Source organism: Cryptomeria japonica, chromosome 3 (assembly GCF_030272615.1).
Source record: "Cryptomeria japonica chromosome 3, Sugi_1.0, whole genome shotgun sequence".
Lineage (NCBI taxonomy): Eukaryota > Viridiplantae > Streptophyta > Pinopsida > Cupressales > Cupressaceae > Cryptomeria > Cryptomeria japonica.
This window is the reverse complement of record NC_081407.1, coordinates 96,937,738-97,226,095: the sequence shown is the minus strand read 5'-3', so window position 1 is coordinate 97,226,095 and position 288,358 is coordinate 96,937,738. Positions and strand designations below refer to the sequence as shown.

Here is a 288,358-nt window from a genome sequence, read left to right as displayed (position 1 = left end):
TACTAGCTCCTTTTGAGCACCAAACTAGAAACAACAATTGGAAGACCAAGGGTCACAACTTAGAAATCCACTTTAAACAACAATGGAAGACCAAGAGTCACAACTTATAATTCTACACAAAGGTGTCCCTCATGGGAGCTGAACATGGGTTTCCACATTGAGAACTCAATGCTTTAACCAACTAAACTCAACCCTTTGGACTAAATATTTTTATTTAATTAATTTATTTATTTGTTAAAACCACACAATCTATGATAAGTTTTTCAAGGCCTAACACTTCAAACAACCAAGTCAATACCCAAAGGACAACATCAAAACCTACTAATCATTCACAAATAAAATATACACCTTTGAGGTAGCCTCTGTGCAAAAACTTATTGCCAACACACTTATCACACTTCTTAAGGCTAGAACATTCAAACCAAAAATGAAACCCACATGGTGGAACAATTCAGAATTTTGTGAGTATCATCAAAACAAGGGACCCAAGACTAGTAATTGTCATAGACTCAAAAATAGTATCCAAGATCTCATAGACAATGGTGAAATCACAGCTGAAAGACACTCATCCAATGATGAACATGTGGTGTTTAAGGATCCTTTGTCTGATCGTGATAAAATAAAAGCCTCTAAGAAAACCAATGATAACAGTTCCAATTATGCTAATGTCGCTTATGAGTACACCATCAATCACATTATTGAAGTGGAAAATCACGTCTCCACCATAATAGTCAAAAACAAAACCCATGAGTGCAACATAACAAACCATCAGGGTAAAGTGACCCTCTAAGGTACCACATCTAAGACTACTTCCTTATCCAACTAGCATGATCTCGTCGACTAGCTTGGGAAGACACCTACACACATATCCATCATTGATCTCCTACGCATATCTCCTTCACACAAAACTATTCTCAACAAAGCTTTACAAGGGTCCTTCATTCGTACTAACCTACATGTAGAATAATTTCAAGCCATGGTGGGAAACCTTTTTTCACTTCACTATCTTATGTTTACCAAACATGACAACACATATCCTCGCCAACCTCATATTGCACCCTTACATTATTACATATCGAAGTCTTTACCCATAAATATCACGTAAAATGAATCTTGATAGATGGAGGAGCGAGTCTAAACATTTACACTTTAAAATTCATCATGACATTAAGTTTTTGTAAAGGAGTTGTCGATGCAAAGAAAAGGATAGCAATCAAAGCATAAGATGATGAGGAGAATTCTTCTAAAGGATCTATTACATTGCCAATTAGATTGGGGCTAGTATTGAAAGATGTGTTTTTGCCAAGTCTTATACCCTCACCTACAATCTTATCCTAAGTTGACCATGGAACCATTTCATGCAAGTTGTACCCTCCACTTATCATCAATGCATAAATTTCTTGCACAATGGAGTGTAGATCACTATACCTAGTGATCTAAATCGCTATTTCTATTGCAACAACATCCAACCGAAACCTAAGTCCACCACAACCATTAATCACGAAGGTACTCCTTCCACATCCTACATTGATGCCAATTCACTTTCAAAACCTTTCACTTCTAAATCCAGTCAATCTAATATCAAGGCTAAGGTTAGGTAATCATTTTTAAATATATGATTACTTTCCATGTAACTATATTTTTGTTGGCATATGTGAAGAGTATGATGACATGATGATATTGTATGTTGTCATTGATGTCAATATGCTGAAGAGTGAACCGGTATATTGAAGCTAAGCAACTGGCAAAGTGAACCGGTATGATGTTGTGAACTGGTATATGTGAAAAAGTGAAGTAGTATGTTTGTCCAAGTGAACCGGTATGTTGAAATGTGAACCGGTATATGGAACGTCTTGTATCAATGTTTCATATGATATGACTACTGGTTGGTAGTCTCAGCTTCAGGGTTTCCGATTGAAGTGTTTCAAGCCTATGTGATTCAACCGATGACATCGTATGATGAGTTAGCATTGTAATGGAGATCAGATCGTGTTGCCATGTCAACCTTATGTGCATGAAGGAGATTGATCCTATCTACCTCAAGAATGTGCGAAGTCTTTGCAAACGGTGGAGAACACGTGATGGGTTATCGCCTCCAAGAAGCGGTGAAGAATGAACGATGGAGAACGTCTTGAGATCTGTTCAAGACCGTTGTATTCAAAGCAAAGTATTCAATGGTCAAGATTGAACCGACTGAATTGCTCAACCTAAATGTTTAGGGTTTAGGCTTTATGCTACCAACCTATCTATTTCCTATAAGGTCGATGTTGTGTTTCATGTTGAGGTTGTTGGCAAATGTTGTGTGTGTATCTAAATGCAGAGATACGTGATTCTTGCCAGACCAGATAAGAGAATTGATACCTACATAGTGTGTGTGCAGAAGGAAGGAACTAAAGCATATTTGCATTGGCATTGACTGTTATTACCAAATCATTGTAATACCTGTTGATCTCTAACCACTTCAACAATTGGAAAATCCCTTAACAGGGTAGCTTTAACTAGCTTGTTGTAAATCGTTTAACAGGGTGACTCAAAACCATTAAGTTCATAAAATCCTCTAACAAGGTAACCTTTAACAGGGTTTAACCCTTAACCGGGTATTCTAGCCATCCCTTAACCGAGTGATCCCTAGCAGGATTGGTTCCTAACAGAACCTGTTGTAATAGTCTTTAACTGGACTAGGCTCCTAACAGAGCGGACTTCTAAAGAGTTCAAGAACAGCTTGTGGGTATTCATCCCCACTGTGGTTTTTCCCAGTTGGGTGTCCATGTGAAAAATATGTGTGTCATGTGTGATGCCTTTTTCATGTGATGGTTTGTTATTTTATGTTAAGTGGTGAATCATGTTGAACTAGTAAGTTATTATATTTCTGATGGTAAATTACTTGTTTATGCATAAGGGTAAAGTGGAAATGAGGTATTAGGTTGTGTGGAAAGCTAAGTGTTACCGGTTTATGTCTTTCACAATCTCATTGTGTTTAACCGGTAGTAATCTGGTTTAGACCAGTGCTAGTGTTTGCCAGTCAAGTGCATTGTTTGCAGTCAAACCAGTTCAGGAGAAGATATTGTGTTTGTACGGATTCACCTCCCCCCCTCTCAGTACTGGTTTGGTACTCGTTGTTCATCATTGAGTTATCAATTGGTATCAGAGCATCCTCCAGGTCCTTTATGTTGTAAGCTTAACCGCTTGAGGTAAAGATCCTACTCTAATGATGAAGAGGGAAGGTCCAAAGTTCAATAGAGACAACTTTAAAATATGGAAGGACATAATGAAGATATACATCAGAAGCATGGGTGCTCAACATTGGAGCTATGTTGAGAATGCTTATATTATCCCTACCGGTACTCTCACCGATGATCAAAAGAGAGATTCAGGAGAATGGGCAAGTCACGGAAGCCCTAATTAGCAATTTATCTGACATTGAGTTTATTGATGTTCAGGACAAAGAGAATCCCAAAGAAGTATGGGATGCCCTTGAGAATATCTATGGTGGTGATGAGCATGTGAAACAAGCTAAGGAAGAAAGCCTTAGGGGAATGTTCAAAGATATGTGGATGGTTGAAGGAGAGACCATTCAACAATATGGAATAAGAATCAAAACTGTTGTTGGAGATATCAAGAGCGCGGGTGGTAAAATGGAAGATTCCACTATTGTTAGCAAAGTTTTGAGATCTTTATTACCGGTCTATGCAATAAGGGTTGCTGCTATTCAGGAGTTGAGGTTTGTAGACAAGACAAAGGTATCCCTGGACTCCATCATTGCAAAGTTAACAGCTTATGAGCTAAATAATTATGATGGTAGTATTCAGAAGACTGAATCAACCTTCAAAGCATCTGTTGCACCATCTAGAAAAGGAAAAGAAGCAAGCACGAGTGGTGAACCAAGACAGAGCAGAGAAATGGATGATGAGGAGATCCTGATGGAATTTGAAGCTCTTCTTGCCGAGAGACTTCCTAAGGGAACCAGTAAATACAAAGGTAAGCTCCCTTTGAAATGCTTTTCTTGTAACCGAATAGAACACATTGATGTAAACTGTCCTAATGGTGATAACAAGGACAAACTGGAAAGGTTCAAGAAGTTCAAAGGAGGAAACCAACGAAACTATTTTGTAGTAGTTGATGAAGGTGTCACTGATGAGGAATTAGAAGATGAAGAAAATGAAGATATTGTGTTTGTAGCGGTCAAGGAAGATGTGTCAGACAAGAAGGCTCTTGTCTCCTGCTTTAATAATTCCAATGAGTGGATTATTGATAGTGGTTGTTCTCATCATATGACTAGTGACCAGAGTAAGTTTCTATCTCTGGAAGAGTATGATGGTGGTGTGGTTCGTTTTGGTAATGATGCACCATGTATGGTAAAAGGCAGAGGGTCCATCTCTCTGAATGGAAGAAGCAGTGTTGAAAATGTGTATTGGGTAGAAGGTCTCAGGCACAACCTTCTGAGTGTTGCTCAGCTAAATGATAGTAGACTCACTTTGGAATTCAAAAATGGAGTGTGCAAAATCAAAGGAAAGAATGGTGAATTGATGGCCACCGGTATGCAGACCAAAGGCAACCTATTTTAGCTGAATGCAAATGTCAATACATGTCTTATGGCTAAGTTTGATGATTGTTGGATATGGCATAGGAGACTCTGTCATGTTAACTTTGATAACATTGTGAAGGCCAGTAAGATCAAGGCAGTTAGATGATTGCTGGTGCTAAGCAAATCGAAAAATCCTTTGTGCAGAGAGTGTCGACTGGGGAAAATGTCTTCCTCAACCTTCAAAGGTAAATCTTTCACTGCAGACAAACCTACTTGATTTTGTGCATACTGATTTGTGTGGTCCTATGAAAACTAGGAGTGTACAGGGAGATAGGTATTTTATGATTCTTACAGATAATTGCTCAAGAATGATGTGGGTCACACTCTTGAAGGACAAGTCTGAAGCCTTTGGAAAGTTCAAAGCTTTTAGAGCACTGGTAGAAAAGGAAAGCGGTAAAAGAATCAAATGCCTTAGAACTGATCAAGGAGGGGAATTCACTTCCGGTGAATTCAACAAATATTGTGAAGAGAATGGCATCAAGAGGCAACTGTCTACCCCCCGGACTCCACAACAGAATGGCTTAGCAGAGAGGAACAACCGGTCTGTGGTTGATGCGGCTAGAATTGTGTTGATCCAAGGAAAGGTTGCTCACACCTTTTGGAGAGAAGCGGTGAGCACTGCAGTCTACACAATGAACCGGGTACTCATAAAGAAAGGTAAGGATAAGACTCCTTATGAGTACTGGACCGGTAAGACACCAGTGGTAAGCTACTTTAGAGTGTTTGGTAGCAAATGTTATATCAAGAGGAGTGAACATTAGAGAAAGTTTGATGCAAAATGTGATGAGGGAATATTCCTAAGATATTCCACCAAGAGTAAAGCTCTCAAATGTTTCAACAATAGGACTCAGAGAATTGTTGAAAGCATCAATGTTAGAGTTGATGAAAACTGTGAGAAACCTGAGGAAACCGGCAGTGAGCAAGTAGGAGATGAACCGATAGTAACCTTCTGGGAACTAGTTGCAAATCAGCCCAGTACCAGTAATTGTGCTCCTACACCGGTAGATGTTGAGGCTGATGAAGATGAGGATGATGAAGAAAAACAAGAGGAATCTGTTAAGAACATACCTAGGTATGTCAAACTCAATCATGATCCAAAGCAGATCATAGGAGACAAGGATGCAGGAATTCTTACAAGAAGAAATGTCAGAGAAAACTCTTGTGTGATCTTTGAATTTGAGCCTAAATCATTTAAAGAGGCACATAAAGATAAAGACTGGATCAAGGCAATGGAAGAGGAACTTGAGCAGATAGAAAAGAATGGTACATAGTCTTTGGTACCTAGACCGGAGTATAAAAATGTCATTGGCACCAAATGGGTTTTCAGAAATAAGCTGAATGAAGATGACTCAGTGGTTAGAAACAAAGCCAGATTGGTATGTAAAGGATATGCCCAATAAGAAGGAGAAGACTATGGATAAACCTTTGCTTCAGTAGCCAGATTGGAAAGAGTTTGTATGCTTCTTGCATATGTAGCATTCAAGGGATTCAAAGTATATCAAATGGATGTAAAGTCTGCATTCCTGAATGGAATACTAGAAGAGGAGGTGTATATAGAGCAACCAGATGGGTTTGCCCTATCAGAAGACAGTGACATGGTGTGTAGGCTACATAAGGCCTCGTATGGACTAAAGCAGGCACCTAGAGCATAGTATGAACGCTTGCACTCCCATCTTGTGAAGATTGGATTTGAGAGAACAAGTGAGGATAGTAATATCTACCTGAAGTCAGAAGGAGATCAGATTCTGATCTGTGAGGTATTTGTTGATGACATAATCTTTGGAGGAGATGACAAGACGAGTCATGATTTTGCAAGTGAGATGAAAAAGGAGTTTGAGATGTCACTTATAAGGGAGATTAAGTTCTTCATTGGACTACAAATTCAACAAATGAAAGATGGAATCTTTATCACTCAGTCCAAATATGTCAAAGAGGTGTTGAAGACCTTTGGCATGGAAGACAGCAAACCGGTTGGTACACCGATGATGACCGGTTGTAAATTATCAAGAGAGGATGACTCAGAGTTGGTTAATGAGAAGGAATACCGATCAATGATTGATAAGTTGCACTATGTAGTGCATAGCAGATCAAACATTACACATGCAGTGGACATTACTGCAAGGTTCCAGAAAAGCCTAAGAGAATCCCACTTGGTAGCAGTCAAGCGAATACTCAAATATCTAAAGGGAACTATTGACTATGGATTATGGTATCCATACAATAATTATTTCAACCTGAGAGTGTTCACAGATGCTAACAACAGTGGAATTTTAGCCAAGAGAGTTGCAAAAGATTATTGTGAGAGCTTGAGAGTGTTGTAGCAAACTAGAGACTGTTGTAGCAAGCAAGAGAGAAAGAGAAAGTTGTGAAATCCCAGAGAACAAGAGAGATATTTTTTGAGAGAACCAAGAGAGAGAGAGAGAGAGCTTGTATGAAGGAACTAGAGAGATTGAATGGAGAGAAAAGGTAGATTTAAAAAGATAGAAGAGGAGGGAAAAGAGGTTCGGTGAGTCGTTTAGAATATTTTGAGCCATTTCCACTAACCAAGATAGGTGAGAAGTGTCAAAATGTGCAAAAATGACATTTGAACGTTAAGAGGTCATAGGATGAATGTGTAGCGCATGGACATCTGTGTGGCACGCTAGTGTCTGTTGAAATGTGGTGACTGATCAGCAAAGTACTATACACTCAACACATATCCTTGTCGAGGTCAGGGGGTGGCAGCCCCCAAGAAAAGTGGGGGTTCGGGGGCGGGAGCCCCTGAGAAAAAAAAATTGGGTATTTTTTTTATGAAAATCGACATTGTAATAAAACCCTAAAAAGGCCGACTTTGTTTTTGCCCTAAAAATGCATGTTATAAGTGGTTGGGATGCTTAAGGCATTGTAAGGTTGATGTAGTGTTTTTGCTGGATAATAAGAAAGATTGGACGGCTGTGTATGGTGGACGTAACCCATTCTGGGTGAACCACGTTAAATCTCTGTGTTATCTGTGTCTTGTTTCATTTCTTTATCTTTTGTATTTAAATTTGCATATAATTGTTAGTTCATATTTGCTTCGGATCTGCTTGAAACCCTAACAGTGTCTAGACAAATCACGCTAAAAAATGGCAAGTGGCAAGATAAACACCCGGCTAACATGAAATAGAAGTTGAAGGATAGTTGTTGGAAAAGTGTCTTGAGCATGTTGAGAGGGAAAAGGCTGATGCAAGGGCTGAAATGAGCCTACTCAAATGCCAAGGAAATAGACACTAAAGTGGCTACAAAAGTATAGGTGAAATTGCAAAGGGGTATCCAATTTTTTACTCTACACCACTATCAGAAGATCGAGCAAAATTCTCAAGACTAGGGCGATGGGGGCTATGTTAGCAGCAACCAAGAAGGAAAACTAAGAGGGGGAGGTGAATCCGTTTTCACCGAATAATCAAATTAAGCACATTCTCAAATCTAAACAACAGCAGCAAGATTAAAGATAAACACAATATCACCAACACGCATAACACCAAGATTTTGACGTGGAAAACCCGGTTAAAGGAAAAACCACGGTGGGAACCTACCCACAATAAGATGATAATTTGCAGTGGAATGTGTAAGTATTACAATGGGGAATGCACATGTGCATTCAGGCACACTGCCTAGATCTCACTGCTCAAAATAAGATGATCCAGAAGAATACAAACCTCGGGGAAGGTTCACTACCTTACAATAATATTTGGACTACAATATGGATTGCATGAACTGCAAATATAACATCTTCTTATGCTTGATGACAGTTCCGATTAAGCACATTTTTCTGCCCTACAACAATCTCTTCTCAATACACCACACTGAAGGATAAATTCACTTATGCACACATACACCACTCTCTGATAAGGAAGACACAACATCAACACCTAAATTACATGACTATACCACCTATATATACAATTCATCAACCTTGACTACAAGGTCGGCCAAACCCTCAAACCTCAATTACAAAATTACATCACACGATACATATGAGAACCACCAGACCAATATAATGATATACATGACATAGAATGGACCTAAATCAAATCTCCAAACACTCATCACCACCAAAAATCTCTCCAAGATCAACCTCAACACTCTACACCACCAAGAATACGACATAACATGAAGAATATCACCGGATTAGCAAAATCACCAAGAATGCGCACAAGAATCAATGCAGACCACCAAGAAAAATAGGACATGATCAGGAAACACCAACAAGCACATTAGGACCATCCACAATAGCTGCACCAACATCACTTATGCAAATCTTCATCGATCAACACGCTAACTCACATGAACACTCAACAGCAACGATTCAGACTAGAAAGATAACTTGCAGAGCACCAAATCATGAACCATCTGAACTGAGGATAGACATGAATATCAAAAATATTTTCCCAAATCCACAACCAAAGATATGATCAAACCAGAGCTCATCGGATCAAACACCAAACTCTACCAACCACTGCACAGAAAGACTGAACTATAAACCGGATCAAATAATATGAGGCAATCTTTTGAAACACTTAAATCAATAAGGAAGGAAGTATTCCAGCATCCCAAATAGATAAATCATCCATATCAACTCAATGCAATCATCAGAACACCAAATAGCTCTCAGCAACATAGAAATATGTTGACATCAATGACAACAACATATCCTAGCAGCAACAATATCCAACAGGCTACCTAGTCCTCCAGTTTTTGCGCCTATAAAAGTTGAACTTATTTGTCATCATCAATTTTGTCTAAATCTTTGATCGTAACACCTGAATTAATTTTCTATACACACAGATAAACACACACACACACACACACACACACACACACACACACACAAGGGTTGTGGATAGGGGTTTACCTTGGGTCAAACCCCAGTTTAGGAATTAACCTTGAACTGAATTGAAGTAGGAAATGTAAATACTAAAGTAAATGTTGGAAGATATACTTCAAATCGGCAATGGTTGATTGAAGATTGATGATGCAGTTCTTTTTAGATGTGATCACAAATATTGAATGCAATAACATGACAAACATGTTGGCAACAATGCAGCAAACTGAGAGGGGGGAGGAATCAGTTTTCTCAAAAACTTACTGCAACTTAAAACACAAATCAGATCTGATAATTAACAATTAAAGCATGAAACAAAACCACATCAATAACACACATAACACGAAGATTTTTGACATGGAAAACCCGATTAAGGGAAAAACCATGGTGGGTGTATATGGTGAAAATGGATAACAATAATAACAATATTGAAAGGCTAAATGAATTCAACCACCAAACCCCAGCCTAACAACAACAAAGATCCACCATAACATATGAAGATTACCTAAGACAATGCAAATCACATGAAATCACAAAGATTATACCATCACATGTCCAATAGGGTTTTGATCTCCATTCTTCCTATCTCCATTGATCTTGCTTGATATATTTGCTCTCAGATTTTATATGCACAAGAGCTCAACAAAGAACGGAATGTGGTTGCAAGTAGGATCGTAGTGTAGTCAAGTCCTCCAAATTGTCGATTAGGGTTTGATAATGAAGAAGGCATCTCCTTAAATAGAAGACACAATATGAAATGGAGGGATAAGATTGAGAGGTGTAAAAGGAGGTCGGCTAAGATTAGAGGGTAGGTAAAAGAAATAATAAAATAATGAGAGGGGTAGGTAGTGTATGAATTAAGAGATGAATGACATGTGTCATAGATAGAAAAGGCTAATGAATTAATTAAATAAATAAAGATTTATTTAATTAATAGAAGAAGTAGGATAATTAAATAAATAAGTATTTATTTAATTTAGGAAAATGATAATTTAAATAAATAAATGTATTTATTTAAATGAGAAATAAGGCTAGAAGAGGATAAATGAATTAATTAAATAAATAAAGATTTATTTAATTAATAGAAGAATTAGGCTTAAATAATTAAATAAATAAAATATTTATTTAATTAGAGTGGACAATTTTGAGTGTCTACATTTTGCCCCTCTTTGAGACAATGCAGCTTGTCGCGTTGTTTCAAAGAAGATAAGATGAACTGATACAGAGTTGCCCCAGTATGGGAATGATATGCCCCCTCGAGAGATTGGATGAAAATGTCTGAAAAGATTGCAGACAATCTCTCGATAAGAAAGAAAGGCTAGAATGGACTGACCGAATAAAGTGACAAAGTCACGGGATGAGGAAGACTGACTCGGGAAATGAAGGCGAAGGCTAGGGTAGGCTATAAGATAGACCACGGGCAAAAGACATCCTCATTGTCATCTACACCTTCACGAGATCAAAGTGCAGAGCAAGAAAAGAGTAGCAGCAGTCAGCAGCGATGACTTTCGTGCACATATTCGACCGCGTTCGACGATTTCAGAGGCCAACAGAGGCAGGAGAGCCGGTAAGTACCACCAAACCTCCTCGTACTTTGACGTATTGATTTTTGTCATTAATGCATGCTAGTTAGAGCAATAAATGCGCTTAGGAATAGGGTATAAAAAAGTCTAAAATCGTGTAACCGCGTCTGTGTCGGTGTCAGGCACGTCTGTGTCCGACAGGCGCGTCTGTGTCGATGCCAGGCACGTCTGTGTCTGGAACCGCGTCTATGTCAAATGCGGGCGCGTTTATGCCATGCAGAGGCGTTTGTGTTTCAAAGTCGCGTTTATGAAAAATATAGGCACGTTTATGTCATACAGGCGCGTCTGTGTTGTTTAGGCGCGCTTGTGAAGTCTATAGGCGCGTTTGTGAGTTAAAAGCACGTTTATGTCCGAAAATGCAAGGTTGTGTCTTCTAGGTCAAATCGGCAGTTCTGTGATGAACATACGCTGTCGATTGGATAAGCTGCTGAGAGGATACACTCAAGCAGGTCCTCTAGGAAGACTAGGATAGATCAAGGCACTTTGTGATGAACAGTGAGCACCAAGATAGAGTACTTTGTGATGAACAGGGAGTACCCAAAGTATGAGCAGCACTTTGTGATGAACAGGGAGTGCAAATGTGAGTAACACTTTGTGATGAACAGTGAGTGTCACACACGTAGTACTTTGTGATGAACAGGGAGTACTACTAGGATAGAAGCAACACTTTGTGATGAACAGTGAGTGTCACTAGGATAGATAACCATATGCATTTAGATAAAAAGTAGAATTTTGTGATGAACAGTGAATGCCACCATGACTAACATGATTGATTTGTTTGACTGCAGGAGTACTTGCCTATGTTGGAGTCACGGGAGAGATTCCCGTCGACTCAGAGATTGCGACCTGAGCTGACAGCTGAGGAGCGAGCTGCCATCGAGGAGATGGGCTTGAGACATGTGCTATATGTGCCTAAGTTTCGGGCAAACATGGGACTGTTGACTGCACTTGCCGAGAGATGGCATTCTGAGACATGCACTTTCCATTTGTCGATGGGTGAGATGACAGTCACCCTTGAGGATGTCTACAGGATTCTGCATATACCGATTGATGGAGATTTGATTCCATATGATCGTGATAGAGACAGAGAGGCATTGAGACGGGTGTTTCAGGATCCCGGCCTAGAGATGAGGGTAGGACATGTGGCATGGGACACCATGACAGCCATAGGGTTAGCATTGCTAGCTGTGATCGGAGGAGCTATCAGTGGGTTCTTGTGTCCGGATAGGGCGACACGGGGATTGGCAGTGGGCTGGGGTGGAGCACTGGAGACACTGGTGACACAGCACACCAGATATGCTTGGGGACCATGTGTGTTGGCCCACTTATATTATGAGCTTCACCAGTTTGTATACCATGGGTCAGTGGGATTGGGCTGCGGGGTGACACTACTGCAGGTTTGGGCCTATGAGCATATACCGATTACCCGACCGATACACTTTAGGGGTAGAGGTCATGGACGCAGCTTTGTTCATTTATATGACATGATCACCTCGCAGCCGCAGATTGGCAGGTTAGAGCATTGGCGGCGAGTGATAGATGACATTGATGTAGTCATCTGGAGACCGTATCTAGGATGTGAGGAGTGGGAGGATGACGCAGTGGAGCTGCCCTACACCTTCCGGAGCAAGTACCTGATTGGGCGGATGCCCTATATATTAGAGAGACAGCTGGTGGACAGGGTATGCAGGCAGTATGGCAGGATCCAGAGGATGCCACGAGGCTCGGGTATGTATGCCCGTACAGTTAGGGATCAGGCGCAGTTTGGGCCTTTATTGTCATATGATCAGGCGCTGACACAGCTGGCAGAGATGGTGCCCGTACCCTGGGATATGTGGTCAGAGATCGAGGACGCCGGGATGGATGCAGAGTATGCAGCATATTGGGCAGCGCATCCATTCCCCCGATTGACAGATCCAGGAGAGCTACTGGAGGGAGATGGAGGAGGAGATGATGATGATGATGGTGGGGGTGATGGGGGTAGAGGCCGACGGAGGCGGAGGGGGGTATTTGGGGAGAGGAGAGTTGCACCTCGGAGAGAGGGTGGACAGGAGGGACAGGCTCAGGTGGTGAGGGGTCGCGGTGGATTGCCCCTACAGGTATCGGCAGCACAGGGTCCCAGAGTACAGGGACAGGTACAGGGATAGGTGCCAGCAGCACAGGAGCAGGGACGGAGACAGGTACCCGCTGAGGGAGAGCCACAGGCAGAGGCAGAGGGTGGGGATCCAGAGGAGGATGAGCTGATTGAGCTCAGGGAGATCTGCCAGAGCCAGGCAGATGAGATACAGGATCTGGAGAGGGAGAGAGACCGACTCAGGACGAGGCTCAGGGATACTGAGCGAGAGAGAGATCAGGCGATTCAGCTCTACACAGAGGCTGAGACAGCGCTGAGGGCAGGGAGGCAGGCGGCGGAGGACACAGGGGCAGGCTATGCATATGTCCTGCGGGCAGGAGAGGAGATTGCCTACTGGAGGGACCTTTATTATGGTGCAGTGTTAGCAGATCAGCGGACGAGGAGCTTCCATAGACCATCGCGTACAGCGACAGCTATGGGAAGGAGCCAAAGGAGATAGGCATCGAGTGGTGGGGTTATGGGTCCTCCACCACCACCAAATAGAGGGGATAGGAGGGATGATCCTGGGGCGGGTCCTTCGAGGGCTCAGATTCCGTCGAGGCCAGGCGGCTCTGAGGGAGGGAGTTCATCATAGCCTTAGAGGACTCCCTATATATCAGTATTGTACCATTTTTGTATTGTAGACACCTGCAGGTGATTTTGTAGCCATATGATTTTTTGACATCATTGTATCATGACACTTTTGATTATATATATGAGATGATTCATTTTTGCGGCAGCTATATGCATGTGTACCTATGTGATGAGATGTTTCATGATGTATGTTTATGAAATGGATGCAAATATGTACATGGTGTAATGCAATATATTTTTGTTCTTTTATGTTTTATATGTGTATGCATGATGCAAATGTGAATGTAAGTGATGTAGATGAATATGATAATGCAAATGTAAATTGTGCTAACAGGTGTTGTGTGCAGGATGTGATGCAGTTGTGATATCTATATGTATGTATGAAATGTTTATATGTGGTAATGTAGGTGCAGCTACATGAAATGCAAATGTTTTTGGTGTGTCATTATACTTAGTCATGTGATAGCAGGCTACGCAAACTCGAGAAGGATGATGGAAGTCAATCAAGAAAGGGGGATGGAAGACAGAAGATATGAAAGTGAAAGAGCTTCTTGTGCGTTATCATCATTGAGCTTTATTATGGCAAGTAGGTTATGACAATCGAGGCATATGTTCGACCCAGAAAGTCATTGTACCTGTTTGCATGGAGATAAGACAGTCACAAACAAGGAATGCCCCAGTTCATACTAGACTCACAGTGTCCTCATATCCTTGGACAAGTCATAGCATTACTAAGAGACAATCCACAGACAGCAAATGCAAATAGGTGACGATACCCCATCCTCGCCTTTCTAGTCAAAGACATCTTGGAGATAGAATCTCTAGTCAGAGACATCCTGGAAAAGCTAAAAGACATGTCACCAAAAGATAAAATCAAAAGAAAACCAAGACTCGACACCAACATCCACTGTAGTCCTCAAGTTTAGTGTCTCTTGTCACTTGTATAAGTCTTATTTGATTGTGGTCACAATGTTTACTTTCACATAAAGGATAGATAGCACTGAACCATATGTTGTCTGAGTCTGTTGAAAGATTTGATTTGTTGAAGCCCATTGTTGCTGTTGTGTCTCATCTGAAACTGACTAAATCCATGAAACTGATACTTTATTGTGGAGAAGATGAAACTTTATTGCGGATCTGTGATGCAGATGTTGCTTTATTGCGGATTGTGCGCGAATAGACTGAAGGAAGCTGGAAGAAACTGTACTCCTTGAAACATGTGATGTTCTCAGTTCCACACCCATCACTAGACGTAGGATTTGCCTTAGCCACAGATAGGGTCTGATTTGTTATGGATGGAAAGGGATGTGAAAAGGGAGGTTTATTATGAATGGCTAACCAATCTTAGGTAGATCAATAACAAGCCATGATGGGACTGGGTAAGTTTATTATGAACGAATAGGTTGTGAGTGTGTGCAAAGTGAAAGGATGAAAGTGAATCCTGAAGGAGGGAGGAGCAATGTCTCTACGCATGGCACTGGTGACCCAGTTTTCACCATGGTACTTGCCCAGGGCGCCACCGAAGTGGTTTTCACCGTTGGATGAAATTATTTCTCTTTACTTTTTTTGATTTTTTCAATGTTTTTTTGTGTCACAAGGCACCTGTTTGCCAGGTTTTCACCAAGTAACGATTTTTTTGTTTTATAATTTTTTTTGTATTTTTGAATTTTTTGATTTTTTTGTATTTTTAAATTAGGATATTCTGAAGAGCTATGTGTGGAACTTGCGAAGGTGCATGTTGTTGATAGGATCCTCCAAAGGTTCACCTTCTGTAGTTGAGAGCTGATATGCCCCAGATCCATAGGCTGTTGTAACGAAGTAAGGACCAAGCCAGTTTGGTTCAAACTTGCCCTTCTTCTCTCTGTCTTGTTGATTTTGGGGGTTTTCTCTGAGAACCAAGTCACCTACCTCAAATGTGCGAGGCTTGACCTTGTGATTGTAGCTGCGACTCATTCGTTGTTGGTAAGCCTTGAGATGATTAAAAGCAGTTTGTCTCCGTTCATCCAGCAGTTCTAGTTCTTGTAAGTGAGAGACCCTATAGTCTTCATCAGTGATGATGTTTTGCAAAGAGACCCGTAAAGAAGGTAACTCGACCTCAATAGGCAAGATGGCTTCAGAACCATAGACTAGTGAATAGGGTGTAGCTCCTGTAGGTGTGCAGACACTTGTGCGGTAGGCCCAAAGTGCAGGATTGAGTTGGATATGCCAATTACGGCTAGCGTCGTCGACTGTCTTCTTAAGGATTTTAAGGATTGTTTTATTAGATGCCTCAGCTTGGCCATTACCTTGGGGGTAATATGGTGTGGAGAAATGATGGGAAATATGGAAGCAGTCACAGAGTTCACGAACATCCTGATTTTTGAAGGGACGCCCGTTATCAGTAATAATGGAAACAGGAATACTATATCGGCATATGATATAGTTAAGGATGAAGGTAGCAATTTGTTTTCCAGTGACTTGTGTGAGAGGCACGGCTTCAATCCATTTTGTGAAATACTCTATGGCAGTGATAATGAATTTATGACCATTGGAAGAAGGAGGGTGAATCTTGCCAATGAGATCGAGTCCCCACTGACAAAAGGGCCAAGGAGACGCAAGTGGTTGAAGTTCTTGTGCTGGCGCATGTATGAGGCCTCCATGAATTTGACATTGCTTACATTTCTTGACAAACTGATATGAGTCTTTTTCCATATTGGGCTAGTAATATCCAGTCCTAATGAGTTTCTTGGCTAAGGTAGGACCACTAGCATGTGGACCACATATCCCTTCATGCACTTCACGTAACGCAATCTGAGCTTCGTCGCTCTCTAGACATCTAAGAAGAGTGCCATCTAGACCTCGTCGGTATAAGATATCAGCTAAAATGACATATCGAGAGGATTGGCGAATGAAGGTGCGGCGTTGGTTATTTGATAGATCAGGAGGTAAAGTATTGTCGCAGAGGTATGTGAAGATGGAACCATATAACTGGGATTCAGGACCAACAACACATATCATTTCAGTAGGAGTGATCTCATATGAAGGAACCAACAGGTTATCCACCAAGAACTCATAGCAGGTCTCATTTTGAGGTAGATCAATCAATGAAGCGATTGTAGCCATGGCATCTGCGGCGCGATTCTGCTCTCTTGGTATCTGCTCAAAATCTATTCTTGTGAAGTATTGTTTCAGATCATCCACCATTTGTTTTTAAGGCATTAATTTTTCATCTTTTGTTTGGTAATCATCAGTTGCTTGATGGATGACAAGTTGAGAATCCCCAAAAACACGAAGTTCCTGGATCTTCCACTGAACTGCAATCCGTAATCCAGTTGTTAATGCCTCATATTCTGCTATATTGTTAGTGCAAGGAAATGATAAATGGTATGATTTTGGTATAGAATCTCCTTGAGGAGTTATAAAGAGCATACCAGCTCCTGCCCCATGCTGTGTATATGAGCCGTCAAAGTATAGTTGCCATGGCTTTGCATGTGACATTGTCAAAATGGATTCATCTGGAAATTCTGAACTTAGAGGGACATCATCTATCATGGGAGCATCTGCTAATTGATCTGCGATGGCTTGTCCTTTTATTGCTTTTCTGTCCACATACTCGATGTCAAATTCACTCAATATCATTACCCATTTGGCCAGTCACCCAGTAAGTGTTGCCTTATTGAGAAGGTATTTCAACGGATCTATCCTTGCAACTAACTTTGTCTTATGAGTAAGCATGTAATGTCGTAATTTCTGTGAAGCAAAGACCATGGCGAGACATGCGCGCTCAATTGGTGTGTAGTTTAGCTCATATCCCACCAATGTGCGACTGATATAGTATACTGCTTTTTCCTTGCCGTCAGCAATTTGTTGTGCTAGGAGTGCCCCCAGTGCTGTTGGAGTAGCTGATATGTATAGTAGCAAAGGCTGATCTGGAACTGGTGGCATCAAAATTGGCGGATTCAAGAGATAATCTTTAAGCGTCTGAAAAGCTTGTTGACAGTTATCATCCCATTTGAACTTGACATTTTTATGTAGCAGGTATTGAAAAGGATTGCACTTATCTACAAGTTGGGCTATGAATCTTCGTATAGACTGGAGTCTCCCTTGTAAGGATCGAAGTTGACTGATATTTCTGGGTGGCGGCATGTCCAAGATAGCCTTGACTTTTGTTGGATCGACTTCGATTCCTCTTTTGGACACAATGAATCCTAGGAGCTTCCCTGAGGTTACTCCAAAGACACATTTCTTGGGGTTTAATCTTACTTTGTATTTTTCCAACCGATCAAAGGCAACTGAAAGTATGTCCAAATGTGTATTTCTATCTATTGATTTGACCAAGAGATCGTCAACATAATCTTCCACAGTTACATGCATGAGATCATGGAAGATAGTGGTCATTGCTCTTTGATATGTAGCACCTGCATTCTTTAACCCGAAAGGCATGACATTCCAGCAGAAAGTTCCCCACGGACAAGTAAATGTTGTTTTATGTTGATCCTCGGGTGCAATTCTTATCTGATTATAGCCAGAGAATCCATCCATTAATGATAGCATTTCATGACCTGCTGTGAGATCAACAATCAAGTCAATGTTTGGTAATGGGAAGTCATCCTTTGGACAAGCTTTATTGATGTCTCTGAAATCTGTGCAAATTCTGATGCTGCGATCTGGTTTACTGACAGGTACCAAGTTAGAGATCCATTCAGGATAATCAATTGGACGTATGAATCCGACATCGAGTAATTTCTCAAGCTCTGCTTTGACTAGTAATGCCACTTGTGGATGCATTTTTCTCAATTTCTGTTTTACTGGTTTTGCCCCCGGTTTGACTGTCAGATGATGCATTACCAAATCTGGATCCAATCCAGGCATATCAGCGTATGACCAGGCGAAGTTGATTTGTCGCTCTTTGAAGAAACTTATGAACTGTGACCTTTCGGACTCTGTCAATGATTGAGTCAGGAATATATTGTGTGGAACCTCTTCTATACCGATGTTTGTTTTGATAGTCTCCTCTACCAACATGGATGATTTTTCCTCATATGATGCTGGGAGAATGTCGAGCCTTCCATCTTCGGGTGCCTCAGAGAGGTTTTCACCCTTAGATATGTCCTTTCTTTTTAATTTTTTGGGGTCAGATAGCGCCACAGTGTGGTTTTCACCATAAGACCCTTGATTTGTTCTTATTTTCACATTTTTGCGACTGGAAGGTCCGACACCCTCACCAAAATATGCCATGTTGTTGAGTTCTATAGTGTATCCTGCTTTGTGGTCCCCAGGGGGAAGATCATCTCGTAGGCCAAGATAGTCAAAAATAGCTTCATCATTTTGAAATGTGTCAAATTGTGTTGGTCCTTCATAATCCTAGTCAATGAGTTGGTGGTGAACAAGGGGAAGGCCTTTAATGTTTTCGGAGTTTGCGGGACTAAGAGTGAAGATGTGATTATATTCGGGTATATCAAGGCAATCGTCGAGATCATCGATGGCACTCTCCTCATCAGTTTCGATCATGAGCGAATCCAAATTGTCGTCACTAGTAGTGCATTCTGGGATAGGTGTTCTCATCCTACGTGATTTCGACCTAGAACCTTGAGACGAAGACTGTGCGGAATCCTCATGGGTTGTTTCTTGACCAACTCTGAACTTTTTATAAAATTCTTCTTCTTCTGTAGGTTCATCTGGCTCTCTGAATGTCTCAGTGAGCTCATAGTCACTAGAGGATTTGTCTGAACCCCATTCCCATTCGTTGGAATCTGTGGAATAGCACTCCTCTTGTTGAACTTTGGCAACTTTGATTTGTGATGCCTTTTCTGTTCTTTTAGTATGGATCTTGGAAGTTAGAAAACCAAGTCCCTTCGAGAGTTCCCTTTTTACAGTCAATTCAGGTTGTAAGGGCTCCATAACGCCTTCTTTGCGTAACCCAAGAGGGCTTTTTCCATCATACCCGAATTTTTGTAGAATCTTGAAGCCTTTGCCATATTTCTCATAGGGTATATTGATCTGATCTTGTGTGTCATCTTCAATGTCTTTGTAGAGCATTTTGTATAAACCTTCCTCTTCCAGTTCGCCCCATCTTTGAAAGGTAGTAGGATCCCATTTGAATACCATGATGGATATTTGCTTGTTAGGATGTGGCCTTCCATATTCTTTTGGAGAGCTCATGACTTGTCGTAAATACATGGTTTGATTTAAAGTGTATTCTCCCATGCCTTTATCCTGAAATTTGCCTTTAAGTTCACCTTGTTTTGATGTCGAAGGTTTCAATGACTCAGGATCAATGTATGCCGAAGAAGGAACAACTTCACGATTACTGGGAATGATGGTCTCAGTATGTGATCTCAAGTTATTGCAATATATGAACGGATTAGGATCGCCGTTAACTGTTACTTCGACTCCATTGTGAGGAAACTTAATGCATTGGTGATATGTCGATGGGACTGCTCTCATTTCATGAATCCAAGGACGTCCTAGCAATATATTATAAGTGAGGTCTAGATCTAGGACTTGACAAACCACATCCTTTGTAACTGGCCCAATTCTTAAAGGTAAGGTGAATGTGCCCTTGGATGAGCGCTCTTCATCATCATATGCCTTGATGGTGATTTGATTTTTTGAATACACAGCTTTATCGGAATATCCCAATTGTTTAATGGTGCTCAATGTACAAATGTTTAGACCAGCTCCTCCATCTATCAGGACTCGCTTTATTCGATGTTTGTGTATGAAGGCTTCAATATGTAATGGTGCATTATGTGGCTGACTTACGGAGGCGTCATCGGCTTCTATGAAAGTAAGGGAGTGTGGAATGGAAAGGTATCCCACCATGGCTTGAAACTGGTCCACGTTCAGATCAGTAGGAACGGCAGTGTCTCTGAAGATTTTGTCAAGAATAGCTTTATGAGTGGGGGATATGCGTAAAAGCTCAAGGATGGAGATGAGCGTGGGTGTCTTCCCTAACTGTTCTACAAGGTCGTACTCAAGCTTAGTTGATGAAGAAGCGGTGTTTTTGGCTAGAGCACCTTGCAAAGTGATTTTACCTCGACGGGTTGTAACATGACATTCATAGGTAGGTCCGGAAGAAGATCCAACACCTCTTAGGACAATCTTGGGTCTCTGAGGAGGATTCTCAGGGTTTTTGTTCTTGATGGTAATAGTAGAGATATGATTGATAGTTGAATCATAGTTGTAAGGTGCTCTAGTATAGTTGGCCTGATCATCTGTGACTTTGGCTTTTCCCTTGTCATGCTTTGGGAATGGTTCCTTAAACATCTCATGTTCTTGATTGGATGAGTGTCCCTCAATCTCAATATCACCTTTATCAATGAGATCTTGCACAATGTTCTTCAGTCGATGACAATTTCCCGTCTTATGACCCTTGCTCTTATGAAATTCACAATACTCATCATCATTCCACCAATTTGGTTTGACCTTTGGTTCATATGGAGGAAAATCTGGAACTGTGATCACTTTGTTTGCCACAAGCTTCTTGAAGACTGACTCAAGTGGTTCTCCCAAAGGAGTGTACTTCCTTCGTGATCTAGAAGTTATTTGAGTATTCACTTGATTGTTTGTAGAACTTGATCCTGAAAAGATGAATTTGGGTCACACTGTGTTGGCATCAACAACACCATCATTGACTATGTTCTTGTTTTTATTCCAAAATCTTGGCTTGTCTTTTCCTTTAAAGTCATCTTTGTTTTCCTTGAATATTTTAATGACTCCTTGTTCAATTAGGACCTTTTCTGTCGCTAAGCCTTTTTCAATGACGTCCTTGAAGGTAGGCAAACAAGCTTTCCTTAAGTCATAACCAATCTCTTTGTTAACATTTTGGGTGAACATTTCTACCATTTGTTTTTGTGGAATTTCACAAGAGCATCTGCTGGCTAGATTTCTCCATCTTTGTAAAAATGATGCAAAAGATTCTCCCTCTTTTTGCTTGGTGTTGCACAAAGTAGTGACTGATATGTCTGTCTCTATGTTGTAGGAGAAATGTTGAATAAATGCTTATGCTAGGTCACCCCATGACTTAATACCAGGTGGAAGTTGGGAGAACCATTCCATAGCTTGATCACCTAAGCTTTGTGGGAATAATCTCATCAAATATGTCTCTTCTGCTGCTACCTCAATGCAAGCTGTGAAAAATTGTCTTATGTGTGCCTTAGGATCCCCTTTTCCTCTATACTTATCAAATTTAGGCGTCACAAAGTGTGTAGGAAAAGGAGGCATTGGAATGCTCTTGTCAAATGGATAAGGACATATGTCTCTCATTGTGTATGTTGGCTTCGGTGTATTTATGTCCTCCATTTTCTTTTGTAAGTCCCTGATTTGTTGCTCCAAATTGCTCTTAGGTGGAGATCGACTTCTTGGACCATACCCCATGTTTGAGACACCAATTTGAGGAGGAGCTTGTTGCATATATGGATGATATTGATCATACACATGTTCATATGGAGGAGGTCTATAATGATGCTGCATATATGGAACACTTGGTATAGATTCATGTTGAGGAACACCATATCTATTTTGCGCATGTATACCATATTCTACAGGCATGTCTTGTTCTATTGTATTGCCCCCAAATTTGACATGAGGTTTCCTTGTGTCCAAATTTTGAGCATGCCTTGGAATATCCCATTGCTTTGGTGGTTGATCCTTAGCTTGAGTATGTGATTGAGCATATCTGTCTGCGTAAGAACTCCATAATGGTCTGCGAAGGTAAGTATCATATGCTTGACCATGTGTATGTGGGACCTCTGGTTTTTGAAGCAAAGCTGATGGTGATTCAGGTACCATATGTGGTCCTCTATTTCCTCCACTATTAGGTCTCTTTTGATCCATGTTGGAGTAAGGTTGTTGCAAAGGTTGATTTTCTATTAGTTGAGACATGTCAAAATCATGAGGTATCTTGGCTCCACTTTGTGCCATCATTTGTAAGAAGTATTGTCTATCCCTCCTCATTATTTCCTCAACCAATCGATTGAAATGGGGATTCATAATGGATTCTTCCACATCTGCTGAATGTATTGATAAGTTGTCCAAATTGTCATTGTATGTAGCATTGTTGTTTGTAGTGCCTGTGTTTTCAACATTTGGAACGTTTCTATAGACATCCATGTCCGGCAATGTAGTGTGATCAGTATTGAAAAATAAATCATTGTCATACTCATAAGAACTCATGTTTGCGGACTCTTGAGCCTCTTTAGTTTCTCTCCTAGATTTTTGAAGACGGGTTTCAACCATGAACTAGGTATTGACCAAGATGTGTGAGACTAGATGAAAATGGAAAAAGTATGGAAGACCAAGAGTTGAATGGAATGTAAATGAGTCTGAAGTGTAATTACAATGTCCAAAGTGTAAGAGCAAGTATGTATGTAGTAGAGTAGGTGTGACTTCCAAAGAGAGGATAGTTTCTCTTGATGAGGTAAGTTGACCTTGACCCTAAGTAAGACCAAATGAGACCCAAAGGTAAGAAACCTTGATGAGGGACCACCTAGCAAAGTGTTGTTGTATGTAGTGTGTGACAAAGTATGATGAGGACAAGCAAGTGACCTTTTGACTCAAGTTTAGACAAGTATGAATGTAAAATGAGATGTGAAGCAATGATGGACTATGTGAGACCCAGAGACAGGTTGAATGCTAGATGAAACCTGAAGAAACAACCTAGGAAGCTCAAGATTTCCGAAACTGACTGTATTTGCTTGCTGGACTGTAACATTTTTTCAATTCTGGACACAGACGCTACTGTATACTTCACAGACGCGGTTTCCTGACACAGACGTTACTCTGTTTAACACAAATGCGCTTCTGATATTTTCTTGTTTATGTTTGCTGGACTGTAAAGATTTTTGCAATTCTGGACACAAACGCGACTGTATACTGCACAGACGCTGTTATAAACACAGACGCTATTCTGCCCTTCACAGATGCGTTTATATGACCCAGACGCGGTTAAAACAGACACAGACGCGTTTCTGTAAAATTTGTGCAATTTTTTCCAATCTGTGAAGTTGTTTTGTTGTGACCAAATCTGATTGTTTGACTGTTTTTCGTGACAAGAGGACACAATGCTGATGAGGACTCAATGTTTGCAAGTGTTTAGACTCCAAAATGACTCCAAGAAAAGTGTGTTGTTTGATGTAAAATTGTTTTGCATACACTTGAAGACACAAAAGACACAATGTTTTGTTGTTTGGTCTTGATTGTTTGAATGTTTAACATAAGTCAAGCACAATTCTTATGGCTGGCCAAGACAATAGTTGTTGATCCCACATAGGGTTTTACCCCCGAGGCTACGCTATTCAGAGCGGATACTTAGATGCTTGACCTCACTGGCTCCACCCTCGGCACTCACTTCTCGGGTCAGCCAAGCATCAGTCCCCATGAAAACTCCCCATGGCGAACTTTGTATCTCTACTAAGAACCGTATGTGTGTGGGCCACTACCAGAGGTCCGACCTCCTGCCCCAACAACTAGAAGGATTTGGGCTTCTAAAACAAAAAGGTGCTAGTAAGGGCATCCACTCGTGTGGCCATACATGCGGCACTTTCAGCTCTGTAAATACAGAAGGCTCCCAACCGGTAGGGGTTACGCCCTACAACTGATCAAATAAGTTTGATCAAACGGGTTTATAGGGAGACATAGTGTCGGTATGAACTAATCAGCACACGTTATTCATAGTTTTCACCATGAATACATTTATTTATAATGGTTCGGATGAGGTGGGTTTTCCTCGCTACCACTTGGGTCGTCCTCTTCTCACTAGTAGTCCTAATGACCACACGGGAAGACAGGCCCTCTAAAGATTAAACAAAAAGAGCCTATTGCTCAAGACACAAAAGACAATGATTCAATTTTAGTGCACCAATGGAAGTGTTTGCTAGTCTATGAAAACAAAGCACACAACAAAAATTCAAAACCCTAGCCAAGGACCTGCAACAAAAGTTGTTAGTAGTTTGGGTTGTTTGACATAATCACCCCTTCCTGCAAACACACAAGTTAGGTACATTTTAAAAACCCAAAAGACTTTGTGACATGGGGGCCTTCAACAAAACATTTTGCGTCCAAGACAAGCTGCACCAATTTAGTTAGCTAGATCTGAAAGTGTTAGTCCAAAAATAAACCAGATCTGAAACCCTAAGTACAAAATCCGAAAATTGAATCAATGAAAACTTCAAAATTTCAAAACAGTAAATACACAGACGCTGTTACCCTCAACACAGACGCATCTGGATAACACAGACGCGGTTCTGCGATGCACAGACGCGTCTAAAAATCACAGACACTCCTTTCTGACACAGACGCGGGTAGAAATAACACAGGCGTTTCTGAAACACAGACGCTCCTTTTTGAAACCTGCAAAATAAAATTTGTCGAAAACATAGACGCGATTCCAGATCCCGCAAACGCGCTAGAAAATCAAAGACGTGATCCGAAAGTTCACAGACGCGGAAAAAAAACTAAAATGCTGTCGAAAAATGTCCGATTTGCAACTTCAAAAATGCAAAATCTGCAACAAGGAGGTTAGATGCAAAGGGACAAGAGTCCCACCGAGCGTGCCAAAATGTGTATGGTGAAAATGGATAACAATAATAACAATATTGAAAGGCTAAATGAATTCAACCACCAAACCCTAGCCTAACAACAACAAAGATCCACCATAACATATGAAGATTACCTAAGACAATGCAAATCACATGAAATCACAAAGATTATACCATCACATGTCCAATAGGGTTTTGATCTCCATTCTTCCTATCTCCATTGATCTTGCTTGATATATTTGCTCTCAGATTTTATATGCACAAGAGCTCAACAAAGAACGGAATGTGGTTGCAAGTAGGATCGTAGTGTAGTCAAGTCCTCCAAATTGTCGATTAGGGTTTGATAATGAAGAAGGCATCTCCTTAAATAGAAGACACAATATGAAATGGAGGGATAAGATTGAGAGGTGTAAAAGGAGGTCGGCTAAGATTAGAGGGTAGGTAAAAGAAATAATAAAATAATGAGAGGGGTAGGTAGTGTATGAATTAAGAGATGAATGACATGTGTCATAGGTAGAAAAGGCTAATGAATTAATTAAATAAATAAAGATTTATTTAATTAATAGAAGAAGTAGGATAATTAAATAAATAAGTATTTATTTAATTTAGGAAAATGATAATTTAAATAAATAAATGTATTTATTTAAATGAGAAATAAGGCTAGAAGAGGATAAATGAATGAATTAAATAAATAAAGATTTATTTAATTAATAGAAGAATTAGGCTTAAATAATTAAATAAATAAAATATTTATTTAATTAGAGTGGACAATTTTGAGTGTCTACAGTGGGAACCTGTTGTCAATAATGCAACAAATAAGAGGCGGGTGAATCAGTTTGCTCAAAAACTTACTCCAACTTAAACCACAAATAAAATCTGATAATTAATTGTTAAAGCATGAAACAACACCACATCAATAACACACATAACACCAAGATTTTTGAAGTGGAAAACCCGGTTAAGGGAAAAACCACGGTGGAAACCTACCCACAATGCGATAATACCCTATTAGGAGTAAGTGAAATATTACAATGGGGAATGCGCATGCATTCAGGCACACTACCTAGAGCTCACTACTCAAAACAAGAAGGGCTACAACCCTGAGGAAGGTTCATTGCCTTACGGGAAGACTCATTATCTTACAAAAATATTCAGATTACATCTGGAGAAACATGAGTTGATAAAATAACATCTTCACATGTCTGTGTACAGTTCCGGTTAAGCACACAATCACATGCTCTGCTCTTCCACACTTCTTCTCTACTACTGAATGATTATTACATTATTCGCTCATAGCATACTTCACACAATGATTACAATGCTTATTTATACATATCATCAACTTATCTTTCAAAGTCGGCTCACACATATCACAAATTATAAAGATACAATCACACACACCACAATAATGCATGTAGACCAAAATGAATGTATTGGTTAAGACATAGTTTGGACCTAAACAACCACCACAAATATGAAACACCTCCAAGAACTATGCCTCTATCATCCGCAACATGCTACCACGTCATGAATGTCGCATAACACGAAGAACATCACTGGATTAAAAAAATCTTCAATAACACGCACAATAATCAATGCGGACCACCAATACGCATAGCACATGATCTAGAAAAAAAAAATTGGGTATTTTTTTTATGAAAACCGACATTGTAATAAAACCCTAAAAAGGTCGACTTTGTTTTTGCCCTAAAAATGCATGTTATAAGCGGCTGGGATGCTTAAGGCATTGTAAGGTTGATGTACTATTTTTGCTGGATAATAAGAAAGATTGGACGGCTGTGTATGGTGGACGTAACCCATTCTGGGTGAACCACGTTAAATCTTTGTGTTATCTGTGTCTTGTTTCATTTATTTATCTTTTGTATTTAAATCTGCATATAATTATTAGTTCATATTTGCTTCGGATCTGCTTGAAACCCTAACAGTGTCTAGACAAATCACACTAAAAAATGGCAGGTGGCAAGATAAACACCCGGCTAACATGAAATAGAAGTTGAAGGATAGTTGTTGGAAAAGTGTCTTGAGCATGTTGAGAGGGAAAAGGCTGATGCAAGGGCTGAAATGAGCCTACTCAAATGCTAGGGAAATGGACACTAAAGTGGCTACAAAAGTATAGGTGAAATTGCAAAGGGGTATCCAATTTTTTACTCTACACCACTATCAAAAGATCGAGCAAAATTCTCAAGACTAGGGCGATGGGGGCTATGTTAGCAGCAACCAAGAAGGAAAACTAAGAGGAGGAGGTGAATCCGTTTTCACCGAATAATCAAATTAAGCACATTCTCAAATCTAAACAACTGCAGCAAGAATAAAGATAAACACAATATCACCAACACGCATAACACCAAGATTTTGACGTGGAAAACCCGGTTAAAAGAAAAACCACGGTGGGAACTATATATGGTGAAAATGGATAACAATAATAACAATATTGAAAGGCTAAATGAATTCAACCACAAAACCCTAGCCTAACAACAACAAAGATCCACCATAACATATGAAGATTACCTAAGACAATGCAAATCAAATGAAATCACAAAGATTATACCATCACATGTCCAATAGGGTTTGGATCTCCATTCTTCCTATCTCCATTGATCTTGTTTGATATATTTGCTCTCAGATTTTATGTGTGCACAAGAGATAAACAAAGAACGGAAATGTGGTTGCAAGTAGGATCACAAATGCCAAGTAGTCAATTGATCAAGTAGTTAGGGTTTAATAATGAAGGAAGCATCTCCTTATATAGAAGACACAATATGAAATGGAGGGATAAGATTGAGAGGTGTAAAAGGAGGTCGGCTATGATTAGAGGGTAGGTAAAAGAAATAATAAAATAATGAAAGGGGTAGGTAGTGTAGGAATTAAGAGATGAATGACATGTGTCATGGGTAGAAAAGGTTAATGACTTAATTAAATAAATAAAGATTTATTTAATTAATAGAAGAAGTGGGATTTAATTTAAGAAAAGGATAATTTAAATAAATAAATGTATTTATTTAAATGAGAAATAAGGCTAGAAGAGGATAAATGAATTAATTAAATAAATAAATATTTATTTAATTAATAGAATAATTAAGCTTAGATAATTAAATAAATAAAATATTTATTTAATTAGACATGACAATTTTAGGTGTCTACATTTTGCCCCTCTTTGAGACAATGCGGCTTGTCGCGTTGTTTCAAAGAAGATAAGATGAACTGATACAGAGTTGCCCCAAGATGGGAATGATATTCCCCCTCGAAAGATTGGATGAAAATGTGTGAAAAGACCACAGACAATCTCTCGATAAGAAAGAAAGGTTAGAATGGACTGACCAGATAAAGTGACAAAGTCACAGGATAAAGAAGACTGACTCAGGAAACGAGGGCCAGGGCTAGGGTGGTCTATAAGATAGACCACGGGGGAAAAGACATCCTCATTGTCATCCATACATCCACGAGAGAAGAGTGCAAAGCAAAAATAGAGCAGCAGTCAGCAACAATGGCCTTTATTCACAGATTCGACCGCGTTCGCCGATTCCAGAGGCCAGCCGACGCAGGAGAGCTGGTAAGTACCACCAAAACTTCCTCGTACTTTGTTGCATTTATTGTTGTCATTAATGCATGCTAGATAGGGTAATAAATGTGCTTAGAATAGGGTCCAAAAAATGTCAAAAATGCCCAGGCGCATCTGTATTGGTGTCAGGCGCGTCTGTGTTTGTGCCAGGCGCGTCTGTGATAGAAAACGCGTCTATGCCGAATGCGGCCGCGTCTGTGATCTGTGGGCGCGTCTATGCCAATAAGGCACATCTGTGTCACCCAGGCGCGTTTGTCCAGATCATAGGCACGTCTGTGTCGCCCAGGCGCGTCTGTGCAAAACAGGCATGTTTATGCAATCTTCAAGCACGTTTGTGTCAAAAAAATGTGAATTTGTGTCTTCTAGGTCAAATCGGCAGTTCTGTGATGAACATACGTTGTCGATTGGATAAGCTGCTGAGAAGATACACTCAAACAGGTCCTCTAGGGAAGACTAGAATAGATCAAGGCACTTTGTGATGAACAGTGAGTACCGAGATAGAGTACTTTGTGATGAACAGGGAGTACTAAAATATGAGCAGCACTTTGTGATAAACAGTGAGTGCAAATGTGAGGAGCACTTTGTGATGAACAGGGAGTGCAAAACATGTAGTACTTTGTGATGAACAGGGAGTACCACTAGGATAAATAGCAACACTTTGTGATGAACAGTGAGTGTCACTAGGATAGAATACCTTATGCACTTAGATAAAAAGTAACATTTTGTGATGAACATTGAATGCCACTATGACTGACATGATTGATTTGCATGACTGCAGGAGTATTTGCCTATGTTGGAATCACGGGAGAGGTTCTCGTCGACGCAGAGATTGCAACCTGAGTTGACAGTCGAGGACCGAGCGACGATTGAGGCTATGGGTCTAAGACATATTCTATATGTGCCTGAGTTTCGGGCAAACATGGGACTGCTGACTGCACTGGCGGAGAGATGGCACTCTGAGACTTGTACATTCCATTTGTCGATGGGTGAGATGACAGTCACCCTGGAGGATGTATACAGGATTCTGCGGATACCGATCGATGGGGAGTTGATTCCATACGATCGAGATGGAGACAGGGAGGCCCTGAGACGAGTGTTCCGGGACCCAGGACTAGAGATGAGGGTAGGACATGTGGCTTGGGATACCATGACTGCTATAGGATTAGCGCTGCCAACAGTGATAGGAGGAGCGATCAGTGGGTTCTTGTGTCCTGATAGAGCGACACGAGGGTTGGCTGTGGGCTGGGGAGGTGCATTGGAGACACTGGTGACACAGCACACCAGATATGTCTGGGGACCGTGTGTGCTAGCACACCTGTATTACGAGCTGCATCAGTTTGTGTACCACGGGTCAGTGGGATTGGGCTACAGGGTCACATTGTTACAGGTGTGGGCCTATGAGCATATGCCAGTGACGAGACCGATACATTTCAGGGGCAGAGGTCACGGACGCAGTTTCGTACACTTGTACGACATGATCACTTCGCAGCCACGGATTGGCAGGTTAGAGCACTGGCGGCGGGTGATTGATGACATTGATATGGTCATATGGAGGCCATACCTGGGATGCGAGCAATGGGAGGATGATGCGGTAGAGCTTCCCTACACCTTCCGAAGTAGGTATCTAATTGGGCGGACACCCTATGTACTGGAGAGGCAGCTAGTGGATAGGGTGGGCAGGCAGTTCAGCAGGATCCAGCGGATGCCACGGGGTTCAGGCATATATGCACGTACTGTCAGGGATCAGGCGCAATTTTGGCCCTTATTATCCTATGATCAGGCTGTTACACAGCTAGTAGAGATGATGCCCCTACCCTGGGACATGTGGCCAGAGATTGAGGATGTCGGCATGGATGCCGAGTACATAGCATACTGGGTCGAGTATCCATTCCCACGCCTGACAGATCCAGGAGAGCTACTAGATGGGGATGGTGGTGGGGATGGTGATGATGATGGAGATGATGGGGGTAGAGGCCGATGGAGGAGGGGGGAAATTGGAGAGAGGAGGGTGGCACCACAGAGGGAGGGTGGAGAGGACAAGCAGGCTCGGGTGGTGAGGGGTTGCGGTGGATTACCGCTACAGGTGCCAGCAGCACAGGGTCCCAGACATGTGCAGGTACAGGGACAGGTACAAGGACAGATACAGGGACATGCACTAGTATAGGCACAGGCACAGGGGCAGGAACCCATACAGGGGGAGCCACAGGCAGAGCCATAGGGGGCTGAGCCAGAGGAGGATGAGCTGACGGAGCTGAGGGAGATCTGCCGAGGACAGGCAGATGAGATCCAAGACCTGGAGAGGGAGAGGGATAGGCTCAGGAGGCGGCTCAGAGATACTGAGCGGGAGCAGGATTAGGCCATTCAGCGCTACACAGAGGCTGAGACAGCACTGAGGGCTGGGAGGCAGGCGGCAGAGGACACAGGGGCTGGATATGCCTATGTTTTGCGGGTAGGGGAGGATATTGCCTACTGGCGGGATCTTTATTATGGTGCGGTGCCAGCTGATCAGCGGGTGAGGAGCTTCCATAGACCATCGCAGACAGCGACAGCTACGAAAGGGAGTCGAAAGAGATAGGCGTCTAGTGGTGGGGTTATGGGTAAGTTTATTGTGGATGAATAGGTCGTGAGTGTGTGCAAAGTGAAGTGATGAAAGTGAATCCTGAAGGAGGGAGGAGCAATGTCTCTACGCATGGCGCTGGTGACCCATTTTTCACCATGGTACTTGCCTAGGGTGCCACCGAAGTGGTTTTCACCATTGGACGAAAATATTTCTCTTTACTTTTTTTGATTTTTTCAAATTTTTTTGTGTCACAAGGCGCCTGTTTGCCAGGTTTTCACCAAGTAACGATTTTTTTGTTTTATAATTTTATTTTTTTGTATTTTTTTATTTTTTTTTATTTTTTGAATTAGGATATTCCAAAGAGCTATGTGTAGAACCTACGAAGGTGCATGCTGTTGATAGGATCCTCCAAAGGTTCACCTTCTATAGTTGAGAGCTGATATGCCCCAGATCCATATGTTGTTGTAATGATGTAAGGACTAAGCCAATTTGGTTCGAACTTGCCCTTCTTCTCTCCGTCTTGCTGGTTTTTGGGGTTTTCTCTGAGAACCAAGTCACCTACCTCAAATGTGCGAGGCTTGACCTTGTGATTGTAGTTGCGACTCATTCGTTGTTGGTAAGCCTTGAGATGATTAAAAGCAGTTTGTCTTCATCCATCCAGTAGTTCAAGCTCTTGTAAGTGAGAGACCCTATAGTCTTCATCACTGATGATGTTTTGCAAAGAGACCCGTAAAGAGGGCAGCTCGACCTCAATAGGCAAGATGGCTTCAGCGCCAAAGACAAGTGAATAGGGTGTAGCTCCTGTAGGCGTGCGGACACTTGTGTTGTAGGCCCAAAGTGTAAGATTAAGTTGGATATGCCAATTACGGCCAGCGTCGACGACTATCTTTTTGAGGATTTTAAGGATTGTCTTATTAGACGCCTCAACTTGACCATTACCTTGGGGGTAATATGGCATGGAGAAACAATGGGAAATATGGAAGCGATCACAGAGTTCGTGAACATCCTGATTTTTGAAGGGACGTCTGTTATTAGTGATAATGGAAACAAGAATACCGTATCGACAAATGATATAGTTGAGGATGAACATAGCAATCTGTTTTCCAGTGACTTGTGTGAGAGGTACAGCTTCAATCCATTTTGTGAAATACTCTGTAGCAGTGATAATGAATTTATGACCATTGGAAGAAGGAGGAGGGTGAATCTTGCCTATGAGATCGAGTCCCCACTAACAAAAGGGCCAAGGAGACGCAATTGGTTGAAGTTCTTGTGCTGGCGCATGTATGAGGTCTCCATGAATTTGACATTGCTTACACTTCTTGACAAACTGATATGAGTCCTTTTCCATATTGGGCCAGTAATATCCAGTCCTGATGAGTTTCTTGGCCAAGGTAGGACCACTAGCATGTGGACCACATATCCTTTCATGTACTTCCCGTAACGCAATCTGAGCTTCGTCACTTTCTAAACATCTAAGGAGAGTGCCATCTAGATCTCGCCGGTATAGGATATCAGCTAAAATGACATATCGAGAGGATTGGCGAATGAAAGTGCGACGTTGGTTATTTGATAGATCAGGAGGTAGGGTATTGTCACGAAGGTATGTGAAAATGGAACCATATAACTGGGACTCAAGACCGACAACACATATCGTCTTAGTAGGAATGATCTCATATGAATTAACCAAAAGGTTATCCACCAAGAACTCATAGCGGGTCTCATTTGGAGGTAGATCGATCAGTGAAGCAATTGTAGCCATGGCATCTGCAGCGCAATTCTGCTCTCTTGGTATCTGCTCAAAATCTATCTTTGTGAAGTGTTGTTTTAGGTCATCCACCATTTGTTTGTAAGGCATTAATTTTTCATCTTTTGTTTGGTAATCATCAGTTGCTTGATGGATTACAAGTTGAGAGTCCCCAAAAACACGAAGTTGCTGGATCTTCCACTGAACTGCTATCCGTAATCCAGTTGTTAATGTCTCATATTTCGCTATATTGTTAGTGCAAGGAAATGATAAGCGGTATGATTTTTGTATAGAATCCCCTTGAGGAGTTATAAAGAGGATGTCAGCTCTCGCCCCATGCTGTGTGTATGAGCCGTCGAAGTACAGTTGTCATGGCTTCGTATGTGACATTGTTAAAATGGATTCATTTGGAAATTCCGAACTTAGAGGAACATCATCTATCATGGGAGCATCTGCTAATTGATCTGCAATGGCTTGTCCTTTTATTGTTTTTCTGTCCACATACTCGATGTCGAATTCACTCAGGATCATTACCCATTTGGCCAGTCACCCAGTAAGTGTTGCTTTATTGAGAAGGTATTTCAATGGATCTATCCTTGTGTAAAGCGAAAAATCGCGATCGAACCCTAGTTGCTCTCCCCTCTTCCAACTCCAAGGAGAGAGAAGGGAGATTCACTAGGGTTGATGGTTTTCACTTAGGGGAGAGACTTTACATTCAAAAGAGGGGTTGAAACCCACAAGATCCAATCCCACACAATGCAAGATTGGATGCTAAATGTGTTTCAAGGGTTAAGGAAGCAAGGCTACCCTCTTTTGTAAAGAATGTGCATAGAAGAATTAAGCTAGGAATGCATAGAAAGTGAGAAAGATTCGCTTATAAACTAAGTTAGGGATATAGGATGAAGCTGCGGACCTGGAATTAGCAGTAAAATGTCGATACGGCGCTGTCCTGCAAATTTGAGCGAAAGTTATCGGGACGATGGCGCCGAGCGCCGCGGTCCTCCAAAAAATCCGTGAAACGAAGGGGGATCTGTTCGTCTCTGCACAAGGATTCCAAATCTTCAATTTCAGTCGCGTACCTGCAACCTACACATAGAAAAGCGAAGACAATTGGGGGGTTAGGGATTAGGGGTTTGCCTTTAGGTCAAACCACGGTTTTGGAATTAACCAAGAAATGAGCAATGCTGTAAATGTAAATGTCTGTAATGTAAAACAAGTACTAATACCTTGTTGTAAGGATGTTTGTATCCTTATGTGGGAAGGTATAGATGTTGTATGTTGTATGTTGTAGTAGTATGTTGTAAGTGATCTCCTCTTCAATGGTTGAATCCTTGTCTTGAATGCAACACTTAGCCTTGAATGGAGACTTGAAATGATCAATTGCTTGAAGGAATGCTTGAATGCTTGAATGCTTGAGTATAATTTCCACGCTTTTTCCCATCATCATATCGAATGAAAGAGGAAAATGTAGTTTATATACTTGTCAATTAGGGCTGATAGACTGATTTTCCCGACCTTAGGCCGACCAGGAAAGATAATTTTCCAATTTGCAAACATAAAGACCCGAAGTCCAAAAGAGACCGGGCCCAAAATAGGACCCAGGGACCAGGGCGCTGGGCGCTCTGGTCCCACCTCCCGGGACAGCAAGGTGCAAAGGAGGTTCAGGCCAGGGTGCAAGAAAATGCAGTTTTTGGTGTCATAATCAGGTTTCGGGGTCTCCATTCAGGTTGCGTGTTGCGTCGCCATCGTGAAGACCGAAATGCAGTCGAAATTGCAAGTGTCACAATTTTAGGACACTACATTTAGCCCCCACTTTAGCGGGAGTATGTATGCTCATACTTCCGGTAAAGTACAAGGAAACAATATTGAAAGACTTTCACCACGTCAAGGAGGCAAGACACACCAAGCCCCCAGTGGACTAAGGATCTTACGACTTCGATTGACAAAGTAAAAGGGAAGATCACGAGGGAGAACCATGACTGTCAGCAGTAAGGTTCCCTCACTATGAGTCATGCAAGAGAAATACCAAAAATTTTCAAGGCAAAGCTGAGTTCTCCAAGAAATTTTCATGTATCCTGAAGGGATAGACAGGATGTATGCCCCCCTACATTAAAGCGATCGCACACGCCTCAACGGGGGTGATTGTTTTAACGTAGTGATACACATAAGAAATGAGAAAGGAAAGGAGCACGTTATTGCAAGGATTTAGCCCCCAAGTGTGAGATAAGCCCAAGGATAATAGACACAAAACACAAAGCACGAGGTGACTTCGCTTTCCTCGGGGTCAGTATGTTGTATGATAATTCATGTATATCATATGTATGTATGCATAATTGTTCTTCATTCCCCAATCAAGGAAGGTCACCTAGAAGAAGGGAACACATGTGTCTTTTGAGTCAACATGAGAGAGACCAAAAGAGATCTCAATGTTTTGCATCGTCCTCAAGTAGACAACACTAAGGACAACAAATAGAAGAATGAGAATAACATATAGAAGAAGTAACACAAGAGAGGAGGAGAGAATCTGCTATGCTAATGTAACTAGTCTAGCACGTCATCTACCCCCCGATCTTGCTGATCAATGTTTCGGGAAGGCAGGGAACATGCTACAGGAGGAACATTCAACACAGCAGATGGAGCTATCACAAGATCCAAACAAGGGCTATGTTCATGTTCCAAGCCACGTTGTTCTTGTCTAGGAGCTAGGATAAGTGCTTTAGAAAATTCATTAGATAAATGGTTATCAATATCAACAAGTTCATATTCACTATCAGAAGCAAGAGGAGTAACATTTTCATCATGAATAACATTTTCATCTATATCATCATCAAGATTTATAAAAATAGGATCTTTGACTCACACAAGATCAAGACCATCATGCATCTTATGTTTTGGAGATTTTGGAGAAAATGGAATAATGCTTGTTGAAGGTGTTTTTGGAGATTGCAAAGTTTGAGAAGCAGCTGCTTGAGCTCTAAGACGACGCTTTCGTCGGCGTTCACGTGCCGAACGATTTCGTCTAGTCTTAGTAGGAAGTGGAGAAGATTGAGGAGGAGGAATGTTCTCATCCTTATCACTTGGGTGTTTAGGTTGTGGTCTCTTAGGCTGGATAATAGGAGAAGAAGAAGGTCTCTTCTCTCTATAAAAAGAAGGAGGAGGGACTGCTCCATATAAAGGAGGAATATTTGGTTTAGGAAGGAGACCAAGTCCATCATGACGAGGAGGGATAGGTCTACTTTTAGGAAATTTATTAGGCATAGACATAGTTACATCCATAGGAATGGGTTGGGAATCTTCTTGAGGAAAGATATTGGTTTTATCTTTCAAAGGGAGAACTTCCTTCTCAAGAATGATAGGAATATCAAGTTTAGGTGTTCTAGGTTCACTTAGAGATAGGATCATATCTGTTTTCCACTTTTGATAAGATTTGAAAAGATGATCACTTCGCGGAGGAAGAGATTGGAATTGTTTAGGCCAAAAGTAATCAATAGGAATGCTAGAAGTTCTTTCAGCTGGTTTAAAAAGACTATGATTGACAGTAACAACTTCACCATTATGGGAAAATTTCAAACACTTATGTATAGGAGAAGAAATAGCTTTCATGGAAGATAGCCAAGGATAGCCAAGCTTCACACGAAATTGTTCGGATGAAGGAATAATAGCAAAGTTCACATCAAGGGATTTGTTATGGACCTCAATAGGCAATGTAATAGAACCAATTGCAGGAGAAGAAAATGCATCAAATAGTTTCACAATCACATCTGTTTTGTCATAAATCACTTGATTCAATTGCAAAGTAAAAAGAAATTCTTCAGTAATAACATTAATCATGCACGAAGGATCAATAAGCACTCCACGGCAAGGTGTATTCTTGACTTTTGCAACTATGTATAAAGGACCATCAGGTGCCCTAATGGTTTCACTGGAATCAAATGTGATGGAAGGTTCTTTAGGGTTTTCTTGCTGCTCTACAAAGTTAATCACATTCAGAGTCATAGACACAAGACCATCAGATGAGAGAGAGGAATCATTAGCCTCAATTGCATTAGAGGTATGAGAAGGTAATGGATCAGTGAAAATCTGAAGATTTTGATTAGGAGGAGCTACAGATGTATTGCCTTTATCATTCACTCCAGAAACAGAAATAGTATTATTATCAATCAAATCTTGAATTTTACCCTTTAAAGAAAAACATTTTTCAGTATCATGCCCAGGCTGACGATGAAATTGACAAAAAGCTTTGTTATCAAAATAAGGTGAAGTAATCTTAGCAGGATCAATTTGCCTTATAGGAGGAAGAGTAAGCACATTTTGTTCCAATAACTTATTCATAATACTATGCAATGATTCATTCAAAGGAGTATACTTTCTTTCTTTCTTGAAAAATTTAGAAATAGGAGGCACACCTGATGCTGCATTCACATTGTTGTTGATGATGTTTTCATTGAATTTGATGGAATCTCTGTTCGGTTTAAACTTCCCAAATGGTTGTTGACTGCTATCACCCTTATCACTCGGAGCCATAGGATGTGATTGTTCCATTTGACTCACAGTCAGTTGATAATTGTGAAGAGTTGCACACAATTGTTGGAAAGAAGTAAACTCAGAAAACAGAAGTTTGTCTCGAATATCTTTTTGTAAATTAGAAATAAAGATTCTTTGAATATCATTGTCAGGCACTGGAAAGGAAATTTGAGCATACAAATGCTTATATCTACCAATGAAATCAGTCACTTTTTCTTTAACACCTTGTTTACAATGCATTAAATCAATCAAAGTAACTTTAGGACTTATATTGTTTTGAAATTGTTGAATGAAAGCATTTGCAAGTTGTTCGAAAGAAGTAATAGAATAAGAAGGCAACGAGCAATACCATTGTAGGGCTTTGTCTCTTAATGTTCTAGTGAATAGTTTTGCAAGCAACCTTTGGTCATAAGCAAAATCAGTACATATTGTTTGAAAAGTCGTAACATGTGTTAGAGGATCACCCTTACCATTATAAAGCTCCAAATGTGGAATTTTAACATGTTTAGGGGGGATAGCTCGAACAATGTCAAGAGAAAGTGGGCTCGCAACGTCAAATGTGGGCACACTAAACTTAGATTGATTCATAGAGGCAATTTGTTGCTGTAAAGAAGAGACAGTTTGTGCAAGATTGTTAATGGTCGCTTCAGTCGAAGAGTTCATATTAGACGTTTTAGATTGTGATGGAGGTGTTATGTTATTGAAAGAAGGTAAAGAGTAAGGTGGTGGGACTCTATGATAATTATTCATAGGAGATGATTGGACAGGAGGAACACTACAAGGAGGAATGGAATGGTTAAACGAATTGCCCCCTTGCATCATGTTCATTTGTGGAGATGTAATAGGGACACTCATTGAAGGAATGAATGAAGAAGTTGGATTGAATGAAGGAAGAGGGTTGATTGAAGAAGAAGGATTGCCCCCATGACTGGTGATCACAGGAGGAATGTCTTGTGTAGAAGTAGCCATTATGTTTGATGTAAAGGTAGGTACGCTAGCAATAGAAGTCATCAAAGGAATAGAATGATTGACTTGAGTAGGAGGTTGTGTATAACCCAAATTTTCAGCACAACTCTTCATAGGCATCACATTCGAATCCACAATGTGTGCAATACCATGCAAAATATCAATTCCATTCTTATCACTTTGAAGCATACGTTTTAGACCCTCAATTAAAGGAAGAGCTTGACTATCAGGGTATTCTTGAGACATCCATTGTCGAAAATCGTCAAATTGGTTATCCAATTTCGAAAGTTGTTCTTCAGAAACCTCATGGAGAGCTTCTTCATCATTAGGAGGATTAGAGGAATTACCCATGTCCTCGTTAAAAAGGCTATTCAAATTAGGTTCCATCTCCTCAGTAGTTAAACCTCGGAAAGACTTAATTCTACGGCTTCGTCTAACGGGAATAGTGTAAGTAGGGCTTATTGTTGTAAAACTCATGCACTAGAGAGAGAGAGAAAGTTTTGAATTTAGAGGTAGCAATTTTCAGTAAAATCAGCCAATCTTCTGGATTTAAGCTGTTAAATACAATCAGAACAATCTCCCGAAATTTCAGAAAAAATGTCAGGGACCGTGGCGCTTCGGAGTGCACACGGTCCCAGCAACTTTTTTCGAAATTCGCAGGGATGAAAGTTATGATGATTTTAGAGCTAATCTAAAAAAATTGAGTGATTTTACGATCTGTAGATAGGCCAAATTAAAGTTGCAATCTCGAAATTGAACCCTACCAAGATTGTCGAAAAATGCAAAATTTGAATTTTGAAAAAGAGAGGGAAACTGAAATTTTGAATTTTATGATTTTAGAGGGAATGTCAAGAGCAATGCAAATTTTGAAATTTGAAAATTGACTCAATTTCACGCAAAATTCAATTTTGAAAGCGGAAATTAAAGTTGTTGTAATTAAGCACTTAATTTCAAAAGTCACAAATTGCAAGAATTTGAATAAAGCACTAAAATTTTGAATGAATGCAAACACACTTTTCAGATTTAGGACAGTAAGAACACAATTTTGACACAAAATTTCAATTTCAATGATTTTTGAATGATTAGAAGCGTTAATCCAAGCAATCCCTAGACCAACTTTGACTGTAATTTTGAAAGTGTTAGATTTGATAAAATCAGCCAAAATTCTGGATTTTAGCAGGAAAATACAGTAAGATCTAGCTCCCGAAATTTCGAAGAAAATGTCAGGGACGATGGCGCTCGGAGTGCACACGGTCCTCGCAACTTTTTTCCAAATTTTCAGGGATGAAAGATATTGTGATTTTATTGTGGAATCCAAAGTTACAGCTGATTTGGAGATGTTTTGATCAGTGAAATTGTCGGACAAAGGTTGAATCAAGAGGGTTTCAAAAATTAGGGTTTTGACACTTAACCACTTAATTTTCAGAATTAAAGCACAAATATGAATTGATAATTTGTAATAGAAGGGAAGATCTAAAACAAGCATCAACATTTAGACATTTCACGAGCTTAATTACTAAAAAGAAAATTTAGGGTTTTTATGCAATTAACCTCTAAAATTTTGCAAAAGATCAAACATGGAAATGTAATCAAGGAATCCAATTTTCAAATCTAACTATGAATAATCAGAAAGGATGTTCACGTCGGGTTCACCAAAATGTAAAGCGAAAAATCGCGATCGAACCCTAGTTGCTCTCCCCTCTTCCAACTCCAAGGAGAGAGAAGGGAGATTCACTAGGGTTGATGGTTTTCACTTAGGGGAGAGACTTTACATTCAAAAGAGGGGTTGAAACCCACAAGATCCAATCCCACACAATGCAAGATTGGATGCTAAATGTGTTTCAAGGGTTAAGGAAGCAAGGCTACCCTCTTTTGTAAAGAATGTGCATAGAAGAATTAAGCTAGGAATGCATAGAAAGTGAGAAAGATTCGCTTATAAACTGAGTTAGGGATATAGGATGAAGCTGCGGACCTGGAATTAGTAGTAAAATGTCGATACGGCGCTGTCCTGCAAATTTGAGCGAAAGTTATCAGGACGATGGCGCCCGAGCGCCACGGTCCTTCGAAAAATCCGCGAAACGAAGGGGGATCTGTTCGTCTCTGCACAAGGATTCCAGATCTTCAATTTCAGCCGCGTACCTGCAACCTACACACAGAAAAGCGAAGACGATTGGGGGATTAGGAATTAGGGGTTTGCCTTTAGGTCAAACCCCGGTTTTGGAATTAACCAAGAAATGAGCAATGCTGTAAATGTAAATGTCTGTAATGTAAAACAAGTACTAATACCTTGTTGTAAGGATGTTTGTATCCTTATGTGCGAAGGTATAGATGTTGTATGTTGTATATTGTAGTAGTATGTTGTAAGTGATCTCCTCTTCAATGGTTGAATCCTTGTCTTGAATGCAACACTTAGCCTTGAATGGAGACTTGAAATGATCAATTGCTTGAAGGAATGCTTGAATGCTTGAGTATAATTTCCACGCTTTTTCCCATCATCATATCAAATGAAAGAGGAAAATGTAGTTTATATACTTGTCAATTAGGGCTGATAGACTGATTTTCCCGACCTTAGGCCGACCAGGAAAGATAATTTTCCAATTTGCAAACATAAAGACCCGAAGTCCAAAAGAGACCGGGCCCAAAATAGGACCCAGGGACCAGGGCGCTGGGCGCCATGGTCCCACCTCCCGGGACAGCAGGGTGCAAAGGAGGTTCAGGCCAGGGTGCAAGAAAATGCAGTTTTTGGTGTCATAATCAGGTTTCGGGGTCTCCATTCAGGTTGCGTGTTGCGTCGCCATCATGAAGACCGAAATGCAGTCGAAATTGCAAGTGTCGCAATTTTAGGACGCTACACCTTGCAACCAACTTAGTCTTATGAGTGAGCATGTAATGTCGTAATTTCTGTGAAGCAAAGACCACAGCGAGACATGCACGCTCAATTGGTGTGTAGTTTAGCTCATATCCCACCAATGTGCGACTGATATAGTATACTGCTTTTTCCTTGCCCTCAGCAATTTGTTGTGTTAAGAGTGCCCCCAATGTTGTTGGAGTAGCTGATATGTATAATAACAGAGGCTGATCTGGAACTAGTGGCATCAGAACTGGCGGATTCAGAAGATAATCTTTGAGTGTCTGGAAAGTCTGTTGACAATTATCATCCCATTTGAATTTGATGTTTTTATGTAACAAGTGCTGAAAAGGATTACACTTATCTGCAAGTTGCACTATGAATCTTCGTATGGACTCGAGTCTACCTTGTAAAGACCGAAGTTGACTGATATTTCTTGGTGGTTGCATCTCCAAGATAGCTTTGACTTTTGCTGGATCAGCTTCGATTCCTCTTTTGGATACAATGAATCCTAGGAGCTTACCGGAGGTTACTCCAAAAACACATTTCTTGGGGTTTAATCTTACTTTGTATTTTTCCAACTGATCAAAGACGATTGAAAGTATGTCCAAATGTGTATTTTTGTCTATTGATTTACCCAAGAGGTCGTCGACATAATCTTCCATAGTTACGTGCATGAGATCATGAAAGATAGTAGTCATGGCTCTTTGATATGTAGCACCTGCATTTTTTAGCCCGAAGGGCATGACATTTCAGCAGAAAGTTCCCCAAGGACAAGTGAATGATGTTTTGTGTTGATCCTCGAGAGCGATCTTTATTTGATTATAACCAAAGAATCCATCCATCAACGATAACATTTCATGACCTGCTGTGAGATCAACAATCAAGTCAATATTTGGTAATGGGAAGTCATCCTTTGGACAAGCTTTGTTGATGTCTCTGAAATCTGTACATATTCTGATGTTGTGATCTGGTTTACTGACAGGCACTAAGTTGGAGATCCATTCAGGATAATCAATTGGGCATATGAATCCGACATCCCATAATTTCTCAAGTTCTGCTTTGACTAGTAATGCCACTTGTGGATGCATCTTTCTTAATTTCTGTTTCACTGGTTTTGCCCCCGGTTTAACTATCAAATGATGCATTACCAAATCCGGATCTAATCCAGGCATATCAGCGTATGACCATGCAAAGTTGATTTGTCTATCTTTGAAGAAACTTATGAATTTTGACCTTCCTGACTTCGTCAATGATTGAGCCAGGAATATGTTGTGTGGAACCTCTTCTGTACCAATGTTTGTTTTGATAGTCTCTTCTACCAACATGGATGACTTTTCCTCGTATGATGCTTGGAGAATGTCGAGCCTTCCATCTTCGGGTGCCTCAGAGAGGTTTTCACCCTCAGATACGTCCTTTCTTTTTACTTTTTTGGGGTCAGACAACGTCACAGTGTGGTTTTTGCCATAAGACCCTTGGTTTGTTCTTATTTTCACATTTTTGCGACTGGAAGGTCCGACACCCTCACCAAAATATGCCACGCTATTGAGTTCTATAGTGTATCCCACTTTATGGTCCCCAGGGGGAAGATCATCTGGTATGCCAAGATAGTCAATAAAAGCTTCATCATTTTGGAATGTGTCAAATTGTGCAGGTCCTTCATGATCCTAGTCAATGAGTTGGTGGTGAACAAGGGGAAGGCCTTTAATGTCTTCGAAGTTAGCGGGGCTAAGAGTGAAGATTCAGTTATATTCGGGTATGTCCAGGTAATTATCGAGGTCACCGATGGCACTCTCCTCATCAGCCTCGATCGCAAATGAATCCAAATTATCGTCACTAGTAGCGCATTCTGGGACAGGTGTTCTCATCCTATGTGATTTCAACCTAGAACCTTGAGACAAGGACTGTGTGGAATCCTCATGGGTTGTTTCTTGACCAACTTTGAATCTTTTATAAAATTCCTCCTCTTCTGTGGGTTCATCTGGCTCTCTGAATGTTTCGGTGAGCTCGTAGTCACTGGAGGATTTATCTGAACCCCATTCCCATTCGTTGGAGTCTATGGAATAGCGATCCTCCTGTTGAATTTTGGCAGCTTTGATTTGTAAGGCTTCTTCTGTCCTTTGAGTGTGGACCTTGGAAGTCAAGAAACCAAGTCCTTTCGAGCGTTCCTTTTTGAAAGTCAATTCAGGTTGTAAAGGTTCAATGATGCTTTCCTTTCGTAACCCAAGAGAGCTTTTTCCATCATACCCGAATTTTTGTAGAATCTTGAAGCCTTTGCCATATTTCTCACATGGTAGACTGATGTGATCTTGTGTATCATCTTCAATGTCTTTGTAGATCATTTTGTATAAATTTTCCTCTTCCAGTTCGCCCCATCTTTGAAAGGTAGTAGGGTCCCGTTTGAGTACCATGATGGATACTTGCTTGTTAGGATGTGGTCTTCCGTATTCTTTTGATGAACTCATGACTTGTCGTAAGTACATGGTCTTATTTAAAGTGTATTCCCCCATGCCCTTGTCCTCGAATTTTCCTTTAAGCTCACCTTGTTTTGATGTCGAAGGTTTTAATGACTCAGGATCAATGTATGTCGAAGAAGGAACAGCTTCACGATTACTGGGAATGATGGTCTCAATTTTTGATCTCAAGTTATTGCAGTATATGAACGGATTAGGATCACCGTTAACTGTTACCTCCACTCCATTATGAGGAAATTTAATGCATTGGTGATATGTAGATGGGACTGCCCTCATTTCATGAATCCAAGGACGTCCTAGCAATATATTATAAGTGAGATCTAGATCTAGGACTTGACAAACCACATCCTTCGTAACTAGCCCAACTCTGAGAGGTAAGGTGATCATGCCCTTGGATGAACGCTCTTCATCATCATATGCCTTGATGGTGATTTGATTTGTAGAATTCATAGCTTTATCAGAATATCCCAATTGTTTAATTGTGCTCAATGTACAAATGTTTAGACCAGCTCCTCCATCTATCAGGACTCGTTTTATTCGATGTTTGTGTATGAAGGCTTCAATGTGTAGTGGTGCATTATGTGGCTGACTTACGGAGGCGTCGTCGGCTTCTATGAATGTAAGGGAGTGTGGAATGGAAAGGTATCCCACCATGGCTTGAAATTGGTCCACGTTCAGATCAGTAGGAATGGCGATGTCTCTCAAGATTTTGTCAAGAATGGCTTTATGTGCGGGGGATATGCGTAAGAGCTCAAGGATGGAGATGAGCGTGGGTGTCTTCCCTAACTGTTCTACAAGGTCGTACTCAGGCTTAGTTGATGAAGAAGCGGTGTTTTTGGCTAGAGCACCTTGCAAAGTGATTTTACCTCGATGGGTTGTAACATGACATTCAGAGGTAGGTTCGGAAGAAGATCCAACACCTTTTAGGACAATCTTGGGTCTCCGGGTAGAATGCTCAGGATTTTTGTCCTTGATGATAATGGTAGAGACGTAATTGTCCATCGAGATGTGATTGATGGTTGAATCATAGTTATAAGAGCTCTAGTATAGCTGCTTTGGTCATCTGTGGCTTTAGCTTTTCCCTTGTCATGCTTTGGGAATGGTTCCTTAAACATCTCATGTTCTTGATTGGATGAGTGTCCCTCGATCTCAATGTCACCTCTATCAATGAGATCTTGTATGATGTTCTTCAGTCGATGGCAATTTCCTATCTTATGACTCTTGCTCTTATGAAATTCACAATACTCGTCATCATTCCACCAATTTGGTTTAACCTTTGGTTCATATGGAGGAAAATCTGGAACTGTGATTACCTTGTTTGCCACTAGATTTTTGAAAACTGACTCAAGTGGTTCTCCCAATGGGGTATACTTCCTTCGTGATCTAGAAGTTGTTTGAGTATTCACTTGATTGTTTGTGGAACTTGATCCCGAAAAGATGAATTTGAGTCGCACTGTGTTGGCATCAACAACACCATCATTGACTGTGTTCTTGTTTTTATTCCAAAATCTTGGCTTGTCTTTTCCTTTAAAGTCATCTTTGCTTTCCTTGAATATCTTAATGACTCCTTGTTCAATTAGGACCTTTTTTGTTGCTAAGCCTTTTTCAATGACGTCCTTGAAGGTAGACAAACAAGCTTTTCTTAGATCATAGCCAATGTCTTTGTTAACATTCTGGGTGAACATTTCTACCATTTGTTTTGTGGAATTTCACAAGAGCATTTGCTGGCTAGATTCCTCCATCTTTGTAAAAATGATGCAAAAGACTTTCCCTCTTTTTTCTTGGTGTTGCACAAAATAGTGACTGATATGTCTGTCTCTATGTTATAGGAGAAATGTTGAATAAATGCCTCTGCTAAGTCACCCCATGACTTAATACCAGGTGGAAGTTGGGAGAACCATTCCATAGCTTGATCACCTAGGCTTTGTGGGAATAATCTAATCAAATATGTCTCTTCTGCTGCTACCTCAATGCAAGCTGTGAAAAACTATCTTATGTGTGCCTTAGGATCCCCTTTTCCTCTATACTTATCAAACTTAGGCGTCACAAAGTGTGTAGGAAAAGGAGGCATTGGAATGCTTTTGTCAAATGGATAGGGACATATGTCTCTCATTGTGTAAGTTGGCTTCGGTGTATTTATGTCCTTCATTTTCTTTTGTAAGTCCCTGATTTGTTGCTCCAAATTGTACGTAGGTGGAGATCGACTTCTTGGACCATACCCTATGCTTGAGGCACCAAATGGAGGAGGAGCATGTTGCATACATGGATGATATTGATCATACACATGTTCATATGGAGGAGGTCTATAGTGATGTTGCGTATATGGACCACTTGGTATAGATTCATGTTGAGGAACACCATATTTGTTTTGTGCATGTATACCATACTCTACAGGCATGTCATGTTCTAACGTGTTGCCCCCAAATTTGACACGGGGTTTCCTTGTGTCCAAATTTTGAGCATGCCTTTGAATATCCAATTGCTTTGGTGGTTGATCCTTAGCATTGATATGTGATTGAGCATATCTTTCTGCGTAAGACTTCCATAATGGTCTGCGAAGGTGAGTATCATATGCTTGACCATGTGTATGTGGGACCTCTGGTTTTTGAAACAAAGATGATGGTGATTCAGGCACAAGATGTGGTCTTCTATTGCCTCCACTATTAGGCCTCCTTTGATCCATGTTGGAGTGAGTTTGTTGCAAAGGTCGATTTTCCATTATTTGAGACATGTCAAAATCATGAGGTATCTTGGCTCCACTTTGTGCCATCATTTGTAGGAAGTATTGTCTATCCCTCCTCATTATTTCCTCAATCAGTCTATTGAAACGGGGATCCATAATGGATTCTTCCACATCTGTTGAATGTACTGAAAAGTTGTCCATATCATCATTGTGTGTATCATTGTTGTTTGTAGTGTCCATGTTCTCAACATTTGGAATGTTTCTATAGGAATCCATGTCAGGTAATGTGTTATGATCAGTATTGAAAAAGACATCATTGTCATACTCATAGACACTCATGTTTGCGGACTCTTGAGCCTCTTTAGTTTCTCTCCTAGATTTTTGAAGACAGGTTTCAACCATGAACTAGGTATTGATCAAGATGTGTGAGACTAGATGAAAATGGAAAAAGTATGGAAGACCAAGACTTGGATGGGATGTAAATGAATCTAAAGTGTACTTGCAATGTCCAAAGTGTAAGACCAAGTATGTATGTAGTAGAGTAGGTGTGACTTCCAAAGAGAGGATAGTTTCTCTTGATGAGGTAAGTTGACCTTGACTCTAAGTAAGACCAAGTGAAACCCAAAGGTGATAGACCTTGATGAGGGACCACTTAGCAAAATGTTGTTGTATGTAGTGTGTTGACAAAGTATGATGAGGACAAGCAAGTGACCTTTTGACTCAAGTTTAGACAAAGGTGAATGTAATGTGAGATGTGAAGCAGTGATGGACTGTGTGAGACCCAAAGATAGGTTGAATGCTAAATGAAACCTGGAGAAATGACCTAGGAAGCTCAAGAATTCCGAAACTGACTGTGTTTGTTTGCTGGACTGTAAAAAAAAAAAAAATTCAATTCTGATCACAGACGCGCCTGTATACTTCACAGACGTGATTTCCTGATGCGGACGTGGTTCTGTTTAACACAGACGCGCTTCTGAGATTTTTGTAAAGTGCACTATTGATTCTGGGAACACAGACGCGTTTCTGCCCTTCACAGACGCGATTATACAACACAGACACTATTATGTCAGACACAAACGCATTTATGCAAAATTTGTGCAATTTTTTTCCAATCTGTGAAGTCATTTTGTTGTGACCAAATCTGACTGTTTGACTGTTTTTCGTGACAAGAGGACACAGTGTTGATGAAGACCCAATGTTTGCAAGTGTTTAGACTGACAATGACTCCAAGAAAAGTGTGTTGTTTGATGTAAAATTGTTTTGCATACACTTGAAGACACAAAAGACACAATGTTTTGTTGTTTGGTCTTGAATGTTCTGAATGTTTAAAATAAGTCAAGCACAATTCTTATGGCTGGCCAAGACAATAGTTGTTGATCCCACATGGGGTTTTACCCCCGAGGCTACGCTATTCAGAGCGGATACTTAGATGCTTGACCTCACTGGCTCCACCCTCGGCAATCACTTCTCGGGTCAGCCAAGCATCACTCCCCATGAAAACTCCCCGTGGCGAACTTTGTATCTCTACTAAGAACCGTATGTGTGTGGGCCGCTACCAGAGGTCCGACCTCTTGCCTCAACAACTAGAAGGATTTGGGCTTCTAAAACAAAAAGGTGCTAGTAAGGGCATCCGCTCGTGTGGCCATACATGCAGCACTTTCAGCTCTGTAAATACAAAAGGCTCCCAGCCGGTAGGGGTTACGCCCTACAACTGATCAAATAAATTTGATCAAACAGGTTTATGGGGAGACATAGTGTCGGTATGAACTAATCAGCACACGTTATCCATAGTTTTCACCATGAATACAGTTGTTTATAGTGGTTTGGAAGAGGTGGGTTTTCTGCGCTACCACTTGGGTCATTCTCTTCTCACTAGTAGTCCTAATGACCACATGGGAAGACAGGCCCTCTAAAGATTAAACAAAAAGAGCCTATTGCTCAAGACACAAAAGACAATGATTCAATTTTAGTGCACCAATTGAAGTGTTTGCTAGTCTATGAAAACAAGGCACAAAATAAAAATCCAAAAACCCTTGCCAAGGACCTGCAACAAAGCTTTGTTAGTAGTTTGGATTGTTTGAAATAATCACCCCTTCCTGCAAGCACACAAGTTAGGTAATTTTTAGATCCAAAAGACTTTGTGAAAATAGGGCCTTCAACCAAACGATTTTGCTTTCAAGACAAGCTGCACCAATTTCGTTAGCTAGATCTGAAGATGTTAGCTCAAAATAAATCAGATCTGAAACATTAAATGCAAGACCAAATGATAAAAAATGAAAACCTAAAAAAAAAAAAAATTTAAAACCAATGCACACAGACGCGGTTACCTTCGACATAGATGCGACTTCGTGACGCAGACGTGGCTATGTGAGACACAGACGCGGCTTCATAACCCAGATGCGACTTCTGGACACAGACGCGTCTAAAAACACCGCAGACGCAACTGAGGAACACAAACGCGGTTTCTAGAATCTGCAAAATAAAATACTGTCGATAACACAGACGCGGTTCCAGATGTCGCAGACGCGTCAAAAAATAAAAAACGTGATCCGAAAGTACGCAGATGCGAAAATATCAAAATGTTATTGAAAATGTTAGATCTGCAACTTAAAAACACAAAATCTACAACAAGGATGTTAAATGCAAAAAGGGACAAGAGTCCCACTGGGCGTGCCAAAATGTATATGGTGAAAATGGATAACAATAATAACAATATTGAAAGGCTAAATGAATTCAACCACAAAACCCTAGCCTAACAACAACAAAGATCCACCATAACATATGAAGATTACCTAAGACAATGCAAATCAAATGAAATCACAAAGATTATACCATCACATGTCCAATAGGGTTTGGATCTCCATTCTTCCTATCTCCATTGATCTTGTTTGATATATTTGCTCTCAGATTTTATGTGTGCACAAGAGCTAAACAAAGAATGGAAATGTGGTTGCAAGTAGGATCGCATATGCCAAGTAGTCAATTGATCAAGTAGTTGGGGTTTAATAATGAAGGAAGCATCTCCTTATATAGAAGACACAATATGAAATGGAGGGATAAGATTGAGAGGTGTAAAAGGAGGTTGGCTATGATTAGAGGGTAGGTAAAAGAAATAATAAAATAATGAAAGGGGTAGCTAGTGTAGGAATTAAGAGATGAATGACATGTGTCATGGGTAGAAAAGGTTAACGACTTAATTAAATAAATAAAGATTTATTTAATTAATAGAAGAAGTGGGATCAATTAAATAAATAAAATATTTATTTAATTTAAGAAAAGGATAATTTAAATAAATAAATGTATTTATTTAAATGAGAAATAAGGCTAGAAGAGGATAAATGAATTAATTAAATAAATAAATATTTATTTAATTAGACATGACAATTTTAGGTGTCTACAGGAACCTACCCACAATAAGATGATAATTTGCAGTGGAATGTGTAAGTATTACAATGGGGAATGCACATGTGCATTCAGGCACACTGCCTAGATCTCACTGCTCAAAATAAGATGATCCAGATGAATACAACCCTCAGGGAAGGTTCACTACCTTACAATAATATTTGGACTACAATATGGATTGCATGAACTGCAAATATAGCATCTTCTTATGCTTGATGACAGTTCCGATTAAGCACATTTTTCTGCCCTACAACAATCTCTTCTCAATACACCACACTGAAGGATAAATTCGCTTATGCACACATACACCACTCTCTGATAAGGAAGACACAACATCAACACCTAAATTACATGACTATACCACCTATATATAAAATTCATCAACCTTGACTACAAGGTCGGCCAAACCCTCAAACCTCAATTACAAAATTACATCACATGATACATATGAGAACCACCAGACCAATATAATTATATACATGACATAGAATGGACCTAAATCAAATCTCCAAACACTCATCACCACCAAAAATCTCTCCAAGATCAACCTCAACAGGCTACACCACCAAGAATACGACATAACATGAAGAATATCACCAGATTAGCAAAATCACCAAGAATGCGCACAAGAATCAATGCAGACCACCAAGAAAAATAGGACATGATCAGGAAACACCAACAAGCACATTAGAACCATCCACAATAGTTGCACCAACATCACTTATGCAAATCTTCATCAATCAACACGCTAACTCACAGGAACACTCAACAGCAACGATTCAGACTAGAAAGATAACTTGCAGAGCACCAAATCATGAACCATCTGAACTGAGGATAGACATGAATATCAAAAATATTTTCCCAAATCCACAACCAAAGATATGATCAAACCAAAGCTCACCGGATCAAACACCAAACTCTACCAACCACTGCACAGAAAGACTGAACTATAAACCGGATCAAATAATATGAGGCAATCTTTTGAAACACTTAAATCAATAAGGAAGGAAGTATTCCAGCATCCCAAATAGATAAATCATCCATATCAACTCAATGCAATCATCGAAACACCAAATAGCTCTCAGCAACATACAAATATGTTGACATCAATGACAACAACATATCCTAGCAGCAACAATATCCAACAGGCTACCTAGTCCTCCAGTTTTTGCGCCTATAAAAGTTGAACTTATTTGTCATCATCAATTTTGTCTAAATCTTTGATCGTAACACCTGAATTAATTTTCTATACACACACACACACACACACACACACACACAGAAGGGTTGTGGATAGGGGTTTGCCTTGGGTCAAACCCCAGTTTAGGAATTAACCTTGAACTGAATTGAAGTAGGAAATGTAAATACTAAAGTAAATGTTGGAAGATATACCTCAAATCGGCAATAGTTGATTGAAGATTGATGGTGCAATTCTTTTTAGATGTGATCACAAATATTGAATGCAATAACATGACAAACATGTTGGCAACAATGCAGCAAACTAAGAGGGGGGAGGAATCAATTTTCTCAAAAACTTACTGCAACTTAAAACACAAATCAGATCTGATAATTAACAATTAAAGCATGAAACAAAACCACATCAATAACACACATAACACCAAGATTTTTGACGTGGAAAACCAGGTTAAGGGAAAGACCATGGTGAGAACCTGTTGTCAATAATGCAACAAATAAGAGGGGGGTGAATCAGTTTGCTCAAAAACTTACTCCAACTTAAACTACAAATCAAATCTGATAATTAACTGTTAAAGCATGAAACAACACCAAATCAATAACACACATAACACCGAGATTTTTGAAGTGAAAAACCTGGTTAAGGGAAAAACCATGGTGGAAACCTACCCACAATGCGATAATACCCTATTAGGAGTAAGTGAAATATTACAATGGGGAATGCGCATGCATTCAGGCACACTACCTAGAGCTCACTGCTCAAAACAAGAAGGGCTACAACCCTGAGGAAGTTTCATTGCCTTACGGGAAGACTCGTTATCTTACAAAAATATTCAGATTACATCTGGAGAAACATGAGCTGATAAAATCACATCTTCACATGTCTGTGTACAGTTTCGGTTAAGCACACAATCACATGCACTGCTCTTCCACACTTCTTCTCTACTACTAAATGATTATTACATTATTCGCTCATAGCATACTTCACACAATGATTACAATGCTTATTTATACATATCATCAACCTATCTTTCAAAGTCGACTCACACATATCACAAATTATAAAGATACAATCACACACACCACAATAATGCATGTAGACCAAAATGAATGTGTTGGTTAAGACATAGTTTGGACCTAAACAACCACCACAAATATGAAACACCTCCAAGAACTATGCCTCTATCATCCGCAACATGCTACCACGTCATGAATGTCGCATAACACGAAGAACATCACTAGATTAAAAAAATCTTCAATAACACGCACAACAATCAATGCGGACCACCAATACGCATAGCACATGATCTAGAAACATTCACAAGCAACGTGAATTGCACCACAACTACCACAACATCTCAAATTACTAGAATCATCATCATCTCTCTACCGGATCTCAAGAACACTCAAAAAACTGACTGACAACTTGAAATATTTGCTCATGGACATCCAAATCATGAACCAATAGAACTAAGGACACACATCAACATCCCAAACCCTTCCCACACATCCACAACTAGAGATATTACAATTCCAAAGCATTACACATGGATTTACTAAAACTTGTCAATACTAAATAACTAAAATATCGACCACAATACTGGATCTCATAACTCAATCAATTCTTCATGTGGACCTCTAAAACTTTTGCTGAATCGACTAGAGATAAGTATCTCAAAACCCATTAAACCTTATCCACTCATCTGCAATACATAGGCTAAACCAACTTACTCAATCTAACTGCAACACTGAAACATAGAGAACGTATTCAACAAATTCCTCTATCCAATCACTATCCAACAATTTCCTCATAATCTCCCCATATGTATTTCATCATATGTATTTCCTCATAAGTATTTCCTTATATGTTGACATTAATGAAAACATATCAACCAATATTCTAATAGGAACCTACCACAATGAGATAATACCCTGTTAGGAGCAAGTGAAATATTACAATGGGGAATGCACATGCATTCAGGCACACTACCTAGAGCTTACTACTCAATTAAGAAACCTAGAAGGGCTACAATCCTTAGGGAAGGCTCACTGCCTTATGGGAAGTCTCGCTGACTTACAAAAGCATTCAGATTACATCCAGATAATCATGAACTAATGAAATAGCATCTCAACATGCCTGAGTACAGTTCTGGCTAAGCACACTGTCAAATTTGCTCTGCCACACTTCTTCGCACAAATTCGCATTTCACTTCTATTGGATGATTAATATATTATTCTCACATAGCATACCTCATACACTGATTATCACATGCATTTATACAAGTAATCAACCTATGAAAGATAGGTTGGCTCAACACACGTTACATATTACAAAAATATAATCACTCATGCTACAGCGTTACATGCGGACCAAAACAATGTTGGCAAAGAAATAGTATAGACCTAAACAACCACCACAAAAATGAAACACCTCCAAGAATTATGCCTCGATCACCTGCAACACGCTACAACATCATGAATGTCACATAACACGAAGAACATCACCAGACACAGAAAAGATTCAATAATGTGTACAACAATCAATGCGAAGCACCAATATGCATAGCACATGATCTAGAAACATTCACAAGCAACATGAGTTACACCATAACAACTCACATTACTAGAATCATCATCATCTCTCTACCAGACCTCAAGAACACCAACACAATTGACTATCAACCTGAAAGATTCACTTGTGCATTTCTAAATCATGAACCACTTTAACTGAGGACACACATAAACATTCAGAATACATCCCACACATTTGCAACTAAAGATATTACAATTTTGGAGCATTACACGTGGATTTACCAAATACTGTCGACACTAAACAACTGAAAAACCAACCGCAATACTGGATCTCATAACTCGATCAATTCTTCATGCAGACCTCTAAAACTTCTGTCGAATCAACTAGAGATAAGTATCTCAAAACCCATTAATCCACATCATCTTATCTGCAACATACAGACTAAACTAACTTACTCAATCTAATTGCAATATTGAAACACACAGAGGAATATGTTGACATCAATGACAACACGTCACTCTATCCAACAATCTTCAACATTCCCCCCCTTTGGCATTGATGACAACATATGAATGTGAAAAATAATCAATGCAAAGAAAGGAATCAACTCTCAACAATCAATTACAATTACAAGAACATTGGTACCACAACGTTGAACACCAATACTAACTACTCCCCCTGAGTAGCAGCCTCACTCATCAATTTGGATCACAAGATATCTCTGTAAAGTTCACTGGATTAATGAAAATTAATTCATCTTAGTTCTCATCAGGAGGGGCAACCACCCCTCACTTCTCTCTGAGATACTCAAAAGTATCTTTAGGCAAAGGCTTCGTAAAGATATCTGCAATTTGTTCCTTTGTAAATACATACTCCAATCTGACTTCTTTCTCATTCACCTTCTCTCTCAAGAAATTAAACTTTATTGATATATGTTTTGTCTTAGAATGCAATACCGGATTCTTTGAAATATTGATAGCACTTGAACTATCACGATATATAGAAATAGGCTCATCTTAAATAACTCCTATATCCTTCAACATCTGCTTTATCCAAATTAATTGAGTACAATTGCTAGCAGCAACAATGTATTCAGCTTTTGCAGTAGATAAAGAGATAGCATTTTGCTTCTTACTTTCCCAAGAGACCAACTTCTTACCCAAAAATAATGCACCACTAGTAGTACTCTTTCGATCATCAATATCACCTACACAATCACCATCTATAAAAGCACTCAAAGTAAAGTCATCATTCTTAAGATACCACAAACCAAAATCAACTGTCCCTTTCAAATATCTGAATATTTTTTTCACAATAGTAACATGAGATTCCTTAGGACCAGCTTGAAATATAGCAAGACATACAACATTCATAATATCAAGTGTATTCTTAGTAAAATACAACAATCCACCAATCATAGATCTATATCTGGTCTAATTAGCTTTCAAAGAGTCATCTTCTTTTGTCAATTTACATCCAGTCACCATAGGTGTACCAACTGACTTTGAGTCATCCAAACCAAATTTCTTCAACAATTCCTTTACATACTTGGACTGAGATATGAAAATTCCTTTATCCAACTGAGTAATTTGCAATCCCAAAAAGAATTTCATTTCGCCAATCATAGACATCTCAAATTCATTCTGCATCTCTTCAGCAAATATCAACAAAAACTTCAACAATAAAAATGTTATTCTGATCAATCTTGAAATACAAATTATTGTTAGCGATACCTTTATTAAGTCCAAGATTCATCAAATACTTATCCAATCTGGCATACTAGGCTCTAGGGGCTTTCTTCAATCCATACAATTCTTTCTTCAACCGGCAAACCATGTCCTTTTCATCTATCAACTGAAATCCATTTGGTTGCTCCATGTAGACTTCTTCTTCCAACTCACCATTAAGAAAGGTTGATTTGGCATCCATCTGATAAGCCTTAAAATCTTTGTGAGCAACATAAGCAATAAATAATCTAACATCTTCTATTCTAGCTACAGGAGCAAAAGTCTCCTCATAATCAGTTCCTTCCATCTGTGAATAACCCTTACAAACAAGTCTTGATTTGTTTATAACAACTTCACCCTATTCATTCAACTTATTCTGGAATACCCAATTAGCTCCAATTACATTTTTATCCTTAGGTCTAGGAACAAGTTTCCATGTATTGTTCTTTTCAATCTGATTAAGTTCTTCTTCCATCACTTTAACCCAATTCTGATCTTTACATGCTTCATCAACATCTTTAGGTTCAATCTTAGAAATCAAGAAAATTTCTTCAGCAAGTCTTCTCCTAGTCATCACACCTTTATTCTTATCACCTATGATCTAATTCTCTGAATGATTCAACCTCACATACTTGGGAATTTTAGGATTTTCTTGAATTTCCAGCTCTTGAACTCTTTCTTTTGCATAAGCATTTGCACCTTCCCCTTCATTCTCTAACTTTTTCGGATTAATCTGAACTTGATTTTGGATTTGCACTTGCTTTCCTTTATCTAAATTGACATCCTGATCATTAGAATCATATCCACAAGATCTGATCTATCTTACATTACCTTCATCAACCTTCACAATAGTAATTTCAACTATCTTTCTCAATATTTTATTATAGCACCGGTAGGCCTTACTTCTAGCAAAATAACCAAGAAAAATTCCTTCATCACATCTAGCATCAAACTTTCCAAGATCTTCATCTCTTTTGATATAGTATTTACTTCCAAAAATTCTAAAATATCTAATAGTAGGAGCATGTCCAAACCATAACTCATAAGGAGTCTTACCAGTATCACCTCTGATATTTACATGGTTAAGAGTGTATACTGCAATACTCACAACTTCTCTCCAATACACATGCAGAATGTTTCCTTCAATCATCATGGTTCTAGCAGCTTCTTGAATTGTTCTATTCTTCCTCTCTACAACACCATTATGTTGTGGTGTCCTAGGTGTAGATAACCATCTCTTAACTCCATGCTCTCCACAATATGTATTAAACTCACCAGAAGTGAATTCTCCACCTCTATCAGATATCAGACACTTAATCTTAAATCTAGTCTCAGTCTCTACCATAGCTTTTAAAATCTTGAACTTCTCCAATGCTTCAGACTTCTCCCTTAAGAAAGTAACCCATGGCATCCTTGAATAGTCATCAATCAGCAGCATAAAATACATGTCACCCTGCAAGCTTCTCACTCTAGAAGGACCACAAAATCAACTTATGCACAAGATCCAATAATCCATTAGAATTATACTATTTTCTCTTATAAGTAACTCTTGTTTGCTTCCCTAATTGGCATTCCTTACATATTGGATTAGAAGGCTTTATTAACTTCGGTAGATCTCTCACTGCTCGAGTAGATCTTATCTTAACCATGCGATCAAAATTTACGTTGCACATTCTTCTATGCCATAACCAACTTTCATCAATTTGAGCAATCAAACAACTTTTACCACCAGCATTTAGGTGAAATATATTATCTTTAGTCTTAGTGCTTGATGCAATCTCAGTTCCGGAGCTACTCAAGATCTTACATTTGTCATTCTTGAATTGAAAGTTGTATCCCTTATCAATCATCTGACCAACACTCAAAATATTATGCTTTAAACCTTCAACATAGAACACATCATCAGTATTATGTTTACCGTCAAGAGAAATAGAACCTGTACCACAGATTACACAAGCTTTGTTATCACCAAATATTACTATACCACCATCATACTTTTCCAAATTTATAAATTTACTCTTATCACCTGTCATATGTGATGAATATGATGACCAGTTAGTACCAAACCGGTACTGGGGGGGGGGTGAATCAGTACAGACAAAACAAACTTTCCCTGAACTGGTTTGACTGCAAAGACTGCACTCAACAAGTAAACAGTAACACCGGTAAAAAACAGAGCACCACCAGTAAAACACAATGAGAATGTGAAAGACATAAACTGGTAACTCTTAGCTCTCTATACAGTCTAATATCTCATTTCCACTTCACCCTTAAGCTCAGGCAAGCAATACATAATAAATACTTAAAATCATCAAATCAACTTGCATTACCACTTTGACATAAAACACTAAACCATCACATGAAAGGCATCACACATGACACACTGATTTTTCACGTGGAAGCCCAACTGGGAAAAACCACGGTGGGGATGAATACCCACAAGCTGTTCTTTGAACACTTTTGAAGTCCGCTTTATTAGGAGCCTAGTCTGGTTAAAGACTTTTACAATAGGTTCTTCTAGGAACTGATCCTACTAGGGATCACCCGGTTAGGGGATGGATAAATACCCGGTTAAAGGTAAAAACCCTGTTAGAGGTTACCTCGCAAGAGGATTTTAAGAATTCGTTGAATTGAGTCACCCTGTTAAAGGATTTACACAAAAGCCTGTTAAAGCTACCCGGTTAAGGGATTTTCCAACTGTTGAAATGGTTAGAAGTCAATAGGTAATGCACTGATCTGATAACAACACTCAATGCCAAGGTAGATCCACTTCTCCAGGTATCACCACACTCTGCAGGTATCACCACACTTCTCCAGTCTAGCAAGAATCAAGTATCACTCACTTGGATACACACATAACATTTGCCAACAACTTCAAAATGAAAAACATCATCAACCTTATAGGAAAGAGATAGTTCGGTAGCATAAACCCTAAACCCTAAACATTTAGGTTTTACAATTCAATCAGTTCAATCCTGACCGTTAATCATACTGCATTGAATACAACAGTCTTGAATAGATCTCAAGACATTTTCAAACGTTCTTTCTTTGCCGCTTCAGGAAGCTGATAACCCATCACACGCTCTCCACCATTTACAGAGACTTCGCACATTCCCGAGGTAGATAGGATCGATCTTCTTCATACAAGATCCTCAAAGAAATCCTTCACATGCACAAGGCTAACGTGGCAACACGATCTGATATTTATTGCAATGCTAACTCATCACATGGTGTCATCGGTTGAATCACAAAGGCTTGGAATGCATCAACCGGAAACCCTGAAGTTGAGGCTACCAACCGGTAGTCATGCCAAGTGAAACCCTGATACAAAACTTCCCATATACCGTTCTCATTTCAACATACCACTTCACTTTTTCACATATACCGGTTCATAATATCATACCGGTTCTCACATATACCGGTTTACATTTTTCAATATATTGACATCAATGACAACATACAATATCATCATGTCATCAAGTTCTACACACATGCCAACAATCTCCCCCTTTGGCATTGATGGAAATATACAAAGATATCTCTATTCTTCACATCTTCTCCCCAATACTACAGATATCTTCTCCACTTCACATCTTCTCCCCCTTTGACAATAATGCCAAAGTGAAGGCACAGACAACTATGTTCCACTATGTTGCCCCCCTAAGGAGTAGCATCCTTCTACACACCAATCATGAAAAAGATTTATTAATGCAATACCTAACTAATGTGGAGCACACACTTTTAGTTCACCTCTTGAAGGGGCAGCACCCCTAATTCACCTCTTAAATAGGTAAATGTAGCCTTTGGTAGGGGCTTGGTGAATATGTCTACTAACTGCTCCTTACTGGAAACATGTTCCAATACAACCTCTTTGTTCTGAACCTGCTCCCTCAAGAAATGATACTTGAGCTCGAAGTGCTTGGCTCTAGCATGTAAAACCGGATTCTTGGAAATATTAATTGCACTTATGTTGTCACAAAATATACTTACCGGTTCAGATATAGGAACTTTGAAGCCACTTAATACATGCTTCATCCAAATTGTCTAGGAGCAGTTCATAAATGCTGCCACATATTCTGCTTATGATGTAGACTGGGAGATACAACTCTGCTTCTTACTCATTCATGAGACCAGTCTACCACCAAGAAATAATGCACCACCAGTTGTGCTCTTTCGGTCTTCCATATTACCAGCCCAATCAGCATCTGTAAACACTCTGAGGTTGAAATCATTACTGTATGCATACCACAATCCATAGTCAATAGTTCCCTTCAGATATCTAAGAATCCGCTTGACTGCTACCAAGTGGGATTCTCTTGGACTTTTCTGGAACCGTGCAGTAATGCCCACTGCATGTGCAATGTCTAGTTTGCTATGTACTTCATAGTGCAACTTACCAGTCATTGATCGGTATTCCTTCTCATTCACTAGCGTTGAGTCATCCTCTTTTGATAATTTGCAACCGGTCACAAACCCTTATCCTTCAAAAATGGGACAAACCGACCAACAAATGAGGCATAGCCCTGGGATGATGTCCACTCAGTTGTGTAGTCAAGTAACATCAAATTTGGAATAAAAAGGGGCTAAAACAGGCCTAGGGGGATAAGGATGAGACACCCTAAACTAGGAGCAAAAATATGAGGTGTGAATTGTATAAGGTTACAATTTACAATGCTATGGATATTAACATAAATTAAATAGTAGAGATGGAGATACATGAATAATAATTAATGAAATTAAATTGAAATCTAAGATCTGATGTCGCCTCTACAAAATTCTTCTGCAGTTAGGGCTTCTTCCAATGATGCCCCTAATCCGCCCACCATCGCTCTTGCCATGATTTTGTTTCCTACTTCAAACTTGGGATGTTCCAATGCAGCCACCACATGAATCGATATTGTTGATCGAGGGAGTTTTGATGTAGTCTATCATTGTCTCTCTGGACCTTCAATTGGGGCATCAACATAGAAGGATTGGTCTACTTCAAGGCCGATAGGGTCTAGCTTGTTCTCTGATGGGATTAATATTGGTTTTTCATCTACTCCATTAAATATTCTCCTAGCACCTCAATCCAGGGCTTCCAAGGTTGTCATGGAGCAATGACTCCCCTTCATGGTTGTTCGGCCTCTTTCAAATGTTGATAGGGGTAGTGTTGGATCTCAAAACTGCAAGTTTTGTTAAATTCTAAGAATAGGCCAAGTTCTTTGGTTGAGTTCAACAATCAGTATTGACCAACTAATGCATTGAACCAAGTATGGTTACTAACCCCTAGACTTTAGGCTCTGCTAATACCTAGACAGGTTTATCTCAAATGAATTATAGCATATTTATCAAGTTAAACTATGTATAACTTTGGCCTCTAAAGTAAACTAAATAACATATACAAAATGAAAATAATGAAAGAGATTTGTGCCTTATTACTATTGGGTGTATAGTCAAGTTGGTTCCTTATGATATTCCTTATGTTTTCCTATTAGACAATTTTTACCCTCGCACCTAATATGAGTGAAGCAAGGGAAAAATCTAAGGAATACGTAATGGTTAGAGATATCAAAAACACAAAGAATAAATACTAAAAAGAATGAATAACCATTATACATTCCCCAAATTTCACCTACTTCCTTGGATTGAGCTTTTGGTGAGGTTGAAGTAGCACCCCTTCTCCAACCTGATTTGATTAGCTCAATGGATTTATGTGGATGGCTCTCCAATGTGCACAACAAATGGATCAATGATTGGATTGATATGTGTATGATTGATGCTCAAGTGGGATGAAAGTGGCTAAGTATGGATATGTAGGAAATTTGACTATAGTGTAAGCTCTTGAATGGATTTTTGGACTCAAGATGGCAGCATAAATTTATTAAGATTGGAGATGTCAAATGAGGGGATGGAGACCCCAATTTATATAGTTGGATGGAGAAAAATGGATGGTCAATATTGAAAGGCAACGGAGGGCTAGGATTGAGAGGAAGAGATCACATGGATCAAGGGAGAATGACATGACAAGAGGAGTGGAGATCAAGAGATCTGTCATAAAGGAATTTCTTGTCTCCACCCTCCTCAAGGTACATGGGGAAGAGTTCCCAATGCACCTAGGAAGGATAAAAGGGATTAAAATTCCTTGGGGATGCACATGGAATTAAAAAATCCCAAGATATTGTGTGCATGGAGATTGGAAAAGGGAAAAGGAATTTTAAAATTCCTTGGGAAGATGAGAAACATGGGAGAATGTGAGATTTTGAAAATATCACATTCATCCAAAAATGGAGCATTTAAGATGGAAGGTGAGGAGGGGGACAAGAGGATTTAGACATAAATGGCTATAGTTGACTTTTGTGTCTAATCATAGAGATTAGCCTTTAACAAGGGATTAAGGTGACTATTTAGAAGAGAGGTGAGGATTAGGAGCAAGTGGGATTTCTAGGAGGATTTGACTAGGAGAGAGAATGAATGGTGGTAATTAAAAATTGAAGAATAATGTTAAGTAGGTTTATGAGGGTTTCTAGAAAAATTAATTATACTAATGATAGATTAGAAAAAGGTGATTTGTAGGAAAATCACACAGATTAATTAATTAATTGAAATTAATTAATTAAAGGAGGGATTAAGAAGAATTAATTTTTTAGTGCTTTAGAAGAAAAAGGGAAAATTGACTTATTAAATAAATCAATTATATGGACTATAGTGACATTATTAAATTAATTTAATTTAATTAATATTAAGAAGAATAAAGGCTAACCCAATTAAATTAATTAATTATGTAAGAGGGTTAAATTAATTTAACTGTCTACAATGAGTTCGTCAACTGTTTCATTTCTTATACTCAATGATTTGTATTTATTACGATGACCATTCTGCATGTATTTAATCTTTCCTTGAAAGAACCAAACACAACAATCATCCAAAGATAAAGAATTATTTTATCAATCTAAAATATCTTTGATATAATAGACTAAAATAATAAGATAATCACAATGTATAGAAAATATCCAAGTCTTTGATTACTGTAACCAAGATTAAAAAGTAAAACTAAATATTAAAGGAACTCAATTACATTTCTTACACAATATAAAGAAAAGATAAGTTTTTTTTATAGATTGTTGGTATTCAGAAGATTTTTTTCATGATGATCTAAAAAACAAACATACTTCCTTTTATAAGGAATAACCACTTAGTTTGAAACAACATGTCATAAGATGAAAAAGCATATCTTAATTACAAAGTTGTTAAGAAATAACATTGTCTTTATCCCTCTAATAAGAAAAGATTTGCAACTCCCAAATGCTCCATATAATCTTGCTCCTTGTAGGTATCAATATTGGTGATGAAGTTCCTCATGACATATTCCTTCATATACCACCCATCCATGATGATCTTCGTGTTGTCCAGTATATGCACTTCATCATTGATTTTCTCCAAGGCTCAAGGTAACTCTTTCACCAACATATCCCTCCACCTGTCCAATGGAATTAATGAACCATCATCTCCATGCAAAATGATCAGGAGGCTCTCTTTATCTTCTTTGTCTAGGCGTTCCATATCTTCCACAAGCTCTTCCTGAAATTCTTGGTGTTTAGCGAGTAGATTTTTTTATCTTTTTACAATTATCTGAAGATTCTTGATCTTTTAATTCCTTCATTTTTTCTTTCATCTTGTCACTAAGCCTTCTATCTTCCTTAAGAGCTTTAAAGGTGCCTGCATATGTATTCCAATCATTTTTAGAATAGAGAATCATTGAATTGAATTGATGCATAACAAGCTCATACATCATATCATAAACAACTTTATTTGCTTGTTTCCCTTTTTCTTTTAGCATCTTCTTAAACTCGTGTACTCCTATCATCCAATAGATTGTATCATGTAACACCAAAACAACTCATTGATCACTATCAAATGAGGACTCTCCTTCCTCAGTGATTGATTTTAACCTATCCTCCAGTTGCAACCTTTCATCTTTTGATTTTTCATACTTAGCTTTATAATCATCTCTTTCATTGATTAGCTGTTGTATTTGTGCTTTATTGAACTTTGCAACATTGTTGTTCAGGTCTGCAGTGATAATGGGATCAGTTTCTCCATCTCTTTGCATCATAATATGACTGAAGACCTTATTTTTGTCTATAAGAGTAGGCATTTTATTTTTTTGGGTACAGTGCCCATTGTAATAAGTTCTTCTTGTCTGAATCAAAACCAGAGCTAGAGTATATTTTGTCTACATCTTCAGGTAGCATTTTCCTTTTTATGTCTAGATCCCTTACAAAGCTATTGAATACAATGGCAGAACTCATGTCCCATCCAGGTACAACAATAACATCAAATTATTGTAGGAGTTGTCTTCCTTTAGTAGGGTTCATGGTATTCATCTCTATATCTACATCCTCCTAGAGCTTCTCTAATAGGTCATCTTCTTTCTCAAAAGTAATTTCATTAACCTCTTGTCTCAGTAACTTTCCTCTATATTTGTATAAAAATGACTTGAATTATGGAGTACGAATAAACTCATCATCTAAAATTAATTTTTTGCAAGCCAGTTGCCTAATATCATGTCTTTCATCAATTGAGGGAGGCTCTACCACAATCATTCTATCTTGTTCAGAATTGGCTTCTGGAATGTGGCCTTTATTTTGTTCAGATGTTTCTTTAGTATCACTCTGTATTATAGAGCTAAGTTGTGGGGATAGATGCATGAGAGGAGTTAAAACCTAAATGGTTCTCCCCATTGGCCTGTAAGAATCTCTTTTGAAAATATATGATGGTACTCCCTCAATTGTCTCATCTATATGAGAAATTTTCTCATTCATTATGGTAATAGGATCCTCAATATTTGAGAAAGCATCAAAACCTGCTAGGTTATGGTTTTTCTTCCTTTCTTCGGCCTTGGTGACTTTATCACATGCTTCTAATTTCTTCATGGCCTGAAGAATTACAGTATGAAAGAGACGTGAATAAAGTAACAAAATTTCAACAGTCTTGGCCCCCGTAACAAAGAAAAAAGGATTTCACTTTACCTAACTTCCAACTGAAAATTAGAAATTTGCAAAAAATGACAATGACCCTTCCATTTTAGCGGACATTTTTGGAGGCAGAAAATATCGCTTGAAACTTTGAAACATTGCTTCTGACTTGTCATGAGATTTAAGAAAACAGAATCCAAATTTTGATCAATGTCATCATGTTCAAATGGCACATGCTTGTATGAGCATAATCTTTGGGATCTCTTTGCTTGACTAATAAATCCTTTTGGATCAAAATTCTTTCAACTTCTTTCTAGGTTCACCATGTGACAGGCTATAATATGTTAACTTAGACTCAATAATGTCATATCCCTTAGTGGTAACTGATGCTCTGCAAAAAGGATTAGAAAATCTGTTTGATGGCAACACACACACAAGAGCACAAGAAACAAACGTTAGTGTTAGCAACAAAAGATTATCCTAAACAAGCATATCAAGAGAGATATTAAGCATGAAATAGAAAGCATATAAACATAGAATGAAATAGCTAATCAAGATGCTCATAGTTGCTCCTCCCTTGTTCCTCTCCTCTCCAAGTCCCAAATGAGTGTAGCTCTCAGTAGCTTTTTGCACTATGGATGCCTATGGAGGATTGAGATTTAATATTAAGCTTCAAATATGAAATGAAAAGCTAAATACTATTCTATTGATGCTAAAATGATTGATTTTACCAAAAAGACAAGATTTTAGTTATGCTATGCTAAATGCTCTCTAAAAATGTCTATAGCCTAAATGCATACAAGTTTTCAGGATCTGGATTATGAAGGAATGGGCTCTATTTATAGGAAAAATGGAGCAATGGATGGCCAGGATTGAAAAGTTTAATCAAGGGTCAAGCTTGAAAGTTGGGGATCCATGTGCACAATTTGCACCAATGAAATGGTGACAAGTGTCAACATAAGATTGGGTTGAGAGAAGAGGTTGGAGGCATTAAATGCTTGAGGAGACCTCATGGTTATCTAGAAAGTAAGGGTCAAGCCTAAATTAGGATTACCCACTGGATTAGGAGTTAATGCAAGGATAAACCTTTGTGCAAATGATTAAGAGATAATCATGGTCAAAGCATTAAAGGCTTGATGAGACCCTTGGGTTGGGTAGAGGTTGAGTCAAAACAAATGTTTTAACCATGTGGGAGGGTTTGAGGTAACCATTAATGGTTATTGGAGACTTTGGGGATTAAGTGGTTGAAGGTTGAAAGCCTTCAATGGTTATCAAAGACTTTGAGCCATTTAGTGGTTGAAGGTTGGAAGCTTTCAAAGGTTATCCAAGACTTTGAGACATTTAGTGGTTGAAGGTTGAAAGCCTTTAATGGTTATCAAAGACTTTTAGGCTTTGAGAAGTGACTCCATTTTGCTTAGGAATGTGACAATAATTAGGGGATGGATTAAGTTAATTAAGAAGGGGTTAGAAGAATCTAGAAGGGGATTAGATTTTGCAAGTGGATTTGGTGGGTGAGGGAAAATAAGATTTTATTAAAATAAAAATTCATTTATTTCAATAAATGTGTGCAAGTTGTATTTGGATAAATATTCAAATAAATATTAATTTATTTAAATGAGAAAAAGGAAGATAAAGCATTAAAATGCTTGAAGACTTTGAGGGGAACCATTAAAGGCTTGAAGACTTTAAGGAAAACCATTAAAGTCTTAAGAAGACTATAGAAGGAAGCCATCAAGTTTGAAGACTTTAAAGCCATCAAGTTTGAATACTTTAAGGGAAACCATTAAAGGTTTCAAGTGGGTGAGGATAAATAGGATTTTAAATAAATAATTTATTTAAAATAGTTGTGCAACTTACTTTTGTAGGAAAATACAAGTGGGTGGAGGATAAAGGTGATTTAAATAAATTATTTATTTAAAATAATTGTGCAACTTGCTTTTGTAGGAAAATACAAGTGGGTGGAGGATAAAGGTGATTTAAATAAATGTTAATTTATTTAAATGTGAGAGGTGGGATTTTGGGGGATTTAAATAAATATTAATTTATTTAAATGTGAGAGGTGGGATTTTGGGGGATTTAAATAAATATTAATTTATTTAAATGTGAGAGAAGATTTAATTAAACAAATATGATTTATTTATTTAATTAATGGTATGAATTTGGTTAAGTGAATTAAATCAAATAAATTGAATAATTTATTTAATTAATAGGAGAAGAGGGTTAAGATGAATTAATTAATTATTAATTTAATTAATTATTAATTGATGGTTAAATAATCAAATAAATACTAAGTATTCATTTAATTAAGTGGACAGATTTATGTGACTACATTTGCCCCTCTTTGAGACGGTGCGGTTTATCGCGTCGTTTCAAAGAAAGAAAAATAGGTGTGAAGAAATGCCCCATAAAATGTAAATTTAATGGGTGGTATGCCCCCTCGAGGGATGGGCCGAATTTTTTTGAAAAATCGGGCGATCTCTCGAAAAAGAATGAAAAACGGAGGGGAGGTAGAATAGAAGAAATTAGAACTAATGATGAAAGAATGGGATAAAATGGAGTGAATATGAAGAAACAACAAGCCAACGAGTACCCTGAGGTCATGCAAGAGATACATAGCAGATGTAGTGTGGGGTTTGGATTGATGCTATACAATTGATCAAAATTGTTTGGACAATCTGGTGCAATCGGTTTAATTGCCCCGGTCAAGTCAAAGCGTGACAGTTGATGTCAGTTGGTCGCTTGGACATGATAAAGTCTGAGTAAGTGAATCAAAGTGACCTGATGTGACTTAGACAATTGATGTAATTGCCCGATGAAGTCAAGGTATATGAAGCAAAATACTCGTTGAGACGTAGACAATTGATGTAATTGTCCGTTGGATTGTGTTTGATTGGTTGATCAATTGATAGTATGTGCGTGTGATGGATGGTTGTGGGGAATCATGGCAGCCCCGTTGAGACTAGGTCATTATGATAAATGCCTGATGTAGTCTAGGATTACCATGATCGATTACCTAGTGAGACCTGAAGATACTTGATCAGAGTATCTGTTGATAGTCTAGGTGTGTGGGAGTCGATGTATCTGTGTAGACAGAGTAACTGGCTTAATTTTTTTGGATGAGTGAGGATGGGAAGTGATGAAGGGATTAGGATGATGTTGATGATCAAGATAGGGAGGGTGTGGGGGGATTCGATGTTAGATAGAAGATATGGAGGACTAGAACCGAGTCCTATGGAAGAAGATGAGTAAAATAGAGTATGCATTATTATGACTATGTATGCATGATATGCAACTATTATGAATGTATGGATGGGTGGAATGCAATGAAATGCAATATATACAGATGAGATGGAATGACGATCCATGGTGCTTTATTTTTCATCATTGAGCTTTAAAATGTTGTAAGAAAATACAAGCAACTTGACACAAAGATTCAAGATGACCAGAGTATTTCTTACATGGATTTTGATATAGCAAGTTAATACAAGCAACTTGATATAATGGATCAAGTTGACCTGAGTATTGCTTGCGGAACAGACAAGGATTATCTCTATTCATGCATGACTTGGATCGTCCTCCTTGATCTTAGGCTGATCATATCCTGAGACAAGTTCATACCGTACTAAGAGATAAAAAACCTTTATCCAGTTTGGATGAGGTAGGAGGAACCAAAGGAAGAGCATTGCACCTGCAAACAAACAATATATACATAAAGAATAAAGAATAAGGATCCTTGGTAATGGTTCATGCTCATATGGTCGAGGTATACGCTGTAGTCAGCAAGCCGTAGTGATCTATGATTGCATTTGGCATAAGATCACGTAGCCTAGTGAACTTCCCACGTAGACACCATTAGTACATGCCCCAGAACTTCATCGGAATAATGTGTCGAAGATACACAAACAATGCCGTAGGAACCTGATATAGATAAACAAATGAATTACTCACGAATCAACCAAGCATTTGATAGCTTAACATAATTTTCTTGTCAAAGAAAACGTCACTTTTGTCTTTGTTTTGGTAAGGAAGGATGCATCCTTGTTTTAAAGACAGTTTTGGATTGTTGATGTCGATTGTTTTGGTTGATTGATAAGTGGTCATTTGTGTGAGTGTTTGTGTCAATGCTTGTTTGGTATCTGCTCGAATGAATATGTACAAGGTGTTGCCATTTTTTTGTGTGATTTTTGATGGTTTTTCCGATGTTTTTGGATTTTGTGAAACATTTTTGAATGTTTTTGGATTTTATGAGTCATTTTGAATGTTTTTGTATTTTGCGAGACATTTTTGAATGTTTTTGTATTTTACGAGACATTTTTGAATGTTTTTGTATTTTGCGAGACATTTTTGAATGTTTTTGCCAGTGAATCACCAGTAATGTAGAATCCACTTCCATCATCTAGATTGTAAGGGCATTGCCCCCAAGTTGGACATGATTTATGAAAAAGCGGGATGCCAGACGCATGAAGTACTTTCTTGGATTACAGATCAAATAACAAGCCATGGTTAGATGGATGGATGTGTGTATGTATGGATGTGATCGCAACGAGCCTGAAAGATACTGGAGCCATTGCCTTTACGAGTGGCGCCTGTTTGCCAGGTTTTCGCCATCGTACTTACCCAAGGTGCCACTGGAGTGGTTGTTCACCGTTTGGATGCATGATTTTTCTTTACTTTTTTTAATGTTTTTGGTATTTTCTAGTATGCAGGGGAGCCTGATGCTCTGTACAGCTTAGGTATAAAACCGTTTGAGGTGCATGCTGTTAATTGGATCTGCAAGCGGTTCTCCTTCTGATGTAGCCAACTGATATGCCCCGGACCCAAATACAGCAGTGACAACATATGGGCCCAGCCAGTTTGATTCAAACTTGCCTTGATGTTCTCTGTTTGGTTGGTTGCGAGGATTCTCTCGAAGAATAAGATCACCTACCTCAAATGTACGAGATCTAACTCGGTGATTGTAGCTTCTACTCATGCGCTGCTGATAGGCTTTGAGGTGATTGTATGCAGCTTGTCGCTTCTCATCAAGTAAATCTAAGTCCTGAAGACGTGAGACTCTGTATGCTTCATCATCGATGAGATTATGCAAGGAAAATCATAATGATGGTATCTCAACCTCAATAGGTAAGATAGCTTCTGCACCATAGACCAATGAATAAGGAGTTGCACCTGTAGGGGTTCGAATACTAGTTCGATATGCCCATAATGCTGGATTCAATTGAACATGCCAATCACGATCGGCATCATTGACTGTCTTCTTTAGGATTCTCAATATGTTTTTATTGGATGCTTCGGCCTGACCATTGCCTTGTGGGTAATAGGGAGTGGAAAAGCGGTGTTGGATATGAAATTTCTCACAAAGCTCACAGACATCCTGATTTTTGAAAGGAAGACCATTATCTGTGATGATGGACATGGGCACACCATACCGACAGATGATGTAGTTGAGGATGAATGAGGCGATCTGCTTGCCGGTGACTTGGGTAAGTGGAACAGCTTCGATCCACTTTGTGAAATATTCCGTAGCGGTAATAATGAATTTATGGCCATTGGATGAAGATGGATGAATCTTACCCACAAGGTCAAGGCCCCATTGACAAAAAGGCCATGGTGTTGTGATTGGTTGCAGTTCCTATGCTGGTGCATGTATCAGGTCACCGTGAACTTGACATTTCTTGCATTTCCTGACAAAGTAGTAGGAATCCTTTTCCATAGATGGCCAATAGTATCCAACTCGCATGATCTTCTTGGCTAGTGATGGACCACTTGAGTGAGTCCCGCAAATTCCTTCATGTACCTCTTCCAAAACCTTTGTTATCTCATCCTGTTCCAGACATCGAAGGAGAGTACCATCAAGACTACGTCGGTATAGGGTTTCGGCAATAATGGTATATCGAGCAGTTTGGCGAATGAAAGTTTTTCGTTGGTTATTTGATTGGTTGGGAGGAAGGGTATGATCGCGGAGATAGGTGTAGAACTCACCGTACCATGGGGATTCGGAACCAACAAGGCGACATATCATTTCAGATTCGGGGATATCATAAGCGGGGATCCAAAGCTGTTCTACCAAGAACTCGTAGCGTGTTGAATTATGTGGAAGATCTAGTAGAGATGCGATGGTAGCCATGGCGTCAGCAGCTCGATTCTGATCTCTTGGTATCTGCTCAAAAGTGATATTAGTAAATGATGTCTTTAGAGTGTCCACCATTTGCTTATATGGCATGAGTTTATCATCTTTGGTCTAATATTCATCTGTTGCTTGTCGAATGACTAGTTGGGAATCGCCATATACTTGTAGTTCTTGTAATTTCCATTGTACGGCTAACCTGAGTCCTGTGATCAAGGCCTCATACTCTGCTATGTTGTTTGTGCATGGAAATGTGAGCCTGTAAGACTTCGGGATGCTATCACCTTGAGGTGTGATAAACAGAATGCCTGCCCCCGAGCCGTGCCTAGTGTATGACCCATCAAAATATAGTTTCCATGGTTGTGCTGTTGTGATCATGAATATCTCTTCATCTGGAAAATTGGAAATAAGAGGATGATCACCTGTGAGTGGCGCATCGGCCAACTGATCTGCAATAACTTGACCTTTGATAGCTTTACGGTCCACGTACTCAATGTCAAATTCACTTAGAATCATCACCCATTCGGCCAAGCGGCCTGTCAATGCTGCTTTGTTAAGTAAATACTTGAGTGGATCAATCTTTGCAATGAGTTGTACCTTGTGTGTTAACAGATAGTGCCTCAGTTTAGTGGCTGCTAAGATTACTGCTAGGCAAGCTCGCTCAATAGGTGTGTAATTGAGTTCATAGCCAACCAATGTGTGAGAGATGTAGTATATAGCACATTCTTTGCCTTCTGCATTATGTTGTGCTAGTAGTACACCCAATGCTGTACTTGTCGCCGAGATATAGAGTAACAATGGTCTACTTGGATCTGGTGGCATCAGCAATGGTGGATTCATGAGATAGTCTTTAAGTGTCTGAAATGCTTGCTGGCATCGAGCATCCCACTGAAAGCAGATGTTCTTGTGTAGCAAGTGTGTGAATGGGTGACACTTATCAGCCAATTGTGCAATGAATCTTCGGATGGATTGAAGCCGCCCTTGTAATGTCCTTAGCTGACTGATATTCTTTGGAGGTGGCATGTCCATTATTGCCTTAACCTTTGCTGGATCGACCTCAATGCCTTTACTTGAGACAATGTATCCTAGAAGCTTCCCGGAGGTCACTCCAAAGACACATTTCTTTGGGTTGAGTCGAACATGATATTGTTCCAGTCTATCAAAGATTTGATCTAAGATGTGGAGATGTCCTTCTCTAGTAAGTGATTTTGCTAGTAAGTCATCCACATAATCTTCCATCATAGTATGCATCATGTCATGGAAGATGGTGGTCATTGCTCTTTGATAGGTCGCTCCTGCATTCTTTAGACCAAAAGGCATTACATTCCAGCAGTATGTGCCCCATGGACATGTGAAGGTTGTCTTATGTTGATCTTCCGGTGCGATCTTTATCTGATTGTAGCCGGAAAAGCCATCCATGAGTGAAAGCATCGCATGTCCTGCTGTTAGATCCACTATGATGTCGATATTTGGTAGGGGAAAGTCATCCTTAGGACATGCCTTATTCAGATCTCTGAAGTCAGTACAAATGCGGATGCCCCCTTTTGGTTTGCCGACAGGCACAATGTTGGAGATCCATTTTGCATAATCAATTGGCCTAATGAAACCAACATCTAGGAGTTTCTTGAGTTCTGTTTTGACTAGCACTGCAATTTGGGGATGCATCTTACGAAGCTTCTGCTTGACAGGTTTGGCTCCTTCTGCTACGGTGAGGTGATGCATGACTAAATCCGGATCAAGCCCAGGCATGTCTGCATATGACCATGCAAAGTTGATCTGACGCTGCTGGAAGAACTCTATGAATTGAGGATGTTCCTCTGGAGTGAGAAGAGATGCCAAATGTATGATATGAGGGTTTTCAGGAGTCCCCACATTGTATTCTTTGGTTTCCTCGATGAGAATCATTGATCGTTCCTGTTGTGTACTAGCAGGGAGAATGTCAAACCCTTCATCCTCAGGCACCTCAGAGAGGTTTTCACCGTTGGATACGCTCTTTCTTTTTACTATTGTCGGATCAAACAGTGCCACAGTGTGGTTTTCACTGGAAGATCCATGTTTTAATGTTATGTTTTTGCAGCTGAAGGGTTTGGCATCCGCCCCAAAGTATGCTGCGCTATTAAGTGCAATGGCGAATCCAGCTTTGTGATCCCCACTTGGTAGATTATCTCGTAATTCCAAAAAGTCAATGATAGCCTCATCGTTCTGGAAGAAGTCAAGACATGGGGGATTTGGGTGGTTCCATTCGATGAGTTCAGGGTGGATAATGGGCATTACTTCATCGATTAGGTTAAGTTCGTTGGAGGTATCAGTGAGGGTTAAGACAGTGTGGTGAAGGTCGTTGATGGTACTCTCCCTGTCAGAATCAGGCGTAGGATGAGACGTAGGGTCTATGGAAGATGTTTCCAGCTCAGGTACCCAAGTGGTCTTTATCTGTGCTTCTCCGTAAACAGGAATGTCTTTGCGTGGCGGGGGTGGTGATGTGTCTTCCTCATCTGAAGTGTTAAGTTGTACAGAATCAAATTCCCACTCATGTGAGTCAGTCTCTGAATCACTCTCCAGTATCCGATTGCTATACCATACTGGGATGTCTTTGGAGTTAAACACGGCAGGTGTGATTGGTTTATGTATCTTTGTAGTAATTGGTGCTGCAGGAACTGTGATGGGGATTAAAGGATTTGTCATTGGAAGTATCGGTAATGGTGACTCAGTGGTTTCTACAGGAACTGCTGGTGCCATAGATGTTGCTGCGGGTTCCAATATAGTTGCTGCTATGAATGGTTTTATTGATGTGATGACTGCTGTGGATGGGATTACTAGTTCGATTGGTGGTATGTTTGGCACTGGTGATGGTTGCGGTGGGGTTGTGAGCCTCGATGGGGCAGTGGCAATATTGCTTGATGGTTCTTTGATTATGAAAGGTGTCCTCTTTGCAGTAGGTGGGCAAAATGGTTTGCTAGGTTTTCCTTTGAATCTGAGTTTAGGAAGGATCCCTTTTTCAAAGCCTAGGCCAGTATTACCTTTGGGCTTGAACTCTGGCAGCAGCGGTTCATGTCGTCCTTGTTTGCAGGATCCCAAAGCACTCTGACCATCATACCCCATTCTTTGCATAATGAGGAGGCCTTTACCATACTGTTCCGTAGGAAGTGTAACTTGCGGTTTGTCAGTGGTGATGGGATCTTTATAGATCCATTCCGCTAGGTCCTCATCTTGTGTCTCTTCCTCTTGACTCTTTCCAAGAATGAAAGGCGTTAAGGCACATGCAGGCATGATTAGTGGTTGCTGGAGTAACTGCTGTGGTTTACCATGTGTTCTAGGAGAAGTGGGCATTTGTCCCACACAAAAGAGCTGACTCAAGTTGTATTCTCCAGGACCTTCCTCTGCTACTTTCATCTTAAGCTTTTCTTGCTTGGGTATAGGGGTGTTCGAACTGGCAAGAGAGGCGGGACTTACATATGATGTGGAGGAAATGGCTTCCCTATTATTAGGAACAGTAATTTCTGGTTGATGGCTGATATTATGGCAAAAAGCAAAAGGATTTGCATCACCCCGGATTGTGATCTCTGTACCGTTATGTGGGAACTTGATACATTGATGGTAGGTAGATGGAACAGCTTGCATGGCATGTATCCAAGGTCTCCCTAATAATAGATTATATGGCAGAGGAAGGTCCAAAACCCGACAAATGATGTGCTTTACCACAGGGCCCACTCGGATTGGTAGTACCACAGCTCCTTTGGATGAACGCTCTGCATCATCATAGGCCTTGATGGTGATCTTCTTGCGAGGATCCACTGATTCTATTGCATATCCCAATGCTGTGACCAACTGTAGTGTACAAATGTTTAGGCCTGCTCCATTATCTATCAAGACTCGCTTGATCCTGTGTTGGTTGATAAAGCCTTCAATGTGTAGCGAAGCATTATGAGGTTGTTGGAAAGAAGAGTTGTCACTTTCGGAAAAAGTGAGACAAGGTGATGACTTTAGATTTCCAACCATGGCTTGAAACTGGTCTGTATTAAGGTTTGCAGGGACTGACGCCTCTTGGAGTGCTTGATCCAAGATTGTTTTATGAGATGGTGATAGGCGTAATAGCTCTAAAATGGATATGAGCGCAGGCGTTTTATCTAATTGTTCCACAAGATTGTACTGCTTTGGGATGGAGGTGGTGCCTTGTGGAGCTGCCTTGATGGTGACCTTGCCACGACGTGTAACAACATTGTAATTTGAGGTGGGATTTTTGAAGGTGATAGTTGCAATTTGTTCACTAGCATCATACAGGTGATTTACAGTGTAGTTATACGCAGCCTGCGTATAATCAGTGGTATCAGTGCCTCGCCGGGAAGTGGAAGGACCCCTTTGATCTTGTGATGGAAGTGGATTTTTGAACATCAAATGATCATTATTTGTTGTTTTTGGGTCATGTCCTTCAATTTCAATTTCTCCTCGATCAATAAGATCCTGAATGAGATCTTTCAATCGGTGACAATTACTTGTCTTGTGTCCTCTTCCTTGATGGAACTCACAGTGTTCAGTATCTCTCCACCATGCTGGTTTGACCTGAGGCTCATAGTTTGATAGCTTAGGTAGAGTGATCAAATTTTGAGAAATGAGTTGTCGCAACACTATTTCAATGGGTTCCCCTAAGGGAGTGTATGTGCGTTTTTGTTTTTGCTGACGAGGTCTAGGTTCATCATGAGACGTGATGCGACCTTGATTGGAAGGAACATTTGTGTTATTCTGAGGTGGAGGATTTTGTCCTGCAAACCGAACCACAGGTTGTGCATTTTGGATAGTCCGAGCATCCACAACTCCATCGTTGACGATATTTTTATTCTTGTTCCAGAAGTTTGGTTTATCACTATTGAAGCGCGGGCGAGGACCATCTTTTGGTTCATTAAAGATTTTGATGAGTCCTTTCTTGATGAGTGCCCTTTCACATTTTAAACCCTTGGTGATCATATCGTTAAAAGAGTCTGTGTCTTTGACATCCAAGTGAAATTCCATTTCTTCGTTTAAGTTGGAAATGAAAATTTCCACTAGTTCTCATTCAGGTAACTGAAGAGAACGTCTGCTAGACATTTGGCGCCATTGTTGCAGAAATACTGAGAATAGTTCACCTGGTTTTTGTTTGGTATTGCATAGATCAGCCATGGTGATGTCGCGTTCAATGTTATAAGAGTAATGAGATAGGAACTTCTGGATGAGTTCCTCAAATGTTCTAATGCCACCTGGTAGTCGGGAAAACCATGATGTGGTTGTTCCTCCCAAGCTTTGGGGAAAAAGGCGCATTAGGTAGGTGTCTTCATATGCCACTTCAAGACAAGCGGAATGAAATTCTCGGACATGATCACGGGGATCCCCCTTTCCTCTATATTTTTCAAATTTGGGTGTTTTGAATCCGCGTGGAAAGGGTGGCATATAAAGATTCCTATCAAAAGGATAGGGATAGATGTCATTGAGTGAGAATTGGTTAATCTTGACACCACTATGAAGTTGTTGGGCGAGATTCTCGACTTGTTGCCGCAACATCTCCATTTCATTTGGAGGAGGAGGTGGTGGGTTACCTTGAGGGATGTTATATCTGATGGGATCTCTACGCCCTTCCTCCTCATGGCAACTTTGTCTTTCTGATGCTTGTCTTAATTGGGCAAGATCAAAGTCTGAGGGGAGTTTGGCTCCTTCTTGAGCAAGTCTTAAGAAGTGAGCATCCGCATTGCTCCTGAGTATTTCGTCAAAAAGTCTGTTAAAGAGAGGGTTATGCTGAGCCCTTTCTATTGTTGCAGGAGTGGGAGTACTTGGGTTTTCGTCATCTTCATTTCCTCCAAGTGCTTCTTGAAATTCATTGAGATTTTCCTCTTCTTCTTCTTCTCTTTCTATTTCTCGTTGTCTCGACTGTGATCGGGTTTGAGCCATTTTGTTTGCAAGTTTGTGTTTGAAGTTGATTGAAGATGATGATGAGTTGGTGATGAAATGAAAGATTGATGGTTGGTGATTTGTGTTGTATGGGGATCTCTAGCACTTTAAGGTAGATGTAACCGAAATTCCTTCTTTGAATTGCTTGTTTGTTTGATAAGTTTGGATGTGATAAGGTGTAGAGAAATCTGAGATGTGTTACAGATTTTGACTACCTAGCAATGAGAAGATTCACTCATGAACTAGTTTTAACCTGCGTAGATGTGTCTCTTAGGATGAGCTTATCCTAGATGTAGAAACAATCTAAAAAGTGATGTGATGTGTTTGATTTCAAGCAATATCTAAAAGAGAACTTGGGACAAGAACCTCTTAATGTTTTGAGAGTTGGGATGGATTGATGATGAAGTGATGATGTATGAGTGAGACGATGGATGTTTTTGTTTTTCAACTTCAATAAAAACTTTGGGTTATAAATGGGACAAACTCTACCTCTTCCCTTTCAGGTGTTGTAGGTATTTCTCGAGCTGTGTTGTAGGTGATACAGATGTTTGGGAAGAAGTTGGGATTAATCTTTCCTCCTTGATTTTTGTGATAACTCAGAGCTCTATATTGCATAAAAGCTCTGCGGTTCAATGATTTTGAATCAAACTCGTTTGTTTTACTTTGAAGGTATAGACGCATGCGATGTAAAAAGACTCTATGGGAGACAAAGACTTGTCGATTGATATAGAAGAATTTCCTCCTTTTGATCAAAGCCTTTGAGCTTAATGGTCTCCTTTTCAAGTTGATATTCTGATGACACTTCTTCTTTCGCAAGATGTGAAGAATGGTCATAAAATTTGTCTCTTTGTTGTTTGCACTTTGTTTTTGGTATTTTTGTTTGTTTTTGAGAAATGTTGGATGAATACTATGTTTTTGGGATTGATTTTCTGATTTTTCTTTGACAAGAAAACAAAGCAAGCACACAAACACAAGAATGTTGCCTCAAAGGCACAAATGAGTATGGGTCTAGATCAACCCAATCCTTGGACTTGTTTTTGACCCTTCCTTTAGATGTATTTTAAGGTGTATTTCCAAAGCCTGAAGTCGGCTCAATTTGCACTTGGTCTTTAAAACGAACACACTTCAAACACTTTTTATCCCTAAGGTCAAATGGCCAGTTGTGATAAATTTAGCCAACATCTTGATATTTCTTCGACTTTGGTACTACATACCTTATGAATCCCGTCGTGGCAGGTAAGGATGTGATATACTAAGTCTTGCACGAGCATAACAAATAGATGATCCCTATGATGGGGGAGTCACCACTTTCATCAAGCCACAAGTGACTTTTCAAAAAGCTATGTTTTTACGCAAGGAAATATGTATGGTGAGTATCTTGGGAGCAAAACCATCTATGCTCTTGCACTAAATTATATCGCAAATATCCTCAATCAATAGAACGAGTGGGCTACTACTTAAAGGTGTTTAGTCATGTTCGATGTTTTTGGACATAAGTTCATTCTGCAGTGACTCACTTAAGAGCCTTGTAACTGGTGGTGGGGCCCATTTGTCCTTTCGGCCAGTTACACTGTAGGAACAGCTATACCCAAGGCTATAGCTTTCGCTCTCACCTGATTTCTATAGCGGCTCGAAGGATTTACCGCTCAAGGTCGTTCCCAAGAGTGATGTGTCTCTTGGCAGGCCTCTCTTAAAAAGATAAAATTTTGAGTGTTACTAACACTTTTCTCTTGCACCTAGAACCACGAAAGCCAAGGGAGAGGATAGTGTGTGTTAGAAGTAGGACCACTCGACCAACTCTTTGCACAAGTGTGCCAAGCACGAAAAACACTTGTTCTTTTTAATCTATCATTGCAATGTGATCTAACTATTTGGAGATGTTGCTCTAACAATCATAGTGTTCTTTTTAATTTTCAAAGGCAATTGTTTGAGTAAACTAGAATTTGAAAATCCTGGTCAACTTAATGAAAAATACGTTTGCATGAAGTAAAATTGCTTTAAAAATGAGACAAGTTGATTGTGAATTTTATTTGCACCAAAAATGGAAGTGTGGATTGTGAGTTTTTATCTTGATGCAAGAAATAAATTTTGCCTTGTTTATTTTAAGCACCAAAACGAAGTTTGTTTCCTAACTTGCAAAAAAAAATAAAGTTGTTTTTGTATAAGTTTGTGGTTCTTTTTACCTTGGAACAATGAAATTCTTTTTAAGAGCCCCAAACAAACATGTGATTCTTTTTTTAAAAGCCCAAAGTTGAAATGTGAAGTTAATTTTAAACCAAAATAAAAAGTGAATTCATTTTTAAAACCAACTTCAAAAAACAAGTTAGTAAAAAAATATAAATCTACTTTTTAATCTAATTTAAATCTGCACAAAAGAGAAAAATAGTTAGTAAAATCCACCTATTTGGTGGGCTTCTACAAGCCTAATTTTTTTTTTTTTTTTTTGGTTACAAGGTGATTTGTACAACGTTTTGTTACAATAGCGCTAGTCTGCGTTTGAACAGAGGCACTATTTAACACAAACGCACTAAAAGAAAGGGAAAGACAGAGAAGGAAAAAGCACTGAAACAGGGTGAATAGCGCCAAAATAATGTCAAATGCACCAAAACAATGTCAAAAGCGCAACCTATGTGACATTTTCAACATTCAAACATGTTATTGGTTTAAAAAATTTTTTAAAAAAAGTTGATCTTTTTGGTGTTTGGATTCACGTCGGGTTCACCAAATGATGCTCTGCAAAAAAAGGATTAGAAAATCTGTTTGATGGCAACACACACACAAGAGCACAAGAAACAAACGTTAGTGTTAGCAACAAAAGATTATCCTAAACAGGCATATCAAGAGAGATATTAAGCATGAAATAGAAAGCATATAAACATAGAATGAAATAGCTAATCAAGATGCTCATAGTTGCTCCTCCCTTGTTCCTCTCCTCTCCAAGTCCCAAATGAGTGTAGCTCTCAGTAGCTTTTTGCACTATGGATGCCTATGGAGGATTGAGATTTAATATTAAGCTTCAAATATGAAATGAAAAGCTAAATACTATTCTATTGATGCTAAAATGATTGATTTTACCAAAAAGACAAGATTTTAGTTATGCTATGCTAAATGCTCTCTAAAAATGTCTATAGCCTAAATGCATACAAGTTTTCAGGATCTAGATTATGAAGGAATGGGCTCTATTTATAGGAAAAATGGAGCAATGGATGGCCAGGATTGAAAAGTTTAATCAAGGGTCAAGCTTGAAAGTTGGGGATCCATGTGCACAATTTGCACCAATGAAATGGTGACAAGTGTCAACATAAGATTGGGTTGAGAGAAGAGGTTGGAGGCATTAAATGCTTGAGGAGACCTCATGGTTATCTAGAAAGTAAGGGTCAAGCCTAAATTAGGATTACCCACTGGATTAGGAGTTAATGCAAGGATAAACCTTTGTGCAAATGATTAAGAGATAATCATGGTCAAAGCATTAAAGGCTTGATGAGACCCTTGGGTTGGGTAGAGGTTGAGTCAAAACAAATATTTTAACCATGTGGGAGGGTTTGAGGTAACCATTAATGGTTATTGGAGACTTTGGGGATTAAGTGGTTGAAGGTTGAAAGCCTTCAATGGTTATCAAAGACTTTGAGCCATTTAGTGGTTGAAGGTTGGAAGCTTTCAAAGGTTATCCAAGACTTTGAGACATTTAGTGGTTGAAGGTTGAAAGCCTTTAATGGTTATCAAAGACTTTTAGGCTTTGAGAAGTGACTCCATTTTGCTTAGGAATGTGACAATAATTAGGGGATGGATTAAGTTAATTAAGAAGGGGTTAGAAGAATCTAGAAGGGGATTAGATTTTGCAAGTGGATTTGGTGGGTGAGGGAAAATAGGATTTTATTAAAATAAAAATTCATTTATTTCAATAAATGTGTGCAAGTTGTATTTGGATAAATATTCAAATAAATATTAATTTATTTAAATGAGAAAAAGGAAGATAAAGCATTAAAATGCTTGAAGACTTTGAGGGGAACCATTAAAGGCTTGAAGACTTTAAGGAAAACCATTAAAGTCTTAAGAAGACTATAGAAGGAAGCCATCAAGTTTGAAGACTTTAAAGCCATCAAGTTTGAATACTTTAAGGGAAACCATTAAAGGTTTCAAGTGGGCGAGGATAAATAGGATTTTAAATAAATAATTTATTTAAAATAGTTGTGCAACTTACTTTTGTAGGAAAATACAAGTGGGTGGAGGATAAAGATGATTTAAATAAATTATTTATTTAAAATAATTGTGCAACTTGCTTTTGTAGGAAAATACAAGTGGGTGGAGGATAAAGGTGATTTAAATAAATGTTAATTTATTTAAATGTGAGAGGTGGGATTTTGGGGGATTTAAATAAATATTAATTTATTTAAATGTGAGAGGTGGGATTTTGGGGGATTTAAATAAATATTAATTTATTTAAATGTGAGAGAAGATTTAATTAAACAAATATGATTTATTTATTTAATTAATGGTATGAATTTGGTTAAGTGAATTAAATCAAATAAATTGAATAATTTATTTAATTAATAGGAGAAGAGGGTTAAGATGAATTAATTAAATATTAATTTAATTAATTATTAATTGATGGTTAAATAATCAAATAAATACTAAGTATTCATTTAATTAAGTGGACAGATTTATGTGACTACAGTAACTACTGAAAATTATACAAAACACAATGCCCCTAGCATAAGAGTTTGTTTTCCATGTGAACAGAGGTGCATAGAACTAGAAACAACCAATTACCTCATAATTTCTAAGTAAAAAAGTCTACTGGGAACTGTTCTTGGTAGTAGGAAAGGGGCACCTTCAAATCCATAGACCCTTATTTTTGTGTAATCCTTAAAGGCATACTAGTCCCCCAAATTGTGATTCACTATTGGCCTCTCATTATAATCTTTTAGCATGAGGAACTTTTGAATTCTTGTAGTAAGTATGTAGTGACATGGGTGGTCTAAGAGTTGATACAATGGTTTGACAAAGTGATCTTCAAAGTACAAATATTAAGACCTCAAATATTTGCTATCCCATATAGGAGTCCACATTTGTACGGGTTTTCTCAAACCCTGTTTGTCATATTCCATGACCTTGAGATCATATGTCTGCAAATTCATCACTTGTCCAACATACAAGAGCATATGTATAAGTACAAAATAATATTTGAAATGAATTTCATTTGGATTATCCTTTATCATCTCCAAATGATGGTTTATCTAGTCCACTATTTGTGAAACATAATCAAATGGGTGAGCATCATGTGTTTGGATGTCTGCAGTGAGTACCATAGGTGCAATGCTCATAAGAAGATTGGCTTCCACACCTAAGACCTAACAAATTGAATAATAAGCATATTTAGAGTACTCTTCAAAAAATTTCACATCGAATGGTGGTTTCTCATATGTATCAAATATCCTAAGTTTTTCACCGTCCTTGGGTCTATGAGCTGGTAGCCTCCACCTCTTATACACTTCTTCTAGTCTACTATATTCATTGGCTAGAATTCTCCTATGATCGGAAAGATCCAGGTCAAACACCATATAAATGTAATCTCTAGTTATAGGTAGTAATGGTTCCTTGGCAGCATCATAGATTGTTCTTGTCTGCAGTTTATAATTCTTGACTATCATTAATATCGGATCCACATTCATAAAAATAGTAGGGACTACCAGTTTTCCCACATTATAGATGAAGGGGTTACATATTGGCTCTGCTCTATTTATTCTCCTATAATGATACAGGAACATTTCATACCCTCTCTGAGGAGCCAATACATCCCCTAGGTTCTTAAATTTATCTCCTGATCTCTCCATGTCGGGTTTCAACTGGATTGCTCTTTTGGATTTAGGACCAAATTCTAAGAATTGATCTATCAAATCCTAGTTTAGATGCCTTCCTTCTCTCTTATGTCTTTTGGTTTTTATTTCTTCTTGGGTCTCTTTCTGTGTTACTTTTTCCTTTTTCTTTCTAGCCTTAGGTTTCTTCGATGACCCCTCCATTGTTTTCAAAAGAAGGAAAACAGTCAAGTATGCACAATGCTTCACCAAATTAGATACTTACTTGGACTTCTATGAGCAGTTCTAAATTATTTGATAGTGTCTGACCCTCAATTATCCTTGCCTTTGCCTTGGTAGCCTTTTAATTCACTTACAACAATCAATTATACACAGAGTTAACCTTTAAATCCATATTGGGAAGTTGTGTTCATTTTGTTTTAAAACCATATCAGAATGGTCATTATAATTGCTCTGGTTTGAAAACTCGTGTGGACATGATATCTACTTGGTGCGACATTAGTTGTTCTATGTCGGAGAGACTCGGTATCCTTTCTTATCAATATTTAGAATCCACCGTATTTTCAATGAGAGATATTATTTTGATGGGACCCATTTCTCTTTTGTTCGGTATTCACTATCACATCGAATTCTAATATTTCGGTGAGACCTCAACATGTCTCCTCGATACTGCTTCTTTCGGTATGACTTTTCTCTTCGGTAAGACTCCTCTCGGTCTTAATAGATCCTGAGTGTCACACTGACATTCATATTTTTGGTGAGACATAGGAGGTGTCTCTTTGATAAATTTATTTTTCAATGTTACTTTTTCTTTAAATGAGATCTCTTTTGGCCTTAGTAGACCTTCGGTGTCACACCGATATTCATATTTCGATGAGACATAAGATGTGTCTCTTCAATAAGTTGGTTTTTGGTGTGACATTGTTTTTTGGCAAAGCATAATTCAAGCCTTGTCATTCTTTGGTGCTATATTGATATGATTTCTTTTTGGTTATAACATGCTAGGAGTCTTAGTGAAATACCGCTAGTATCCTTAATAACATAGGAATTTTATTTTGTCCTTTATGAAAGCATAATGACACAAATAATTCAAACATGATTTGAATAATATTTTTTCCTTCCATATCGTATTTTCTGATAAGGGTTTTTTCATGGCTTTCACCTGTTTGACTCTTAGGATGAGGATTGGACAGTAGTGGGAAAATAATTTACATATAGACAATAGTGGGAAAACAATAGGAAGGATAAAAGGAATTAAAAATTGCTTGGGGGATTCACATGGAATTAAAAAATCCCAAGATATTGTGTGCATGGGGATTGGAAAAGGGAAAAGGAATTTTAAAATTCCTTGGGAAGATGAGAAACATGGAAGAATGTGAGATTTTGAAAATCTCACATTCACCCAAAAATGGAGCATTTAAGGTGGAAGGTGAGGAGGGGGACAATAGGATTTAGCCATAAATGGATATGGTTGACTTTTGTGTCTAATCATAGAGATTAGCCACTAACAAGGGATTAAGGGGACTATTTAGAAGAATTAGGTGAGGATTAGGAGCAAGTGGGATTTGTAGGAGGATTTGACTAGGAGAGAGAATGAGTGGGCGTAATTAAAAATTGAAGAATAATTCTAAGTAGGATTATGAGGTTTTCTACAAGAATTAATTAGACTAGTAATAGATTAGAAAAAGGTGATTTATAGGAATCACACAGATTAATTAATTAAAGGAGGGATTAAGAAGAATTAATTTTTGAGTGCTTTAGAAGAAAAAAGGGAAAATTGATTATGGACTATAGTGACAATATTAATTCAATTCAATTCAATTAATATTGAGAAGAATAAAGGCTAACACAATTAAATAAATTAATTGTGTAGGTGGGTTAAATTAATTAAAAATAATTAATTTAAGCGTCTACATTTTGCCCCTCTTTATGTAGCGGAAAAAATTGGCGATGGATAAAAGACAGAAGAAAGAGAATGCCCCAACGTAAAATGCGGGTGGTATATGCCCCCTTGAGAATTTTTCAAAAAAAAATTGAAAAAAAAAAAATCGGAAAATTCTCGAAAAGAAAAAAAAAAGATGGAGAATGATAAACAGACGAGAAAGAAAAGAAGAAATAGTTGAGGAAATGCGAGAAAAGATAGAGGAAGGGGAGAGGTGAAGGAGGTGGCCCGCGAGGGGGCCCATATAAGCCACAGGGCCCAATGAAGGGTCATTGTCACACATAGCTATTGGAGAAAAATAGAACCTAGAGAGCAGAAGGAATGATGGATCGCATTCCCACACACAAGCATCATGTAGAGAGGGTCTGACGGCATGAGAGACCAGCCCACTACACTCCACCAGTATGTACCCCGGGCCCACTTTGTGATTTGGTAGTTTTGGGTAAAATTTTAGGGCTAAAATTAGGCTAGAAGTTTAGCGAGGCTGATGCACTGATCGTCGTTTTAGGGCACATGCCCCTAGATTAGCGCGAGCATTGGCGAATAACATCAGCGCCCGCAAGGTTTGGGGGATTCTAGGTCAATTTGGGGCGGGCATACGCGCATAGCGCGAGTGCCCGTGCTAGTCAAGGGTAGGGTCTAGGTCTGGGGTAGAGGAGTGGGGTTTTCACGCGTCCGACTATGGTGTAGCGTGAGCACCAAGGTTTTAGCGCATGCGCTAAGTAAATCGGTGCGAGCATCAGAAAGGCTAGAAAAGGAAGAAATAGAGAGATAGAAGGGGAGAACGTGGATTAGAGGGTAATATGGATGCCCCAGACATAGGATAGGGTAGACATAGAGTAGAATAGGGTGGAAATGACAAGAGTTAATGGAGTGGTTTGCCTAAATGCAGGTGGACCTAGGACCACAAGCATCGAGGGAGCACTGGTCAGTGACGATGAGCCTATATAGGCGATTGGCGAAAGATGAGCTAGAGATACTCAGTGCAGTGGGATTGGACTTCGTCGATCGATGGCCGAGGATTAGGGCAAACACAACCATGATGATTGCCCTAGTAGAGAGGTGGGACAGTAGGATTTGTACGTTCCATCTGCCCACAGGAGAGGCCACTATCACATTGTTGGACATGTGGAGGATCTTGAAGATCTCCATTCGCAGCGTGGTTCTTGAATACAGGCTGGACACAACAGATTTTTATCTACGAGAGGTTTGAGAGTGGGATGCGCTATCGATGGAGGACAAGACACAGATGCACTTAGGGAGGGTGATGGAAATTCATCACATTCCATGATTGGTGCTCGTGATCTGTGGATTCCTCAGTGGATGAGTGATGCCTAAATTGGGAGGACATAGGTTTCCGATTGGATGGAGTTGGTGTGTGTACTATATGGTACACGATTGTGCAGAGTATGCATGGGGAGTAGCGATGCTCACGTAGTTGTATCATGATATTAATCTCGTTGTATATTGAGAGTATGTGAGTCTGTCGATGGGGTGACCTTGCTTCATATATGGGCATGGGAGCACATTGTAGTGACTTGATCAATTGGGGTACAGGACAAACAATAACGATTCCCTTATATAGACCGATACAGGGGGATGTTGCATTATACCAGGATGGGAGCTATATGATTTTGGAGATGCATTTTTTATGAGCTCATGGTGTTTACATGGAGACCATTTTTGGATAGCGAGCGGTGGAGAGGGGACTGGAAGCTTCATTGGGTAGGGGTTGACATTTGGATTTTTGGGAGGTCTGTATATGTCATGGAGTATTATGCACCATACAGGGTGGATCGACAGCTTGGACAGGTCCAAGACATAGTAGGCGATCTTCCATTGTACCCAAGGCTGACACAAGAGGCAGGGATATGGGGACAGACTGTGAGCCCTTTGGAGGCCAGGACCAGCTTTTAGACAGCATCTTACATGGTTTGGGATGAGCGGAGGGGTGTGAGGGAGGATCCTTGTATGACAAGAGCCTACAGGTGCTGGTGGGAGGCCCACCAGCTAGTGTGATTGACCATTCCAGGGGTATTGGAGGATGATGAGCTTTAGCCATCAGTGGATGAGATAGTTGGAGGAGAGGAGGATGATCCTATGGACAAAGTTGTGGTTGGAGGAGGTAAGGGTGCCCAAAGGTAGAAGAGAGGAGTGGCAAGGAGGAGAGGAGAACGAGGGAGGGGACGAAAATAGGTACCACAGGTGGCCATACCAGTACAGGTATAGGTACTACTTACAGACATAGTTTAGGTGGCAGGATAGGGAGAGGGGAGAGGTGATGAGGAAGTGCCCATGGACATCCCTGATGTACAGGTATAGGATGTCGGGATGCAGATTGATGATAGGGTATCTCGAGGGGAGCATGACAGGATCATACAGGAGAGAGATGCATCTAGGGCGATGGTGCAGACCCTTGAGGAGGAGATGCAGGTGGAGAGAGAGAGGGTGGATAACCTACAAGTTGAGGTGGGGAGATTGCAAAGGGAGGTGGAGAATTTGACAAAGAGACTTCAGATGGCTCGGACAGAGGTGGAGGATTTGCGGAGGGAGGGGGGATGCAGAGAGGATGTTAGAGGAGGCCAGGATGGGGATAGCGATTGGAGAGATACATAGTACACTTTAGTAGAAGGACGAGGAGCTAAAGAGTATCTGGGCCAAAGTCCAGAGGGCAGAGGAAGATGTGACTCGCCTGCGGGGAGAGAGGGATACAACACGACAGATGCTAGTCCTCGCAGGGCTAAGTCAGATGTACGTTGATATGATGCAACAATGGGATAAGGCAGAGAGAGCAGGGCAAGAGGTTGCCCACTATAGGTGATTATACCATGGATTCATCCCAGCTAAGCAGAGGCAACATCATACATAGAGAGTGTGCGATCGTATAGGATATATAGTTAGCACCCGAGCCAGATTCAGCAGACAGGGGGGTCAGTGGGTATGAGGCCACCGAGGATACATGTGTAGGACCATCTAGAGGAGGAGGAGGGGATGAGGATGGGGTTGGAGAGATAGGGGGAGAGAGTTAGCTCCATTTGACATTGCATATTATTTTGACCCTTCGAGGAAGCCATTGTACCATATTGTCATATTCATTTCTGAGATATATATGATATGTGATTTTTGGCGGCATATATGCATGTATGTACTTTACTATGGACATTATTTATTTTTTTATGATGTGATGTATTATTGATGATGATTATGCATATGTTGTGTTGACCTATTTATGATGCAAGATGGATCCTTATATATGCATGTGCTTATGATATTTTACTGACACCTTGATGGATGCAGGATGATTATCTAAGCTTATATGAGCTATATGGATATATATTTTGGATTTTATGATGTATGTGATAAAATGTTTAATGCATAATGTATTATTTTTGGATTTTGTGATGATTTTGAAGAAAACAAGGATTTATATCATATGATGCATAGTTGCACTTTGCTTGTAATCGACCAAAATTTAAAAATGCATAATTTGATTAAATGGATTAATCTATAATGAATATGTACACTATGATGGATAATGCACCTTAAGTGAATAATGCAATGAAATTTGTAATGCAAAGTAAATGATGGACACAACATACAAAATAAAAATGAATAATGCAACAAAATTTGTAATGCAAACTAAATGATGGACACAACGTACAAAATAAAAATGAATAATGCATCGGACAAAATAAAAATGGATAATGCACAAGATAAAATTAAAATGAATAATGCACCTATATGGGCAATGCACAATTTTTGAGAATATACCAATCATAATACAATGACCTGAGGTGGGATAGAAGAAACTTGGGGGAAAAAATTGAGGTCTCTAAAATGCGAAAGGGAGAAATGATCGTAGGAATGTAATGATGGGAAATGGATGGGGAGATTTGTTGTGCACAAAATGTGGAGAGCCAACCTAGTTTGATATTGCCAAGGGTAGTCTACACCATTGACTATAGGAACCAGGATGTCATGAAAAACCCAAGGTGTGGACTGAATCTCAGACAAACAGGTATGCCTTGCATACAACCATGCAAGTGTTGATAAACACTAATGCAGGGTTGTTGGTTCATACAAGGAAAACCTTAAAACACGTCATATCACAAAAAACATGCCCCAGTATACATCAACCCATGACATATCAGGATATAGAAGATCGTGACAGCCGTAAGTAGGAGTAATCCTGGGATAGGCAAATGCAAGTCTAAATAAAAGGATCAAACCATGCAAACAAAATGCACATGGCCAACTGACATCTCTTGCCAAGAGTAGGATTTAGTATTGTGGATAAATTGTTGGACCAGGGAAGGATGCATCTCGATGGGCAAGAGTGACTAATGGATCTAAATAGGCAATAGAGTAGATGACATGGACACCCGAGTACAATTATGACACTTGACTGCTAGGGCTTGATGGAGTACATAAGGATGAGTGTTTGGATAATGCGCAAGTCAAGAAGAAGCTTAAGCTCAGGACTGGGAATTAAGCTCAGTTAACTAGGATGGAAGCTCAGTTGGATGGGATGAAAGATCAATTTAATGGGATGAAAGCTCAGTTTGATGGGATGATCCTTATTCATGATTTAGGCAAAGACTCATCATCATATGGATAACTAGTCTGTTGAGGATAGTTGAGTGGGAGAAATGGGTAGGGTTGTTGCAGAGGATACTAAAATGAATCGCGATATCTATGGAGGCGGTCAGGAGCACCTTGTTCCTTTTCCTTCTATGAGGGGAGGGGAGCATGGTCATCGGATCTATTTTCTTGTAAGAATGGAGGAGACAACTGACAACAAACATGGTGATGGATGTTGTGGGAGAAGGTTTATGCAGTGGCGTGGATTAAAGAATATGGATATCGGGTGGGTGGGTGTTGAAAGTAGAGTCTAACCTGATAGATGATGTATCCAGATTACTTACCTTGATGTCTGTAAATAGGTTTTCACCAAGCTACTCTCCCATAGCACCACAAAGTGGTTTTCACTGATGGACAAATTGATTTTTATTTTCTTTTTCTTTTTTAATTTTTTCATTTTTTTGTATTTTTCTTGTTTTTTAATTTTTTTGGGTATTTTTTGATCAATTGGCGACCTTTTGAGGACTAGGCATAAAATATCTTAAGGTGCATGATGTTTATAGGCTCATCCAAGGGATCTCCTTTGGGAGTAGCCAATTGATATGCCCCTGATCCATATTTTGTTGTGATCACATAAGGTCCAAGACAATTAGGCTCGAAATTGCCCTTCTTTTCTCTTTCTTGAAGATTTTTTTAATTTTCCATAAGGACAAAATCACCAACTTCAAATTCTTGGGTTCTAACCTTATTGTTGTAGCTCAAGCGTAGACAATTTTAATATACCCGAAGATTATTTAAGGCCTTGAGGTGCCTTTCATCCAACAATTCTAGCTCTTGTAGCCTAGCAACTCTATATTCCTCATCAGGGAGAATATTCTATAGGGATACCCTCAGAGAGGGGATCTCGATCTCAAGAGGGAGGACAACTTTGGAGCCAAAGATAAGGGAATATGGAGTGGCGCCTGTGGACGTGCGGATGGAGGTGCAGTAAGCCCACAGAGTAGGATGGAGTTGGAGGTGCCAATCATGGCTAGCTTCATTGACTATCTTTTAAGGATTTTGATTAAGGTCTTATTAGAAGCCTCAACTTGATCATTGCCTTGCAGGTAATAGGGGGTGGAGAAGCGGTGTTGGATACCAAACTTTTGACAAAGCTCTTTAACATCCTAATTCTTGAAAGGTCTGCCATTATCTGTGATAATAACTTTGGGGATTCCATATTGGCAGATTAAATGATTCAAAATGAATTTAGAGATCTATTTCCCAGTGGTGAAGGTAAGAGGGATGGCCTCCACCCACTTGGTGAAGTATTAAGTGGCGGTGATGATGAATTTGTGACTATTGGAAGATGCAGGGTGGATTTTCCCAATGAGATCAAGCCCCCACTGTGAGAAGGGCCAGGGTGTGATAAAAGGTTGCAGATATTGTGATGGAGTGTGAATCTTGTCGCCATGTGTCTAACAAGGGATATATTTCTTCACATAATTATATGCATCTTCTTCCATTGTAGGCCAGTAGTATCCCATTCGCAAGAGCTTTTTAGCCAAAGTGAGACCACTTTTGTGTGCCCCATAGATACCTTCGTGCACTTTGCGTAGTGCCCATTCATCCTATTGTTTGTCTAGACACCTTAGGAGGGAACCATTGAAATGCCTTCTAAATAGGGTGTCTCCAAGGATGGTGTAATGGGCGCAGCAGTAGGTAAAGGTTTAGGGTTAGGTTTTGGTGAGATGGGGAGGGATGGTGTTATCCCTTAGGTAGGTGAAGGTCTCTTCATACCAAGGGGATTCAGGACAAATGAGTACACACACCATTTCGGACTCAAGTAGATCGTATGTCATTATAAAGAGTTTCTCAACCAAAAACTCACATTTATGACTGTGTGTTGGCATTTGAAGAAGGGAACCAATAGTGGCCATTGTATCTGTAGCTCTATTATTTGTGCACGGAATCTGATCAAACTTAATTAATGTAAAATGTTGCTTGAGGTCCTCAACCATAGTACAATAAGGAAGAAGTTTGTCATCTTTTGTTTGACACTCATCATTGACTTGTTTAATGAGAAGTTGGGAATCACCATAGACGTGTAATTCCAATATCTTCCATTGGATATCCAAACGGATTCCAGTGATTAGTGCTTCATATTCTACAATATTGTTGGTGCATGCAAAGGCTATCTTGTATGATCTAGTAATATAATGTCCTTGAGGTGTGACCAACAATATGCCTACCCCCAATCCATTTTGCGTGCAAGAACTATCAAAATACAACTGCCATGTGGAAGACATAGTGACAGTCATTATGGATTCAACGGGGAATTCTGTGAGGATAGGGTGATCACCTTGAAGCGGAGCATCTTTCAGTTGATTTGTTATCACTTGTCCTCTGATTACTTTTCTATCTACATATTCAATGTCAAACTCACTTAGTAACATGACCCATTTAGTAGTTCTCCTCGTGAGAGCAACCTTTGATAAGAGGTACTTGAGAGGGTCAGTCTTAGCAATCAATTTTGTTTTGTTGTTAAGAATGTAGTGTTAGAGTTTCTATGTGTTGAAAACAAGTGCTAAGCATGTTCTTTCAATAAGGGCATAATTGAGCTCATACCCTACTAATGTGCGACTGATATAGTATATAGAATGCTCTTTTCCTTGATCATTTGTCCATGCCAATAGTGCCCCCAGTGCCACTGCGGTTGCCGATATGCACAAAAGTAGCAGTTGTCCTGGAATAGGAGGCATAAGAATCGAAGGTGATGCGAGGTATTCTTTGAGTTTCTCGAAAGCCTTCTAACACAGGCAGTCCCATTTGAATTTGGTATCCTTGCGTAGTAAGTGCACAAATGGGTGACATTTATCTACGAGCTGTGAAATGAAGCATCTGATGGATTGGAGCTTTCCTTGGAGGCTGCACAGTTGTTTGAGAGTCTTCGGGGGAGGCATTTCCATGATAGATTTCACCTTTGTAGGATCAACCTCTATGCCTCTGCGGGAAACAATAAAACCTAACCGTTTCCTAGATGTAACAACAAAGACACATTTCTTGGGATTTAGGCACAACTTATACTTTTCTAATCTCTCAAAGATCTGCCTTAGGATAGGGATGTGTTCATGTCTTGTATTGGACTTTCCTAGAAGATCATCCATGTAATCCTCCATGATTTTATGCAAAAGGTCATGGAAGGTTGTTGTCATTGCTCGTTGATATGTTGCTCCAGCTTTTTTGAGACCAAAAGGCATGACTTGATAACAAAAGGTGCCCCATGGTGTTGTGAAAGTTGTTTTGTGTTGGTCCTCTTATGTGATCCTGGTCTGATTGTACCCAAAAAATCCATATATAAGTGATAACATTTCATGTCCCACTATGAGATCTACAACTATGTCTATGTTGGGGAGCAGGAAGTCATCCTTAGGGCACACTTTATTCAAATCTCAAAAATTTGTGCAAATGCGGATACCCCCAGTAGCTTTACCGATAGGGACAATGTTGGACACCCACTTAGGATAATCTATTGGTTATATGAACCCAACATCCAACATCTTTTGAAGTTCTTATTTGGAGAGGAGCACAATATGTGGATGCATCTTGCATAATTTTTGCTTTACAGGTTTAGCATCTGGACGGATAGCAAGATTGTGGACTACTAAGTTGGGATCAAGGCCTGGCATGTTAGCATATGACTAGGCGAAGTTGATTTTGTTTCATACAGAAAATTGATGAAGTTTTATTTCCCTTGATCCGACAAGGACTTAGAAATGAGCACATTCTTTGGGGTGTCTTCAATGCCCACATTTATAGTTATGTTTCTTCTATTAGTAAATTTGACCTGTCTTGTTGTGGAAGAACAATGGTAGGGAGGTCAATTCTGATGGGGTTCACCTAGCTTTCTCACACTTCACCTAGTTGGTGTTGCTCAACTCCACCAACTCTCCAGGTATAGCTATGCTCTAAGACCTCCAAGTCCTTCTCAATATCTTCTAGGGCTTTCTCTTGTCACTCTCAAGGTGTTTTCTTCAAGTGTTTAACTAGGAACCCTACCATTTCAAGGTGTTTCCCACTTGCTCATCATTGTTGTCTTGACCTCAACTTGTCAATTTTACCTCCTACTATTGTGAGTTGTTGCAGAGGTGTGGAGGTGGCTTCTAACATGATTTGAATACCATTTGGGTCCATTTGAGGTTTGCAACCATTAGATTTCTTACCAATTTCACCATTTTTCCTAGAAAAGGGCTACAAGGAATGAGCCCCTATTAGGCCTCCAAAATCCGGTTTTCTAGGGCTTAGAGGAAAACGGTCCAAAAGATCCTGCAACAAGATTGGTTTTTCTTCAAATACTCACCTATCCCCAAGTTATTTCAATGGTTTTGGTTTCTCAACCCAGTGTACAATGCCCTAACCCAAAAATGAGGGTTTTGAAGGGTTTCTAGGCCTTCTAATCGGTAGTGACTTGTCAAGTTTGTGTATGGGAATCAAATGGTCTTTTCAAGGATTCTCCTTGCATTGGAAACTCTGTATGAACTTCATGGACCCCTCCAAAAGTTTTGGTTGTGGTTTTATGCTCACCCCTGTACTTTACACTCCAATCTCACCCTATCTTCTCTAGCCAGGTTGCTCCTTGACTCGCCTAGAACAAGGTGACAATCGTATCAATATTCATCTCCTAGAACTTGTACCTACATATGTACACTATACAAGTGGTTTCCTTCCATGTCCCAATAGGTCGTGATGGTAGCATGGAGGGATTTCATGGGGCAACCATTTTACACAAAATTGCTATGTACAAGCCAAAACTGGTTGTTTGAAAACAAAACTTGGAAAACACAAACACACACTAACTAAAAAGCTTAAAATGAATTAAATGAATCTAAAACACACCAAGGAAACTCAATCCATTACTAGATCAATGGATTCAATCCATTTGTATTCACATTGCAAGCAAAATAAGCTAAAATAGTGAAAAACTATCTGAAAATGAGTAGTTTCAAAATGTTGATCATACAAAAATAAAACTCTAACCTTGGTAACCATGCAAGAGGAGGTTCTTATAGTCTTACCCATGTGTGGAGGAATTCTATGGAATTATGTCATCCGTAACTCCATCGCTAAGCATTTTAGGACAAAACTTGTCATGACAACTTTTGCAACTTTGTACTTTTTGCTTTTCTAACCTATGAAACCCATTCTAAGTCATTACTCATAAATTTTAAAGCATTCCTAAGACTATCCTAAACCTCACTCATGCTCATACTAAGTTTTACCACTTTTGACCATCAAGAAGGTCAATTTCCTACTCAAACCACTACTTATGCACAAAATGCAAACCTAGGAAGAACTAACTCAATCTAGGCCTACATTTTACTCATCACACTCGCTCTTTGGACCCTCCTAGAGTCCTTATTGAGTACCTAACTTGGCTAAGGTCAGTATAAGAAAAAATTGAGAAAAGACTATAAGCCTAAGTCCTAGGTGCTCCTGCACCATTCTCCCAAACAAAAGAAAACTAAGTCACCTCCTTGGGGATCATATTTTGAGAAATGCCTAACTTCTTAAACTCTGTCTCAAGCACCCATGTAGCTTCAAAATCAACCATACCCTTCCATTTAATTAGGTGCTCCCAATAGATTTGATGCCTTGTCTTCTTGGCGATCCTTGAACTCAACACCTTCTCAGCCTTTGGATTTGGTTTTGCTAGTAATTGAAGGTTATTTGCATCATTTGATACCTCTGAGTGACTATAATCTGAACCTTGAATTGGTCCTTTGTAGGCAACTAAGTCTTCTATGTTGAAAACCAGTGACAATCCTATGTCTCTAGGTAGGTCCACCTTGTATGCATTTTCTCCATACTTAGCCAAAATGGCACATGGACCCAACCTTCTCATTTGCAACTTGTTAGGCACTCCTTGTTGTAGCCTTGCTTTTTTTAGGTGCGCCATGACAAGATCTCGTACTTGGAATTGTAGGTTCTTCATTCTTTCATCAACTTTTTGCTTGATTTTGCTTGTGTTCTCCATCAATGCTTTCTTGACGGATTCATGTACTTCCTTCATTGACTGAGCAAAGTCTTCTGCATATCCACTTCTTGCTGTTGCACTACCTAAGTCTCTCAACTCCAAAATACCCCTTGGGTGAACACCATAGACCACTTCAAAAGGTCTCTTGCCGGTGGTCCTATTTATTGTGTCATTATAAGCATATTCAGCTTGTGAAAGCACTTGATCCCAAGTCTGACCATACTCTTTGGTAAGTTACCTCAATAAGTTCCCTAAGCTCCTATTCACCACTTTGGTCTGCCCATCTATTTGAAGATGGTAGGTTGATCCAAAAGATAGGTTGGTGCCAAGCTTTTGCCAAAGTGTCTTCCAAAAATGACTCATGAACTTTGAGTCCCTATCTGAAATAATGCTCATGGGTAAACCATGTATCCTTATTGCTTCTTTGAAGAACAAATGAGCTATTTGGCATGCATCATGAGTAGTCTTGCAAGGCACAAAGTGGGCCATCTTACTAAATCTATCCACAATGACATAAATGTTGTCAAATCCCTACTTTGTCCTTGGTAAACCTACTACAAAGTCCATACTAATGCACTCCCAAGGTCTATTTTGTATGGGAAGAGGTTGGTATAAATCGGCATTTGAAGTACCCTTGGCCTTTTGGTAAACTATACAAGTCTCCACATACCTTTTCACATCTTGATTAATCCTTGGCCAATAATAATACCTCTGAACCAACTCTTGAGTCTTATTGACTCCAAAATGACCACTAAGGCTGCCATTATGCTTCTCTTGTATGAGATTTTCTCTTATTGAGCCTCTAGGCACACAAAGTTGTCCATCTCTAAACAATAGTCCATCTTGCAAAGTAAAATTAGAATACTCACTATGGAAATGATTTTGGTATTCCCTGCACACCTTGTAGGCATTTGAGAAGTCTTCATCCTCTGGGTATAGGTCTCTAAAACTGTCAACACCTATGCTCCTCAATTGGATTTCTTGGACTGTCAAGAGTCTTCTACTCAATGCATCAGCAACCTTGTTCAACTGTCCTTTTTTGTGCTTTTTTGTGAATGTGTAGGCTTGCATGTACACCACCCATTTCAAGTGTTTATGATTGAGTTTGTCTTGTGAGTTTAGAAAGCTCAATGCTTGGTTGTCCGTATAGACTACAAATTCCTTAGGAAGGAGATAGTGTCTCCACTTCCTCAAAGCCTGCACTAAAGCATATAATTCCAAGTCATAAGAGGAGTACTTCCTCTTTGCATCACTTATCTTCTCACCATGGAAAGCTACTGGTCTTCCTTCTTATCTTAGGACAACAGCTACTGCAACATTGCTTGCATCACATTCCACTGTGAAGAGTTTCTCAAAACTAGGCAACACTAGCACCGGTTGAGTGGCTATCTTCTCCTTCAAGGTTTCAAATCCTTTATTTGCTTGTTCATTCCACTGAAAATTTGCCTTCATTCCACCTCTAATGGTGTCTAACATTGGTGCACATATAGCATTGAATTGCCTAATGAACTTCCTGTAGTACTGAGCTAGTCCATGGAAGCTTCTCACCTTTGTTGCTGACTTAGGAGTAGGCCAATTTACTATGGCTTCAACCTTGTTGGGATCCATCTTGAGGTTTCCTTGAGACAACATAAACCCAAGGTAAACCAAATCCTTCTTAACAAATTCACACTTATCCAAGTTCATGGTTAGCTTTTCATCATACAATCTTTGTAGCACATCTTGCAAATGATTAATATGATTTGCCCTATCCTTACTAAAAACGAGAATATCATCTAGATATACCACCACAAATTTACCTATGAAGTCCTTCATCACCTCATTCATGAGTCTCATGAAGGTTCTTGGAGAATTGGATAAGCCAAATGGCATTACAAGCCATTCATAAAGGCCCTTTGTAGTCTTAAATGCAGTTTTCCACTCATCACCCTCCTTAATCCTAATTTGGTGGTATCCACTTTTAAGGTCAATCTTGTTAAAGTACTTGGCTTCCCCTAAACAATCCATTAGGTATTCTATTCTAGGAATTGGAAACCTATATCTGATGGTGATCTTATTTATATCTCTAGAATCAGTACACAATCTCCAAGTACCACCTTTCTTTGGGGCTAACATGGTAGGGACAACACAAGGGCTAATGCTTTTCCTAATTAGGCCTTGGTCTAAAAGCTCTTGGATTTGCTTGACAATCTCAACATTTTCTTTGGGAGTCATTTTGTAAGATGCCTTGTTAGGTAAGGATGCTCCGGGAATAAATTCTATTTGATGGCTTATGGTTCTTTTAGGAGGTAAGGTGGCTGGTTGTTCGTCATTCACTATGCCTTTAAACTTCTTCAATAGGTCTTGAACCTCTATTGGCAAATCTGGCTACTCTTTATTGTCTTCCTCTTTAGGCTTCATTACTAATGCAAATCCTATACCTCCACCTTCCTCACGTATCTTCAAGAACTATTTTTCACTCACCAAAAGAACATTAGGAACTGCTGCCCTCTTTTCACCTTCTTCAAGGATAGATTGGATCTTGAATGTGACTCCATCTTTCTTGAATGAGTATGCATTCTTGGCTCCGTCATGAATAGCTTGTCTATCAAATTGTCATGGTCTTCCTAATAGAATATGGCATGCATCCATGGGTAGGACATCACATAACACCGAGGACAGAGTTCATCGGGGGCATAGGCATAAGCAAAGCCATAAGTATAGGTACCTAGTAGAGCAGTTTACCCAGCATCCCCCACCGGTGGGTTATTCCGTATATGAAGCGGTTGAAGCACCAGTATAAGCACTAGCACCACTATCTGTTGATCCAGTCGATGACCGATACCTAGCTACGTATGATCCAGTTACAGATCCACCAGTAGTAGCTTATCTAGTTCCATATGCTCTAGCAGCGTCAGTAGCGGAGATAACAGCAACGGATTAAGTAGCAGATCCGACCATTGATCCAGCAGTCGATCTAGCTTTTGATATTGGCAATGCTATTGACGATGTTATTTAAGCACCACTACCACCACCAATAGTAGTTGTTGAACCAGTAGCTCTAAATCGAGAGCCGGATGCACCAGTAGTCAAGGCATAGCCAGTTGGTTTACCATCACCACCCTTCCTCCAATTAATAAGCTTGCTAGAGTAACCGCCATAGAATAGTAGGGGGCCCACCCCAGTCAAGCTAATCTGTGAATTAATGCGTGCCCCCCCCACCCCCCATTATAGTTATTCTATGGTTCTATAGATGCGGAATTAAGAAACCTGCTATACTAAGGGCACTCGATAGTTGCTAGAATCGCTCGTCTCCTCCCACCCACCCACCCCAACCTCCGTAGGGGGAGTAAGCCTATGAATGCACACTGCCATTAATCAGTCCCATAGCCTCCTCCCACCCACCCTGGGGCTTTAAACTCCCCTACTATAGTTCTATGCGCTTGAAACTCTTTATCAACCTATAGTTCCCCCCCCCCCACCCATGTGACGTATAGAATCAAGAACTCTAGCCCCCGGGGGGCATTAGTTCATTAATGACGCCATAGAGTAGGGGGCGGGCAGCTTGCTAGAGTAACTCAAATAGTTCTAGAATCGAGCGCCCCCCCCCCCCCCCCCCCCCCCCCCCCCCTATATTAATTCAGGGTTCCGTTTCTTTGGCGTGAAATGGAGGTTGTGTGTAAGAGTCTTATAGCTATCGAGTTACATCCAGATCTGTGGTTATTGATACTCTTGTGTGAAGATTGATCTACAAGTATATTGTATTCTGTTGTTGATTTCTTAATAATATATTAGGCGGTTTTTGGAGTGTGGGGTTTTCCTTTTGAAAGGTGTTTTTCAACAATATATCTTGTTTTTATTGTTAATCTATTTTCATGTTGTATATCTCCTTCAATATGTGTTTCTTATTTAGTAATAGTTTAATATTTATAATAAAAAATTGCATTACTTCCCCCACTAGATTAGTGTTGGGAAGCCTTTTTTGCACCTTAGCTTTCTTCCAAGGACAAAGTGACATATAGGTAGAGAGATGGAGAAGGTGGGAGGCATGTAGGGATATAGCTTGAGGGAGTGAGATATGTATTTAGGTAGGGTGGGGGATAGGGGGAGGGGTAGAGAGAGAGAATGAGAGAGGAGCAATAGACTCTATTGTCACGTGCTTCTGAAAGGAGAAATAACGTGTAGGGTGCTTGGATGAATTTCCCACAACAAAATTCACTTTATTGTTTGTCCTAATTTAACTCTAGACCTCCCACTCCTCTCCACTTTTTCCTTGCAACACCATATGATCATATTTCTCATTTATGGACCATGAAAAATTATGTTGGAGGTTGACTAGGAGAAGATGACTAAGAAATAAGAATCAAGGCAAACTAGAAAGGGTGGCTGAGACCTAAGAGAGAGAAGTAGAGAGGGAGGGGTGGAGAGAGAGACACAGGTAAGGTGGGAGGGATAAAGTGAGATATAGGTAGAGAGAGAAGGTGGGAGGTATAGAGAGAGAGAGCTTGAGGGAGTGAGAGATATATCTAGGTAGGGTGGGAGGGATAGAGGGATAGAGAGAGATAAATAGAGAAGAGTAGTATACTTTATTGTCATGTGCTTATGGGAGGAGAAAAAATGCGTATGGTTCTTAGATGAATTGCCTGCAACAAAATTCACTTTATTGTTTGTCATAATTTAACTCTGGACCTCCCACTCTTGTTCACTTGGGCCTTGCAACACCATATGATCATATTCATCATTTATGAACTACGAAATAAATGTTGGAGGTCAAGATTGGGAGAAGGTGAGAAAGAAGTAAGAATTGAGGCAAATTAGAAAGGGTGACCAAACCCAAGAGAGAGAGAAGTAGAGAGGGAAGGAGAGAGAGAGGGAGACAGAGATGTATACAAGGTGGGAGGGATAAAGTGAGATATAGGTCTAGAGAGAAAGAGAGAAGGTCAGAGGCATAGAGGGATAAAGTTTAAGGGAGTGAGAAATATATCTAGGTAGGGTGGGAGGGATAGGAGGCATAAATAGAGAGAGAAAGTGAGAGGAGTTGTAGACTTTATTGTCATGTCCTTTTGATAGGAGAAAACATGTGTAGGGTTCTTAGATAAATTGCCTATAACAAATTTCACTTTATAGTTTGTACTAATTTAACTTTGGAACTCCCAGTCTTGCTCGCTTGGGACTTGCAACACTATATGATTCTTTCTCATTTATGAACTATGAAATAAGTGTTGGAGGTCAAGACTAGGGGAAGGTGAGAAAGAAATAAGAATCAAGTCAAACGAGAGAGAGAGAGAGAGAGAGAGAGAGAGAGAGAGAGAGAGAGAGAGAGAGAGAGAGAGAGAGAGAGAGAGAGAGAGAGAGAGAGAGAGAGAGAGAGAGAGAGAGAGAGAGAGAGAGAGAGAGATGTGTAGGGTTCTTGGACATCTATCAATCCACTTTTTCTAGATTTCTTCCTAGGTAAATTTTATTCAAATTTATGCGTTTTCACATTCTTTTGAGTAGTCGAATATTTTGGCACTTGAAATACTTTTATTTGCATGGGATGACATATTTTAAGGCATTCTATATGAATTTCCAGCACTTTGTCCTTTTTGAAAATTGCAGACATCTTTAGAATGTAGTATCCATTGAGATAAAGTGTCACTTTATGCATATCTTTATGTATGCATGTCTTTGTTTACATAACCTTTTTTAGTTGTAGGTACTTTCTTCTGCACTTTTAGATGTTATTTATAACTTCTCCTCTATACACTTAATGGTGACATAATTTCAGTGGACTTGTCATGCCTCTCCATTGTTAGCATTATAGGGGATTTCCTATTATTGGTGCTTAGAATACTTCCTTGGTTTCGCTTTAGAGTGAGTTATGTATCTAGTATTTGTTCTTATGTAATAGGTAGATGCAACGACTAGTTACCCATGTATTTCAATGAGATACAACACCTACCATGTTGACACTCTTGCATTTCTATTTTGTGGAGACAACCTTTTATCCTCGACCAATTTGCTTCTTTGCTTGGCTAAGTAGTGTCATGGGGTCACTACTATAACTTCATGTGCCATCTCAATCCTTGATTGTTGGATGTTTTGCTTTATTTTCCATCTGATCATTGTTTGAGTAGTATCGTTGGAGGCACTCATGTAGATTATTATCTTCTTAATCCTTATCATCATCCTAATTTTATAGGAGGTTCTTCATTTACAATACTAAAAAGTCATCTTACAATAATTGTTTGCAACTTCTTCATTATTTAGTGGTGTTCTTTATGTTCCCACTATTTTTGGGACACTCCTTGGAGTCTTCTTAGTCCTTCAGTTGACTTTCTCTCTTTTTGAGAGGATTTTTTTCATTAGGATTTATCCTTTTCTTTGGTTACAAGATATTCTTTTTATTTGTACATGGATACCTCATAGGCCCAAGTTGTTGGGACCCATTTTTTTTTCATCTTATGAATCCATATTTAAAAGTTTTAGCTACTCCCTAAGTTGCACTTAAGGGGGATGTGGGGGGGAAGGAAGGTGGGTGGGGGGTGTAAGAGTAAAAAAGTATTTTACCTTAGGTCTGTTGCACTTAAGGAGGGGTGTTAGAGTAAAATAGTGTTTCACCTTAGGCTCCTTTTCCTCTAATGCTCAATCTAATTTACGTCATGCTCTTTTTTGTGTTTCAAGTCATAGGATGATGGCTTGTGTTTTGATCTCTTTTTATTCTCATCTAAGGTTTCTCTAAGGTTGCTTTTTGTTTTTTAAATAATTCTCCACTACAATTTTATTCATTCAAGATGCACAATATGATTCCTATTTTTGAAACAATAAAACCTCGACCTTCATAACATTGCCTTTCTCTCTTTCTATAACATATGTTTGATTGTAGGCGATCCTTGGGAGTTGTAGGATTGAAAAATCAACTTCAACATGGTTGAAATCCACAATTATAAAAATGACCCAAGTCAATTCCATACTTGCAATTTAATCCAAGGTAGCAAACAATAACTTTAAGGATCAATATCAATTTTAATAAAAGAGTAATGATAAGATTAAGATAAACTAACCTTATTTGCTAATTTTCACATACAATCCAATCTCTTACGTACTAGTTATGATATGAAAACAAACTAATCACCATAAACCCAAAATATAAACACAACAATGATAACATATCAGATTTTCACCATTACAAACATTTTAATCAAACTGAATCAAAATAAACATTAGGGATCAAAAGTTTTCATAATAAGAACTTTTTAAAAAAAAAAGACCACCAATGTACACTTAACACAAAACTATCAGTATTATCCGTACGTAGGAGACTGGAGTGGCTGCAAATATAAATATCTAGGTGATCCTTCCCTCCATTTTTTTTGTTGAAAAAAAATTGTTGGATGGTTATGCAAATGTTGGCAGTGGCCTCTGCTACCATTCCAACCACCTTGCTACTCAAAAAGGTTTCTTCTCTGCAGCTGCGCAGGTACATCTGAATTTTCTCTTCTATTATGATTTATAAGGTTTATTCGCTCGCAATTTATTTTTCTTTCCTTCTGGCATGCTTTCAGTACTGTGTGAGATAGTCTTTGATTAAGACTTGTATATATGAGAAATTGTAGGAATGTACCTAATGGTAGCTACACAACGTTTCTTTCCTTCTCATCCCTTATACATTGGCAAACTGTGTTACCTTCTTAAGACTGGTAAATACAGGTAATTGTTGGAGTGGACACCATTATAGTTTTGCTGCACAATTTCATTTTGGCCTCATCTTTTAGATTTTGGTAAATAGAATCTTTGGTAGGCTTTTTGTGAGTCAGTATTCTCAACCAGCGGACTTCGCTTTCTTCTGTTAAACCATTGTTTTATATGTCTTGTGGAAGTATGGGCTGAAATATCAAAGAGATTTTAAACCTGGGTCATGGGCTTATGAGTCGCGACTACTCTTCATTATCTTTATATCATATCCCCTTCTGGTAATTTGTTCTCTCTTCTAAATAAGCGTTTTATGTGATTAGTTAGAGTTGGGCTACTAGTTTTCAGGGAGAAAAAGGTTATTCAGAGAAAAAAATCAGGATAACAGTTCAGCCCTGTGGAGTGTTCCATTTAAGTAAATCGTATGTTTGGGTTTGTGGAATACTATAAACTTATGGAATTCCACAAGAGAAGATGATCGGGCAGATGGGGAAATTATTGAATTGAAGCAGAGGAAAAGATCTTGTTTGCTTCATTATGATCTCCAGTATGAACTATGCAAACTTATTAAATAGGGCTATATTTTTACTTAATTATTTATATTTTTTTAAATTAATTTTATTACAAGTAGGTTGTTTTGGCTGCCAAGAGTCAAAACCAAAATAAATTATGTGTTCCTAACTTCCTGGCATACAAATATGGAAAAGCGTGACTTATTATAAAATGTAGATTGATTTTTTATAATTAATGCTATTATCAACTTTGTTCGGTGAATTCTGGTGTGAACTTTCTGGCTTTAAACGTGGTTCATGCTTGAAAGCACCTCAAAATCATTACACCTCAACCTATCCACATTTCGGGTAGCCTTATAGTTATGGTTCACCTTATTGCAATCAGAGATATTTGAACCTGGGTTGCACACTTCTGAGTGCCCCTGTAACCATTACATCCCAACCCCTTGAACATAACAAATGCAATTTTTCAAATTATTAGTATATGCATGAGTTTTCAATGCGGTAAATAGTAAAGTTCACCTGTGGCAGGGACTATGCCTTCAGGCCTAGATCCTCGTCAGGCACAATAATAGAGAAGCTCCATGCCCTATGATGAAGTGTAATTAATGCTCAGAAAGCTGCCATGGAAGATTTAGGCTCAGAAGCTAGGTCTAAATGGTTTCTATCCAGCAGAGGATGCCTCAGTGTACACCATTATACATTTAACTAATATGGCCCATTGTTAGTCCCTTACTCTTCTTTCAGATTTGTGTTTGTGAATTGGGTATTTCTACTTAAAAAAATAAAATTATTTATCTTATATTACTTCAGCAGAAACAGAAAAGTCCATTGAGATGACGAGAGCCATCATAATTCGCAATAGACACCAAATGATAATAACTGAGTAGTTTTAATTCAGGCTTTAAATGCACCACTCCAGAAAAGTATGGAGTTGCTGTTGGGAGCATGCCTACTTAGCTGCATGTTCTGAATATTTTAAATTAAAAAAATTCCTGTATGGCTAAACAGGACAGATTTTTAAAATGACTTCATCATCCCCAAAGTAGAGAATATTGAGTTGATTTTGATGTCTTATCTGAACCAGCACTTTGTTGATCTCGTTTTTTTCTCTCATCTTCAAGATCCCAGAAAAAGCTGTATTCTGTTTGTAACTCGTGGCTTTCGGGTTATGAAATGCACAAGTTAGAGTTGTCGCTAATGCGAGTAGCATGAAGTTAATATGAAAATTACACAGGATAACATATCTTTGCTGTTTGCTTAGTGATCTTTGTATGGTACCTCAAAAGTATTAATACTTTTTCTTTCTTCCTACTATGTGCAGCATACTTTTTATCTCTAAGTTCTCTGTAAGTTTTTTGTAGGTACTTGATAATATTCTTTGTTGTTAAATGACAAATATCGTATGCTCTTACCCTTGCTCTTACAGGCAAACTTGTCAAACAAACCTCATCCTTTAGGCAACAATGAACCACAAGGACATCATTCTCATCATTTATCTTGGTCAAGAACTTGCTTATTTTGTACAACAAAATTACAAAAACTTGCAAGCTTGTAAGAAACACCAGTACATAAATGCAAAAAGAGTGGAATATTATGCAAGAAAACCCTTTCAAAATTGTTCCTGGGCATGCTTCCATTGAGATTCACCTATATTGCTATCTTACAAGTGTATGGAAAGCCAAATCCATGTTTAATGCTTTGACTTTGCTGACAATGGGAAATTCCATGCTCATTCATATCATGACTGCTATCAAATGTTCTGTACCATTCCTCAACATATTGATAAGGGGATCTGTGAGTCACTGTTCAAATATCATTCGTTGATCATATTGTATCTTAAATTTAAATGGCATAATGCACATAATGCATAAATAACACAGTGCATTTAGAGTAATAATTCTGTACTAAAATGATAATTGCAACAGCTTTGAAGACAATCTGTACAGAAAAATATTAACTGCTTTTACATGATTTTATGTTGTGATGAATCCATAAGGCTAATCTATAATCATGACTGGATTTTGACTAACAAATAGAAGATTTGTATTCTTTCCCTCATTTTTATGATATGTGATTATTTGTTTTCAGGATTTTTATTCACTTTGTTGAGTTTACAGGGTATCCCCAAGGTTTCTTTTGATTTCAAGTTCATTCAGAGCCATTGGCATGTCAACTGAAGCACCAAATTCTTCATTGAATAGCAATGCAAAATTTTGCAGTGAAGTGAGTGAACAATCTACACATGTTAGTATTGATATGGATGGGAACCGTGGTTTCAAAGAAGAGACATCTGTGATTCAAAGTATTGCTGAATGCCAAGTTAGAACCTACTGAAATCATTCCTTTCCTTCTTATTTTTAAGATTCACTGCGGCATATTTGTCTTTGTGATACTAGAGACTGTTTTGTATGTTCCTGAAATATGCATAAATGCATGTGTAGGACTTGAAGAAATCATCTCAAGAAGGTCAAGTGGCAGCAGATGAAGTTGACTTTGAGAAGGATTTAGATTGCTCAAAGGATGATGATAGACTGACGAAATTGACTGTGGCAGAGCTTCGAGGTTTAATGAGGTAAAATACCAGGTCCAATACCTGTGATTCTTTTCAGGGTTGTCCCTTGGAATGCTCTGTTTTAGCATCATGCATTAAATTAATAATGATCTTGAGCATCAGATTGAATTGGTTTTAATGTCTATGACTAATTACTTTGCAGCCAGTATGCCATTTGTAAACTTCTAATGATTTTGAATATTTTCATATATCAAAGCATGTAACCATCTCTGCTTTGATCTTCAGGAAACTGGGAATGTCACCAACTGGCCGTAAGCAGGATCTCATACTGGCATTGAAAAGTTTTTCACAAAATAAGAGTGCAGGTAGCTTTTGATTATATTTGGAAGGAGAATATTTTTTACTTTTTTATTTCTTATGCTGTAGTAGAATTACTTCGCAAAACACCGAATAATTGTGAACCAGTGATTTTCCTGTGATATACAATATGGTGGTCAAACCTGTGTTTTTTCAAGAAATGTTCAGTGCAATTAAACAACAGTGTTTTAATTACATGAAAAAATAAAACATTGTAATTTATTGATAAAAATGGGGTGATTTTTTCAGTTAAAAATATTGCTAAACATTTTTTTGGATTGGTGTTAGAAACTTTGATGGTGAAGTGTGTAGATTTCTGGATTTGATTGTGTGCAACTTGCACACAATCAAATCAAATCCAGAAATCTACATACTTCATTATTATGGATTGTGGAAATCTAACAGAACTGAACTTTGATGGTATCATGTTTTTAAGTCTTTTGACATGCTTAACACCATCTTAACCATGGTTGTTATAATTTTGATATTAAAATTAAATGAATGTTATTTTGATGGTTGCATGCTATATTAGACATGAATAACAAAATAAAAGGTTTTCTGCCATTTTTATGAATCTTATATTGTTTTTTGATTTGTTATGCTTTTCCTGTTTTTAAATCCATGTAATTGAAAAACACTTACACTTTTACCACATTGTGAAAATGGAATGCTAGTGTGACTTTCAGTGACATTCGTTGCACTAACTGACTGTGTTTATTTATATTCTGCGGAACTTGCATACAATACGAGGTTATTTTTGCATGTTCTGAAGATTTTATCTGAGGTCTTATCATAAACTTTTGTCACTTTTTGAACCATTTCAGATCAAAATTCCGAGACTAGCATTTCAAAGGATGCAGAAAATGGCTTATCAGAAATTATAGCAGATCAACCAAGAAATCAAGGAAAGAAAGGTCAGGTTAAAAGTCTGCCCATTTCTTCATTAAAGGATTCCCAGGTTTTAGCTCCATGTGTGGAAGGAAATGATGACAAACTAAATGTTACTGGTAATAATTCAAGAAACTGTAAGAAGAAATTCAGTGATAGCAAGAAATCTGTTGATATAATTGCTCAACCAAGTATTCCTAAGAAGAAAATGACTATTAAAAGACCTTTGATAAAAAGTGCAAGACAGGATTGTGAAGGACACACAATTGAGTCAATTGAGGGTTGCAATGAAGAAGTTAACATGCACTTGCAATCAGAAACTGACAAGGGATCAGCTCAGAAAAAAAGGAAAATTAAGAAGAGTGTAAGCAATTCAGAGAACAAAGATAGTGTTGCTCCTGCAGAAGGTAAGTTAGAGTTCAATTTTGAAGAACCATGGACAAATCTTGTTCACAAGAAGGTGCAGATTGGATGGATTCCTTATAACCCAAGTAGCATGCGGCCCAGATCTCCAGCGGAGAATAACATGGTACGGTTAATTTCTTGGAATGTGAATGGTTTGAGGGCCTTACTGAAACGGGAGGAAAATAAATTTTTGCAGCTTGCAGAGAGAGAGAATTTTGATATCTTGTGTTTACAAGAGACCAAATTGCAGGTTAGTAACTCCTATTGACAGTAGTTAAAATTGACTACTTTTATTGTGAAGTAATTATTTATTTCTTATTCATCAATACTTATAGAATTCTCGACTCTTTGCTTCTACTTTAAGAGTTGATTGGATTTCTGTTTATTTCATATTTGGGATGTGTGCAGTAGCATCGGGTGAACCGGTACCCTAACTTTTCATCTTGCATACTGATGGCAATGTTGAATTTTATCTAATGTCCAGGAAAAAGATGTACAGCAGATTAAGCAAGGTCTTCTTGATGGATATGAAACTAGTTTCTGGACTTGCAGCGTATCCAAGCTTGGCTATTCAGGCACTGCTGTGATTTCTAGAGTAAGAATTTTTGAGTTGCACTAAGGGGACTGTATGGCTTTCTTTGGTAATAATAATAGCCTAATGAATACTATAATTCTAAGGTGGCTTTTTAAATTGCAAGCTTACTCCTTAAGACTGCTTCCATCTTGTTTCTGGAAATGTAATCAGGGTCCTGTAGGCAACTATTATTAGCCTCAAAAGCTATTTTTTATCAGTACCGAACTGTGGTTACAAATTGTTTACCATCTGTCCTTTGAGTGGAAATAGGTCTTACATTTTCCTCTTTAGGGATCCTTGTCTGAAATGCAGAAGTAATGTTCTGTTTCACCTGTGTTTGTTCAGGTTGCGTGATTCCCCAAATGGTGGCACACAGCCTTGCATATGAACAAATCATCTATGTTTGCAGTTGCACAGACTGTTTATATGCAAGGCTGTGTGCGCAGACACCCAAACTATTACAAATAGAACTCTCTCTCTATATAAAGAGATTTATAAAAGCTATCATTTAAAATTTTAAATGATTTATGAGCATATACAAATATATAATTCTTGCCCATTCTTTCATGTGAAAAATTCTCCTTTCTTTCTTCCTTGCTTTTGCCTTTTTGCAGGAATATTTCTTCCCATTTCAGCCATCTTTTGCAGTTTTAATTGTAGCCATCACTGAATTTGTAAGGATATAATTGGAGGTTCCAATACGAAATATCTTAAGGATGCAATTGGAGAAAATAAGAATTAATTGAAAGAAATAAAAGAAGGATTACAGTAATGCTTGCAAATGACCAAATTTGGTCAATGGAATTGCAAATGCTATATCTTTAAATGAAATCAGAAACATAATATCTCAGGATGGCTTGAAATCAGAAGACTGATTTATTTTCTCCTCCTGTAATTACTCTCTTGCTATTATAATTTGTATGGTTTCACTATGTTACATAGCAAGGAGTCAATACATTGATGTTACCTGGACTGTACACAAAGAGGACCCAGTTGATTGAGTCCTTTCTCATTCAGTTCATCCTTGCAGAAGTTCATCCCTAGTTAAAAATGCTCTTCTTAGTTTGCTCAAAGAGACATTGTGATGTAGGAGCATCTTGGGTGTAGTTCAATTTTGTGTCAACCAAAATGTAAATGTAAATGTGAATCTTTGTTGTTCTTGAAGATCCTTTGCAATTTCGTCTTTGATACTTGTGTGGACTACATCTCGCACTTCTACCATTTGAACTTGCTTGAATTGACTTGAGAGATAGTTTGAAGAATCTTGTGGTTTGATGTTAAGCTTTAGATATTCTAATCTCATTTGGTATACCATGCAAGATGTATTGTTTTGGTATCAATGATCTAGATCCTAGGAGGTTTGGGGGACAATGCCCTAAACAAGGATATAAATGTATTGTTTGATTGCAAAAGCAAATTGGAGACAAGGGTTTAGATAGAGAAGAATACTAGAATTGGACCATAAAGTTTTTTAAATCTGTGCAATATGTACAAGGCATACTCTTGAGGGAGACTATGGCTGTGTATTTTATCCTATCTATCTTATATTTGCCTATATTAGACATATGCATTTATAGATTACATGTTAATGAAGACAACAGGGTTGTTATGGAAGTTGATACAATTAAGCTTCCATGTTTGACTCTTCATCTCCTGATGGTTTGTTATGTTCATGGGTGGCATGTTGTGAAATGGCTTCAAAAGTTTCACTCATTTAGTGCTTGTGTGGACTGAAATTTTGTGCGGCGTTCTGAGATGTGCAGAATTTTGTGTTGAGCCTTAGAGTGTGTGCCTCATGTGCACTAATGTATGTAGGTGTAGATGTGGAGTGATGCACCAGAGAACACAGCTGTGAATAAAACACATTGTAGACAAACTCTACATTTTGCAAAGCAAGGCAAATGATTACAAAATATGATCCAATCCCCCCAAAGGGAAAATCTTTATCAATAAACCATTCTAGAATGTCCTCTTTAGCGTACAAAAGGTCTCTTTATATAGCTATAGGTGACCATACTCATAGTGAATAATTCATAATCAGATATTAGTTCCAATCATTTCCTCAAACATCTTCCTAACTATCTCCTATGATCTCTCCACAATATCTCCATGATTCTCTCAACAATCTTCATCCCTACTTTCTCTCATTTCTCTCCATTTCCCATCCCATGTAGACTTTCTAGAATTGGTCTGCATTATAACATTTTCCATCATATTATTCATTAAGCATTATTCCTTCATGGGAAATATTCATCAAATTGGTCCCTTCTCTCTTCTATGCCTCTTTTGTCCTTTAATCTTTAACTTCGTTTTCCACAATCTTTGGTCTTCTCATTCTTTTGTTATCGATCTTCCTTCATCTCATACCTGCAACAGAAACATTGTTGAAGTCCATATGAGAGAGTGGCCATCCATCGGAATACATGGGTCACCAGCCGTTATATTTGCCAATTCTCTAGGAAACCCTTTCTCGTACATGGTTTCATCATGATTTTGCATGGTTGTATCTGTTATTTCCTTCTACAACATCATCATCATCCTCATTCTCTTGGGTTTTCGGCTTACTTGTAACCCTATTGTCGATGCTCCTGCATCATGGAGCAAAATATTGAGTTATGTGGCATGATCCTTGGCATTGCGTGAATGGTGTATTATGCAAGGGGTTGTGCAAGAGCTTAGAAGTGCTCTTTTAGTCACCTAGCATGATTCTTGTCACTGCGTAGGTGGTGCATGAAGCAAGGAGCTGCTTGTAGAGTTGAGCACTTCTGTGCAAGTGACTGAGGCTGTTGTATGTGCTTGCACAGTAGTGTGCAAATCACCTCTGTCTTGATTGTAATCACTTGTATTTTTTTGTCAACAATCTCACACCATTCGAATAACATGCTGTCACAATTAAATATGCACGTATTAAATGCGAAATACATGGATTAGTAAATTTTGTTGCTTACTTTTCACCATGCAGCGAAGGATCAAAAATAATAATCATAAGTAAACGATCATTAAAGAACTAACTAAACATAAACAATCACACTGATGCTTATATCACATGGATCTATTCAGGAAATAAGAGAAAATATTTATTAGCTGGATGAACATTCAAGAATGATATGAATATGTAATTGTAAGACCAGAAATCTAAACTAGCATAAATCATCAAAAGGCAACCACAAAATCCTCCAATTCATGCAAGAAATTTAATCTACCAATGAAGAATGTAAAACGGATGCAAGAAATAAGAAAACACAAAACAAATGTATAACTTAGTCACAACGTTCGTCGAATTTTTGGCTTCAGGTTTGAAATTCGGCAAATTTATAAAAACTGTATGAAATTCGTTGAAATTCACCTTAAATTCGCAAAGGTTTTTTCTGTTGATAGTTGACTAGTCGATAATTGCCATTGGGAGGTATGAGGATAGTCATTGAAGTCTTTTCCGGGTTTGTAGGTAGACGCAATGCTGCTGGGAGGGTTTGTGATGGCCACATCAGGAAAGGCTGATGCCACTATGTTTTAATTTTTAATTGCTTTTCCAAAGATACATTGTCCTATTAATTTTTATGTAGCTTTTATAAAAATATATGAACATTAATTATATTAATTTTCCGCAGCTTTCCCAAAAATACATTGTCCTTAATACCTTATATTAATTGTTTAATATATTATATTAACAAATATTTTGTTCTAGTTTTTTAATATTAATATATAATATATTAAAAATTTAATTTTTTAAATATTGAATTTAGATTTTTATTATTGATATATAAAATTTAACAAATTTAAATTAAATTAAACAAATTTAATATTATTTATTTTAATAATTTTGTAGATATATGATTTATATTTTTGTAAAAAATCAAATTTATATAAAGCGAATTTAATAATGATTTTTTTTTTCGAATTGTTTTCTTGTTAGAAACACGGTTGTCGTTGCACCAAAAGATCGACTTGTTAATGCTCGATACAATCACTGTTGTCGGGTAATTATGTCATATTGTAATTAGAATGTTACGTGTGTTAAGGGTCGGTGGTTACGTGACGGTTGTTGGTAGTTGGCACCGGACAACATGTACAAACACCTATATATATGTACTTGGTTTCTTATTTGGCATTAATGAATACATACATATGAGTTCTTTTGTTTACTTGCATTGCTGTATACTGTCGCATTTCCTACGTTTCTGTACTGTTATGCACTGTTGAACACACACACCCCTTGAGGGAAAACATCTGGCGCTGCTGCCAAATTAAACCTGGAATGACGAGAACATACTACATGGCACAATGATAATGGGGCAACCAGTGAGCGAGGGGACCAGTAGCAATCCGGAGGAAGAGCCGACGGAGTTGTTCGAAGGAGAGGGAGCATTGACAAGGGATTTCACCTGCATCCTACAGGTATCCATCGAAACTTACGTACGGAGGGAGGCCACGATCGAGGACGTCCTTGAGAGCGCATTGTGGAGTGCCCTTGGCGTAAGTCCGACTGTAAATTGGTTGATGAACAACTTGCCTAGCTTGTTGGCATAGGCGTTCCTTGCTCTCCAAACTCGTCGAGAAGAAACCTATCACGAAACCCGTCGACAACAAATTTTGCAGCAATTTGAAGAAAGGAGTCGACGAGAGGAGGAACGTGACAAAAGCCGTTGACGAACCTTCAACCCCACGGAAAGAGGGAATTGATGCTCGTGATGCTAAATAAGGATAGAAACCGTGTGCCAAAGGGACAAGAAGAAGATGCGCATGAGGCAGCCGCGAGGACGCTAAGGTTAGAACAACAAGCAGAATATTGGCAACGACTGAAGAAACTTGCTGAAGAAAGCACAACTAGTAATGATGGCTCGGGTGCTGAGGGCCAAGTTTCCGTACTAATAGAAACCACCATAAAGCGGTTGGGGGACCTTTCCTTGACATTGGAAGAGATTGGTGACGGGAGTACGGTAGAGCTGTACACGCCATACAAAGGTACCAAGACTAGGAGGGAAGAGGAGACAGAGATCGAGAATAGAGAGGCGGAGGATACCAGTGCGATCGAAGGTGTCAGGAGGACACAAGGTCACGATAGTAGAAGCAATCTGTTTGGTTTAGGCTCATCACACCCTGGTAGTCAGAGCAACTTGGTGGGACCTGTTGGTGTCTGTTTTATCATCTACCAAACATTAGGATAGGATACCCGAAGGCATTCTATCCTCTCCTGAAAAATCACTACTGATTCCAAGGTCTATATGTGCGAACAAGCAACTTTTGTGGAATAGCTTCTTGGGTAGTGTATGCTGAAATTTCAAGGGGGACTTACGTTGACAAGTATCTTGAACTATTGGACTTAGATGGATCTGGCAATTTTAGGCTCTTCTCTTTTTTGGATTTTCGGGGATTTAGACGTTCAAAAGAAAGGAGAAAAGGATAGGGTTTAGGAAGGCTAATCTAATCCTACGAACTCTGGAGATGGTATCAACTGGGTGCTCTCGAGAAACCAAACTCTGCTTCACCACACCAGGGACAACTACACAAAGCCAGTGCAATCTTCAGTGGGTTGTGCTTATGATCGGGATATCGGGATGCACATGGGATAAGCTCAGACTAACTTTGCACGGTAGAATGGAAATCATCCATTTACCAAAAGTATGAGCGGAGATACACAATCAATTGATACTTATCAAATCCTTCACTCAAATTAACAACAATGAAAGTAAATCTATATTAACTTTAACTAGATGTTGAGGAGATTGAAACCATGCAAATCATTCAAATAATAGTGATTACAAAGCAGCGCACATGCAATATATTATCTGGAAATGACCTTAAGCAACAATATATCAAAAACCTCACACTCTCCAAATGAGAGGAGGCAACCTTATATAGTTTTCGAAAATCAATGAATGGCCGAGATCAAACAGTGATCAAGGGCCAAGATTGATAGCTACAAACCCTAATTAGGGTTTCCCCAAACACTATTAGTTCAAATGAATAAGAGGGTGACACGTGGCGCAACTGCTAATTTGACTGAGGTGAGTGTCCACTTTCCTCTTTTAGAGATTCGACGTATCTGGACACAATGAGCTTGATCTCCTCCATGGCGACACTTGGCGAACTGCCAATCTGGAAGTCGATAATGTCCACATCATCGGTACAGGTGGCGAGGATGCTCTCCCACTCAACGGCTTGGGCAAGGAAAATTTCATCGATGAAGAGAAAATTTGCAATTTTCGAGAAATCGCCTTTGTCAATCATCCTTGAATCCTTGAAGAAGCTAGACTGGATTTTGGCTCTTAGGTTTTCTGCCTGCAGATGCTTCTCCCTTATGCTTTCCTTCTTCCAGATCTCTGACACCACATGGAATACCTTGCCCAGGATCTCTCTAACACTTTCCTTTGTCTCTGAGCACTTGGTCTTGGATTTCTTTAGAACTTCAATCCGAGTGACCAAGGCATAGTACCATGTGCTGAAGTCGTACCTGTCTCCGGTTTGTATGATACCCGCATCCACTAGGCTTCTCTTCGACAAGCCTCGGATAACCTTCAGATGTGGAAGTATTTCATTCTGAATTTCATTCATATCCTCCCAATTGATGGCCAGATCCTGGATACGATTGATCAGGGAAAAGGCCGAGTCATGTGTTGATACTAAATTCTCTACCAGTGTGTCAGCACGTGCCGAAGCGTCTGAAATCCACTCCTTTGCTTGAGTGTATGAGCCCTTCATATCATCATAATCTTTCATCGATCCTTACTGAAGAGGTTGTGGTGGAGTAACCGAGATCTCATGGTCAAGTGGTTTGGTAAGATGGAGAACGTACCTTCTCCACTGCTGGTTCTCCTCTTCGATCTTCTTCCTCTTTTCCTTTTCATGGGCTAGACTTGCCTTCAGAACACTGCAAGAGTCGTCAAAATACTGGACCTCTTGGTCCTGGGTGGGCTTACCCAACTCTATGGTAGTGATCTTGTAATCATTTGCGGCGACATTGTCCCTAGTCTTTCCTTCTTTGGGCACCGCTATTTGGACTGTCCTGAACCCTGCACTGTCTCTCTGAATTAAGGAAAACTTCCTAGCCGGCTTGGTGTTGGATTTTAGGTCTCAGATTAACAGTAAGAACAAAAATCAGAATTGTATCTTTGACAACTTATATTAACATGAAGGTTAGCTGAACAATTAAACAAACATAGTCTAAATGAAATGCATAAACAATATAACACAAAACACGAGTTACCCTGGGAAACCTCCCTCTTGGAGGAAAACCCAGCAAGGAATGATCCTCAGATCTGATTGTTACCAATTGGATAGATTACAGTACTTATCGCTTTAATGCTAATGATGATGAACAAACAGCAATTTGTTTGTTCTAATCTGATAACTAGGTCAGCACACAAGCTTGACCAAGACTGCACCAAATCAGATATAAACAGCTTTCTTCTTTAGATCTGCTCCAGGTCTGATATGATGTCTCAGAGCTTTGATAACCTGTCTTCAATATCAATATGAAGTACACAGGTCTGCACCTTTTGATGATGAAGTCTGCACTCTTTAATGGAGGTATTTGCATCTAGAATTATGCCCATGAATGGGATTCGCCTTTAGTCTATATAGCATCAGTTCTTCACATACAATGGATCAGATTCTTCAGGCACGGATTGCTCCTAACAGCAGAGATAGTTCACATCAAGTTGGCTCAGATTCTTCATATACTGATTGCACATAATAGTTGAGAAGGTTTGTACTGTACGACTGGAGAATTTCGCACCATAGGGCAAAGGTAGAGTTCGCATCAATCTTTTGGAGCAGAATTATTTGCTTGAAAAACTTATTTATGCACTCCAAATGACACCATATACATATGGTGCTTGCAGACTTATTGGGTCGGCCCAATAAGTAATTGGCGCCAACTTCAAATTTGATTTCCCACGCTAATATATATATATTTGAATGCTTCCACCTTATATCATATAGGGTCGGCCCTATATTGAATTTGGCGCCAGTGTTAGTTTGAATGCCCACGCTACCTTTGGGTGTGGATACAAGTAAGGGCGGGCCCAACCCTATTTAGCAAACAATCAAATGTTGCCTTGGGCAATTTGATTTTTGCTTTATAATTAATTTTCGAACTAGTTACAAACAACACTTGGGTGGTATGATCATGACTGGCTCATTCACTCTCTCCAAAAATGCTGCAGTGACCTCTTTGGAACAGGCCTCCTTGGTGACCTTTGTCTTTATTCTTTCCCTTAGCCAATCCGGGACAGTTGATTGCTCGACAGTATTATGGTCAAATTCATCATCTGCCTCTCCTGGGTTTGTTGGTATGCCATCCAAGAAGATTGTAGGTGTTTCAACTTGCTCTCTGTCTGGACTTTGGACAACTTCCTTCATTACTTCTTCAATTGAAGGAGAAGGCATTCTCTCTTCATCATCAACCATGCAGATGTTCATCTCCCGTTCTTTAACTGCATTCTGATCAGGTATGATAGAGGCGGCACTTAGAATGGATTGGCCTTCGCTGGACTCCCTTCTTTCTCCTATGATCTTCTTCCCTGTGATTTTCACAGAGCTCCCCACTAACTCCTTCCTCTTTCGAGACCTAACACTTTCTGGATTTCGGGCATCACCTGCAGAGGTACAAGGATCGATGGACAACGTATCATCTACTCCCATCGATTCGTAGGTCAGGGTCACACCTTTGGCTTTTAACTGCCTTGTCTTTTCAGACGTCCACCACCTTGCATACTCAACCACCGACCTCATGAGGTCTACTAGATCTGATTTCTCCCCCTCTATCCAATCTATCAAAACTAGGGGTTCGTTTTTCATCTTTTCGAAGCCCGGTTGACGAAGCTCTAAGCTTTCTTCCACTTGATCGGCAACTTTGAATACCTCCGTTGCTCTCACCATGCTCAAAGGAATTCTTGACCAGAATCTCTTCCTGATCTTGAAGCTATCGGCTGCATTAGCCTAGTAATCTTCTAAGTCCAATCTGTGCTCAAACGCCGCTCCGTCGATCTTCTTTATCTTGTGGAATGGATCGAAATTCCTTCTTGCCTTGTATTGATAGAGGGGATACCAGGCTAGCTCCTTCTCAGTGGTCACAGAAGCTTGGGATGACGAACATGTTTCCAGCCCATTGCCTATTGTAAGTGAGGACGTCCTTGCCTTCTTTTGCTTATCCCTTTGAATCACTATATACTCCTCCAATTGTCTCAAAACCTCGAGCAACACCACTCGGTTGGTAGGGTAAGTTGGAAGCTTGTATGGAGGTCCGGAGAATCCCTGGATTCGGAGGTAAGTGAACTTTGGATATTGGATGTACCAACATCCAAACCGACTGATGAAGTCCATAGACTCTTTAGAGAGTCTCTGGTGCAGCCTGCTTTGCAATGTCCGAGTGATGTGCATAAGGAAAGTATCATTCACTCTTTTGTAATGGAATTTCTCTTCCATGTGGAGCTGAGGATAGCAATCATATACTGGAAACTGGTTCTCCTTGCTCCCTACTTCTCCTCTACAAGTGAGACCTCTGTATCTGTAGGTCCTGGCCAAGGAATAGAACAAGTAAGAACTCATGAAGAAATTCATATTCGTCTCTAGGTTCCTCAGTTGGCTGTCTAGGTTCTCGCTAATCATCCTGGCCCAGTCTATCATCTTTACTCCATTGATTATTTCATTAATGAAATAATACATCCAGGGTTCGAATGGAGCTCCATGAGGGCTTCCCATTATTCTGTTGAGCAAGACGATCATGTCTCTGATGTCTTCCTTGAAGTATGCTCGCACTAGGCTCTTCCTCTGAAGTTTGGAGGCGCCTTTCCTTGTCTTGTCTAGCCAGGAATGGTTAACTATGGCGTCATATTCTTTCAGGTGGTCCTGATATAGACTGTCTGCTTCGTCCTTTGCCATATACACTGTGTTGTGATACTCTGGGATCCTGAAGGCCTCTCTGATGGCCTCATCATTGATGTTTGCCAGTATCCTTCCATCAGGTGCAACAATGTCCTTGCTGATGGGGTTGTAATGTTCGGCACACTCGACTACTACTTCATTGAATTGCATGGTGGGGAGGAAGCCAACATCATGAACAATACCGCTCTTCATCATCTTTCGCGCAATGGTGGTAGGCACGAGGTTGTCCAGACCGAACATTTGCTTCTTGAATTCCCTCAGATTAATGTGTTTGAGGTTGGTGTCGCTAACGTTCTTCCATTTTGAAGCCATCCTCGACTCTGGAGGAGCATCTTTATCCACCTGGAACTTCATAGTGTCTAGGACCTGCAAACGAACAATGAAATTTTAAGTTAGAAAATATTTCGCAAAATTTTCGAAAAAAATAATGGGGCTGCGAAATGGCTAAGTGTTGGAAAATTTTCATTTTTATTCTCATACTTAGCCATAAAAATCGAATTTTCACCTCAAAAACCCTTCATTTTCTGGCTGGTTGTGGTCACCACCAAGTGTTAAAACTTAAAATTTTTTTCATACTTAACCAAAAAAAGATTTTCTTTCCAAAAATTTTGAAAAAATATTTCTCAAGTTCTGGAAAATATTCAGAAAAAATCCATAAATCTGCATCATGAATTTGGTTTCACCTTCGAATGGGCAGAAGCAGGGCTAGGAATTCTCTCAAGAACACTCAGAAAATTCAGTAAAGGTTAAATAATCTTTTCTTGTATTGGTTGCCTTCCAAAAATCTGCGAAACTTTGGTCAAAAGCTTATCCAACTTCCAGAAATGTCAAAAACTTTCTCCAGATGATCTTCGAACTGAAATAATTTACTAAGCTTTCCTTGGTAACTTCGAACTTGTTGGTGTAGAAATGAAGTCTGAGGTGAAGTATTTGTAAATAAAATTAACTCCTCAAGTAGAAACCCTCGAACTGAAATAATTTACTAAGCTTTCCTTGGTAACTTCGAACTTGTTGGTGTAGAAATGAAGTCTGAGGTGAAGTATTTGTAAATAAAATTAACTCCTCAAGTAGAAACCCTTAAAATCTTCCAACTCATACTTCTAATTCCATCTTCACTCCTTTTGGAAAGTGTTGTCATGTTTCCAAGTTTGAAGAAAATATCTTCCAAAAGTTTCCAATTTGGTTTATAAGTTCAAAATATCTATTAATCTTCCAATATTCTTCTTTCGAAAACTTTCTATTTTGGATTCAGGTTCGAAAATATCTACTAATCCTCAAATATTCCATTTAAAAACTTTCCATTTTGGTTTTAGGCTTGAAATCCCTACCAATCTTCCAATATTCTTCCTTCAAAAACTTTCTATTTTGACCTTCAAGTTTGAAATCTCTGTGGATTTTTGTGACATCATGTTGATTTTGTTTGACTTTTCATGTGTAGGTGGACTTTTGAAGACTTACCTTCATCTTTTCAAGTTTTGGCGGACTTTGCTTTCCTCTCCAAGGTATGGCAGAGTTCAGAGGGTCTTCCCATGTGGTATGGCGGACTTTGGAGGCTCTCCCTATCTTGGGCGGACTTTGGAAGCCTCTCCTCACAGCCTTCCCAACCTATGGCGGACTTTGGAGGTTGCTCCTTACATCCTTCCTAACCTATGGCGGACTTTGGAGACCTCCCCTCATGGCCTTCCCAACCTATGGCGAACTTTGGAGGTTGCTCCCACCACTTGAAGACCTTGGGCGGACTTTGGAGGTTGCTCCCACCACTTGAAGACCTTGGGCGGACTTTGGACAAGGCTCCCACATGGCTATGGCGGGCTTTGGAGACCATTCCCAAGGCTTCTCCAAGACAATGGCGGGCTTTAGACTGTTGGCCTTCATGACCTCCCACACACATGGCATCATTTATATAAGGCTCAAGGCAGACTTTGGTGGGTCCTCAACACATGGTGGACTTTGGAGGGTCTTCTCTTCATGGCCTCCCGCATCGTGGTGGAGTCTGAACCTGCAACGATACTTCAAAACCCTTGTTAGCCAGACTTAGAAGGATTTTCAGAGAAATTTCAAAATTTCATAGTTTAATCAAATTTAACCGGATCAACTTGAAATTTGAAATCCATGCCTAGGTGGATCATCTGAGGCATCATGTCCCCTAAAATGTAGGGATTTGGCTTTTTAGGTCGGAACTTGGAAATTTTGGATCCCGGTCGAGGCAGGTCAATGGCAGTAGTGCAAACCCTAAGTACCCATTCTGAAAAAGCCAAAAAGCAGACTTTCTAAAAATAGAAAGAAAAATTTCTAAAAATAGCCATACTGGGGATTGGGCTAGAAATGCCAAAAACAAAACTTCCTAAAAAATAGGAAAAAGCAAAAAAGCAAACTTTCTAAAAATAGAAAGTTGTTCAAATTCGTCCAATTCGATTGCGATCTTCGTCCTTTGGCGTCCCTAAGCACTTTGAAGGTGTTTGTACTCAGGAATCACTTGGCTTGCAAAAACTAGCTTTCAATCTTAGGGCTTGAACTGTTCAAAACTGAGCAAGGCTTGGCAAAACTGAAGTGATAGGTCATGAGCGCTAACAAAAACCCTAGAAAGCATGAAAAAGAGAGGGTCCCCATTTGCAATGGGGCGATGTGTGAAAAAGGTCACAACAGGACCCAACGTACCAAATCTCGGTGGAGTACCTTCTGGAGGACTAGTGTCTGGAGGAGGAGTTCCTGGAGGGTCAAGTTCGAGTTCCGGAGGGCAGACTGGGCCGCCGCCAAGGAACGTGATGGGGAATTGACGAAAATTGCCTAAGTTCAATGGAGACTGGAAAGAAGACCTGGTACGGCATTGCCTTACATGTGAAACAATCTGGTCGACCAATGGCGTGACCGACAGGGCGGAATGGGTGGTGTAATTCCCCGCCACCCTACGCGGGGTAGCCATCGATTGGTACTCAAATGTTGATAAAACGAAGCTAACAACTTGGGATGAATTACACAAAGCCTTAGAGACGACAATGAAATCGTGGCAGAAATCCTGAGTACCAAGCAAGGGAAAAGTGAGACCATCCGAGCATATAGTTGACGCTTGAAGGAATTGTTGGGAAAAATGGACAACCAACCCGGTGATGGATTAAAGAAAAGGTGGTTTGTGGAGGGTTTGAAATTGTCCCTCAGGAGGAAAATGAAAATTGTACCGCCCACCTCCTACGAAGATGCCTATAACCGGGCAATGGACTTGGAAAGTGAAGGTAAGACATCCAGGAAGAAGAAAGACAAATCCTCTGGAGAGGAGGACTCCTTCGAGGGAAGTAGCAGCGACGAGGGGTTGAGCAAGAAGGTGCAAGCCCTCTAGAAGGACATGCATCGCATTATGAAGGAATTCAAAAGTATGAAGGGAAGCACCAACAAAAACGAGGAAGTGTGGTGCGCAGAGTGTAAGGAGGAAGGTCATAGAAAAGGCTCCTGTCCTAAAATGGCCTTCTGCGACATTTGCCAAGTGTTGGGACACTCCACCAAAGAATGTCCCTACAACATGAAGACACGGGGAAATCAGGTGCTCTTCACCCAGGAGTAGCCGTCACCCTCCGCTATAGCAAGCACATCCCAGCCTCAAGCCAACACCACGACATCATCCGAGGGTTACAGAGGTAACCGAAGGGGAGGAAGAGGCAACAATAATAATAATAATAATCGGAGTCGAATGCAATATGATGCAAAAGGACGGTCGATGATTCAATGTCGGGCCTGCAACCAGTGGGGACACTTTGTGCGGGATTGCCAGAAAGAGGAAAATGTTGTCATTTTATGACACCCTTGGTCCATCAGTGAGAACCGATCAAAGATATGTTCCATGGACCAGCGCTGCCCCAGTTGATCAAGGAGAAAATCAATCATGGTTTGAAGTGTTGCCTTGTCGGAAGTTCCTAGGCCCCCTTTTTCTTCCCCAGAACTCCAGAACCCCGAGGTTCCGAAGTTCTTTGCCTTAGCCGCTTTCTTTCCTTCTCTGGAACTTTGAAACCCCGAGGTTCCAAAGTTCCCTTCCTTCCCTTAGCTTTTCTCAAGTTTCTTTGGAACTCTGGAACTTCGAGGTTTTGAAGTTCTTTCCCTAGCTTAGCCCCTCCTCTCCTTAGCCTTTCTCTCTTTTCCCCCAGAACTCCGGAACCCCGAGTTCCGAAGTTACTTATCCCTTTTCTCCTTCCCTCTTCGGAACTCCGGAACCCCGAGGTTTCGAAGTTCCTAGCCTTCTCTCCTTCGCCTCTTCTCTTAAGCTTCTCCTTTGCCTAGAACTTCGAAACCTTGAGGTTCCAAAGTTCCCTTCCTCTCCATAGCCTTTCTTCTATCTTTGCCCGGAACTCCGGAACCCCGAGGTTCCGAAGTTCCCTTCCTCTCCATGGCCTTTCTTCTATCTTTGCTTGGAGCTCTGGAACCCCGAGGTTCCGAAGTTCCTTTACGCAGTTCCCTAGAACTTCGGAACCCCGAAGTTCCCTCCCCTCCTTCTCTCTGGAACCCTAAGGTTCTGAAGTTCCTTTTCTTCTCTCTATCTTGGAACACTGGAACCCTGAGGTTCCGAAGTTCTTTCCTTAGCCTTTTGAAATTCTTCGAAACTCTGGAACCCCGAGGTTCCGAAGTTCCTTACTCCTTCCCTTGTCTTCCTCACTTCGGGAGTCCGAGCTTCCGAAGTCTTCGGGCTTCCTTCTGACTGGCAACACTTCCGGATGGCGTGATCAACACTCAAGGCTTTAAATGCTTCGACAACTTTGGTGACTTGTGCACTTTCTTTTGTGGAGCCACAAGGGTGCATTAAATGTTTTTGGCAAGATTTCCATCAAGGGAGGTATGGGGCCATGCTTGGTGACTTTTGTCATGACTGACTTTGGAAGCTTAGTCAATCCACCTTCCTCAGAATTGCCTTTTGAGGTATGGCTAGGTTGCTTGCATGTGCAAGCCAAGTGCATGCACTTCCAGATTGACATGCAGGGGTCATGATCACCATTGTAACCCATTTTTCTATATAAAGGTTGTTAAGCCTCATTGTAAAGGGTTCTCTCCCTGCTGGCTTGAGCTATTCTATGCTCTCCCACTTCTCTTGTATTTATCTTGCATTTATGCAACTGTAAGATTGGCTTTTGGCCTTATGATTAATTGAAAATCACCATTCTTGCCTTCTTCTAACCTATGTATGCTGTGTATGCTTTCTTACCTTCATTATAGGTGTATGTCTTGTGGCTTTTCTCTCCATATATGCTTGTTAACTTGTTTTCTGAGTGTGACTTGTGGGAATCCTTCTCCCCTCTTGATACTTAGCAAATTCTAACCTCCATACATGCGTTTGGGTCACTTATGCAATTGAAGTTGTGCATCTCTTGGGTTTTTTAGTTGGTTCCTTGTGCCATTTCGGTAGGGAGAGAAACAATCTCTTCTTGGTGCATCACCTCCTTTTATTTCAAGCAATTCTCTCTTCCTTTTACCTCTGCAAGTTGTTAAGGTAGGCTTAGGAATTAGTTTTGAAGTGTTGAGTTGGTTCAACACTTGCACCTGGAGTGAGAAGGAAGCCGGCTTTCTTCGGAGATTCAACCCCTTTGCGCAAGGTCCCACACTTTGGGGTTGTTTCCATGTTTCACAAGGTTGCTGAGTTGATAGCTTAGCAAGGGTGCAAGCTTTTGTGATAATAGAAACACCGCAGAACTTGTGCAGATGTGTGGTCCTAGAGACCACGACAACACAAATTGCCCCAAGCCAGGGGTTAATCTTCTCAATATTGAGAAAAATGGTGATAAAGAAGTACTGGCAATCACCTGTGTTCAGACCAAGAAGGCCACTTATCCCGACCCCCATACGGAGAAGGAGAGATTACGGGAGGCAAAGGCCGACATTGAGCGGGAGATGACGACATAATGACGAAAGAATGCAGAGGTGGTGAGTACCTCATCCCGTACTGAAGCAAAAAAGAACATTATTGGGCAAGTCTTGCAGATGGAGGTGCCGATAAGGGTGAAGGACCTTCTGGACACAATGCCGCAGTTGAGGACCGCTATTCTCAGTACCGTCCAAAGCACCGCACACACACCTTCAGGTGTGACCCAGACGGAAGTCTCGGTCAGCCCCTCGGTTGATCCAATGTTGTTGACCTTAAATAGTGGTCGGCATCCTGCGGTAGTGGAAATGGGAATCCTCGGGGCTATCCTCAAGGACACCATTGTGGACGGAGGTTCGGGGGTGAATGTGCTGCTGGAGGATACATGGAAGAAGCTCGGGAAGCCAACACTATGGCCACCCACATTCAATTTGGTGGGAGCAGACCAACACAGTATCAAGCCACCCGACACCCTGATGGCCCAGCCCGTGAGCATTGGCACACAACCCTTCCTACTAGATTTTGTGGTAATCCAACTTAAGAAGGGCTATGACGCCATCTTAGGGAGAGGGTGGCTGGTCACAACAAAAGTGAACCACAATCGGAAGAACACCCTTTCCATGGAGAAAGGGGTGCGGAAGTACATTATTGATTTGCGGACCTAGGTCGTCGGCGAGGAGCTTGCATCATCCAACCTTTGATTCAGAGGACTCAAATAGATGGGATTGGGATTCCTACGAAGGCAAAGACGAGATGAAACCAAATAATGGAGTGCTTGAACTCGATGGCTGCTCGGAAGATGACATCTGCTCATTGAATGGCCTCTTTCATTGGCAAATGGAAGATTATGAAGTATTCCACCCTGCGTGTCACATGCTACAAATTGAAGAAGAGCCAAGCGAGAAAGGTGAGTTCCCACCAGAATACAGGGAGTATAAGGAGGGAGACGCCAAAATGAATGATGTTCTGGTGTACGAGTTTTCAAAGGATAGACCAATGTGGTACGAATACCCCACCGTGAAGGAGACGAACTTAGGAGACACTGCTACTCCTCAAAATATCCGGGTAGGAGATGATTGGAGCCCGGTGCTGAAGGCCGCAACATTCAAAATTTTCATGGAATACAACGACGTGTTCGCTTGGTCCTACAAGGATCTGAAAGGGGTCTTGCCTGAATTATGCGTCCATCGGGGACCATTGGTCCTGGGAGCCCAACCGGTACGGAAGAGGCCGTACTGAATGAATAAGAACTATGTAGCGAAGGTGAAGGAAGAGATTGAATGGATGCTGGAGGCCGACATCATATTTCGGGTGGAGACAAGTGAGTGGGTCTCACCGATTGTGATCTCGTTGAAGGAGGCCAACCAGATCTGCCTTTGCGTGGATTTTCAGTGCCTCAACACAGTCACCATCAAGGATCCGTTCCCTATACCTTTCACAGACAACATCCTCTAGGAGGTGGCTGGCCATGAAATGTACTCATTTCTGGATGGCTTTTTCGGATACAATCAAATTTTGATAGCTGAGGAGGACAAGTTGAAGACGACCTTTGTGGTGGAGGACGAAGTCTATGCGTACAACCGAATGCCGTTCGGTTTGTGCAATGCTCTGACAACATTTCAGAGGATAGTCCTCCACATCTTCGATAAGATGTCAGTGGGAAATTTTAAGGCCTTTTTGGATGACTGGTCGATTTTTAGTAGCGAAGACACTCAATTGGTGGCGCTGAGAGAATGCATGGAGAGATGCCGGAGGGCCAGGCCACCCTTGAATCCGAGGAAATGTAGATTTATGGTACCGCAAGGAAAGTTGCTGGGCCATATTGTTTGTAAAGATGGGTTGAAAACTGACTCGGATAAGGTACGGGTAATTGTGGAGATGGATTCGCCCATTGATGTAACAGGAGTAAAGTTCTTCTTGGGACATATAGGATACTACTGGAAGTTCATCAAGAACTTTGCCCAACTTTCATTCCCACTGGACAAGCTGACAAGAAAGGGCGAACCGTACATATGGGGACTAGCATAGGGGGAAGCGTTCGAGGAACTCAAGAGGAGATTGGTGGCCACACCCATTTTGGCCTATCCAAACTGGGACCGAGAATTCCATGTACACGTGGATGCCTCAAACTATGCCACTGGGGCTACGCTAGCACAGGAAGGGGGACATGGGTTGGACCATCCCATCTATTTTGCCAGTCGCTTGATGTCGAAAGCTGAGAGGAATTACAGTACCACTGAGAGGGAAGCCCTCAGAATGGTCTATGCCGTACAAAAATTTCGGCACTACTTGCTGGCGACACCTTTCACTTTCTATGTGGATCACCAGGCGTTGATGTACCTGGTAAATAAACCCATTATCCAAGGCAGAATAAGCAGGTGGCTACTGCTTCTTCAAGAGTTCACTTTCACAATAATTGTATGGCTAGGCAAGAGTCATGTGATCGCTGATCAGTTGTCTTGGATTAGGTTGGGAGAGCCGCCGGAGGGAGTCAATGATGATTTTCCTGATGCACATCTGTTCCAAATTGCGGCACTACCGCCGTGGTATGCGAACATTGGGGAATACTTGTCTACCTCTCGGTTCCCAGCCGAGATGCTACCGAGTGAGAGAAGGAAGCTGGTCTTGAGAAGCAGGACATTTCAGCTAATTAATGGGTTGCTGTATAAAATGGGACTCGACCAAGTCCTCAGAAGGTGTGTGATGGAAGAAGAGATTTTGGGAGTGCTCCGGGAAGCACACGAAGGGCCCGCAGGAGGCCACATGGGTCCAGACACCACCGCACGCAAAGTATTGCTGGCCAGACTATGGTGACCCACCTTGTATAATGATGCACGAGAATGGGTGGTGGGCTGTGATACGTGCCAGAGGGCAGGAAAACCATTGAAGCGGGACTTTATGCCCCTCAATCCATCCCATGCCCAGGAGTTGTTTGAATGCTGGGGTCTGGATTTCATTGGACCTTTGAAGGTCAGCAGAACACAGAGCTGTCGTTACATTGTGGTGGCGACATAATACCTTACCAAGTGGGCTGAGGCGCGAGCACTGCCGGATAACTCAGCTTTGAGTACAGCCAAGTTCATTTATGAACAGATTATTACAAGGTACGACATTCCAATCCAACTGACGAGTGATCGTGTTGGGCACTTTGTGAATCATGTCGTCAAGTTGCTCACGATGGAATTCAAGATTTTTCACTCCTTGTCAAGCCCGTACTACCCGAGGGCCAACAGGCAAGCTGAGGCTACTAATAAAATATTGGTGTCTGTGATCTATAAGTCCTGCAAGGTTGGACAGGAAGATTGGGAGGAGAAGTTGCCATCCGTACTATGGGCATACAGGACCACCTACAAAGTCACCACAGGCCAGACACCCTTTCAGTTAATGTACGACCAAGAGGCCATTGTGCTAGCAGAATTCATGGTTCCGAGTTTAAGGATCGCGATCAAGAATCGCCTAGGAGATATGGAAAGCCTGTGGGAGCGGTTGTATGTGTTAGGCAAGTTGGATGAATGTAGATGATGGCCCAATGGGCCACTGAAGCCGCCCAACAAAGACAAAATTTTTGGCATGACAAGCACATCCGGCACATGGAATTTCATCCAGGTTAGTGGGTGTTGAAGTATAATGTGCGGAATGAGATTAAGCCTGGGAAATTTAAAGTCCGATGGCTGGGGCCATATAAAATCCGCGAGGTAGTTGTGAATGGAGCAATTAAGTTGTCGACATTGGGTGACCAACCGATAAAGGAGACGGTAAACGGGTCGAAATTGAAAATTTACCACCACAGGCAGCAACGAAATGACCCAATTCGGTGGGAGGCGGGGCCTAGTCGGACAAATTGAAAAGGTAATTATTTAATTTTTTTTGAAAAAATTGAAATAGTGGAAAAAAAAGACTGTACGGAATTCATTTTTCAAAACCGTACATTAGCCGTATGTCGAGGGTGATAATCCATACGCCTAGGGTGACAGAAGGAAAAAAAAAAAACCGTCGTACGTCGAGGGTGATAATCCATACGCCAAGGGTGACAGAAGGAAGAATCCGTATGGACATGCAAAAATCGCTAGTCACAAAGTCCGAACGTTTTAAGCAGCATAGTACAACTATATTAAAATCCATATAGTGGCAGATTAACTGAAACCGTACTGTCGCGTGGCCAAGAGGACGATGTACGGACAAGGTGTGACGGAGGAAGGCCATACAACCGCGTAAGCAAGGAGGCATCGTACAGTGGCGGGAGACAGAGGATCGTACGATAGCATCACATAAAATCCGTACGAACATAAGCTAACACAGGTACAATCCGTGCAATCCGTACATCGATGGCAGACGGAGGAAAGAAAACCATACGACAGGGAGCAATCGAACACCGTACAACATGAAGCAATCAAACACCATATGATAGGAAGTAATGAAAAACTGTACGACCACGTGACATAGAAGAATTGCCAACCGCACGACAGCAGGAAGAAAGGGCCGTACGACGATTCCGTACACGAAGTGGACAACCCACAAATAAAAAGAGGAAGACCGTACAATGTGCCGTACTGTTGACGTGTCTTTTGTACACGACCAAACACAGAATAAAATACCCAGAGCTATCTTATCCTCTCTTGAGCAAAGTTCTCGACTGCTGAAGATCTCGCCAAAGGATCAGTCGGAGTAACTCCAAGGTTCTTGTATGTAGGTTCTCTACTCGTGGATAAGCTCTTTGTGGTACGATGTGATTTTTGCTGGAATCACAAGGGGACTTACACTTGATGATTGAACGTCTAATTCGCTTTGAATATTACTGGAACATAGGATTTCACTAGTCTAGATTTTGAAAAAAAAAATGAAAAGGATGAGGGCGAGGAAAGGATCTAATTCTGATGCTCAGAACGTAAGAGCAATGAATGACCTTTGATGAAATTCTAACTAAGTCTTGTTTTGACATCCCAGGACCATCTCCACAAGGTTAGTGCGATCTTCGGAGGAAAACTTTATGATGTTCAGATCATCACTACAGGCATAGACACCATCAGGCTGATGCATGTCAATGAAGAAGCGACAATTGAAGTTAAGCTCAAGTTGAATGATTCCAGTTGACTACACAAGGCAAGTCTGCAATCAACAAACTGCTAGTAGTATGGATATACAAATTTCACCATCAATCAAACACATTTCTTCCACTCATCTAATAACATGAAATCAAATCTGAGAAGTATAGAGACCATGCAAATTGTTGAATCGACCCATAGATTTCACCATTTCTTCAATGAAGTTTACAAGTCTTTTACAACAACATCTTGGCAACAATCTTTGCCTTCTCTTCCTATTCTACTCTGATTGCTATTCTATTTGCTATTAATCATTAGCTATTCTAACCTCTATGAACTAACTATTAACCTTCTAGCTATTGACTAACTATTCGCCTTTACAAATGAGGAGCCAGGGCTTATATAGCGCTCTCAATACAATTCAATGGCTCAGATCAACTTGAGATCAATGGCCGAGATTTTACAATGAAAACCCTAATTAGGGTTTGTTACAACAAACTCAATTCTGGCCAATGAAATAATTGCATTATTTGGACACATGTCTTCTCTGGAATATTTGACCAATGGATAACTGAGGTAGGTACATCGAAGTTTGTGTCATCTTTGATGAGTCAGGTACATTGAATCTGGACACGCTGAGGTGGACCAACCCAACTGGAGGAATGAGGACTGGGATGCCACCTTGTCTGATACTTGCAACTTGGTTGATGTTCAATTTGATGATGCTGAGAAGCTAACTTTAATTAACTCTTCTGAAACTGTCTGCTTCTTCAACGAACCCTTGCTCTGACCTCCTTTGTCTTTGATGTGCAGGATGGATGGTGTACCTTTCCTTGAAATGTTGGACTGGAAGAGGTCATCCTTGATGATGCTGGACTGGAGAAGGTCGTCCTTGCCCTGGCCTGGTCTTCTTTCATCTACACAACAAACCAAAAGATGATTAAGGTCATATAATAAGTTCATTTCAACATAGCATTTTCTACCTTAAATCATCAACAAGAAGATGTTAAAATGAAGCTCGCTCAATATTCTCCCAGGGACAGGCCCTATAAGAATTTCGCCCTGGACCCTCTGGAAGGGTCAGGAGAGAAATTTGCCTTCCTGGCTCAAATTGTTCTCACTTTGCAACTGTACTTGCTTAGATACATGCCCAAGGACACCCTTATTCTCAACCAACATCAATCTTGATGCAAATTTGGGGCAAAAGAGAGGCTTTTAAGAATTTCGCTCTGGACCCTCTCGAAGGGTCAGGAGCGAAATTCACCTTTTAGGACAAAATCTATCATGTTTCCACTCCAAAATACCTTCCAAGGCAAGCACACACTAGTTTTCCTCCCTCCAGAGCCCAGGGATCCACGTCTTGACCTCTATCATGAGCAATTTGAGTGAAATTGGGAATTTCTCTCTGGACCCTCTGGAAGGGTCAAGAGCGAAATTCCTGTTTTAGGCTTAATCCTCCATCTTCTTCACTTTCAATTTATCTTGCAAGGCTTAAATAACCTCCCTCTAGTCTTTTCATGCCTTAGGAATCAAAATCCTATCTTGACACAAAGGGGAAATAGTGATTTTGATGAATTTCGCTCTGGACCCTTTGGAAGGGTCAAGAGCGAAGTTCTCATTTTGCTTGTCCATTCACACCCAATTTGACTTTCTTCACTTCATTTCCTCTGGATTCCCTCACATTGAATTCATTTCCCAGCTTGGCAACATTGGTTTGATCTTCACAAGGCCTAAAAGGTCAAATTCGCTCACAAACCTAGCCAGGGACAGGACCTATCCAGAATTTCGCTCTGGACACTCTGGAAGGGTCAGGAGCGAAATTCTCATTTTAGCTCAAAATTTACACTTTTGATGGTCAAACATCTTTCCATTGCATTCCAAATAGCTTCTCTCACCCTAGTCTAGGCCTGACTTAGCACAAAATTTGGAGAAAAGGATAGTTTTTTAGGATTTTCGCTTTGGACCCTTTGGAAGGGTCAGGAGCGAAAATCTTATTTTAGGCTTATTTCCTCATTCTTTCAACTCCAATCCGCCTCCAAGACCAAGGACACATCGCCTCACTCCTATCTAGGCCATGAAAACCAAAAACTTGACTTGATTTGCAAGGGAAAAAGGGTGATCCTAGGAATTTAGCTCTGGACCCTTTGGAAGGGTCAGGAGCAAAATTTGTGATTTGGCTCAAAATTTGCATACTTGGTAATCATTAGCAATTTGGAATCATTCCTAAGGACTTCTCTCATCTCAATTCACTCTAGTCTGCAATTGCCTTGGCATAAAATTGAGGAAAAAAGGTGGTTTTGTGAAATTTCACCCTGGACCCTTTGGAAGGGTTAGGAGCGAATTTCCATTTCTAGGATAAAATGTCTACCTTTCATTGCTTTCAAACATTTGCAAAGGCAACAACACGTCCTTTCTTCCTCCCAACATGCCTTGGATATCAAAATTTGGTCAAACTAAGAAGGGAACGAGGTCTAGGAGGATTTTTGCTCTGGACCCTTTGGAAGGGTCAGGAGCGAAAATCACAATTTGGGTCAAATTGCTCACTTTTCCAACTTCAATCTTCTCTGGAGGCAAACATAGATCATTTTCCACCTAAGGAGCAAGGATTGATGCCCAAACAAGGTCAAAAAATAGTCTTGTAAGGAATTTCGCTTTTGACCCTTTGGAAGGGTTAGGAGCGAAATTCACCTTCTTGGCTAAAATCCTTCATTTTTTTAATCCCACTCTTCCTTACAAGATACATTTCATCATTTTTCATCCAAGGAACAAGGATTGAAGCCTAAGCAAGGTCAAAAAACTAGGTTTACAAGGAATTTCGCTTTGGACCCTTTGGAAGGGTCAGGAGCGAAATTCCCTCTCTAGGCTTGAAATTTCATCTTTTGTTGCCTTGCATCATTCCTCAAGGCAAGAACATGTTTATCCTTCCTCCAACATGCCTTGGACACTAAGAACTTGGCCTAACAAGGAAGACAATGAGGTCCATGAAGATTTTCGCTCTGGACCCTTTGGAAGGGTCAGGAGTGAAAATCATGATTTGAGCTTGATTCTCCATTTCTCCAACTCCAAACCACCTCAAGAGGCAAAGACATGCTATCCCACTTCCATCCACGCCATAAAAAACCAAGGACTTGACCTCCTCCAATGGAAAAATAGGTGTTTTTAGGAATTTCGCTCTGGACCCTTTGGAAGGGTCAAGAGCGAATTCCACTATTTGGCTCAAAATCCTTCACTTTTGATAATCATTGATAAGTCAAAGTCATTCCTAAGGACCTCTCCATCAAAACTCACCTTAGTCAGCACTAGGCTTGGCACAAAATTGGGAAAAAGGGGTGGTTTTGAGGAAATTCGCTCTGGACCCTTTGGAAGGGTTAGGAGCGAAAATCTCATTCTTGACTTGATCCTTCATTTTTTCAAAGCTTTCAAACATTTCCAAAGTCCAAACATGACCACTCTTCCCTTCAAGATGCCTTGCAAATCAAAATTTGGCCAAACTAGGGAGGAAATGAGCCTTAGGAGGATTTTTCTCTCTGGACCCTTTGGAAGGGTTAGGAGCGAAAATCACAATTTGGGCTTGATTGTTCATTTTTCAAACTCCAATTTTCTCCTGGAGGCAAATATAGATTGTTTTCCATCTAAGGAGCAAGGTTTCAAGCTAAAACAAGGGAGCAAATGAAGTATATAATGAATTTCGCTCTGGACCCTTTGGAAGGGTCAGGAGCGAAATTCTCTTTTAGGCCAAAATCTTGATCTTCAAAATCATCCAACTCCATCTCAAGGCAAAAACATACTAATTCATCTTCCAATGTGCCTTAGAGACCAACACTTGGTCAAAATTAGAAAGGAAATCAGAGCTACAAAGATTTTCGCTCTAGACCCTTTGGAAGGGTCAGGAGCAAAAATCATGTTTTGGGTTTGATCCTTGACTTTTCCAACTCTCATCCTCTTTGGGAGGCAAACATAGATCCTTCCTCATGCATCTCCACCTTGGTCCTGACTCTTGCTAAAGGAAAAATGAGTGTTTTCAAGAATTTCGCTTTGGACCCTTTGGAAGGGTCAGGAGCGAAATTCACCCTTTAGGCTAGAATCCTTCATTCTTTTCACCTTTACTCATCTCCTAAGGATAGAACATGTCAAAACACCTCTATACATGCCTAATGAACTATGAATTTGGCCATGATAAGTGAGAATTTTGAGGTTTTCAAGGATTTTAGCTCTGGACCCTTTGGAAGGGTCAGGAGCTAAAATCATGATTTGGCTAGCTTCTCACTTAGGTTCACTTCATTCTCCACCAAACTTGATCAAATCAACTTCCTTCTTTCACTATCAAGATATTTCATCACCCAACTGGGTCCAGGCAAGGTCGGACTAGGTTTTAAGGCCAAAGGAAGGCAACAAGGGAAGATTTCGCTCTGGACCCTTTGGAAGAGTCAAGAGCAAAATTCCCATTTGAGGCTAGCTTTCATCATCTTGAGGTCCAAAAATTCCTCTTCAAGGCAAATATGTATCTAAATCTACCAAACCATGCCTTAGAAGCTCCTAACTTGGTCAAGCTAAGAAGCAAAATGGAGGAAATATGAATTTCGCTTTGGACCCTTTGGAAGGGTCAGGAGCGAAATTCACATTTGAGGCTATTTCTCACATATTTTATCCTCCTCACACTTTGGACAAACTTCATTAGGCCTCCTTTCCTCTTGATCATGCAAATTTTTCCTTTAGGTTGACATATAGCCCTAGTTTTTGTGGAAAATAAGGTTTTACATGAATTTCGCTTTGGACCCTTTGGAAGGGTCAGGAGTGAAATTCCCATTCTAGGCTCAATTCACTCTCAAACTGGCTTGACTTTGTCCTAGGCTAGATCCTTGATTCATTCCTTCCATATCTTAGCTGAATTTGCTCAACCACTCATTGACTTCCTAGGACTCAAACGGGACGCCACTAGCAAAAACTAAGCCTAAGGAAGACCTTGAAGGAAACCCTAACTCGGAGCACCCACTGACTCATCCTATCTCAAGTAGAGCCTGCTATCCAGCGATCCCCCTGACAACACTCAAAACGCAAAGGCTAAAAGACAAAACCCTAGAAACCTAGAAAACAAACCCTAGAAAGCAAAAAGCAGGGGTCCCCATTTGCAATGGGGCAATGTGTGAATACGTCACAACACGTACAAGGGATAGCATAAAAGGAGAAGAGCTGTACAAGGTAGAGCATAACGAAATTCCAAAAGTTTATTAAGTGTTGGCGCCGACAGTTAAATCATTCAAATGGAATTAGGAAAACCGAGATTAGGAAAGCTGGACTGGAGAAAACGGTTGTAGCAGCTAGACCAACCGTCGAAGTCAAGGAAAATGGCAGAAGGAAGCACGACAGCTAGGGACAAGGGGAAGTGAGTGTTGCAGCCTGAAGTGAAAATTGCAGGGTCAACAGATACAGGAAAGGCCAAAAAGAAGACAATGTCGGAGAAAATCAAACTTGACACTGTTAGATTTGAAGGATTGAGTGGAAATGTATGCAGGATCTAGTGGCTGGAAACCCCAAATATTATGTAATTAAAGAATCTCTCAGGAAAGCACAAGTGCATTGGGCAATCCAAATACCCATATTCACCATTAGGGATTTCGAATCATGTCTGCGAATGATGGTGGCTACATATGACAGCGCGATGAGGGCATCAACTTTCTCTTACTAGCAGAGCACTGTGACCGTCTCCTTTGCACCCGACGATTTTGCTAGGGTATTTGGCATACCAGATGAGGGAAAGAAAATAGATAAGAATGCTATGAAGATGTCGCCAGAAAGGAAAGAGCAACTGCTGCGATTAATTTGTCGAAGTGATCTCTCAGACCAGGAATGGGCTACGATCAAGGCACCCAAGGGTTGAAAAAGTCCTACATCGTTCCAGGAGATCGGCAGTGTTTGCTGGATGTTATGAAAAGAAGACTTACAGGAGCCAGCAGGGCATCAGACACGGTGGTACCCATGATTGCACTTATGAATGGCCTGAGGAATGGGACGGTGTACAACTGGTCAACAGTTTTGTCCGACAGAATCCATGAATTCTTGATCCTGCGACACAAGGCTTTTTACATGCCGTTTCACGACATAGGGTTGTTCCTCGACGCTATACGCACACAGGTGTCGCCGGAGAAGCATGTCTGGAAACCTCGGGAGACGAGGGACCCTTCACAACCATCCATTTTCTATTGGACCCACTTGGATACCATGGCAGGTAGCGGGGAAGCCCATTCTAGCAGGAAGCGACGAAGACCACCACAGGTAGACACGGAACTAGAGACGAAGACAGTTGACGAGGATGCATAAGAAGAGGCTACAGAAGAGGCTGATAGTAGTGCAGAGGAAGGGAAGACTCCGAGGACACATCTTCTAGGAGCAGCTAGAGTCATGACACATTCCGCCTTGCTAGCCGGAAGGAAGTAGAGAAAGCCCCTAGTACAAAGGAGAGTAGCGGCCACGCGGTGTCTTTTGGGCACGTGACGAGAGGGATCCGTGGATTAACGACGGGTGGAGTGCGACCTGCGGGAGTAGGCCGACTGGTGTATGCACCGGAAGTATTGCTTCAGGATGGAGGACTGACACCTCTCTAGACTTCGGGGGTGATGTTGGGAGCCATACTAGCCGTACCCATCCCAGGATTTGGGCAGTTGAGACCCCGACCTTCTTTGCCTACACCCTCTAGGGTCGCCACAACAGTTTCGACAGAGGACGTTCCAACTGTGTCATTGGTTCCTAGCGAACCTCCTTGCATTGGGTCTATCGAATGGAAGGAACCGGTACATATGGATGTCACGGCAACAGAGGGTACGGTGACCGGAGATGATGATGCCACCATGGATGCGTGGCTGGGTCGCTATGAGATGCCTCCCATGACACCATTGGGACCCCCTTGCCTCACCCCAGCCACGTCCTTTTCCTGAGATTGTGGACCTCGATGAGGGTAGTTCTCATCAGGTGGCGAGATAGCAGGAGTTGGCGATGGACTTCCTGCAGGACACCGTTGGGTTTGAGGAAGAGATGGCAGAGATGCAACAACAGGAGCAGGCCACTACCGAGAACCAGAGCTAGAGGGTATAGAGATATTTTTGGTAGAGATAGGAGCCAGTGCGCAGAGGATGGTAGTAGAGGTTGAGGCCAGCACACGGAGATTGGCAGTCTTTATCTAGGATAGGAGTGGACCGTTGGGCAGTCTGCCGTTGAAGGACTCCTCGCCTTTGCCATCGGAGGGTGTGCTGAGGAGTTTGGGAGATGTTTTGAGGCCAGGGGTTGGTGTGCTGTGGAAACTCTCGAGATGTTGGCAGGTTGGAGGAGTGAGGAGACGTCTGAGGTTGGTGGAGTAGACTTGCTGCTACAACGGGTAGAGCAAGCCTTCCGGGACGGGTACTACTAGCTCAGACGTACCTAGCATGGTGCCTCAGCAGCAGAGACGGAGTGGGTGGCGGCCATCACAGCTCGGGAGGAGCTAGCCACTCGCTTGCATAGGATGGAGATGGAGTTGGCACAACAGAGAGCTCGAGAGACCAGCCTAGAGGAGGAGTTGGCTCGTGCCAAGGCAAAATTGGCCCAGGAGATGGTGGGGCATTGTTGACGCGTATTTTGTACACGATCATACACAGAATAAAATACCCAAGGGTACCTTATCCTCTCTTGAATAAAGCCTCTGATTGCTGAAGATGTCGCAAAAAGGATCAATCAGGGTGACTCCAATGTTCTTTTATGTAGGGTCTCTACGTGTGGATAAGCACCAGTGGTCGTTGTGAATGCTGTTTCATCAAGGGGCCTTACGTTCTCCAAGCTGCAGGAACAAGTTTTCCTAAAACTAAACAATTTCTTCAAAAAGATCAAAAGGTAGGGTTTGCAAGGGATAAATTCTAATCTAATCCTATGAATGACCCAATGTAGGCTAGACTTGGCAAGATTCTACCAATTTCAATATTGCCATGAAATAACAACCCAACTGAAATTGATGCGATCTTCTAAGGTAACAAATGATTTTTCAATTCGTCAAGGATCATGGACACTACCACAAAGGCACATATCCAATGCTCAATGACGATTGAAGGTTTAAGTAATTCAGGTATCTCCAGTTGACCACGCAAGGCGTTCCCACAATCAGTAAGAAGCTAGTGGTTTGGAACGTGAATCTCACCAAAATCAAGCCCAACACTTAGTCCTTCAAACTTAAATACTACTTCGATTGAGAATGATTCAAGAAAACGAACAACCATGAAGATAGCCACAAGAATTGCAATAAAACACCATAACTTCAATATTTTATTGATCTCAAAGCCAAAATAGACAACAATTGTTTGAAATCCTTTCTTCAAACTCAATCTTGCTACAAAATAACTTTCTTCTCTCCAAAACTCTAATCTTCTAACTATTTCTTATTGCTCTCTAATCTCTAATTTCTTTTTAATTACAAAATGAAAATGAGTGAGGGTATATATAGCATCCTCAATTACAATGAACGCCCCAGATCAAAACAAGATCAATGGCTGAGATTCTGACACCTAAACCCTAATTAGGGTTTTATTACAAAAGTTCCCTTTTTATTGCACAACATTAAATGCATAGCCAAATATTTAATTTGGCACAAAAATCTAGGAAACATAGACCAATGACAATTAAGGTGCCATGTTATCTATAACAACCTCTCTTCTAGAACTTTATTCCCTTTCCAATGCTCCTTTTTAGCATATGCAATGAATCTGGACACGATTCCCTCGATCTCAGCAATAGGAATCTTAGGAAGATTCCTCATTCGTTCCTCCAAGTGAATAATCTGATCAAAGGCCTTGAGAAGAGCTGCATCCCATTCAGGTTCGAGTTCCTTAATTTTCTCAATTAGGAGCATAGTAGCAAACATTTGATCTCTTTGCTCATCTGTAATCACATTCTCATCCTTGCAAAAGATGACTTTGACCCTTTCTTCCAATTCTTGAAGATCTACATCTGTCTCAACTTTGATCCTTCTGCCAAGAATAGTACATAAAACCCCAAACACCTTGTCCTGGATCGGACGGATGACCTCCTCTACTTGATTGCATTTGGTGCTGGTGTCCTCGAAGAGAACTTCCTTCATCTGGAGTAAAGTAGACCACTGGAGTAAATTATGAGCTCCTCCATCCATTATTTTTTCTTGTGCTAAGATCTTTCTTGGTGTTTGCCTGATTACTTGAAGGACAGGAATGATAACATCTTTAGTATGAGCAAAGGCGGCTACTGTTATCATTAGGTTGTGGATGATCTCAAGGACCTGGATAGCCCGATGAATGGTCTGCATCATTCTTGTTGCAAACTCGACAGCAACTGTATGGGATTTGTCAATCCAAGAGCTCATAAGCTGGACCAAGCTCTTAACCTTCTCTGCTTCACCAACTGATTCAAGGGGAAGTGCTTGCACAGGTTATACTGCTGGATCCTGACGACCCAAAGGCTGACTGAGGTGGCTAAAGTAGCCTCTCCAAGCACTGACCTCCCTCTCAAGTTTTCTACTCTTTTCCATCTCTTCCTTAAGTTTATCTTTAAGTACCTCAAATGAATCAGTTGCCTCATCCAATGCCTGCTCGGTGGTGAGTGGACCAAGCTCAACGGTTTCCACATCATATTCTTCTGCAAGGATCTCACCTTTGTACTTGTCCACTGCCGGTGTAGCTATCTGCAACTTCCTGGACCCTGTCTCATCTCTGATCATCTTGGACATTTTGGTGGCCTTCCTCTTTTCTGTTACTCCCTGAGAATCTCCAACAAGGCTATCTAAATCAATCACATTATCTTCGTCTTCGATCACAATTACCCTTGTTAATCTCTCCTTCAACCAATCTGGAATGGCGGACCTTGTCTCTCTAACTTGTATTTCTTTAGGTAGTGACTCTTCTTTCCGGAGAGGAGACGTCACTTCATCATCATCCTTGCCTTCATGTAGCTCATTGACCTGGGGAGATTGACTTGATGATCGTTGAGATGCCTGACCTTCTTCAGGTTTATCATTCTGAACCATTGACTCCATAGATTCCTCAACTTCAAGTGTCCTCTTCTCCTGTCGAGAAGATGTGCCGGATGAGCGATCTCGATTGGCCTCTTGCTTCTTCTTGGAAGATTCTCTTTTCTCAGGTCTTTCCTTCCTCTTCGCACCTCTATGATGGGGATTGCCGTCACTTACGCTTCTGGGGTGAGGATGGCCTTCGCTTGTGCTTCTAGGATGAGGATGGCCCTCACTTACGCTTGTTCCTTCTGCCGACCTTTCCTCCAAAGTAAAAGTCATTGAAATGTTTTGCTCTCTCAACTTTTGATGTTGCACATCAACCCATCTGCGAGTACAGGACAAAACTGGAGCCATCAGAGTCTTCAAGTCCACAACCTCAGGTTCATTCCAATCTATCTTTACTGCCTTGTCCTCTCTATTATAAGAGGATTGGAGGTCCCTGCCACTGTCCTGAGTTTGATCGGCCACTCTGTAAACTTTGCATTTCCTGATGAAATCCAAAGGCAATCTGGAATGCATCTTTCTCTTCACTTCCAAATCATTTGAGAGATTCATCCAAAAGTCTTCTACCTGACTTTCATGCTTGTATTTTCTACCAACTGTCTCCTCTATATGTCCATAAGGATCAAAATTCTCTCTCAATGAAAAGAATGAAAATGAATATAAGGCCAACTCTCTTTCTGCATCATCTAAAGCTGGAACATTAGGACATACCTCAACTGAATTTCCTAGTATGATAGGTACAGGAATCCCATTTCCATGTCTATGTCTGAATGCCTTCACATAAGCTGCCAGTTGCCTAGTTACCTCAAGTAGTACTATCCTGTCTGTCGGATATCTTGGCAACATATATGGAGGTGAAGGACACCCATGAACTCTGATATATGTAAACTTTTGGAATTGGATAAACCAAGCACCATACCTCTTTACAAGTTCTTGTGCCTCCTGAGATAGCCGATTATGAATCCCGCCTTGCAGTGTCCTGGTGATGTTCATTGTGAAGGTATCATTGACTAACTTGTAATTACTCCTAGGTGGATGATGCAAATGAACATAAGATTCACAAACTCTGACTTCTCCAGGTCCTCTTCCAATCGATCCTCTGTGAGGTAGTCCTGCATATTCAAAACTCCTGATCAAGGCATATATGATGTACGAGCTCATGTGGAAGGATTTAGTAGCCTTCAGTCTTCTCAACTGTACGTCCAAGCAATGGCTAATGATTCTAGCCCAATGAATTGTTCCTTTTCCTTGAACTATCACTTGGATGAAGAAGAACATCCACTTCTCAAAATAGAAGGCTTGAGGAGCCCCTGTAACTCGATTGAGTAAGGTTATCAAATCTCTGTACTCCTCTTGGAAGTCGATCCTATGTGGTGTGTTGGGAATCTTGCTCAGGCGAGGACGACTTTTGAGTAGCCAATTCTTGTTGATGATGCTCAAGCAAGTGTCTGGATCATCTTCGTACATGGATCTAGCTCCTTCCAAGCTTTTGTAAATCATGTCTTTATGTTCTGGCAGGTGGAGAGCTTCACTGATAGCCTCATCTGAAAGATAAGCCAAAGTGTTTCCTTCCTTGGACACGATCAATCTTGACTGTGGGTCATAATGGCGAGCACACTCGATCATTAGTTCATGGCACTGGACTGCTGGAGGGAAGCCGACCGCCTTGATAATGCCACTCTCAATTATTCTCCTTGCGACAGGTGATGGCTTTCCAATGTAAGGGACCTCTCGAAACTTCTTCACACTGAAGTTTCCCAAGTTGGTATCTCCAATGTTGCTCCACTTCGACACGATCTTGGTCTCCAACTCTTCGTTCCTTTAATCTTCCTTCATGAGGGCTGGACGACTGGTGGATGCTCCTGCCTTTGGGGTCGCCATCGTGATACCTACACAATATTTCGTAATGAGCAATATACCTTGGAGCGTAAAAAAAGATATAGACTAAGTTTAAGCTTTGAATTTAGGAAACTTCATGATAAATCTTTGAATTATCATTTCCTAAATATGACGATTATGCAATTGGAAATTCAAAATTTCAAAATTCAAAATTGAGGAAGATCTTGACCATACCCTTCTTGGAGAACTAGCTCTAAAAAAAGATGCAAAATTTAAGGAATTTGCTAGGCAAAATGTGGATCGAAGTCTTCAACGTGAGCTTCCTCTAGCAATTTCACCACCCTTAGCCTTCAACGCCTTGAGGAACAATTCGCTCTACCTCCAACAAAGTTTGCACTCCCTCTTGGATTGAGATTTCGCACCTCTCCTTGGATGAGATTTCGCTCCTTCTATGGCTTCTCCAAATCGCACTTGAACAAATGAATGAATGATGGATTAAAATCGCTCAACACCCCCCCACTATATAGGCGCTTACCTTGGCAATTTCCAATAGGCCGACTTGGTGGAAATGAAGCGAATAATAAACAAAATTAAATAGAAAGGAGGCCGACCTTTATAAAATATTTAAAATAAAACCCCAAGCGCATTCCTTTCATTTAATAATTTAATTAATTAATTAAATGCCTTTGCAATTGAATTTCGATTTTTTAAAAGGCTAAAATCAATTAATAAATGTTAGGCGCCCTCATTAAATGCCAATTTAATTTCAAAGTATCTTGGAGTTTTAGCGAAACTGGCATTTAATGCACTTTGAATGATATTGGCGCCTAGCATGGGAGATATTTGGGACATTAGTAATATCGCTCTGGTCCCTTGGTGAGGGACAGGAGCGCCTCATGCTTCTTAGCCTTGTAATTCTTGTTCCTCACGTTCAACACTTCATCCTGGATGCCCAAAATGGCATTTTACTTGAATATTTCGAGCTTGATCCATTCAATCTTTGAAATGAGTGCATTTTAAAGCATTTTCGCCCTGGTCCCTTGGAGAGGGAGAGGAGCGCCCCAGCCATTTTTTATCAACTTGATGGCCTTTGTCACTTCATTCCTTCGTGAAACCTTTTAAACATCACTTTGACCTTGCGTCTTGACTTGGATTCGTCCGAATTTGGAGAGGAAGGTTGGCTAGTGTGTTTTTCGCCTTGGTCCCTTGGTGAGGGACAGGAGCGATTTTGTCCTTTTGTCCTTGATCCTTGTCTTTTTAATTGCCAAGTCAATTTGCGAGGTAGGCAAGGATCATCCTTGTTTGTTCTATGCATGTTTAACTTGCCTTCCAAGACAAAATGAGCTCCTCCAAAGATTATCGCCCTGGTCCCTTGGTCAAGGACAGGAGCGAATTTTATACTTGAGCTTAAAATTGTCGACTTTTGACGTTAACTCCTTATCCATCGTCTTCCTAAAGACATTTCGGATCTTGCATGACTTCGCCTTGATATGGTTTTGGAAGAAAATGACTAGTTTAATAGAAATCGCCCTGGTCCTCCAGTGAAGGACAGGAGCGAACTTTAGTCCATGGCGCAAATCCTCAATCATATTGATATCAAATTGTCTTCAAGGGTAAAATGTCATTGTTTACTCCATCTTGAATGCTTGAAACGAAAGCGGCATCTTAGAATTAGGTACTCTTGAATATTTCGCTCTGGTCCCTTGGTGAGGGACAGGAGTGCTTTGGCCATTTCCATCAAGCTCTCGTGGTCTTTGCAACTTTGTTCCTCTTCGAAGCGTTCCTAATATCATCTCCATCATGTGCCTTGGCTTGGATCCGACCAAACTTGGAGAGGGAGTCTTGACAATCTATATTTCGCCTTGGTCCCTTGGAGAGGGACAGGAGCGATCTTGCATTTATAGGCTCACTCGTGTTTCGCCAGCTTTCAAAATTGTCTCCAACGGGTTGATTGTGCCTTCTTTCACTCATCTCCAACACAAAATTCGTTCTAATTTCATCCGAATTTTATTGTTGGTGAATTCGAACTTGAACTCGAATGCGGTGACTTAGCCTTCAGGCACCCATTTTGATTCTCTCCATTGTTCTTGAGTCCTTTTTGACTTTTGTTTGATATGTTACTCTTAGAAATCTGCCAGGACAAATGATAATAGATAAAAGAAAAGTTCAAGAATTTGTGGTTACAGGTAAAATGGAGATGGAGATTCAAATTTATAGAAATGGAGGGAGTTAGATCAATGGTCCAGTTTGAAATCATCCCATACAAAGATCAACGGTTGAGATAGCGTAGGAGAAATGGAGTCTAAAGATAGAAAAGGGAGTGGGATAAAGTGGAGAAGTGGTGGAAGAGAAGAATGGACAAGTGGTTGGGTGGTAAAGAAATTAAATTATTTAATTTAATGTGTGAGGAAAAGGAAAAATTAAATTGTAAGTTTATTTATTTTCGAAAGAGATGAATAATTAAATAAATTGAAACAATTTATTTAATTATAGAAGAAATGTTAGCTAATTAAATAATTAAAATAATTATTTAATTATAATGAACTAGAAGGTAAAGTATAGATTAATTAAATAATTAAAAACTATTTAATTAATGAAAATGGTTAGGTTAATTAAATAATAAAAAATATTTAATTAATGTTGGAAGAAAGGGGGGGTGACTTATGTAGTTCAGCGGTTAAAACACTTGCTTGGTGAAACTGCCACCGAGGTTCAAATCCCCGCTGGGCCACTATGCTCGCAGGCTTGGTACTTTCGCTGGGCTGGCATGCTCGCGGATTTGAACAGAAATAGTGCTCAGCACCTTAAGTGCCCATTATCGATAAAAAAAAAAATGTTCGAAGAAAGGGAATAATTAATAATAAAATAATTTAATAAATTCGAAGAGAAGAAATGGAAAGAAATGATGAGAATGAAGAAGTTAATTTTCAGTGTCTACAATAACAATCGTGCTCACAATAATTATGTTCAAACCCAATGTTGATTTCTTGACAAGGTTATAAAGTCTTTAGAAGGTTTTCTTTGAACTTACCTTGAATCCTAGTGATCTTTTTCATATTTGCCTGTAAATATTCTTCAATGGTTTTTGAAAATGCATTTGATTGCTTCACAGTGAAGTGCAGGGCTTTTTAGGTTTGTAAACAATTAATCGGATTATATCTTCCACCAGACACAATGGAGAAAGTTATGTCACTGTTATAGACTTATAGTACAATGACCAGATACAATCCCCATGTCAACATGGTTTATGCTTGGAGATTGTATTGACGTCTTTGGTTTTGCTCCGTATGTATGGTTGGTTGTTGCATGCTTCTTGCATATTTTTAAGAGGTTACCAATTTTATATTATGTTTAATGATGCTTATATGAAACACAAAATGCAGTTTGCATGGGAAAAGGAAATGTAAATGCTTGAGTTTACTGGAGAGGAAATTGTACGTGGAAAGAAGAAGCAGAAATTAACATTATACATTCATTTATTTCGTACTTGGAGGAAATTAAGTTCCATCAAGCTAATTTGAATGATCACTCATAGTGAACTTGTGAGGAATTTGTGAAAGGCACATTATAAGTCTGTAAAAATTGCATTAGGATTGTGGTTGAAACGGGTTAAATATCATGGAGCTAAAACAAAAAGCATAAAAAGCAAATGGAGATAATACCAACTTTCCTCAACGTATAGGTTGATCTTGAATTTCTGGTATTAACATGGTAATTTTTAACATAATTATTCATCCCCAATGTATTGCTGCATACAAAGCTCACTTGAATGTTAATTAAAATTGTTGATTGAGAGTTAATTCATCTATACTATTATGACATACTGGTATGCTATTCTGAAGGTTTAGAGAAACATATTATGCTCATAGCCTTTGCTGTTTGAAAGCTTTTCCTAAATGGGTGGAGCTGAATGTTTTCTTCTGGAAAAGCCAATTTCTTTAGTCTGCTTGAACTGCATTCTTTAAACTTCCGACATTTTCCTATTAATGTTTCCTTTTTTTTTATAGTTTGGAAAAATACATGAAAACTTAGTTATCTAAAGAAAGAGATTTAGCAAACAGAAAATATACGATGTAGCTTTGGTAGATGAATTAATGCTTGGAGTTCTTTCTATGGTATGCTTGCAGGTTAAACCTGTTTCTGTAAGGTTTGGACTCGGATTTCCTGACCATGATGGTGAAGGTCGCCTGATTACCGTAGAACTTGATAAATTCTATTTGGTTGCAGGATATGTTCCCAACTCTGGTCAAAAGCTCGAAAGACTGGTCAGTTAGTTACAATATTTACTTAACCTGTAATTTTCTGTTAGTTATAAGTAAAACCTTTACACATGACTGAAGTGTTTTTGGATATGGTGCTTGTTACTTATAAATTTGAGGTCTAGAGTTCCCATTCTGTAATATGAATAGATGGTATTGTATTTTAATAGAATTGTTTTTGCTTGTTAGCAGACGTACAGGGTTCAGAAATGGGATCCGGCTCTAAGCAGCTACATCAAAGTAAGTGTGTAGCACATTGATGCAATCCCTTATTGGGTGTCTGAGAAAGTTGCTATACTCGTATAAACAATTACTTTGTTACAGTTTGAATATAATTTTCCTTTTACCTGCTACAAATTGACTGCAAAATACCATATTTTGCTAATTTGCAGTTTGATATTTAATATTTTTGCTGCTAGATTTTGCATGATTTTATATGGTTCAAGGATTTATTGATTTAATATATGTATTTGTTCACGAGGTTTAGTGCTGTAACATTTTTGCCCTTAATCATGGAACTCAAATCAAAATGAAACCTCTGGTCATTTGGAATGCAACATTTTTGCCCTTAATCATGGAACTCAAATCAAAATGAAACCTCTGGTCATTTGGAATGCAATCAAAATGGATGGTATCCTTGATTGTATGTTTCATCATATTACTTTTTGATAATTGGGCTGCAAATAAAATTGTAATATATCTATCTTTTATTTACTGCATATTATAAACTGGATTCTTGGGAATTTGCTCAAAATAGATGATATCTGTTATTTGTTTAGATCATACCATCAGAATAATTTCATCTTATTAGAAAACAAATGCATTTTGGTACAGAAAATTTTGGACCAACTGCTGGTTATGCTCCAGATTATCAACTCTTCAAACTGTAGCAAACTGTAATTTAATATAGAATGGAACTTCATGGTGAACCAGACATAGCATACAGTTTTCCCCTGCAGACCTTCAAAAAGCTGTGGAGTCTGCCCTGGTTTCACTCCCATTATGCCCCTGTAGACAATTGACAACTTTACAAAGCATTCAGAATCACTTCTGAAATGTTTTATAAGCCTGGTAAAATATTTTATAGCTATTCAATAATTCAAACCCCGGTTCTTCAATTTTCTATTTTCTGTCATCCAAATTGTGGGAGGCTTCTATGCACCATTATTTATTGTCTTATTTTTCTTCTTTTTGAAATTTACCATTTTATGTTGGAATAAGTGAGGTATGGATGCTAAAATAATAAGTTGTTCAAAAACATTTTTTAGAACTCAAATCTAAATTGGACTTTGTGTATTAAATTGTTATTATTTTTGCTGGCATATCAGCTTGTTAATTGATGCTAAAGTATGAACCAAATCAACTATAATTATGTATGCAGGATCTAGAACAGAAAAAGCCAGTGGTTTTGACTGGTGATCTGAACTGTGCAAATGAAGAGATTGATATCTACAATCCTGACGTAAGCGTTTCTAGTTTCAATTCTTTTTTGTTTCTCATTATCATTTGCAAATGGCTTATTTTCTTACATCTTCTATCTGGGGTATTTGGTAGTGAAGTATTTATCACTCAGCAAACAGACTACTCTACTAATCCTTTAATTATAGAGAGAAAACAGAAAGAATAATGATTGTTGAAATAAAATTGTTCCTTTTACTTGGTACATATCATTTCCTTGCTTTCCTTTCTTGAAACCAAGGAAACTAATTGTGTGTCAATGCAAAGCATGCTTAAATTTACAATAACCTTTTTGCAGTTGGAAGTAATTAAATGTAATGTCCCCTTTTTCTGAGTGATCATCCAGCAGGTCATCTAGACTATTTTTTATTCCTGTGGGCTAAGGTGGGAGATTGGAAGGGTATAAATTAAATTAGATTAATTATTTTAAAGTTGTCCTAATAAAGTAAAACTGTAAATCTTATGGATAACTTTCTTTTAATTAATTTAATTTAATTGTGACTTAAGTGGAAAATAAAATATATAACATAAAGTCACTTTATTAAATAAAGTATCTCTTCTAGAAGCATCAAAAGAGGTTAAATCGGATTCTTCTAGAGGATTATATTGGGGTTCAAAAGGAGATGAGGGCAAGTCATTTCAATATCCTTGACTTGTTTGTAGGCAGCAGTTATGCCATAATTATAAGTAAATTGTTAGTATAATAATTGGCAGTGTAATTACTTTTGTTCCCGAGAGGTTGGTGGTAGTTGCTGATGGTTGGCAGTCTTAACCAACTGCCAGACACTTTATATAGTTTGATTGTTGTATCGGGAAACATTCATGATTGTATAGAGATTACACTCCGGTAATAAAAGAACACATCTTTCTGCCATGTTATTGTGCTGATTACTGTTATCTGGTATTATTGTATGGTATGTTTCTGTATCTTGTTTACTCTGCGTAATCAATTAAGTTCCTTTCGGGAGTAAACATTTTGCCACCGTTGCCGATTTGAACTTGGAGATCTAAGTGATCGAGAATGGCAGCAGATAGGATGGCGGTGTAATGGGCACTGATTGAATGACCAGATTAATCTAAGGAAGATGACGACCCAATAAAACAAGGTCCCTAAGAGTGTTGTATGGGACGACCTGACAGTGAATGATGCCATCAATCGTCTCCTTTCTAGATTACCAAGGTTGTTGGCACATAACCTCATTGCTCTCCAGGATCTACTCGAGGACAAAAATTGAGAGCAGTGTCGGCAACATATACTACAATGGTACGAGAAGAGAAACGTAGGGAGGAAGAAGAGAGGGATACGAGTAGACATTGTACCCCTAGCAATTAATGCCCCTATGACCAAACAAGGAAAGAAAACATATTGCAAACATTTGGAGAGAGAGGGATCAATGAGAATATCTCTCCGGATCAAAGAACAAAGTGATAGATGACAATGATTATGGAGAATAGTTGAGGAGTCCTAGAGTCCAACAAGGAGTAAGAGCATAAGTGTTAGCTGAAGTTGTAGCCGGGAGAGGTAGAGACCACGTATATGGAGTGAGTGGGAGGAAGTTGCCAGGAACCTACCACTCTCGAACAAAGTAAACGAGGATCTCGCCAACTAGGCAAATAATCAATCCGTACACTCAGTGTCAGATGAAGGGACCGACTCCACATAAAGTAGCTTGTATGTACAGTCGGTATGTGACGAAGAAGACAACGAAGGTAAGGACCTCTAGAGTGAGGTTGCTGAAATCTTTGAACACAATTTGCACCGCATTGAGAGCCTCTCCATAAGAGAGGGACCGAGAATAGGGGGGCCTGAGCCAAAGATGTCGGGGAGGAGGGAGTCCAGGAACAAGGAAGGTAGCCAAGGTGTAGATGACACAGATGGTGGACGGGTGGAGGGCTCACACGTGGCTGAGAATGCAAGTGAAGCACCGGAGCGTCGAGAGCAAAGTAGTCCAATCTAGTCCTGGGCACATGGGATACACCATTTAAGGATGATGGTGACCCCCCCCCCTCTCCCCCCACACATACAGAGAAAATCCAATTGTGGATAGGGAGAAACTTCCCAAGTTCATTGGTAACGGATCAGAGGATCCTGTAAGACACTGCAAGACATGTGAAACCATATGGTTGGCAAGTGGCCAGGATGACAAAGACTACTGGTTTTGGTCATTCCTTGCAACATTAAGGGGAGTCGCAATCGATTGGTTTTCAAAGTTGGAAGCGAGACTCATGGGATAGCTTGAAGAAGGCATTCTTGGAGGAATTTAAACTCCTACAGGATGACAATGAAATTGTGGCAGAAATCTATAATACCAAACAAGGAAAACATGAGAATGTGAGAGCTTACAATCATAGGCTCAAGGAGTTGTTGGGTAAAATGGAGAACCAACTAGTTGATGGGTTGAAGAAGCAATGGTTCATCGAGGGGTTGATCCTCTCATCGAGGAAGAAAATGAAGGTGGTACCCCCATTGTCGTACGCCAATGCCTACAATTGGGCGATGGACATTGAAAGTGAAAACAACACATCTCGAGGAAAGAAGAAAGTCAGTGATGATAATTGTACGCCAATGCCTACAATTGGGCGATGGACATTGAAAGTGAAAACAACACATCTCGAGGAAAGAAGAAAGTCAGTGATGATGACAATATGAAGGAGAGCAGCAACGACGGTGAAACTAAAACAGTACAAGCCCTCTGACAGGATATGTTGAGAAGATGAGGGAATTGAAGATCAAAAAGGAGAGCTCAAAGGAGAGTAAGGAAATGTGGTGCATTGACTATAAACTAGAAGGTCACAAAAAAACTTGTCCAAAGAAACAGTTCTGTGACATCTGTCAAGTACTGGGACATTTCATCAAGGAATGCCCGTACAACCTAAAGACAAGAAGCACACAAGTGCTCTTTGCCTAAGGGGAACAAGCAAACCCTCCAACTACACCACCAAAACCACCTGGCAATCCTAATACATGCTTGGCATGTACTAGAACAACATGCGAGGGAATAATAACCGCTACAATAACCTCAATAATACCCAACAAAGCAGAATGCAGTATGATGTGAAGGGGAGACCCATGATCCAGTGCCAAAAATGTAATGAATGGGGTCACTTCGCATGGGATTGTTAGAGCGGTCAAAATAACAATGTAGGTCTACTATGCAAATGGTGTGGACTCGGAAATCATGAAGACACCGATTGCCCGAAGCAAAAGGGGGTAAATATGCCGGCAGTGGAAGAACTAGAGGATGAAGTATTGGTGATCACTAGGCTACAGACAAAGAAAACAATATATCTAGATCCTCGTACAGGGAAAGAAAGACTTTGGGAAGCTAGAGCAGATGTGGAACGGGCAATGACAGATGAAAAAAGAGCCTCAAATGAAGTCGTTGGTACTCCATTACGGTCGGAGTTGGAGAAAAACATCGTAAGACAGGTGCTGCAAACCACAATGCCTGTAAAGGTATCTGACCTTCTACAAACCATGCGACAACTAAAAATGGTGATTACAAATATAGTTGATGTTGGTGACGACAACTCCAATCATTAGAAACAGAACAAGGAACAAGAGAAACCGATGGAGAAATCGCCGTGTGAAGGGGACGGGGCGAGTGACTAGATGTTGCTGATGGTGAGCATTGGTAGGAAGCCAGCCATCGTGGAGATGGAAATTATGGGAATGAAATTAACAAACACCATTGTTGATGGAGGCTTGGGAGTCAATGTACTATTGAAGGAAACTTGGAAGAGCCTTGGAAAACCTATACTCTTGTCGCCAACCTTCAACTTGGTGGGTGCCGACCAGCTTGGCATTAAGCCATTGGGAACTTTGATGGCACAAAAGATAACAATTGGCACACAACCCTTCTTCTTAGATTTCGTCATCACTCTATTATAGAAGAAGACATATGAGGCTCTCCTCGAGAGAGGGTGGTTAATCATTGCCAAGGTAGATCACAATTGGAAACGCTGCACACTCTTGATCGAGAGTCAAGGAAGGAAGTACGTCATCGACTTGAGGAATTAGGTGGTGAGTGAAGAACTGGCATCTTTAGACTAGGAGTCCGAAGACAGAGAGTGGAGTACGGAGGAAGGAAGAGGATGAAATGATGAAGGGGTACTGGAACTGGAAGATTGCTCGAAGGAGGAAACATGTTCTTTGAACGGGCTATTTCATTGGTAGATGGATGATTATGAAGTCTTCCACCTAGAGTGCCACATGCTACAAATCGTGGAGATCGAAGAAATCAATGAAGGTACAGAGAGTGCTACCTTCCCTTTGGAGTGTGAAGAATATAAGGGATTGCATGAGTGGATGAGACACCTGCCCATCGTTTTGAAAGGGATAAAGTCATGAAGTATAAATAGCCGAATGTGAAGAAAGTAAACTTGGGTTATGAGGGCAATCCGAAGGTGATTCTCGTTGATGACGATTGGGATCTGGTATTGAAGGCAACACACTCAAAATATTCATGGAGTACAAGGACAACTTCGTGTGGATGTAAAAGTACCTAAAGGGGATACCATTGGAACTGTGTGTACACAAAATTCCCCTCGTACCGGGTGCACAACTTGTACGAAAGCAGCCCTACCAGATGAATAAAAACTATGCCGCCAAGGTACATGAGGAGAATGAAAAAATGTTGAAAGACAACATAATATTTAAGGTGGAAACAAGCGAGTGGGTCTTGCTGATTGTTATATCTCTGAAAAAGGAAGCAAACCAAACACGAATCTGTGTGGACTTTGGGTGTCTCAATGCAGTAACAATCAAAGACCCGTTCCCAATCCCATTCACTGACACCATATTGGAGGAAGTAGTAGGCCATGAGATGTACTCCTTTGTCCAGATACAGTTAAATAAGCATTGCCGAGGAAGATAAACTCAAGACTACCTTCGTGGCGGAGGATGAGGTGTATGTGTACAATAATATGCCGTTCGGCTTGTGAAACGCCCCCGCCACCTTCCAACACATCATTCTACATATCTTTGACAAGATGTTCTTGTGAAATTTCAAAGCATTTCTAGATGATTGGTCAATATACAATGGTTAGGAGACTCATCTCATCGCACTTCGTGAATGCATGGAAAGGTGTCGAAGGACACGTTCTAGCGTTGAACTTGAAAAAGTGCAGATTCATGATACCCCAAGGGAAGCTACTTGGCCACATATTTTGTAAGGTAGAATTGAAGACAAACTCAGACAAGGTAGGGGTCATGGTACAAATGGAGACATCGAAGAATGTAATAGGAGTCAAATCCTTTTTGGGTTACGTTGGTTATTACTGGATGTTTATAAAGAACTTTGCTCAAATTATATACTCATTGGACATGTTGGCAAGGAAAGGACGACTGTTCACATGGGAAGACAAGTAAAATAAGGCATTTAAGGGATTGAAGTCAAGACTAGTGAGTGCACTGGTATTGGCGTACTCGAATTGGAATAAGGAATTCCATGTGGACGTGAATGCCTCCAACTATGCTATAGGAACTAGATCACTTGGTGTTCTTTGCTAGTCGATTACTCTCGAAGGTCAAAAGGAATTATAGTACAACAGAGAGGGAGACGCTTGGAATGGTGTACTTCGTACAAAAGTTTCGTCGCTATTTCCTGGTGACACCGTTCATGTTCGACATGGATCATCAAGCCCTAATGTACCTGGCAAACAAACCTATTATTTAGGGGTGAGTAGGTGGTTGTTGTTATTGTAGGAGTTCACATTCACTATCATAGTACGTTTGGGAAAAAGCCACGTCATTGCCGATCAATTTTCTAGCATCAAGTCAAGAGAGCCACATGACGGGGTAAACAAATACTTCTTGAATGCCCATTGTTTTCAGATTGCTGCACTACAACCTTGGTATGAAAGCATCGGGGAGTATCTACCCACTTCAACCTTTCCTGTTGCCAAGCGAGAGCAGAAAACTAAACTTTTCAGCTTATAAATGGATTGTTGTATAAGATGGGTCTTGACCAAGTGTTGTGGAGATGTGTTATGCAGGAAGAGATTCTCGGAGTCCTGAAGGAGTCACTCAAAGGGTTGGGAGGAGGCCACATGGGATCGGATGCCACCACACAGAAGGTATTACTTGCAGGACTATGGTGGTCGACATTGCACACAGATGCTCAAGAATGGGTAGTAGGGTGCAACACATGTTAACGAGTAGGGAAACCACTGAAAAGAGATTTTATGCCATTGTTTCCCTCGCAGCCCCAGGAATTGTTTGAGAGGTGGGTTTGGATTTTATTGGACCACTGAAGGTGAGCCAGACACATCGATGCAAGTATGTTGTGGTGGCAATGGAGTGTCTTACAAAGTGGTTGGAGGCGAGAGCACTTCCAGACAACATTATTGTTAGTACGACAAAATTCATCTACGAATAGATAGTGACGAGGTTTGGGATACCAATCCAGATTACAAGTGATCGAGGAGTGCATTTTGTGAACCACTATAGTTGGCATAAAATGCCTATTGTTATATTTGATAATATTTGTTATTTGGCAATGTATTAATTGTTTGTATTAAGTGGGTTTTCACTCTTGAGTAGTTAATGTGTCGGTTGGTTGACGGTTGTGTTCCTCTCGGCAACCGTCGAGTCTTTTAAATATGTTGTGTATCACCAAGGAAGGGAGTATGGTATAGTCGAATTAATTATAATCCTTGGCCAACCATCTCTGGTCTTCTTCTCTGTAATAATTTCATGTGCGAATAAAGATATAGTTTACTGTTGTGTCTGGTTTGTCATGTATATTATTATTTCCCGTATTTGATTTATCAGATATAGCAATAAACATTTGGCATTGTTGCCAGGGACGATGCCAATAGGGTCAAAATGTTGAAAAAGATGTTAAAATTATTAAAAATGATCCTAAGTATCAAGTTGCCCTATAGTGTTGATTTATCTTTCTAAGTGTTGAGTTTCCACTTTGCCTTAGAAAATTCGAGCAAAAAATGATGTCGTACTCTTGGATAGTGGCGACCCACTTTCCTCTTCTTTCTCCCAATTCATTTTACATAAGGAGTATTTTAACTGCTGCATTCGACACTATAGCATAAACTTTGGTTCTTAGAATATAATGCCTGAATGTTTTGATTGCTTTTACCAAAGCATAAGCTTGTTTTTCTACATTTGGGTATCTCAGCTCAACATCTTTAAGTGGAGCGCTCATGAATACTATAGGAAGCTCATTTTTTTCTACATTTCTTTGGGTGAGGATAGCAGCACGTGTATGTTCTAAAGCGAATGAATACAAGTAAAAGGGCCTTGTATAATTTGGATTGACTAGAACGGGAGCTTCAGCGATGGCTGATTTGCTTTCTTCAAATGCCCACTTTGCTGGTGTTGTCCATTCCATTTTGGCTTCCTTCTTAAGTATTTTGTTCAATGGCCTTACTATCTCAGCAAACCTAGTAATACACTTCCTCACAAAGTTGATTTTACCAAAGAAAGACTTCAACTCTTTTTTACTGGCCAATAGGCTGATTTTTGATAGAGCTTAAATTCGATCTGGGTCTATGAAGTTTCCCTTCTCTGAGATCACATGTCCTAGTAATGTTCCTTCAGTAACTCTGAACATGCATTTCTTGGGATTAAGAGATATCTCGTATTTTTTGCATCTTTGAAATACTTTCCTCAAATCTTCTATATGATCTTCTCTCTTCCTAGAGAATACTGTGATGTCGTCCATGTAGATTATAATGCATTTCCCTATCTAGTCTTGGAATGCAATGTCCATTGCTCTTTGAAAGGTAGCTCAGGCATTGATTAATCCAAAGGGCATTCTCCTATATGCAAATGTTCCCCACTTCGTCGTGGAGGTTGTCTTTAATCTATCTTCATATTCCACCATCACCTGGTTGCATCTTGAATATCCGTCCAAGAAGGACATCATTTGTGATCCATTCACTATTTGCAATACCTCGTCCAATGACAAGAGTGGGTAGTTGTCCTTTTTTGATGCCTTGTTGAGGTTTCAGAAGTCCACATAAGTCTTATCTCGCCACTCTTGTTTCTTACTAGGACCAAGTTGGCGACCCACGTGGAATGCCTTACTGGAAATATAATCCTGGCTGAAAGCAGTTTCTTCACTTCTTAGTATATGAGAGGCTTTAGTAATGGATTAATTGGCTTTTGATGCTGCCTGAATGGCTCACTTCTTGGCTTTAAAGGAATCGTATGTGTGATAATAGATGTATCATATGTCTTTAAATCTTCTTATCCCCATCCAACTATATTGGGAAAGTCTCTCATGTTCTTGTGTATGCCTTCCTTTTCACTTGGCATGCATGCTTTCCCTATGAACATGTTCTTAACTTCTCCATGATTTCCCAAATTGATTGTCTCGCAAGTACCTCCTTTTGTGTCTTGGTGCTTATCTTCTCGCAATTTATTAGGATAAAAAATTCTTTCTAGTTCCACCATTCCTTTGGGGATGGTGTTTGTCTTTAAGTTCAAGATGCCTTCAAGATCAAATTCCGCTTCTTCGGCTTCTTCTTCATCAATAATCTGACTCATGAAAACATCTGAGTTAGTCAAGAAATGTACTATATGCTTGTTGGCTTTGAACACTTGGAAATTGTGACATTATCCAGCACTGAAGGAACTGAGGCTAGCTCTACCGTAAACTTCTTTAGTCCTTCCATGGCAATAGGTGCCAAGGAACTGGTAGCTTGGGCAAGTGCATTGGCCACTTGGTTCTGAGATCTATACACTAACTTCATATTAAAAGCATCAAAGCTTTCGATGAGGTCCCATACCTGTTGTGACGTCTTCACACATCGCCCCATTTAAATGGGGACCCCCTCTTTTCGCTTTTATTTTGCCTGTTCTTCTCTCTGCTTTTAGGGTTTTGAATGAGTGAGTTGTCTGTCTGGGCTAGGGCTAAACCTTAGGGGTTTCTTTTGGATGTTTTTCAAGCTGAGTCGAGTCAAATTTTGAAAGTTATTAAGCATCCTTCCGAAGATTGATTATTGAAGTAAGTGAGTCTGTCAGGAGGTCAGATAGGTCCCAGGTTAGGTCTAGTCAGGGTTTTTGAGGGAAAATTCAAATTTTGTCTAAGTGTTAGCATTTTGAAGATGAAATTGTATATTCTTGCCTAGGTAAATTTTGATCAAATTTTGGAGGCAAGATGATGCCCGAAACAGAGAAAGTGCTCCTGTCCTTCACTGGAGGCCCAGGGCGAATTTCATTCTAAGTGCAATTTCTTGTTTTGCGAGAGCTTGCTAATTGATTCCGGGCCTTGAAGATGACCTAACTCTGCCTTGTGAAATGATTGGAGACCTAAATTTTGAATATTTTAGCCAGAAAGGACAAAAGTGCTCCCGTCGCTCTCCAAGGGACCAGAGCACAAATGTTATTTTATGCATATTTGTCATTGACTTTTCTATTTTGTTTTGTGCAGGGTCTTCCGGAATGATAATTGGACATGACTTGATACTTTTGAAGATTTTGAAGGCACAAAAATGGTGAATTTTGAAGGTTAAAGGAAAAAGTGCTCCTGTCCCTCACCAAGGGACCAAGGCAAAGTGCTCCCGTCCCTCACTGAAGGACCAGGGCGAAATGACTTATTTGAGTCATTCCTGGCCTTGTTTGGTCAAATCGAAACATCAAAGGCATAGTGGAGGACTAAATGAACATGGTAAAGCATCCAAACTTGATTGAAAACAATAAAATGATGAAGTTTTTGCCTAGAAGGTAAAAAGTGCTCCCGTCCCTCACTGAAGGACCAAAGCACTTTTCTTTATATGCACAATTTTAGACCTTTATTGGACATTAACTTCTATTCATAGCATAAAGTAAGATGAAATCTTACCTAGCAAAGGAATTTCGAGATGAAAAGTGAGACAATTTGGCTTGGAAAGCAAAAAGTGCTCCCGTCCCTCACTGAAGGACCGGAGCTTGAATTTCAAATTTGCACTGCCTTTGCAAGATTAAAGTGATTTTATGGTTTGAAGAAGTTTAGGGAAGCATGTTTTGTCCATTGAATATAATTTAAGCGATTCACAAAGGAGTAAATCAACCCAAATGACAAAAAGTGCTCCCATCCCTCACTGAAGGACCATGCCACTTTTTCAAGTTTCTCTTCTTTGTTTGATATTTTATGGCAAAACTTGACTTGGATAGGAAGGACGAATGATGTTTTATGCCTTGGACGCAATTGAGAGGTTTAAAGAACAAAGAAGTATGCCAAGATGCAAAAAGTGCTCCCGTCCCTCTCCAAGGGACCAGAGCGATTTTCCAAAAAAGTGTAAATTTCCTGCAAGGCCAAGGTAAGTTTGTGATTGAAATGAATGGAAGAGGACATGATTTGCCCATTGAAGATAATTTGGGAAGCTAGCAAAGGACGGATAAGCTTGAAGTTGAAAAAGTGCTCTTGTCCCTCACTGAAGGACTAGAGCACTTAATATGTTATCTAGCCTTTCTCACCAATTTTGGACAAATTGAGGCCAAGGCGCAAGTTTGAAAAAATGTTTAAAATGCCTTGAAGTGGAATTGAGATGCGAGAGTTGCAAATTTTGACGACAACTGGCAAAAGTGCTCTCGTCCCTCATCAAGGGACCAGGGCGCAATTTCCAAATATGACCATTTACCTTGCATTTTGAAATGATATTTTTATTACCAAGGCTCAAGATGGAGTGAAATGTGATATTCTACGCCTGGAGGATAATTTGAAGTTGATATGATCAAGAATTCATGCAATGGACTCAAAAGTGCTCTTGTCCCTCACTGAAGGACTAGGGCGCTTTTTATGAAAACAACAAATTCCCTCCGAGATTATGCTAAGGCAAAGTTGTGTGAGATGGGAAGGATCTTCTAAAGCATGGTGAACAAAGGTTTGACTTCAAAAAATTGAGAATCCTAGCCTAAAAATGAAAAAGTGCTCTTGTCCCTCTCCAAGGGACCAGAGCGAAGTTAATGGCATTCATTATTTTTTACCATATTTGGGCGTTAATATCCTCCAAATCGCATTAGAATATTTGAAAAAAATTAATTAAATTGGCATTTAATAAATTAATTTTGGGCCTCAAAAAATCGAATTTCTATTATAAAGGCATTTAAAATTAATTTTTGTGAAATTAAAATTAAAAGTTGAGCGCACAAGGCATTATTTTGCCTTTATTTGACAAGTCGGCCTACTCCTTTTGAGGTTTTATTTATTATTTCACCTTTTATTTGCAAGGTCGGCCTCATGGGTAAGTGGAAGGTGAGCGCTCTATATATTGGGAGGTGTTTTTTCACAATTTAAATCATTCAATCATCCTTTCAAGTGCGAAATTGGAGAGCAATTTGAGTAGCGAAATCCAGAGGAGTGGAGCGAATTTCTACTAAATGTGGAGAAGCTAGTGGAGGGCGAAATTCATCTTGAAGGCTATTGGAGAGGTGTATTTCTTGCTAGTTTGGAGGGTAATTTCCAGATTTTTTGAAGACATTTGAAGGCGAATTTCCAGATCTTGAAGAAGCTATTGGAAGGTGGAGTTCTTTTCCAAGCTAAAGGAGGTGCATTTTATCCAAGGGAGAGCTTTGATCTACATTTTTTGCCTAGCGAATTCTCCTATTTTTGCATCATTTCTCAGGGTTAATTCTCAAGAGGAGGTATGGCAAAATCATCTTGACACCCTTATTCAAGGTTTGATTTTTTTTGACATTTTTTAGAAAAGTCTAAGTATTGCATGGTTAATTAGGAAATGATAACTCAAGATTTATCATGAAGTTTCCTAATTAAAATCTTGAATCTTCCTTTTAAAGTTTAATTTTTAGATTTCAAGATATATTACTAATTTTGAAATGTTGTGTAGGTATCAAGATCGCGACTCCAAAGCCCGGAGGATCTACAAGTCGGCAGGTTCTCATCAAGGATGATCAAGCAAGGACAAGGGCGACCTCCTTCAGTCTAGCATTGACAAGGACGACCTTCTTCAGTCAAGCGTCATCAAGGGCGACTTCTCCAATCCAGCATTCCAGGGTGAGGTACATCAACATCCTGCACATCAGAGACAAAAGCAGTCGGAGCAAAGGGTTCGTTGAAGAAGCAGATAGTTCCAGATGAATTAATTAAAGCTAGCTTCTCAACAACATCAAGTTGAATATCTACCAAGTTACAAGTGTCAGACGAGGTGGCATCCTAGTCATCACTTCTCCAGTCGGATTGGTCCACCTCAGCATGTCCAGATTCAATGTACCTAACTTATGGAAGGTGGCACAAACTTCGATGTACCTACCTCGGCTATCCATTGGTGGAATTTTTCAGAGAGGACATGTGTCCAAGCAATACAATTATTTCATTGGTCGAGCATTAAATGTTATGTAATGGTTGTAACAAACCCTAATTAGGGTTTTCATTATTGAATCTTGGCCATTGATCTCAAATTGATCTTAGCCATCCAATTGTATTGTGGGCACTATATAAGCCCCGGCTCTTCATTTTGTAAAGGGAATAGTTAGAAGCAGTTAATAGGAAGCAGATAGAGAGTAGTTAGAAGGTGATTAGCTAGTTGATAGAATAGCAATTAGAGTAGAATAGAGAGAGAAGGCAAAGATTGTTGCCAAGATGTTGTTGTAAAAGACTTGTAACTTCATTGAAGAAATGGTGAAATTTATGGGTCGATTCGACAATTTGCATGTTCTTTATACTTCTCATATTTGATTTCATGTTATTAGATGAGTGGAAGAAATGTGCTTCATTGATGGTGGAATTCGTATATCCATACTACTAGCAGTTTGTTGATTGCAGACTTGCCTTGTGTAGTCAGCTGGAATCATTCAGCTTAAGCTTAACTTCAGTTGTCGCTTCTTCATTGATATGCATCAACCTGATGGTGTCTATGCCTGCAGTGATGATTTGAACATCATAAAGCTTTCCTTCGAAGATCGCACTAACCTTGTGGAGATGTTCCTGTGATGTCAAAACAAGACTTAGTTAGAATTTCATCAAAGATCAATCATTGCTCCTACATTCCTTAGTATTAGGATTAGATTCTTTCCTCGCCCTCATCTTTTTTTCCTTTTTTCAAGTCAAAGCTAGTAAGAGCCCGTGTTCCAGCAATATTCAAAGCAGATCAGACGTTCAATCATCAAATGTAAGTCCCGTTGTGATTCCAGCAAATCACATCATACCACAGAGAGCTTATCCACACGTAGAGATCCTACATACAAGAACCTTGAAGTCATCCCGATTGATCCTTTTCGCGACATCTTCAGCATTCAGAGGCTTTATTCAAGAGAGGATAAGGTACCCTTGGGTATTTTATTCTGTGTTTGATAGTGTACAAAATACACGTCAACAATACCCTATTGGGATATCTTGTTAATCTTTTGCCGTGGCACATGTACTGGTTTCTTATTTGTCTTACAGTAACCTTTGAATCTCCCAACATAGGTAAAATCTTCTCTCCCTTCTGAATGGCTAGTAATAATCCATGAACTAGAAATTCATATTCGGCAACATTATTTGTGCATGAAAACTGTAATCTATGGGCAGCTAGATAAGTCTCTCCTGAAGGACTGATTAATTCAAAGCCTACTCCTGGTCCTTTCTTTGATTTGGAACCGTCAAACCTTAAAGTCCATAATTGGCTTCTTCCATCATTCGTCTCTTCTTTGTTTTTCTAGTGGAGTTTGATCATGTTGTTGCTCGATTTCATCTTTGTTCTCCTCATCTAGCTTGGGTGAGTTTTCCGTAAGATGATGATTGCTACTTTGCGGAATCTTAATATCTTCGAGTGTTAAGGCCTCGGAAATTCTTTTGTGAATCTGATTTAAAGCAAACTTACACATTGCGCATGAAAATTCTGAATGGAAAGCATTATGTATCCTACACCAGTTTAGTAATAGCAAATCTTGAATACAGGCACGGTTGCCAAGCTCAACTCCTTGTTGGACACTTTTAAATACAAATCTACTGAAATTTTCAAACATATTATTGTCTTCATTTGGGGACAAATCATGATCACTCTCGACAACAACCTCTGTGGAATTTATGATTTCTTGCTGATCATCTTCTCCATTTGGACTCTGCATCATCAGGTTCTCTTCAACTTTTGGTCTATAAGTTCCAAGATCTGTTTCTAGGAATAGAATTTCATTGTCTTCCCCATATTCTGTTATCATTAGCCTAAGTTTTGGGGTGCTGTCAATCTTGATTTGGTTGGGGACACCTCTCCATGTTAGCCACATGTGGGAAAAGTCAGTTGAGACGTATCCATTCAACCTCCTTGACCAGTCTTTGCTCAGGAGCATGCCATATCCATCGGGATTATCTACAACTGATATATCTATCAAGTGTTGAATCCTCGGATCGGCTGGTAATTGCATATGAATGTTGCTGAGTTCTCCAATTTCCGGGACTTCGATCTTATCTGATTGAGTCACCTTCTTCATGGTGGGTGTAGGGGTTAGGCCCAGTTTTCTACAAATAGCTAACGACATCACGTTGCTTGAAGCGCCCGAGTCTATTAGACAATTGTGCAAGAGTTTCCCGAAAATTCTAACTGAGAGCAAGAACAGAGCTGCTTCGTCTCTGCCTTGATAGAAAATCCTTGGTCTGTTAATTGAAGATCTTTTGACAGATGGAGAATTGCTTTCTCGTGGTTTGCAGCATATAGGTGTTTCAAAAAAGCATGAACAGTATTGTTGCACAGGCCATGAAGTATGGATATCTAGCCATAATGTGGGAACAACAAAGAGGACAATCTAATACAGGTTTATTCTGGCAGAGTGATGATATGGACAAGGAAAGAATGGATCCTAATGAAGAAGAATTACTTGGTGCATCTACATGTGAGGTATACATAAGTCCCTATGATGGAGAAGAGTTAGAAGGGTATGCTGATTTGGAGTTTGATATGGGATGAATTCTATGAAGAGATGGGTTCTTTTGATGATACTTTGCTTGATCATAACACTGTCCCACTATTCCTACTTGAGGATTGCAAGGCATCAACTATTGAGTTAGCTAATTTTGATGGTGGTATTGTTCCTACAAATGAAAGCAAATCAGAAAAATTATTGTGTGGCAACCCAAGCCACTTTGATGAATTTGATCTTAGACCTTTACCATTGCAAGATTTGGAGGACCAATTTGTGGTTATGGAAGAGAAAGTAGCGCAAGTGTTAGCAAGGGTGGATAGCACTCATAAATACTTTGAAGACCTCTTTTGGAAAGCTCAAATTGAGGAGTTACAAGTGGAGTCACTCTTCCACAATTGCACACGATCAAAGGGGTGTTAGAAATTATGAAATCTGATACTTGTGATTGCTTATTGATAGGGATCATGCTATCAAGTTTGCTAAAGACAAGGAAAAAGAGGTTGATGAACTTTTCTTACAGCTAAGTTTGTCTCATTTTTCATTGTATAAATCAGAAAGTCAGTCATCTATTCCAGCCACACCCAAGGACCATGAAGCTAATACAAGGATTATGGAGATTAAACAAATTGTTGAAGAGATTGATGAACTCTATAGAGATGAACTCTTGAATTTTGAGGATTAATTTTCAATTGAAAGTGTGGTTTGCAGCCATGAAAGGGATGCAATAGCAGGTAATGTAGGTGGTTTTCAGCATGATACACTTCATGGATCAGCAGCTAATGATGAGCATCCAAAATTGGAAGGTGTGTATGAGATCTATGAAGACACCATTGAAGGGATGAAGAAAATGTAGACTCTACGAGTGTAAACAGCATTTTATTGTCTTTGTATGATCTTGATAATCATAACGTGATAGACAAGTTCCGTGTGGTTGACTTTGCTAAGAGGCATTATCATGTCTATACTCAAGATTTCATAGCGTTGGTAAATAGATTTGTCACTACGATTTTGTCTCCAAATCTGGCCCTGTTTGCCCGAAGAGCAGTGACAATTGTACCAACAGTTGGAGAGACTGCTATAAAACTGCAATCTTCCTTTGCATTTGAGAGGGGCAGCTCCCTCGTGTGATGGGGTTTTTAAAGATTTTTCATGTGCTTTTAACCTGAAAGTAGAAAAAGGGAAAAGACAAAACAAAGAAAAGGCTGAATAACAGAAGCCCCAATGGCAGACATACGAATACCAACTGAGACTCACAACAGATAACGATTACAAAGGAGGTTATAGCGCAAACTATGTTTTTGGTATGCAATGATGATGAAAGAAGGAAAACATTGAACCTCAAGATATGAAGAGATAAGCAATATTAGCACATCCAAATCAAGATACCAGGACATGGGTGTGTTTCATCACATCAATTTCATTGATTCTTGAACTAAAAACCAATAGATTCCATTGATACATAAGGGATTAGCAATCTGACATGTGAGGAATCAGCAATAATAACAAATGAACACATTTAGAACACACACACCAAAATGCAGCATATTATCTTCTTGAAATATTACAATTCCAAAAACCCTTATGTACATAGTGTGAAGCCAAAACTTATCATAAGTTTCTTTGGACATTTCTCCAGATTTGTCACTCTGGAGAAATGTTCAAAGAAACTTATAGGCTTCACAGGATAACTATGTAGTAACTAACTTTCATTTTAGGTTAGGAACTACCTCGCTTTTGTGCAAAAAGAGATTAGTTAGAAACCATTTCACTTTCATGCAAAAAGAGATTAGTTAGAAACCACTTCACTTTTGCGCAAAAAGAGATTATTTAGAAGTTACTTCACTTACGTGTGAAAAGAGTACATTTTCTAACTTTTTAACAAAAACGTGACAAAAGTCACAGTTACAAAGATAATACCAAAAACCATAACTGGTGACTTTTTACTTTTAATTACAAGAAGGAAAGATATACATTTCAATTCACATGAGAGAATCTAAGATCATTTTTTTGTGCTGTTTGTGATGGCTCTTTGTTTTCCTCCATTTCCCTTTCTGAAGAACTTCTGGGTTAGTGTTATGAAGTATAAATCCAACACTGGTACCTGCTCAGACAAAGAACAAATCTTTTGGATATCCATGTCATATTGAAGCCATTGATTCGTACCTTGATCACATTGCTTTTCACTTCACTTCTGTCAGAGGCCTCACCTTCAGAAGAAGGCATATTAGATGAGTAGCCATCATTTAATTATACTAGTTCCAAGCATTTGCTCAGGGCTGTGTACTACAATTATTTCCTCGGCTGTGGAGACAAATGTCTGTGCTTGATTCTTACTTGTCCTTTCATCACCTCCACTGCTATATAGGATATAATCTTGGTATTTTGGTGCTAACTGGTGCACAGTATCACATAGAACATCATTGAAGCTCAACACATGGATTAATCTGCCAGAAAAACCTTTAAATACACCTTCATTTGCCTTTGTGTAGTGTTTTTTAAGGAAAGCATATAAATGTCCAACTACTTCTATTGCCATCTGAAATGAGCCACCCCTGTTTCTACCAATTTTTTTCCGCTTCATTCACCTACTCAGCTACGAAGGAATTATGTCAAAACAGTTTGCTTGACTGATTTGATTGAGGTTTTCAATGTTTAAATGCAAAGACCGATCTTTCTTATTGCAGGTTTTGGTATCAACCGAATTAAATGAACATTCATCCAATCAAATATAAATGACAAATCTGCAATAAGACTAATTTTCTGCTATGAATTCAGAGTTATAAACTTATTGAAATATTATATCAGGCCACTGAAATACATAAGATAGTAATCAACCCTGACCATAAATTGCATATACGCTGCTGTGTTTGAATTACAGTACTCAGAAAACTTCAAACATTAAATTCACTTCCAGCATATAAATTAAAATGGTAATATTATATTTAGATATTCTGATCAACAATAAAGATATACATAACATGCTGACCTCATAAGCCAATCTGTAGTCCCTTACTTCTATCCAAGGAGTTTAGAAAGTCAACCTCATAGAATACTGATTTTATTTGTAGAGAGGGTGGTGTGGCACTGGAAAGAGATAGTGGTGAAGTCCCATAAAACACAAGTAAAAACTTGCTGATCCTACATAGCTGGCAGCAGGCTAAGTCCTCAATTTTCTATTTCCTTGCCCTTGAAAATTCTTAACAACTGGCAGCTACTTTGCTTGTGGAATGGCCCCAAAAAACACAAATAAAGATCCTCAGCAACAAAGTTAGGAATATTCCCTTGCATATGCCATGGTTTTCTCCCTTTTTTGTTAATCGAATAATATTCTCCTATTTCCTTGTGGCAACCTTTGGAAATGGAAGAACAAATATGCGCTCCTTATATCATTATACTTCCTGATGTTATATTTGAAGACTCACGACTTGTGAGGATAATCGCCGACTCCGTTATTGGTATTCACCCAATCTTACTTTCGCCCAATAAACTATATTATCCACCAATCTTTATAATAGCTCCAGCTAAAGAATTAAGCTCACGGTTTTTACCAAATCTAACGCTAGTATTGACGGAGCGATTAGAAATAAAACTTCAGACAATATCAGTAACATTATACTTCAAATAATTAGCCGTCCATCCTTGAATATGTCTTATAAAATATTCATTCCTTATTTCTAAATTAAACTTACTTCTGCAAATTTGTCTCCATTAAACTGAAAAGCACACCTGTGAATCCTGGAGTGAATCCATCCCTAAAGATGGAATTGGGTTTTCATCCAATCCAATAGAACCCAAGGGTTTCCATCCCAGGGCACGAAACTGAAAGCTAGAAGCTCCCAAATTCTCCAAGAGAAAATAATCAACCAAGCATGCTCAAAATGAAGCCCAAGTTGCCTTTTATAAAAACTCCTCAAGAAGCTTCCAGAAGCCCTTTCATATTTTCCTCACTTTATGTGTAGTTTTACAAATGAGAAATAATATTAATAAAGTGATTTTTATTTAATATTCTTTGTTGACATAAAAAGTCATCTTAATTGCTCTTTTAAATAATTAAATTAAGTTGTCATTAAATTTGATATAATTTGACAACTTAAAACTTAATTATTTAATTGTCTTTTTAATGTCCCAAAAAGGGGACATTACACCATCTCTACACACATTACGAAGTTCTGAACATCAACAGCCTCTTCTGCACTTCTTGTAATTTTTGACTTAGGAGCTAGGAAAAGTAGCACTCCTTGCCAATATGCAAGAAAAACAACAGACTTGATGATTACAAACTTTGGAACTGGCTTGAAGGGCTGGAGAAGATCTTTACATGCTGCATAAAATAAAAACAATGCATACATGCCAAAGGATATGATACTATGTAGATGATTGCCACATATAAGTAGTCATTGTTTGTAGCAAAATTCCCATCCTTATACATCCCTTTTGCACTCAACTTGAAGGTAATCACTATAAGTAGTCTTTGTTTGTAGCAAAATTCCCATCCTTATACATCCCTTTTGCATACAACTTGTAGCAAAATTCCCATCTCTACATGCTGCATAAAATAAAAACAATGCATACATGCCAAAGGATATGATACTATGTAGATGATTGCCACATATAAGTAGTCTTTGTTTGTAGCAAAATTCCCATCCTTATACATCCCTTTTGCATACAACTTGAAGGTAATCACTACAAGGATTGGTTTCAGAATGACAAATTGCAAACCCCCTTGTTTGCACCATTGAATGAAACGCCCATCAAGAGGCATGGGAGGAAAACATCATGTCATGAGACACATTGATGGCTTCGGTAAGTGTCCACTCAGGCTTGTGACTGTTAAATTTAAGTGCTCAGATGTTAAACAAACTAATTAACCATAATCAGACTGTGAATAAACAGTAATAGTAATGAAACACAAGACACAAGACACCAATACCTTGGGAAAACCTCCCTCTTGGAGGTGAAAAACTCAGCCTTGAACTATAAGATGTATTATCTCAATGGTAGGCAATGACAATATAACAGACTTATCTCTGATTGCTGTCCAAACAGCAACTTGCCAAGATGATAGAGGATGCAGCCCTAACCAGCAGTAGATGACCAAAGGAGCAGATCAGCAGAAAATGACTTCAACAGGCTGAAGCAGAATCAAAGACAATCTTGACAACTTCGCTTAATAATGTCCTTGAGGTTCGCCAAAGTGCAGACCAGCAGATTCGCTAAGGGTAGAAGAGCAGATCGCTAACATAGAAGAGCAGATTGTATTTTGCAAGTAATGAAAAATGTGTTTGACTTCATCTTGAAGTTGTTATATATTTATCCTTCTTTTGGCGGTAGACCTCCTTAGGTCGGCTTGCAACATTATTAATTTAATGTTATATTGTTATTGATATTTCCCACATTGGACATTTGGGTCCAGCCCAATGCCTTAGCACATTACATTTTGGGCCCAGCCCTATCACACATTGAATTGCCTTTCCCACGTTACTTTTGGGTCTAGCCCAATAACAAGTACATTGAAATAATACATACATATATGATTGTCATTTGACAACATCAAGGTTCGATAATCAGATATCGGAACTTAGCTAATATTTTCAACACTCCCTCTTAGCTAAGGAGGATAACTGCCACATGTCATGATCCATTCATGACTTTCATCTTGCATTGCCCGCAAGAGTGAATGTATAATCTTCATAGAGTATACTTGCAGTAGAAACACATAAATATCATGAACTCATTTCATGATGTCCATCTTACATTGCCCGCAGAGGATGGTACCACCTTGCATTGCCCGCAGAGGGTGGAAGAGGTTTTACACCTCAACCTTCTCCCAGAGAAGGATACACTGTCACCTTGCATTGCCTGCAGAGGGTGACTCCACCTTGCATTGCCCGCAGAGGGTGGAAGATGCAAACTGAATTGCATCACTAAGATTGAGACTCCCTCTCAATCAATGCTGAGTTCTCCACCATTCCAAGCTTCTCTCTGAAGTACTCAAAGTTTACCCGAGCTAGAGGCTTGGTGAGAACATCAGAAACCTATTTATCGGTGCTGATATATTTCAGCTGGATAGCATCTCTTCGTGCCATATCACGAATATAATGATAACGAGTTTCCACATGTTTTGACTTGTCATGAAACATGGGATTGTTAGACATTTTAATACAACTCTGGTTATCACAATAAATAACAGTGGATTCCCATGGTTGTCCAAACAACCCAGCAAGAAGCTTGCGAAGCCAAACTGCTTCTCTAGTTGCCACACTTGAGGCAATGTATTCAGCTTCTGCAACACTTAATGCAACTAAGGACTGTTTCCTACTGGCCCAAGAGATCATAGCGAAACCCAATCTGAAACAGATTCCTAAAGTGCTTTTCCTGTTAGTAACACTTCCAACCCAATTAGAATCAGAGTAGCCTTCCAAGTTGATTGCTGTGTTGATTGAATACTTCAGTCCATGGCCAATAGTTCCTCGCAAGTATCTCAGGATGTGCTTGGCTGCCACCAAGTGAACATGCTTTGGCTGGTTCATGAATTGGCTGAGTGCACTCACTGCATAGCAGATATCTGGTCTAGTGTTGACTAGATACATCAAGGATCCAATCAACTGCCTGTACTTTGAGGGATCTGCAAAATTAGAGTTATCTGTAGAAATACTCAACTTCTTCAAGTTAGTTTCCATAGGAGTAGACATAGGTTTACAATCCATCATACCAAATCTTTTCAATATATCAACAATATATTTTCCTTGACTTAGAATAATTTCATTAGGTCTTTGCCACACTTCTAACCCTAGAAAGTAATGCATAAGACCTAGATCCTTCATTTCAAATTCAGTAGCTAATTCTTTCTTACACCAGTTAGAAATAAATCATCAACATATAAAACCAGAATTAGCATTTCACCATTAAATACTTTAAAGTAAATGTTAAGATCATCATCATTCTTACAAAATCCTAGACTAAGTAAGTACTTATCAATTCTTTCATACCAAGCTCTAGGAGCCTACTTGAGGCCGTAGAGAGCTTTCTTTAATCTGCACACATGAGTTTCTCTATTATGAATCTCATAACCTTCAGGTTGTTCAATATAGACTTCTTCCTCAATAACACCATTAAGGAAGATAGTCTTTACATCCATTTGATGTAATTTCCAACCTTTGGCTGCAGCAATAGCTATAATATGTCATAACCCCTCCTTGGACATTGGATTAAATAAATACGATAATTAAAACATTTATTAATTAAATTGGAAAATCTTCTCATTTATGAGACTTCACGATTTTCCTCTAATATATAATTATTAATGTTTATTATTATTTGTTATTATTATTAGTTATTATTATTATTTATATAATAACTATCAACGATCATGCACATGAAAAGCCAAACAGCCACAATGGAAAGGATACGATTATGTTAATAAGGAGGTGCAATCAAATGTGAAAGGGTGCGATCTTGTATGAAGACACTAAAAAGAATTACGATTTGTTTTAATTCGGTGACTTGTCAAAATAAAGGAAATGTTTGATTTATTAATAAACAGTGGTTAATAAGAAGTGAGATATGAGAATTATTTAATAAACCAAAAGATCGACTCAACATATGCTCGATTGATATTTTTCTTATGCAGCGCTTTAAATAGAAGTGAATAACAAAGATAAATGAAAGACAAGCGACCAAGAGATTATAAAGGTGTGATTCTATGGCAGCGCATAGTGTCATCTTGGAAAAGTGCGATTTGAAGATTAATTAAAAGATACAAATACAAACATAATAAAGTTTTGTTTTGACTTTGTAAAATAATATATTATATCTAAAAAGATGATTACCTAATCAACGGTAACGTGTCATGAAGAAATGTAATTAGTTTCAAAGAGATGTAACCTCTCATGAATGGTTACGTGAAAGATATATGAGGGGGGAGTGAATAATTCTGAGAATATAATGCAGAAAATAAAGTTGTTCTCATACGTGTGAAGCATGAAATTATACATTGTGAAAAATATATGGAGGTAGTGGTAATTGTGAGAAAGTAGAGTGCAATAAGCATGACACTCATATGAGATATTTAGTGGCAGACCAGATCTGACGCATGTCAGATCTGTCTGTTTGTACAGCCACCCTTATACTAACAATTTATGTTTTAGGCAGTGGTGGTATTAGTGATTTATAGTAATATTAATATAGAGTGTAATAAGTATGACACTCATATTAGATATTTAGTGGCAGACCAGCATGTCAGATCTGTCTGTTTTACAGCCACCTTTATACTAACAATTTATGTTTTAGGCAGTGGTGGTATTAGTGATTTATACAAAAAGGTAATTAGTAAATGTATTAATAATTGGTAATTAATAAATATATAAATGATTTATAATACAATATAATGTATATATTTGTTTATATATATGATGTAATAATACTATATGAATGATGTAATATCAATAAATATGCATATAGATATAAATAAACATATACATATATTTGTAATATAATGCCGTAATCAGACATAAAAATATTAGATTGTAAATAAGAAAGAACTCATAAGATAATAAACAGTACGAAGAATATTGTTTGGATATAATCCTTGCTACTGCTGTCAATATTCACAAGGTTGGGAATTGAGATGTTCCAAAGAAGGGTGGTCTAAATCCAATTTATAGGATGGATCCCAAGACAAAGTAGGGATCAACAACCCATAAACCTTGAGGGCATGGTCTCGAGATAGGCAAGGGCTTGGATCTGTAAATTTATTATGGATGTATGATAGATTAGCAATTTATCTATTAATAGTTAATTGATCGAGCTGCGGAATATCATTGATTCGATGCACGTTAAGGTGGAATTGTCTCCAAATATATTTAGTTAAGTTATAAATATATTGGAAATCAATTAATTATGGTTAAAATTGTCTTGAACCTAGTTGGGGACATTACATAATAGCTCTAATAGAACTATATCTAGCAACAGGAGCAAATCTTTCTTCATAATCTATGCCTTCCTTTTGAGAAAAACCACGAGCTTCAAACCTAGCTTTATATTTCTCTATACTACCATCAACAACATGTTTAATTTAAACAACCATTTAGAAGAAACAACAGGCTTACCTTTAGGTCTAGGCACAACATTCCAGACATCATTCTTGATGATGGATTGATACTCTTCGTCCATAGCTAGCTTCCAAGCTTGCTGGTTCATAGCTTCTTCTGTGCTGGATGGTTCAGACTCAATGATGTTGCACATCATTGCAACATAGTTAGAGAGCTTCTGAGGTCTCTTACTTTCTCTGAAAGTGCCACTAGGAGCTGCAAACTTTTCTGCATCTTGAATTGTGCTTCTAACCCAAAGTGGCCTTTTCTTGCTAACTGCAATATCTCTAGGTCCATCAGTTGGAACCAGAGGCTCAGGAGGATCATCATGCTCAATAGGTTCAGGAGGCTCAATAGACTCGCTTTGAATCTCAGGGTTAGTATTAATATCCATATTTTGATTATCATTAACTTCTTTATCATTATCAACAAGAGAACCTTTAGATTTCTTGAAAGCAATATTTTCTTTAAAGGTGACATCCCTACTTACCTCAATGTACCTTTGACCAGGAATGTAGATGCGAAATGCCTTGGAAGATTCACTATACCCAACAAGGATACCCTTCTTCTCGGAAGGCTCTAATTTAGTCCTCTTTTCCTTTGGTACATGAACATAGATAGGACTTCCAAAGATCCTTAAGTGGCTGATATCTGGTTTGACTCTTGTGAAGGCTTCCTCGGGAGTTATGTTCTTCAGAACACGGTGAGGACATCTATTCTGAATGTACACAACAGTCTTGGATGCTTCAGCCCATAAGAAGGTCTGTAGGTCCTGATCGTGAATCATAGCTTTAGTAGCTTCAATAATGGTTCTATTCTTTCGTTCAACTACACCATTTTGCTAAGGATTGTAGGGAACACAAAACTCCCTTTTAATTCCTCTTTCTACACAAAAGTCATTGAAGCTACTTGAGGTGTATTCACCTCCATTGTCAGATCTTAACACTTTAATTCTTTTGCCAGACATATTTTCAGCTAGAGCTTTAAATTCTTTAAACCTACTTAACACTTAATCAGATTCTTTAGATTTTAGAAAGTAAATCCAAGTCTTTCTAGAAAAATCATCTATAAATGTAACATAGTATAGAAATCCGCTAGGTGAAGGAACAAACATAGGTCCGCATAGATCATAATGAACAAGTGCTAATTTTTCTTTAGCTCTACTTTCACTTTTATGAAATGGACTTTTAGTGTTCTTACCTAATGCACAACCTTTGCAAGCATCATCATGAGATTGATTAAGTTTAGTGTCATGTCCCCTCCTTGATCGTTATATATATATCCTAAATGAGGCAAGTATTACTATTAATTAATATAATGATTATTTGAAATTTATTTATTTATTAAATAATTATTTAATTAATATATATTAATATATATTAATATTTATTCTTGAAATGTTCAAATAAAAATAAATTAATATTATATTGTAAACATAATTTATATATTATAAACAGTTGTTAAGAAATTAGAAACAATGTAGGGGAGACAGAAAAATAAACAAATAAGTATTATGACAATCTTCAAACAATAGTGACTATTTAAGTGAAGGCTATGAACGTAATGATTGATACGTGCAAACCGAGCAAGCAAGAAACACAATTAATATATTACAGTGGCAAACAATCAATATGTTGACTGGTTCATAATGATGGACATATTATCATTGTTGTCAAAAGGATTGGCTAAACCATGAACACTGTTGAATCCATTGCAGAGTCGCATTCAGATGTACATACAGTCCCAGTTGTTTATACATTCTGATATATACTCAGACCCTTACGCATGGATAACAGTAATGGACCATTATACAGTACTTCGAGCAATACATATATACAGCATACACTCAGATACAGTCTGATTATATATATATATATATATAAAATCAGACCCTTATGATATACTTGGTATTATATATACTTGGAGTAGCATACACATACAGTAAGCTACGTGATGAAAAATATAAATATACAACAAACTACGGTGAACCAGCAACTCGCCATCCATTGTATTCATGTATTCATATATAGAATAAATATATATGTGTCACCGAATTTATATGTATTGTGTGAGTAATGTATGACAGGATATCAGAATTTCTATCCGGTCAAAATAACAGACGGTATTAAAAGACTATCGTGAATCGTGGTCATTAATAAGAATTTCTATTGGCAGATTAAAATATTAAATTAGTAATTAATTACAGATATAATTAAAGTCAGTAAATGAATACAGCAATACATGTATGGGTAACGATTACACAACAGTTCATTTCTTCTAAGGTGCCGATTTGTTTAGAATTAGGTGGCAGCGATAAATACATGCAGTCGATAATATAAATTAAAATACAAACATAGGACAAAGCAGCGGGTCTGAGTTCGCAGTGATACATGACAAAGTGATTCCAGAGACAAAGCACATAATTGCTTGCTAAGGATGTAAATATTGGTGTTTAATAAGATACAGTTGGTAAGCAGTAATTCATATTGAAAAAGCATCATTTTATTACTAATGTCTAATGGCAGCGATAGTCAAGTTTCTAAAGTCAGCGATTTGATGAAGACTGGTAATTAAAAGGAGCAGTGAACATAGACATCCAGCATTGATAAAACAAATAAAAATAACAGCGATTAGAAAGTATACGTACTCACAAGTTGATAAGAAAACAAAGTGACTATGGAAAGATAAATAAGTATTTAAGTATGATTATGAATATTAGTTGCTTAAACGGAAGTTTCGATCAAAGAGAAATAATTAAGAGTTATGTTTAAGAATTGTCAACAAATATTCTGAACAGGTGCAATTTGGATTTAGAAAACATTAAATAGAATTTAATGTGGGTTAAGGAAAATGTGCGATTGAAACTAATGACCAAGGGTTGCATACCATTAATGAAAACATTCGAAGCATGATGTTTCTTGATAAAAAGTCACATCTTTTAAGAAGAAGATATATATATATATATATATATATATATAAATCAGAATGGGAGTAGGAGAGATATGTGTGTAGTGTAAAAAAATAAAGATATACTTGACACCTACAGATCTGCAAATCAGAAGAAAGTTCAATGCAGAAATATATGCAGAATATACGACAAGATACATGAAGAATATGTGCAGATTAAGAAATTGAGGAGAGCAGAATTTAAGGAGGATATAATAAGTATGGTATGGAAGGGGAAGATCTAACGTACATACACCAGCAAATGTGCATATAAATTATAAAGAGAATAAATCATTCAAAGGCAGATTTACAAAAGGGATACATATGATGGGGAACCACCGATTAGAACACATCAGAATAATATTGACCTTGATGGTGTGCGTGGGGATATACTTTTACTGTATGAAATAATGTTTCCATGCAGAGGTTAATATTAATGAAAATATTAAACATAGAGTGCAATATATTTAATAAGGATATCAAGTCAGTGGCAGACCAGATCTGACACGTGTCAGATCTGTCTGCCAATATCAGCCCCTAAACACATTACTAATTAGGATTGTTTATGTGGTAATAGTACAGTAATAATATAAAAGGATACTAGTAAATCCATAAATAATTGGTAATACTATTTAGTTGTATAGTAATAATATAAAAGGATACTAGTAATCCATAAATAATTGATAATACTATTTAGTTCATATATATACTCAAATCAGAATAAGAGTAATATAATGATGTGTAAATATAAATATTGATAATAATAGATATTAATAAAATAGTTAAGGTTACATAATACTTTAGAAATTACTTTGTAATATCATGCAATAATTTATACAAATAATAATTAATAAATGCGTAAAGGATTTATATGAATTAGAATAAGATTGGTTATTTAATATGGTAAGTTAGCAAGTACTTGATAGACTAAAGAAAGATCAAGTATCACAGATTTGACTCGTGTAAGATAGACTTGATTCTTAATCAAGTTAGTTTAAGTCATTAGTATTTTGAAAATAGCTTGATTATGGTTAAATTATACCAAATCTGATTAGGGGACATTACATTTAGGCATACCTTTAACCATCTTTTCAAGTGAAGGAAGTGCCTGATAGTGAAGATGACCGAGCCTTCTATGCCATAGCTCACTAGATTCAGGAGCTTCATGAATGAGTGCTCGAATGGGTTTAGCTGAAAGCTTATACAAACTGTCATATCTATTTCCAATAGCACGAGCAGATTTAATGTTAGATTTCTTAGGCCATGCAAGTACTTAACCTTCAGAAAATGCTATTTGATAACCTTTATCTTCTAGAGCAGAAATGGAAATTAGATTCCTCTTAATTCCAGGTACAAATAAGATATCACTAAGATGCAAAGACATACCAGATTCTAAATTTAAAGAAGTGCTACCAAAGCCTCTTACCGAATACTAAGCATCATCACCAATTACCACATGAAGGTTGGACTCTTTCTCCATCAAGTCTGAGAGATGCTCTCGATATCTTGTGATGTGCCTAGATGCACCACTGTCGATTAACCAAGTGTTACTATCGGTTGCCACATTGCTGGACAAGGCGGAAATGAAGAGGTAGTCTTCATTGTCTTCTGAGTTTGCAACTTCATTCAGGTTGGCCTGTCCTTGCATGGGCGAATTCTGACATTCTTTGGCATAATGTCCAAACTTGTCGCATCTGAAGCAACGAACACGTGAAAGATCCCTTGGCTTCTTCTTTGAATTGAAAGCTGGAGGTCTGAAGTCTCTATCTCTTTTGAAGTTGTTCTTCTTCCAATGACCTCCCTTTCTTCTAACATGTTGAGATGCAAGCACATGTTAATCTCCTCCATGAGAGCCTTTGTGCATTTCTCTGGTAGCAAGGCAAGACTCCTCTTGAATCGAATCTGATCGGAGGCGATCGAAGGAAGGGAATTCAGCTCTTCCACTTATGCTTTGAATGAAGGGATCCCAAGAGTCGGGAAGACCATTCAACGCAATCATGACAATATCCTTGTCCACAACTTCACTTCCAATGGCGCTGAGTTGGTCCTTCAATTCTGAAATCTTCATGAAGAAGGACATGACTGAATCTCCTTTGCACATTTTGACTTGAAGAAGTTGCTGCCTCAATGTGAGTGTCCGGCTGATGTTGTTGATCTCATATATCCCTTCAAGATGTTTGAACATCTCTCGGGCTGTCTTCACCTTGGAGATGACTGGAACAAGGTGATCCTTCACGGAATCAATAAGAAACTTGTTTGCTTTGAGAGCATTCTTCTTGAATTGCTTTAGCTCTTCCGGATCCGAAGGTTCAGTTAGATCCATATTTTCCACAAACTGTAACAGCTCTAATTCTTCAAGAGCAAGGAGGATACAAACCTTCCATGATGTGAAATTTAGGGCACCTTCAAGTCTATCCTCTACTTTCAGACCTGTAACCATCTTGTAAAACTAAAACAACAAACTGAAAGTGAAGAGCAACTAATAATCTGATAATTTGAATGAACCTAAAGCTCTGATACCATGTTAAATTTAAGTGCTCAGATGCTAAACAAACTAATTAACCATAATCAGACTGTGAATAAACAGTAATAGTATTGAAACACAAGACACAAGACACCAATACCCTGGGAAAACCTCCCTCTTGGAGGTGAAAAACCCAGCCTTAAACTATAAGATGTATTATCTCAATGGTAGGCAATTACAATATAACAGACTTATCTCTGATTGCTTTCCAAACAGCAAGTTGCCAAGATGATAGAGGATGCAGCCCTAACCAGCAGTAGATGACCAAAGGAGCAGATCAGCAGAAGATGACTTCAACAAGCTGCAGCAGAATCAAAGACAATCTTGACAACTTCGCTTAATAATGTCCTTGAGGTTCGCCAAAGTGCAGACCAGCAGATTCGCTAAGGGTAGAAGAGCAGATCGCTAACATAGAAGAGCAGATTGTATTTTGCAAGTAATGAAAAATGTGTTTGACTTCATCTTGAAGTTGTTATATATATATCCTTCTTTTGGCGGTAGACCTCCTTAGGTCGGCTTGCAACATTATTAATTTAATGTTATATTGTTATTGATATTTCCCACGTTGGACATTTGGGTCCAGCCCAATGCCTTAGCACGTTACATTTTGGGCCCAGCCCTATCACACATTGATTTGCCTTTCCCACGTTACATTTGGGTCTAGCCCAATAACAAGTACATTAAAATAATACATACATATATGATTGTCATTTGACAACATCAAGGTTCGATAATCAGATATCCGAACTTAGCTAATATTTTCAATAGTGACTACAACACCTGTTTCCCCTAACCATGCAAGACACAGGGAAAGGAAATTATATATAACCCACGCCTCGTACACTTCTTGAATAGAATTAAAATATATGGATTTGCTGCTCATCACAAGAGACATAAAGGAGATCAAGGCAAACACCAATTGCGTATGCTTGAACATTTCTAAATCTTTTGATCAGATTTAATTCCTGTATTCCCACAACATTGCATTGAATAATATTTCATCCTTGAGTCATTTGGTCAAACAATTCGCATGATGTGTCCTATCTATGCTTCCACATTTTGCATCCATGACCACTACATACTTGCAATCAATGCATTCCATCAGATGATGTCTTTTTGAGGCTTTCGGTCAAACAATTCGCTTGCTTCATCTATGTTTGCACATTTTGCGTTGCTTTGTCTGTGCTTCCACCTTGCACACATGAGGAGGGTGCTAGCGAAGGTTGTGGAATTTGACTTCCTGCAATTGCATCGAGTTCAAAAGTTTTGTTTACCCTCTCGAGTGAATAACTTAAAGTACACAGATAAAGCACGTAATGCAGAATAATAATGCCATAGATATCAGGTCAAATATAAGACTTTTATTCCATTCCTAATTGTTGTCTGTCACAAGTTACATTCGGAAGTATATGAAGATACCAAGGGGGTGCGAGCGCCAACCGTCGCACCGCAACTGCCACCCCTCGGTTGCCAACTAACCAAGACAATTACAACTTAATTAACTAGTTTTATTTTCATGTACAATATTGCTGCCAACATCATCCCCCCCAAAAGAAAAGAAGTCGTCTCCGGACGACTTAATACAAAATAGAGATGACATTAAACAGAACTGCTGACACCAGTCGAGCTCGAAACTTATACACCTGCTGCGTCCTCGCCTGAAAACCCTTTTCTGCTACCATCCGATGCTCAAGTGCGGATTTCACCATTATTGCTTCCTTCGACATCACAGTCCTCCTGTGCCTAAACCAAACTTGTCTACAAAACACGCGTTTCAGTCTTAGCCTCCACCAACTGCTACTCAAATGATACTGTCTCCCTAGCCAATTTGTCCTCGATAGCCACCCACGCTGCCCTCTCGACATCCAACTCCTGGGTACGCTGAGCTAAGTCTCACGCTACTCCTGCCTCCAACCTGGTGGTCAGCTCCTCCCGAGCCCTCTATGCATCCACCAAGGCAACCTCACGTCCAGCCGAGACATACTCCGAGTTCCTCAAAGTGTACCATTCATGCCTGAAGGTGGCCACAACCCTCTGTCACAAAGGCTACGAGACACTTCAAATCCTCCATCACACTCCCCAAAGGTTGATAACTGAATTGAATAACTCTCTGGTGTCGTATGACTTTGCGTTCTTGCAATGCCTTCCCTCAAACTTTGTTTGTTCGCAACCTCCAAATCCGTCTCCCTCTACGGCTTATGGCTTCTCCGCCAATGCTTAGCTGCAGGCTTCTTTCTCACAGTACGGGACAACCCAACACTTACTGTGCTTCTCTGATGCCCTTCGCCCAACTCAAAAAGTGTATTGTAGCTCAAAAATAAACTGGTGGTCTGGGGCAGCGCCCCCGCAGGGTTTGGGGCAGTGCCCCAACGGGGTCGAGGGGCAGCCAATTTACAACCCTTAGAACCACACGAAAGCCCATGGCGCACATCATTTCTGTGATATTTTAAGATGTCAAAACCCTTCTTCTCCACTCTAATATTTTTAGCGTCCTGGCTCCAAATGTCATCAAATGATTTTTCTGGTCCTTGTCGTTTTCTTTTTTTTTCCATTGTAATGTCCTCGATGGCACCACGACCATACAACCTCCCCGTACAGTCAACAACAACACTGACACCTCCAATTGTACGACCACCTTCCCGTGCGGTCAACACCCTCCTTACCGTACGAACATACCACTAGCATACGGACAACATGGTCAACCGTGCACACCGTACGGTCCTTCCGCACGCCCAACACAGTTCAATGATACAGTGGACCACTGACGACGAAGCGGTTGCGTGTGTGTTTGTGCGGCTGCGTGTCTTATTCTTTGCGTGGGCGGTGTATCCACCGGATGGTGGTCCACCGTCGATGTTGCCACCGCACGGTGGTCCCACCGTGGCATCTTCGTATTTTTTTTGTTTGTTTGTTTGTTTGTTTTTGTTTTTTTAAGTCGACCGTACGGTCAACTGTTGTACGGTCCCGTACGATCGTACGGTTTTTTCTTCTAGGTGTCTAGATTTGGCTCGGGTTTCGTGCCTCTGGGATCGCCCTTTCTCGGTTTGCCTCGCTCGAGAGTCTCCCGCTTTGGTCCCGTGCCTCTCGAGTCGCCTGCTCGGCCTCTCAGGTCCCCTTCCATTCTATCGGGTTCCTCTTCGAACTCTTGGGTGTCCTTTCGGCCTCTCGGGTCCCCTGCGCGCTTCTTGTGGTAGGGTTTCAATTTGGACCCATTGATGGCAAGTCTATTTTCAGTGGCCATCCGAAGACTTGGAACCACAAATTCTACAGGGACCACAGTCTCCTTCCCGTACATAAGTAGAAGAAGAATAATAAAGATTTTGAAGGCTGCGGCCTTCCACACAGGGTTCCAATTGTTGCCGACACAAATGATCTTGGGATTATCTACGTCACCGAGGTTTCGGGCGTCTCCCTTCCAATATTCTATGTATTCTGGTTGGTACACCTCCTCTGTTACTTGCTCTGGTTCCTCTACTTCAAGCTTGTAGCTCTGGAACATTTCGTAATCCTCCATCTGCCAGTCAGAGCCCGTTCAATGACCCTGTCTCATCCTCGGAGCACTCTCCTAGTTTGAGAATCCCTTTGTCGTTGGGCTCCTTGCAGCCCCGTCCTTCGTCCCTCAGGTCGCCTTTTCCTTCACCCTCCGATTCCGAAGATGATGCTAGTTCCTCGCCGACAACTTGGGTCCTCAGATCAATGGTGTACTTCCGCCCCCCTTTCTCCATAGAAAGGGTGCTCTTTTTCCAGTCGTGGTTCACCTTTGCTGTAACCAGCCACCCTCTGCTTAAGATGGTGTCGTACCCCTTCTTCTTGAGTGGGATTACCACAAAATCTAGTATGAAGGGTTGCGTGCCGATGGTGATTGGTTGGGCCATCAGGGTGCGGAGTGGCTTGATGTCGTGCTGGTCTGCACCTACCAAGTTGAAGTGGGTGGCCATAGTGTTGGCTTCCCCAGCTTCTTCCACGTATCCTCTGGTAGTACATTCACCCTCGAACCTCTGTCCACGATGGTGTCTTTGAGGATAGCCCCGAGAATTCCCATCTCTACTACAGCAGGATGCTAACCACTATGTAAGGCCAACAACATTGTGTCAGCTGAGGGGTTGACCGGAACTTCCGCCCGTGTGGCATGCAAAGGTGCCTGCGCAGTGGTTTGTATGGAACTAAAAATGGCGGTTCTTAACTGTGGCATTGTTTCTAGAAGGTCCTTTACCCTTATAGGTACTTCCATCTGCAGTACTTGCCCAATGATGTTATTTTCAGCTTCGGTACGGGATGATGTACTCATCACCTCGTCGTTCCGTCGTTCGGATGTCATCTCACGTTCAATATTGGCCTTTGCCTCCCGTAATCTCTCCTCCGTACGGGGGTCGGGATAAGTGGCCTTTTTTGTCTGAGCGTGGGTGATCGCCAGTACTTCTTTCTCACTAGTCTTCTCAGCCTTCTCAATGTTGAGGAGATTAACCCCTGCCTTTGGGCAATTTGCGTCCTCATGGTCGCCTGGCCCACACCATCGGTAGAGGTGCTGAGGGGTGGCTTCCTTCATGCAATCACGGGCGAAGTGCCCCCACTAATTACAGGCCCTACATTGGATCATTGGCCGACCCTTGGCGTCATACTGGATACGGCTTCCGTTATTGTTATTGTTGTTATTCCTTCCGCCGCCGCATCTGTTGTCCCGGTAACCTCCAGATGATGCTGTTGTGTTGGTTTGCTGGGCCGTACCCGCTGGTGCGGATGTTGTGGCCTGCTCAGTGAACAACACTTGGCTCATTTGCGTACTTCGGGTTTTCATGTTGTATGGGCATTCCTTGATGGAGTGTCCCATCACTTGGCAAATCTCACAAAAGGCCTTCTTTGGGCAGGGGCTTTTGTGTGGCCTTCTTCCTTACAATCAGTGCACCACACGTCTTCGTTTTTGCTCGTGCTTCCTTTCATGTTCTTAAATTCCTTCAACATACGGTGCATATCCTTTTGAAGAGCTTGCACCTTCTTACTTGATGATTCATCACTGCTGCTTTCTCTCGAGGACTCCACTTTTGCAGAGGACTTGTCCTTTTTCTTCCGCGATGTTTTGCCTTCACTTTCCAAATCCATTGCGCGGTTGTACGCGTCATCGTATGAGGTGGGTGGTACAATTTTCATCTTTCTCCTCAGGGATGACCGCAACCCTTCCACGAACCATCTTTTCTTTAGTCCGTCAGCCGGCTGGTTCTCCATCTTCCCCAGTAACTTTTAACTGTCGGCTGTATGTTCGCACTGTTTCGTGCTTTCCCTGCTTTGTGCTTAATATCTCTACCACGATCTCATTATCATCCCGAAGGAGTCGAAACTCCTTCTCAAAGCTTTCTGTAAGTCATCCCATGTTCCCACCTTTGTTTTATCCACATCAGAGTACCAATCAATGGCTACTCCTCTCAGGGTGGCAAGGAACTGCACCACCCAATCCGCTTTGTCAACTACCCCGTTGGCTGATCAAATTGTCTCACATGTACGACAGTGCCGTACGGGGTCATCGTTGCCATCTCCATTGAATTTAGGCAACTTCTGTTTGCCCGCCATCGATGGGGGTCGTCTTCCTGAAGGTGGCTGTGGCTGCGTTTGTGCATCGCTCCCTCCGGCGCCGGTGGTGTGTCCTGTGTGGGTGATTGGAGGTACAGTGCTTTGCCTGTTGTGTGTGACACCTGCAACCGTACGGTTGTCCTCCCCTCCGTTCTCCCCCACGCCCACTCCTGGCTCCCTTTGGTGATCCTCACTTCGTGGTGTAAGGGATAAGTTTCTAAACTGATCTCGAGTCTCCTCGACTAGATTCCGCCGTAACCTTGTTTCCTCCATAAACTCTTCGTGGCTCCGCACCCTACGGTGTTCTGGTGACGCGTAGAAATTTCCCTCGGCTTCTGCACCCTCTGTGACACCTCCTTGGTTCCCTTCGGGCCACCCTTCGGCAGGTCGTCCTTCGGCAAGTTGCCTCAGCCTTCGTCTACGTTCTGCTTGCTGTTCTAGAATCACAGCCCTCTGCATGGCCTCCCACTCGTCCGTTTCTGCTTTTTTATTTCTATCTTTATTCAATAGGTTGGGCATTAATTGCCGTACATTTCCATAATTCACAATACATAAACCAAAACACATCTTTATTAATTCATTTCGTCAGATACAACTCGTGTCAATGACACTTTTATTTGAATATAGAAGGTTGAAGGTTCAATTCCTTCCTGGCCTGGCGTTATCCTGTTCCGCTTCCCGTCGGCTGCTATCTTCGTACTGTTGAAGAATCTATTGGCGTCGCTCTTCCTGGGCAATCTCCTCCAGGCGAGTTTGTTGTGCCAGCGATGCCTGTGCAAGCAATTGGGGAAGATGGTTCATCAACCGATTTATTGCCGGGCTAACCTCCAGCGTTGTCCACACGACACTTGGTCGGATTTCCGCTTCCGTGGCCTCTCGTCGGACGCATGTCTCGATGGCTACCTGGAGCAGAATTGAAAATTCCCTCGTCGCAGTGTCTTCTCCGTTGTAGAGCTCGGTTTGCGCGTTGTCGGCCTCTGGGTTTATCTCACCAACGGGTAGGCCCATCGTGTTCGTGCACCATCCATGTCTTCCGTTCCCGAGTACGTCTAGGCAGCGGCGCCAAATGTTTACCCTCTCGGGTGAATAACTTAAAGTACACAGATAAAGCACATAATGCAGAATAATAACGCCATATATATCAGGTCAAATATAAGAGATGTTAGTCCATTCCTAATTGTTGTCTCTCACAAGTTACATTCGGAAGTATATAAAGATACCGAGGGGGTGTGAGCGCCAACCGTCGCACCGCAACTGCCACCCCTCGGTTGCCAACTAACTAAGACAATTACAACTTAATTAACTAGTTTTATTTTCATGTACAATATTGCCGCCAACAAGTTTCTAAAGCATTTTCAACAAATTCATTATGCGCATATCCTTGCAATCATTCCATTTAATGAAATAACGTTTCATTGAGGCATTATGTTAAACAATTAACACATCTTGTTTGTGCTTTTACATTTCACGTGCATAGGATAGCTGTACGCTACATGCATATGTGCATAGTTTTAAAGCCCCTTGTCAAATAGTTAAGTGCTAAATAACATCTTGCATCTGGAAATACCTTGCCACCTTCATTTGCCAAGACAATTTCTGCAACTTACATATGCAACAAGGATAGTATTTGAAATGGTTATTGATTTTGGTTTTTACACTTGCCAATTGCATTAGCTTAAAAGTTTGTAAAGCCTTTAAATAATAAGATGATTTTGTCCATATCCTGCAATCATTGCACCTCATTCCTTGAGATGATATCTCTTTGAGCATTCTGTCGAACAATTCGGGTTCTTTGTTAATGATTCCATGTTTTACATGCACATTTATAATCTGCTCGAAAGCTCCCATTTTAGTATGCCTGCGCGAGGAGGGGGGCGAAGGTTGTGATGCTGACTTTACACGTTACAATTGCATTTGCTTGACAGTTTCTAAAGCTTTTTCAATCGATGTGTTTGGTGCATATCTCACAACACGAACATGCCATTAGATATCTCTGTCAAGGTACTATTTTTAAACAGTTCATGCGCCATTCTTATGTTTTCGCATTTTGCATGAGATCTCTAAAACCGATTTATCATTAATTCTATTATGTGCAGATCTTGCAACTTAGCATCTCATGCAACAACATCTCCTTTAGACATTTTGTTAGACATTTTATATGCCTTAGTCTGTGATTCTAGATTTTGCATGTGTGTCTAGGAAGGCTTTGTAACTGCACCATCGGACAAAAATCTGCTTTCAATCATGTTTTGATGGATGTCTATTCCCTGTTATGAAGCTTCTTAACTTGGCGCGAGAGTAAGGATGTTGGCATATGTTGCGGAATTGGCTTTGAGCCTGCAAATTGCAATTGCTTGAAAGTTTTTAAAGACTTCTAAATGATTGGATTTGTGCAGAGTTTGCAATTATTGTGTTGAATAAGATCTCATCTTTTGGAGTCGCTCGGTCAAATAGTTCATGCCCTGCTTATGCCTAATAATCTTGCATACTTGTTAATACTGCCTTCACATTGGCACTAGTAGGGATGATGGCGGTAAAAATTGTGGAATCGACTTTATACCTGCACATTTTGTTTGCTTGAAAGTTTCTAGGGCCCCTTTCACTAAGTCCATTTTATGTATTCTTGCAACTATGGTATTCCATGCGACCACTTTCCTCATGCTAGATTTTGCAAAAACAATTCATGAGCCTTGTTTATACTTCCACTGTTTGCCTTGTAGGGTACATGTTCAGAACATAACAGAATGCAAGTAAAACGTAACAGTACACATATGCACAATGTATAGAGAACTCACAGATATATTCATTGATCACAGAATTACAATGTATCTCCAAAACAACATTTTTCGTCTAACATAACATAACTCGAAGATAAGTACATAGACATATATAAGGGTGTCAATCTGTTGCGAGTGCCAACCGTCGGCTAATCGCCGACCCCTCGACAACAACTAACAACTACTAATTAACTCGACAACATCATCCCCCAAAAAAAGAAAATCGTCTTTGGACGACACACAACAGAATGGGGAATACAACTATACAAAATAAACCAAGGAGTTGGGGGCTGAGAGAGTGTCCCTGATGAGGAAGGCGCAGGTGGGGTAGATGCCGCTAGCTGCTCCCTTAATTGGTGGATCCGTCAAGTCGGTCGTTCTAGATCCCTCTCGGCTAATAGTTGTCTTTCCCTGGTGGTCTTCACCATAATTACTGCCTCCATAACCTCCTTGTGCTTCTTATCTATCTCCTCCAAGGCTGCAGTAAGGCGAATCTCCACTGCTGCCCGTTGAGCCTTCTCGTGGTCCAACTGCTCTTCCAAGGCTATCATCCGAGCCCTCTGTTGAACTAGTTCATCCTCTACCATATGGAGCTGAGTGGCTAACTCCTCCCGAGCTGTAATAGCTGCCACCCGCTCAACCTCAACCCTTGTTGCTGAATGTTGGGCCCGTTTGAGCTCATAGTACCCATCCCAGAATGCCTGCTCAACACTTCCGAGCAAGGAGTGTGTCCTACTCTCCCCAACTGGCTCCATACACCTCCATTCTTCCAACATGGCAGGCGTCTCCACAGTAGGCCATCCCCTAGAGTCAAAAAATTGCACAAACTCCTCAGCACATCCCCCTGTAGCCAACGCGAGCAAGTGCTCCACTGCCTGAACCGTCATCCCAAGGACCAGTTCCTGTATCGAGGCCACCATCCTTTTTGCACCCCCCTCCATATCCACTAGAAACTACTCGAGAGCACCCAACTCACCGTGAGTCTCAGACACTACCTGTTGATTGTGCCTAGGAGCCGTGGACTCCCCTCCCAGTACATCCATGTCATGTGGAGTGTCCAACTCCAACTCCCTCTTGTGGGTACTCCCCTTGTCCAAATCCATAATATCATGTTGTGGCAACACTTGTTGTTGTTGTGGTGAAAGAGGCGAAGGTCCAATGGGTGCCATGGGAGTCACCTTATAGCAGTTCAGCCACGCATCCATGGTCACGTCTGGGGTCTCCGACTCAACTGCCTTCCCCTTGGGCATCTCTTGAGTGCTTGCTGGCTGCCCCATTTCAGGGTGAGTGGTGTCCGCGACTGCCCAAACCCTGACACAGGTATGGCTCCAACAGTCACACCTAAAGTAGTAAGTGGAGCCAATCCACCCTCGACCTGTAGCAAGGCTGGAGCAAAGACAACGTGTGGTACAAGTCCACCCAAGGGTGTGACACCACCTAATGGTGCAACTCTTGCAATTCCCTTGGCTTCCTCCTCTTTGTCCAATGCATTTCCCACAGTTTCACTACTCGCCTCCCCTTGGCTCACCATACGAAACGTATCACTTCCTCTGCTAACCCCCGAAGAAGTATCCCCTAACTCCTCTTTGCTGTTGTCGTCGTCCTCAATTGTCTTCGTCTCACTCTCTAATGCAACTACTTGACGCCTATGCTTCTTGCTGGACTGAGCATCATCGCCGCTTGTAAAAGTGTCCAAGTGTGTCTAGTAGAATATGGGCGGTCAGGAAGGGTCCACACTACTCTGTGGTTGCAACTCATACTTGTCGTGAGGCACTTGCATCCGTACAACATCCAAGAAAATCCCAATAGCATGATAGGGCATGTAAAAGGTTTTATGTTGTAATGTCATAAACTCATGAATATGCTTTGATAGCATGGACGCCCAATCGTACACTGTGCCGTTGCGTAAGCCATTCATCAAAGCGAGCAATGACACTGTGGTATCCGAAGCTCGGCTAACCCCTGTCGGTCGACTCTTCATGACGTCGAGCAAACACTGCCACTCCCCTGGTACAATAAATGATTTCTTTAGACTGTGTCCCTTGCGTGCGTTCACCGTCTTTCACTCGGTAGGTGTCAAATTACCTCGGTAGACCAAATGTAGGAGGTTTTGCTTCTGCTCGCCAGTCATCTTTGTGGCTGATTTATCAATCTTTCGGCCCTCTCCTAGAATGTTGAGCACCTGAGTGAATGTGTCGGCTGAAAATGAAACTATAATTGTGCACTGCTAGTAATCAAGGACAGACTCTTGATTATTTCTATCATATGTGGCAATCATGGTTCTTAGGGGTTTCTCGAAGTCTTGAATGGAAAATATTGGCATCTGAATGGCCCAGTGTACCCTTGCGTGCCAAAGAGATTCTTTGATCGGTGGGTCATCCACTATCTCCAACCACCATGTTCTGCATGGGGTGCCGCTCAATCCCTTGAATGTGATGGCGTCAACTGTCACCTTGGACTGCATTTTCTTTCCCTTCGCAGCCTTCCCTGTATCCATCCTGCTTGCAACTCTTACCCCATATGGCAATGTTCGACCAATCTTCCCTTTGTCCATCATGGTTGCATTTCTTGATTCTGACACATTCCCCTGTTTCAATAATTGGTTCCTCGGTAACTGTTGCAACCGTTTCCGCCAGTCCTGTTTTGCTTTTCCCGACTTCATTAACCTTCTTGTTGTTGTGCGAGCTCAATACTTATAATGTTTGCTTACCAATTCCGCCACTCCTCTACACCCTCGTATGACTGTGCACCCGTACGGCCAAGGTATAGCCCGATGATCTTCACCTTGTACGGTCTCTCCTTATCATATGGCCCGATGATCTTCACCTCGTACGCCTCTGCTTAGATGGTCGCACTCGTCCATACGGCTTCCTCTTGTCCCGTTCCCGTACGGTCTACCACTTGCTCTCCATACGGTTCCGATTGCTTTGTAATGTCCCCGCTTTCCTAGCTGATCACTCAAGAGTCAGAGATTCATCTGTTAGCCATCTCCGCAGGTGAATTTAGTGGACAAGAGATGATTTTGGTTGCAAAAGGCTTCACACTTAGCCAATTTTGGCTTTGGGGTGTTATATTTTGAGCTACTTTATGTCATTATTATAAAGTTACTTTTAACTTAAGTGGCAATATTACATTAAAAGTGACTTTATAAAAGATGTTTATAAAGTTTAACTTGAAATCATAAAGTGACCCCAACTTGCACGCCTAACTAGTCAATTGCAACTTAAAATAAAATGGCCCCACTTTAATAATTATTAAAACCTCATGAGGTACGCCCAAGCAAAAGAGAATATTCCTTTGGAATCATGGCATATTGAATCCCTAATTTGGACGTGGGGTTTAGAAGGCATAAAGGAAATGTACGGGAAATGATTTACATCATTTTTTGTTATTTATTTTTCAATGAATCTTCCTGGAAGCAGTCTGCAACAGCAGGTACAGCGACTGGTATTCTGATTGGGAATGAAAAGTCTCAATCTTGAGTTGGTTGGACGATACCCCAGCCACTTGTAGCTTATTGGCGCCAAGGAAAGAGCACTACTCAGGTCAATAGAGGGCCAAATCATGAAGTTTCTTGCTTAATACAGCAAGCACAACAGTTGTATAGCAGATCTGGGCAGTTTAGAGGTCCTCAATTGCAATTTGGTGACTGGATTTTGCAAGCCGTACCATCTACAACAAGGTCGTACCTCCCATTCATGCTTGTGAGCTCAAATAAATAATCTGGAGGGTTTTAGTTTCACAATTTGTTTCAGAATTCATTGTTGATAATAAACTTCAGCAAATCTAAGGGTTTTTTAGAAGAATTGGCACATATATGGTCTAATGAACATTTCATTGAGGAAAATTGTCAGAATTTGGGGACCTTGCCTAGTGACCTCAAAGGGTTTGCACTGTACTTTCAAAAATTGTTTTTGGTAATTATTATTAAGGCAAATAAAACTCATTGGTGCCATTGGTGGCAATAGGAAGCACTTGTATTGGCCAATTCATCCATTCAGGCAATAAAATCACTCCTACCAGGCTAGTGCTGGACACCTGGTATGCCAGTTTGGCTTTGAATGCTAGAATTTGTTCATTCTTTGGATTCATTATTTGCTGCAAATTAAATCAGAATTCTAAGTTTTGGTTTCAGTCAATTATTAGTTTGTACTTTGCATTTCAATATCATTTTGCATCATCCATTGAACAAGCAAAAACCTCAAAAATTAAAAAACATCAAAACATCCTTCCATTCGTTGGTCAAAGATACATTTGATTTAAACATCAGAAGGGAGGCAAAAATCTAGTCCAGGATATTTCATGCTTACTCTGTGATTGCTTGCCTTCTATCTCCCTTGTGCGATTTTTTTTTTGCTGCCTTTGTCGGTTTTTATATTGCCATACAGTTTTTTATTGCTTCTGACGGTCTTCCTTTTGTTTTGCTGTATGGTGCTGTACGGGCTTTCATTTCCGTACAGTGAGTTCTCCCTTTTTGTTTTTGAATTATTACCTTTTCAAGTCATCTAGTCTGGTCCGGCCTTCGTTCGAACTGGGTTGTCCCGTTGCCTCCTTTGGTGATATATCTTCAATTTCAACCCATTCACTGGTTCTCGGATTGGCTGGCCATCCAAGGTTGATAACCTGATTGCTCCATTTTCCCCAACTTCCTGAATTTCATAAGGATGGAGCCATCGGACTTTGAACTTACCCGATTTTATTTCGTTTTGGTCATTATACTTTAATACCAATTGGCCTGGGCTGAAATTCATATGCCGAATGTGTTTATCATGCCACACTTTCCGACGTTGCTGGGTTGCCTTTGTGGTCTACTGAGCCATCATTCTTCGTTGTTCCAGCTTGCCCAATGCGTACAACCTTTCCCGCAAGCTTTCCATATCACTAAGCCGATTCTCAATGGCTATACGCAAACTAGGTACCATGAACTCGACGGGTACGATTGCTTCTTGGCCATACATCAGCTAGAAAGCTGTTTGCCTGTTGTGATCTTATATGTGGTTCGGTAGGCCCAAAGTACAGATGGAAGCCTTTCTTCCCAGTCCTCCTGTTCAATGCCACATGACTTGTACATGACCGAGACCAGTATCTTATTCGTAGCTTTTGCTTGCTTGTTTGCTCTCGAGTAGTAAGGGCTCGACAAGGAGTGAAATTTTTTGAACTCGGTCGTCAGGAGTTTAACCGGCCTCCTTTATCGTTCATCAGTTGGATCGGGATGCCATACTAGGTGATAATCTGTTCATATATAAACCTTGTCGTGCTCAAGGTTGAATTGTCCGGTAGTGCTCGTGCTTCAGCCCACTTAGTCAGATACTCTGTTGCCACCACAATGTACCAACACCTCCGCACACGAGTCACCTTCAATGGCCCTATAAAATCCAATCCCCATCACTTGAACAATTCCTGCGCATGGGAGGGATTTAGGGGCATAATGTGTCTCTTAAGTGGTTTGCCTGCTGTCTGGCAGGTGTCACAGCCTACGACCCATTCACGAGCATCATTGTATAGTGTGGGCCACCATAACCCTGCAAGCAACAACTTTCGAGCTGTGGTGTCCAGTCCCATGTGGCCGTTCGTGGGTCCTTCGTGTGCCTCTCTCAGCACTCTTGGGATCTCTTACTCCATTATGCATCTCCTCAAAACTTGATCCGGTCCCATTTTATAGAGCAACCCATTAATGAACTGAAATGTCTGACTTTTGAGGACCAACTTTCTTCTCTCCCCTGACAGCATGTCCGTCGGGAGCCACGAAGTCGACAGGTACTCCCCAATGTTGTTGTACCATGACGGTAGTGCAGCTATCTGAAATAGATGAGCATCGGGAAAGTCATCGTTTAGTCCTTTTGGCGGCTCTCCGGACTTGATCCGTGATAGTTGATCTGCAATTACATGGCTTTTTCTCGGGCATACAATAATTGTAAAGGTAAATTCCTGGAGTAGGAGTAGCCACCTACTGAACCTCCCTTGAATGATGGGTTTATTCACTAGGTACATTAACGCTTGGTGGTCGACATAGAATGTAAATGGAGTTGCCAGTAGATAGTGCCAGAATTTCTGTACCGCGTAGACCATCCCGAGAGCTTCCCTCTCTCTGGTGCTATAATTCTTTTTTGCTTTTGATAACAATCAACTGGCGAAGTAGATGGGGTGATCTAACCCATGTCCTTCCACCTGTGCTAGTGTGGCATCGATAGCATAATTAGAAGCATCCACATGTATGTGGAATTCTCTATCCCAATTTGGGTAGGCCAGGATAGGTGCAACCAACACCCTTGTCTTAAGTTCCTCGAAGGCTTCTCCTTGTGCCGTCTCCCATACGTACGGCTCACCCTTCCGTGTCAGCTTGTCGAGAGGGTAAGAAATTTGGGTGAAGTTCTTGATGAATTTCCGATAATATCCCATGTGTCCCAGAAAGGACTTGACTCCTCTTACATTCGTCAGGGGGTTCTATCTCAATGGTTACTCTCACCTTGTTTGGATCTGTTTTCAATCCGGCCTTGCACACAATATGGCTGAGTAGTTTCCCTTGAGGCACCGTAAACCGACATTTCTTTGAATTCAATGCTAGCCGGGCTTTTTGACATTGTTCCATGCATTCCTCAAGGCCACCAAGTGGGTGTCTTGTCTACTGTAGATGGACCTTTCATCTAAAATTGCTTTGAAGTTCCCCACAAACATTTTGTCAAAGATATGCAGGATTATCCTTTGGAAGGTGGCAGGGCAATTGCACAACTTGAACAACATTCGGTTGTAAGCATATACGCCGTTCTCGACCACAAATGTGGTCTTCAGCTTATCTTCCTTTGCAATAGAAATTTGGTTGTACCTCGAAAAACCGTCCATAAGGGAATACATTTCATGTTTTGCCACTTCCTCGAGGATGCTATCTGTGAAGGGTATCGGGAATGGGTCCTTGATGGTGACGGCGTCCAGACACCGAAAATCCACACAAAGGCGAATTTGGTTCGCCTCCTTTTTTAATGATATCACAATAGGTGAGATCCACTCACTTGTCTACACCTGGAATATGATGCTTGCTTCCAACATTCGTTCTATCTCATCATTCACTCTCGCCGCATAATTCTTGTTCATACGGTACGGTCTCTTCTGCCCCGACTGGGCTTCTGGTACAAGTGGAATTCGGTGGACGCATAGTTCCCGGGGAACCCCTTTCAAGTCCTTATAGGTCCAAGCAAATACATCCTTATGCTCCATAAAAATCTTGAAGGTTGTTGCCTTCAGCACGGGATTCTAGTCGTCACCAACTAGAATATTCTTTGGACTTGCTTCGTCCCCCAGGTTTTTCTCCTTAAGTTTAGGATCCTCGTATCGTATGGGTTTGTCCTTGTCAAATTGGTGCACCTGAGTCTCATTAACTCGAGCCACCCCTTCCTTATACTCCCCATATTCAGGCGGAAACATGTCGTTCTCCCTCGATTCTTCTTCTACCTGCAACATGTTACATTAAGGATGGAAGAGCTTGTAATCCTCCATTTGCCAGTGGAAGAGCCCATTCATCGAGCCCACCTCATCTTTCGAGCAGCCTTCCAACTCTAGAATGCCCTCATCGTTTGGCTCCATTTGCCGTCTGCCTTCATCTATTCCACGAGGCTCTCCCTCCGACTCTGATCCCGAGGAGGATACCAACTCCTCGCTCACCACTTGCGTACTCAGGTCAATAACAAATTTCCGCCCTCCACTCTCCATGGATAGCGTATTTCGCTTCCAATTATGGTTTACTTTCGCAGTGATGAGCCATCCTCTCCCGAAGATTGCATCACAACCTTTCTTCTTTAGGGGAATTACTACAATATCCAAAATGAAGGGTTGTGTGCCAATGCCAATATTACCCGTTGTGCCATTAAGGTTCCGATCGGCTTGATGCCGTTTTGGTCAGCCCCCACCAGTTTGAATGTCGATGGCCACAACATTGACTTCCCCAATTTCTTCCACGTCTCCTTTGGTACCACATTCACCCTTGATCCTCCATCTACAATGGTGTCAGTGGGGATTGTGCCCAATATACCCATTTCCACAACCGCGGGGTGTCTTTTGATGTTCACTGCTAGTAACATTGGGTCTGCTGAAGAGCTGACTGGGATCTCTGTGTGGAGTGTTGTCGTACGGATAAGCACATTTATGGCACTTGTGATAGCCACCTTCAGTTGTGGCATAGTCCCTAGAAGGTCTTTAATCTTTATTGGCACTTCTGTTTGCAACACTTGTTTCAAGACATTCTGCTTGGACTCTGCACGTAGTGAAGTACAAGTAGTGCCATTTGTTTCCCTCTCTCCTCCATCATTTCCCTCTTAATGTCGGCCTTAGCTTCCCATACTCTCTCCCTTTCCGTATAGGGATCTGGGTATGCAGCTTTCTTCACTTGTGCTCTTGTGATTGCCAACGTCCCTTCCTCGTTCGTCCTGTCGATAGTCAACAGGTTTACTCCCGACTTTGGGCAGTTTCAATCCTCATGGTCACCGGGACCACACCATCTTCACAGGTGCTTTGGATTTTCCCCCTTTGGGCAATCTCTGGCAAAGTTTCCCAATTTGCTGCAGGCTCGACATTGAATCATTGGTCGGCCTTTGGCATCGTACTGTACCCGATGGTTGTTATTATTGTTTTTTCCATCTCTTCTGTTGTTTAGGTAGCCATCGGATGATGCGGTTGTATTGGCCGGTTGCTATGGGGTGGCCGCTCCCGTGACCGTCAATGGCTGCTCTTGCGCAAGTATTTGTGCACTTCTGGTCTTCATATTGTATGGGCACTCTGTTGACGTGTCTAAAATCACATTGCTACAACTCTATCCGGCAAACACAGAATAGAATGTTCTCGATGAGTATCCTATCCCCTCTTCTATAAGGAAGCCCTAATGTTGTTTTAGTCGATCAAAGGGGATGACCTCAAGGTTCCGAATGTCAGTTCTTGATTGCAGGATAACTCAACGATCTGATGTGTTTTGTTGGGAGCACAAGGGGCCTTACGTTTACAACGAGCTGGTCTGCTGCGATTCTCAGACTAGGGAATAAAATCAAAAGGGAAGGGTTTAGGAAACCTAAAGTTAATAAGACTGGTATGCAGGTAGACGGATTCAACATAACCAATCCCTGTTTGGCCAGAATGGCTCACAACCTCGCAGGAACGGTGCAATCTTCAAGGGGACTTGGAAGATTTTCAGACTGCAAATGCATGGCTAAGCACCCAATTCTGGCGTAGCTCAGACAGACACGTGCAATTGAACTAAACACGATTTAAAGGCTCAGGCTAACCATACGCAAGGATACACAATCAACATATCCTCAATGGTATGAGCCTGAATCCATCAGATACTTGCACACGAAGAAGATCTATCTAAATTGCTGAAAGAAACCATACAAACAGAAGAAAACCAAGATAATAAACATCATTCTTCAATCTTTATATATTGATTTTGATTGCCCTTACAACACTTTTTTGCAACATTTCTATGCTACTCCTAAGTTTTAACCTTCTACAAAACTCTAACCTATTCTAGCTGCCTACAAAAACTTTAATCAGAATCTAACTGTCTAAAAATCTAACAATAATCTAACACTTTACAAAAGAAAGGCCACTGCCTTTTATAGATTTTACAATTTGAATTGATGGCCAAGATGGACTGCATCCAGGGGCCTTGATCTACCTTCCAGAAACTGACAGCTTTAACCCATGCCAACTCAATTCTCAGTTATCCACCCAACCATAATTCCAACTACCTACAACTGTTTGGCTTTAATTCAGTCAATTTGGTAGCTAGACATAACTGTCCACAACTGACCTGTGTTGCATTGTTTCAAAATATTTTGAGCGGGACCCACAACCAACTTTACATTAAACAATTTCAATTCTTTAAACAAAATTTCTGGAATTAAATCTAGCTGTGCATTTCTGAGTTTGCACATTTTGAGTGTTCTTTTGCTTTTTGTCTTCAATCTTGCCGGTGTACTTCAACTTTGTGGTTCAGTTGGTGGTGCTCTTCTCCGTGCTTCGTCTTTATACTTCTGAGGTGCGTTCTTCATTGGCAGTGCTTGGGGTTGTCGCTCGCGATCCTTCTTCGATTTGCATTTCAAGCTTTCTCCCGGTTCTTCCCGACAACGCCTGCAAACAATGAATTCCATTCCGAATTAATCATTTTGAAAAATTAAATAAATAAATTTAATAAACACTAAATTTAACTTTTTAGGCAATGTTGGGCCTTTAACCATTTTGCGAGATTTTGGATCCACCTAGCACACTCTAAATTTCGGCCAATTTAGTGGTCTTATGAGATTTGCTATTTTTCGGCGTACAAGCCAAATTTGTGAGCTTCACCTTTTTTGGTCTTTCGGGTCTCAAGGAGATTTTGTACGAATTTGGTTTCTAGGCATTTTTTAAATTCGGCCTTAGAGACCATATTGGGAGCTTGTGTTGCTTTTCGTCTCTTTATCCTCTCCTTTGCAAGTTTCGTGATTTTCTTATTTTTGTTATTTTCGGCTTAGAGGCCGATTTTGGATTTACCCCGAGTGCATCTCAGTGCTCTTTCCCCTTTGAATACTTCTTCATCATTGGTGCTTTGTTCGCTTGTTGGTTGGCCCATTATAGGGTTCTCGCCATGTCATACGTCTTCCGTCCCCTCAGATAATTCATTCTCCAAATTCGTTCAGGCAACATCGCCAAATGTTTGTCCCGTAGGGTACATGTTCAGAACATAACAGAGTGCAAGTAAAATGTAACAGTACACATATGCACAATGTATAGAGAACTCACAAATATATTCATTGATCACAGAATTACAGCATGTCTCCAAAACAACTTTTTCCGTCTAACATAACATAACCCAAAGATAAGTACATAGACATATATAAGGGTGTCGACCGGCTGCGAGTGCCAACCGTTGGCAACTGTCGGCTAACCGTCGACCCCTCGACAACAACTAACAACTACTAATTGACCCGACAACATCCACATTTGCATGTATTCCTTGATATGTCATCTCCGCGACGCATTCTGTCAAACAATTCAATTACTTTGTCTATGCATCCACAACTCGCATACATGTCGTCCAAAGTGATAGCTATTGGAACATTTGACAGAACACTTTTATCTCTCACGTTTTGATGGTGATCCATGCGTTGTTGTTAGGATTCCAATTTTGGTACCTCTAAGTATTGCATCTCATGTGACTAACTTCTTTTAAGGCATTCTAACAAACAATTTACTTGCACTTTTTGCATTCCATATTTTGCATGCTTGTCTAACAAAGTATTTCAAACTATAAAATATGACACAAGCTTCTATCCTTTATGCTTTGATAAATGTTCATAACCTGTTTCTCAGGTGTGAGCATGTTGGCAAACATTATTGAATCTAGGTTAACACCTCCAAATTGTGTGTTTGTTTGAGAGTTTCCAAAGCTTCTTCAACAAATCATTTTGTGCATACCCTCATTTTAATGTTCCCACTTTGGCCCTGAAAAAAGCTTAGTGAAGATTTCACATATTCCCGACATCTCGCATTCATGGGTGCAAGCATGATCATTTCCACATAAACGCTCTGCATTTTGATGCAAATCATGTAAATGATCTTTAACTCGACATGTCTTGTTGCACCCATTTATCATACATTTGCTTTGACAATATCTGTCATGGCATTGATGCCTTTCATGGTTGGATTCAATCACCACAACATAGGTATCATTGCAGCTTGGAATAGAACACTTGAGCTTCACATCTGTTGAGGAGAATTGCACTTGTGCTGGCAGATGCATTTGCTAGAAAGTTTATAAAATCTTTTCAACATGTTCATTATGTGCACAACCTGCAATCATCACATTTCACATTTCTTCAATCATGGCATGTCGTGAGAGAATATTTCTTGAGATTTTTGGTCAATTGTTAATGCATCTTGTCTATGCTTATACACTTGTATGCATGTTTGCCAAGGCAGTTGTAACTATAACATCAAATAAAATCCTCTCTTCTTTACGTTATTTATAGAGCCCCATTTCAGTGCAGGCACGAGGATGCTAGAAAGGTTGTGGAACTTTAATTTTACACCTATGGATTGCATTTGCTCAAGAAATACAAAAACTCCTTCAACGAATCTGTTTTATGCATATGCTGCAACCATGTCATTTCATTCCTTGATATGACATCTCATATCATGCTCTGTCTGTGATAAACCAGGATTTATCACCTGATGTAAATTGGTTAAATAATGTTAATATACTAAAAGTAGAAATAAATCACTAAATACCATTTATTTATGTTAAATCGTTTATTTATGTTGAATCATTTATCTATGTTAAATCATTCATTTTATAAAAGTTAAAATATAAATAAATGATTAGAATATTAATATGTTTAATATGTGAAACAATATAGAAAAAAGTATTATTAATTTAAAAGGATTGATGAAGACGAAATATGGAATTGAAGCGGTGTCATGGTATAAGGGAAGACACCACAGTGGTCCCCCCGCGGGAAGTGGTGGGACGGGGGTTGCAGCCTGGGCTGCGACCACCGTCACGCCTCTTCCTGCGGAAGGGACCCAATGGTGGGTTGCGACCCTCCCCTCCACGGGGTATAAAGGACGGCCTCCGTGGAGCACAAAGGGGTAAGAAGGGGAAGCAAAAAGGACTGCAGGCAAACAACGGACTCCCATCTGCAGACGACAATTGCAGATTGTGAACGTCAACAACAAGCTGCGATCTGCCTACAGGTAAGAGGGGTTAAGGGTCATAAGATATATATGTGTGTGGACGTGTGTACAACACACACACATATATATTAGTGCATATTTATGAATACATATATTATTAATGTTTATTTATATGAATGTAGCAATAAAGATAGGTACCCATGTAGAATATATATGTATATCTAGGATCATTACAAAGGTTAAAGAATATGTAAATATAGACGTAAATTATGGAAAGGAAAATAGCTAAGTTACCGGTTCTTCCCCTTTTGCCCTGGGTTCGGGTTCGGGTTCTGATTCTTGCCTGGTCCTGGTTCTCCCTGGGTTCTCCTTGGGTTCCTCCCGGGTCCTTCCCAGGTGGCCGGGTTCCCTGTGGGTCCTGCGACCTGGCCACCTGGGAAGGACTCGGGAGGAACCCAGGTCGAACCTAGGAGGATCCGGGTGAACCCAAGAGGACCCATGTGAACCTAGGCCCGTGGTTTCCAAAAAACAGGGCCACGGGTTAAAAAAACAATAAAAAACAATAAAAAAAGACTTTTTAAAATAGTTTTCTAATAATAGAACTCTAATTCTCCCCTTTATGACTTTTTAAAAAAGACTTGAAACTTGAATATTATCTTTTTTGCAAATTATGAATATGATATTAGACTTTAGTTATTAGTTTACTGATTACATTTGCGATATATGAATATTTATTGGCATTGACAATTAATAATTATGGATTTATGATTTATGATTTATGATTTATGTATGGAAAGTCACATTGTATATTCTATTTTTGTATGGATTGTATATATTGAACATATATATAATATATGGGTATATATATATATAATTAAAATATATATATATATATATATATATAATTAAAATATATATATATATATATATATATATATATATATATATATACGGACGAACCCTTACCTGTACCCAAGATTTTTTTTTTTTTTTGCCGAATCCGAACCCGAACCGGTAACTTAGGAAAATAGTAATGAATTGTAAAATGTAATATAAATGTGATTAAATGATGGAGCCTATAGGGAGGAAATTCCCTTAGCCTAATGGAGGGATTATGATAATCCCTGGTAGGCAGTATATATTGAAGATCTATATGCATATATGTTATGGCTTGGTTGACAAAGTTCATCCAAGAAGAGACGGGTCTGGCCGGTCCTCTCTGGTAGATTTGGATGATGAGATGCATCATCCAAGGCAAAGAATTGATCATATATGATGGTCTTCCTTGGTATGGCTTGGGTGTAAGAAATTACATCCAAGACAGGAATCGAATTAACCTTCGATTTCTTGGTTCCAAGAAGGCGAGCTTCACAGCCACCTAAGGACATGTCCCAGTGCTGCACTCGTATCCTTTTTAAGAATTGAGATTAGTGTTAATTAAGTAATTGAACTTTAATTGCAAATTAGATTAGTTATGTATATATTTTGTTGTGTTCTAACAATCTGTTTTGCAGGACAATGATCTCTAACTAGTAGGGACATTACAGTGGTATCAGAGCATAATCTTGCCAACCTGTGGGAAGAACTCTTAGTTTATGATCACATATCAGAGAAAGAAAGGCGCGAAAGCACTGGCCGATCAATTAGCCAAACAACTTCAGACTTTCATGGAGCAAACCAATGAGAAATTCAAAAGAATGAGCCAATTAATCCTCCAAAGTACAAACAACAACAATAGAGATATTACAAACCCTAGAAGAGAGACACACTCCAATCACGCCGATAACGAACGATCTCCTCAAAGCTCTAGACAAACAATTCCCGAATTTCTTCCTAGAGAGGAACATGTGAGGGATGAAGAGGAACCAGCCACACTTGGGGTGGAAGAAATCACCCAAATTTATGCTAGAATAGAGCCAGAAGTTTAGAGGGTGGTTTCCTTCAGGGACTTTTGTGAGTCCAAGACTAATGAAGGTAGAAGGAGAAAACGTATGGGTAAAGACCTCAAAGCTAAAGTCAACAAAATGTCCCTACCATGCTTTGATGGGTCAGGGAAGGATATCGCCCAAGCTTGGGTCCAAAAACTAGATACATACCTTTCATACAGCCCCATGACCGAAGGAGATGCTATAAAATTTGCCATACTCCATTTAACCGGAGCAGCCCATAATTGGTGGCATAACGGTCTCATTACCCTAGGACACAAAAATATCTCTAGCTATAATGAGTTTACCCAGAAGCTCATCAGTCGGTTTGACCAGAAAGACTCCGAATGGTACTTCCAAGAGTTAACACACCTTAAGCAATCAGGAACCATTGAAGACTATATAGACCAATTCCAAAACTTATCAGTAATGGTCCCCGACCTATCCCAGAGAAGGCTTACTTACATGTTTTTAGAAGGCTTGAAAGACTATTAAATTTTTTGTAAAACCCCTGGAACCACAAAATTTAGTAGAGGCTATTAAGAAAACTAGGATGGTCGAATTTAGTGCTCCCAAGAACACCTCAACCAAAACACCGCATAGGAATGAGGGACCCCAGAGGGACCGTCGGGAGAGGCCCTTCCGCTTTTGCAAGAAACCTTGGAGTTTGAATCAGCAATGTAAGGAGAGAGAGGAACTCATGGAGAGAGGGTTATGTTTCAAATGCAAGGCCCCATGGGGGAAAGGCCATGAATGTAAAAGAGGACAGTTAAATAACACAAAAGAAATACGAGATGAGGAAAGACCCTATAAAAGGGCCAGGTTTGAAAACAATGAACCAAGTACCTTGGCAATCATCACTCAAGGAAGTGAGAATAGATACTTCAAACTCAAAGGGACTATCAAAGGACATAAAGTAATCGCATTGGTGGACACAGGAGCCTCACATGACTTCATTAGCAAGCACTTAGCAACAAAGAGAAGGTTAAAAACTCAAGAGTTTGGAGGGTTTGAAGTGATCATGGGTAATGGAGTCATAGATAGGTGCACTAAAATTATACCTCAATTGGAAGTCACCTTATGGGGGCATACAATTAAGAGGAACTTCTTTGTGGTGCACCTAGAGAATGACATCATTTTGGGGATGCCATGGATAAACTCATTGGGACTGTTCACCATGGATAGTCCAAATCGGGAGATATGCTTCCAACATGAAGGGAGAGAGATAACATTAAAAGGAATTCCCGATGGCTCTCCAAAGATAGTATCATGTAATAAAATGGAGAAAATCCTTAGGCATGATCAAGGAGAGTGGGTCGCCCAACGCATGGTCTTGGATAAATCTCCGACCGAAGGTTAGAACGTTCATAGCGATATACAACCCATTCTTAGGAGACACAAAAAAGTCTTCGAATACATTCCCCTGGGCTTACCCCCAAAAAGGGGATTTGAACACTCCATTGAATTAGAAGAAGGAGCAAAAACTGTCATTACCACTCCTTACCGCCACCCCCACAAATTCAAAGAGGAGATTGAAAAAACCATAAAAGAACTATTAGAAGTGGGACACATCCAACCAAGCAGAAACCCCTTTGCTTCATCAGTGGTATTGGTCAAGAAGAAAGACGGGACGATGAGAATGTGCATAGATTACCGGGCCCTGAATAAGAAGACTATAAAAAACAGATACACTATTCGGAGAATTGACGAACTAATGGATGAACTACATGGAGCAAGATATTTCTCTAAAATTGATCTAAGGTCAGGATACCATCAAATTAGAATGAGGGAAGAGGATATTCCCAAAACAACATTCAGATGTCACTATGGACATTTCGAGTTTTTGGTTCTACCATTTGGTCTCACTAACGCCCCAGCCACCTTTCAATCATGCATGAATCATACATTCAGGCAACAGTTGAGGAAATTTCTCCTAATCTTCTTTGATGATATACTCATTTACAGCAAGACATGGGAAGAACATCTCCGGCACATTGAGGAGGTATTAAATATTCTTGAGTCTGAATCCTTATATGCTAAAGTCTCCAAGTGCGAATTTGGGATGAAAGAAGTGATCTACTTAGGACACAAAATTAGTTAGGCCGGAGTAAGTGTGAATGAGGAAAAAATCAGGGCCATCAAGGAATGGCCCACCCCTAGAACCTTAACACAACTAAGGGGGTTTGTGGGACTATGCAGCTACTATAGACGTTTTGTAAAAGGGTTTTCCAAGATAGCAGCACCCCTCACCGACCTAACTTAGAAAGGAGCCTTCACATGGAATGACCAAGCCCAACAGGATTTTGAACAACTTAAAATAACAATGAGCTCATGTCCAGTATTGGCCATTCCCGACTTCTCTATGCCTTTTGAACTTCAATGTGATGCATTCGGGGAGGGAATTGGGGCAGTCCTCATGCAAAAGAAACACCCCCTAGCTTTTGAGAGCCGTAAACTTACCGAAGCGGAAAGACACTACTCTATTTATGACAAAGAAATGTTAGCCATAATGCACGCCTTGGCCAAATTTCGCCAATACCTCGTCTGTGGGAAGTTTGGTGTGAAAACTGATCATAACAGTCTACGCTTCTTCTTGAGCCAAAAGGAACTTAATGATAGGCAACAAAAATGGGTGAGCAAAATACAAGCCTATGACTTTGATATAGAATATGTAAAAGGGGTGAATAATAGGGCAGCAGATGCATCATCTCGAAGAGCCCACCTCAATGCCATTACCAGCATCTCAAAAGACTGGAAGGAAGAAATCCTTAATGAATATGACCAAGATCCCCAAGCAAAGGAAATCTTGGAGGGAAACCTTCCCAATGAAGATTTTAAAGTTAGGGGAGACCTCATCTTGTACAAGGGAAGGGTATACTTGACCCCTTAGACCAAATTCAGAAACAAAATCCTAAAGGAATTCCATGATAACCCCTTGGCAGGACATCAAGGATACTATAAAATTTATAAACACATAAGGGAAAAGTATGCATGGAAAGACCAAAAGTGAGATGTCCAAAAATATGTACAAGAGTGCCTGACTTGTCAACGCAATAAAAATGAACTCACCCACCCAACTGGATTGCTTCAACCATTACCTATTCCCAAACAGAAGTGGGAGAGCATTTCTATGGACTTCATAACAGGGTTGCCAAGGACACAAGGAAAGGATAGCATTTTTGTGGTAGTAGACAGACTCACGAAGTATGCCCATTTCCTTGCAGTCTCCACATAATACAAAGCCTACCAAATAGCCGATCTAGTCCTCAGGGAAATTTTCAGACTCCACCAACTCCCTTTGAATATTGTCAGTGACAGAGATAGCAAGTTTATTAGCCAATTTTGGCAGGAACTCTTCAGAATGGCAGGAACAGTTTTGACCCCTAGTACTAGTTACCATCCTCAAACTGATGGGCAAACAGAAATAGTGAACAAATGGATAGAGGGTTATCTAAGGAATTATGTTACAGGGCAATAGACCGCTTGGGTCAAGTGGTTACACCTAGGAGAACATTGTTACAACACGACACATCACATGTCAATAGGGATGAGTCCTTTCCAAGCTTTGTACGGTTATGAGGCTACAAACTTTGGTGAGTTAATAACCCAAGAAAGCGAGGTACCAAGAGCACAAGATTTTGTTCAACATAGTAGGGATATCATGAAGACCTTGAAAGAAAATTTACAAGCAGCCCAAAATCAACAAAAGATCTATGCAGACAGGAAACGTACGAAAAGGACGTTCGAGGCAGGAGATCTGGTGTTTTTAAGGCTACAACCTTATAAACAATCTTCCCTCAAGAAGAATGGGGCTGAAAAATTGAAGCCTCGGTTCTATGGACCCTACAAGGTAATTCGAAGGATTGGGGAAGTAGCTTATGAAATAGAACTCCCCAAAGAGAGTAAAATAGATAATGTGTTCCATGTCTCCAGACTCAAAAAGGTTCTTGGGAAACACTTGTTTCCATGCAGTGAACTACCTCCCCTAGATGATGAAGGGAAACTCACTTTGTACCTTGAGATCATCCTGGACACACGGAAAAAAGAGCTTAGGAACGGAACCATTACCGAATACCTGATTAAATGAAGGAATCTCCCAAATGAGGATGCTACTTGGGAAAAAGAGGAGGATCTAAATATGCTTGAGGACAAGCAAAATTGAGACGGAGGGATTGTGATAAACCAGGATTTATCACCTGATGTAAATTGGTTAAATAATGTTAATATACTAAAAGTAGAAATAAATCACTAAATACCATTTATTTATGTTAAATCGTTTATTTATGTTGAATCATTTAACTATATTAAATCATTCATTTTATAAAAGTTAAATATAAATAAATGATTAGAATATTAATATATTTAATATGTAAAACAATTTAGAAAAAAGTATTATTAATTTAAAAGGATTGATGAAGACGAAATATGGAAATGAAGCGGTGTCATGGTATAAGGGAAGACACCACGATGCCCCCCCCCCCGCGGGAAGTGGTGGGACGAGGGTCGCAGCCTGAGCTGCGATCATCGTCACGCCCCTTCCTGCGGAAGGGACCCCGTGGTGGGTTGCGACCCTCCCCTCCACGGGGTATAAAGGACGGCCTCCGTGGAGCACAAAGGGGTAAGAAGGGGAAGCAAAAAGGACTGCAGGCAAACAACGGACTCCCATCTGCAGACGACAATTGTAGATTGTGAACGTCAACAACAAGCTGCAATCTGCGTACAGGTAAGAGGGGTTAAGGGTCATAAGATATATATGTGTGTGGACGTGTGTACCACACACACACATATATATTAGTGCATATTTATGAATACATATATTATTAATGTTTATTTATATGAATGTAGCAATAAAGATAGGTACCCATGTAGAATATATATGTATATCTAGGATCATTACAAAGGTTAAAGAATATGTAAATATACACGTAAATTATGGAAAGGAAAATAGTAATGAATTGTAAAATGTAATATAAATGTGATTATATGATGGAGGCTATAGGGAGGAAATTCCCTTAGCCTAATGGAGGGATTATGATAATCCCTGGTAGGCACTATATACTGAATATCTATATGCATATATGTTATGGCTTGGTTGACAAAGTTCATCCAAGAAGAGACAGATCTGGCCGGTCCTCTCTGGTAGACTTGGATGATGAGATGCATCATCGAAGGCAAGGAATTGATCATATATGATGGTCTTCCTTAGTATGGCTTGGGTGTAAGAAATTACATCCAAGACAGGAATCGAATTAACCTTCGATTTCCTGGATGGCTTGGGTGTAAGAAATTACATCCAAGACAGGAATCGAATTAATCTTCGATTTCCTGGTATGGCTTGGAACCAAGATGGGTTCCAAGAAGGTGAGCTTCATAGCCGCCTAAGGACATGTCCCAGTGCTGCACTCGTATCCTTTTTAAGAATTGAGATTAGTGTTAATTAAGTATATGAACTTTAATTGCAAATTAGATTAGTTATGTATATATTTTGTTGTGTTCTAACAATATGTTTTGTAGGACAATGATCTCTAACTAGTAGGGACATTACACTGTCTAAGCTTTCAGATTTGACGTGCACGACCATGAGATCATTTCCAACTATAATGCCTTGGTTATGAATTCTCGAAACAGTTTCAAAAACCCCTAAATAAGAAGTTCCTAGGTTAAGATTTTGGAGCAACTGAGCAAAAGGAGGTTACGAAGTTAAGAAAAATGAGCAACGGAGCACATTGGTTAAGAGGTTAAGCAAATTAAGCAATTGAGCACATTGACGTTAAGAGGTTAACCCTTTTGAGCAACAGAGAAAAAGGAGGTGAAGAGGTTAACCTTTTTGAGCAACTGAGCACAAGGAAGGAAGATATTTTGATTGGAAAGACATTTTGCTTCGAAATTTTAACTAGATGCTAAAGGGGGTGAGGTGAGCACAACCCAAAGAAATTTCTTCATGACGAAGTCCTGAGGGCAAGATTTAAATACTTTCCAAATAGAGGCCAACAAAAATTAAAGTATTAAAAACTCACAAATGGTGAAGTGGGTTTTGATGAAACTTTGCCATATTGCTCAAAGTGGTACCCAAAACTTACTCATAAGACAGTTTCCCTTGACGCTTTATGAGTTTCAAAATCTAATTGTTTTAGCGTCTTGGGCAATGCAGAATTCAGTTCAAAGCACACTCATAAAGTAATTCACGATTCAACTCCTATGATTGAACTTGAAATTGTGCAATGACCCTTTGGACTTGGATGCTCATGATGAAATCATAATCTAATTGTTTTAGCGTCTTGGGCAATGCAGAATTCAGTTCAAAGCACACTCATAAAGCAATTCATGATCCAACTCCTATGATTGAACTTGAAATTGTGCAATGACCCTTGGACTTGGATGCTCATGATGAATTTGATAGTGGCGAAGATAGGACACACGTTCATCACCTTATGACAGGACTTAATAATGAAGACTGAGTCAAAACTGCATATTTACACATCTCGAAAACTCTCGAAAGTACACATTAAGGATTTGCCCGACATTAACTTGAATGCAAAGTTTAAAATCTGGATTTTTTGAAAGTTAGGGCAACACAACCAAGTATGAGATGGTGTTGACGGATCCAAGGTACACAAAAGTTTTGACATTTCATAATGGATTTGCTAATTCTTGCTTTATGAAGACATCACTATTTGTCATCACACTGAAAGGCACTCCCTTGAGATTGTTATCAAATGAAAGATTGAGGGTTCCCAACTTTGAACATGCTATTCGTCACTCATTAATAGTCAACAATCAAGTATATCATATCCCTAGTTTGCTGAGTTGGCATAATTCCATCAATTTGCAGCAAGTGGGAGCATTTTCAGATTTGGTTCAAAGGTTTTTATCCTGCACATTGATGAATAGTGGCTGTTCTATGACGCTGATTACAGAATTATGAGACCTTGCACTGATGATTGCAGCTGATTTTATGGGTTTGTGTGCACAGGGTTGTCACTTCAGCACTTGGAGTTTGAGTGTTGATGAGATAGTATCATTTTATGTCATATGACAGGGGAAGCATTCCCAGAGTAATTATAAATTTGATTTTCAGACTTAACACTGTTGTCATCTTTTGTACCAACAGTTTTGAGGATGTGTGTGTGATTACTGTTGGTGACTTGACGAATTATGCCCATCCTTTCACGTTGAGGATATATGATGATTCTAAAGCTTGGGATGTAGGCATTTGCATGATTGCTAGACTACTTCACAGGGTAATGTAGGAATATAGAATTGACAATTCAGTTGTATTAGAGTGGAGCAGAGAAAATGTGGTGGAGCATTCATAAGATTGATATGGAATCTGGTAATTGGCTTTGGCATACGAGAACAGATTACTTGGGGACAAACAATCTTTGGAGAGGGAGGAAGGACTATAATGTCCTGTTTTTTCGAGGTATCAGCCAACAGAGTCATCTAGCCTATTTTTATTCCCATAGGCTAAGATGGGAGATTATAAAGGCATAAACTAAATTAGATTATTTATTTAAAGCTGCCCCAATAAAGTAAATTTTAAGGATAACTTTATTTTAATTTATTTTATCAAGCAACTGAAGTGGAAAATAAAATATATATTATAAAGTCACTTTATTAAATAAAGTATATCTTCTAGAAGCATCAAAAGAGGTTAAATCAGATTCTTCTAGAGGATTCTATTGGGGTTCAAAAGGAGATTAGGGCAAGTCATTTCAATATTCTTGACATGTTATTTTATTTAGGGTTTTCTTGGAGAGCTCATGTTTGCAGGTTCGATGTGCTCTAAAACGAAAAACCTTGAGTTCTAGGTGGATTGGATGAAAACCCAATTCCAACCTTGGGGTGGATTCACTTTAGAACTCAAAATTGGGCTTCATTGATTAAAATATGTGAAGTCTTCTATGAAGACAAATTTTAGAGGTATTGATTTAATTTTCATAATAAAGAATAGTAAGGGAAAAATTGATGCTTTGAATAAAATATTATTGGGTAATTATATTGAAAACTTTGAGCCTTACTATTTCATCAGGGATATCATGTTTCAATGGGTCAAAGCATGGGAAAGGAAACAATAGCTCTGACGTGATAATACTCAGAGATTTAAGGCTGACCTTGGTGTGAATATATTAAAAAATTAAAGGCAAATTTGGCATTGGAAATGTGAGCGTTATGTGTCCAGCTGGTCGTGGCATCTATTGCACACATTTGAGGTGGATTAAGGAAGAAGTTTTAAATATAAATCTCAGTCTATTTTAGCCATCATACCTGCTGAGAATTGTTTGATGTTAGGAGGTCCAATTAATGACTATATCTTTAATGGTTGGCTGTCCTTATTGCTGGGTCGACAATCTGTAAGCATCGACATTTAAATGTGGGTAGAAGCATCAGACATGGCATGAGAGTTTGATTGAGGCGTCAATGAGTTATTAGAGGTGTGGAAAAGCAAAATAAGCTGATTGAACATATTTTAGAAGTTATTGGAGTGTTGATAGAAGTTTGTGGGCTTTGAGAAAAAGAATGTGTCATCGTTGAGGAGTTTGTGAGCAGAAAGAAACTTTATAAGTCGTGGAAATCTTAGGAGATGTGTGGCAATACAGTTTCAACTGGAAATATTCAATACTAAGGCATTAATATGTTATTGTGCTATGTGACTCAAGACTGACTTGCAGTAGTCCATAACCAGGTGTCTGCATTTATAAGGGCGTGGGATTCAAAGAGCTGGGCGTAACAGGAAAGATTGACATGGAAGGGAGACCATCATATTGGTGTGACTATTCATTTTGGGATGTTGATTCCTTCAAAAAGGCATGAGGATATTCTTTTGGGCGTGGATTTCTCTGCTCATTGTATGTTCAGAACAGGGCAAGTCTTCATTGTGGGCACCATGAACACTGTTGCAGGTTTGGTCATTCCAGGGCAGCAATTGAAGGTTTTTTTGTGCATATGAGTTTTGGGTAGAATTTCTGTGGAGCTGGTGATTAAAGGGAAATGTTCAGGAGTCCATATTGATGTTGTATAACTGATCACTCATTTGTAATCTTTCCATGGGCTGTAAATCACAAGTAAGTTCAGAACTTCATTTTCTGCTATGTATGACAGCCACCTACATTAATATAAACTGAGTTTCCTGCAAATTCTTTATCACTGCTCTGTTAGTTTAGTTGGGATGTCTTTAATATGATGCATATGGTATTATAGACTGGCACCATTCAAATCTGCATATAAACTCAGAGGAACACAAACAGTGGTGATACATGTTTACACAAATTAATTAGTGAAGACAAACTGAAACTCTTAACGGAACCTCTGTTATAAATTATGTAATGCAAAAAGAGCAAAAGATTGGAACAATTGAATAGGGGATTTTAAATGGTATGAATTTTTTTTATTTTGATAAAAGCTTGATACATTACAGGTATTCTAAATTAGCTTGAAGAAGTCATTTTGCATTTCATTTTGTGTAGAAAAGAAACCGCTCTTTATTGATGCTAATGGTCTGCTAGAGACAATTATTTGAATTCTGAGATCATACATGCAGGGAAATCGAAGGAGTGCAGGATTTACAGATGAAGAAAGAAGGTCATTTGAAGATAACTTCTTGAATAAAGGTTTTGTGGATACCTTCCGACAACAACACCCAAACACAGTTGGCTATACTTATTGGGGCTATAGACAAGGAGCAAGAGCTGACAATAGAGGTAGTTTTACTAAATATTTTTCACATGTGAATATAATATCTAATGCTTGTGTGCCATAAAATATCTGGGATGATAATGGTTGGATTGATGTGTTGTTATGTGTAGTAGAGACAATCTATTTGTTATTCAACTATCTACTCAAATTTGCTTTGTTGCTTACAATCAACTTGACAAACGTAAATAAATAAAATAGAAACTGCCTGATAGGAGTTTTCATGTAACAAACTCCCAGTTGCTTTAATAACCTTAATTTGAAATAATATATGAATAGACAAGAGAATTATGTCAGATTAACGATGTAATTGAAGGAAATCCTTCCTACAAAGCTAGGAAAGATAACATCTAAACCTATGAAATCTTGTTCGAACACTCTGCACCTAAACTGAGTAGGAAGTTGTCTTTCTGATATGTAGCCTTACACCTTACAGCCAGGTAAATTCCATGACAGAGCTTTTCAACTATCCGTGATCATACATTGCCCCCAAGGGTGTACCTTTCCATGAAAGCAGGGCAATGAATAAATTCTAGAACTTGCTTGAAAAACTATTCAAAATATTAAAAGAATTATTTTCATAAAGACATGCCTCTATGCCTTCATCCTTGATGATGGTTTGAATTGAGGTGTAAAATAGATTCTGTTCTTGTACCTACGGTTTTTTGCAGACTCATATTGTATTTTGTCTTTTGTCTATGACATAAAGTTTAGTAGGAATGGTTTTAGGCCCAATTTTAATAGGTAAAGCAATTGTTCCTAAGCATTGGAACTAAGGTTGTCACACCCATAAACAATATTTCTTCTTGTGTAACATTTGGTTTTCCTATACCCTATTTCTTGAGAGAAAAAAAAATAATGGGACAGCATTAACTGCAGTTTTATTTCTCTTTTGACAAAATTGTATAGACTTACAAGTCAAGTTATAAAGCCAGATCATTCCTCACCATTTTTGTATTCAAGGTTAGATATCTGGGATCAAAGCAACAACTAGGACTCATTAACCTTCTTTAGAGATTAGTCATAAAGGTCAATGTGATTGTTTGGGCCTTTGTTGGTGTGTAATGTTAGCCAAGTGACCAAGACCAAGCACTGCAAGAAATACAGCCCCATGGATTGTGTAGTTAGTGTACAGTGCCTATTATTATGTTTTAATAATATTGGTTATCCTTGTTTGTCAACTTCAGGTACTTATTAAGTGTTGGTTGGTTGACAGTTGTGTTCCTCTAGGCAACCATTGGGTCCTTTAAATAGATTGTGTATCGTCAAGGAAAGTACTATGATCTAGTCGGATTGACTCTGATCTTTGGTTTACCATATCTGATCTTTTTCTGTAATAATTTCGTGTGCAAATAAAAATATGTTTTATTCCTATTTTTGATATGCATTGTCAATCTTTATTATTAATTCATGTATTTATTTTATCAAATAGAACAATAAACAGACTGGTTGGTTTCTCAATAATGCTGATTGTTTTCGGGGGCTTTCAATTGATCGATTTGAGATGAACTGGATTGTCCTTGAGGATTATGTATGATAGTTGGTATTGAAGGTAGTTGGGAAAGGTGGAATGTTGAAAGTTAAGATTGATCATACTGGTGTACAAATTGAAAACAAGTGAACACATTGACTTTGTTATCAAAATCAACTTCCAATAAGTCATATGTTAGCTTAAGATCTAAAAGGGTGGGGCAACGAGGGGTCTGATTAGAGAATAATGAATCATTTTGAGGGGTTGTTACGGTTAGGACTTTGGCTGTTGTCATTTGTTTTTGGTCTTGGATTTAAGCTTGATTTGCCCCTTAGTTGTGATTTAAGAATTATTTGTATATGCCAAGACTCACATTTTAAGTAGTCACAAGATTCCTAGATTTTCAATAGGATTAGATTCTACATAGGTTGATATTATAATGATTTTATGGAATAATTAACCCTGATTTTTACGTATATATTGTGTAAATGTAATGCCCATAAACTGTTGTGGACAAAGCCTAGCAAACCAACAAGTTTTTTTGCTAACCAGTACATCCCACAATGCGGAAATCCACTATGCAAAACGAGTATCTTTTCCATGTAAGATGCCACTTAGTATTGATAATGTGTGGAAGTTATGTTCTACAAAGAAAGAGTAGTAGGATGAACCTGAAGTAAGGATAGGTTGCCCACTTGACACCACAAAAGGAAAAGGCTAGGAAGGGAGAAGGTGCCAACGAGTATGGTGCCTAGAAAAGCACTACCTCTATAGCAACCAATCTCAACAAAAGACACTAGGTGGGTGATGAAAGGCATAATCCCAATGAGACCAACTACTTTAAGCATGAGTATAAAGGATTGATTAGCTAAGCATATTAACTTTGCTATATTTACTACACTAAATAACTCAGTAAGATGTGTTCATTTCTCCTAAGTTATTTTTTCAAGGGAAATGCATAACAAATTAAAACCATTATCACAAAACTAAGCTTGATTTTCCCCTTGGTTGTGATTTAGGAATGGATTTTAATATTCCAAGATTCATATTCTAAGTAGTCCCAAGATTGCTAGATTTTAAATGGGGTTAGATTCAACCCATGTCGATCTTATATGATTTATGTCAATTCCCTTTTTCAGGCATAAGTCATAAGCAAAACCTTACCCTGTTATTTTATTTCCTATAAGCTAATGGGGTGGTGCAATGGTAATTTAATTTAAGTTGTTGAAAAAATTAATGTTTACACAATTTATATTTTATTTTTTAAAAGGTTGTTATAAAAGAGGGACTGAAATTAATGCCAAGAATGGGGTCCAAAAAATAATGTGTTTTATAAAGGTTGTTCTTGTCACCTTAATAAAAATGAAATTTGGATGGAAAAGGAAAACATAAATAATTATTTTTCCTCAAAGAGCCTATTAGGGAGGAGTTGAGAGATAAAGAGGGTTACCAATTTCATATTTTCAAATTCATTTCTCTTGAGATTGAACACTATTGATTTTTTTAGTTGGAGGGAAACCCTTTAGCAAATTGGAAGACACTACATCTAAAATAAGACCTATCCCAAGAATGTATCATTAGGGTTGCAAGCAACATGTTGATGGGTGTTTTGTGACACTCTCCAACACAGAATAAAATACTAAGTATTCTATCCCCTCTTGAATAAGGAAACCTCAAATGCTAAACAATGTGATCAATTAAGGTTACCCCAAGGTTCCTATTGTCAGGTCTTGATGTTGCAATGGATAGACTCAGTGAAATGATATGATTTTCTGTTCTCACAAAGGGACTTCTGTTATTTACTTCTACAAAGCAGCTGGAACTTGAACATCTGATATAACACTTTAGGTGATGCTTTATTCTTAGAGTAGCTTAAACCTATACCAAGCAAAGATCAAAAGGATAAGGGTTAAAGAATCTAATCTAATACCTATGAACAATGATGATAATGGATAGTGCTTTAGATAAATGGATTCTTTAAATCAAGTTTGCTTCGCCATGATAACAGCAACTACACAAAATTGATGCGATCTCCAAAGGTAGTGAAAGATTTTCATATTGTAAACATCCATCTAAATGCCCAATGCTGGCGCAATCCAAATGAACATCCACAATTGAACTATTGCCAATGATTTTCAGATTAACTGGACACTGCAATTTGCAATCAACAAACTACAAATGGCATGAACCAGGAATTCATCAAATATCTCTACATTTCTCCATTAAAATGAATGAACTTCAATTAAAATTTGAGAAGTATTAACCATGCAAAATGTTGAAACTTCATACAGAGGTCCACCATATCTTCGATGAAAATTATGTATTGATTTTGACATAGTCTCGATAACAATTTCTAATCTCCTCCTCCTCCTCCTACTATTCCTGCCAATATTCTATTAACTTTTACACATGAAAAGGCCAAGCCTTTTATAGACTTTGAGTTACAAAATGAAGGGCCCAAAGTGATTGTAAATCAATGGCCAAGATTAAACAATAAAACCCTAAGGTGGGGTTAGTTGCAACTAACACCTCAATTACCACCTTTTCACAACTTTTGACCAATGAAAAATAAGATATCCTCTATGGCACAATTTGCAAGGAACAAGAGAAAATAAGAAAATTCCATGTCTTCTAGGATTGTAATAAATCATCGTCTAGGATTGCGCACACATTATCTCTTTCTTTGAGTCAGTCAATTTTGATGATTTTGCACATGTTGATCCTTAACTTGTCATTGGTGGAGATGGGTAGGCACCACCTAAGCTCTTACACGCCTTGTAAACTTTCTTCGTTCTTTACTTAGCTCGTTGTTTCGACTCCATTTCTATATCATCATAAAGAAGTCTCTACATCTTCACCTCATGAGTTTTTAAGTTTGATTAACTCTTCTGAAACTTAAATGCTTTCCTTGATCATTTCTTTCGCCATCCTCCTCCTTGGATATCCTTGACCTTATCTTCCCTCGTGTTGTTGAGTCCTTCATCTTGTGATGTCCTTTGTCATCTTCTTGAATATCTTGATCTTGTCTTTCCCTGCGCTGTGGAGTCCATCCTTCATTCGCCATCATTCCACACAATCATTCCTGAAAAAGAGAGAAAGTTCCTTGGATCATGAATGTGAATGAAACCCTATGTTAATTCCAAAATACTCAATTGAAATGCAAGAAAATTGTAATAAGAAAATGAAAGTTCAAATCTTGCATTATTATTTCATCTTGAAGAATCTAAAATTTTCATGACAATCTTTCTTCAAGAGAAAGTTTTGAAACAAATAGCAAACATCAATAATTCACAAAAAATGTTTCATAAGATGCTTCATAATTCCTTCCAATAATCTGGAAACGTTCCTTTCAACTTGGAAAATTGTTGAAATGATGTTTCAATCCTGAAAATGCTCAATTTGATGGAGAAAATCGCTCAGGTCTGCATGTAAATTGTTTAAATTTTCTCCAATAAATCACTTCTCCCTTGCTCCAGATCTGATCCTTAATAAAATTCGCCCTCTTCTCACAAACACTTGAGTTTGAAACCTGATTTCCTGCTCAAATTTGCCTCCATCTGCTGTAGAATTCGCTCATTATTTATTGTTGAATCTGCTCCTTAATTCGCTCTTAATTCTTCACTTGATTTGTTTTGAATGATGTCAGAAATGATTGCTTGAATCTTGCTTTATAGGCATTCCATGTGACAACTTAATCCTTGACAAAGGGGGGTCGGCTAGATAAGGTTTCATTTTGTTTTTTCACATTGTAAACCCTCTCCTCCTTCAAGTCGGTCTTCTTCCTTTAGATTTTGCATTTAAAACTGATTTTTTTGGAGCGAATTTCATGTTTTGTTTACTAGGTTGGCCATCCATCTTTCACATTTGATTTGAAGGCTATATAAACAAGATTGAGTGCTCATTTTTCCAAGCAGATTTTTGACTTGTGCTATCATTTCCTATCGGATTTCTGCCCTAGGTCTGCATTTTGACTTATGCTTGCAATATTGAGCAGGATTTTACCTTATGCTTGCAATATGTGGCAGAAATTAGGCCTCTTCATGCATTCTTGATTGGGATTTTGGAATGCTCTTGCATTTTAAGGCAGAAATTGCATGGTGTCTTGCAATGTGGGGCGGAAATCCTAGGGTATCTTGCAAAGTAGGGTATCCAAGTGCAATTGCAAGGTAGTCTTACAATTCTAATAGACACTTCACTTTTACTTGCATTTTTTCCAAACGGAAATTCACTCTTGTCTTGCACAAATTTTGTTTTCACAATTTTAACCTTGCAACAAATTTCCTTCTTCTTTTGAAACCTTTCGCATTTTTCACTTTGCACTCTTATATTTGCAAAAAACAGAAAAGAAAAGAAAAGAAAATTCTTTCATCTTTGAAAACTTGACAAGAATGTAACCTTCTTCTCACTTCTTAGTGAATTGTCCTTCGTTTTGTTGCATTTTTGAGCGAATTTTCATGTAGTGCTTGCAATTCCAAGGTTGCTTTGCATAATTTTGATCAGGATTTGAAGATTACTTTGCAATTTAGTCGTAAAATGTTCCTTCACTTGGGCGGAGTTTTCCACACCAAATGAATAAAATTCATTTGCAAGTTTTTAAACAACTTTCATCCTTTGACTTCCAACCTTTCTTCTTCATTCCATAATTTCAAGTTTTGAGTTGTCACTTTTCCAAATCATAATTTCATGAATTTCATCCTTGGAGTTAACTTCTACACAAGACTTGATTTCACAATTTCGTTTCTCAACCCACTTTAGGACTTGACAAAACCAAACCCTTCATTTTAAGGCCAAAGACTAAAATTATCGCCAAGCTAAGAAAAACTAAGCAAAACACTAAGCTATCAAGCAAAAAAAGAGGGGTCCCCATTTGCAACGGGGCGTGTCTGTCTACAACACAACCCTTTCACAAGGATATTTCACAACCAAAGCATTACCTTCTCAATCCAACAAAATGGAAGAGTCCAAGAACGAGCTTCGAAGAAAATAAATGTGCTTTACTTGTAGAGAGCCATGGGAGCCAGGGCATGGATGCTTGGGGAAAGGACAAGTTCGATACATAGAGGTGGTAAGAGAGTAGAGTTTAGAGGAGGAAGAATTTGAACATGATGGCATTTTGGAGGTGGTTGAGCATAAGGATTGAAAAGTTGAGAAGCCTTTTGGAGGTATACTTGCCACACTTTCAGGAGCACCTAGATATCACCCCTTCCGAGTGTGAGGAGTACTTCAAGGACATAAGGTTATAGTTTTGATTAATAGGGGGCTACTCATAATTTCACTGACAAGGGGTTAGCGTCTAGGTTAAAATTGAAGATGGATAATTTTGAAGGATTCAATTTGGTTATGGCCAATGGATTTATGTAATATATACAGAGTTACCCGGGGATGCGTCCCGATGTGAAAACCCTCGTCCTCGTCCTGGGGACGTTTCGGGGACTTGGGGACGGCCAGGGGATGTTTCCCCCCGTCCCCAAATTGCCCTGTTTTTTGAGGGGACGTCTCCGAAACGGGGGGACGCCTGCCCTAGCTCTGGGGGACGTTCGTACGTCCCGGGCACGGCTGGGGACGGCTGGGACGTCCCCAATCCGTCCCGGGGACGGCTAGACGTCCCCCATTCTAAGGCCCTTAAAAAATATTAAAAAAATTAAAAAAGTTGTATTTTCAATTTTTTATTTAAATTTTCAAATAGAGGCCCCTTATTAATTCAAATTGTTATTAAAAATAAAAAAAATTAAAAGATAACATTAATTAAATCTTAAATTTATTAATTTAGTTCATAATTTTGACAATGAAACTATATGGCAGCAGTGTAGCCTTTGGGCATTTTGACACAGAGATTAGAAAATTGCCAAACTCGGCGAGTCAATAGAAAAATAACACCCAACGCCTTTATTAAAGAATAATTTTTTTTGGCCTCGCGGGGCGCTGCCTCTCGACCCCGCCGTGTATCGCGACAGGGAGTGTGCAAGGGGCGCTGCCCCTTGATCCTGCTAGGGGCGATGCCCCTTGACCCCACCTTGGGGGCATTGCCCCCAAACCCCCGTTGAAAATTATGGGGGGAAACTGCGTCGATAGAAGTAGGGAAAATTTAACCTCCGAGTCTATTGATATGCATATTGACAATGTGAATGAATTGAAATTTTGATTTATGAATGGATAATTGCATATTGTCTATTGAGTATTAACAATGTTGTATGTTCAGAATTTACATTCTAAAATGTTTTCAAATTTTCATAGTATCATACACATGCTATATCCATGTTTTATTGTTTTCATATGAATATAATGTATGTATGCATGCTTTATCCATGTTTTTATATGAACATTTAGAATTTTGAAAATTTCCTATATATTTTAAATTTTTCCTATATTTTATATAGCCATCCCCCGCCGTCCCCAAATTTGGCAAAAAAATTTGCCATCCTGGAAATGCGTCCCGCCGTCCCCTGCTGTCCCCGTCCCGGAAACTCAGGGTAACTTTGAATATATATTATATACCCCTGATTTTTTTTTTTTTTTTCTGATGTAGTGATTTAACACATGAATGTATGTCAATACGAATAAAGATTAAACACTTGCAATTACTGATCCGATTTGTTTCATTCATTCATGGCAAATACATTTCTATGGAAAAGTATTATCAATATCGTAGTTTGTAAACTCTGCGAGTACTCTCCGAGTTGCTGAGTACTCTCTATATTTTTTGTTGGGTGAGTTTTTATAGACACAAAAAAACATGGGTAAAAATGTTGACACATGTAAAATGCTGGTTAAAATGCATTTTTCACATGTTATTTTTGCTAAAAACCATGCCTTTTCCCTTTTGAGATGTCATTTTTTAATTTAGTACATTTTGTAATTGAATTTTACAAATATAATATGTTTCTTTAAGAGAATTTAATTTTTAGTACTTTCTGAGTTGCCGAGTTTTGTCGAGTTTTCCTCGAGTTTTTGCTGAGTTCATAATTTTGGGCTTGCCGAGTACTCTTCAAGTTTGAGTATGTGATCAACATCATCTAAAATTGAAATACATGAATCATACATACTGCTGTGCACAAAATTAGGATATTTTGGCATTCAAATTGGACATTACAAATAAAGTATGAACTTGGCAAATAACTATACATAAGCACCTTCAAAATTATGTGTCTTCTTGCTGCTACAGGTCTGAAAATCATTCCAAATCACCATCAAAAACTCCTCCAAAGGCTACCACAGGTCTGCAATAAAGTTTCAGTCACATCTCAATCACCATTCAACATAATCAGGCCCTTTTTAACTCAGAAAACCAACTCAGAAGTACGCTCCAGCAAACGAGTAAGAAATGCACAGGGGCGATTCACATAAGAATTTCCAGTCATTTCTTTTACCTTCCAAACTGATCCAGATCTGTTAGGAACCCTTAGAGGCCTTCAAAGGATGATTTTGCAGCCTTCAAACAGAGGAAAACACCTCACAAATTCCCATGTGCCAATACCCAAGTTGAGTGTTACTTGCAAGGGGCAACTTGAGCTAGAAGATAAATGCCAAACCAAAGCCCACATTTTACATATGCGTCCTCATTGCCTAGGCATAAGAAAACCTTTGAGACAATGCTCAGAATAATGTCTTTTTTTCGAAGATATGAGCAAAAATGTGAATCTCAAGGTAGCTGGAATGGTATGGCTAGCATTGGAAAATACCTCCAAAAACTCTTGAAACTTGAACAACACTCAGAATAAACATAAATCACACCAAAAACAGGAAATCCAAATCAAAATACCTTATAAATTGTCATCTTCATCAAACCCTTATCACCAAACTTCGAGCAAAGAATGAAAACTCTATCTGAAAAGCAACACCCAGCAAGGGTGGATCTTGCACCATGGAATGAGATGAACTGTAGAGGGTTTTTGTCCTCAACAATCTCTTAAAGAACTCTCCAAGTTCATTTCAACAACATCTTGTTATGTGTGCGCAAGCAAAATGGAGAAATGAGAGCCACAACTCATATTTATAGAGTTGGATGGAAAAGTTAGGACAACACAAATTTGAATATGTTATTTTCCCCTAAAAATTCTCAATATAAATTTTGAAAAATCACTTAAATCCCCCCGCTTTCCTCGGCGTCCACTTTAGGGGTCACTTTATAAGCATTTTCATCACTTATGTCATCCCCCCTTACCCAAGCATCCACTTTTGGGGTCACTTTATAAGCCTTTTCATCATCACTTACGTCTTCCCCTCTTACCTAGGTGTCCACTTTTGGGGTCACTTTATAAGCCTTTTCATCACTTACGTCTTCCCCTCTTACCTAGGTGTCCACTTTTGGTGCCACTTTATAAGCACTTTAATCACAAAAGTTATAAATTAAGGCAACCTTTTTGATCACTTAGGTGAAAAATATAAAATATTATGCTAAACACCTTAGAAAACTTGCTAAGGTATAGAAATCAAGAACACTTCACTCCGAAGTGAAGGGGGAATTGAAATTGATAGCAAGTGCCCAAAATGGCACTTACTAAAACTAGCATGTGCCGAAAATACAAATGCCATCAAAACACACTGAAATTGTAGGCTTGAGCTCACTACAAAACACTGAGTCCCCTAACCAACTCTGCTTAGCCTATGGGAACCCCAAGAATAGGCTAATGGAAGCACAACTGACTTGGAGCAAAAAGAAGACATTATAGTCTTCCCTCTCCACGATTGCTTGTCCTCAAGCAATACCAATTCTATTAATTTTAGATCAGGTTTATAATAGACAGGTATTTAAAAAAAATTTAGTTTTGATCACAATAGAATATAAATAGACTCCAGTCCGATTTATATATATTTGACCTATTGCTAGTGTGAAGAACTATCTGAATCAATCTACTTGTATGCTGTTATATTCATTTGCAGATGATATGTTAAATCTACCGTATGCCGTGTGATTCCAATTTATCACATTCAATCTGATATTGTTTCTGCTGTCTGTATATAGTCACAAACTATATATATGTATATATATTGCGGACTGCAGTATTTGACTTCCCACGATCTATATGTATATATTCACGTATACAGTATATTATTGACTTGTTGATGTCTTGTTCTAGTTTCCTTCCAAAGGAGATATATCATACTTATATATGAAATTCAAAGTCTTCCTAAGAGCTTGTGACTCTTTACCAAGAGACCGATGGCTATTGAAGACAAACCGATTCACGAATGTAATCGGAATAATAACCAAACCGATACAGATATAATCGATTATGTATAATTAATAACAAACAACCATAAACGATATTAACCAATACACTAATAGATGGAATCGGTTATGTAAAACCGTTCATAACCAAATGTGATGCAATACGATAATGGATATACACGTGATAGCAATTATGTAATATGATCAATCAGTAATCGCAGGTAGTCTAACTGATCTGAACATAATAATACGAACAAGAACAAGTAAGTTGATTACACACAAATGTCTAAGGCTGATAGGCCAATTAGTCATTTGGATTAGTTAGGTTGGTCAGAGGAATCCAACCGTAGCTATAATATCTTCAACACTCCCTCTTAGCTAGGGAGGAATTCTTCTGTCCTTTAAATAAGTTATATCACATATTGTGAACACAATAGCTTCATCTATTGTGTGAGAGAAAGATATCAACTCATTGTGATATCAGGAGTTATGGTATATCCACGTATATCAAGTCACATGATATCCACCATAAATGTTTAAAAAAAAATAAAAATGTAATATCCACCATTATGGGTTGTCCACGGATATCACGTCTCATGATATCCGCCATCATGGTATATCTAAAGATATTACTTCATGGCATGTCCATGGATTTCATGTCACATGAAATCCACCATGAATATCTCTTTGTGTAATATCCACCATTATTTCTTATCCATGGATATCACGTCTCATGATATCCACCATTATGGCATATCCATAGATATTACTACTAGAGATATAAACCATTATGACATATCCATAGATATGACATACCATGATATCCATCATAATGGTATGATCAATCAATATCGTAAGATTGTCACCTTACGATAATGATCAGATGTACAAGTGTTCACTATTGAGAGATCGTCATCTCACAATAATGTTCATAGGGGCTCATCAAGCACTGAACCAAAATTGTCATGGAGTCACGCACACATGTACCATGAACCATATCAGAGGGTGTAGATAAGGGCTTTCTCCTTAAGTCTCTCTCAAAGAGAAATGCAATCACAAGAGTTTACACTTTCAAACATCTTTTGAAAAGAAGAATACATTAGTGAATAACATACCTTTCCACCATGTCTCTGACATAGTAATACTTGATCTCCACATGCTTTGACCTTTCATGAAATACAATGTTGGAGTCTGCATCACTCTTGGTGTATTCCAAGCTCACCAAGTATTCATCTATCCAGGAATATCATGACCTAGAAGTCAGCATAAAGGTCTTCCAGCCTACATAAATGGGACTCCATCTCATGAATCATAGTCCTTTGACTGATCACTAGAGAAACCATCTTGACATGGTCCACTCCCTCTGAACCAATATAACCAAGATCCTCAGATATCAATAGAAGCACATCCTCTTAGCTGCTCCCTCTGTCACGGAATCATCCCCTGCTCACATGGTCCCAATCATGGAAGATATCTTTCTTTAGGAGACTCTCATCATCTGGTATAATCCTCATATGGTTGGAAGTGCCAGATCCAAAACCACCATGGATCTTATGTCATAAGATCAATCCCTAGGCATGAATATGATTATCTTGAGATTTAGAACAAAATCCCCTTTCAGTATGCTCTCTCTCACTAAGAGAGCCCTCTTGTCTCAATCTTGGCTTTGTAACCCTAGATGCTATCATTACTAGCACAAGTGCCTCTATGGTCTTCACAAGTGAACTGTTGCACCTCTGCAGGTAAATATTTATAAAAATTTGGATATACAAAATCTCAGAATCTCCACTAAAGTCCTCTGCATATTCCTCCTGAATTTCAATCTCTTCATCACACGTAGAACTTCAAAAACTCTATAACTTGAAAAGCAACAGGCTGTGATTCTAAAGATGTCTTGTATGTAAGAGACAAGTTTCTCATAGTAAATTGAATAAATTTAAAAACAAGATATCCAAATATAGTTTGTCTTAAGCAAACATCTGCTAACAATGTTGTTTCACAAATAACACACATAATGTAATAGCATGAATTAATAACTACATATGAAATTCATGAACATTATTCAATCATAAAACTTATCTCTTTCAAATCAGAATATGAATCCATTTGAATCCTTTTGTGGAAGAGTCTCATCAACATCCGCAATGGAAGCTTGAGGCATAGTCTTGGTTGGACCTTTCATTGCGTAGTGACCATATTTGTCACATCTAAAGCATTGGATTTCTGAAATATCCTTCCTTCTTTTGAAATGCCCTTTCTTACCTTTCTTCTTTGAGTAGTGCGAGGCAAGAACATGAATATCTTCACTTATGGAGCTATGTCCAATCCCTCTTGTGATTAGTCTCGACTCTTCTTGAATGCAATCAGTTTTTAGACGATCAAAGTTAGGAAGTTTAGATCATGCACTTATCCCTTGAATGAATGATTCCCAAGAAGAAGCGATACCATTGAGGGCCAACATGGTTAATTCTTTACTTTCAATTGTGTGACCAATGGTGGAGAGTTGGTCTCTCAGTTCTATTATCCTCATGAAGTATGAGGTGATAGATTCACCCTTGATCATTTTTACATGATGGAGCTGTTGCTTTAATGCAAGAGCTCTACTAGTGTTATTTATCTTGTTTACCCTCTCGGGTGAATAACTTAAAGCATAAAGTACGTAATGCAGAATAAGAACGCCATCGATATCAGACAAGTATCAGATATGTTATTCCATTCATAATTCGTTCCCCGTTACAAGTTACATTCGAAAGTATATAAAGATACCGAGTTGGTGCGAGCGCCAACCGTCGCACTGCAACGACCACCCCTCGGTTGCCAACTAACCAAAACAATTACAACTTAATTAACTAGTCTTATGTTTGTGTACAATAATGCCGCTAACATCATCCCCCCCAAAAGAAAAGAAGTCGTCTTCGGACGACTTAATACAAAATAGAAATGACATTAAACAGAACTGCTGACGCCAGTCGAGCCTGGAACCCATGCACCTGCTGCGTCCTCGCTTGAAAACCCTTGGCTGCTACCATCCGATGCTCAAGTGCATCTTTGACATCACAGTTCTCTTGTGCCTAAACCAAACTTGTCTGCAAAACATGTTTTTCAGTCTCGGCCTCCACCAATTGCTACTCAAATGATATTGTCTCCCTAGCCAATTTGTCCTTGATAGCCACCCGCGCTGCCCTCTCGGCATCCAACTCTTGGGTACACTGAGCTATGTCTCACGCTAGTACTGCCTCCAACCTGGTGGTCAGCTCCTCCCGAGCCCTCTTTGCATCCACCAAGGCAACCTCACATCCAGCTGAGACATACTCCAAGTTCCTCAAAGCATACCATTCCTGCCTGGAGGTGGCCACAACCCGCTGGCACAAAGGCTAGGAGACACCTCAAATCCTCCATCACACTCCCCAAAGGCTAATAACTGAACTGAATAACTCCCTGGTGTCATACAACTGCGCGGACCTGCAATGCCTTCCCTCAAACTTTGTTTGTTCGCAACCTCCAAATCCGTCTCCCTCTACGGCTTATGGCTTCCCCGCCAATGCTTAGCTACAGGCTTCTTTCTCACAGTACGGACAACCACAACACTTATCGTGACATCTCTAATGCCCTTCGCCCAACTCCAACAAGTGTACTGAAGCTCAAAAAATAAACTGGGGGTCTAGGGCAGTGCCCCTCGCAGGGTCTGGGGCAGCGCCCCAGTGGGGTCGAGGGGCAGCGCCCCTCGCGGGGTCCGGGGGCAGCGCCCCAGGTGTGCTCCCTGTCGCACCTCCAATCATGCGGCCACCTTTTCGTGTGGTCGACACCCTCCTTACCGTACGGACACACCTCCAACGTACGGACAACATGCTCAACTGTGCACACCGTACGGTCCTCCTTCCGCACGCCCAACGCAGTTCAACCGTACAGTGACCACTGACGACGAAGCGACTGCGTGTGTGTTTGTGCGGCTGCGTTTATGTCTCCATGCTCCGCGGCAGCGGTGGTCCCACCGCATGGTGGTGCTATCGTACGATGGTCCCACCGCCGGTGTTGCCACCGCATGGTGGTTCCACCGTCGGTGGTCCCACCGCATGGTGGTGCTACCGCATGGTGGTTCCACTGCCGGTGGTCCCACTGTCGGTGTTGCCACTGCACGGTGGTCCTATCGTACGGTGGTTCCACCGCCGGTGGTGCTACCGTATGGTGGTTCCACCGTGTCTTTCTTCTCTTCTTTCTTTTTTTTTTTTTTTTTCTCTCTTCTTCAAGTCATACGGTCAACTACCGTACGGACTCGTATGATCGTAAATTTTTTTTTTTTTCAATTTCCCAGTTTAGTTGTCTAGGGAGTCGTCGGCTCGGGTCCCCTGTCTCTGGGATCGCCCTTCATCCTTCTCGGTTTTCCTCGCCCAAGAGTCTCCCGTGTTGGTCCTGTGCCTCTCAAGTCGCCTGCTCGGCCTCTCGAGTCCCCTTCCATCCTATCGGGTCCCCCTCCAGACTCTCAAGTGTCCTTCTGGCCTCTCGGGTCCCCTGTGCGCTTCTTGTGGTAGGGTTTCAATTTGGACCCGTTGGTGGCAAGTCTATTTTCGATGGCCATCCGAAGACCTGGAACCACAAATTCTACAGGGACCACGGTCTCCTTCCCGTACATAAGAAGAAGAAGAAGAATAAAGATTTTGAAGGCTGCGGCCTTCCACACAGGGTTCCAATTGTTGCCGACACAATTGATCTTCGGATTATCTATGTCACCGAGGTTTGGGGCGTCTCCCTTCCAATATTCTATGTATTTTGGCAGGTACACCTCCTCTGTTACTTGCTCTGGTTCCTCTACTTTGAGCCTGTAGCTCTGGAACATTTCATAATCCTCCATCTGCCAGTGGAAGAGCCCGTTCAATGACCCCGTCTCATCCTCGGAGTACTCTCCTCGTTTGAGAATCCCTTCGTCGTTGGGCTGCTTGCAGCCCCGTCCTTCGTCCCTCGGGTAGCCTTTTCCTTCACCCTCCGATTCCGAAGATGATGTCAGTTCCTTGTCAACAACCTGGGTCCTCAGATCAATGGTGTACTTCCGCACCTGTTTCTCCATAGAAAGGGTGTTCTTTTTCCAGTCGTGGTTCACCTTTGCTGTAACCAGCCACCCTCTGCCTAAGATGGCGTCGTACCCCTTCTTCTTGAGTGGGATTACCACAAAATCTAGTATGAAAGGTTGCGTGCCGATGGTGACTGGCTGGGCCATCAGGGTGCCGAGTGGCTTGATGTCGTGCTGGTTTGCACCTACCAAGTTGAACGTGGGTGGCCATAGTGTTGGCTTCCCCAGCTTCTTCCACGTATCCTCTGGCAGTACATTCACCCCCGAACCTCCGTCCACGATGGTGTCTTTGAGGATAGCCCCGAGAATTCCCATCTCTACTACAACAGGATGCTGACCACTATTTAAGGCCAACAACATTGGGTCAGCCGAGGGGCTGACCGGAACTTCCGCCCGTGTGGCACACAAAGGTGCCTGCGCAGTGGTTTGTATGGAACTAAAAATGGCCATTTTGCCAAAAATCAAACTTACTATTTTTAGTAATTTCTATTTTTAGTAAGTTTCTATTTATAGTAAGTCATTATTGCACCCGGTTCAGGGATCTAATGCTGACACCTGGAAAGTTTCTATTTTTGGAAAGTTATTACAAGCAGGGTCAGTCAGCCAGAGCGACAAGGATCAGGCATTCACAAGCATTTCTATTTCCGGAAAGTCAGATAGCAGACAAAGGTGGCCAGAAATGGGTCAAGTGCTGGAAATCCATGCTTAAAATGGAAAGTTCAGGAAAACACTCCAAAAGCACAGAAGGTCAAAATAGGCCAAGTCTGGAAGTCATTCACAAGCGAGAAAATCCACCTCTCCATGGATAGGGTGAAAATGCACCCAGGTCAGGCCTGGGGCGCTGAAATCAAGAAGGCATTCATAAGTACAATTTTCTGCCTCTCCATGGACAGGGTGAAAATGTGCCCAAGCCAAGTTTGGGGCGCTGAAACCAAGGAGTCATTCACAAGAGCAATTTTCCGCCTCTCCATGGACATGGCAAAAATGTGCCCAGGTCAGGCCTGGGGCACTGAAACCAAGGAGTCATTCACAAGAGCAATTTTCCGCCTCTCCATGGACATGGCAAAAATGCGCCCAGGTCAGGCCTGGGGCACTGAAATCAAGAAGGCATTCATAAGTACAATTTTCCACCTCTCCATGGACAGGGTGAAAATGCGCCCAAGCCAAGTCTGGGGCACTGAAACCAAGGAGTCATTCACAAGAGCAATTTTCCGCCTCTCCATGGACATGGCAAAAATGCACCCAGGTCAGGCCTGGGGCGTTGAAATCAAGAAGGCATTCATAAGTACAATTTTCCGCCTCTCCATGGACAGAGCCAAAATGCGCCCAGGTCTGATCTGGGGCGTTGAATCCATGAAGGCATTCACAAGTGGAATATTCATGAATCCTTGGCATGGTAAAATTTCACCCAAACAGAAAATTTGAAAATTTGCCTAAGGCACGGATTCCAAGGAGTCAAGGAAGAATAAAAAGTAGAAATTCCCCTCGGGTGAATTTTCAATTATGCTATTTTTAGACATCAAATCCCGGCCAAATATGGACATTTTTATAGATTCCGAATCGGGATGAAATTCCCCATCCAATGAACCTGACTCCTAAAATTTAGGAAGATCCCTAAAAAATAGGGATATGGAGAAAAGCCGGGAAAGTTCCTTCGACGACACGAGATGACAAGTCGGAGTGGAATTGAGCAAATCCTGAGAAAAATCCTGCAATCTCCCTCCAAAATTGGAAAGTATGGAATCAACGAGTTGGTAGGAGGAATCTTCCAGGTATGACGCATGACTGGGAGCATTTAAGGAAGGCTCTAAATTGGAACTCACACGCATGGGAAACTGCCTTGCATGTCGTAGTGATTAAGGAAAGTATGACATGCCATAAATACAGTTACTAATTTGATGCCTCTTGAGAATTCTATATAAGTTGGAAAAAACATTTCATTTTTCACGTTCGAGATTCAGGAAAGGAAGAGTGAAGAAGTGAAAAGTTTTTTATACTTAGTCTCTATTTCATCATTTTGAAGTATTCCCAAGATGGCGGAACCTAGCAGGACAGCTACTATCTCCAGGCAGACAATGATCAAAGCAGAGACGGAGGGTTTTCTTCCCCATTCTCGGTTGAATTCAAGATGGGAAGAGATCAGTGATACCAACTTCGGCACGTTCAACTAGGCTGCATTCAAGATAAGAATGTTCGGAATTGCAGGACACAATCCATCTCCGACAGCTGTCAAGATTGTGAGAAGTGGAATAGTTGCAGCAGCTGGCTTTCCTCCCGCCATTCAATGCCCAGATCTAGTCTTGGAATGTGCAACACGTTACAATCTAGAGCGGAAGACGATCTCAACGCCAGACGGCAAGTTACTGGCAACATTGACTCCAGAGGCGATTGGTGAAGCCTTCGGAATCCCTTCACATTACTCCATGACATATAGGACCAGCAGCGGAGCCCAAGCAGTCTATGAAGCAGGCCCCACCAGGTGTGCTGATTTGATCAACAAGCAATGGTTGCTGAAACCTAGAGTACACGTTTCCAAGATGCCCAAAACTCTCACAATCTTCGAGTTCAAGCAGGAATATGTGGACATGATAAAAATGCTGAGCAGAGTAATGGGATGCTCACACATGGTGAACTTCGAGCCTTGGATGTTCTTCTACATTGGCGAGATCATGAATTCTAATACATTGATTGACTGGGCTAGATTGATCAGCCACTACTTGCACGAACAATTGAAGAACCTGCAGGAGAAAAAGTCTCAGTTCTTTTTCATGAGTTCCTACCTATTCTATATGCTGGCATGAAGGGGTGGATTCGATGGGCTGCGAGCAAGAGGAATCATGGGCTGCGGGCCAGCTCAGCTAAAGGTGCATGAGTGTTATCCTCAGCTACATCTCCACAACGTGAATTCTTACAAGTTGGCGAATGATACCTTCACCATGTACCTGACACGACTTATGCAAAATAAGTTGCACATGAGGTTGTCTCTGCAAGCAAGTGCTTTGGTCCAGAAGTATGGCGCCATGTTCCTGCAGTTCCCCAAGTTCACCTACATCAAGACACAGGGTTTCTCCTTCCAATCTTACAAATTGCCTAGATATCCATCAGATAAGCTTATATTGCTAGAGCTCATGAGGCAATTGACCGCCTACGATCAGCTGCAGAAGAAGAAGAAGAAGCAATCTATTGAATTTCTAGTTGTCTTGGGGGATTTCATGGAGATATGCCCAGGATTGGAGGCCGCTGAAAGTGCAGCAAGCGAGTTGGCATTCTACCGACTACCATTTTACACTTCCAGGGCCCAATATGATCCTTACAGCCAGATCAAGAAGGTTGCTGGTGTCAAATTCATACATAGATTTCACTTGGAGGATTACTGGGTCGGTGCCGAGGATGGCTTTGAGATCCGGAGAAGAATGCACTCCAGACTACCCCTCGACACCATCAGAATAAGTGAGATCCATCAGGTGCCAGACCAGGTGAAGGAAGACTCAGATTTGATGCAACCCGAATTCGAGAGGATAAAAGATCAACCTATCCTGTTGCCAGATTGGTCGGAGCCTGAGGTAGATGATTTGAACATTTTGGCTAGGCCAGTGCTAAAATTCACTAAGCACTGGATTGACAGACAGACAAGAAAGTTGGTTGAAAACCATGTCCCTCTGACATACCAGCTGATGGGAAATCTGGATTCTCACAGCAAGGCAACTGAAGACTCTTCACAGGGTCAGGCAGGAAGAGAGGCCTAGATAGACAAAGGAAAAAGTGCCCCAAAGAGGCCAAGGATAACAAAGACGAAGGATGCCCAACAGGAAATCTCGCGTGAGGTTCAGCAGGAAGCCCAGCAGGAGGAGCCTCCACAAAAGAGAACGAGGACAGGAAGGGAACATTCACCAGTCAGCTCCGCGAGCATACAAGAAGTAGAAATGTTCCCACATCCCCCAGGCCCACTTCCAGGAAACATTCCAGCACCTGATATACTCAGCATCAATGCTTCACAGGGCCGTCATCAGCCAAGAAGTCAGAGGCAAGAGGTTCCCCCGCACCTGGAAGAAGTTCGCCAAGATAATTTCATAGAGACTATCCTTGGCGAAATGGAAGAGGAATCTCAAGAACGGGAGCATGCAGAGGATTACAACCATTCCATCCCCGCGCCGGATTGGTTGATAGGCAGATTGGGAAATGAAGCAGGAGGGGAGCCCAATCCTGCTCAGGAATTAGAAGAACTATTGAAGAGCATGGATCAGCGACCGGAAAGAAAGGCCCCCCGGAAGTTTTCCAAGGTAGTCAGGGAAGAATCCGGAGCCCGGACCTTGCATATTGCTGAACCTGTGGTGGATAAGGATAGGAGTGAGATCAGGCAGGAAGATTACGTCATCAGACAGGTGGATCTTGGCCATGCCGGTCAAGTAATGGGAGATTTTGACGATTCTTCCTTTGCCATGAAGGAGAAATTGTTGAAGTCAAAAGCAAAGTGTAAGCGGCTGAAGGAGGAAAACGAACTTCTATGCGAGTATGTCAGGAGTTTCAAGAAACCCCTCAGGGAAGCAGGTCCTTCATCCACTCCCTCTCCCTTCCTTCCCAAGGAAGTAATTGATGATGCGGAACTTACAAAGGCAATGGCACAAAATTCCCAAGAATGGGTAGAGGATGTTTATGCTGAGGCAGGGAAATTTGTAGAAGATCTAGCTCAGCTCCATTCGAGGTTCGTGGCCCTCCTAAGTAGGTTGGAAACGACGGAAGGACTATGGGAAGATGTTGATGTCTACCAAGACTTAACCATTTCCCGACTCAGGGCTCTGATGAGGACTCCAAGGCAAACACTGGTAGACGAGAAAGTAATCCAGGAGAATGAAGCCTACGACTTTCCCCGATGGTTCTACGCCATCTGTTCAGGGAAGAACACCCTTGATAAATTCAGCATTGATTCCGTCACCTTGAAGGAATCCATCAGAGGGATACAGGAAGAAATCCTCAGTGCCATGGAAGCTTTATTTTCAAGGAAACTCAGCGATGGGGGAACAATAGTGAATTCCTCGAAATCCCAGTTACATGATTTCTTCTTCGTCGGTTTGTTTCCCAAGGAACATTTTGCAAATGTTTCTTCATTCTCCGGTATGATGAAGAAAACATAGGAGGCCATGGCAGATTGGGAAGGTTTTTTTTCCAAAAGCGAAGAGGAGATTGCCTTGATGGAATTCAACATCGAGAATGTGCCAAGTGTCTCGATCGGAGAATTGGAAGCCGTCGTCAGTAGGTTCATTACTTACGCCATTAATGAGCGAGATAATGGTCGTCCATTTTTGGACGAAAGTCTTTTGACTGAACCATGATGGCGTATTTATGGCTGAAGAGAACATTGACTAGGCACGGGACCAGTCAACGCATGCCACCACAGGATAAGGGAATCTTCTTGCATGTCGTCCTCTCATAATGGTTTTATGACGGATTCTTCTTGCATGCCGCCGTCGCTTGGAGAGTGATGGGCATTTATGACGACGTTAGTTATATTACGGGCATGATCATCATCATGGGCGCTATTTTAGGCCCTTTTAAATTTATTGTAAGTGGGCATAATGGGTTATTTAATGCAGATTCCCACCTTGTTGCATCATGTGTGGAGAATCTTTTGGGCAAACCCTAATTAGGGTTTTGCATGTAATCTGGGCTTGAGGCCTATATAAGGGGGTGACCCCCTCATTTGTAATGAGGAGAGACTATCGTCAGAGATTGTTGCTAAGAGTTTTTGAAGCAAACACTTAATACATTGTTCAATTGTTGGTGTGTTCTTGTGTTGTTTTGGAACTCGCATGGTCTCATTCTCTTCATAGATTAGATTTGTTTTCATGCAATTAAATGAACTGGATTTGATAGGATCACTTGTTGCCAAATTCGTGCTCATACTTTTGGTGTGCAGCTGATTGTTGCATACCGTGCAAAGTTAGTTTGAGCCTCGTTATAAGTGTATGTTCAACTTCGATTGTTAGAAGAGATTGTTCTATCTGATGGTTTCTTTTGACGATTTGAAAATCTTTAGCACTCCTCCTGAAGATTGAACCGCCTTCGTGTAAGTTGTGCTTTGCTGGCGAAGCGAAGCGCGGTTGGATTTTGCACAAGTTTGTCCTGTCTCCTTGTTCCTAGGATTAGATTACCTTTAGTTTAGTTCCCCTCTACCCTATTCCTATTTACTTTCTGCATATTTCATAATCCGAAAATCTAAAACTTAGAACTTCATTGCAAATCATCCGTGTCAACAAAGTCTTGAGCTTACATAAATTTCTCCGACATACGTAAGGCCCCTTGGATTACTAGCAATCACATCCGCCAACTGAGTCACACCCATAGCATAAAGGAACCTTGGAGTCGATTTGTCTGATCTTCCTACAATATCAGCATGCAATCGTACTTTGATCAAGAGAGAGTGAAGTTACCGTTGGGCAACTTTATTCTGTGTTGGATGCTGTCATAAAAAACACGTCAACACCTCCCTTTGAACCTCTTCAAGACAATTGTCACATATTGTAATATTTTGTCCACTGATTTGTGCAAGGTGAATTTTGAGTCGGTATATGCCACCGGTCATAGTTTTCGTGCAATGGTTACAAATAGCCTCTCCTGCCACTGCACCTGGTGTGCCATGTTTCCACATAGGATCCCTCTTTCTACCACCACCTCTACTTGTACCACCTCTAGTTGCAGAAACCATTGTCTTTTATAAAAATTCAAAAGAAACCTATCAAAAGAGACCAAACATGGATCAATAAATATAAATTGAAGATGAACACAAACTAAAATTGGACAAATTAGCATGGTCACGACTCACAGCCAAAGTACCAAACTACAGAATCCAGATAAATGTCTCATCAAGCTAATTGTAGATGCCTCCATTATCAATTAGATACCTCTCAAGTCTGTTATTTTTAAACCACTATTGCAGTGTGTAGATCGTGGATACAGTTAATTATTATTACACAATGACGCACGACTATTAGTAATTTATAATTTTATTACTATTATTACACAATACAGTGTATTGTGTAATAATATTATAATAGTAATAAATTAAATTTTAATAAGTGTCTCTGTAGTAAATTGTAAATTAATAATAGAGTAAGTAAGATAATAATAGTAAATTACAGTCTTAGGAAACTATAGTAAACTACAGTCTTAGGAAAACTACAGTAAAATAATAATAATAAATATTAAATATACAACACAGTACACAGTACACAGTATGAATTTTAATTAAAAACTACTGCAAATTAATAGTTAATAAAAAAATTGCTCATTCGTTACTGAATTTTACAGTGTAATTGTAATTTAATTTTGTGACATTTTTTTAGTTCAAATTTCATACTGTGTTGCAGAAAAATTACTGTAAATTAATAATATACAGTTACAGTTACACACTTACACTATTAATAAATATTGATCAGTAAATTAATAATATATAATATATATTATACACTATACAGTATACGCTATTATTAATAATATACTATTATACAGTATACAACTTAACACAGTTTTGGGTTAGTTTTATATTCTGTTATTTTAACTGTGTTCCACCCTTTGTTTGAATTAATGTAAGGGGGAAAATGTTAGATTATTACATTAACATCTTTGTATTGGCCACTTGGTTACCACAGTTTTGGGTAAAAAATTTATTCTGTTATTTCAAGTTTATACAGTATAACTATACATTGTATATGTCGTGGAAATTTCGAATCTTGAATCACGAATGAGAAAATAAAATAAAAATTTATTATGTTATTATGTACATTGTATATGCCGTGGTTCGAATCACGAATGAGCAAATAAAATAAATAAAAACCTGCAACACAGTATGAATGCTGCGTCGGTGGGGAAGCTGCAGTCGAAACCGGCGAATTCACGTGCAATACGAATTTGCCCCTTTTTTTGTTTTTAACTTAAAACTTTTTACTTTTTAGGGTTGTGGCTCCGTCGTTTTTAGGCGTGCGATTTTTATTAGGTTTTACGCGATAAAATCGTGATTTTCAGTTAAACGATTCACGATTTTTAATGAAAAAATCGTTTCCGATTTTTTGGACGACAAAATAGGCGGGCTGAATGAGTCGGGATATATCGCGATTTTCTGCCGATATTTACATCTTTGGGTAGTAGTGCATATTCTCTCAATAAAGAGAGTGACACCAAAATATTATCAAGGAAAATTGTCTAATTGATAAGACTTCACGATTTTTCTATCTAGCGTCTATAAAGCACTTCGAGTAAGACCTATAAAGCACTTCGAGTAAGACGAAGTATTATGATCAAGGATTTGATGATCTCAAGCAAATAATTTTTTCAATCACCCAACAACAGATGGCAATATCGTTATCTATAAGACTAACTGATTTCAGATACTCATTCTAAAATGAATTATGGTAACCAAACCATAGAGTTCACCAAAAATAAGAAGAGTTGGATCCGTTAAACAATATATCAAGTGACCAAATCAAATATCATTCCAGATCTAGTTGTGCAAGATCCTTATCAATTCTTCCGAGAGTAATATAAAATATCAAAGGATTCATATCGCTGATAAGAAGATCATCATCAAGACAATAAGATATAGAAGGAAGTATGATCCAGACTGAAGACATGACATTGATCTAGCAATACGTGCAGATCATAATATTGATACCATGCTGAGATATGCGTATCATAGCAGATATTCATAACTCCACGAAGCAAGGACTGTTTTATATATGAAGACAATTCTTATCAATATCATCATACCCGACTATGCAGAAACCACATATTATCCTCACAGTAGAAGGAGTAGCCAATCAATGATTATCTTAATCATTAAGGAATTTTGATCACGATTAAGACATTCACAAAGGGCAGGGATTATCCAAAGAGGTACGATGCCAATCAATGATTATTAAGACAATTCTCCATGTTAACAAATGGCTGTCATGGAAGGACCAGACATCACTCTTCAAGGAGTAATTATTCCATAGGGGCATGACCATTAGGAAATAAAGATATTTAATGATGATCAACACTCATTTCCAATCATCATCAGATTATTTATTTCTTATTCTCATCCAGAATTGGATCGCTCTAATTGAGCAGCAGCCTTATTGGCAAACTGGATGCATACATCTAAAGTTATCATTCAGGAACAGCACCACCCCCATTGCATATTTCTAAAGCAAATCAGAAACAGCAGTTCTATCTTCATTGCTATAAGTGATAGTGTGAAAGACTAGCAGCATATTGATATAAACGGTTGTGAGGAAAGGTTACAGCACAATTCATATTGTCATATCAGGAAGAGCAAAGTTAGCTCCATAATTGCAGATCGGGGTAAACAGACAGATCAGATCAAAACTTTGCATATTTTTATACTCGTATCAGAGACAGCAAAGATACTCCATCTTATCATTAAAGTTACATAATGCAGATTCGAATATCAAAATACTCATTACATCTCATAATACTTGAATATCATATTGATATCGATTGTATGTTCAGATATAACTATATAGCAGATCATAAGATATCATTTTTATACTAAGTGGTATCAATTATTACCAATATAAGTTTTTTAAAGGATTTTTAGTCTTTGATTGGAAAAGAAGTCTCTTGCAATTGAATTTTTATAGAAAGAAGTCTCTTGCAATTTATTTGTGATTTGATAGTTCCTAATTCCTAAGAATTTACATAAGGGGACATCACAAGATGTTAAATGCAAGATCAAAAAATAAAATAGTCAATGTTTAGATTAAATACTGGATTCTTTAAGAATGAGATGTTTGGTTGACCTAAAAGGATACCATTTTTTTTTCCCTTTTATGTCATTCTTACATTGGTATCTCAAAACCCTTAAGTGTTTGGTTCTTTAGACCTTACGCCACGTCACAACAATAAAGTAGTATAATATTGAACAGTAGGCATGAGCTGCTTGTTCAATGACAGGTAATGTGATGTATGCATCAGAAGCTAGTTTTGTATGTAATGAAGAACGGATTGATTTAGGCATTGACTGATGTTACTATATGTCATAGACTTGCTAGGGTACCAAAGTAGCATGCTAATGGAGGAAAACAAAGCACTACAATATTGCTTGAATTTTTTTATCTTCATAGATTATGCTGTAAGAGTAATAGGATATGCTACTAATATGTATAGACCTTTGAATTGTTTTCTATGAACTTAATACGATAAATGAATTTTGTGGCTCTTGGTAAAACCTTTAAACATATGTATCTTTGAACTCAAGTAGAATGTTTATGCTTATCTCTTTATATAAGTAGAGAATTCTGTTAATATCCTATAAAAAGGATTGTTGAAGGAATGCATGTCTCTATATTTTTGCTTAAGTGGCCATTTAAACTAAAAATTATATTTATGCTATAGTTGATTTGTTACATAACAAAAATTATTGAACTATTTTTTACTATGTTTAATGACTGGAAAACTGTTTGGAATGAATTGAATAAAGAAAAATTGCTGCCTCTTTCAATTGCCGCTCTTAGATTGTAGTATTCATTTATTCGACTCAAACATGGAAAGCTGAATACATAAAAAATGAATTCACAATAACAGATTGAAAGCTGAATACAAAGAAGAGGAATTCACAATCACTTGTGAAGCCTTGCTACAAACAATTATGCCCACTTTTGAATTGATATTTAGTTTCATCATCTTGAATGCCATTTTGTGTGAAATTTATTGATAGGTAATTTGTTTTTTTATTAGGTTGGCGTCTTGACTACTTCCTTGTCTCAAAAGCGATTATGGACAATGTATATGACTCTTACACAATTCCAGATGTGAATGGCAGCGATCATTGTCCAATTGGCCTTATTTTGAAGATCTAGATAATTGATCTCTTTGCTAGCATATTCATTTTTGAGTAGAAATTCTTGCATGGCTCTTGACATCAAATATAACCCTTTTTGCTAGTTTGTCAAATCAGTAATGAAGTTTCAAGTAGTTATCTTTATCACATGTGACGATCGTTTAAATTTTGAACATGTTCTCTGATTATACATTGCTTGTATTTGCATTTATGTATTGTGTATCTTTTTCTTGTCTTAATTAGAATTTAGTAATTACTCATTCATTTTGGCTCCTTTTTGTTGGCATCGAAAGCATGTGTAATCTCACAATTATATTCCTTTTGTTTTTGGTTAGAGTTGAAACTTCACCTCAAATTAGAATTGTCTTAGAACCAATGAATGCTTTTGATAGTGGAAATGAGGCTAGGCAGTCTATGGGACATAAGGATAAAAATAACTTTTCTTTGCACATGAACACCCTCAATAGGTGTTGTTCCAGCTATTCTTAATTGATAATCATTTCTTTTGTAATTTGTGATTTTCTTTTTCTATGAATCTTGGTATAGAAGTGTTCTTTGTACTAGTCTTTCTACATATAAAGTAGTCAAGGAGTCAACATTCAAGATATAAATGTATTTAATATAGATACCCTTGTCAGCTAGACACTCCATGACATAGCAATTACATTTTTACTAATCACAAAGTGCAAAATCAGCATATTCTATTTGCCCAATCTTGTTTGGGGGTTGTCCATGTTCTAGTCTTGCACCTAAGACAATGTGAGCTAGTCTTTAGCTGAGCTATCAACATTTTCTGTATTCATTTTATTTGCACTCCCATACATCTTTCTTGCTTGTTGTCACAAGTGGGATTGAATTCTCTAACATGATGTTCTCTTTCACCCAATTTATTTGTTGACATGGTTGCCTTGAATTTTTCTCTCATTTTTCGATTTCCTCATTGATGTTTGGGCACTCTTGCATTCTAATGCTCATTTACTTATCCACCATGTGCTCTTCCTTCTACATAACTTTTCCTCCATTGCTATTTTGGGCCAATGATATGACTTCATACTCTCTATTCTTTTTAGACAACTTAGTAGTTGGATCAAAGTTGATGCCTTTAATGGGAAAGCACTTGTCTTAGCTAATAAGATCTCACATGGGATCAATGTTTTAGTTTCGAAAATACTTGTTATTAAATGCTTTTGTAACCTCTTTACTTGTTTCCATTCAATTTCTGATGTGTTGCTGCTCCAAACTTTATAGCCATAAAATCACTATTGGCATGAAAAACAACCTAAATAGGGTTCTTTTGTTTTCCCAATCTCATAATTCAGCATTTCTGCATTTTTTGTCCTATAAGTGTTCCAACTTAATTTTTTGTTAAAATATAAAGCCATGTACTTATATTCTTTATTAGTTCCATTTATTCACAATGATAGAGACTTACAAGGAACTAGAAATTTGTGAAGTAAATTTATCACTTTATCTAATTACATAAAATCAAGAAAATTTTGCTCATTCTTTATACATTATCAACCTAGAGTTCTATCACAAGAAGATTAAAATTCTTTATTAGTTCCATTTATTCATCACGATAGACTTACAAGGAACTAGAAGTTTGTGAAGTAAATTTGTCACTTTATCTAATTACATAAAATCAAGAAAATTTTGCTTAGTCTTTATTCATTATTAACCTATAGTTCTATCACAAGAAAATTAAACATTGCATTTGGGTTTCTTAAAGGATTTTGATACATATAAATGTCTTTTAAGGGCAAGATATTTCGTCAAACTATGTGCTTTGGTAATTCATGGGGCAAACATTGTGACTAATATGCTATTTTATAGGTATTTAGGTTTTGCTTTAATTTTAATTTTGGGTCTTTTCTTTGGCTCTAGTTTGTAAGATGAACTTTTAGAAATTTATTTAGTTTGTAAATATGGTCATCTTAGATCATTTTGCTTATTTGTATTTGCTTGTTTCATATTCTCAAATTTGGCCTATTTCAAGCATTCCCAAGCCTCACATTTTGTGGTAAGGTAGTTAGGTAACATGATGACATTGCCAATCTCAAATTGAAAGTGTCAAACTATGTGGAAAGCAACGAAGTGTGATGTATCTAATCAAGGTGGAGAAATTTAACCAATGTATTTTCTTAGGGGCAAATGCAAGAAGATGAGTCTATTTCTCGTGGAAGTTTTGGACTTAGCCAAAACTATAAAAATGTGCTTAATGAAACGAGATTCCATTTTTTTCCGTTATGTTTTGGGGTCTTGATCCAAAATTTGAAACGGGATCTTATTTCACGTTGAGAACCCAAGCCCAAATTTACAAATCGGGTTCCCATTATTTAAGAAATATAGGATCTCATTTCTTTTAGGAACGAGATCTCATTTTCAAAACAAGATCCTATTTCTTTTTATATTGTTTTTTGTTTTATATATTGAAAATGACTTATATATACACAAAATATATCATTTAAGTATAAGTTTCTTTTTTGTACTTTAAATTATATTTCATGTATATATTGGCATGATGTAAATGAGAGTAGTTTTAGATCTCTAGGAGTTATAATGCAGATTCTAGATTTTAGAAGATCTTATAACTTTTCAGGCCTACTCAAATTTCAATAATCAATAGGCTCTTATCAACATTTTCTTACTCTCTTTATCTAGCTCCTTTTATCTTCTTTGAGCTCTAGACCTATCTCTTTCTATATCATTCTTCCTTTATCCCCTCTCCAACTCTCTCTCTCTCTCTCTCTCTCTCCTCAATCACTCTCTTTATCCCCCCTCACACTCTCTCTACCTACCTCTTCCTCCTTTCCTCTCTACTTTTATCTAGCCTCACTCGTTTTAGCTAGTTTATTTTATTGAATGTGTGGGAAGATAGAGATGGATGAAAAGATATATGTTTAAAAATTTCTGTACAAAACGAGTCTATGAGTTTGGGTAAGACAATATTTTATATATAGGAGAAAATGGAGGCGATCAAGTTCTTTCTCATGAAATTTATCCCCAAGTGAAGGATAAGACACATCAATTATTATTGAAAAAATTAACTTTTAAAGGGTCTTGTGGGGTCTTGTGGTATTCCAATTCATAGTTCCTTGGTAGACCTCCTCAAGGTAGCATCTAGTTGTGTGGGTGTTGGATGCCCAAAGAGGTAAAGGTTGTGTCTTAGACTCAACAATATCTACGTAAAAAGACACGATTATGAGGAATTTATAATCCATATTCTATTTTTTTTGGTTGAGAGGTTGACTATAAAGATAGATAACTATTTGGTAGGAAAAATTTTAGGCTAAAAACCAAAAAATGATTTTGTTAAATTTGGGCATTAAAGAAATGAGATATTAAAAGGAATATGCAATTATAGCTATTTACCTAAGCATTCTTCTTATTTTCATTCTCTTTCCAAGAATATGTTGGAAGCATTCTTATTGACTTAGTTCTTGTGGAAGTTGACTATTTTTCTCAAAAAATGGCTTTCAAACTTTTTTGAACCATCAAAGGAAAATATTAATATGGCTTCAATCTGGGTGTGGCTCTCTAGGCTTGTCATGGAGTACTATGAAGAGAGGTACTATGTTGGATTACAAAACCCTTTGGTGACCAATCAATGCCAATTGATCCCATTATGATATATAACACATCTTTGTTCTTTGCTAGAACCTATGTTAATATTAGTTTTCCTTTTGTTAATGAATTGTATTTCTACTCGTATACTATCGATGTTATTTAACTGGCCACCTTCAAGTTTCTTTGGTTGTAGTGATGGTCTCAAATCATTATATATGTGATACTATAAGGCCACTTCCAAGATGTCTGTTATGACCATTTCATGTTAGTAAGCAATTGTCACCATATTAATCTAGTTAATTTTTTCTTATTATCTTCATGCTTGATCTATGAAACCCCAACCTATAGTCGAGACCAACAGTTATATTTCTAGATATTCTTTATTTCTAGACTTCCCTCACAAGAAGAGGCATTTCTCCCCTCTTTTCCCTTTTATTACTACAAGAAATAACGTCACCTACTCTCTCCCTCTCAAGAACAATCTTATCCTCTTTGCTTGAATTTGACCCTCATTACGTAACCTTATCAATCTTGTCTCCACTCCCTCCGACAATGAGGCTCATGGGATTTCGCTTGTTGGTGCTAGAGTTAATAGAGGAAGAACTAAAGCCCTTTCTAGGGTAAAAAGTAGAATGGTTAGGGGAGGGGATCTCATGGTGTAGAACTAGCAATAGAAAGATGAATTCAATTACTAACACAACAATAGCTTAAAAAATGTTTCTTTATTGTGTGAAATAAAATGAGTTGAAGAGAATGTTAATGACTGATAAGGATGTTGAGGAAGTATGAAAACTAAAGGGTGAAATCTCAAAATGACATGATAGAATTAAAAGGCTAGAGGACCTTGGAAAAATGAATACCAATTTGAGGAGGGTGGTGGATTTCAACAAGGCCCTCTTTAGAAATTCCAACAAAAGTAATCACGTGCTACAAGAAAATGGTATCGTATTACCATATACCCTCAACCCTAAACACTATACTCTAAACCCTAAGCTCCATATCCTCAACCCTAAACCATCAACTATCAACCTTACACCTTAGAGGGGAGATAGAGGTAACTAGTGAGGGAAGGAGAGAGGAAAGGTGGTAGAGAGTGAGGCCAGATAAAAGTAGAGAGGGACGAAGGGAGAGGTATGTAGAGAGAGGTATAGGGAAGATAAGGAGAGTGAGTTTGGAGATAGATGGATAGAGAGAGGGAGAGGGGAGAAATAAAAAAAGTAGAGAGATGGATAGGTAGAGAGGGAGAGAGAGGGAAGGATGGATCAAGATGTAGAGATGGAGAGAGGAAAGATAGAAAGAAGAGATAATATAGTGGGAGAGAGAGAAAGAGGGTGGAAGAGAGATGCATGTAGATAAATATAGGTGGTCAGGGAGAGAGAGAATGACATGTAGAGAGGTAGGGAGGGAGTGAGGGGAGGTGTATAGAGAGAGAGGATACAAAGAATAAAGGATGTGTGAGAGAGGTAGAGAGATAGATCTGGATTTTGGAAGAGAGGAGAGATTGAGATAGAGAGAGGTAGAGGGGATAGAGGATGAGTGATATGGAGAGAGATGGGCCTAAAAATCAAGGGAGATAAAGAGAGTGATAAAATGCTAATAGGAGCTTGTTGATATTGAAATTTGATTGTTTAAAATTTATAAAATCTAAAATTTAGAACCTGCATTATAACTCCTAGAGATCTGAAACCTCTCTCAAACATCCTATCAATATATACATGAAATATAACTTGAAGTATAAAAAACATATTGAAATGTGACTTATACTTAAATGTTGTATTTCATGTATATATATATGTCATTTTCAATTAAAAAATAAACAATATAAAAAGAAACGAGATTCTGTTTATGAAAAAGTATTTGTTTGTTCTTGAAATGGGATTATGTTTCTAGAACGAGATTCTGTTTAAAAAAATTTGAATTCCAACGCCAGTTTTTTCTTTAGCTCATAGTTTGGAAAGAGGATTGGGGAGCCAACCCCTAGCTTTGGACCTAGTTTGACCTGCAACTTGAAGGCCATGTTAGTGTTCATAGAAAATAGTGACTTTTCATATGTATTTGAATACGTTTTTTTGCAATTTTTAAAATAAAATTAACACCCATTATAAATGAGATTGTTTAGATTTCAAATTATGTCTATATGTATTTTAATTGGATTAATTTTTCTATGTTTGCATGTCCATAAACATGAAATAACGATTTTCTTATTCTTTAATAAATTCTTATTATTTACATTTTTTGAAAAACAATTATATGACAACAAATTACAAACAAGTCCTTTCACTTGGAAAAAAAATTTAAAAATGATAAGTTTAGGTCAACTTGCTTCTTGTACACGAGGGGTTTTCAAAACAACAATTATGCCTAGTAGAAAATTCATAATTTTTTTTTTAAATTATAAAAAAATATCCTAAACAATCTTGAGTGTCTTGCAAATCTTATCCCAAAAGGATTTAGAAAAATACTTTCATTTAGGTCAAATTATGGTTGTCGTACATAGGCATGGTATAGTTCTGAAAAAGTGACTTTTAAACATTGATTTTTAGAAATGCCTATTGAAATTGAATTTGTATTATCTGGGTATTAAAATAAATTACATATTTGAAAACTAGACTTCGAACACTAATTTTGTATTACTGGATTTTTTAAAATTCAATTTTTAAGTGCTTCAAATTTTTAGGTCAATTGGGACAAATTTTAAAAAATAAGGAAAACTGTTCCATTTTTTTGGTGAATAAGTGGACTCAACTTCTTGCACACACCCTTCGATAAGCTAATATTCTTATCTTAATGTAGGATATTTGTGCACATTTCACTGTGAACTTTGTTGCCTACTATACTGGCTATTCAATTTGTTCCATGATCTCAAATGTCTTTCTCAACATTTATCACCTTAACACTATAATGATTCGACAACACGATGTGTAAATTATAACAATTTTGAATGATGTAACTTTAATACAACCCTTGAAGGGTTGCCTTTGTTTTATGTATTTGCATCCTCTATAAGATGCAAACACAAAAAGTACTATTCACAAGGTTGCATCCTACATGAATGTTTTAATTTTGAAGCATTAAAAGAAAATCTATTTTACAATTATAGTAATGGTTATTTGAATAATTTTCAACCCGGAGAAAGTCTTTACAATTGATACTTAGTAAACTTCTTGGAAGTTACTTTTCTAGCATCAAATTCTTAAACATCACAATATTTTCTCAAATGTTAAAAATGACCACCACATTAGGACCTAGTAGACATTTTCGCTTGGCAAACCATATTATTCAAATGAATTATATCTAGATTAAGGATATTCATTGTAATAACCAATGCTTTAGATATTTCGTTGTAGCTTAAATTTCCTTCATTTGATCTCCAATGATTAATTAGGCCTTTTAACTTTTCCATTTGGTAGCAAGCTTTCACACCAAATCCATACATTTCTAGTTTCCTTCCTTTCTTTACAAACAAACTTGCTTTTGGAAATTGATGGAGTTTTTAAAAGATCTCTTGAAGGCATCTTCAAAAACTAGACAATGATGTGTACCTTGAATTGAATGGAAAATTGCATGTATGATAATATTTAAAATTTTATGTTGAAGAATAGGTATTTCTTGTTTCTCCACAACTTGGGATAGTCACACAAACCCTATTTTGATGAAAATGGACCATTGTTCATGGGATAATCCAACTAAACATCAATAATACAAGATTCCACAACTTGCCCTTCTGGAACAAAAAAAATAATATTAAGTTTAACTTGTCTATGGTTTTCTAAATTTTACTTTTTGCCTTTTTAATGGTTGTATCTAAAATAAAATTCTCTATAAACATGAAGCAATATTTTTTGAATTTTGTATATTAAATACATGGCAACTAAAAAAAAATATTAAGCTTAGCTTTAATGCTTGGCATTGGGTAATAATATAGCTGTGAAGAAATAACATCCCTAAGTGCTAGTTTGGATTGCTTTCAAGTCCTAACAATAATTAATTCTCCCTAGTTGGTTTTAGCCACATGGTTTTGATGTGGTTTATATATAGGCACTTGGATAATTTATTCAAAAGAATATTAAATATGGGTTTGCCTTGAAAATAAGAGATTTTAAGCTGTGGATGCCTAACTTATTTAATGAATTCTCTTCAAACTAATCTTTGAAGAATTTTCTATTGTTAATTTGCCTTATAAAAATCTTATTTATATGTGTGTTATGGGAGACAATACATGAGCTTGAAAGCAAACCCAATAATTTGATTGATGTTTAGTGCCCCACATTCATAATTTCTCCACCTTTATTGTTTTAGTGATGAATTGTGTCCTTCAACAAGTCATGACATGGGAAAATGCATCCTTTACTACAAATCTATGACTATGAATCTCTAATACTTTTTGTAGCTTTTATTCTTTTATCGACCTTGGGATCACCGCCTAAATTGTTCTCCCAATTCCTTAAAATAGAAATAGAACTTGATGAATAATTTTTTGTGAATAGCTATATTGTGAGAGGGATCACTATATCCTGTCACTGCCTTCCACTAGTAGACTTTGTTGTTTCCTCATAATGATAAAACCACATATGGAGGTCGTAGAAATGATGATTTTGGGGGCACATGAGCTCAAACGACCACACAAGCTAAAATGTGTAAGGAACCATTAGAGTAGGTTGATTTCCAATCTAATCTAAAAATTAATCTAGTGTTTGCAAAGAGAAAGGTTAGAATGAAATAATGGTGTAGAGAAAGAAAATAAAAATGAGCGAATACACCTAAAGCTAGTGATCAATTAGGTCAACTTTCAAAATTTAGCCAATTAGGAAACATGGAAATCTTAAAGCTTGCGGTTGGGGTAGGCTCTATTCACTTCCATGAGAAGGGCATAAAAAGACAAATATACAACATACATGAAATCAAGCTAAAATGACAATGCCTAGGTCAATGTATTAAGAAGAAATCCAAAACAACATTTCTATTCACCAAGAGCTAAAATATCTTTACAAATGAGAAAAAAATTATATTTAATTTCTTAAAACTAAAGGCAATCTTAACCATTGATCAAATAGGGTAATCTAATGGATCAAGATAGCTAGCATAAACCTAAAAATAAAATTCCATTTTAGATAACTTGCCCCACACTACTCATATTAGAAGTTTTTTTATATTAAATATTAAGGAAAGTGACAACAAATAATAATACAATTAACATGCTATCTCCATGGAATTTTAATAAAATGAGATTTTTATTAAAATATGAATGAAGAGAACAACAATTTGGTGATATCTCATCAAAGCTTGCTCACAAGAGTTGAATCTAGAAGACTAGGTGGTTTCATTCCTTAGACATAGGGTAGAAAGGCATACTTGATCAATGTAGTTGCACCATATATTTTGTTGTTGCCTAATGTGCTAGAGTGGGGACTTAGGGGTGACAACTATTGGGGAGGTTAAGGGATAATGCATTGAAAGCCACACAAATTGAAAGTTTAAAAGCTTACTCATGGTTGAAAAGTGCACAAATAGCTTGAAAATGCTTCAAAAATAAAAGTTGTTGAATAAAATACTAATGCAATTGAAGATGAGATTGGAACCTTATGCCAATAGAAAAATATAAAAAAGTAGAATAAAAATATGAGGTTGACAATGATGTTATCCTTATGAGAGACCACATCTATACCATTAGATTTTGTTAGGTTAAATGGTTTGAAGGAATCAAATGATACTAACAAAGTATGAATTGTAAAATTTTCCCCAAGTATAAGATATTTGTAAGAGAAAATTGCCTTAGAAGAGACATTATTTGCACTATTAGATTTTGCTAGGGTGAACGGTTCATAAAAATCCAATGTAGTAGACACAATTGATAGCTTTGGCCATCTCCCTTAATTTCTCTCTTTCTCTTGTCCACACCATTCTGCTAAAGAATGTAAGGAACCATGTGCTAACGAAGAATACCATGTGTATACACATAAAAATTGGCTATGAGCAATTAAATAAATATTTTATATTTATTTAATTATTATTCTTCTATTAAATAAGTTGATTTGAAAAGATTAATTTATTTAATTCATTTTCGTGTCTTTCTATTAATTAATATTTTATTAATTAATTCATCTATCTTATTCCTCTAATTAATTAAATATCTAATATTTAATTATTCCTCTAACCAAGTTAATTAAATATCTAATATTTAATTATCCTCTCCAATCAATTAAATATCCAATATTGAATGACTATTCTCCTATCCTATAGTCTCAAATATTAAAAAATTCTTAAATTATTTAATCCCTTATCCAACTCATTCTTCCATCTCCACTTCATGTTCCGTTTGCCATCAAACATGTGGCTAAGGAAATTAATATTTCTTGAATATTAATTTATCATTTATTTCCAACTTCCAAACTTAATGAAAAGTGTGTACGTACACATATTTCATAACCATTTCCTATATTCTCTCCAACACTCCCTACATCTTAGGAAGGACATGAGTCCACTTGTCCTATCATGCTTAAATCTTCTCCAACCATCCCTAGATTCTCTTAGTCAACAACCCAGTCAAGGTGAGATGAGTGACACTTGTGTTCTCCTTCCCCCTTTCTCTCAAGCTTCACCTTTGCTCATAGCCATTCAAATCTGCAGATCTGATCAGGACTGTTGATTTGAGCCACATCATCTTATCCTCTCAAAGTCTATAAAATCAAGAGCTTCAGTTGAGAGAGTTAATCTTCAAGTTAGTCATCAAATTGATCATATGCATCCATGAGTTTTTGAAGCAAATAACAAATAGCAATAGCAAATATCATATAGCATTTTAGCATAATCATGTAGCATTTGCATATCATAGTATCAGTTAACTACAAGTTATCAATCCATTCTTCATATGCCATCTTGGAAGCCAACAGTGCATTGTCTGAGACCACACCATCTGCAACCAGGAACAGTGGAGTTAGGACACAATGAGACATAAGCCATGAAGGTAAAATAATGTTTTATTTTAGTATGTATTTCATGTAGTTTCATTGGTGGATTTTGGATTTCCTGTATGCATTTCCATTGGATTTTGTGAAACTAACTTATTACAGGTAACATTCTGAGGATGAAATTCAAGCTCACACATTTTGGCACACCGTGGGGCTGGACCTCGCATATACCTTTAAAAAAATCTCGCAAAAAGTTAAATCAATGCATTTGTAATGCAGATTCATGCATGTGTGAATTCTGACAACGCTTTTGTTTGACAAGTTAGCGCATTTGCATCATAGGTTAGCGCATATGTCATTTAGGTTAGCGCTTTTGTCTGAAAAACTGCGCATTTGCATCATAGGTTGGCGCATATGTTATTTAGGTTAGCGCTTCTATCTTAAATTTTGCACATTTGCATTACAGGTTCGCGCATTTGTGTCTTAGGTTAGCGCATATGTCAAGGAAATTGCGCTTTTGTATCCATAGAGCATCGCTTTTGTAGTTTAGGTTAGTGCTTTTGATCTGCAGGTTAGCGCTTTTGGGCAAAAAGATAGCACATATGTTAGATTAGCGCTTTTGTTTATAAAACTGACAAAATTTTCTTGCAGGTCCGAATGTCCAAGAAATCAGATTTTTCAGATTACTAACATGCGTGTGCAGGATGACATTTAAGGCAAATTTTATGCATTTTATCATCTAGCTAATTAAAAGTCTTCATTTGGGAAGTAATATATCATATCTTGTTCATCTAGTTTAACTCAGAGGATGAATTGACAACATGCAACTTGCATTTTTGGTATTTTCTCTAAAATAGTTGCACATAGACTTTTAAAAAGGCTAAAATGAACACTATGCTTGTTGGAGCAACATCTCCAAATAGGACTTAGCCAACAATTGCTTTGAAAAGGTTAAAAAGAACACTTGTATTCTGTGTCTCGAAAGTGGTAGCTATATGCTCTCCCCTTAATTGGGTGACCAAAAAGCCAAACCCACTCTTTTACGCTTTCTTTACTTTCAAGCAATTAAATCCTTTTAGAGGGCCTGCCTTCCCGAGCTGCCTTGAGGGGGTCAGTGAGAGGGGAACGACCTAAAGTGGAAACGGGCTAATACCGAGTCCTTCCAATCCACTATAAATAAACTGTGTTTGTGACGAAAGTCCCAAACAACATGTGCTGATAAGTTCATACCGACACTATGTTTCCCCATAAACCCTATGGAGCGTAACCTCTATAGGCTGGGAACCTTCTGTATTTACAGAGCTGAAAGTGCCGCATGTATGACCACATGACCGGAAGCCTTTACTAAAAACCACTTGTACTAGTTGCCAAAATCCTTCTAGTTGTTGGCGCAGGAGGTTGGACCTCTGAAGCGGCTCACATACATACGGTTCCTAGTAGAGATATAAAGTTTGCCATGGGGAGATTTCATGGAAACTGGTGCTTGGTTGCCCCGAAAAAGTGAGTGCCGAGGGTGGAGCCAGTGGGGTCAAGCATCTAAATATCCGCTTTGAATAGTGTAGCCTCAGGGGAAACTCCACGTGAGATTCAACAACTATTGTCTCAGCCTGCCATAGGGATTGTACTTGCTTGTGCATTTTGTTTATTAAACATTGCATCTTCTATGTCTGTAACATGTTCCAAATGGTCAAAAATTGAAGAAAATTATCATCTACAAGGGAGCAAAAATCCAACAAATTTCTGAAAAAGTTTGATCAAAAGGGTAATACAAAAGCTTTTCAACACTTGAAACACCAGACCCAAAATCAAAGTGTCAAAACATTAATGTCAAAATAATTCTTGAAGTAGGTTTGTCTCTAAATCATCACATACTTTTCAAACTAGCTCAAACAAACTAGGTTGCTAATCCAACAGGTTATACTCAAAAGGCTCTATAAACATCAACATTTAACAAGCTATTGATTCAACTATCTTAAGTGCAAAATTCAACATCTTTGTCAAGTTTCTCATCAGGATAATCAAATCCTCTATCACGAAGCTTGATCGAATCTATACTAGGTTCCTAATCTTGGATATATCTTTCTTATTTTGAACCTAGGTTATATCAAAACCAAAATCGCACCAACATTGGAATCAAACAAACTTGTGAATTGTCAAATGCTTATATGACTTGTAAGTATCACCTTAAGAAAAGAAAAGCCAGTTATAAAGCTACTCAGAAAATGATAAGATTCTTGTATATCAATCACAAGATCTTATTGAAACATAGGACATTCTTACACCGTTTTCGTCACTACTTACGTGGCTGCGGTACAAAATTTGATGGTGAAACTCTACAAAGACGTGCCTTTCAACAAAGAGACGCTTTATCCCAACGAACAAACAATAGTGGTAAGATCAACAAAGCATATTTTCCTAAACCAATAATCACCTATTGAATTTGTCCTTTGGAAATTTCAATAACATTGAAATAATCACATGCCAGTTTGAACTATAGCCCAACATGAGCAACTTAGAAAGCAACAACAAATGGAGGAAGAAGATATTCCTATATTCCACACTCTTGGATTTACCGCTGTTGACGAAGAAGCAGTCAATAGCACCATTAGAGACCTTGAGAAAGATTTCAAGTTTGATAGGTTAATGGAAAAATTGTTGGCAAAACAAAAAGAAAAATATCTCTTGATGTTGGCAAAATTTGAAGCTAAACTACCACAAGAATTTAACATGGAAAGCTTGAAACAAGATGCAGAGATAAGTAACACCCAAACCACAGATGATCCAAATAATGAGGACATAAACAAAGAAAGTAACAGAGAAACAAGGAAAGAAAGGGATGATAAAAGAAAAGAGCGTACTGACAAAAAGACTCATGAAGAAACAAGAAGAAACTATCTATGTAGATAATCCCTTATCAAACCTTACTCAACAAATACAAACTCTTCAACAACAAATACAATACATGCAAAATGGGACAAGCTCCAAAAAATATTCATTAGAAGATATATGCCCATATCCTTTTGATAAAAATCTGAATATGATACCATTTCCGCAACATTGCGAGATTCCTAAATATGACAAATACGATGGAAGATCTGATCCTCAAGATCACATTAGAGAATTTTGTACTATGAGCATGGAATTTGCTCACGATGAAACTTACCTTATGCATCTTTTTCCTAGGAGTTTAAATGGACAATCAATGCAGTGGTTTTCAAGATTACCATCCGGAATCAAATCCTTTGAAGAACTTGTGAATAGGTTTATTTCACAATATTCCTACAATATAAGGAATGAAATAACAATGCTAGATCTTTGCAATGTTAAACAAAAGAGTGGTGAATCCTTTATGATTTTCTTACAACGATGGAAACACATGTTTAATAGGTATCCCCAAGTTGTACCTGATCAAGAAAAAATGGACATATTCATTGATAATCTTATCAGTGAAATGAGTTATCAACTAAGGATGCAATGTCCTCCCTCTTTTGCCAAAATGATCGAGAATGGACTAAAAATAGAGAACGCAATGGTAAAGAAAGGAGAACTAAAACTTTACAATAATTCATACAACAACAACAACAACAACAACAACAACAACAACAATAGCAATGACAAACCCAAGTTCTGGTCAAAGAATAGGAATGTCAGCAATGAAGGGAATGACGATAATAGTAATACAAAACAACAACAACCAATTTTCAATCTATCAAGTCAAAACCCAAGCAATAACAATCCAGAAAACAACAAAGCTAAGTCCTTTTTCTCCAATCCTCGAAGAAAATTCACAAACATTGGAGAATCTTTAGAATCAGCTCTAAAAACTTTACTTGCCAATAAACTGATTGTTTTGCCAGAAACAAGAAATTATGAACCACCAGTCAAGCCCAATCGGTGGAATGACAATCATTTTTGCAACTATCATCGGAATAAAGGATACCTAACAAATGATTGTCAAAGATTGAAACACCTTATCCAAGATCTAATCGATAATGGAACCATTACAGTGGATAGCCATAAAACAAACGAATCACACTTGGCTTTCAAGACTCCACTCCCAAATTATGACAAAGGTGAAACATCCCAATTAAAAAATGACAAAGGAAAAACCAAGGTGAATTACACTTATACATACGATGATGTAGTGAATGTGATTATTGTTAACAAAAATTCATCGTCAAAACCAATCAATGTTATCACGAGAAGCAAAGCAAAGGTTACCTTTCCAGGTGTAACAAAAGATCCAACACCCAATCCACAACAATACAATTTAGTAGAGCAATTACAATGAATACCCACTCAAATATCAATTCTGGAACTTCTCAAGATTTCACCTATGCATAACAACATTTTGGAGAAACCTTTAGTGGAGACAACAATTTCAAAAGATTTGGATATAGATCAGTTCCAAAATATGGTAGGACACCTCATAGCTCCGCATTGCTTATCATTTTCTGAAAATGATGACGCATCCTTGCAACATCCTCATAATGCTCCCTTACATGTTGAAGTCTTCATAAATAAAACTCATGTCAAATGTGTGCTCATAGATGGAGGAGCTGGATTAAACATTTGTGCATTAAGTTTCATAAAAGCTTTGGGATATTCAGAGAATGCAGTAGACCCGAAAAAGAAAATAACCATCACGGCTTATGATGAAGCAGAACGTTCTTCTAAAGGGACTGTTGTGCTACCAATAAAGATAGGACCCGTGGAAAAGGAAACATTGTGTCAAATTTTAGATTTGAACCTCTCCTACAATATTCTTCTGGGAAGACCATGGATTCACAAGATGCAAGCAGTTCCTTCTACATGTCATCAATGTGTAAAATTTCCTCATGAAGGAAAAGCAATCACGATAATTGAAGATTTCAGTTAATATTGCAATAATTTGAAGCCAACCCAAGATACAAGAGTTCCACATAACAGAGAATCAGTATATCCTAACAAAGAAATTCAAGCAAAGTTATGGGAAACTTTTTATGAAAAGCTCAAGTTAAATGATGAAAGAATGGGAAAGTATTCTTTGCAAAATTTTCCACTTTCCCCTAAGTCATATGGAAAGCCTACAGACATTCAATCAAAGGCATCAGGAAAATCAAAACATATGTTTAAAGGAACCTTTGTTAGTGTTGGAACTCTTGAAGAGGAAAATGAAGACAAAGACATTCTTGGTTGGTTATACAAAGATGAAGATAAAACTATAGCAACAACAGTAGAAGTCAATATTCCCATAAAACAATATGGCAAAGGATATGAAATCATGCAAAAGATGGGATATGAAGGAAGAGGACCAATTGGTAAGCAACATCAAGGTATTTCAAAACCTATTTGTCCACACTCGCAATCCACAGAAGATAAATCTGGGCTAGGATATCTGAAGTCTAATCAAAAGCAACATAATCATCAACAACAAAAATGGAGAAAGAAATCAGTTTCTAAAGAAGAAAATTGGCAAGAAAAGATACATCAAGCGACCGAAACAGTAACCAATAAACAAAAGAAGCAAGAAGAACACGAAAAGAAAGAGGAGGAGATCATCATCCAAGGTGAAGAAAAATCTTGTCAACAAATTCTGAAAATACAAACAAAGGCAAAATCTTCACAAGATATTCCAGAAGTAGTAAAAATAGAGATGGCAGAAATCAGAGAACTCTTTGCACCATACAACATTCCAATATGGTATAGTGGAGTAATCTTGGATTAGGATTTAGAAACAGATTCCAATGAATATGAATGGAGTCCAAATGTCTTATCCACTACATCAAGTAAAGAACATAATGAAGATCAAGTAGCTATCACGAAAGAAGACTTGTCTATAGCAGAACAAAAGATGAAGTTAGAAAGAAGGCAAGAAAAAATCAGAATCTAGAGGAAAGAGGCGTATGCAAAAAGGAAAGGAAATGACAAAGACAGAGAAGCAATGCCACAAGAAGTGCAAACACGGATCAGATATGGAAGAACCATGGAAGAGGTAAGGGATAGTCAAGTTGGAATAACTATTAGTCCAGAAGAAGTTGAGTTTGAAAAGAGACAAAATCTATTAAAAGAATCTACTTCATCATGTGCACAAATATGTCAACTTCAAAATGCAAATGAGGTCAATCAAGAAGGAATTTGCAGTATCAAAGATGTGTGCGTGGATATAATCCATTCGTTTAAGGGACAAACATCAGTTGAAGTACCACTTTAGTGTGAACTACCAAATACTAATATTAATCTTGTTAAGACTAATTCAGAAATGCTTGAGAAATACAATTCTCAAAAACATTTATTCTATGACAATACCTATTCTATGCCAAGCTATGATCATTATGTTATGAACATTGAAACACCTAATGATGATAGTGATTATGATTTACCCCATCTACATCCTAAACTAATTGATTGGGATAATTTAGACAACCCCGAACTAAATGTCTTTTCCAATGATAATGACTTAGTCGTGTACCTTAACATTGTTGAACCTATCCATCCTAAGATATATTCCATTGCAGAATCAAGTGATGTTTCTCATAGCCAGGAGAATGCCAAACTTTCTAGTCACAAAAGTGAAATAAAACAAGGAAAGAGACCTATTGTTGAAAACCATTTCACCACAACATTAGATCAATAAAAAGAGAAAACAAAGGGCATATTTGATGGTGAAAACCTCCTAGAGGCACCAGAAGATGGAAAGTTTGACATTTTTCCTACATATCTTCAAGAGAGATCTGCTATCTTGATAGAACCAATAGAAGCAGTAAACATTGATACATCAAAAGATCCTAAAATACTTCATTTCACTGCCTCATTATCAGAAAGAGAGAGGAAAGAGTACATGGAATTCTTTAAGCAAAGACAAATAAATTTTGCTTGGTCTTATGCAGATATGCCAGGACTTAACCCAAATCTTATCATGCATCATCTTAAGGTGGATTTAAAAGCAAAACCTGTTAAGAAGAATCTAAGAAAGATGCATCCGCATATTGCTCTCCTTGTCAAAACCGAGCTCAAGAAACTATTAGAAGTGGGTTTCATAAAACCATTTGCTTATCCAGAATGGGTCTCAAGTATCATACCAGTATCAAAACTAGATAAGAGCATAAGAATTTGTACAGATTTCAGAGATCTAAATAAAGCATGTCCAAAAGATGATTTCCCAGTACCAAACATTGATATCATAGTGGACTTATCAGCAGGCCATGAGATGTTTTCATTAATGGATGGCTTCTCAGGATATAATCAAATAAGGATCACACCTGAAGATCAAGAGAAGACAACTTTCACCTGTGCATGGGGAACGTACTGCTGGAATGTTATGCCATTTGGGCTTAAGAATGCAGGAGCAACTTATTAAAGGGCTATGACGACAATTTTTCATGACATGATGCATACATTCATGGAAGATTATGTCGATGACATACTTGCAAAATCTCACACAAGAAAAGAACATTTGAACATTTTAAGCAAGATTTTTGACAGGCTGGAAAGATATCAATTGAGATTAAATCCAAAGAAATGTGCATTCAGAGTAACCTCAGGAAAGCTCCTTGGATACATTATATCAGCTCGTGGCATAGAAGTAGATCTTGGAAAAGTTAAAGCTATCATGGAGATGGAGTCACCCAAGAACATAAGTCAATTGCGATCTTTACAAGGAAGGTTGCAGTCAATCAGGAGATTTGTTTCTCAATTGGCCGATAGATGTCTTCCATTTACCCATTTTCTACATAAAAATGTTCCATTCAAATGGGATACAAAATGTGAAGAAGCTTTCTTGCAAATAAAAGAATATCTTATGAGTCCTCCAGTACTGATATCACCAACCAGGGGAAACCATTGTTACTCTATGTCTCAGCAACAAGTGTATCATTAGGCACTCTCCTAGCTCAACATGATGATGAAGGAAAAGAAAGAGCAGTTTATTATTTCAGCAGAATGCTTGTTGGCTATGAGTTAAATTATTCCTCAACTGAAAAGATATGTCTAGCAGTTGTATTTGCAACCCAGAAGCTACGACATTATATGTTGATTCATTCTGTAAAACTAATAGCAAAGATAGATCCTTTCAAATATCTATTGAGCAAGTCAACATTGACATGGAGACTAGCCAAATGGGTTATGATACTGAGTGAATTTGACATAGAATATGTTGACCGGAAAGCTATCAAGGGACAAGTCATCGCTGATCAGTTGGCTGATGCACCTCTACATAATAACATGCCTTTGCACATCGAATTTCCTGATACAGATATCTTGACAGTGTCATGCCCAAACTTTTGGGCACGAACGGAATAATTTTTTTTTGTTTTTTTAAAACATAACCTAATAAAACTAAGTTTACTAAAATAATGCAGTATCAAGTCTTGTCTTAACTACATTTGAATTCCTCTTCAACCAAAGTTAATTTAAACAACTATATTAAGTAAGCGGGATAATCTAAATTACATGCGAAAAATTAACTCTCCAAAGAAATTATTATTATCTCATCAATTAATAAATAATAAATTCATTTAAGCAAAAACCCCTAAATTAATTGACAAGATATATTATTACTCTCAATTAATCTTTTTAATTATTGTAGAAATTAATTAAATTAACTCTAGCAATTGGATTTTTAAATCCCATGAATTATTTTAACAATAATTATAATGTGTCTAAAATTTGACTAAAGGGCTAAATAAATCCATAATAAAATTTGCCCTATAAAGTTTATTCTCGTCAAGCCTAAATTTAGGTGAACTAAAAAAAAAAATCTCCTATGGCCAAAATAACTTACGAAGTCATTATAAATTTCCTAAAAGATTACCTTTTTAAATCATGCAGAAATTTATAAAATATTGACAGCATGGTAATAGGGGTAAAATTTCTTTTATCTACTTTAAACAAACTGTTTAGAATTTTTTTATTAAATCTCTTAAAGCAGGTTTTCAAAACTAATAGATTTAAATAAAGCATTTCTTTTTCTATTGACAGTCCAGATGCTAACTTTAGAGATAGACTGCTAATTTTAGATTTATTTCTGCGATAAATAAAAGGGAAAATGACAAAATTTAATAAACTATATTCAACAACTACATTAATCTAGAATTATTTAAATTAACCTTAGAGATAGGCATGTTAAATCTATTAAACCATGATTTATATTTGGGAATAAATGATTAGGACTAAACGCTAAATTTTCTCTTACTAACATGCAAGCTTACTACTTTACTCATTTCCATTATTTCAATATGCATAAGGAAATAAACTGAACTTTTATTTTCAGAAATAACATGCATACAACAAATATTATTTCCATAACTATAGGAACTTAATCCAAAAATAAACATTTCATTTTTGCAGTAATAGCTTAATAAAAATAATGCATTTCTTTAAAGCATATTTAAAATACAATATAGTCAACATTACAAATGGGTGAGATACCCATCTAGTCTCTCATTTCTATTAAATGAGGAATTTAAACAAAATGAATACATTTCTTTTTCAAATAAATACAATATACAACTTTCCTTTTTACATTGTTGCAACTAAAATATAATATCCCATTCCCAAATCTTTTTCTGCAAATCAAGTAAAACCAACAACTTTCAACTTGTTTTTTTTCTTTTCTTTCCAAACAACTTGCAAATAAATCATGAGGCTATGACCATGGAGAGCTCACCTCCCAACCTAGGCTTACTAGATGCCACCCCCGAGCTTGGAGAACCAAGCCCTAGACAGGTTACACTCAGGCAAACACAACAAGCAAGGGACAAACATACAACAAACACTTTCCCAACCAAGGCTACACTTCATCACAAAATGTGATGTTTTTACATGGGTGGTAGTGGACCAAATACCCCGAGGAGACTGCAAGAATGGTAGATCACAAAGCCACCTCATGGCAAATAAAGATATATCATAAGTTCATTAATCCCACATCCTTATGCCCCCCCAAGGTATTCATGGCATACTTTCTCTCCTTATGACCCCCAAATGCATAAACTAGGCCATGCAGCAAGGGTCACATATACACCCCTTGAGTTCACTCTCTTAATGAAAGCCTCTCACTCAAGGGCTGTCAAACTTCTACCGCCCACAAGACCATCCTACTCTCCCAAGAGTAGAAGGCCTTGGTTACTCCCAAATCACAAGAAAATGCATAAACGAAGTAACATATAGGTCACATAATAATTTTCACAAAGGAAAATACAAGAAACCAACTTTTACATACAAGCAATCTTTCCAACATAAACATGCAACGTAAAAAGAAACAAAAGGAGAAGATGAACCAACCTTCAATCTGCCCAAAGGTTTGTTAGAACTAGTTTGAGGATGAGCAGGCCAATTCCACAATTCTTCCTTCTACACTTAGCCAAAATTCTATCCCAAAACTATTCTTTTCAAAATTGCATGATCTCCAAAAATGGAGAGTGGGCGATTACCCACTAAGTCTCTTATCCTTGTCTAAGAAGGCCTCAATGAGAGTTCTCGCAGGTTTCTAAAACTGAAAAAGGATAAAGTAAGAGAAAGTGGGAAAAAAAATCTCACATAAAAAATGAAGGTTATCTAACCTAGATGGAACCTTCTAAATTGAATTTTCGCTCACCTTAGGAAACCCACTTTTTAAGGTGACTAAACAGTCACATGGGAGTAGTCACATGCCTAAAAATACTCCTAACCCATAGGTATACCTTATAGGCCTTAGGAAAAACTTTTAAACTACCCCTAGGAGTCCATTTGACCCCTTAGAAACTCATCTGAAGTTAACTTTCGGGTCAAACCTGAGTTGACCACTCCAAAGACTCTCTACCCAAGGAAAATTTGGGACCACATTCAAATGTTTGAAAAGGCTATGGTTAAAACAACTCCCTCCAAGAGAAAAGTCAAAAATCAAGACACAAATCAACACGTGTCAAGTGACACAACAAAATTACACATGAAATTTGTCTCTTGTTGGATTTACACAAATTAATAAATTTAATTTAACACACACGCAACATTTACTTTCACAAATAAAATACGATACATACGAGGTGTTGTCTCTTCAAATAGACAACCCCTGGTTTTACAAACGTACATAGGTCTAGGTTTGGTTCTCCATAATATTTCCATGGTCACATGGATAATTTTCCTGCGTATCTCAATTAGACATTAGTACTCCCAAATAACCTCATAAAATATTAAACACATGAATAAGAATACACATCAAACACTGCATACAATTGACATTAAACAAATCAATATCTCATATATCCAAATAAATCCACATAAGTAATTATCATAATCCTCATAATTTTGATCCATACATAAGACATGCATTCTATTTCTATCATCATAATAAAGTCTTGCAAATCCAATAATGACATACATAATCTCAAAGTTATCCTATTCTAGAATCATATAAAGTTATGTATCCATAACACATCAAAATGTACACCGCAAGGTGAAATGATTCCGTAACCTGGTTCAATTACTTTTCTCACCAATCTATCCATCTAACATAGCCCATCCTATTGAATTATAGCATTTATTAGTAAGGTCAACCATGGTCAACTGAGTTAACTAAAGCTTGATCGGGGAGGGGCTCTACAGACAGTAAGTACAAACTTTTGGGAATTGTACTTTGATGGTTCTTATACTCAATATGGATCAGGTGCAGGAATCTTTTTCATCACACCTCAAGGACACACAATTCCAAAATTATATAGACTACGATTTCCATGCACCAATAATACTGTAGAGTACGAAGCACTGGCTATAGGGCTTAAAATGGCCATTGAATGGAATATTAAAGAACTACATGTCTATGGTGATTCACAACTTGTCATAAATCAAATAAATGATGAATATCAAACAAAGGATGATAAGCTTATGCCATACAAACAACTGATAGAGGAATTTAAAGGGCACTTTAAAGAAATTACATTCACCCAGATTCCCAGAAATGAGAATAAAACAACAGATGCAATGGCTAAAATAGCATCTCTCTTACAAAATAAAGAGAATCAATAGCGTTACAAATTTCTCACGGAAGATATCTTAACCCCTACCATCCAATCCCATCATACCTATCGAATTTACCATATATCAGGAACTAGTGAATCCTTATACGGTCAAACCTACCAATATTTGAAAGATCATATCCTTCCTCTGGAATTATCTCGTAATCAATGAAGAAACTTTATCCGTCAGCCCTCTCGCTATACCATTATTCCTGATATCCTATATAGGGATGGTCTAGATGGTGTTGGCATTATGTGAACCGGTATAAGGACATAATGATATTGTATGTTGTCATTGATGTCAATATTTGATATGTGAGAAGAGAGAACTGACATATGTGTGAACCGATATATATATGCCAAAGTGAAGTGGTATATTTGCTCAAGGTGAATCGGCATGTAGTTATGGGAACCGGCACATGGAAACATTGTATGACTACCGATTGGTAGGTAGCTTCCACTTTAGGATTTCCAGTTGGAGTACCTCAAGCTTGTGTGACTCAATCGGTGCTCTCTGTGTGATGAGTCAGCAGTATAACGGAGAATAGATCGTGTTGCCATGTAAGCCTTGTGCGCATGAAGGATCTTGCATGAAGAAGACTATTCCTATCTACCTCGGGAATGAGTGAAGTCTGTCAAACGGTGATAACGCGTGATGGGTTATCAGCCGCCATGAAATCGGTGGATAATGGATGATGGAGAATGTCTTGAGATTGATTCAAGATTGTTGTATTTAATGCAATATGATTCAATGGTTAAGATCAAACCTCTTGAATTGCTTAACCTAACAGGTTTAGGGTTTAGGGTTTTTGCTACCAACCTGTATGTTTCCTATAAGGTAGATGTTGTGTTTCTTTCTAAGGTTGTTGGCAAAAGTTGTGTGTGTGTATCCTAGGTAAGTGATATGTGATTCTCGCCAGACCAAAGGAGAGAAGAGATACCTGCAAAGTGAATGTGCAGAAGGTGAAGAGGAGCCAAAATGGATTTGCATTAGCATTGAGTGCTGTTACTAGATCATTGTAATTCCTATTGATCTCTAACCACTTCAACAATTGTGAAATCCCTTAACGGGGTAGCTTTAACTGGCTTGATTCAAATCCCTTAACCGGGTAACTCGAAGTTAATGAGTTCTGGGAAGCTATAGAGCTCTGGAGATCCTTTAGCTATTGAGTTTTTGAATCCTCTAACAAGGTAACCCTAACCGGGTTTAGCCTTTAGCCGGGTGATCCCTAACAAGATCGGTTCCTAGCAGAACCTATTGTAATGTCCTTAACCAGACAAGGCTCCTAACAGAGCGGACTTCTAAAGAGTTCAAAAAGTAGCTTGTGGGTATTCATTCCCACTGTGGTTTTTCCCAGTTGGGTTTCTACATGAAAAAATATGTGTGTCATGTGCGATGCTTCTGTCTTGTGATGTTTTGTTATTACCTGTTGAGCACATGATGGTTCTGTGTTTTATGCCTGTCTATAAAACATGCTGAACCAACTGTTGTGAAGATTAGATAATAGTTTACCTGTTCATGCATGAGGATGTAATGGTATTGTAGTATTGAGCTAAGAGGAAAGCTTAATGAGTGACCAGTGTATGATTGTTTTAGCAGTTCTGGGTCTTATCGGTTGCACTCGGTTTCAGCTAATATCACTACTTGTAGTCATTTGAAGTATTTACTGTCCAACCAATTTTGGACTGTATTTTTGTTTGTACTGATTCACCCTCCCCTCTCAGTACCGGTTTGGTACTATTGGTTCATCATTGAGTTATCAATTGGTATCAGAGCTCTCTAGGTCCTCTGTGTTGTAAGCTTAACCGCTTGAGGTAAAGATCCTAATCAAATGATGAAGAGGGAAGGTCCAAAGTTTAACAGGGAAAATTTTGGTATATGGAAAGATAGGATGAAGACATTCATCAGAAGCATGGGTGCTCAACACTGGAGTTATGTTCAGAATGTCTATGTTGTCCCTACTGGTACTCTCACCAATGACCAAAAGAGAGAGATACAAGAAATTGGGCAAGTCATGGAAGCCCTCATCAGTAGTCTATCTGAAATTGAGTTTATTAATGTTCAGGACAAGGTAAATCCCAAAGAGGTATGGGATGCTCTTGAAAATATCTATGGTGGTGATGAACATGTAAAAAAGGCTAAGGAAGAAAGCCTGAGAGGGAAGTTTGAAGATATGCGGATGGTTGAAGGTGAGACCATTCAGCAGTATGGAATAAGAATCAAAACAGTTGTTGGAGAAATCAAGAGTGTAGGTGGTAAAATTGAAGATTCCACTGTGGTAAGAAAAGTCCTGAGATCCCTGTTGCTAGTCTATGCAATAAGGGTTGCTGCTATTCAGGAGCTGAGATCAATAGACAAGACTACAGTATCCTTGGACTCCATCATAGCCAAGCTGACAGCCTATGAGCTAAATAGTTTTGATGGCAGTGTTCAAAAGACTGAATTAACATTTAAAGCCTCTGCTTTACCATCCAGAAAAGGAAGAGAAGCTAGCACTAGTGGTGAACCTAGTTAGGGCAGAGAAATGAATGATGAGGAGATTCTGATGGCATTTGAAGCTCTCCTTGCTAGGAAGCTTCCTAAAGGAACCGGTAAATACAAAGGTAAGCTACCTTTGAAATACTTTTCTTCCAACCAAATAGGACATATTGCTATAGACTGTCCTAATGGTGATAACAAGGACAAACCAAAAAGGTTTAGGAAATTCAAAGGAGGAAACGAGAGAAACTATTTTGTAGCAGTTGATGAAGGTGTCATAGATGAGGAATCAGAAGATGAAGAGAATGAAGACATTGTGTTTGTTGCTGTAAAGGAAGATGTGGCAGACAAGAAGGCCCTTGTCTCCCGGTTTGATAATTCCAATGAGTGGATCATTGACAGTGGCTGTTCTGATCATATGACAGGTGATTGGAGCAAGTTTCTATCTTTGGAGGAGTATGATGGTGGTGTGGTTCACTTTGGTAATGATGCACCTTGCATGGTCAAAGGTAGAGGGTCCATCTCTCTGAATGGAAAGAGCAGTGCTGAAAATGTGTACTGGGTTGATGGTTTCAGACACAACCTTCTAAGTGTTGCCCAGCTAAATGACAGTGGCCTCACTCTGGAATTCAAGAATGGAGTTTGCAGAATCAAAGGAAAAGATGGTGAATTGGTGGCCACCGACATGCAGACCAAAGGTAACCTATTTCATCTGAATGCAAATATAAGTACATGTCTTATGGCTAAGCTTGATGATAGCTGGATATGGCATAGGAGACTCTGCCATGTAAACTTTGATAACATTGTGAAGGCTAGTAAGATCAAGGCAGTTAGAGGGTTGCCGATGCTAAGCAAACCAGATAATACCTTATGTAGAGAGTGTCAATTGGAGAAAATGTCTTCCTCAACCTTTAAAGGTAAATATTTCACTGCTGACAACTTGCTTGATCTTGTGCATACTGATTTATGTGGTCCTATGAAAACTAGAAGTATGCAGGGTGATAGGTACTTCATGATTCTCATTGATGACTGCTCAAGAATGATGTGGGTCACATTCTTGAAAGACAAGTCCAAAGCCTTTGTGAAATTCAAAGCTTTTAGAACATTAGTGGAGAAGGAAAGCGACAAAAGGATCAAGTGTCTCAGAACTGATCAAGGAGGGGAATTCACTTCCGGTGAATTCAACAAGTATTGTGAAGAATTTGGTATTAAGAGGCAACTGTCTGCCCCCCGGACTCCACAGCAGAATGGCCTAGCAGAGAGGAATAACCGGACTGTGGTTGAAGCGGCTAGAACCATGTTGATTCAGGGAAAGGTAGCTCACACTTTTTGGAGAGAAGCGGTGAGCACTGCAGTTTACAAAATGAACCCGGTACTCATCAAGAAAGGTAAGGATAAAACTCCTTATGAGTATTGGACCGGTAAGACACCTGTGGTCAGCTACTTTAGGGTATTTGGTAGTAAATGTTACATCAAGAGGAGTGAACACCAGGGCAAATTTGAAGCTAAATGTGATGAGGGAATATTCTTTGGATATTCCACCAAGAGTAAAGCTTTCAAGTGCTACAACAATAGGACTCAGAGAATTATGGAAAGTATCAATGTAAGAATTGATGAATCCTCTGAGAAAACTAAGGAAACCGGTAGTAAGAAAGCTATAAATGAACCGGTTACAACCTTGTGGGAACCGGTTGTCATTCAACCGAGTACCAGTAACAGTGTTCCTGAACCGGTGAATGCTGATACTGATGAAGACGAGGATGAAGAGGAAAAGCAAGAAGAACCTGTCAAGACCATTCCTCGGTATGTCAAGCTGAATCATGATCCTAAACAGATCATAGGAGATAAGGATGCAGGAATCCTTACAAGAAGAAAGGTCAGAGAAAAATCATGTATGATCTCTGAATTTGAGCCTAAATCATTCAAAGAGGCTCATAAAGATGAAGTCTGGATCAAGGCAATGGAAGAGGAACTTGACCAGATAGAGATAAATGGTAGATGGTCCTTGGTACCCAGACCAGAGCATAAAAATGTCATTGGCACCAAATGGGTGTTCAGAAACAAGCTGAATGAGGATGGCACAATGATTAGGAATAAAGCCAGATTGGTGTGCAAAGGATATGCTCAAGAAGAAGGAGAAGATTATGGAGAAACCATTGCTCCTGTAGCTAGATTGGAAGGAGTTCGTATGCTTCTTGTATATGCAGCCTTTAAAAGGTTCAAAGTATATCAAATGGATGTAAAATCTGCATTCCTAAATGGTGTACTTGAAGAGGAGGTGTATATTGAGCAACCAGATGGGTTTGCCCTATCTGAAGACAGTGACATGGTATGTAGGCTACATAAAGCATTATATGGTCTAAAACAAGCACCTAGAGCATGGTATGAGCGCCTACATTCCCATCTTGTGAAGATTGGATTTGAGAGAACAAGTGAAGATAGCAATATCTACTTGAAGTCTGAAGGAGATCAGAACCCGATCTGTGAGGTTTTTGTTGATGACATCATCTTTGGTGGAGATGACAAGATGAGTCATGAGTTTGTTGATGAGATGAAGAAAGAGTTTGAGATGTCACTCATAGGGGAGATTAAGTTCTTCATTGGACTGCAAATCCAGCAGATGAAAGATGGAATCTTCATCACTCAGTCCAAATATGTCAAAGAGGTGTTGAAGACTTTTGGCATGGAAGATAGCAAACCGGTTGGTACACCGATGGTGACTGGTTGCAAATTGACAAAAGAGGATGATTCTGCACTGGTTGATGAGAAGGAATACCGATCAATGATTGGTAAGTTACATTATGTAGTGCATAGCAGACCGGATATTGCACATGTAGTTGGCATTACTGCAAAGTTCTAGAAAAGTCCAAGAGAATCCCACTTGGTTGCAGTCAAGCGAATTCTTAGGTATCTGAAGGGAACAGTTGACTATGGATTGTGGTACCCATACAACAATGATTTCAATCTAAAAGTGTTCACAAATTTTGATTGGGCAGGTAATGTGGATGACCAGAAAAGCACAACCGGTGGTGCATTCTTTCTCGGTGGTAGACTGGTCTCATGGATGAGTAAAAAGCAGAGCTGTATCTCTCAATCTACAACGGAAGCAGAGTATGTTGCAGCTTTCATGAACTGCACTCAAACAATTTGGATGAAGCATGTACTAGAAGGCTTCAAAATCCTTGTATCTGAACCGGTAAGTATATTTTGTGATAACACAAGTGCTATCAATATTTCAAAGAATCCGGTCTTACATTCTAGAACCAAGCATTTTGAGCTTAAGTATCATTTCTTGAGGGAAAAGGTTCAGAATAAAGAGATTGCACTGGAACATGTTTCCAGTAAGGAGCAGTTAGCCGACATATTCACCAAGCCTCTTCCAAAGACTACATTTGTGCACTTAAGAGGTGAATTGGGGGTACTGCCCCTTCAGGAGGTGAACTAAAAGTATTTGTTCCACATCAGTCAGGTATTGTAAAGTCAAATTTTTGTTGATTGATGTGTTGATGGATGCTACTCCTCAGGGGGAGAAGCATAATGGAATAGGGATGCTTGTGCCTCCACTTTGGCATTGTTGTCAAAGGGGGAGAAGGAGTGAAGCGGAAGAGATATCTGTAGCAAATGGGGGAGAAGATGTGAAGCAGAGAGATATCTTTGTATATTGCCATCAATGCCAAAGGGGGAGATTGTTGGCATTATGTGAACCGGTATAAGGACATAATGATATTGTATGTTGTCATTGATATCAATATGTGATATGTGAGAAGAGAGAACTGACATATGTGTGAACCGATATATATATATGTCAAAGTGAAGTGGTATATTTGCTCAAGGTGAATCAACATGCAGTTATGGGAACCGACACATGGAAGCATTGTATGACTACCGGTTGGTAGGTAGCTTCCACTTCAAGATTTTTGGTTGGAGTACCTCAAGCTTGTGTGACTCAATCGGTGCTCTCTATGTGATGAGTCAGTAGTATAACATAGAACAGATTGTGTTGCCACGTAAGCCTTGTGCATGTGAAGGATCTTGCATGAAGAAAACTATTCCTATCTACCTCGGGAATAAGCGAAGTCTGTCAAACGATGATAATGCGTGATGGGTTATTAGCCGCCATGAAATCGGTGGATAATGGATGATGGAGAATTTCTTGAGATCGATTCAAGATTGTTGCATTTAATGCAGTATGATTCAACGGTCAGGATCGAACTGCTTGAATTGTTTAACCTAACAGGTTTAGGGTTTAGGGTTTTTGCTACCGACCTGTATGTTTCCTATAAGGTGGATGTTGTGTTTCTCTCTAAGTTTGTTGGCAAAAGTTGTGTGTGTGTATCCTAGGGAAGTGATACGTGATTCTTGCCAGACCAAAGGAGAGAAGAGATACCTGCAAAGTGAATGTGCAGAAGGTGAAGAGGAGCCAAAACGGATCTGCATTAGCATTGAGTGTTGTTACCAAATCATTGTAATTGCTATTGATCTCTAACCACTTAAATAGTTGTGAAATCCCTTAACGGGGTAGCTTTAACCAGCTTAATTCAAATCCCTTAACTGGGTAACTCAAAGTTAATGAGTTCTGGGAAGCTATAGAGCTCTGGAGATCCTTTAGCTATTGAGTTCTTGAAATCCTCTAACAAGGTAACCCTAACTGGGTTTAACCCTTAACCAGGTATTGTAGCCATCCCTTAACCGAGTGATCCCTAACAGGATCGGTTCCTAGCAGAACCTATTGTAATGTCCTTAACCGGACAAGGCTCCTAACAAAGCGAACTTCTAAAGAGTTCAAAAAGAAGCTTGTGGGTATTCATCCCCACCGTGGTTTTTCCCAGTTGGGTTTCCACGTGAAAAAATATGTGTGTCATGTGTGATGCTTCTGTCTTGTGATGCTTTGTTATTACTTGTTGAACACATGATGGTTCTGTGTTTTATGCCTGTCTATAAAACATGCTAAACCAACTGTTGTGAAGATCAGATAATAGTTTAACTGTTCATGCATGAGGGTGTAATGGTATTGTAGTATTGAGCTAAGAGGAAAGCTTAGTGAGTGACCGGTATATGATTATTTTAGCAGTTTTGGGTCTTATCGATTGCACTCGGTTTCAGCTAATATCACTTCTTTTAGTCATTTGAAGTATTTGCTGTCCAGCCGGTTTTGGACTGTATTTTTGTTAGTATTGATTCACCCCCCCTCTTGATACCGGTTTGGTACTATTGGTTCATCATTGAGTTATCAGATGGTACATTGTTGAGATGTCTTGAAAAAGATGAATTTGAGAAAGTTCTTAATGACATTCATGTGGGTATTTGCGGTACACACTCAAGTGGTTAAACTTTGGCTAAGAAACTTATCCGTATGGGTTACTTTTGGCCTACTATGGAAAGAGATTCATTCACCTATGCTAGAAAATGTAAACAGTGTCAGATCCATGGAAATCTAATCCATGCACAAACACAAGAGTTATATCCTATGATAGGATCATGGCCATTTTCACAATGGGGCCTTGATTTGGTAGGAAAGATTAATCCTTCATCTTCTAATGGACATAAGTTCATTCTGATTGCTACTGAATATTTTACTAAGTGGATTGAAGCAGTTCCTTTAACAACAGTGACAAGAAAACAAATATCATCATTCATCTTGAATTATATAATCTGTCGCTATGGTGTTCCTATGACCATTATCACTGATAATGGAAGACCATTCAAAAATCAAGATGTGAAAGAAGTATGTTAACAGTTTCATATCCAACATAGGTTCTCTACTTCATATTATCCATAGGGAAATGGTCAATCTGAGGCATCAAACAAAACTATCTTAAAAATCTTGAAGAAAACAGTAAATGAAGCTGGAAAAGACTGGCACATTCAGCTAAATCCCTCTCTTTGGGCATACCGAACTAGCATCCGCACTCCAATAGGGGCAACTCCATATTGTTTGGTCTATGGATCAGAAGCTATATTACCTATAGAAGTAGAGATACCTTCTCTACGTGTATCCTTGCACGGTCTTATACCAGAAGAAGAACAACGAGTTTCTCGACTTCAAGAATTAGAACTGATTTAGGAACGTCGCCAAAATGCAACAAAACATTTGAAAGTATACCAACAAAGAATGGCAAGAAGCTATAACCATATATTCAAGACGTGTATTTTCCAGATTGGAGATATAGTTCTAAGGGAGAATCCAAGAAATCAGCAAGACCGAGAAAAGAAGGGAAAATTCGAACCAAATTGGCTAGGACCCTTTGTCATAGTAGCAACATATGGATCAAGAGCATACAAGTTGTCTACTTCTGAAGGTGATTGGTTTGATGAACCTATCAATTCTATCCATCTCAAGAAATTCTATGCTTGAGATATAAAGTCTTGAAAAAAAAATCAATAAAAAACAAAAAATGCAATAAATTTAGATGGTGAAAACCTGGTAAATAAGCGCTATCTAAAAAGTGAGTTCTTCCATCTATGAAATCGCTTTGCGCACCTATCCACTCCATCCTATCACATCTATCATTTCTATCTATCACTAGCTTATCCAAAACATCTTTCGCATCCATTGCTCTGAACCATTTAGCAAGAAATATGCAGCTTACCAATAGTTAACCAATCTTTGACATACTTGTCATAGTCACTATCTTAGATTTTATCAGCATCGATCAATTTGCATTTGTATCCCGCCATGGTTTGGATGTTGATCAATTCATATATCCATAATAATTTTTGTTTCCATTGGGGACAAAATCCAAATTCCTTTTGCTAAGGTGATCTTTTGAACCTTTGAAAAATCCAAAACATTCGAAAAACTTAGAAAAACCAAAAACGCATAGGATTTTGAAACAGATAACAAGCAACAAAGTAATAAAAATCAAGGCATTTCATAACAACTAAATCATCAAACTTAGAAAATGAAGAATCAATCAGCAAGCTATAAAGGATTATCAAAGATCATTCATTAAGATGATTATATCAGTTAATGACCATTAGAACATGTGAATGGCATACAAGGTTCAATGTTTATATCTTGATTTTATTGCTAATCATGTACTCTATGCAACTCAAGGATGTCCATGACTAGAGAAGCTATGATGGGGCATGATTATTTTCTTTGATTGCTGTCTGTGGTTTATCTCTTACTACGGTATGAACTTGTCTCAGGATATGATCAACAAAAGATCAAGGAGGACGTTCCAAGTCATGCATGAAAGGAGATAATCCTTGTCTGTTCTGCAAGCAATACTCATGTCAACTTGATCCATTATATCAAGCTGCTTGTATTAACTATATCAAAATCCATGTAAGAAATACTCAGGTCAACTGGATCCATTATATCAAGCTGCTTGTATTAACTTGCTATATCAAAATCCATGTAAGAAATACTCAGGTCATCTTGAATCATTATGTCAAGTTGCTTGTATTTTCTTACAACATTTTAAAGCTCAATGATGAAATCAAGCACTCTTACAAGATATCATATGAAGAATGGCAGCACAATTTTTAGTTAGATCATTTCATTAGCTCATTATTCGTCTGCATTATAAGCATTCATTTGTTAGTTGCATTATAAGCATATCATTTCATTAAACAAATCAATGGTCATAAATAAAGATTGAGTATACTTGGACAAACAAAAACAATTTGCATTTAATCATTATAGGTGCATTTTAATCATCATTCATTCCATTTTAGTTGCATTTTATGATTGCATTATTTAGCATTTAATAGCATGCATTTCATTTATCATGTAGTGTATCATCATTGTTATTTGCATTATCATTTTTATAACGATCATTTAGTTGCATCTTTGCACTTAGATTCATAATCATCATAAACATTACATAAAAACTCAAAAATATTTTATATAGATCATTTGCATTTACATCATCATAAATCAAAAGCAAATCAATCATTCATTTGCATTCCATATAGATCAATACATTTGCATCATTTAAGATAGAAATCATTTTCATTTGCATCCAAGATCATCGAAAATCAAAACAAAAACATATAATCACTGCATCCATATAATCAAAGCATATAGATCATCAAAGCATAAAGCATCATCATCAAATAGAGTAACATGCATATACATAATCATCATCATATAGAATCCATGTCTGCTTATATATCATCATAACATAATAAAAAGTCCAAGTATACAATGATATCGGATAAACAATACAAATGCCTCATCTGATGCAAATCAAGTCAAGGCTGTCCTGTACCACTACCACCTGACTCTATCCGTCTCTGTGGCTATGGGCGAGAAGATCCTCCAGATGCCTGTCTCCCATGCTCCCCACTCCTCTGAGTGTTAGGGTTTCAAGCAGATCCAAAGCAAATATGAACTAACAATTATATGCAGATTTAAATACAAAAGATAAAGAAATAAAACAAGACACAGATAACACAGAGATTTAACGTGGTTCACCCAGAATGGGTTACGTCCACCATACACAGCCGTCCAATCTTTCTTATTATCCAACAAAAATAGTACATCAACCTTACCATGCCTTAAGCATCCTAGCCACTTATAACATGCGTTTTTAGGGAAACAAACAAAGTTGGCCTTTTTAGGGTTTTATTACAATGTCGGTTTTCATCAATGAAAAATGGCAATTTTTTTTTTCTCGGGGGCTGCCGCCCCCGAACCCCCGCTTTTCTCAGGGGCTGTCGCCCTCGAACCCCTGCCCGGGGCCCAGCCCGGCCCCGGACCCCGGTGAGGATACGTGCTGAGTGTACAGTACTTTACTGATCAGTCGCCACATTTCAACAATCTCCCACTTGGAGACTGATCAGGCTCCACACCGAACAATCTCCCACTTGGAGACTGATACTACATGACACCACTGTACATGCAACATCCACTGGATAAAGCACTAGGACTTAACTGGTATAAATTCCACAATTATCAATCAAGAAGACCAACAGAAACTGATGAAGAAATCAGCTTCTCCTGTGGAACTGCCTTTGTGAACATATCGGCAGGATTCTCACTTGTGTGAATCTTCTCAAGCCGTAACTGACCCTCCTCCAAAATAGTCCGGATGAAGTGGTACCTGAGCTGAATGTGCTTTGTCCTTGAATGAAAAGTAGAGTTCTTCGCAAGATGAATGACACTCTGGCTATCAGTATACAATGGGCTATCCTCTTGTGTCTGACCCAATTTCTTCAGAAAACATTGCAACCAAATCATCTCTTTGCTGGCTTCTGTAGCAGCAACATACTCAACTTCAGTGGTTGAAAGTGCAACAACCTTTTGCAGCCTAGAAATCCAACTGACTGCAGTTCCCCCTATAGTAAAAACATACCCTGTAGTACTCCTTCGTGAATCAATATCACTCGCCAGATCAGAGTCAACAAATCCACATAGAGTAGCATTAGATCCTTTGAAACATAATGCCTTCGTAGTAGTTCCTTTCAAATACTGAAGAATCCATTTCACAACATTCCAATGTTCCATACCCGAATTACTCATAAACCTGCTCACAACTCCCACTGCATGTGCAATATCTGGCCTTGTGCATACCATTGCATACATTAGACTGCCAACAGCTAATGAATATGGGATGTTAGACATTTTATTGACCTCTTCCTGTGCCTTTGGGCACATCTCCTTAGTCAATTTGAAATGACTAGCCAAAGGTGTACTAACTGCTTTTGCATCCTGCATGTTAAATCTTTTCAACACCTTCTTTATATACTCACTTTGAGACAAATTCAAGGTTCTATTTTTCCTGTCCCGTGTAATCCTCATATCAAGAATTTGCTTAACTGCACCCAAATCCTTCATAGCAAATGACCTGGCTAATTTCTGTTTAAGATCATTTATATGTTGCATGTTAGACCCAACAACAAGCATGTCATCAACATAAAGCAATAGGATAATATAACTGCCATTATCAAATCTCTTAAAATATACACAATGATCAGAATGACATCTATGATAACCGTGTTCAGCCATGAAACTATCAAATTTTAAATACCATTGTCGGGGTGCTTGCTTTAGGCCATACAGACTTTTCTTCAACTTGCACACTAAGTTCTCCTTACCTTTGACCTCATATCCCTGTGGTTGCAACATGTAAATTTCCTCCTCCAAATCTCCGTGGAGAAAAGCTGTTTTGACATCTAATTGTTCAAGATGTAAATCATCTGCAGCCACAAGACTAAGTACAATTCTAATTGAAGTCATTTTTACAACTGGAGAAAATATTTCATCATAATCTATACCCTTTTTCTGTGCAAAACCTTTTACCACAAGTCTGGCCTTATATCTTTTCTGACCTCCTTCCTCCTCCTTCAGCCGATAAACCCATTTGTTAGGCAAGGCTCTTTTTTCTGTAGGTAAAGGGACTAAGTCCCAAGTCTTATTTTTCATCAAGGAGTCCATCTCCTCTTTCATGCCTAGCTGCCACTGTTGTTTGGCATCCACCTGCATTGCTTCTTCATATTCTTCTGGTTCACCAGAATCCGTTAATAAAATAGAATACAAAGAAGGAGAAAATCTTTCAAGGGGTCTACTTGTCCTCGTAGAACGTCTAACACTTGCAGGAGTTTGTGGGACAATCTGTTGTTGCTGAGCATCAGGTACCTATGGCATTTCATTTTCAGGAATCTCATCCAACACCACATATTCTTGTTTGTCCCGTTCATGCTTCTTTTCCTACATCTGTTCTTTATACATAACCTTCTCATTGAATATAACATCTCTACTTCTAATTATTTTCTTATTTTCAAAATCCCATAACCGATAGCCATATTCATCTATCCCATATCCAATGAAGGTACATTTCTGAGATTTAGCATCAAGCTTGGTTCTGTTTTCTTTATCAACATGGACAAAAGCTTCACAACCAAAAGTTTTTAGAAAAGAATAATCTACCTTTTTACCAGTCCATGCCTCCTCTGGAATACCACCATCCAAAGGGGTTGAAGGTCCTCTATTTATCAAATAGACAGTAGTATCTACAGCATCTACCCAAAAATGTAAGGGCAATCCAGCATGCAATCTCATGCTCCTCGCACGTTCCATGATGGTCCTATTCATTCTCTCTGACACACCATTTTCCTGTGGAGTTCCTGGAACTATCTTCTGCTTTCGAATCCCATTTAAGGAACAGTAATCTTCAAATGCTTTGCTACAATATTCACCTCCATTATTCGATCTGAGACACTTCAACTTTTTTCCTGTCTCATTCTCAACCAAAGCTTTCCATTTCTTAAAAGTTTCAAAAACATCTGATTTTTGTTTTAGGAAATATACCCATGTTTTTCTGGTTGAGTCATCAATAAAAATAACATAATAACAAGAGCCACCAATAGATGATACCTGATCCGGTCCCCATACATCTGAATGTACAAGCTCTAACTTCTCACTCTTCTTCTCTTTCCCAACCTTGAGAAATTTGACTCTTTTCTGTTTACCATAAACACAGTTTTCACAGAACTCTAAATCAATCTTCTTTAGTCCTGACAATAGATTTTTGGAGTGAAGGATTTTCATCCCTTTCTCACTCATGTGCCCAAGCCTATGGTGCCACATTATTGAATCTGTTCTTGCAACATTTATTGTTGTTGTCCCTGCAGTAACTTTATCTGTAGCAGCTAAGGTAGAGTAAGTGTTACCAGTACACAGATATAATGTGCCTACCTTCGCACCTTTAGCTACTACTAATGATTCTTTAGTGACCTTCCACATATTGTCTGAGAAGGTAACTATGCAACCTTCACTACCTAGTTGCCCTGCAGAAATTAAATTTCTTCTTAAATTAGGAACATGTCTTACCTCCTGCAGAAACCTGTTATTACCATTCTGCAACTTGATCTTTATCTTTCCTTTTCCAACAATTTGACAGGGCTCATCATCACCCAAATATACCTGTCCAAAATCACCTTGAACATAATCTAGAAAATATTTTCTATGGGGTGTAGCATGAAATGAAGCCCCAGAATCTATTACCTAGGAATCATTAACATTATCCAAACATAAGATTAAAGCATCTTGTAAAGTATTACTTGCAATATTAGCTTCCTTATTGTCATTTTCATTTTTGTCTCCTTCTTTGTTTTTCTAAGACCAACGATCTTTCTTTAGATGACCAGGCTTTCCGCAGTACCAGCAATCTTTCTTTCCTCTAGATTGAGAGTGTCCTTTCTTTGACTTCCCTCGTGACTTCTCATTCCTAGGGCCTTTTCCTCTTTCCTTTGATCTTCCTCTATTCTCCACATTCAAAACACTACCCGATGATGTTGGAGTCTCACCTGTGCTTTTCCTTCACATTTCCTCGCTTAGGATAACACCAACAATATCATCAAATACCAAAGTATTTTTACCAGAGACAGAGTTACTTACAGCCATAACCAAGCTATTCCAGCTTTCTGGCAAAGAACATAAAATCAAAAGAGCCCTAACCTCTTCTGCAAAGGTAATTTTCACTGAAGACAATTGACTGGTAATTGTATTAAATTCATTTAAGTGCTCCGCTACAGATCCTCCCTCACTCATTTTCAAATTAATCAAACACTTCATAAGAAATACCTTATTCGAAGCCGAGGGTTTCTCATACAACTTAGCCAATGTTGCCATCAAATCTACAGTCATTTTTGCTTCTGTTATATTGAATGCTAAAGACGATGCAAGGCACAATCGAATGGATCCCAGTGCCTTTCTATCTAAAATGTCCCACTCTTCATTTGATATTGTGGTTGGTTTCTTTGCCTTTCCTTCCAATGGCCGCCACAAATCTTTTGATATAGGTAATCCTCTATCTACATTTTCCATAATTGATAATTCTGGCCGTTAAACTTTTCGACCTTGAATTTGGAATCCTCCATTGCTCCCACTCAAATTTGAAAGTCCTGCCAATTTATAGAAAACCTCACTCTGATACCAATCGTTAGGGTTTCAAGTAGATCCGAAGCAAATATGAACTAACAATTATATGCAAATTTAAATACGAAAGATAAAGAAATAAAACAGGACACAGATAACACAGAGATTTAACATGGTTCACCCAGAATGGGTTACGTCCACCATACACAACCGTCCAATCTTTCTTATTATCCAGCAAAAATAGTACATCAACCTTACCATGCCTTAAGCATCCCAGCCGCTTATAACATGCATTTTTAGGGCAACAAACAAAGTCGGCCTTTTTAGGGTTTTATTACAATGTCGGTTTTCATCAATGAAAAACGACAAATTTTTTTTTTCTCAGGGGCTACCGCCCCCGAACCCCTGCCCGGGGCCCAGCCCAGCCCCAGACTCCGGTGAGGATACGTGCTGAGTGTACAATACTTTACTAATCAGTCACCACATTTCAACACTGAGGAGGTCCCATGACCCCACCACTGCTACTATCCATCAACATGGTGGTATGATAACTACCTACTCTCTGGCTCTCTGCAACTGCCTCCTCATATCGTCGTCGCCAGTGGGAAGTCTCCTTCCCAGCCCAAACTAGTGCTCTAATAGTATCCGCCGAGAGAGTACCTTATCCAACCCGCTGAATATGATCTAGAAGACCCTGAGTATCATGATGTCTCCTAACAGCTCTATCCCACTTAATAATAAGAGTCTGTACCTATGCTCGAAGCTGATCAATCTGTGCTCTTAGACTATCAATAGTATTCTGCCCTGGCACATCATGCTCTGGTATAACCACATCTGGCATATCATGCACTAGTGCAACCTGCTGTGGTACATCCTTTTGTGGTGCATGAATCCCAATCCCCTCACCACCAACCTGTCCAACTGTTGGAATCTCAATCCGAGTAACTCTCCGAACCCGTCGTCTAATTAGGGGAACATGATCCTCAGGATCCTCATCATCTCCACCATGCGCTGTAATAACTCAAGGATCTGGCTGAATTTGTTTGAAATCAATGCCTCTCCCGCAACCCCCATCCAGTCCAGTCACCCTACCTCCTATCAAAGACAACCCTCTCATTGATCTCATACCAGTCCTGCCATGCTCTCTCACAATCCGTCCAACATCTCTCCCACCTATAGGACGTGGTCTCTCAATCCTGCCAGCCGATCCAAATGGTCCTCCATGGACTCTCAATTGACCTCCCCTCCGTCCAGGTCTCCTACCACCACCTCCTCCATCCCCACCATCATCTCCACCTCCCCCAGCCTCATGAGAAGCTTTAAGCTCTTGTCTCCGTCTGCGTCTCCTAGAAACTGGATCATTTGAGTCATCCTCATCATCTCCTAAACTAGGAGGAGGATCTGCTGGATCAGTAATGCGAGGAAATGGATGAGCTAGTATATATTGAGCATACTTTGCAGTAACCCCAGGATCAAGAATGTGTAATCTCATATCATAAGCCACTCTTAGAGTAGCAACAAACTCTGCACGAGCAATCTCAAATGATAACGATGGTCCCCAATCTCATCTATCTCTATAACGCCTATCTCTATAACGCCGAGCATATATCGTCACACTAGTAGGCATAGGTTGGATGATACCAAACTATCTCAAAATCCGACCAATCAACTGTCGCTCAACAATAAAAGGTGTTCGACCAATGAGATATCTACTCTGCATAATACATGGTAATGTCTATGCATCATCCATCCATGGCTCACAATCAAGATATGGTCTCCAAGTGATGTTGTCCAATGAATCAAGCACCCAATACCAATATTCCATCTTACCCAGCTTATGCTGAGTAAGGATACCTGCATAAAAATACACATATGGTTGTCTCTCTCCACGAACTCTATGATGGATAGGCCGGGTAACAACAATGTGCTCCTAGCACCAGATCTGCAATAAAGTGCATGTAGTAGATAAACTCGCACTCTCATCATACACTACCTGATGAAGATCATGATATAAATGTGCTAGCATGCAAACACCCCAAGCATATCGAGTACGATGCTGCATCATACTTAGGAGAATCTCACCACATCCACCGGAAAAACCTCATGATCTCCTATCAGGACATATAAATCCTCCAATCAAACCAACAAGAATAACAGGAAGAGCCTCGTAATACATCACCATATCAACCCATCGGATCCCTCCCCTACCAATGCTCTCATCAACAAACACAACTCTGCAAGCCTCTATCCCAGCCGGATCTTGATAATCATACAGCACAAGCTCGCCAGTCACTGGGATATGCAGAATCCTATAGACATCCTCCAGAGTCACACTAATCTCACCCGTCGGTAGGTGGAAAGTGTTATGCTCGCTGTGCCATCTCTCGGCCAATGCTGTCAACAAACCTCTGTTATGTGTAATCTCAGGCATATATAACAAATGATGTAAACCACATGCATCTATGTGTCTAATCTCAGCTTGGGTCAACTTCAGAACTAAATGACGCACTGCAGGTAATTTCTCCCGACACTGGAGAACATCAAGTTTCTCCTATTTTGTCAAGAGAAATCAATCAAATCAAATTGAATCATCAAATCTATCAATCAAATCAAATTGAATCAACAAATCTATCAATCAAATCAAAATGAATCATCAAATCTATCTATCAAATCAAACTGAATCATCAAATCTATCTATCAAATGAAACTCAATCATCAAATCTATCTATCAAATCAAATTGAATCATCAAATCTATCTATCAAATAAAATTGAAACAACTTATGCTGTCAAAACATTTTAAAACCTATCAATCATGGTTTTCTGTCAAACACTGAGTTTACTCAAAAACTCTGCTAAGCTCTTACATCAAAAACTAAATCGGTTTCTTAGAGCTACTCAATCAATCAAGCTAATCAAAGCTATCAATAAATCAAGCTAATCAAAGCTATCTATCAATCAAGCAAATCAATCCTATCAATCAATCAAGCTAATCAAAACTATCTATCAATCAAGATAATCAATCCTATCAAATAAACAAGACAATCAAAACTATCTATCAATCACGCAATCATGAAATCGCTAAATCAAGACCCTTTTTTCATCATCAAATACGTATTAAACATGTTAAATCTACTTATCAAAGTGATTTTTAGCTTTTGCACTTATAAAAAATATCAATTTAAGCAAAAGCGCTATCCTATTGAGCATTTGCGCCAAACTACAACAAATGTGCTAAATCTAAATGCAAATGCGCTAACTTAGTGCATATGCACTATCCTTTTTAACAAAAGCGCTAAAACTAGAGGCATAAACGCTAATCCATGCAAAAACGCTATCTTTCTGGGCATATGCGCTAACAAACAACACATTTGCGCTACCCTATACATATACGCTAACATCTTGAACATAAGCGCTAACATACCGAGCATATGCGCTAATCTAAGCATTTGCGTTAAACCTAGTTGCATAAGCGCTAAAACAAACTACAAAAATGCTAAAATAATGCTGAAAAAATTGAAAAAATTGAAAAAATTGAAAAAAAATCCAAAAACGCACCTAAAACATGAAATTTTGAATTAAAACTTGAAAACAAGGCTCAGGATAAGATACATACCGGATACCCATACTCGACAGGTCGTTGGTAACGCCGAACTCGCTCAAATCGATGACACTCCATCAGAATCACCATTTCGCCACCTCAACAAGAATATTTTCAAACAAAAGCTGACAAGGATAACAATGAAGTTAAAATTAGCCTTGGTTAATTTTATATTTGCTATTTGAAGAGTAATTAATTTCAATGGGGCAATTTAATTTGTTTTTTCCAAATGAATTTAATTGACTCAATTTTTTATCAATTATCATGAGATCAATCGTTCAAACCAGAATTTTCGACAATTTCACGATCAATCTCCTAAGGGGGCACACAATCAGGATTTTTATCTCTATCATATGCATTATTGAGACTTGATTTAATCTTTGAAACAATGTTGTCTCGACATTATTTCAAAGAGGGGCAAAATGTATACACATAAAAATTGGCTATGAGAAATTAAATAAATATTTTATATTTATTTAATTATTATTCTTCTATTAAATAAGTTAATTTGAAAAGATTAATTTATTTAATTCATTTTTCGTGTCTTTCTATTAATTAATATTTTATTAATTAATTCATCTATCTTATTCCTTTAATTAATTAAATATCTAATATTTAATTATTCCTCTAACCAAGTTAACTAAATATCTAATATTTAATTATCCTCTCTAATCAATTAAATATCCAATATTTAATGGTTATTCTCCTATCCTATAGTCTCAATTATTAAATAATTCTTAAATTATTTAATCCCTTATCCAACTCGTTCTTCCATCTCCACTTCATCTTCTCTTTGCCAACTCATCAAACATGTGGCTAAGGAAATTAATATTTCTTGAATATTAATTTATCATTTATCTCCAACTTCCAAACTTAATGAAAATTGTGTACGTACACATATTTCATAACCATTTCCTATATTCTCTCCAACACTCCCTACATCTTAGGAAGGACTTGAGTCCACTTGTCCTATCATGCCTAAATCTTCTCCAACCATCCCTAGATTCTCTCAGTCAGCAACCCAGTCAAGGTGAGATGAGTGACACTTGTGTTCTCCTTCCCCTTTTCTCTCAAGCTTCACCTTTTCTTATAGCCATTCAAATCTCCAGATCTGATTAGGACCATTGATTTGAGCCACATCATCTTATCCTCTTAGAGTCTATAAAATCAAGAGCTTCAGTTGAGAGAGTTAATATTCAAGTTAGTCTTCAAATTGATCATATACATCCGTGAGTTTTTGAAGCAAATAGCAAATATCATATAGCATTTTAGCATAATCATGTAGCATTTGCATATCATAGTATTAGTTAACTACAAGTTATCAGTCCATTCTTCATATGCCTTCTTGGAAGCCAACAGTGCATTATCTGAGAGCACACCATCTGCAACTAGGAACAATGGAGTTAGGACACAATGAGACATGAGCCATGAAGGTAAAATAATGTTTTATTTTAGTATGTATTTCATGTAGTTTCATTGGCGGATTTTGGATTTCCTGTATGCATTTCCATTGTATTTTGTGAAACTAACTTATTACAGGTAACATTCTGAGGGTGAAATTCAAGCTCACACACCATGCTCACTACAAAAATCCTCAAATGCTTGATTGACATATTCCCCCATTATCTATGCATATCTGAGGAAGATAAAGATCTAACTGCTTCTCCACAATTGAAGATTTTTAAAAAGTAGAGAACCTCACTCTTGAATGTTAAAAAGGACACCCATGTGCATTGTGAGAAGTCATCAATGAAAGTGAGTAGATAGTTGGCTCCTAAAAATAGAGTCAGAAAGGACACGAGGTCACTATGAAACAAATCAAGGGCTGATGAAGCACATGTGGCCATACACTTAGGAAAGGGATCCTAATGATGTTTGCCCAATACACAACCTTGACAAACTCCCTCTATGCAATAAATCCTAGGAAGACCTATCACCAAGTCTTGCGTGCTCATCTATTGAAGATATATGTAGTTCAAATGTCTTAGTAACTGTTCATGCCAAAGCTTACTCGTTGAATTTGCATGAGCAATAATGGATGATCCTAATGAAGACTCAAATCTATCAAACCTATACAAACGACCCACATGATCAACTTCCTTGTAGCAACAACCTTCTCGAGATCTTGTACCTATTGAATATTCACATCATTGGGAGAAAACTCAACCATCTTCCAATCACTAGTATGACAAATTTGATAAATGGAGAGGAAATTCTAAGAAATATTAGGAACAAGAAGAACATGTTCAATTCGACCATTTTGCATTTGAATGGAGCTTGTCCCCAAAATTGGAATATGTGAAGAGTTCCCAACTATAATTTGAGAAGTACTACTAGCTAAAATAGAGTTACCTTAGGTTTAGAGGGATTCTCATAACTTTAAGGAGATTTTTTCTTATATTTCTTCCTATTCTTACTCTTACCCTTGGAAGATTGAGGCATTGAAGCATGACTTTTAGGAAGAGTATCCATCTAAACCAACTTGGTTTCCTGCTTAGTAATACACTCTCAAAACAACTCAAAAAAAGACATCTTATGATCTTCTCCCATGGTATCTATAGTAGAATACAAAGTAGAAGTATACACTTGGTAAGAATCTCTTAGCTTAGAGATAATCAAGAAGGTTCATTAATCATCATCTTTGGCATGACCACTATTGCCAATATGTGTTTTCGATGACGTTAACTTGATGTTTAACAATGTGTCATCATTAAGGATAATTTTTTATTGATTGATTTCATTGTTGGCGAGTTATATTTGAGAGTAGTTGTGCCTCTAGCTTAGTTAAGTATCTAAATATCAACAAGGAAGATAGTTAAGAGAAACACTATAGATATGTTAGAAATACGGTTGCCATTACACCAAAAGATTGACTTATTAATGCTCGATACAACAATGAGATTTAATGAATCCACATGAGGTGATTAAGTCATGTCACAAACTTGAGCACTACACTAGATGACACAAGGAGACCAAGGGATCAAACCTTGCAACAATCCCCCTCAGTGCAAGCAAGGGGTTTGGACGCGTGACCTAGGCTCTAATACCACTTGTTCGAAACATGGTTGTTGTTGTACCAAAAGATTGACCTATTAATGTTCAATACAATCGTGAGATTTAATGAATCCATGGGAGGCGGTTAAGCCATGTTGCAAACCCGAGCACTACGTTGCACATCACAAGGAGACCAAGGGTGCACACCTTGCAACAAGATATTTATGACAATATGTCAATTTGTAGTTATGGTATGTATTGATTCACATGATTCATGATTTGTTTATATGATAAAGTCACTGTGGTTGGTGTCTACAAGCTCAAGAAGTTGATTGGATGAGGTTTTGGTTTAGTTCCATATTTGGTTGATTAAGGAAAATTGTTTGAGTGTTGAAACAATGCATTTTCCTATGTCTCTGGATTGGTATCTTGCTCCATATTTTACGATATTGCATGCTTTGGTTGTGCAGTTCAAGATTTAGGATTTCTTGTATGTCAGGGGCCTTTTGGCTATTTTCAATTCATAATAACTTCTATGGAAAAATTTATAAGGATTTGAAGTTCGGATCACACTTTGTCAGTATAAGTTGTTCCTATTGGCTCACTAGAATTCTCTACATTCTATTGCAATGTTAATATGGCTATGTGGTTTTGGGAAAATGTTGAGGATGGTGTATTGGACTAGTGACATGAGTTTTAGGGTTGTTGGTGCCTCAATGCATGATATTTATCATGTTGATGATGCATCATCTATTTGATTTGCACTGTGATTGACAGTTCAATAAATTATTTTATCTAAACCAACATTCAATGATTAGTTACTTCAGGATATGTTTGTAGAAAGGTTGTAGATGGTTTTCAGTGCCTTCATATTGGTTTGAACAATGTTTTGTGTCTTTCTCTGGTGATAAGAAGACAATCAGTTAGCAATTTTGATAGTGGTGTTTTTCTAAGCTGACTTGGTATGTTCCTTCAATTGCGGTTGACCTTGACTTATTTCATTTTCTTTGGAGGATGTGGTATGACACGCTTGGCATTTAGATTAAGTCTTTCTTGATCCATAACTTATTTTTGATAATGATGAATGCTATTGAGGCCGACCTATGTAGTGTCACCCAAATTATTTATTACTTTCAATTGAACGAAACCTAATTGAAGTTTTGGGGTGTTGTGGAGGATATATATAGAGGGGTAATTTATTTTTGAAGATGTGAGAGTTGATGTGAAGTATTATAATGTGCAAAATCAATCAATGATTTATCTGATGATTATGAAGTGTGTGAAATCTATGTGATAGAGTATTTGGGCTACAAAGAGGACTGAACTATTAACATTTGTCAGAGGCTTCTTCTACAATAGTTCATATTGTGTTTCTCATTGTAATCTTACTATATCTTTCCTTGGAGAAGTGATCTTCAATTTGCAATTCCATTGTATCTTTCCCTAGGGTAGTGTGCTTAGCTTGCAAGTCTCTTTAGGGAGTAGTGAGCCTAATTTTTTTGTTGTAAAAACTTGTTTCATATTTTAATGGAGGGAAAATTGGGAACTAGGGTTTCACTAAGTAAATCCACTAATAACCCAATTAACACCATTACATTAAAAGAGGGTTGAGCCCAATATATCTAAGCTCAATCCCAATGGGGAAAGGTATGAGATTCTGATAAGATTTAACTAGTTGGAGATTTATTATCCTCTTTCCTAGTTGAATTTGTAATATATTATGAAATTAAGAACCAGAATATTTAAAGTAAAGTGGTGGAAATAGTAAGCTACAAATGTCCCATGGAGCCACCAAGATATGGGAAAAAGAAGATGTTTAGAACCCGTTCTCAGAAGTTCATGCAAATTTTTTGGGACCTGGTAGTACATACCTACCTTGGTCCTCAAAATTTTCCACTATTGAAAGTTGAACCTATTCATCGCTGTCGACAATGCCAAATTCTCTGAGTACAGATCTTGCACCTGTTTCTTGTACACAAAAAGAGGGAAATATGTTAGGATTAAGGGTTTGCCTTAGGTCAAACCTTAGTTTTGGAATTAGCCATGAAATTGAATTGATAAATATAATAAAATACTGTAATGAAATACTTTCCTTTTGGGGGAAAGGCTAAAAATGCTTGAAACAACAATGTATACCTTGATGATGTTTTGTTTGACCTTCACAAAGGTTTAGGGTTTCATGTAGAGTGCCTTCATAAAACATTGATCAGGATGCCATTTTTAATACTTGAACTTGACTTAACTATTGCTCTAATGCTTGATGAATGACTAATTGATCACTTGAATTGAATTTTGCCTAAGTGTAATTAAGATCATAGAAGTTGTTAAATTTCAAATGAGAGGGGTAGACCTCCTATTATACTTGTCTGCCCAAAAAACAAATTGAATTTTCAGAATAGGCCAACATGAGATCAAGTTTCCCACTTATTGGAAATGACCTTTGTGAGGCCCTAATTTTGGGCTTGATTAAGAAGACCAAGGTATGGTACGCCCTACTCTTAGAAATTAGGCCTCCAGAATAGGGAGGGAACTAGACAGATGATGAAAATGCAAGATTGGAACAAGGTGTGAGCAAAATCAACACTGCAATCAAGCATCGAGAGCTAGAATGTCAAAGTGATGCCTAGGTGAGGACAAAATTGTAAGCGAGTGCAATTTAAAATGCTACAATTAGCCCCCACTTTAGCAGTAGTATGAGACTAAGCACTCTAAAGTACAAAGTTGCATTGAAAAACTTTCACCAAGATATCAACAAGACAAGACATAGTAAACCCCCAGGGACTTTAGGATCTCACTACTCTAATATCGAGAAAAAGGGACAACATAAGAGAGGAAGAGAGAGAAAATGATTGCATTAGACTAGTAAGATTACTTACTATGAGTCATGAAAAAATAAAAAATACCAAATTACAAAGCAAAAAGCTTAATTTGCAAAGTAGCTTGAGTATCGAAAACATGTCATGGTGTGTGCATAAAATGTAACATTGAGCAAGTGTATGCCTCCACATCAAAGTGATTGCATACACCTTGCTTTAAGGTAGCATGCATCCAAAAGACAAGCACATTACCGTGCAATGAAATACCCCTAAGAAAGGACAAATCAAAGGATAATGGTCACAAGACATAAGGAAAAAACACATAAGGGATCCACCAACTTTAGTGTTAGTATGCTCTTATGATAAATATTTTTTATCAAGGATATTTGTATTGAATTGACCTCATCTCCTAAAGGTAGTGGAATTACAAACACAATGGAAGAAGAGAACATGTATTTTCGAGTCAATATGGAAGAGACAAAAAAGAGATCTCAACACTTTGCATCATCCCAAAGTAGACAACACAAGGAACACCATATACAAGAAAGGAGATAAAAATAGAAGAATGTCACAACAATTTTGGCCTCTTTTTTACCATGCACCAATGAAGTAACAAGGGTCATCCAAAGAGAACCTAACATAACACAAAAAATAAATCAAGCAGGACATCACGAGGGAAGCACTATACGTATAGGCAAACACACAAGAGAGGATCCATGACATGAATGAAGCTAATCAAGAAAATCATCTACCTCCCAATCTTGTCGAACATCATTTAGGAATGGTGGACAAGATGCATGAGGAGCCACTTCAAGCATGATAGATGGAGCTGCTGCAAGTTCCAAACAAGGACCATGCTATAATGACGAGTCAATTTGTTTGTCGCAGGAGCTAGTGTTAATGCTTTTGAAAAATGTGAAGATAAATCATGAATTACATCAACATGCTCATACATATCATCAAAATCATTAGAATTAACTTTGTTAGCATGAACAACATCGCCATCCATATCTTTATCTAGATTAATAAAAATAGGATCTCTAATGCGAAAAGAACTTGAACCATCATTGAGCATTTTTAATCTTGGTGATGTAAGTTGAACTTCCTCCCTAGGGTTAGGCGAAGGTTGGAAAAATGGGATCAAGTCAACATTTGGTGTCTTCACGGAGGAAATATTTTGGGAAGCAAGATCACAAGCCTTGGCATGATGTCTTCATCTGTGTTCTCTTGCACAACGGTTCCTTTTAGTTTTAGCTGAGACTTGTGAAGGTTGAGGATCAATATACATAGGCTTCTCTTTTTCTCTTAAAGGAGGAGGAATGAGAGAAACCCCACTAGGTTGAGACATAGAAGATGCCAAGCACTTTCCTTTGTAAGATGTAGGAGGCAAAATTGATGCATATATATAAAAAGAATAGGAGTAGGAAGAATACTAGGTCCATTATGAGGAGGAGGAATATCCATAGGTATAGGATCTCTAGGCTTACTCAAGGACACAATCATTTCATTTTCTTCTTTTGATAAGATAATAAAAGGATGTTACTTTAAGGCTTAAGAGGTTCAAGTTGTTTAGGCTAAAATAAATTAAGGGTGAAATTACCATGCTTCACTATGGGTTGGTAAAAGATATGATTAATTGTTATGATAGTACCATTATGATAAAATTTCAAACATTTATGTATTGTAGAAGGGATAGATTTCATGGAAGAGAGACAAGGATGTCCTAACTTACATGGAATTGATCTGAAGTAAGAATAATAGAAAATATCACGTCTAAGCACTTAGTACCAACCTCAACATGGAGAGTAATGGAACCAATAGTAGGGAAAGAGAAACCATCATACACCTTGACCACGACACCATATTTATCATATGTAACTTGATGCAATTGTAAGATATAAAGATATTCTTCATTATTCACATTTATCATACAAACTGGATGAGCACCCCAAATGAGAGTTTGTCCTTGATATTTGTAGTGATATATAATGGGCCATTGGGTGTAACAATAGTCTCACTAGGATCAAAAGTAATGCATGTATCTTTAGGAGGTGTAGGCATATCAACAAGATTCACAACATTGTTAGATTCCATACCAAGGTCATTGTGAGAAAAGACAAGAGACTCAGTCTCAACAATATTAGTAGAGTAAGAAGGAAAAGGATTGGGGAAGATTTGGAGGTTTTGATTAGGAGAACCTATGAACTTGTTTCCTCTTTCACTCACACTAGCTACAAATATAGAATTATTATCAATGAAGTCTTGAATTTTACTTGATGTATAACATTTATCGATATCATGGATAGATTGATGATGATATTGACAAAAGGCTTTGGAATCATGGTAGGGTGGCAATGGTTTAGAGGTGTCATTTGGCTTGATGGGAGGATGTTTCAACACATTAGCATTTATCAACTCGAAATTATACTATGCAAAGAATCAGAAAGAGGAGTGAATTCTGTTCTAAAGTATTTGGATAAATGAGCCACACTTGATGTCATGGTTGCCACTTCAGTGTTGATGTTTACATTTATCTTGATCTAACCTTTTTTGAGTTTAAAATTAGTAAATGATTTTTGATTAGCCTCATTCTTATTGACCAGAGCCATTGAAGAGGATGCTTCAAATTGACTCACTTCAAGCCGATAATTATGAAGCACTGCACACAATCGCGTAAAGGAAGTAAACTCAAAAAATAGAAGCTTATCCTCTAATGTCTTTTTGTAAATTAGCAACAAAAATTATTTGAACATCATGATTAGGAACTTGATAAGCAATTTGAGAGTGCAAATTTTTATATCTACTAATAAAATCAATCACTTTTTCTTTAACTCCTTGCTTACAATGAATCAAATCAGTCAAAGTAATTTTAGGACCAATATTATTTTAAAACTATTGAATGAAAGCATTAGCCAATTGTTGAAATGAAGTAATAGAATAAGGAGACAAATAACTATAGCATTGCAAAGATTTATCCCTAAAGGTTCTAGTAAACAATTTAGCCATAAGTCTTTGGTCGTGAGAAAAATCACTACACAAAGTTTGAAATTTCTTCACATGAGTAAGTGGGTCACCTTTTCCATTATACAAATCCAAATGAGGGACTTCCATATGTTTAGGGGGAACTGTACGAACAATGTCATCAGATAATGGGCTTGATACATCAAATGTAGGAACGTTGAACTTGGATTAGGTAATGGAAGCATATAGGGATGTAACAATTTGGGCTAAGTTATTGATGGCTGCTTTGGTGGATGGGTTGAAATCGGACATGTTGAATTGTGATGGATGAGTAACATTGTTATATGTAGGTGGAGGTTGAGAATGAGGAGGTAGAACATTGTGGTATGTGGGTATGGGAGATGATTGGGATACAAATGAAAGACTCACAGAAAGAGGTATGTAAGAATATTGATTAATGAGATTATCCCCATGACTATTATGTGTAGGATTAACAACTTGTGTGGAAGTAGCCATGATAGAAGATGTAAATGTAAACACACTAGGCAAGGATGCAGACATAGGAATAGAATGATTGACTTGACTAGTGGGTTGAGAGAAACCAAGGACTTCAACATAAATTTTGATTGGCATAATATTAGTGTCAACATTATGAGTAAGGCCACACAAAAAATAAACACGAATTTTATCACTTTGCACCATTCTTTTTAACCCTTGAAGCAAAGGTATTTCCTCACTTTTTCGAGTACTGTTGAATCATCCAATTCATTGTCAATATTCTCTAGTTGGTCAATAGTAACCCTAGTTAGTGATTCATCCACATTATGAGAATTATGAGGAGAATGGGGATAAATTATGCCATTTGTTGGATTAGAAGAATCACCAACATTCTCATGAAACAAGTGATCTAACTGAGGCTCCATATCCTTAGTGGTTAAATTTTGGGAAGCCTGAGTCTACAACTTCTTCTCATGGGAATATTGTATGTAGGACTAATGGTAGAAAAACTCATACACAAAGGTGGTAAATTTTGATGCAAAAATTGAAAGCTATGATTAAGCAATGTAATTATTTGTAATAATGATTGATTAACCAATTATTTAAGCAATTTGATTGTGATTTTGAACAATAAATGTCTTTAAATCATAACATAACATGTCATAATAATCAGATTTGAAAATACACTTGTAGAATTATGCAACCCACAAGTTAATTTAGAATAATAAATTATCGTTTTTGTGAATTCAACCTCTAAATTTATGTAATTGAATTGAAAATAACAACTATGAGTGGAAATTTGAGTTTTAAAATGTATACACAACCAAATCTGAGACAATAAATTAGAATTAAGCATGACCGAAGTTGGGTTCACCAAAAATGTAATGGAGGGAAAATTGGAAACTAAGGTTTCACCAAGTAAATCCTCTAAATAACCCAATTAACATCGTTACATTGAAAGAGGGTTGAACCCAATAGATCTAGGATCAATCTTAATGGGGAAAGGTCTGAGATTCTTATTGGATTCAACTGGTTGGAGATTGATTATCCTTTTTCCTAGTTGAATTTGTAATCTAATTATGAAATTAGGGCAGAACCATGAATAGTTGAAGTAAACTGATAGAAACAATAGGCTAAGATGTCCCATGAAACCACCAATTGTGATTTGGGGAAAAGAAGATGTTTAGAACCCATTCTCAGCAGTTCAATCTAATTTTTTGGGACTAGGTAGTATAGATCTTGATAAACTTATAAGGCACTGAGAGGGGGGGGGGTTGAATCAGTGCAAGCAAAAACAATATGAATCTGATCACCAACTTAAACAATTTAAAATTTAACAAGCATAAGAGGAATATCACCACATAAGCTGATGCCCAATAAAACAACTTCCACATAACACAAGAGATTTATACGTGGAAACACAAAAGGAAAAAACCACAGTGGGAGTTAATACCCACAAGATTCACTATCTGCAGAATAGAAATCTTGACCGGTTAAGGTCTTACAAATATTCTTCATTAGGAGTAGACCCGGTTAGGACTCACCCAGTTAAGGGATTTAATATGATGAGCCCTGTTAGGAGCTTTGACCTGTTACGATCAACCTTGTAAGAGAATTTAACACTCTGATATAGAGCTACCCTGTTAGGGGATTTATAAATTAAGGTCTGTCAAGACCTACCCGATTAAGGGATTTTGCTGTTGTAACTGTTAGGATAATAATAGTTCAAATGATATTCATATAACACCTCTGTGTCTGATAAGATCCACTTTAGATCCTCAAAACTTCAAAAACACATCAATACAAAGCTTCACTAATCACCTCATAATCAACCTCTCTTTATTCATCTTCGATCTCATCAACATACACATGTCTATCTCATAACTCATCACATTTTATATAGACATCAACTTAGTCGGCTAACAACCTTGGAACAATTTCCTAGGTTCAATGAATCTAGACAAACTAACATTGCACATTGAACTTAGGTCGGCCACCGACATAACAAACTAAAAATAAGACAAAAAATTGTACCATTTTACCGATTTAAGTGACTGTATCACTATCGGTTAAGTGTTCGTTAGAATGCCTGCTCTGTACATCAAATCTCACTTGTCCGGTTGAATCCGCCAATGCGGTCATGAACATAGCTCCAATTACTTGCCTCCATCATTTCTTTAAAACCACAACATCCAACTCTTCATCAATCGCTTGTAACAGTTGTATGAATGCAACTCTGTTCCTGTTTACCAGTTGAGGACCTATTTGCCGATTCACTGGTTAATTGTCTTCTGTATTGGTTTACCTTACCAGTTGCTTTCCAAGACTTAGATGACTACAAAAAAGTTGTTGCCATCAATGAAAACACAAGACTTAGTCATCAAACATGAATCTCAATCTCTTCATCACAATCACCAATAAATCCTTTATCAGTTCAGTCAAATGCCAACATTCTCCCCCTTTGGCATTGATGACAACACTTAGGAAAATTTTTGTCAGCTAAGTGTGCAAAAACAAAAATTGACTTCATGACATATACTCCCCCTTAGCAATTGCATGCTATTACAAAAGAAAAACTTTCTACTAATTCTCCCTTTACTTTTACATACAAAATTTTGACCAACTCTTCAATTATTACTCCCCCTTTGACAACAATGCCAAACAAAGAAGTAAATACATGAAAGATAAATACATGTTACATCAAAATGTGCATCAAAATTTCATTAGCATATATGAATGTCTTTACAATGCAATCTTAGAAAAAGCATCACTAAAATGAGATTTCAACTGCATCAGATCATTATGCCAGGTCTCCAAAATAGTGCCGGTTATCTCCACGTGTCTTTAGTTTTCTCCTCTTCCTTTTATTTTTCTTCTGTCTTCTTCTTTGCATCTTCAGGCTTATCTTTTGTCACTTCCTCTTTCTTTTTACTTTCCTTATTCTTTTCAGTTTCCTGTATTGGTGGGGGCTGTGTATCAATAGTTTGAGTTACTACTTATGGCTCCTCATCTTTCTTTTCTTCCTGTCCCTGTTCCTGTTCATGTTGCTCAGACATTTGAACATCAACATCCTGCACATCCACATTGTTAGTAGCATTAGCGTCATCATTATTACCGGTATCATCATCATCAGGGATAATCACACGTTCAGTTTGTGTGTTCACTGGTTGATCTCCCATCACTAT

General features: G+C 39.0%; 1 protein-coding gene and 1 pseudogene across 5 annotated transcripts; one reads left to right on the top strand and one right to left on the bottom strand.

Annotated features, from left to right (window-relative positions):
• The first annotated feature begins 102,070 nt into the window (after positions 1-102,070).
• Positions 102,071-234,817, top strand: LOC131046022 (DNA-(apurinic or apyrimidinic site) endonuclease, chloroplastic). 5 transcript variants are annotated; one of them, XM_057979661.2, is made up of 13 exons: positions 102,351-102,486; positions 105,101-105,302; positions 105,425-105,555; positions 105,781-105,860; positions 106,677-107,269; positions 107,342-107,395; positions 107,630-107,740; positions 144,452-144,589; positions 144,776-144,823; positions 145,965-146,045; positions 207,863-208,022; positions 215,863-215,955; positions 234,451-234,817. In XM_057979661.2, the coding sequence occupies exons 1-13, from the start codon at positions 102,395-102,397 to the stop codon at positions 234,570-234,572; spliced, it is 1,905 nt and encodes a 634-aa protein (XP_057835644.2). In that variant the 5' UTR covers positions 102,351-102,394; the 3' UTR covers positions 234,573-234,817. The 5 variants fall into 5 exon arrangements, with proteins under 5 accessions (XP_057835643.2, XP_057835644.2, XP_057835642.2 ...); XM_057979660.2 differs by lacking the exon at positions 102,351-102,486 and adding an exon at positions 102,071-102,256 and having other exon boundaries at positions 106,677-107,395; XM_057979659.2 differs by having other exon boundaries at positions 102,353-102,486; positions 106,677-107,395.
• Positions 163,084-176,340, bottom strand: LOC131046023 (uncharacterized; annotated as a pseudogene).
• Positions 234,818-288,358: the final 53,541 nt, after the last annotated feature.

What these genes read in the sequence shown, in the direction of transcription:
- LOC131046022 (XM_057979659.2), top strand. Translation starts at nt 102,395, where the DNA reads ATGTACCTAATGGTAGCTACACAACGTTTCTTTCCTTCTCATCCCTTA. An exon ending in GTCAAAAGCTCGAAAGACTG is followed by an intron (nt 144,590 to 144,775) that starts GTCAGTTAGTTA and finishes GCTTGTTAGCAG; the next exon opens with ACGTACAGGGTTCAGAAATG. An exon ending in CTCTAAGCAGCTACATCAAA is followed by an intron (nt 144,824 to 145,964) that starts GTAAGTGTGTAG and finishes TTATGTATGCAG; the next exon opens with GATCTAGAACAGAAAAAGCC.